General features: G+C 38.3%; 4 protein-coding genes across 6 annotated transcripts; 1 reads left to right on the forward strand and 3 right to left on the reverse strand.

The window, feature by feature from the left end:
- Positions 1 to 83924: 83924 nt before the first annotated feature.
- IPO11 (importin 11) lies at positions 83925 to 164331 on the reverse strand. The gene is made up of 33 exons (XM_014260457.2): positions 164253 to 164331; positions 163701 to 163769; positions 161054 to 161153; positions 157198 to 157281; positions 156770 to 156913; positions 153327 to 153427; positions 148537 to 148609; positions 144983 to 145186; positions 143087 to 143219; positions 142096 to 142154; positions 141239 to 141287; positions 140076 to 140146; positions 138512 to 138704; positions 137594 to 137746; positions 137284 to 137327; positions 136312 to 136402; positions 134860 to 134907; positions 134145 to 134250; positions 130430 to 130556; positions 128443 to 128476; positions 128222 to 128262; positions 127024 to 127140; positions 125545 to 125658; positions 124219 to 124334; positions 122667 to 122743; positions 117805 to 117884; positions 117132 to 117212; positions 114725 to 114820; positions 113085 to 113198; positions 112039 to 112160; positions 92758 to 92853; positions 89187 to 89271; positions 83925 to 84238 (listed from the first exon to the last, which is right to left on the reverse strand). The coding sequence occupies exons 5-33, from the start codon at positions 156905 to 156907 to the stop codon at positions 84074 to 84076; spliced, it is 2928 nt and encodes a 975-aa protein (XP_014115932.1). The 5' UTR covers positions 156908 to 156913; positions 157198 to 157281; positions 161054 to 161153; positions 163701 to 163769; positions 164253 to 164331; the 3' UTR covers positions 83925 to 84073.
- On the reverse strand, positions 98960 to 102601 carry LRRC70 (leucine rich repeat containing 70). The gene is made up of 2 exons (XM_005531830.3): positions 102471 to 102601; positions 98960 to 101970 (listed from the first exon to the last, which is right to left on the reverse strand). The coding sequence occupies exon 2, from the start codon at positions 101957 to 101959 to the stop codon at positions 100034 to 100036; it is 1926 nt and encodes a 641-aa protein (XP_005531887.2). The 5' UTR covers positions 101960 to 101970; positions 102471 to 102601; the 3' UTR covers positions 98960 to 100033.
- A 1115-nt stretch (positions 164332 to 165446) lies between the features above and the next one.
- On the forward strand, positions 165447 to 172614 carry DIMT1 (DIM1 rRNA methyltransferase and ribosome maturation factor). The gene is made up of 12 exons (XM_005531832.3): positions 165447 to 165663; positions 165801 to 165874; positions 166285 to 166371; positions 166761 to 166822; positions 166933 to 167026; positions 167121 to 167170; positions 168033 to 168156; positions 168273 to 168365; positions 169075 to 169139; positions 169429 to 169492; positions 169999 to 170105; positions 170840 to 172614. The coding sequence occupies exons 1-12, from the start codon at positions 165609 to 165611 to the stop codon at positions 170880 to 170882; spliced, it is 918 nt and encodes a 305-aa protein (XP_005531889.1). The 5' UTR covers positions 165447 to 165608; the 3' UTR covers positions 170883 to 172614.
- Positions 172615 to 172742: 128 nt separating this feature from the next.
- On the reverse strand, positions 172743 to 230466 carry KIF2A (kinesin family member 2A). 3 transcript variants are annotated; one of them, XM_005531835.3, is made up of 20 exons: positions 230189 to 230466; positions 206895 to 206989; positions 205533 to 205652; positions 205045 to 205099; positions 202954 to 203019; positions 202255 to 202355; positions 199805 to 199900; positions 198974 to 199028; positions 195834 to 195996; positions 192439 to 192529; positions 192233 to 192296; positions 191740 to 191831; positions 191366 to 191508; positions 190471 to 190675; positions 187423 to 187533; positions 183193 to 183260; positions 180112 to 180262; positions 178428 to 178529; positions 176333 to 176468; positions 172743 to 174511 (listed from the first exon to the last, which is right to left on the reverse strand). In XM_005531835.3, exons 1-20 carry the CDS (start codon positions 230250 to 230252, stop codon positions 174426 to 174428), a joined length of 2064 nt encoding a protein of 687 aa, XP_005531892.1. In that variant the 5' UTR covers positions 230253 to 230466; the 3' UTR covers positions 172743 to 174425. The 3 variants fall into 3 exon arrangements, with proteins under 3 accessions (XP_005531892.1, XP_005531891.1, XP_087910199.1); XM_005531834.3 differs by having other exon boundaries at positions 202897 to 203019; XM_088054073.1 differs by lacking the exon at positions 230189 to 230466 and adding an exon at positions 229717 to 229756 and having other exon boundaries at positions 202897 to 203019.
- Positions 230467 to 288358: the final 57892 nt, after the last annotated feature.

Here is a 288358-nt window from a genome sequence, read left to right on the forward strand (position 1 = left end):
CAGATGTGGATTTTAAAACTTGTTTCTTCATTGCTCTTCTACACTGAGTAGGTGTCAGAACACAAATTTTTCTCATAATTTTTCAAAGATACATACACTGATTCAAAAAACTTCTAAATATATACAAGCAGAGCATGCACAAATCCAAAGGACATAAATATATAAAAAATACTGAAATTCCAGAAGAGGAGATATGTTTTCAGTAGGTTGCATCTCCAAGAGAACTACCATGCTTTCCAACTCCAAACCAATAGCTCCATCAAAGATTGCACAGAAAAAAAATAAAGGAGTAACATCTAATTATTTATCTGCAGTAGGGTCAGTGTGTTTGTTCAGCATTATTAGATTTTTTTACAGCGTTGACATAATGACTGCAGAAAAGGAGGTCCATAATCCCATATGAAACCCTCTGTCACTGGAACAGGGGAAGCCCTATAGCTAAACTGGAGAATATTGCATATGTGTGATGATACAGAGGTGATGCCACTGAGAATGGCTCAGCTGACTAGAGATGGTGCTAATAATTCCACGGCTGTACGGGTCTTTCACTGGAGAGACGGACTCAATGACCCTTACTGGTCCCTTCCAGCTCAGAAGATTCTTTGATTTCACAAAAACAGTGCTATGCTCATCTTGGAGTGAGAGGACAGCTATTTTCAAGACACGTTTCCATGCTAAGCAGAGAATGTTCCATGCTGAACACTTGGGAAACTCTGCACAGCCAACAGCTTTCCAGCTTAGCAATTCTTCTATCTGGCCCAAAAAAACTGCTAGAATGTTTCTCCCCTTGTGATACACAGCATGAGGCTTACAAAGCAGTAACTATTAGTATCACATGTCCAGTTGAGTACATCCACTGAATTCACATGGGCCAAAAGATACTGTCGTGGTTTTAAAGCAGTAACTAAAAAAAAAAAATACTAGAAAACTTACTTATTTCTTGCTGTGAGATGTGGATTAGAACAAGAGCAAAGCAGATTTAAAACTTAAAAGGAATAAAGAAAGTTTATTAACAAAACTACAAGAATAAGAAAAGCAGAATAACTTCCAGAAAACCTCTTTCTCCCCGACTACCCAACCATTCCCTTGTTCACATGACAACACAGAGACAAAAGACTTGGAACTTTGGTGTTTAAATCAGTCCCAATTCCTGTTAGAGTCTTTTCATCAGTCTTTATAGAGAAACAGAAGTCTTCTTCTGCTAATCTATGGAGTTTTTCACAAGAAAACTATTTCTGTTACAGCTTTCTATTTCTCTGATGCCAGCTGCCCAGAAAAAAAAAATCTGTCATCAATCCACTCCTTCCATTCACATCACTCTGAGGTGTGTTATGGGCCATGAGTCTAGGGATGTCATTTTTAAGGATGAGTTATTCAAAGGAAAAATTTTTATGAGCTTCTCTGGAAACAGAAGTTTTCTCTTTGCCTCTCAAAAGGCCACAAATCTTCAACTATTACTTCTCCCCCTTTGTTTCAGTATCTCAGAGAGTCACAATCACTTCACTATTTGCTCAAAATCCACACTTTGAACACTTAATTCCTCACAATATACTCTGTCATGAATTAAAGGAGTTTTTTCAGGACCTTATTGTCCATCTCCATAGCTTTAACTGAAAAATATTTCAGCTTAATTAAAGCATCTCCTTATTCTCTACCTCTTCCGAAGTTTAATTCTTTTCTTTACTGTCTCTGATAGTTTATAAAGTCTCTTTACATGTTGATTACTCTCTTTTTCTCTCTCTGGATAAAAGGATTAATCTGCAAGTCTCATCTGGGTAATGAAAGGGTTAAAATCTTGCCCAGGCTTTTGTAGATGGTTCTGTGATCTCTGCCGGAGCAGCAGCTGGAGTTGTCTGCGATGGAGGATTCTTCATGGCTGCTCTGGAGAGTGTGGTCGCTGTCTCAGCACGCCACAGGTCAAGAGCTTTTTTTCCTTTCTTTACTCGGCAGTCTCTGGTGAATTCCGTGGAGCCAGGGACCGGCCTGGCCCGGCCAGAGCCCGGGGCAAGCCCCGCAGGCCCCATCTCCCCGGCCGGGAGCCGCTGGGCCCAGCCCAGCCCCCGCCCGGCCGCATGGCCTGGGCGGGAACGGGAGGCCTGGAGCTCTGTGACCTTTCACAGCCAGGAAACAAAGAGGGAAAGAAATTCCCAGGCTTAGGTCTTAAAGTGGTGTTCACAGGTTGACTTAACCTTTTCAATGGTCAAAACTGCTGTCAGTTCTTAGAAATGGCCAGCTGTTGGCTAGGACACAAACTCCCATCAGCCTCCAGGAGTTTTAACTTCCATAGGTGTTTCTCTTTGTTTTCTTAAATGCCAATCTATGACAGATACCTATGGGGTTTTTTTTTCTAGAATTCTATATGCATTTTGATTGCTTTTTTTTTTTTTTTTTTTTTTTTTTTTAATGGGAGCATCATTTCAACCTTCCAGACACAAAAATCTTCCTAAAAGACAAACAGCTTCGTCAAGCCAACACATCTCTGCTGCACACCAGTTTTCCAGAAGTCTTTGCTCTTTTAGTGGCACTAACAGGCACAAGTAATGACAAGAGAAGGTTCTCGATCATGAGGAGAAAAGCAGCTTTGTGACAATGTTGTTCATAACCAAACTTATTAAAAAACTAAAATAAACAGTTACAGAGCTAGTCATGTAGTCTAAATTTTAATATAAAGTTAACTAAAACTTGTGCTTCTCCTTCTTTACAAAAATAGATGTAATGGAAAATCTTCATCATTCTGGAAGCTGTACTTCCACAAGACTGTACTACTTTAACAGAGTAGTCATAAACTAATAGTAAAATCACCTAATAGAAAAAAATTACAGCTGACTGGTCCTCATCAACTTTTCTCAAAAGAGCTCATAAAAATGCACACTTAATCAAATATACATTTTATCCCCATCATAAGTACATGTACGAAAAACAAGGATCACATAGGTGGCATGTGTCACTAGCTTACTTGTGCCAGTGTGCAAATACATAACTCTCAAGAACACTATTTTATCTCTCCCTCCTTTCCATTTCCTTGCCATTATCTTTTCTTACTCCTCTTTCCTTGCAGATTTTGTCATTGTTTCATCTTTATGGTCATAAGAAATGTGTAATTTTCACTACTGATGATCTTATTTGTATCTTGAGTTTATCTGTGCTATAAAAGGAGGAACAGAGAAACAGCCCCTAAAAAAACAGTAATTTATTTTATTTTTCTGAGTGGATAGGACTAAAAATTCCATTTCAGGACCCATCCCTTCCTTCAGGGTAGAATACACTGGTGTAACATATCTAGAATTAACATAAGGAACTGCAATCTCCTGCCTCAGACTGGTGAGGTGGGAGCAGTGTGAAAATCCCTCTTTTGGTTACACCCACCCCAATACCCATCCAACCTGGTTTTCCTTGTTCTTTGCCCTCTGCCTTGCTCTTTTATAGATGTGTTCTATTTTTAGCTCTGGCCAACTATTCTAGCTTGAGTTTCTCCCATTTTCTTTAACTCACTAGTGAGTTTTGAGTTTGTTTTATTCTTTATTCTTGTGCTTGGGAAGGCAAGGCAAGGGCAAGGGCAAGGGCAAGGGCAAGGGCAAGGGCAAGGGGAGGCAAGGAAAGGCAAGGCAAGGGCAGGCGAGGGCAGACAAGGCAAGGTGAGGCAAGGCAAGGCAAGGCAAGGCAAGGCAAGGCAAGGCAAGGCAAGGCAAGGCAAGGCAAGGCAAGGCAAGGCAAGGCAAGGCAAGGCAAATTAAAAAAAAATATATTACCTGACCACCCAGCAGAAATAAATAAAAGCTTCTCTAGAAGCCACAGGCACAAACTCAGGTTACTCTAGAAGCTACATGTATGAAATGAGGCAGAAAATGAAGATCAAGAGTAAAGGTGGGGGAAATTTGGCTGCAGCACACAATATTCCCCAAAGTATGTTTTTTGGCAAACATTTAATTTTGTTTGTTCTTTGCTTATTATTGTTTAACATCGTCATCTTCTGTAATCCTAGAAGAAACATAAAATATTGTGAAAGGCTTTCTCTTTTTTTTGCCTTAGAATGGCTACAAAACATAAAGGTCTTTTTCTATTAAACATATTTATCACATATCACCAACAGTATTTGAAGTGTATTTGCATAAATATTATATCTATTTATCTTACACGATCCTCTCTGTACGCAAATATTTTTAATTTTAAATACAAATGCATTTTTTCTGTCACATAAACATATCCAGTGTGCAACTTCTGCATTCATTTATTCTAATAATAGGTAACCATTTACCATGGTCACCCTTGTAGCATGAATACTGTTACAAAAAAGTTACACTATTTCTGCTGCTTGCTTAATTCCCAGCAAATCAGCATGAACACTGTCTCCTCTTAACTTTCTATTGTGAGTTGTTCTATATAAGTGTGAATGAGGTACATGGCAGACAGATAAACATGTTCTTCACTTCAGAGAGCTGTATGTATGCAGGTCCTGGTAAATGCCCTTTTTTTTCTGTTGTAAAAAAGAACAGAGAGAATGAACCAGACTTATAAAGGTTATTTTTTTCCCTTTAAATTATTTGTCTTTTACAAAATGGTGTGTGAGAGAGAAAAGGTTATTTTTTGGGGGCACTGAAAGCCCGTGGTTGTCCAACAGTGTAACAAACACCACCACTCTGAAGAGCTGAAGGAGACACAGACAGGGTGGGCTTCCAGGTACACAACTTATCCTATATCCACTGGACTCAGAGGTCTGAATATCTAACTGTCAGTCTTAAGCTCTCGAGAGCCTCCACAATGACCTCTTGTAACTGGGTAAACAAAGCCTGGAATTAATAAAATTTATAAAAATAATTTTATTAATAAATTAATTAATAAAATTAATTAATAATTTTAAAAAATGGGCAAGCAACTTCATGAAAAACAGCATTCATAAATTTATGTTTACATGGGAAGAGGATTTAGAAAATGTGGAATAATTTTAATGACTATTCATATCCAGGGAAATATCTTATTATGCAGCCATGTCATCAGAAGAATCCTTCCAGGTTCTGCTTTTTCAAAGATACACAGGGATGATGTTTCACATGGGAACACCACAAAACTAGAATTCCTCACTTGCACTGATAGGTCAGGGGTTCCAGGGGCTTTTTGTAATACTTATTAAATAATGAATGTTAGGTTGCAATCTTCCAGATGAAAGTCAGAAAGAAATGGAGGAGAAGAAAGAAAAAGAATGTCTGCTGAATCATTGTCATCAAAAGGGAAAATTAATATTAAATTAACACCCTTTCAAAATGGCCAGATTACTTTCCTGTCTAGTTCATCAAAACCAGATGAACTTCCATCAATTTGAATAGGGGCTTAATCATCCCATGGAGTAGTTTATTGGTATATTGCTCCAGGAAATGTTCAGGCAACAGACAGAAAATAAATACAATTGTGAACCTTGATTAATGTGGAATAATTTAGAGTAGACTCAATAATTGTAATTCTTTACTGGTTACAGAGCCAGTGTTGCTAGCAGAATGAAACCTGAGGGAAAAAGCCTGTCACAAAGCAAGTTTGCTGCAAACTCTACTTTCTCTCAAATACTTACAATTCAGTTTGTTTTACATAAGCTCAAATATAAACATATCATATACAAAATAATTTTAAGGAACATATTTACTGTTTGAAAGAAAAGCACTAATCTATAATTTCGGACAGGTGGTACTCATGCTGCTCACTCTGAAGAAAAGCTTGTGATCATAATATAAACTTCATAAAAGTCAACATGATCTCTCCACTGGAGAGTCCCTTTTCTGCTGCCTGAAATAGTGTCCTTTTGTTGGACTACATAGCTATACATGGAAGTTAAAAATCATTCTTGAAAATAAACTGTCTTTGCAGCTTCAGTACAGTACAAGGAACTAGAATTGAGCATCAGCATGAGCCAGAAGCAAGCTTTGCAACTTTATTCATAATCTAAACAGACACTGACAAATAAACTGCTCCGTCCACTATCCTGACAATTTTTTAAATCCCAAAAACTTGGAGCTTCCACAGCCTTGGAGCAGGAGAGGAACAATTTCAGAAAGACCCACAGTAACAGACTGCTCCAATTCACTACTAAGACCAAACCCTCTGAAAATTTCCATGTGAGAACAGAATTGGAGTTAATGCCAAACACATTAACTACAGTGATCATTGAGTGCTCAAAAAATTCCTTCTCTGTAATGAAATTGCACACTATTTTTGTTCAAGAAGCTAGGAAAACTTTGCACAACTGAATTTAACTATCACAAGGTTGTATCAAGGGGACATGTGTTGTTTATTAGAAATGCATTCTATTTGCAGTGTTTAATACTCTGCATTCACAAAATAAAACATTGCACTGTAGCAATGAAGACTTGGAGTTCCATATAAAACTTCCCTTTGCAATATAAAAAATTATAGATCCATTATAACTGGAAAATTAAAGCTGTTTCACTAAATTACTTATTTATGTAAAAAAAAAATTAATCTCCTGGGTTTACCCTTTGACTTAGAAGGATATGTTTAGGTATTAAAAAAAAAATGCAGAATAGGTTATTTGTGGTCACTTTGCCCAGGAAAATAAAAACTCAGAGTGAGATTGTGATAATTATGTATGTCTGCATGCCTATGTGGTTCACTGAAGAATACTTCTCAATTCTATTAGCAATAGAACAGGTTTGCATTACCATAATTTTCTATTTATGTATCCAAGGACTCTACTATATATTTGCACAAAGCAATAAAGAGAACCAATTCAACTGAGGGAAATTAGAAGTTTCAACAACTGGAATGTAGGAACTATATAAAGGGTGAGTGAGTCTTACAGAAAAGGGAGCATTGACCTTGACATGTCTCCTCTGGATTTCTTCAAAGACCATCCCAGGGAGAGATGACTGCTGGCAAGCTCTTTCATATAAACATGCAAATGGTGTTCACTGAAAATGCACAACTGGAACTAGTTGAACTTGGTATTCAATGACATTTCACAGCATAAATTACAAATTAATCTCTCTGGCAAGATTCAGAGCAGTTGTGTTAGTGCCCTAGTAGGAGTTTAACATTCATTGTGCTGTTCTGAGACCTCCACACAGACATGCAATAAATTTGCTGTAACAAGAGGTTGTTCTGCAGAGCACAGCAGGCTGTAGTGTGACATATTGGATGCTGTACAGGAGAACACACACTTTCAGCAGCAGTACCTCAGTAGAGAGATGGAGGCCTGCTTGGAGAACTTGGTTGCTCACCAGCTTTGCATGCCAGAGGAACACAGCTGTCAGATCAAGCAAATTTGAGAGTAGCTCGCAGACAATTTTTTTCATTTGTATTTCTGTGTAATGGCAGATGTTGTAAGTGCATATTATATTATTGTGTTTTCACAAATATTTTTACGAATGTTATATGTATAAGGTTAGAAAACTTTGTTGTATTAATATAGTTCCTTCTATTTCTGTTATTGATGAAACTTAGAAATAGTGGTATAATACATATATATGTTAGGCTATAACATGATATTAAAGCATAAACTACTTTCGTTTATATAACCCAGAGACTGAAAAGATAGTCAGAGACCCCCCCTGCATTCTTAGGTTATCTTATCCAGATGAAGGCAGCAGTCCTGCAAGCCCTCCAAGGGAAGGATTTATTGCACCCATTATTGGAGGATATAAAACCCAGCGGCACCAAGAAGTTTGATTTATTGGGAAGGGGGCAAGGTAAAAACTAAACAAAGGAACATCAAAAACTTAAGAAAAATGTCTGAATATGTATGAGAATATATGGATATATAGTAGGATTCTGTTTTTAAGGGATAATCTTTTATTACTAAGGTATGCTCTCTTGGCTGAATGCAAACACCTGGCCGTATCTGTATATTTTACTTTATTTTATCCCCTGATTGTCCTTCTATTAAACTTCTAAATTCTATATTAAAATATGAGAACCTTGTTTTTCACACAGACAATCATCAACAAATAATTTATCATAATTTATAATAATCACCACTTCCTTATATATCAATGAGAAATCATTGCCATTCGGATTGGTGACTGAAATACCAGAAACTTCAGCTTCAGAGAATGTACTCATCTGGAAAAAGAGAAGAAAGAGATCTTTAAAAAAGGGTCCTCAATACCATTTATTTAGACCATTCTGCTGAATCTGAAAAAAACTAATATGTCCTTCAGCTTTATCAAATTAGCAGCTATTTCTGTATGCCACATTTCAGAGCCCTCCAGCAACACAACAGCAAAATACTTTATAAAAGGAAGTGTAATCCACTCTGAACCCACATCTGATTCTGTATCTGGCTCTTAGGATCCTTCCAGGACCAACTTCTGAGCCTACAGGTACTTACAAACACACCACTTCCTTATGGGTGTACTCTTCTTCAATGATGGTTTCTGCGGTGGGGATGGGAAGGGTATGTCACCAAAGAAAGAACGGCCAGAAGCATTTATACTTGCAGGGAAAATTCCTGTGTTACAATCTAACTTATTTCTAGTTATTCTAGTTATTCTTATTATAGTTATTTCTAGTTATATGAATTTCATCTTCATAAACTGATAAATGTAGATAAGCATCTGTACATTACCCCAAGTCTCGCCTAAACCCTAGGTTTTTTTCAGTTTTTATTTAATGCAAAGAACCAGGTTGTTCAGTTCGTTCCTGACACCCATTGTGCCGGTGCAAGCAGTGGAGTGATGACCTTCTGGCAGTGGGTGTCAAAAGGCAGAGAAGGTAGAACTGAAATAAGCTCTGAGCTGCCCTTATGGTGCTTGCACACCAGTGTCCACAGCACACTGTGTGGGGTGCTACTGACACCTCTCAGAAATGTCTCAGAGAGCTGGTGAGTGGCCATCTGGAGCTCCAGTTACACCACCATTGTAAGGGAGCTGAATGTACAGCTGATGCAGCACATGGAGCTGATGCAGGACACAGCTGATGCAGCACTCAGTGCTTGGGCTTGCAGCCCTCGTTTGCATAAGGGCTCAGACACTCACTAAATGTGTCTCTGTGAACACAGAGTAAGCAGCAGCACAGTGCAGCAGTGTGACACACTCCTTCCTCTGCTGCCCCTGGGATGGCTGCATCCACGTGCTTTGGGAGACAGATCGAAATACAGTAGCCAAAGGCTGTCTGGAATTTTGTCCCAGACATCCTGCAGCTGTGCAAATATGACTGTGAGTCAGTCCTCTAAACCCTTGTGAATAACGAGGTTCACATATTTTTAATAGAATTTAAAAGTTTAATAGAAAGACAATTAGGAGATAAAAATAAAGTATACAAATAGAGCTGGGTGTCTCTGCATGCAGCCAAGAGAGCGCCCCTTACTAACATCATCCCTTAAAAACAGAACCTTACTACCAATTCATAAATTCTCATACATGATTCAAACATTCTTGTTACGTTTTGGATGTTTCCTTGTTTAGATTTTGACTTGCCCCCTTCCCAATAAATCAGTCTTCTTGGCTCCACCAAGTTTCACATTCCCTGATAACAGAAATGCAATAAATTCCTCCCCCAGAGCTCTGGTCACTGCTGTCTTCATCTGGACAAGATAATCTAAGAATGGAGGGGGGTCTCCAACTATCTTTTTCAGTCTTTGGGTTATAAAAACAAAAGTAGTTTTTGTTTTAATACTATGCCATAGCTCAACATATATATATGTATTATACTACAATTTCTAAGTTTTATCAATAACAGAAATAGAAGGAACTATGTTAATATAACAAAGTTTTCTAACCTTATACATATAACATTCATTTTAATATTTGCGAAAAGCCAACAATATAATATGTATCTATAACACCCTTAAATAGTGGACACTCCAGGGTCCACTGAGCTTTCTTGCATGCAAAGAGCTGCAAGCCAGGGTTACCCCTTGAGAAGGGACACCTCCCAGGGCTACTCCTTGAGGTCAAGGGATTCCTTACAGCAGCACATTCTCAGTAAGTGATTAATTGCATGCTAAACTTTGAAGTCTCAGGTAAACAATACCAAGGAATGATTGTGCACATACAATCCTTTAGATATGAACAGTTGACCAAGTCTGAGACTAAGTCTGGAGCCAGCTTCACCTAGACTCTTCTCTGAGAAGACATGTTGGACACAAGAGAGTCTTGTATAAATGTCATGGCCCAATGAAATAATCTCCCTGACATCTTTGTCAGGCCTTGTCCTCCATGCAGTAAATAGTCAAGCATACCTGGCCATCAAATCTTGTTAATCCACTGTCACACTTGCCATTGAACAGTAAATTCATTGTTTTATATCAATAAAATATATTGTTCCTTTCTCATGTAAGTAAGGTACACCACTCCGTCCACGACACATAGAGAAAAACAGCTCAGTATGAGGCACCATAATTTCACACAGGAGGATAAAAGGTGTAAATCATATAGGCACCTATAGTATTATTTTGCATGGTTGAATCCCGAATATGGGAAAAAAGCTCTTATTAAGGAAGAAGGATCTTATTAACAGGTGCTTATGTTTCTTCAGCAGCAATGTGGCACAAGTGGATATACAAGAGATGTACAACATATTTATATTACTTGTAATACTAGTAATCATTATACTCTGAAAACCACAAAACAGCAAACAATGCAGTTCAGGATTCCAGACTGAGAAAGATATGCAGAACAGTGCAGCGGCATTTCAAAGACATCTATAGCCTCTGTGGTATCTGGCATATGGTCAGTTCTGCCCATCTCCTGAAATCTATACTGAAAATTTTTCCTGCTCCTACTCCTTCGGGAAGTGTTCACTCTGGGGCTCTGTTGGGGGTCTATGAAAACCCACGCAGAAGGCTGTGGGAAAACTCCCCTTTATCATGGAGAGAAAAGACAGTACCCACACTGCCCCTTGTTTGTAGTTATGTAAATGTTACCAGAACGTTCCCTGCTTCTCCTGTTGTCACTGGTGTATTTTTGCTGCAGTGTTTTAAATATTCCTAACCACTCCTCTTCCTTGAACCCTTACCCTCAGACTCCTCCTCTATCCTAGTTTATATAAGTTACTGTGACACCCTGAACCCTGCCCTTTTGGTGCAGGTGACCTTTTTGGTCCTCTACCTTGTATGGATTACTCACCAGTTTGTTGTTTTACTATTAAAGCTTTTTATTTTCAGGTCATCGAATTGACCCCGTCCTATTATTTTACCACTTCATCTCTGGCTGGTCCAGTCTCAAAGTTGCGGTATCCAGCCATGACAAGTGGTGCCCAAACAGGGATCCTCACACTGAGGGACCTGTTGGGAAAGGATCAGCAGGGAAAGCTGTCCGGTAGACCAACCCTCTCCTGAGTGTGGAAGCTGGGCCTGTCTGGATACTTCGGACAAACTTTGGACAATGACTTGTCTCGGGAAGACCTGCAGAAAGCAGGTAAGGAGGAGAGAGGATAGTTGACCCATTACCCCTAGAACCCTTTAAGATGGGTGTTAAACTATCAACTGTATGACTGAAGGACATCTATCATCAGTTTGAGTTCAAGCTGGCATCCCAGGGAAGGAAATGTGAGAAGAAGGGGTTAAAAAATATTATTAAATGGGTTTTCAAAACTTTTCCTAACACTACTGTACCCAAGGTGGTTACTCTGCAGTTTTAGGACTCAGTAGGAAGGAAACTGTATAATTTGGCAAGTAAAAGAGATCAATTTGCACAAAGGCTACTTCCTATTCTCCATCTCATTGCAGAGATATTATAATTTGAAGAAAGGGAAAGGGAGAGAATAACCAGTTCAGAAATGCCTGGCACTCCTAGCCCTTCTCCTCACCCCTTTTGCCCCTTAAGTCATCCCAGGAAGATACGGGGTCGAATTTGCAGAGGCATGTACCCAGGATGGGTTTGAAGTAAATAACGGTTCAGCCAATGGACCCGTCACCTTGTGTCCACCTCCATCCCCTTCACTTTGGGCCCACAATGATGATGGCCATACCATCTTGGACCACCTCCTGCTCAGTCCTACCCAAACCTACATGTTCTTCTCGTCCCTCTCCACACCCTCTTTGGTCCTCCCTGTTTAACACCAAGCAGTCAGTCACCTCTGATGTTGGCTGCCGTCCAAATACTGACCGCCATTCTAAAACTGCAGCCATTTTTAAAGCTATACTAATGCCCCACCATCTGGTCCAAGTGACTTGCCATTGGGAAAACCCACCTCCGCCTCCGCCTCTTCTACCCTGCAATGTGCCTCTTCCACCTCAGGCCACCCCCTTTCTGATGTCATCAGGAACAACACAAGAGGCCACATTCCTTCTGATGACAAAGAAATCCCACCCACTTGGGTTCCGGAAAAGCCTGCCCACAAAATGGCAGCACCCAGGTCACAGGCACTTAGGTAATGTTAAGTTTCACTATACTTAGATACATGTACTGTTATGTTTCATTCCTTTGTTATTCTGTTCAGATTAAGTTCTATTACGTTAATTTAGTTGAGTTTAATTTCTGCTAAGTTTGAGTGTGACTGGGTTTAGACAAAATCAAGTTCAACTGTTCTTCACTTTAAGGTATTTCAGGTTCTATTCCAGTTCTGTTAAGATCAATTTATATTCAGTATTAATAATGTTAACTTTCAGCTCACTTAAGTGTGCTTTTTGTTCTATAGAAGTGATACATTCTATTAATCTGAAATCCTTTTAGGGCTGAGTTATATTAAATTCATTTTGTTAGACTTTATTTCTGTCAACATTAATTTCCACCAAGGTTGAGTGTTGTTTAATCTGAGCTATTTTAGATTTTGTTAAATAATTACTTGTCTAAATTGCAAGATATATAGTTGTTTTCCTTTGAAAAATAAGAAAGAGTGAGTGCTGGGTTTACATTATGGCTTGTTATCTTGTAAAACAGGATTGTAAATGATTTAGTTAGAGTTTTCATTTGTTTTCATTTTATTGTCATAGATTACTTGTGTCTATTACCTAAAATATTCCTCATTGTTGTATCTAAATTATTCCTGGTTGCTGTAAACTTCTAGTTTCACTACTAGAAGTGTATATTGTTTTGTTTTGGTGTTCCACTCATGTTCAGACTGAGAGTCATGCTGTTTTTAAAACAAAAAGAAGGGGGAATTAGCTCCTAAAGAACGTCTGATTTGATAAGTTTTGTTGATTGTAATTGATCTTTTCTTGATAACAAGTTTTGTTAATTGTAATTGTTCTTTTTGTGTATCTTCTACTCAGTCTCATCATCTTTGTTTTGTTTTCTGTCAGAGTCTCTGACACTTCCATTATCTTTTTCACTTTGAGAGTCCCTGTTTATTTCTTTTTCTGATTCATTTCCTTTATCAGAGATTTCCTCCTCCTCCTCTTCCTTCACAATGACTTCACCATTAGCTTGGTTTTGCTTCTGCTTTTTCTGTAGTTGCAATGAAAGTAGCATGAAGTTTTCTTGGTTCCTTTATTCTTCTGCTGCCATCCTTTGCTCTGAAACTTACCAGCATCCCCTTGCCCATCTTTTGTTAGTTGCTGTTCTGCTGCACATAGATATTGTTCCTTTTCAAACACTTCTGCAAAAATGCTGCTTCAGCCAGCAGTCCCTCGAGCGTCCCCGCTGTGCAAAGCGATTCTGCTGGCAACACCTACCTTGATGTCTCTATTCAGAGACGTCAATAGTTTATAATAACTGAAGTTCTATTAAGTATCAGTATTATTATTAAGATGTTATCTTAATCTTAAGATGCAAATATTAATTTCTTTTTTACAAATTATTAATATCTCTCTTCATTTTCATATGTACATAAATGTAAATACTTCTCAGCTGAAATTATAGAAAATTAATGAAACACAAATAATCCTACCTCCCACTATTCATGTTAAGTTTTACTCCCATAAATCATAAAATCCCTCTATTTTAATTAATTTGAGGAATAAATTTTCCAGAATAAACTGTTTATACCCTGTCTATTGCCCTTTCTGCAAGGGGCCCCACAGAAGGACAATATTCATTGTTTTTATGATAAAGAGTATTCTCGATCTTTCTCCCCAGTTAAATAATTAAACAATTAAATTATACAAATTAAACAAATAATAAGAGAAAAAGGAGAAGTATGAAGGAATAAGAAGTCTAACTTGATGTTTGATTTTTCACTGGTTTAAAATTTTTTTTACAAATTATGAGTTTTATTTTGTGCTTTTATAAATGATGTGTTTTATTTTTGCGCTTGATATGTTAAACTACAATTTTCATTAGTAGAAAAGTAGCAGAAGTTTTAATGAGAATGCAAAAGCAAGTGAAGAGAAAGTGTAAGTTGTCTAATGGTCAGATGAGTTGTCATAGAATAGAATACTTAAAAAGACTGTTAAAAGGAAGAAAAAGGGACAAGAAAGAAGGAAAAAGAAATAGGAGAGAGGAAGATTGAGCAAGAAAGAAAAGGAGTGACTAAGAATAAAGGATATTAAGTTGAGAACAAAGAAATTAAAGAGAAGAATTTAGTTATGTGTTACATTAATCATTATGTTAAACTTACTTTCTTAGCTATACCTTTTACGCTTTGCATATGTCAGAATTCATTTCTTGTGTGTATCCCTTTCATGTTTAATTGGTAGTATGAGTTCTATATTACAGAGAAGAAGCAGCAAAAACAAATAAGGCAACAACTCAAGCTAAATTAAAGCTGAGCCACATTCACCAAATCCTAGTCTAAAAATCCTAACAAAACATTTCTGAAGCCCTAACAGAACAGAAGAAAACAAAGATCAGAAGAAAAAACAACAAAAGACTTATTAAAGAGACTTCTCAAAATAAGAGTCTTTATTAGTTTTGTAATTGTTGTTGTTATGTTAATAGTGTTCTTCTGTTCCTTGTTATGTATCTGAGAATCCCTTTATAAATTATCATAATCCCTTTATAAGTTGTCCAGTAAGTATTAAGTAATTTAAGTTATTGCTGTTATAGTTCTTTTGCCCTGTTTGCTAATATTTGTTCTATTTGCTTTTTGTTCATTTTGTCAAAGTTAAATGTTGAAAGTTGTGTTCATTTTCAGAAAAATAGAAGGGGGGTTCTCTTGGGGGTCTATAAAAACCCAGGCAGAAGGCTGTGGGAAAACCCTCTTTATCATGGAGAGAAAAGACAGTACCCACACTGCCCCTTGTTTGTAGCTGTGTAAATGTTACCAGAAAGTTCCCTGCTTCCCCTGTTATCACTGGTTTATTTTTGCTGCAGTGTTTTAAATATTCCTAACCACCCCTCTTCCTTGGACCCTTACCCTCAGACTCCTCCCCCATCCTAGTTTATATAATTTACTGTAACACCCTGAACCCTGCCCTTTTGGTGCACTCTCTACCTTGTATGGATTATATGTTTGTTTTACTATTAAAGTTTTTTATTTTCAGGTCATCAAGTTAAGCCTGTCCTTCTGTTGTTTTACCACTTCATCTCTGGCTGGTCCAGTCTTGAATTTGCTGTCCTCAGCCACGACATGGTTCTTTGTGCCAGTCTGGTGCTTCTGCAGGACACAGATCAGACCATACAGAATACACAGGCAGCATTATGTTGCACATTCTGTGTTCAGCGTACCCAGTGGCAGTAGACACAGTAGGCAATCTGAATCACTGTGTCCTCTCTTTAGCCTAATCTTTTTGTTGGAGTTTCAAACTCATTCCCCACAAATGATCTTGGGATTGCAGCTGCTGTACAAAATGGGTCAAAGCTGTAGGGGCACTTTCACAGGATACTGCTTCTTACGCACTGCGCTGAACTTCTTATTCTTCAGATAAATAGACACTCTTGACTGTAAGTCTAAAGCAGTGATGAAGACCATGAGCTGAAATGAACCTTATTCATTATAAAAGGATTATTAGGGAGAGAATGGGATGCACTCATGTATGGAAATCTAAAGTCTTTCAAAATAAAAATCTTTAATTAGGCATAAAAGCCAGAGATTAAAGCCTACTTGATTTGCACAAATCTTAGTAAAATAAAAGACTGATCTTCAATTTAATCAGAGAAAAAGCATTATAAAACAAAATAATCACCAATAAAGAAAAAAAGCAGGCTGCGTTAAAAAAGAAAGACTGACTGTAGGGCAGAGAAAAGCTTAGGAAATTTTAAACTGGCGATAAAGTTAGATTCTGCTTTTTATAAATCATGAGTATCAGTAGAGACATACATTAGAGCAGTAGACCTGCTTATTAAGCTACTGATGAGAACATGTTCATTGCTAATCTCAAAATAGAAATATTTTACATTTGTGTTACAGCATAACATAAGAACATGATAGGACCACTTCAAGTCTATACACAGGGTAACAGCAGCTCTTTAGAGCAGGCATGTGATATCTGCAAGAAATGCTGAAAAAACAGATACGGTTTTCTCCATCTTGCTCCCCTTAAAGAAAGCAAAATGCATATGTATATCATGTACATTAGATAAAATAAATTTAGGTTAAAAATATTAGAGTGGTAATGCTCTCTTAAGGGTTTTTTTTATTTTTCTGTCATTCAGTGAGCCTGGAATTACGTCCTTTTCCAACAGTGCTTAGCCTGAGAGTAGCAGTATTAACAATTCTGAAGTACAACTGGTTCTGCCTGTAGCAGAGGCCTCTGTACCTGTAGCCTGCCTTTGGGTTGTCATACTATATATAGCCTAATTTACATGAGAAAACTGAAATGGTGAAACTATTTATATGTTACACCTATAACAGGATAGAAGAAAAATGAGTGTGTGAGTTAGAAGTACTCACACAGCTCAGGACCAGTATCTTCAAGCCACTGGTTTAAAAAAAAGGGGTTAAAATCAAACTTGAAATCTCATGTGTCTTTTTCTGCCTCTCATGATTTCTCTTATGGCAGCAAACCCCTGCCTTGCAGTCAGAATGGCATTTTGCCAACCTGTGAATAACCAGTGAATAAAATTACCTCAGTTAAAGGGGTCAAGAAATGAATGCAGGCTTCTGGAAGAGTACAAAAAAGTGATGCACACACCTATGTCCTATGGTGGAAAATCAGTCTGATTGGCCAGAAAGCAGAGAGCAATATGTTAAAACAGGAGTGCAGCAGCCTGGGTTTGTGTGTCTGAGTGCAGTGTGCCCACAGGGGCTGGTGGCGCAGGAGGCGCTGCTACAGCTGCCACGGTAGGAATGAGGGAGAGCAAGCCTCAGATGGGAACACACCCCACAGTCACAGAACACACCCCAGCCAGCCCATGCAGAGCTTGGCAGTGCTGCTGTACCACACAGCTCACTGATCCCAGATAAACCCTTTCCTCACTAAAAAGAGGGAAATTAAACAATCCACTTCAGGACATCAGATTTAAGTACCCTCTCCCTCTTGTGTGAATTGAAATCTTCAGGAAAAGCTTTTGAGTATTTTTCTTCCCTTGTAAAAGGTGACCAAAGAAATTTTTGTAATCTGTTTGAAAACAGTGTGTTTCTGGTAAGCATAGCAGCCAGCTGTTGTTTGCCATTTCACAAAATTTCTTTTCCTTGCTGTTACTCTTGGCTGCTCTTGGCTCCTTGTGTGAAGTAACTCTGGCAAGTTTTAAATGCTGTGCAGTGAATGAACAAGGTGACCATTTCTACCACTTTTTGCAACAGAGTTATGAGAGATAAAAGGAAAAATAGGTAGCAAATATTTCTGAAATATTACACATACAGCTTTGGCATCCAACAGTGCCCAAGTGACTGTAATCCATAAACGTTTCTCAATAAGTAGAAAATGAAGATTCATCTCAACCCAGGAAGAGGAAGCAAACTGCAGATTTTTACTGTTGGGTTTTCTTGCTCGTTAACTATTTCATGCAATTTGTCCTTGGCTGTGTTACCTGAGGAGGAGTTCATGCTTCACGGTTCCTAATTGTGGGAACACATTTTTCTATTCAGACTTTCAGATTTTTTATGTAGGTTTAATTTTTTCTTCATTTCACAGTGTCTTCCAACCATGGAACATATATCTTTTAGAGTGAAGGACTATGTTTTAATTCTAGGTTGGAGTTCAAATCCTATTGCCACAGGATGATGTCTCCTTCTGCACTGACCCACTGCTGTTTTCACTGTGGGTCTGTTCCCATTCTATATCAAAATAGCGGTGGGTTAGTGCAAATGGAGATATCATCTCATTCCTTTACATCAAAGTGAAAAAAAATAGTATTCAGATCAGAGTGGAAGAGAAATACTTTTCTTAATGCCTTCTGTCATTATGGAAACATGACTATTCTGACTTACAGACCACTACAAAAGCAGAACAGCTTTCTTAGGGATCTATCCATACTAATACTTTGTAGAAATATACACATACTCAGTTCATCTTGACATTGAAGTTACTTCTGAATCCTTCTATTGCCAGCTATGAAGGTGGTTAAAAAACTGGGGAGTTCTTCAGCACAGAGCCTCACGTACCTTCTTTAGTGCAATACATGAAAGAAACGCAGTGCACAGTAGGAACACAGATTCTCACTCATTTCCCCATATGGCACTCCAACAAGTTGCAGGGCCTGCAGTAGGCCTCCCATGCAGCAGGTGAAGGTATTTTTTAATATGGCAAACCTTAGCAAAATAACCCGCTAACATTCTTCGTGCAAAATGTACAAGAAATGCTTTTATATGAGCACCTAATAGATTCTTAACAGACTTGGAAATTACATCCGCACAAAGAGCAAAGCATGTAAACAAGAACACAGTAAACTGGATTTATGTGGCATTACCTTCAGCAGCCACCTACATGTTGGACACTGTTTGCCCAAGTGACCAAGTAAGTCCATGGTAAAAAGGGAAGTGGACTTTTTAACTTTTACAGCACATTGCCTCCTGAGGATTAGATTTCTCCATCAGTTACTTCAATACAAAAGACAAGACAGAAGGTGTATTCTGTTCTGTTCCATTAGGAGGTCCCTAAGTTTAGATAACATGCTATTTCATTAATGAGACAAACAGCATAATATCTGTAAGGAGGTTGACAGACATAAGTTTTCAGATCAGAAAGGCTGATAGGGAGCCTTGTCTCTGGCAAAGCATCAATTGACAAGTCATCTGTGCATACAAAAGACTTGTTTAAGGCTGAAAAGCATATATGCCTCAGGTTGGTGGCTCATTACTCCCTCCATTTTGTAGCTAGACAGTAAAGCCAGAAGTGTAATAAAGGATGCCTTTCTAGAAGTATTCTAACTTAGAAAAGTTAGAAGAGTGTTGGCAAATAATTTTTAAATAATCTCAACTCTGAAATGCAACTTAAACACACTAATTATTTGATAAATATTAGGTTATTTGAGTATTTGAATATTGATATAATTGAAGTACACAGTTTGGCATATATTTGAAGAGCAAAAACACACAGCTAATAAGTTTTGTAATGGTCAGAGTAAAAGCAGTAGAAATCCAGATTTTCTTATAGAAACTAAATAAAATTTTATATTCTTTGATGAAAACATAATAGAGCTTTTATTGTCCAGGATTGATCTTCAATGTTTTGATGATTGAGTACTGTCAATAAAATTTTTCTCTAAATATACTGTTGTAAAATTACAAGATTATCCTCAAAAATGTCAAAGACCTACACCTTAAAGCTGATATTACATTTTTGTTGATAGAAAATAATTCTAAGCATTTCATATGATAGGTCTTCTTATAGAAGAGGGCACTGAAGACTTCTTTTCATACTTTTTTCTGATGGAATTACTTATGTCAGGTGCTTCAGTAGGAGGCTAGGTACTTCTACAACCATTTCTAGAGAGGGATGCTGTACCATAAAAGAAAATAATGTCTTCCAGACTCTGTCTGTTGATTAGCTTAGGTCATGAAGCTTTTTTCCTCTGTAGCACTAAAAAGATAGTTTCATCTTGAGGAGGAAAATTACCTTATTCCTAGGTTCTATATCTTCAATTTCTTTATAGGAAATATTGAAGATTCATATTTCTATTACAGCAGGGTACCAAGACAGAGAACAACTCAGCAGCAGTAAAATCTAAACATGTTTTCTTTAGTATACTGTTTCAACCCATAAAAGCACACATCTCAATACAGGAACAAGAGCAGTTTAGAGCACAGACTAGCATTCATTTTATGAGTTCTTCTCCCCAGACTCTCCTTTGCAGAAACACAATACTAATACAATGTGGTTTTCAAATGATTTCTAACATATTAGCATGATATTATCTATAGCACTACTCATTGGGTAACAGCCAATAAAAAGTTCTTAAAATGACCAAAAACACCCTCCACTGAAAAATGCATTTTCATATTACTGAGCATCTCCATTACTTACAAAAACTCCCTATTAGTTCAAAACCAGAAGAATAAAATTACTTTCGAAGCCAGTAACACTCATTTATACCTCAGCTCCTGGACAATGACCATCCTTATTATGAAACCTCACCTGATGAGGGCTCTTTAAAACCACTTGCACCCTGCAGTAATAAACAGCTCACAGTGTTTATGGCTGATGCCATTGCAAGGGACCAATGGGTTGGTGGGCCTGTGATCATTAATACAGCCAGAAATATACATCTGTTCAGCCTCCAACACTAAAAATCCTGGAGAAGTTAGAAAAACAAAAACTTCTAAACAGGCTGATCTTCCTTCTGGCTCCCCATTAATGTATGCAACCTGGAATGTATTATCCACCCACAATACCTGCTTCATACAGAGATCCATGGGATCGAGTAGATAAATTGGCATACAGGTACTGGAAAAGGCTTTGTTTCTTAAGAGTTACATGTGGCAAGTTATCAGGATGGCTCTTCTCAATCATTAAGTCCGTTCTATGGGTTATACTCATTATTTTTATATTATTTATGTTTGATGAAACATAATGTTACATAAATGTTTAGTTCAGTCTGTTTCTAGTCTTTTGTCTGCTCCACCTCAAGTTAATCATATTGATTTGGATCCTCCTCCCTCCTCTGCCAACCGGTGAGGATTGGTTCCTCCGGGAAGCTGTATCTTCCGCTCCCCCCGACCCTACACTCTCTTCCTCTTCTTTCTAAAAAAGAAAGGGGGAGATGTAGTATGTTTATTTAATTTTATTGAAGTCGGTAAGAGGTCTGTTGGTATGTTCCTGGTTTTCCCCATTGATTATGTTAGTATGTTCCAGTTGTCCATTATGTAAACCCCTCCTAGTTTTCCTGAACATTCCTTATCAATTACTTTAACCCTGGCCCTACCCCCAATCCATCATTGTAAACCCCACCTCTTCTTCCAGACCCTTCCATGTCTATCATCCCTTCCTTGATACTTTATTGGTTGTTATGTTACATTCCCACCTTCTTTGTATCCCCATTGGTCCCTGAGATTGTAACCTCCTCCTCTCACTCCTCCCTCCATGAGCTCCCATTGGATCCTGGACTGTATCCTCCCCTGAGATAAAACCCTATGCACAGAGGTGCTCAGGGCTCTCTTCTGTCCTGAACTCTCCCAGCCCACATCCTCGTGTTTTTCCCCTCCTCTCAATAAGCCTGTTCCTGGAAACTTCAACCAGGAGGGTCTCCCCCATCCTTCAACCACTGCCCATGATGCCTGAGTTAGCGGAGCTCGGAGTGAACCGGCGCTCTGAAGGTTTTGCAGTGGGATCGCCTTTCCTCTGCAGTTCCCCACTCTTGGTGCCTGCCCATGCCGGAGTGGCACCGTAGAGCTAGCCCAGAGCTCCAGTGTGGCAACAGCAGCATCAGCAAGTGACAATGTGGCTCATAAAGTGACAGGAGCATAAAACATGAAACCAATTCCTCTCCTGACTTCAGCACTTAAAACACCCAGAGCTTGAGTATAAAAAATGTGTTAATTGCAAGGCTAGTGCCGTATGCAATGTACAGAGAAAGGAGATGGTGGAGGCACATCAGCAAGAAGGCGCTGGTTCTGGACACCATCAGCAACTGTGGTAAAAGGGTGGTTTATTTGGGCTGGTGTTAAAAACTATCACCATGGACATTGTGTCTGCTCAACAGCACCTCTGAAGAGGATTTGAATCCTGTTGTTTGACTAACTGTTGTTTGACTAACTAGAAGGGACCTGTATCCTTCCCTGCTGTACTTGCTGCCTGACATAATCTACATCTCTTAAGAAGATTATTTTGGGAGGAATGCCAGCAGTAGTGTGGGAACCTCAGTTGAGGTTATTCTAAACCAGAACCATGACAACTCCACATCTCTAGAGCTGACATAAAATAAAATGTTCTCTCATAAAGTGTAGAGTATGTGATGTTTATACTGTTCCTCTGGTGTTTGTAATAGGGTAATACCTGTGTGTATACAATGCTATGGAAAGAAAAGGTCCACAGACACTGTGCATTTTCACTTTTGCTCTTCTAAATAACTCACTCTCATTGTATCTGAGCACTTCTGCAACACAATACTTACTGTAAGTGTTCTTCAACATTCTGTACTAAGGCAAAATCCTGTTAGTGTTTAATGCTGTTGTGGTTTGACACTAGTTGAACACCAGGCACCCACCAAAGTCATTCACGCGCCCTCCCCTCCTACACCTGGGCAGAAGAGGGGAAAAAATTTAAAATTAAACTGAGAGAAAACACTCCAAGGGCACAACAGACTCAATTTAGAGGTAAAAGTGAGTTTAATACAACAAAATCGGTGAGGGATAATGAGAAGTAAAATAAGCTCTTAAAAATACCTTTTTCCTCCAATCCCTCTTTTCTTCCCAGTGACAGCTCAGGGAGACAGGGCATGGGGATTTTAGTTATCACCCGAGATTTTCTTCTGCTGCTCAGGGAGAGGAGTCCTTCCCCTGTGAGACCATGGGGTCCCTCCCAAGAGAGACAGTTCTCTGTGAACTTCTCCAGGGTGGTTCCAACCTCACAAGCAGCAGTCCTCCCAAAACTGCTGCAAGGTGAGTCCCTTCCACAGTGCTCCCAAAACTGCTGTGGTGTGGGTCACTCTCCCATGGGGTGCATCCTCCAAGGACAGGCTGCTCCAGCCTGGAAGCAGGGCCCCCCTGTCTCCACTGTGTCTCCCACTGGATCACAGCCTCCTCCAGGCATCCACCTGCTCCAGCATGAGCACCTCCCCCAGGGGCTGTGGCTGGATCTCTGCATCCCCTGTGGATCCCCAAGGGCTGCAGGGGCACAGCTGCTTCATCATGGTCTCACCATGGCCTGCAGAGGAATCTCAGCTCTGGCACCTGGAGCACCTCCTCCCCCTCCTTCTGCCCTGACCTTGGTGTTTTCCCTGTTGTTTCCTTCACACATTCCACCTTCTTCTCTTTTCTGGCTAGGAAAAGCTGTGTCCCACTTTGTTTCAATTTTCTTCATAGATCTGTTAAAACAGAGGTGTTCTCTAATGGAGAGTAGAATTCATTCAATAGAGAATGTTCTCTAATTGGCCCAGCCTCTAGCAGCATGTCCATCTTTAGAGCCACCAGGGAATGGCTCTGCCAGACATGGTGGAAACTTACAGCAGGTTCTCACAGAAGCTTCTGTGCCCCTGTCACTACCAAACCCTGTCACCATGCAAAACCAACAAAAATGCCTGCTGAATTAATTACCAAATTAGCAAAATTGGTATACACAGGCTTCCTCTCTCTAATAATCACAAAGGATTTTATTCTTGTTTGGTTGATTTCTAGATTGCTTGCCTTGGTTTTTAAACACAGCCAAAGGGAATTAAAGGACTGTTGTATAATAAATTTCAAATCATGAGTATTCAGCAGAGAAACAGATACTTTAAAACATTTATATCCTGGATTAACCAGGGGAAAATCTTTAAGGAATAAGAGTACTTCTCAAATATTTATCCACTGCTACTGCATAGCTAGCTAGCAGCAAACTTCTGCAGAGCTTTTTAGTTCCTTATTTAGAAAGATAATGCCACAATTTTTGAGCTTAAAAGAGAGAAGTTAAATTACGCTGTTTTAATTGCATTGCTTTTGTAATGTTAATTTTTATTCTTACTGCAGTTAAGTGCATTTTAGGAAAAAAAGCATCTATGGCACATGCAAGATGAGGAGGTAATCCAAGACAGCCATCACAGCCTTACTATGAGCAGATCATTCCTGACCAATCTTGTGGCGTCCTTTGATGGAGTGACTGCAACAGTCTAAAAGAGAATACAGACCAATGTCATCTATCTAGACTTCTGTAAGGCCTTTGAGAGGGTCCTACATGACATGCCTATCTCCAAACTGGAAAGACATGGATTTGAAGGGTGTACTGTTCAGTGGATAAGGAATTGGCCAGACAGATGCAGTCGAAGAGTTGCAGTCAATGGCTCAATGCCCAGATGGAGGCTGTCTTGAGACTTGGGTTCTTCATTATCTTTATTAGTGACAGAGGCAGTGGGACCATGTGCACCCTCAGTACCTTTGCAGGCAGATGAGCAAGTGACACTTCAGAAAGATGGGATGCCATCCAGGGGCACCAGGAAAAGTTTGAGAACTGAGACCGTGAGCTTGTAAAATTCGAGGCCAAGGGCAAGGTTCTGCACCTGGGTTGAGACAATACCAGACACGAGTACAGCCCGGAGAACTCATTGAGAGCAGCCCTGCTGTCCTGGGATGACTTTATGATACTGGTATCCCCAATTGTCTGGTTTATGTTATATATTAAGTTCTGCACCTTTAAGACTGGCTCTGAGAGTGAAGAGTGGGGGGAAAGAAGAAGCTGCAGTTTGTGTTAAAGAAAAACATCACTCCCCCACATCCTGCTCCTGGACTGTGGTGTCTGCAGCACGGACAGACAGTGGGACAGAGCTTCTCTCTGGCTTTTAGTTAGTTTTAGCTAGCTGAGGCAGAGGAGTTCCCTGGACCTCTTTTTTTTCTTTTTTTCCTGGATCTGTGCAAACCTGCTTTGGACTGAAAAACACTCAGCCACACCCTGGGAGCTCACACCTGTGGCCCACCGGGGCCTGGGCCTCGGCACTTTCCAGCGCCAAAGGGTCTGATGAGAACCTGAGCGAGCTGAGCTACACCACATGAAAAGGACTTTTCTTCCTAGATTTGCCATCCCATTGAACAGTGAGAAGTTTTAGTGTTTAATATTATTCAATTTCTGTTAAATAAACAGCTTTTTCCACTTCTCTCCACGGAAATTTTTTTCCTTTCCCAGACCAGTTGGAGGGGAGGGGTCATTTGAATTTTTTTTTCCCTGGAGAAACCCCCATTTAGAGTTTTTCTCCCAAATTTGCCCTAAACTAAGACACCTGCCCAGAGGGACTTGGGGTGCTGGTGGGTGAGAGGCTGGACATGACCCAGCCATGGGCACTCCCAGCCCAGAGAACCAAACATGTCCTGGGCTGCATCCAGAGCAGCATGGGCAGCAGGGCCAGGGAGGGGATTCTGCCCCTCTGCTCTGCTCTGCTGAGACCCCACCTGCAGGGCTGCCTCAGCTCTGGGGTCCCTGCACAGGAAGGACACGGTCCTGTTAGAACACATCCAGAGGAGGCCATAGAAATGATCTAAGGACTGAAGTACCTCTCCTGTAAGGACAGGCTGAAACAGCTGGGGTTGTTCAGCCTGGAGAAGAAAAGGCTTTTGTATTATATACATTATAGCACCTTCCAATGCCTAATATGCACTTACAAGAAAGCTTCTCAAGAGCATACTGGGAAGTGATAGGACAAGGAGGAATGGTCTTATCCTGAAGGGGGATAACTTTAGATTAGCCATAGGGAAGGAACTCTCCTGTGAGGGTGGTGAGGCACTGGAACACGTTTCCTAGAGAAGCTGTGGATGTCCCATCAACCAACCAAACCAAACCTGGAGGTTTCCAAGATCATGTTGGATCAGGCTTTGAGTAACCTGGCCCAGTGGGAGATGTTCCTTCCCATGGCAGGGGGATGGGAACCATGTGATCTTTAAAGTCCCTTTCAACCTAAACCATTCTAAGACTCTATGGATTTGACAGATTTCATGTGAAGAAAGCCCCTGTATGATTCATGAGCTTACGAGGTTTCTTTCTTACCTGACTGTTTTTCATATCATAAATATAAGATTTATGATACAAACTAAAGATAATATTGAGCTCTTATTTGGCTTCTTAAATAGCTAGTCTGTACATGCCATCTGCCATAACATTGTTATAGAGGCTATTCTATAAACTTAGCCAACCAATTTACATTTTTTTGCCTGGTGTACCTCTTCCAGACTTCAAATCAAGTTTTTTTAGAAACCCACCTGCCATCTTCTATCCTCTCTTCTTTTAAAACTCTCTTCAAAATGCTCTTGCTTAGTCAGACCTAAAAATGCAAGCCTGCCCTTTTAAGATATAGTATGGCAATTTATTTTTGTTAAACCTGTAAATTATGTATGACTCATCTATGCCACATTATGAAGTGGCTCATGGCCACTTTCTGACATTGTAGTAGACTTCTAAATATTTTTTAAATTCTCATTTTTCAGATGACTTTTATCATGGAATGCAGTTCTGTGAAGTTTAATTATCTGAAAAAGTGTTTGCTAGAACCAAACATAAGTATGCACAAGATCTGAATAAAATATTACTTTTGTCAGAAAGAACTAATAGAATAACTCATATTTTCAAAGACAAATATTTGAAGCATTACGATGTTTAGTCTATAGAAAAGCCTACACTCTTCCATCAGAGCCATTTGAAATCTGCTCTTGTTTCAGATCCGAAGGGGCCCTGCATGGAAAACAGTTAAGCCTTGTTTTTTCCACTCTACCATCAGTCTCCAAAGGGTACCCCCTTTCTCATCAGTCCTGCTTTTCTCATACCTTTATCACAACATTCCTGCAAGACTACTAGTTTAAGTACAAAAATGTAAAATTTTAGGAAGAAACTAGGAAGATATAAGATTAAAATATTACTTCCATAGAAAGTTTAACCACACTGCATACATGTGTTCTGTTCTTAGGTCAAATTGGCAACTGAATACATCTGCTGCTCCCTGCATACTTTGAAACACGCCTGTGCAAACACAACTGCAGCTCTTGACCCTTTAAAGACTTTGTGGCATTTTTATAGATTTTTCTGCATTTACTAACCAAAATCCATGTATGATTTGCTCCTTTACAGGCATGCTGTGTTTCTCCAGAAACCTCCATAACAGCCATTCCAAAGAACTGGACAGAAGAAACATGCGAATAACCTACTCATCTCTGGGCACCACCTGAGCAGAGCTACTGCATACTCTAGCCCAGAATAAAGCTCTCACTCAACAGCTTACCAATAGAGCAGTAATATGCTCATCTCATAAAACCACTCAAGCCTGTATGGTGCCGTGAGCCTTGTTTGATCTTTCCTGACACACTGGAAATTAGTAGTTAGAGACTATTTTCTGGGAGGCTAAACCAAGCAGGATCCAATATGGATAATATTGAGGTGACTCTCTGCCCAAAAACTAAATCTTTAACATATACAGTTTTCATAATATTGCATGTGTAATGAAAAAGGCAGAGACACCCCAGACATGATTTCCAGCTTTCCTTGCTATAAAGGACACATTTAGGGAGGATTTACACACACACGCCTTCAGGACACATTGAAGACTTTGAAACAGTAGAGATGATTTCTAGTAGAGAAATAAGACATAAGAGATAGTTGCAATGACTTTACCCTCATCCACATTTAAAGATCAAAAGCATTTTCTCATTCATAAATTTTAACTGCCACCTTTATAAGTCAGTGAAAATTCAAGGACTCAGCCCTCGCTCAAGTTTCTATCTAGTTCCTAGAATTCATGGCTGCATTTTGGACTACTGTTAGCTTTGTTTTCCTGAGAAAAATCCTGGGTTTTACTTTCTTTTGCTCGAACTGAATATCGCAGGAAGCCAGAAAAATGGCACTGTTATAGGGACAAAAGCTGAAATGCACGCTGACTCTGTGTGCTTCATAGCATGGAAGTGATAATTATTCCTTATTTTACTGCGCTGGAATCCAGTATATGCCGCGTAACAGAGAAAATATTTACAAGCTACAATACAATGTAAAGGAAGCTTCATGGCTCAGTAGTACTTTTACATTGGCTATTTTTATATTGAGAATCACATGTATGCTGCAAAGTTATAAACTAAAATACACTAAATATTATTATTATATATTATAGTTACTAAAATACTAAATATACTAAAATAATGCATTGCAATTTTCTGTTCTAGGCTTGATGTAAAGGTAACACACATCTCCTCACACACCTGTTATTTCAACACAGATACACTTGACCACACAGGAAATACACTATTTCACCATCCAGTCCCCCACATGACGCCACTTCGTTGACTTGTGCAGCATTAAGCTAAGCACAGACAAAATATTTGGCTTTTACGAAGAAATGGTGGAAGTTTCCAGGGCTATTACCCCAAATATCTCCACCTGTTAGCTCTGTTGGTTTTCTGACTGTTCTAATATAAAACGAACTCCTCCTCAGCAGGGATCATTAATAGGAAAATAATGTATCAATCACCAGACATGATGCAAAGTTTATAAGGTGAGCAACTTTATAGTTTCCCTAGCGCTAATCACAAAATTCATACACAGGCATAATGAAAATGAATAATGAGCTGCCAGTAATTATGAGAGATCTTATGTGACTGTATAAAAGAATCTTGGAAAAGAAACATTAAGAAAAATTATTTGTAAAACAAAAAAACACTACAGGAGCAAAACCACACATGCAAAACAGTTTAAAACCTTAGAGAATTAGCAAAATTATAGCAAGTAAAAAATCTTTAGGCCACAAGGAGGAAAGGACATAATAGTCTCTCTAAGGAACAGAAAAAAAAAGTAAGCTATCCAAAATGAAAAGAAAGCCATGTAAAGTAGCTGCAGAAAGAAGGGGAGAAGCTTATTGGGAAAATTCACAACATTGACTAAAACACATCCTAAGCCCTGTAGAAGATGAAAAGAAAATCTTCCCATCCTGAGCCAATACAGATGGAGAGAAAAAGGAGCAGATGTGCCTTTTTTGTCTTTAGTACAAAGTAAAATTGTGCAAGATACTGATGAGCATTTTACATTGCGATTTCTGCTTCTGTAGTTTTACATGTTGAGCTTTTGAAACTGGACAGCAATTACTTTCTTCTTCCACTTTATAATGAAAAACATGTTAACTGCAGAAATGATTAGAACATTTCTAGAGCTGCAGTCTCACAAGCTGCAGTGCAGACTAAGAAAAAACACCCTACTTCTTCTGTAGCATCAATGCTGCAGATATTTTAAGAACCTGGTTTTACGGAAAGTTGGTATTCTGCCTGAAGTTATACAGCCAGCTCAGGAATGTGTGTACATGAATGACCAGCAATAAGCTTTGCTGCCCTTTTCTTATAGGCAAGTAAGAAAACAGGAGAGTTAGTATTGATGCATGGGTATGCCTGATTTTCTGAAAGGCCGGTGCTGGCCCTTGCTACAGAGCAGATCATTCTGCTGTTTCCACTGGACACTAGGAACGGCAGGTTCCATAAAGGGACTATTTGTAAATTAAAATATAATTTACACAGGTCTCAATATTTGTAGTACATTTGTAGAAATGTGCTGCATTGCATAATCCTTTAATATAACTAACATTCCTTAATATTAAAATGCTCTTAAGCTAGACCAATTACCATATTAAATAGCTCGGTTTCTTGAATAGAATGTGGAATTAGTTGTTTGCTTGTATTAAGGCAAACCAGAAACTTAGAAACACCCCCTAAAAGCAAAAACTCCATTCCCTATAATATTTCATTCAGAGAATTCCAAAGACATCAAATAAATTTCCTACACTAACCCTGAGGCACTATGATCTGTGTTGTTTGACCTGTGACAATGGTTTGCATCCTAATTTATTTTTTTTTTTTTTATATCAAGCTGAGGTTTGACCCATTCATTATGTGGTAAGGGATATGTTCTCCACTTTCACATTCAGCCTCACAGCAAGTGAATCACAGCAAACTCTTCTGAGACCTTTGGTCCTTCTGGGAGAAAGGAAGACAAGTTTTGTGGCAAGCTGCAGGTCACATGTGATACTTCTGGAAACTGCATGCTTTCCTCAAATTGTGCAAATGTGGCAAATGGGATCGTGTACCTTCTAAAGAAGCTTTTGACCTTGCCTGGGCTGACCTTACCCTCATTTTTCTCTGTCTGATACAGGTCATCAACAATTTTGATTACATCTAGGATATACCCAAGTGAGAGATGAAACACAGTAAGACACTGAGGAATCAGGTCATGAGGAGCACTTTTCAAAGAATTCATGCTTTTCCACAGTGTATGCTAACCTCAAAGCTACTGTCACATATGAGAGCCAAATACTTATGATTTATGCAGCAGATTTAAGGTGTTTTACAACCGAAGTATTTTTAAACTTTTTCCTTCCTTCACTAAAGAAATTTAAAATCTGAAATATAAAATTTAGAAGTTCAGTATAAAAAGGATTTTGGAAGTTTTTGTGCAGCTTTAGCTAAACAATGTTGTATTCCCTCATGTCAGAAGAGGTCTAAAACAGCCCATAGCAACCAATCGCTCAATTACAAAGAGCTTTGTCAAAGTTGTGCATGTCACAAAGTACCTGAGTACTCAGAGATCATGGAGTAATAGCATCTCAGTCCCATGGTAATGAAAAAATATGTCTGTTTGGAAGATGTGTTCACACATTGTTCCCTCCATGAGCAGCAGCTGAACCAGAAAAAAAAGGAAAAAAAAGGCTTATCTTTCTTATCTCACTCCTGTACATTCAGCTCACAGCCCAGCTCCCTGCACACACCTGCTTTGGCAAACTCCCAGGGAGCCAATTTTAAACACCTACCCAACCCCGCTCCCTGCTCAGTTCAGTGCTTCTCTCAGAGAGTAAAAACCTGTCCAGAATTCCAGTTTTACATTTTTGAAAGCTCTCCTGGAGATGTGCAGCAAGTCCATTGTGAGCTATGAGGAATGAGTAAAAGTAAGGGAGACATTAAGAAGTGAAACAGCCTGGAGACACACTGGATATACACAAAGGTGCCAAGAGATGCCAGAGGGACATAAACTATTAACCCATGAATTAAGAGTAAGTCAAAGCTAGCAAATGTCCTGTGGGCCCAGAAAAGAACAGACAGAAGAGCTGATTCACCCTGGCACTATGTGTGCTTGTGTACTTGTCAGGTACCTTTCCAGAGAAAGCTGCTATGACAAAGCATCATCCACAGTGTTATCTACAGCAGTCTCCTCCTCATGTCTGCTGCATCCTCACTCTGTATAATGTAAGGAAGAGAACATCCCAAATTAAACAAGCAAGCAGTTCTCCCTTGCCAGTTTGAATAAATGACAGCTCTGCCTAGCAGTATCAGAACCCAAATCTATATTAAATTTTTACCAATATCTTTTAGAGCAGCAGTTTCATTTACTGAAAAAGAGGGAGGAAATAAAAGAAGAAAATTAATTATAAGGCTGTAAGGTTTGCGTTCGCACTGCAAGGAGCTAAGTCCCCCTGCCAAACAGTTATCAGGCAATGCAGAAGAAACACGGGATGTTGCAAGATAGTTTGCAGATGAAGAATATGGCAGAGCAGCTCAGAATACAGCAACAACCCAACTCCTGTAGATGAAGAGACCAGTGCTAACTGGACAGTATAAGCAATCTGAGGTCAAACAGAAAACCTTCATCACTTTGCTTTCAGTGCTATCTATTCATTCAGAGAAAAGGCCAGTATTCCACAAGGAAGCAGGACTGTTTGGGGGGATAAGAAGGCCAATAAAATTAAATTCTAAGATAAGCTGAAAATGTGTTCTTATTTTTCTCGTAGTACTGAATGGCAAGACTCACAACTCGAAAAATTGTCATACTAGCTGCAAAACCATGATCCCTGATATTTCACCTGCTTCACCTCAAGCAGATCTACTAAAGCAGAATAGCCAGGAATCTTAGGATAGTTTTTTATCTTAGGATAGGTTTCTACAAATCTGATAATATGAAGTGTTAGGAAAGTCTGGCTCTTTAAACTGTTCCTGTATCAGTTTTTCACTGACAGTATTAGCAAATTAAATGTAAAAAAACTTCTTTGAATGAAATGCAAAACAAGTGTTTGATATCTCTGATGAAATAAAATTATCTGTATTGATTTGAAAAAGATTTGTTTAAAAGTTTTGAAAAGTTTATTGAAATCTATATTGCCCAGTTTGAAATTAAAGTGTCTTTAAAGAATTTCCATCTTTATCAGTTTTCATCATATTTTTGCCCACCCTATTATGACATTATGGTTACAAAGTTTTTTTTAGGTGAATGTTTGCTATCTGATTTTAATTTTAAGGTTAATTTCTATAAGATTTTGTGACACTACAGCAAACAAAGGAGGAATGAAGATCCAAATGAAAAAAAAGTATATAATTAGTAGGTAGCAGCAGCTCTAGGTAACTTTTACAAGACTGAAATAAGAGCATGTAATGACTACATGCCAGCACAGAGATAGCATGAACAAAGGCTTTCATAGGCTTAAGATCCTTACAATAATAAAAATTTACACAAAACAGAAAATGGAAAAAGATTCAAAGTTTTGTCTTAAATTTCAAAACATTTTTACTTTGAAGTTTTTGTGAATTTCCCAGAAATTCACAAAGCACTACAGTTCAGGTGGTAGAGTTTAAACAAAATAACATACTTGCCTGAAATCAACCACTCTGTTACCACCTTTATAAATAACCTAAGTAATAAAAGAACATCCATATTTCTTCAGTATTTTACTATCTTTTTGCAATACCTGTGAAGCAAAGACATAAGAGAAAAAAGATCACATTATTTCTTCCCATAAAATATTAATCCTAAAATGTCCAGGAGAAAGGAGAAGAGAAAAAGTTTAATTCATTGCATAATTATGTATCAGAAGCGTTCCTAGCTTAGAAAATGCATCTACAGTTTTAAACAATATCAGTTCTGTCTGGAAAGTAAGGAAGCAGACATATATGCAAGTCGTTCTTACCTTTAATGAGATGTAATAGACAACAATGAAAGAAGTTCTATTCCAGGTGCACTGGCTTATCTACCTCACTTAAATTTATTACCTCATTCTACTTGAATCTATTTCTCTGACTTTGAAAGCTGAAAACAGGGTTTATATTTGCAACCCACTTTCAGCAGGGCTTAAGACAGTGGAAATAATAGCTATGATCTGTGTAAGTTACAGTGGGACTTGTCTTCAAGTGACAGGATGTACCAGAATGATTTGTGAGAGGGCATATGAAACCAGGCATCTTGTGCTAATTGGAGCCATCTTTCCATTTCACTTCTTCACTAAAACTGCCAGACTCTGCTTCCTCTGTCATAGTTTCCTGATACCACAAATCTACCTTTTCCTTTACTGTTCTTATTATAAGGGAAAACTATGCTTAATTAGCTATATGACTTAATTTTTTATGGAGTTTGAAATTCTGGTTTTGTTAGTACTTGCTGCAGCCTCGTTGGTGACAAGACTGGATTCTCATATGTATTTTTTTCCAGATCACTGTACTGATGACAGATCATCTAATCTTCTCCCTATAATATTTTTTAAAATTATTATGGTAGGTGGACTATTTTTTTTAGTTGGGCACATAAGAGAAGACATAACCTTCTGAGAAAAATCCTCAGAGAAGCCCTATTCTTCTCCTGGGTTTTGTCTTTCTACATTGAGATTTAGGTAATAGTAAGATAATTTTTTAGACTGACAGTTCAGCTATGCTTACCTATAAACTTCTTTTTCAATTTTACATGTGAAAATTTATGCTTTTCCTTATATCAGAAAAATTTTGCTTAAAATAGATTCTTAAACACCTGCTCAGTTCCAGCTTCTCACTTATGTCTCTAATGACACCTTGACGTTACATTTATCCAGTAAATTAATGTGTTTTATATGCAAAGCTGTAAAATAATCCTACCCATTCCAAATGAATGATAAAGAATATATTTACCAAAATGTTTCATTCATAAATCAAACGGAGACATTTCCTGTTATGACTTCTGTTATTTTCATCCTTTAGCAGAAGAAAAAAGTCTGAAAACACTTTCAAATTTTAAAAAAATGATACTAGAATTCAATTGAAATATAACATACTGCATAAAACCATTATAAGGAAAGGGTCCTATTAAAAAAGAAGCATTGTCTTCTTTTTGGTCCCATCTTTCACAGAGGTTAAGGTGGGCCTTCACAGTAGCAGCAAGTACTAGCTGGAGGGGACCATTTCATCAAACAGAAGTGCAGAAAGCAGAAACTGCTCTACCTCAAGGCACAAGGGCACAGCACACCTTGCTACCTTGGAGCACTGGCATTGGTGACTCACAGCCAGCCTGCTCCACCAGAAGTCCCTTCCCCAAATCATCCCATCCACCACACACCAGCCTGCTTCCTTACATTCTTTTTCCCTCTATGTATTTCAAAAGTCTTGTTGCAGAACCTGTGAGCATAAGCTTCTGAATGTATCTTGGACTCAGATCTTTTGGGGGAAGAAATTAAACGTTTATCCTCATTTCTGACAGAAGAGCCACCTAAGCAGGACCTCAGAAGGGACAGCTGAGCTCTCAGTGCCAGGTGCCCCATGAGGCCCCATGAGGTCCTGCCTGTTGCTTGAGAAGTCAGACCACAGGACTGAAGGAAGGTTCTCCTCCTTCTCCCTCAAAGTTGCAGCTATTTCCCAGCAGCAACCTGATGAATCGTGGATCCTTGGCTCCACATCCTGGGAAGTTCATTTGGAGAAATGAACTGGAGAGCAGGTCTCTCACCTACAGAGCTCCTAGGCAGCCTTGCTGCAATGCAAGCATTGCTGTAATTGCGTTGCATTGCACTGCAGTGCTGCAATGGATAGACAGCTGAAAGGAGAGCTGGATTGCTCTCAGCAGCTGTGTGTCCTAAACTTCAGATGTGTTTCCTTGGTTACAACAGAAGGCGTGTTTTTGCATGAAATGGCCTAACAGTCACCAACACAGATATTCAGAATGGCTGTTAATAAATGGCAAGAAAATATGTTTGCCATTATTCTTTCCAAGTGGATTGCCTGTTTTTCCCCTACTGCAGAAGCAGTAGTGGCTCCCTCCAGAGTGGGAGTTATCAGCCAGCCTCATCAACTACCTCCAAAGTCTTGCCATTTCAATTTCCTCTCCTGTTTCTTGATATACCCTGGCACAGCCATTCAGAGCAACTCTGTGTCTGCAGCCTGTGTCAGCAGCTGTGTGTGCAGTGGAGCTCATAAATCTCAGAGCCAATACATCAGATTAAAAAGGAACATATGCGTGCGAGGGAAAACGTTAATTGTGAAGCTGAAGCACTTTCTGTATTCCTCTTAACATCAGAGTGGTGGGTCTTACAGCTTTCTTTAGCACATTGCTATTTGAGATATCACTGGACAGTGACCATAAATATCCAAAGGCAGCTGGCTAGTCAGACACATCACTGCACAGCAACAGCAACCTCTACACATCTGGAAAAACTAGTTATTCTACACAGACTCACACTCAGCACATCCCAGCTGCTTCATTCCAGTTTCTTCAGAAACATTAGCTGAAGAACAACAACATCAAACTTGATGGGAGATAGGAACAGGAATTACATTAAAACCTTCTGAATAGAATTTACTTTGGCAAAATAAAATTATGTGCTTCTCATGCACACCACCTTTTTGAAGTGGCAATTGAGTAAAATAAAGTTTCAAAGATTCACTTGTATTCAGTCCAGTTGGCCGGTAAGAATAAGTGCATAATTTATCATTCCTTCATTAGACCATTCTGTCAGTTTTCCCTTGCAAATTCATACTGGGAAATGGATGTTTACATTATCATTAATGTGTACAAGGATGCAGCTTAGAGTTACCATTATTCAGTAGTCACAGAATAAATAAACAGAACAATGTTTCATTTCAACAATTTCTATAATCTTCTTTCCTTGTTTATTGTTTATTTTGTTTTCAAATTTTCTTTATTTTTTCCTGGCCCTTTTTCTTTTCATTAGAAAATGAAACTATATTGTTATTCTAATTAAGATAGCCTAGGTTTTTTTTACTTTTAAGAACTGCAATAATTAACTATGAAAACAATTCCATCTAAAATTACATCCTATGACCATGAAAGATGTTTGGCATATTCTGATTTGTTTATATTCTCGGTGGTTTTCTTCAGTGCTATCCCACAACCACAGAAACTGACTCCAAAAACAAAGAGAAATACCCTACATCTCATGCATAATACATCAATGATATTGTATTGGCTATAGATTTTTCAGTGTTTGTGAAACTGAAATTTTAGCTGAAATTAAGTGTACAAAATGGTGTTGCCTTATAGGTAGCTAATTGCCTTTAGTGAGCCTGAGAATACTGAGAATAATGCTGATATGGACTGCTTCATATCAGCATTAGCTGATATATTCCAGTAAGCATACAGTACTTAGGAACTCATGAACAAGCCAAAGCAGTTAAATATCTTGAATTTACATATAGTACAAAATCCTAGAAAGCAGAAGCACTTATTTTCCTTAATTGAGTAAATCATAGCTCTCATGGCTAGCAGGCAGAGGGCCATGTCCCATGCAAACTCTGTTTTTCTTGTGGAGCACAAAACCCTATGCCACACACCTCTGCAGCAAGACAGCTCAGTGAGGAGAGTGTTACATTTGTGTGACATGCAAAGGGCAGCAAGTCTCTGTGAAACTGCAAAAGAAATACGCTCATTTTCTTTGAAGAAATTTTATTATCCCTGCCAAATGAATTTATTTTTGATGTTTTGGTTTGTTTTTGTTTGTTTGTTTGTTTTGTTTGCTTTTCGTTTGGCGTGTTTTTTTGTTTTGTTGTTTTTTGTTGGGGTTGGTCGGTTGGTTGGTTGGTTGGGATTTTAACTTTTGTTTGTCTTGTTTTAGGTTAACTAACATCAATAACTGAATGTGTTGTGTTAAAATAACAGAATATCCTCACTGCTTGTGTTAAGAATACTGGGGGCTGTGACGTCTGCCAACCAAAGAGTTAAATCTTGCCTGGATTTAAATCCTGGCACAGGATTTTTTGTTGCTATTTTTTTATCCTGATGACACAGCTCTTACCTGCTGCAGCCATATTCTGTATCTCACATAAATCCATGACAAATTTAAACCAGAACTTTTGGTCTAAACACAGAAACTCTGCTAGAACCTTTCTTCTAAGATCAATTCAGGCTGAGTTTAATGTAGCAGAAAGCTGTAGTTCACACACTGTAACCAGAATCAACAGGGAATACAACACAAAAATCAAAAATACCTCTAAAGACTTTTCGAAAAGGAATAGTCTAATTATAAGTTTCCTGCAAAGCTGATTCCATTATTGAGCCTAACAGATACTGTCTGGCCCTGGTTTTTATACACAAGTGCAAATTAGCTCTAGTTCAACTGCACTAAATGTAACTGCACATGGAAAACGAATGCATAGTTCTCTTCATCAGTAAAAATGTGAGTATGAAGCATGTTAGTAACAGAGTTATAAAAAGTTTACAGTAGATTGATCTGATGAAAACCACAGGAACATGACTTTTTTCTAAAACCTCTCTGCTGACATGTCCAGATGTTGAAAATCTAATGTATTGAATTGAGAATCTCAATAAGAACATCTCCCCCAGACAAAAAAAAAGTGATGAGGGAAACAACATAAAAGTAATAGAAGGATAAATGTTAAAATTTTCAAAAGGTTTTTCAAAGGTTTTTTCAAATTTTTGACCTCCTGAGAAAGATCAGGTTTGGTGACCAACAGCTGAAGCTGCTGGTTGTGGAGGACCTCCTCAATGTATTGTCTCTGCATGTTTCAAACCTATACAAAGATATGAGACCTAGAAAATTGACTAAGGCTTAAATTTCTCTGAAACTCTATGCATTAAAAACTTCCACACCCAAATTATACTAAAATATTGTAGATCTTCCAGGGAATTCAGGCAAATTTGGACAAAGTTCAGGCAGTATCTGTTTCTTACAGAGTCAATTTTAAGTCTTTATTAGTATCATAATTATTTCTGATACTGTAACTATTAAACTCTGGAACTTGGGAATTCTCTTTTAAAGCTGAATCTCTTCAAATGTTATGCATAAATACCATGAGATGTAACAATTACCAAGCAATTAACTTCAATATAACAAGAACACCATTTCCTGCAATAAAATTTACTGCAATTCAATGAAACCAGTACTGGCCTTATTTTAGGGACATTTCTGTGAAGCTAATAGTAAGATTTTCTACTTTAAGTCATTATCAGTCTTCTTTCAAGGGTGATAAAACCCATCAGATTACCTGTTATCATACCATGTTATCAGACTGTGAAGAAACCACAGACAGTTTCAATTACCGCTAAACTCCATCTCACTTTTCAGTACTCTGTCCTCTCCTGTGGGCTTTTACTGAAATCAGCTACTGAAGAACGCCACTTCCCATCTTGTACCTTGCTCATGTGTATCGTCTCAGAGCTACTTTGCGAGTCAATATAATAATTGGCCTTGTGAACAAGGTGCAGAGACAACTGAAGGCAAGTATTTAGTTGCACATCCCAAGTTTTATCATACAAGGTGCCCCTGGATTCAAGCACAGTTTGCAATGACAGAATATTAAGGTCTGTCTGAGCTGGACTGAGAACAGCATAACAGTAGTCCTTAGCAGTCAAGATCGCAGCATCTCTATTAAACTAGCATTCTGGAAAAGCTATGCCAAAACTAACCCCTATTAAATTCCATATTATGCACCATCTTACTTTATTTCTGTTTTTCATTCTTGGCAATGATTAGTGCACATCTGCTGTGGATCACAAATTTCTACCCAGGTACTTTGGTTCAAGCTGGGTAAGGAGAGACAGGACTCATGAACCTGGGGTGACCTGACAAGCTGGAAAGACCCTAGATCATGTGCAGGGGAATGAAAGAAGACCTGCTGGATTTCTCCATACATTGGGAGCAGTAATATCAGTGTCCAAATATTTGGGGCTTACTTTGTTTTAATGATTTCTGTGTTTTTTCCCTCCCCCTTTTAGACGGGATCTGTGCATTTCCACCTCCACTATGAGCTGCTGTGACCCTCCACACACCTAAGGCTGAACATGAGGATGATGCAGTCGTAACATCTGGAACTGCATGTGGCTGCCTGACTTCCCCATGTTCAAGCCTCCAGCTGTTCCAACAGGTCTTGTTGTTCCCCAGGGACATTCTGATGACATTACAAGCTTCTAACCCTCATTTCCATTGATATTAATTTATGAAATCCAAGCAACATCAAAAAGTCCATTTATACTCTGTGAAACACTGCAGCACCTGTACTCTGACAGGACAATAATGATAAAGCCATGGATAAATCTCATTACATTAGAAATAAGCAAAAGTTCAAGTTCATTTCAAGTGATGGAGATTACAAAGAACCTACCAAACGTTGCAGTGAAAGCTGTCAACAACAAAATCTTCCATCACCAGTTTTCTGAAGATACTCAAGATTAAATAGGAACTTTTGCAAATATCTATATATTGTCAATATGGGAAATCAAACTACACAAGTACAATCTTTTCTAGATTTATATTTTATGACAAATGAGCAAGAAAATATTCTCAGTAAGGAGATTAAGCTGTGGATTACCACTGAAGTTAATTTAAAAATCCACACATCTTCAGGTAATATTTCAGGGAAAGTTTTTCACCAGTCATAACATTCTGGCTCCCGTATTCACCCCTTCATTCAAATAGCGTGCTAAAATCTCCAATGAAAGGAAAAGGGCAAGTGCAATCCAAATCTATTTGAGATTTCTTCATTTTTTTTAATTTTACACAGAAGATAGTCTATAGTTACCTACTTTCTGTAAATTTAAGTCTACTTTAGAATTTTTTTAATGGAGGTATGTTCCACATAACTGTACTCTACCTAGTCCCATGTTAAGGTCAGAAGACTTGTCTGTACATCCCAAACGTGTCTGCACATCTGTTCATCACAGAGTAGAGGGTGGTTCCAGGATCCACTCAACAGACAATATAAAATCCCAAAAACACCATTTCCTCCTTGCTGTGCACTGCCAGACCCACTGAGGTGGGAGTCCTGACACATTATTCTGTCTCTGCAGAGGGGCACATTGGCTGCTTTGTCCACCTGTTCTGCTGCTGCTGGGCTGGACAGCTTCTTTCCTAAAAGACTCACATATATAGTATGATATATATATATGCAATTTGTATATAATTGTGAACAACAGAAGTTCAAGATATTTCAGTTTTATGATTTTCTGACTGGGAGAAAACCATATAATGCACAGAATTTAAAGATGTGATACACTATAGCACTATAACTCCTATAGTTGTGCTAAAGTGTGACATGAAAGGATGAACTAACATATCTGAGAGCTCAGCTTTTTCACCATGACCCCTTCTAAAATGCTCCTGAACAACCTCTGGATGAGATGATGAGACCAGATGGTCTTGGCATTCATTTCTTCTTGTCTTGTTTGTGAGAAGCCAGGTCCAATCTAGTTCTCTGCTGTTGAATATGCAGAATTTCCTTTTGTCTTTATTTCAGTCTTTTCTTCATTTTCTTGAACTAAAACCTAAAATATTAAGTCAGACAAAACTCTCACAAGTGTCAGTAGGAGATTTGTCTATTTAAACACTTCAGCACAGACCTGAGAATTCTTTGCACACACTTTCATCAAAACAAAGTTCTAAGGACAGCTTAAGTCTTGAAAACCATCCTACAGTAACAAACAGAAGAGACTATCCACAGTGCAGGAAAAAATAATTCGTGGAGGATGGTACAATATTCTACAAAACACTTTACCTGAAGTTTTGTTATAATATTCAATGTCATTTGTTTTCTTGTTTCCCTTTACCTGCATACTGATCTGGAAAATCATCACTAAATCCAGTAATATCTACAGCAGACTGTTAAGATATCTGCATCTGAACTATGAAACTCCTACAATGATAAACACAGCTCTATGTGGGCGTTGTCACAAATGAAGAAATTCAAGGGGCAGCTTTCCACCCAGACACAACTGCATGTGCCTATGGTCTCGCTTGAAAAGCCTGCACATTTTCTTTCCTTTCTTTCCTTCCTCCAAAACATCTTGAGCACGCCACATGATTCCTACAAAATTATGTAACTGTTTTATTCTGTGGTTCAACAAAGATTCAGAATAAACTTTCTGTTTTGTTTGTGTTTTTTTTTAAAAATATACATCACTATGTCACAGCAAGTGTTTCCATATTATTTGAATAATGTCAGTCCTGGAAAAATTGTGTGTCACTTACATGAGGTCATCGTTAACAGTAGGTTAATTAGCTTTCAATTTGCCACATGTCACACCTCCTGTTTCAGTTCCTGTATTTGTTCAACTGTGAAAAGTTTTATGTAGGTAGATATGTAGATATTAAAAATCTATTTGTAATTTTATTCCTTTGCCATTTTCCCCCAATAAAAGACAAATTCCAAAGCTTATAGAACAAGAACAAAAGCCCTTAGTAAACTATCTAGGAATCTACATAAAATTATTGTTACTCAATCCAATTGTTTATGCCTATTTCTTGCCTTGGTAATCAAGGATTCTAATTACAAATTTAATATCAAAAGAGTAACTAAAAGAGATATAGATGGGTTTGGGTGATTGCGCTGCATTTTCACCATCAGTAAGGTTCTCATAGTTTTTTGGGCTTCTCTGTTTATTGGCAAAAGGAATCCCTAGTGCTGTGATTTCACTGATTAGATATTTTTACAATATTTTTATTTGAAAGTGATTGATGACTTCATTATCTGACTTTTGCTGGCATTTATAAATTAAACAAAAAAATACACTTAAAATAATGACTGTTATTAAGACTCATATTTCAACTAATTTCCTGATGATCAACACAAAATAAACACTGGCCATGCTTTGGAGTGAAACAAAATTATTGAGACATTAGGATCTGATCAAGAAAGACTCCACACATACATCACATTTCCTAATGTGAAAGGCCAAGCATGTAAAATGTTTTCTATTACTATAACAGCCCCTTTCCTAGGAGACCACAGCTGTCAGCTTGGGAAGGCAAACAGTACCAGAATGCCCAGGAATCACAGGGAGAGGGAGAGACTGGGCTTCAGCTGAAGGCAATACAAAGAGGAGGAGCAGGAAGAGCCCAGGACTCCTGACATCAGAACACTGTCCTTCAGGCTCTCTCCATCATTTTCCATTGCCCTGGGATGTCTTTTAGGAAGTAAAGGCATAGCTCCAGCAGCAATGAGATTCCCTTCACTGTGATTACATTCCCAGCCACCTCATTTTACCTTCTTCAGGTCTGCATGGATCCCACGGATACAGGACAAGCATCAAAGCTTTTATTCTCAGCACAGTACTTTTCTGGCAACAGTAGAAAAAAGCCCAAACACTTCAATTATTATATATATACCGGAATTATATATATATATACAGGAAGACATTTGTGAAGAAAACAAGACAATAAATTGAGTTTTCTAAGGCGGCACCATTTCATTTATCTATCACTAACTGATTTTTTTAATAATATCTTATTTCCCCCATTAAAAGGAGAACACAGATGAAATAGTGGTAATTCTCAACAGTTCCCTAAAGCTTGCTCTCAAATCTTTATTTTCCTTTTAAAATCCTAAACCATATTAATGCTGAACACAGAAACATGTAAGTTGTTTTCTCTGGTATATATCAGCTGAGCACTAGTTGTATCAAGTCTAGACATCTCAATTTAGTAGGAATTTATGTAGTGGAATAACTTATAATACATGATAAATAATAATATTTTTTTTTAATTCCACTTAGAAGACAAGGATACTAAAATAGTGATAAACTACAGTCTTCTGATAGCTTTTACCCTTCGTTCCACCTTAAAAAAAAACAGAGCTAGAACAGACATCACAAAATAGGCTGACACAAAAAAAACCTTGAAAAACTACTAGTCCACAGCAAGAGCAACTTCAGCTATGCCTTATGCCCAGCTTTTTTGCAAAAACAAAAAACAAAAAACAAACAAACAAAAAACCCCAGGCTTTGTGATATACCCTTAAGAGTTTTTTTATGTTTAGTCTTTCATTTTAATGCCCTGAAAATAAATGAGCCATAGGACTGGATGGTGAAGAAGTAGAGAGTGCACCTCCTTCTTCTGTGCTGTATTTACAAATATATACCATATACTCACTGCTCATGCCATACCAGATAAAAATGAGTAGTGATCATGTGCCAAGACAACAGTGCAGAGGGCATCAGAACCTCCAGCATGATTTGTCACAAGACGAGCAGTGTTTTCTAAAGTGGGTTCGTTACTATTCACACACTGTGCCCTTTCAAGGTATTAGCCATCATTCCAGCTGTTCTTTTTGGTTAGACACTATTGCTGCTGACAACTGAGAGATTCAGCATCGACTGTTTCAGGGTTGTAATGCCTGAGCATGGGGATTTAATGCATTATTTGCATCAGTATGGCAACATCCACACTATCCTAATAACTGTCCATTGGCATTTGCATGATTTAAAGGTCAGCTGTAAGAATTTACATGAAATCTGACACAAAATTTGAAAGAAACACTCTGTACAAACTACAACACAGAGAAACTGATCTTACCTAATTTCAGAAGTTACAGTCTATAGACATGTATACCTTTAGTAGGTACAGAGAACTACCTGTCCTTTTAAGCTTTTTCCGATCAATCAGACCCTTTCCAAACCACACTGCAAACATGTGAGATGTACATGAAACATTTGCACATGTTTATGCACAGGGATTCTTAATTCTTGAAAACAAGGCCAAGTTCATTATATATTTGTACAGCTATGTCGTGGTTTTAAACCAGTAACTAAGAAAATTACTTATTTCTTGCTGTGAGATATGGATTAGAACAAGAGCAAAACAGGCATAAAACTTAAAAGGAAAAAAAAAAAGTTTATTGACAAACTACAATAACACCAGAATAAACTTCCAGAAAAACCTTTTCATCCCCTGTCTACCCACTATTCCCTCATTCACATGACAAAAGAGACAAAAACTTTGGAACTTTGATGGTTAAAACAGTCCCAATTCTTGCTACAGTCTTTTCACCAGTCTTTATAGAGAAACAGAAGTTTCTTCCTGTTAATTTATGGAGTTTCTCACAAGAAAAACTATTTTTGTTATAGTTTTCCATTGCTCTAATGTTAGCTGCCCAGAGCTGCTGTTATTAGAGCCCACTCCTCCCATTTTCACATCACTCTCAAGTGTGTATGGGCCATGAGTCTAGGGATGGGATTTTTAAGGGTAAGTTATTCAAAGGCAAAAAGTCTTCTTCATCTGTTTCTGTGAGCTTCACCAGAAAACAGTTTTCTCATTGCCTCTCAAGGCTTCAAATCTTCCAGCACTTCACTGTACCATAATTACTCTACTTTTTTACTCAAAATTTACACTTTGAACACTCTATTCCTCCCTATTTACTGTCATGAATTAAAGGAGTGTTTTCAAGACCTTATTGTCCATTTCCATAGTTTTAACAGAAAGATATTTCAGCTTAATTAAAGCATCTTCTTAATTCTCTACCTTTTCTGAAGCTTCTTTTCTTTCCTGTCAGTGGTAGTTTATAAAGTCTCTTTTCATGTTGATCACTCTCTTTTTCTCTGTCTGGATAAAAAGATTAATCCGCAAGTCTCATCTGGGTAATGAAAGAGTTAAAATCTTGCCCAGGCTGTTGTAGGTAGTTCTGTGGCCTCGGCCGGTGCAGGAGCTGGAGCCGTCTGCGATGGAAAGTTCCTCATGGCTGCTCTGGAGAGTGTAGGCGCCGCGCCCAGCCCGCTGCAGGTCTAGAGCCCCTCTCCTTCTTCACTCAGCAGTTTCTAGTGAATTTAGTTACAGCAAAAAACCTGCAGCCGAGCCAGAGATCGGCTCGGCCCGGCCCGGCCAGAGCCCGGAGAAAACTTTTTCCGCAGGGCCCGCATCTCCCGGCCGGGAGACGCTGGGCCCAGCCCAGTCCCCGCCCGGCCGCATGGCCTGGGCAGGGAACGGGAGGCCTGGAGCTCCACCACCCTTCCCAGCCAGGAAACAAAGAGAACCAAGAGAGCTCTGGTTTTACACTTTAAGGTAGGGTTCACAAGTTGATCCCACTTTTCAATGGCCTAAACTGCTGTCAATTCTCAGCAATGACCGATAATTGGTCAGGAGAAAAGACTCCAGGCAGTTCCCAGCAACTTAAACTTTCTTAAAGGTAAAGTAACTCCATGACAAGCTAGAATCATGAAAAATTCTCAGCCCTCCATGAAAGTATGTGGGCTAAACTCCTAGTGTGTTAAATACCACACAGATGTACAATGGCACATAGTCTCCAAAACAAAGTTCATCATCTAACAGTCTAGTCTGATCCATGGTGAGGGGCAATGAAGTCCTAGAGGAATGAAGGAAAGATAAAATTAGAAAAATAAGAGAACAGCTAAGCACTTCTGAATAGACAGTGCAGTGTCTGTGCTAAGCAGTGGCATCACTGTGAAATGTCATTAGATTGCACCCAGACAGAGATTTTCCTTGTCATTAAATGCTGCTTTTTTCTTTTTTCTGTATACTGACTCATACACACGTTCTTTTGAGGATAACTTGCATTCTGAAACTCTTACAGAGTCTTTCTGCATATCTTTACACCAAAGACATGTTTCTATTCCTTGAAGAATTCAGTGAATATCAAGATGACAAGAGCAACTAGACCATATACAGCACTTACAAATTTCAAGGAAATTTCCTTTTTCTTTTTTTAAAAAAATTATACATGAATTTTGATAGAAAAATTTGGAATGCAATTGCTTTTCTCCTGAATTTGTTCACTGAAAGATACAGTAGCAATTTATTTTAAAAGCAAATACGTGGAGATCCATGGAAAAGTAGAGGTTCGTTTAACAATTCTATATTTTTATCACTTAAGATATTATAAAAGGCTCCTTAACTTCTTCAGAAAAATTAAGAAATTCAGTTTATTTTCTGGAGTGCAAATCAGCTCACCATTTCAGCTGTCTACTGACAGCAGCTGCCTTTTAGCTAGCTGTTCCTGGTCTTCACCATGGAAACAACTCCCTTGTTTGCTCAGCACAGAGTTCATACCCTCTCCTTACCCAAATTTCTCAGGTACCTAAATGCAAAGTGGAGTCTAAGAATTTCTATCCTTGAAAAACAGACGTGGAAAATCTCCTTTGGAAAATAAATGCTTTTAAATGAATAATAAGCTTTTTAAAAAACCCCAAAAATCAATGACACCCCAAGCTAGAGGCCCAGAGGTGAACTCCACTGAGCAGTATCTCATCCTATCACACTGCTCAGTGTCTTGGGTTTAACATTACAGACTGTGTGTGCAGCTACTGCATGAAATGGAACATGTGCCCACTCAGTTTACCTTTCACAAAGGACAGACCAGCAATTGCATTGCTCCCATCCGCTCTGCAAGAGAGACATGATTCCTTGGTTTGTTACCACATTATGTTCTGCAGAAAGTGTCTGATTTAGCAATCAATTTCAAATTAAAAGAAGTGTATTAAATGAAGTATAAACAAAACTGTGAAACTGGAAAGAAAATTACAAAGCCATTTCTTAAAATTTTCTCTCTTATCTCAGCCTTGGATGTACCTGGCCCAACAGTCAGGTAAGATTTAATCTTCTTACAAGTGAACCTTGGAAGGATATGATTATACCTAATTTGTAGTAAATTACAGGAAACAGAGCATTAATTTAATCCTGTGACACGATTTTTGTTCTTTAATAACTACTTTACAGGATAAGGGTTTTATGGACCTTGGAAAGCAAAGTTGCTCACTTAGCCACCACAAAACTAGATTTTAAAAACTTTTCTTGCAGGATGAAAACAGCTGGGGGAAGGTAGTTTAAACCTCTTTCTCCAAGCATGGTTCCATCAGAGTTCTGGCAATCCATCAGTTGGACAGCACTGCTGGGCTGCAAGTGCATGAAAATGAGAAAACAAGAAAAGTATTAATTTACCTTACAAGCTGATGAGAAAAAGTTATTGGCAAATTTATGAACATGAAAAGCCAGCTGTAAGAATATTTCCACTTGTAAACAGGAAATACTTCCTTTCCCCTCAAATACAATGAAGATTTGGCAGTATAGAGGAATTTTTCCTCTATAAATGTGGTCACCTATCACATGGCAGTCATGGTGTTCAGAAGTGTGGAGAACTAAACTCTGTGTCACTCTGCACCAATACAAAGTTCTGGAAAAGTACCCAGCTAGGATGCTATCATACCAGATTCGTATGTTTTTTGGTAGGTGAGCAGGTTTTTTTTTGTTTGTGTTAGATTTTGAGAGTTTTTCAGTGGGGGGGTTGTTGCTTGTCTCTTGGGTTTTTGGGTTTTTTAATGGGGATAATGCTACTCCAGTAGCTCTGTAGATGTTCTTTAGAAAATAGTTAACTTCTATGCTTCTGGCCCTACCAGACCACTACCAAGAAAAATTAGGGTTTAGAGACATAGGCCTAAACACCCTCAGGCTTCAAATTTTTTACTTTACCTATAGCAGAGGAACTCTCTTAAGGAAAAGAGAACTGACTCAATTTTTACAAAGAAAAAAAAAAAAAAAGAGAGGTCTCAGGGGATCAGGTCTTTGAGGACTTAATCACACAGATTTCCAGGATGAAGAAATACTGGAGTTTTACTCCTTTTATTTTCCTTTAATATATTGTAGTGGTGGCAGATCACTTACCTAACAGTGCTTTTTACAGCAAAAGGCCATGCACCAATCCAGGTTTTAAAAAGTTCTTGTTCCTTTTTTTTGTGCCCCACTATTACAATAATCTCCTTCAATATATTCAGCTACCGTATATTTAGGACCTTCATTAAGAGTACTAGTCCATGAAGAGATTTCTATTCAGTGCATAGATCATAAGAAAATGAAACATCAGAGATCATTTTTCAAGCAAGCCAAGGTCTTTAATAATACAGCCAAACAATGCTCTATACACACTGGAATAATCTTTTCATTATCTTTGTATGAAGGACACTGACATCTTCTCATTTTTCTCAGTGACATGAATCCTGACACCAAAAAATTCTGAAAACTCTCCTTCATATATTCTTGCTTTGATGAAGCATGTCCTTTGAAGTTCTGCTCTGTGAGTGCTTTTGGCTTGTGCTCAATTTGACATAATTAAAGAACGTATTATATTTACGTATGCAAATAATCTCACTCAAAGTAAATGAAATGCCCTCTACACTTGGGATCAAACCCCTCATTTGGAAGAATGGAGGTCATTTGCCCTTTCTTGAGAGGTGCATTTGTGAATGTGAGATCAGAAGCAATCCCCAAAAGGTTTTAAATTATTGCACTTCATTTACTGAAGAGTCTGAACCACAAATAATAACTGTATATTAATATGTAAATTGATTTTTATTTTCCTATCTTTACTTCTGGAAAGAACTTGTTATGCGTCTCTTTTATTCACAACTAAACATTTAGACGCTCAAGTGGTCTGCAAAGAATTTTTCATTTGTGCTCACATCTCCTGTCTTGCACTTGCATCTGGCATTTTATTGATTTCAATAAAAGTCTCTAAATCTTAGAAGACTTCCCAGAATGTCATTTCAATTTGTTTTTGAGGAAGGTTTTATAAAATTATGAAATATCTTTTTTTTTTTTTTTAATTGAAACTTTCTTACTCCCTGACACTTTTGGCAGGGTGAACTGAATTGTTTAATTTGGCCTTAACCCTAGAAATTTGTCAAGGTTTGTCTCATTATTGTCATAATTTCAAGCATTCCTCAAGAGGCGCATCTTCCAGCCAGGGTAAATCTGAATATCAGTCCAGACAGGTAATAGCCCAGAAGTTGTATTTTCAAGAATATTTATTTTTCCTATAAAAAATTAAAAAGGAGCTGAATATTATGTCACACCAATTTCCTTCTTCTTTGCTGGTCATCCTTGAAAAAAAAGAAGACTAGAGCATGATTCAAGGAAAACAAGCAAATAAATAGAACTATAAATAAAATAATTTCACTTTATAAGTTGTACATATTGTCCTAAATGCAATGAGAATTATCCTCAGATGATCCATTTCCATATTCACCTGCTTCCTGCTATCAGCTTTAGTAGTGCAACTGTAATGAAGTAAAAATATTGATGGTCATTGATGAATTGGATATGGAGGATTCTTTCTATGCAAAAATGGTATTCAATAACAAAGAAATACACTCACTGCTGGACAGTGTGGAGATTCAGTGCATGTATTATCTATATATTGTATATACATAGCTATATGTATTAATGGTAATTTCCAGAGTCACTGCATGTTTCAGATTTATTTTTAAGATGCAGTGTTATGTACATTTTTTTTGTACAGTACTGTATATCCTGTACAGTTATTTATCAGACACTCTTACTGTGAAGGCTCATCCTGATCATTTTAATTATCACAGGATCAGTTTGGCAAGAACTGAACTATTCGGTATTTGACCGCAGGTCCCAAGGGACATCTTGGCTCCCTAGGACCCAAACTTGCTCCCTAACTTAGAGATGATTAGTTTGCAAAAAGAAGATAGACAATGTAAGTAGTCATTCACAAGTGAAAATCACTTGAGGTTCCCTAACCTCTGGTACACTATTACATTGTCAGTTTTAAACTAACTAGCCACAAAACTTGAGATCTGTGCACTGATGAGAATACAATTAAAAATATTCTCCTGTAGTGAAATACACAAATTAAAAGCAAGCAATATCAAGAGGCTGTACAGAAAAAAGAAGGGAAACACCTTTCCAGGAACATGAAAAAAGCCTCAGCCACAGCAGATCTGTTTTTTTATAAGAGTAGCATGATAGGAGTTCATTCGTTGTTTGTGTGATCAAAGACAGAAACCCAGAGAGACCAGTGCAGAACTTTTACCCTCTCATGGAAACTAAAGAAATTACTCAACCATAATACTTTCCAGGGAAAAAACCTCTCTTGCTTCAATTTATATGGCTACTACTGGGGAGTAGGTTACATCCTTGTAGGAGTTTCTTCTGAAAATCCCTGGAGAGGACATTAAGGTTAACCACTCCATTCTCTTTCTGTAAGATAGGGTAGCAAGTCTCTTGGGAAATATTTTTTTTAAACTCCCATAGAAAGGAAAACCAAAATAAGTAATTTTATGGGGTGTTTTTAATATTATTACTGCCCACATTTACACAGTAGACACCACTTGGTTTCTTTAGGGCTCCATCAAAAGAACTAACATGAAAGATATTTGGAATTATCTGTATCTGTTATAGAAAAGCAAATGTTTTAAAATAGCTTGAAGGGGATTTTTTTGCTGTGTGTCATCATTCTTCAAAACATGATAGAGCCCAGAACTGTGGTCATGATGAATTTAATAGAAATCTATCAATAATAAAGGTGGATGGATGGATGGATGGATGGATGGATGGATGGATGGATGGATGGATGAGTTGGTCACAGTGCAAGTCATACTCAGCTTTTTAAACAAACCCTTTATCCAAGTAAAATTTTTTTCATTGACATTAATCAGGTGTGTAAAGATTTTGTATACCAGCATGGAGAGCATATGAACTAACAAAAAAAAGTGTTCTATTGAATACATGTTGCATACATCATTTTAGATTAGGCACATGCTATGGACTGTGGCAGGAATATTTCACAATTTATTCAAAAGGAAGCCAGAGGATCATGCCACTGAAAATCTGCTGAGAGGAGCTATGGAGAAGAAACAGGATTTCAAACATGAGACATGTTTCTTAGTTGCATTTTTTAATTATTTTTTTCAATAGCCACTTCTTATATTCAAAAGAATAATCAGAAAGACAGGGGCACTGTGTAGCACAGTACATGCCAGCATGGCAGTACCACTTGCTATAAAACGTCTCAAAGCTTTCTGTGGACCTTTGCCAGAGTGTGCTTTCTGCACAAAATACTATGATCTACGTTGGAAAGTTTGGTGCTCAAACTAAATGTTAACATTTTCTTTGTTTCCCTTTGGGATAAATAGCTTTTATCTCTTAAATACACCAACACTTCACACAATTTACATAAATGGGAGAAGTGCAGTCTGGATTGTAGCCTCTGCAGTAGTTTTGCCACCTGGCTCAGTCCCAGGCAGGCTTAGATAGCCCTATTCAATGTAATTATGCACTCAAAGTCAATTTTGTTGAGCCTGATACAGAGTCTGGCACCAAGAAAGTTAAGAGTATCATTCCACATAGCATTGCTACTACTACATCCATTCTGGGAGACTGGAAAGGGTCTTAGACAATATACAGGCACTGGCTAGCTCCTCTGGACATGGGTAAATGTCTTATGGTGCTGCTGGAAGGAAGAATCTCACTTGTCACAAACAGCCTCAGTGATGTTCTCAGAGACCAACAGCTGAAGTCAAACGCTGTGGCAAGTGTTACATGCTCCCTCTCACACAACTCAAGCAATAATACAAGCCCCAGTCTTTTGCTATAATTTTTAGTAAAGAATTGCCAAGGTACACAGATATTTGAGTATATAGCATGCATTGACAGACCTGCATACTCAAGTAAGTCATCCTGAAGTGTTCCTCTGAAAGAATATATACAAGGAAGCTGATATTTTCCAAATGCTCCAGTCACAGGACACCAGAATAAGCTTTATTACCCACTATCAAACACTGATTCCTTATTAAAACATGCTGTTTAGCAGTTTAAATAAGACACATTCATTGTCAGAGTCCTAAGCACTCAGTGATCATTATAGGAGAGCTAAACACCTCAGAAAATTTCATCATTTCCTCAATAAAAACCCATTGGTTTAACCACCCAGCTAAACATCAGCAGCCTGTTTCTACAAAAAAAGTTTCTTAACTGAAATGGAAATGTAAGTTTCTGAACAAAACAACATTGCCACAGAAAAAAAAAAAGGAAAGCATTTATTTATTTTCACCCATGTATTTTTTCTTTCAAGTAAGTAATGATTTGTTGAATTTTTTTTGTTGCCGTTATAAAGAAATTAATTCAAAGATGGAATAAAGCAGCTATTCTAAATTACTAAAAAAAGATCTTTGAAAATGAAGTGGCATCACAAACAAGTATTGTACATTTCATAATCCGATGCAGTTGAAGTGAATATGATGGCACAAAACCTTCTAATAAGAAATACCAGAGCAAGAATCAAAATGATTACCTGACTGACCAGAAAGAATTGAAAGAACAAGAATCAATATTGGACTTACTTTGGTGACTTAAGCAATGATGAAAGCAGTTCTGATTTAACTTAGTACCATAACATTGGCATAATTTACTAATCCTGAATGCTGACATTACTTAACATTCCCTTCTAATTTGAAGTGTTTATTTCAGTTCTTCAGGACTGTAAGATTTCTTACTTTCTCTATTTTTTTCTTTAAATTCAGAGAGGTCAAGTATCTAGAGAAATATCTCTGTGAAAAGGCATCTATATTTCTGGCAAAACACAAAACCTGAAGCAATAAAGCTTTTTCTTTGTTCACAATCTCAACAGCCATCAATCTCTGATTACTATTTAAACATCTCTGTAGGTCTATTCTTCTTCTGAACAGCCTCTGCTGAGACCAAACTTTTAGGAGCCTTTATAAATAGTGTAGCTGTGTAATTTTATTTCATTTCCAATAAAAATCCAACCACCTTCAGCTGACTCCCCGGACATACGGTATAGACATCAGTTATAAAAATGATATGCCCCACTACAATGTCTGGAATAGATAGTTTGATACTAGGAATGAATGGCTAAGTGAGAATAAATTATTTAATAGCCAGTATACAAAATCAAATGTCTGTGCTTCATTCCTGTCAAGGGAATGTGAAGAATATCTTTGAACAAGAGTGCATTGGGGCAATAGCAAATGGAAATTACATGTCAAATCTGCCTGCTTCTTTCTGGTGGTAGCCTTTGAGCCCAGGGACTTTGTCTTTGCATTAGCATTAAGGAAAAAAAGATGTATCTAGCCTTAAGAATAAGCAACCATAATCCCCCTGTGTTACCCGGTGTTGTAGACTGAAGTACTGCATCAAACACCCAGTTAACAGCTCATTCCCTCTATAACTTTCCAGATACCAACAAGACAATAAATTCAATATAATCCTCTGCTTGTCTTATGCAAGTTTTACATAACGAAAATATAACTGTCTATAATACACAAGTGTTTAGGACTGAGGAAACTAGGAATAGGAAAAGAAGCTTTCATAACACAGAAACCAAAACAGAATTGGAGGGAGCAGCAGATGTGATCATCCAGGGTGCCAGTAATGCTACAGCAAAGGGCAGTTAGGAAAGAAGCCTTGGAAAAGAATGTTCCTGTATTGAAATTATACATGTGGGATTTTTTTCTAATTAAATAGCAACTTTCCAACTGAAAACACACCTCCATTTTTCGGGCAATTTTTTGGTTGGTTTGGGTTGGGGATTTTAGTTTGTTTTTGTGGGGTTTGATTGATTGGTTGGTTGGTTGGTTTAGCTTGGTTATGTGATGTTGATTTTTTTATTGGTATTAGTTGTTGTTGGGTTTTTCCCTTGTCGCTCTAATTAGGAACGGCTGGGTAGAGACGACACGGACTCTCAAGGGAGTCAGAACAGGAGAATTCCTTAGTTTATTGCTTTAGCCTTGTTTTATAGACTAGTTCGTGGAAAGCACAGAAAGGAAACTCTTATTGGTTAGTAAACTGCTACATCACCATCATTGGTCAGTGGTGTACACCACTTGCAATGGGACTTTCTCCTGCAACGAAAACAAGAGACAGGAAAACAACACCTGGCACGGCTGTTTTCTATCTCTAAGAATTGTTTTGATTCCTCCTTAAAACTTCCCAGGCTACTTTCTCAGGCTGGACTTGAGAAAGCTATGGGGCCTGCAGTTTCTGCAGGCTCCCTGCAGCCTGCTCCAAAGCTAGCATCCACATTCCTTGATTTGATTTTCTGTTGGTTTGGATTTTTTTAATAATCTAACTTACTCTGTGAAATCTGTAGTAACAATTTGAATAAGAATTCTCTACTTGTCTGTTTTCCCTCCAGTCTTTCCCTTTGAAAAACACCTCATCTCAGTATTTCAGTGAGGCAGGTCAGATTTGGAGCTCCTTCTGCGAAAAGCTGCCTTTGTTGTGCCTCAGTCAGCTACACTTTGCAGCTGTCCTTCCAGCTGCCTGCCACTCACTCACTGTGTGCTGGGATAACCAGGTGCAAAGTGAGCCCAGAGCACTCCCATCCAGAAACAACCTTCCAGCAGAATCCAGGAGAAATATAAAGATGTGAGGTGTACAAAGAGAAAATTTGACAGTGTTTCTTAAAAGGTCAGAGGATTTCTGAAAAACCATTAGTAACTTCTGACATCTCAAATGCAAACTTTCTTACAAAAGACAGGATATTCTGAAAATACAAGCCTCTGGGGATTACTCCTGTTCATAGCGCTGCTGTGCACCAACTAGAGTGTCAAAAGGTCAAAAGTATTACTGAATACAACATAAAGAAGAATTATTTGATATAAATTTAGTATCATAACAATTCCCAGTAAGAAAGGTCTTAAACATGGAAGGAAACTCCAAGATGCAGCTTTCCCTACACAAATGTATTTTTCAAAACTAAAAAGTGAGTTTTTTGTACATTATAGAAGAGGTCCAGCTCTTAAAAACAAACCCAAATACCAAGCTAGAATAGTTTAAAATTACAGTTAATCCACAAGCAGCCAAGCTGAAAAGGCTTGCAAAGGTTTGCTCTTCCTCAGGAAAGACTGAGCAATATGTACAGCAATACATACCCATGCTACAACAAAATTCCCATTTAAAGATGATTTCTGATGCACTAATCCATTAAAACACCTGGCTTAAAAACAGCATGGGAATCTTTTCAGAGAAGCTAATGCTCCCTAAGTTGGTCCCCTCCTGTATAGGTCTAGAAATTTCACCTTTTGAGAATTTTATAGCCTCTGTAGTTTCCGATTCTTAAAATTTAATTAGAAAATAATAGCACTTTGGTAGTATTTTTTATTTTGATTTTTAATCTTCAGTTGGTGTGCCAATAAACACAGAAAAATAGCTCTCTCCTTTGAGCTGCTTTGAAGCATGTTAAGAGAAAGGTCTTCACCCAGAGGGTGGCTGAGCACTGGAACAGGCTCCCCAGAGCAGTGGTGACAGCACCAGCCTGGCAGAGATCAAGGAGCATTTGGACAATGCTCCTGGACACATGATGAGATTTTTGTGGCATTCTGAGCAGATCCAGGAGTTAGATTCAACAAGTCAGGTTGTTCCCTTCCAACTCAGAATATTCTGTGAACTTACTAAGACCATCGAAGTTGCTGCTTCCTGAATTACTTGTAGAACTAATTCTTCTTCAAAGTAGGTGTTCTACCTGTAATTATTACACTGAATTTTTCAGAAATGGTTCTACAACGTTTTGTTGATACATTCAGTCAACTTAGGTCTGTAACTGGGATTTCTAATGCCATAAAGCTACATGTAGGTACACGCTCTTTAAAACCAACTATTAAAAAATAAATAGCAATAGGTGAAAGATACACCCACAATGAAACTGAAATGAGTTAGAGAAAGCCCTTTTCTTTCTCACTCTTCAGAGCTTCAGCCTTTGGAGCCTATTCAGAAGGGCAAAGCTGGCCAGCAGGTGGACAAAGCAAGCACACAGCCAGTGAATGATTTCTAAGGACAGGTTAAACATCACCCCTCCTCTCAACCAATCATTGTGTGAATGTAGGTGAATGTGACCTCTGTCCACAGCTGACATCCTATTCAGCATTCAAACAAAATTTATAGTACATATTGGCAGTGCTGGATCACTTCACCAAGCCTGATTTCTTAGCACAGAAAAGCATTTAGCTGAAGATATTCACAAAAAGACAGATGATCTTGCAAACTCTGCCATGCCAATGGGTCTTACTATTAATAAATCAAGTACAGAAGTGAGGAAAATTAATTTACCTACTGATAATTTTATCTCTTTTAAAGGTGAAGTCGCAGCCTGTGCTGGTAAATCCACTTAAAACCAGAGATTGTATGTTTGATGGGAGGTTCCAAACAGTGAAGATAAGTCCTACATTTCAAAAACTCCCTATGTAATGAAGGTGCAGTGTGATTCAAAAGAACATCCAATTAAATACATGAAGTAGTGGCATTTTTAACCACCGTCCATATGGCACAATTTTGAATTGTGGTCTGTATTAGAAGAACTCTACTGTGCAGAGTAAATCAAGACAAATGGATTACAAATGGATTAGTGTTTATCCTAAGCACAGTCACTACAAACACAATCCCTTTGTGCCCCACAGGCAGGTTACCCATGGCAGGGACAGACTTCAGTGGCTGTGCCTCACGAAATCTGCTGTGCTGATGGCCACTCATGGCTCTGGCAGCTGCTGGACAGAGGAGAGGAAGACCTGGCTGGCTGTGTGCAGGGAGATGTCAAGCTCAATCTTGACCAGCCCTTCTCAGCACCACCTTTATGATCTACAATCACAGGCGTCAATAACAGAGGAACATAATACAAAGGTGTTGCACAACAAAAAGATGTATGAGCAAGTAAGTTTATAAGAGAAACAGTAGATCTGCAGTTCCCTCAATGGCTGTAGAAGAGGGAAGATGAAATCTGGCAATTTGAAAATCAGAAGACTCTTTGGCCAAATTTTATTTGTGTAGTTCAGGATTTTACCACCAGAATCCCTGTCAAACTACCAGGGCAACATGTAGTCCACAGTGATAACATTGTTTTCACTTCTCCTTTCTGCACAAATAATTCTGTCCAGTTCTGAATTCATTTTATTTATTTTTTTTTATAAATTTTAAAGGTCAGAAAAATGGTTATGCACCACAGTACTGATTTAAGGAGCTGAAAAATTTATGACCTTCCCATCTGGAAGAATTCTTTTTTAGCTTTTGTATTTTGCTATTTTAAGTGAAATAATTTTCTGCTCTAGCTGTTGAAACACTGATATTTCCAAGCATTATTTCTACATCTTTAAGTTTAAAAAGTATATAAATAGGAAGAAAGGCTCTGGTAGGTCTCGTATCAGCTGAAGAAGAAAAGATAGCTGATTTTCTTTAACAATAGTCACAGCAGATGAAAAAATATTTGCAAAAGATGAAAAAATAAGGGTTTAAAAATCTAAGAAGCTAATACTATTTTCCAGTTTATACACCTCCAGAGCTTGTTTTCTTTTATCTCCAAAGAATGGTGTAAAAAATGGGGTTAATGTCTTGCAGCTGAATAACTCCTGGTTGTGTCATATTAGATACTGGGGGTTTTTTTCTCTTCCTCACATAAGTTTGTTCAATTCACAGATGTTGTAGACTTTGGATAGAAAATATCCAAGGAAAACATTCAATATTCATACATATTTTGGTAATACCAAGGACATAAGTGCACAGTGTAGAATATGCTATTATTCATTTGAGATAGGTTTTAGGGGAAGATCTAAAAGGCTTACTTTTCCTGGGGTTTTTAAAAGATGTGTAGATGTGTCACTTAGGGACAGAGAGGAATATGGTGATGCTGCATTAATGATCAGATCTGATGATCTCAGAAATCTTTTCCAAATGATTCTATTCTATGATTCAAGAATAGCAGCAGCCAGAGTGGAGGTAACATCATCCTCTCTGGCTATGGGCTCTCAATCCTTCCATCTCTCCCTGCTTTCTCCATCAAGGCAGTGCCTTAGTTCCCAATGCCACCTTTTCCCAACCAACATCTACTCCCTTTTTTTCACTCCTCTTTCCAAACAGAGCAAAGCCTAAGCTGGGTCCTGCCTGAAAAAGCAGGAAGCTAACAGTGTTAGACCAGTCCTTGGACAAAACTCTCCAAGCACAACTGGATCATAATGAAGTTTTACCATTAAAATCACAGAATTATGACAGTAATATCAATCAATGGTTTTAGTAAATGGGGAGAGAACTTTTAAATAGCTTCGTCTTCATCACAGCCAAAGAACTGCTGATTTCCTTAGATATAGGGTATATTTATATACAGTATAGAGTATATTTATTTCCTTAGATATACACTATGGATTCTCTCTCAGGTACCTTATTTATTTTCTTAAGTTACAAGCTTAATTTGTATTAAGCAATGAGTAAAACTGATTGTATAGCTGCAAACTTAAAAGAAGCTAAAAAAAACAACCAAAAAAAAAACCCACCCCAAAACCCCCCCAGCAACAAAAAAAGATAAAAAACCCCAAACAAAAAACCCAAACAAATGAACAAAAACAAAACCCAACAAAACCCAAAGCAAACAAACAAAAAACAACAAAAACAAAAAGTACAAACAAAAACCCCAAAAAAATTCTAAACTAAAATATGTTTACCTAATATTCTACCATAACATCCACTCATCCTAATTAATTACTTTACATATAATAAATAAAAAATAATTTGTATTTGTGTTTTGCAGTGCTAAACATTCAGCCAATACTGCTAATGAAAATTAAATTATGCCAGTAAGGGCTGCCTAGTGACACATATCTCAGTATTTTCACCCACAATACACAGTAGGATGGCCTGGTAAAATGTGTTCCTTACTACAAGGCAAGGTCCCCAACAGAGCTGCTCAGGGGTGTGCAGGGTGAGCTCTGAGTTTAAGAACACTATTAAAAGCACAGACTAAAATAGTTAGCCTTTTACACTTCGAGTTCATTAATGGAGAGAAAGGAGTCGTCAAGGGAGTCATGACACTTTCGTAGAGGGTAATATGAGGACAGCTGATGGACTCATTGAAATAAAACCTCATCACAAACTTGTGAACAATTCTTTCTCTCCAAACTAAGCCCAAGTCACCCTTTCAAAACCATTCAGTCATTCCCTTCAGCCATGATGAATCACAGAATATTTGGGGTTGAAAGGGAACCCTGGAGATCATCTCATCCAAACCAATGCCAAGGCAGAATCACCTAGAGCAGGTTACACAGGAACATGTTCAGCTGGGTTTTGAATTTCTCAAAAGAGGGAGACTCCACAACCTCCACGGGCCTGTTCCAGTGCTCTGCCACCTTCAACATGGAGAAGTTCTTCCCTATGTTGAGGTGGAACTTGTATTTTAGTTTATGACCACTGCTCCTCATCCAGTGTCTGGGTATCACTAAAAAAAGTCTGGTATCATCCTCTTGGCACCCACCTTTGAGATATTTCTATGCATTGATGAGATCCCCTCTCAGTTTTCTCTTCTCTAAACTAAACAGTCCCAGCTCACTCAGTCTCTCCTTGTAAGAAAGATGCTCCAAACCCCTCATGATCTTTGTGACCCTTTGCTGGAGCTGCTCCAGGAGCTCCTTTTCTCTCTGGTACTGAGGATCCCACACCTGCACACAGCACTCCAGGTGTGGCCTCACTGGGGCCCAGCAGAGGGGGAGGTCAGCTCCCTTGACCTGCTGGCCACACTCTTCCCAAAGCAGCCCAGGATCCCACTGGGTCTCCTGGCCACAAGGACACACTGCTGGCTCATTGTCACCTGGTGATCCACCAAGACTCCCAGGTCCTTCTCCACAGAGCTGCTTTTTAGTAAGGCAGCCCCAGCCTGTGCTGGTACTTGGGGTTATTCCTCCCCAGGTGCAGGACCCTGCACTTGCCCTTGTTGAACCTCATTAGGGTTCTCTCTGTCCAACTCTCCTGCCTACCAAGGTCCAGCCAGAAGGCAGCAGAGCCTTCAGGTGTATCAGCCACTTCCCCGGTTTGTATTGTCAGTATGAAATCAATCTTGGCTAAAAGGGAAAGAGAAATCAGATAAATCTGAGAAACCTGTATGTGCATACATGGACACAAATAACATTGTAAATATATATATATATATTGCCAGTGAAAGATGGTCAAGTGATAAATTGATCCCAGTTAGCACTTGCAAGAAGTTAGATATAGATGTGATTAAATCATGTTTAACTAAATATAAAATTCATTTAGCCTAGTTCTCACACTAAAAACTGAACATCACAAAGCAAAATGCATACTCATGAGCATATCTGAAAAACAGGTATGCAAATTTAAGATTTGATACTCACAGATGGATAAAAATCAAATATTCCTGCAGACATACCTTCCAATCATACTGGTTTTTCAAGCACAGCCCAGAGTTACCACTAATCTGTAATCTAACAACAGTGTTTATACTCGGCAATTTAATACACCCTTACTCATCCTGCTGAGACAGAAGAGTGAAGAACATGTTCGTGAGCAGAGAGGGCTCAAGAAATGCCAGACCTCTGAACTAAATATCTCATTCAGAGTCTGGCAGCAAAGCAACAGCAGCCAAAAGTCCACAATCACAAAGATTAGAGCTATAATACCCTATTCACTCATTCCAGCTAATTCCCCTGAAAACTCAATATCCTTGCTAGCACTTTGCACCATTACCTCTCACTGCTTTTATTTTTCAGGGTATTTTTTCACCTTTGAGGTCAGAGGCACACTGATGAGAAATGACTTGGAATAGTGAAAACTATTTGTTCTTTATCTGTAAAGAACTATCTACTCTCCCTTAAAATCATGATCTCATTTTATCAGAAAAATGGCAAGGAAAGCACAGGCGATTGACTCAGAAGATTTTCATTTTTTAAAATTATTATTATTGCTTATATTTCAAGCTGAACAAAAAAAGTATCAAAGCTCTTTTGAGTGAACTTTTGTTCTGTGCTGATGCTTTCTGACCCTTAAATTAGTAATTTGACAAAAAGATAAAGTGTATCTCCAGACGTTTTTTTCTGTAAGTTGTTCAGATGTGTGGTTTATCTATTTAATTTTATTTTCATTTGTATGTAAATGATAGAAGAAAAGAAGATGGTAAGTTATATCAGCCAAAATGTACCTTCAAAATGAAGGAGCTTAGTGACCTAAAATACCTAACAAATCTTTTATTCAGACAATGCAGAGACATTAAAATTGTAGAAAACTAAACAGAATGTACAGGCTGTTAAGGCAGGTATCACTGTATTAAGAATTCCCTGGTGGGAAATTTCTAGCTTTGATCTGAACCAATCTTCATAGGAACAAATTCAATTCAATTCAATTCTTGGACAAAACAAAGGACAAAATTCTAAGCCTAATTTTGCATTTCAAAAGAGTCTTCTGTAAAGCCAATGTAACTCTTGAAATGTTTAATGAATGCAGATGTTTCATTTCTGTGAGAGAGGTAGAAGTGGTACGCTGGGGTACAACGAAGAACCACCACTCCATGGGCTGAAATATAGGCTCAATTAGCCCACAAACAAATGGCTGAATATGTTATTCATTGTGTCTGAAACGTGTTAAATCTCACATTAATAACCAAAAATATTTGTCTCTAACAAGAGTTGCTTGTTACCTTTCTCCAAAAGTAATGATACAAAGAAATGAAAGCTGGTGTTCTCAAGGAGGTTCTTTTGTGGAACAGAAGTTTTGTTGCACCTAAATTTTTCAAGCACAGCATGAATTTCAGGTGTGTCGACAGATATGCGGAAGACAAATCAATCTTTTCAACAGACAACTTTTCTGACTGTATTTGGAAGCAAAAGTGGGGACAGGGAGAGCAACAGAGGCAGTTTCAGCCCTAAAAGAGAAATTGCCCTTTAGAAGTGAACAGGAATACTAGCTGTAAGTGATACTTTTCTCTCTCTATGTACCCAGCACAGTGGCCTCCCAACTACCTCATGGTGATAGCAAAACTGTGCATGGTAATAGTCAGGCAGGAAAAGTCCTGTTCAGTCTGCATTTGGACAAGTACTGCCTCCTAGATATGGTTTCAGCACCAGAGGAAGCTCCTGTGCTGATCACAGCCACACATCCAAAATCCGAAGTTGGCCTCATTCACTTTTGAGCCAGCTGCTCAGGGAGCTCTCCCTGGCACCAAAGATACCAGTCTTCACTGTTCCATGGACAGCAACATAACACCTGGAAGAAAGAAAGCCAGTTTGGGATATCAGCTAATTCAGCAGGAGTAGGAAACCCTCCAGAGCTTGGGAGCGTTCCTTAAGCCATGCTAGTCCACAGAGGAAAATTTAGAAGGGATATTAAAAGCACAGTGACAGCAAACCCACAGCTGAGCTCTGTCCCACCCCACCCCTTCCTGCTCCCTGCCTTGTACCAGCAGCACTGTAGGAGCAAAGCCGTTTGCAAAAAAAAAAAACCTGCAAACCGCAATTAAATGAGCTTTCAGCTGAACCAGGGTGGCAGTATGGAGACATAGACAGTATGACAGGATCAGCCTCTTTCCCTGCTTTTCTGTGGAGGCCCAGGGGCCTGCTGCCAGGGTGACTTGACCCTTGAGGGGATGGCACAGGAGAGGGGAGATACCCCTCTAGATTAGAATGGGGAAAACCTTGTGGAGTCCACAGGCCTTTGCAGCTACATGTTGGTGCCTTTGGGGTTCTGGTGTTCTAGTGTTTTGTGGGGATTAGTGTTAACCTTGTTCAGCCCCCATTTGCCATTTATGTGCCCTTCCTAGAATGTTCTTCCTTCCCTTAACCCCCATTGGCTCTGTTTGCTGCACTGTTCCACCCCTGCTATCCCCTTGGTTCTCCTGGTCTTTAGCCACTCCCTTGCACCACTTTCCCTTGTCCCTGTTGGACCTTGACCCTCATATCCACCCCTTTTGTCCCTCATTTAACCCTGTGCCCTGAGCCCAGTCCTTGGTTCTTGTCCTTGCACTTATTCGAGGCTGTGTTCAATAAACCAGTTGCTGGATTGCCAAATGAGAACTCACCCCTTTGTATTAAACTGTAAATAATCGCAGTAAATAAATGTATTTTCTGTGGTGTGCTCCAGGCTTGGACGCAGGTCGCTCTCTGGGATCTCACTGCGGCACACGCCGTAACGCTTTCCACCTTTACAACCTGTTTCCTAGACAACTGCGTTGTTGCCTTTGCACTTTGTCCCTCCATGCACAGGGCCCCCACTTCATCATAAAGAAGCCAGAGTGTTTGTAAGGAGGTGAACCATCTGCACCATCTAGATTTAGTTTGGCAGTCTCACACCTATCTATTCCTTGCCAGCTGCAAACTAAATGGGTTTGACAAAATACAACCAGAACTCAGCAGCACAAATGAATACAGCGGAAAAAGTGGACTCACCACCCGATTGTACAATTCTTGTTCCTAATATTCCTCCTATATCATGTCATGTCATCAAATAAACTAGATAGTAGAAAAGCATTCAATCTGTGTAATTAGTTTTTTATATAGCTTTGACTCATAGAACATTGTTTTTAAAAATCAAGACAATTTGAGAGAGAGAGAGAAATGTATATATGTTTCTCTATATCTATAACTCAACCAACTAAAATGCTTCTTGCACTGGCTCTAGGGAGCATGAAAACAATTTCTTCAGCTTTAACCTTCAAGGCATTTAGTATGTGAAGGAATTGTAAGAAAATAAAATCTTATCCAGGCAAGAGCATTACAGAGTGAAGAAGTAACCATGAATGAAAGCTACCCCACATCATAAGAGGTTATGAGAGTAATTTCTATTTTAGAAAAAAAAATAGAAGAAACCACATTTGTGCATATTGGAAACATATGTGTTTCCTTGGAAAGTTTTGGTGCTAAATCCTGAGTCCTGCTGAGTTAACTGGTCTGTCACAGAAACAAACGCTCATCACTCAGCTTCCATATTTCAAAAAAGCACAAGGTTTTGCTTAGTGAGTTTTAAGTAGTTTAGGAAATGAACCCAGACACAGATCAAAAATTTGAAATGCAATCATACTGCCTGGAAAAACAAAACCCAAATCCCAATACAGTTTGCTATAAGAAAAATCCTTTTTTATCCCGTCCTTACTCAGGCTCAAAAGTTTCTGCTTTCTCCTATTTGATGTTACCTAGAGCAATAGGACATATATAATTTTTATCTCCATTTTAATATCCTCTTTCTCGTGTCAGAAACCCTGCCATACAGATAGAACACAGAATTGCATCATAACTTCTTTTACCTGCATTTATCTTTTACTATTTTATCAGCCCAGTTCAATTTTTACTTAATGTGAACATAAAGTTCAGCAGTAACAAAGCTGATTCTGGTTCCTTCAGACCTTGTATTGCCTTTTGAAATTTAGTGATCCCTGAAATCTTTAGTCAAAAGGAGGCTATTTGAAAACAGCACCATCAGCAGTAACTAAATTAATCTCAGAACATGATATAAACTGTACAGTTATTAATGCCATTCCCTAGACACTGCAGATGATAAATGGGACTTTCCTGAGGTTTGATGACCAAAAATAGGACCAAGACACAATTTATTAAGGCTCTGTGCCTCCTGTTCGTACCTGCATAACATAAAAACATTCAGAACAAAGCAAAGGCACAGAAAATGGTTTAGAAACTTTCAAAACTTCCTCCAGCAAATAAATGTAAAAATGTAATATAAAAATAGGAGTGAGTATTCATAGTAGGTAATTGAGGAACAGCTATGAACCTCCCACACAACATATGCACAAACAGACACTGTAATTATTATAGAAAAGCTGCAAGTGGTAAGAAGACCAAAGTGTTTACAAAGTTTTTAAAGGATTGACCCTTGAGAAGAATCATCCTATGAACAGGTGCTAGAAGAGCAAGAGCTGAACTTCAAATCTCTAGAAACTGTCTTGATAATCCTTTTTAAAGAATTATATTAATATACTGGCCCAAATAAATAACTGATGGTAAATTCCACCATCTCAAGTGAAATTTTCCATTGATATCTATTTTTTTTGCTTTTAAAGTGCACATTTTATTTCTGTCTTGTCTTTGTTCACAAGTACATTTAAATTTCAACATTCCCAGCAAAACACTGCATCATCTTTGTGTCTTCATGAATACTTTGTATTCAGCTTTGTCATCATTACACAGTCTTCTGTAGCACTATGGTATTCTCACCGGAAGCCTATGAAAAACTACACTAAACATGAAGATCAGCTTTTGTTCACTGAAGAAGATTAAAACCCTTTTTGAAACTCCTAAAACCTTTCATGCCATTAGGCCTGCCATCAGCGTACAGATTTCTTTTCTCATTTTTACAGTACAATGCCTTGCAAAGAAGAGGATTCAAGGCAAAGGAAAGAAGAAAAAAAGCAAAGCATGTGAAGCAGCCAAAGTATAGCAAAGTTGCTCCTGAAATCTCTCTATGCTATCAGGTACTGGGGAGTTTTTAGGCTTCTTGTTTGGCTCAGCAGTCAAATATATTTCATCATGTGAGGTGAATGCCTTAAGGTTTTCACAGGTTTCAGGGATGCTGGCCCCAGGAAATCCCAGTTTCTGCATGAAAGAACCTTAGGTCAACTCAAAACACATTAGTGCTGATGAAGAGAAACTATCACCTTTGAATCTGATTTATTATTTCACACTGTCCCTTTCTAGGGACTAAAATGACCAATTCTGATGTATGCACATCTACTCTACAGGCTCACAAGGCTCACCTCACTCTGTGCCTCTAATAAGAACTCCACAGGTAATTGCATACATGGAAACTATTCACACACTTGAAAACACTGGCCAGATAAGTCACAGCCAAAAATCAAGTAAACTAAGACAATTGTTGTTTTAATACTGCTAAACTTAAGATGAAAAAAATACTATGCAAAGTAGAACTCTTTTCTGACATGCCATGTACTGACTCTAGAGCTGTACAAATAAATACACACATGTAGACCCAGGATTCTGAGTCATGAGTCTCTAAAAATGAAAATCAACACACTGTCCTTCACAGCAACCTTTTCCTCTCCCCAGCTGTCATGAACTCCTGAGTGCATCGAGTGACAGGGGAACAAAACACCTGACATCTTGGTGTAAAGTGCTTTGCTTGTTAGACTTACCAGGCATCCAGCTTTCATCCAGTGTTTATCAAAAAGACTGCACAAAATAGATTCCCCCTGAATGGTTCCAGGACTCCTGAATGTCCCCTATATTCTGTAGGATGCTACCTTCTATTTTCAGTTTATTGTTTTTAAGCACATTTTTCAAAAGCACATGCAGGTGGCAAAAATCTTACTTCACATTGCCTAGTGTTTTCTCTGACACAAATATTTTCCCCAGAGCAACATATCTCCTACTTCCACCCAAGACAGCCCCTTATATTTACCTCAAATGTATCACCAGAATTACTAGAAGCTTTGTTCTCAACCTGGTTGTTGTCTCATTAATGCTCAGAAGACTGACATTGCAAGCAGCCTAAGCAGAGTGCTGAAATCTTCTTCTGAAAAACTCAGACTCGTGTACTCGCTGTGTGTAGAAACATCTTCTACATTACAGAAGATAGCTCAGTCTCTTTAACATGGTTTTCATAGTTTATTTTCAGACAATGTGTGCAAATAAGCTGTGCAACTCAGTGAGATGGGAAATCCTTCATGACAGGAATTAAAAATGAAAAGTGAGATTTGTAAATATACCAGGGATTTTAAAAGTTACTATCAAGAACAACTGTATGTTCTTTGCATATTCTGTCCAAAGTTCTGGGATAAACAATGACCCTGCAGTAACTCAGACACTGGAGGAGACCTGGAGCAGGGGCAGTGTTAAACTTAGAAATTTAACTTGCATTTCATAGAATCATAGTTTGGGTTGGAACAGCCTTTAAAGATCATCTATTTCCAAGCCCCCTTCCATGGGCAGGGACATCTCCCACTAGGCCAGGTTGCTCAGAGCCCCATCCATCCTGGCTTTGAACAGCGCCAGGGATGGGGCATCCACAGCTTCTGTGGGCAACCACTGTTCAGTGCATCACCAGCCTCCTGCATTGCAGAATTTCTCCCTAATATCTAATTTAAGCCTATCCTTTTTCAGTTGAAAAGTCACTGTGCCTAGTCCTGTCACTGCCTGCCCATATTAAAAGTCCCTTTCCAGCTTTTTTTGTAGGCCACCTTAGCTACAGAAAGACTGCTAGAGGGTTTCCCCAGAGCATTTGTTTTTTCTCTGATTACATGACTCATCCTGCCTCAGGAAATACAGTGGTGTTGCAAATATATATATGCTATAGCACATAAGTATAGCTAAATCTCTGCGAATCTTCTCTCATTGCTCACAGCAGATGCTTGTTAATGCATTTAACTCCAGTACAAGGATATATGGGGAGCTCACACAATTCAGTCTAGAAAGAGAAATAAATTTAAAATTGAGTGTCCAGCCATTTCTTAGAAATTAAAAACCCAAACTATGATACTTCATGTGGAACACAGAGCTTGTTTTTGTCCCAAAATATCAATTCCTAAGGTCATTACATCACTACAGAAAGAAAAGAAGCAGCAAAAATACCAGCTGAAGCAGCTGAACAGCTGAAGTTATATCAGCTGATATATCTGACCTTCTTAAAAAAAAACAACCCTAAACCAAGTAAATATATTCTGCAATATAATTTGCATAACACTTGCCTTTTTCAGATATTAATTCCAGGAAAAGCAGTTGTTTTGATATTTATAGAGCCAAACCAAACCCTTACCCATCAAATCTTCATGAGACAATTTTTCATCATGTACTTTTCCCATATATGAAAAAATTATTAATTTATGACTCAAAATATTAGATAGAGGAAAGTATGTATAGGTTTCTGATATTGATGGTTTTCGGGGACTGGTGGTGTGTTTGTTTAATTAGGAGAACTTCAGCTCTGCCAACAGCTTCTATATTAGTGCAGAAGCACCACAGCAGTACTGCAGTGGGACATGTGCTATGATGGATTGGTGATACTTGAGGTTAATGGAATTGACCATATTCAGCTGCAGAGTTGAATAATGAGGCCTGGTAAAGCCTGCTAAGGTAAGCAAAATCATAAGATTTATCCTTTTTCTTCCTTCCTGAACACCAATAACCTCTCAGGTAAAATTGTTATTTTGTATTTGGAAAGATTCCACCCAAAAAAAGAGCGTTTATCAATTACATAGACAGAAAACCATATTGTACTGTTAGGGTGTGCAGTCATCTGTTACAATAATTATATTTAATACAGGATTATACCTTCTCCTTCTGTGTACTACCATTAAAAACTAACATTATCCCATTTATACTGCTTTTTTTTTTTTCTTTTCTTCTTCAGGTCCTTCAGCAGAAAGCTTTGCTCAAGTGAGGCTCTCCTGCCAAAAGAGAGTTTGTTCTCTGCTTATGCACAGTGTCAGTAGGCAAACATATGCTTTCAGCAAACTGTACAGCATCTAGCTAAATCCAGGACAAATGCATATGTCACCTCCTAAATCAAACACTCTCTCTGTAATTTACAGTCTGCTCCAAATTATAGCAATTCAACCAAAAGGGGAATTAGCCCGTAGTACTTCTGGGTTTTTTGGCAGACATAATTAGTGCCAAATCATTTAATAGCTTGATTTAACGCACTCCAGTTCATTTTTGCTTGTCAGTTTAATGTGATGATAAGCAAATATCTGATGAGAAGCAACTGAGTAGTCTGGTGTTGCTTATTCTGTAAAAGAGAAGGCTCAGGAAGGACCTTACTGCCCTCTACAACTGCCTGAAAGGAGGGTGTAGCCAGGTGGGGCTCTTCTCCCAGGTAACAAGATGTTGTAGTTGATAGCTTGAAATGTATTTTTTCCCCTCTTTTAGTTGTGATTCCCCCCACCCCCCCAGTTTCTTTTTCTCCCAAGTGTTTACCTGGTGTCAAGTTACCATAGTTACTGAAGTTTTTCTTGGTGAGAGGCGGAATAGAGTAAAGAGAGGACCCTGCTGGCATTTCCAACTGCTTGAAATTTCTTTAGCCCAGGAGACTCTTCTTTCCAACACAGAAATTTGTAACTCTGTTTTTCCTGTCCCAGAATGCCTCTGAGCTATGGAAGCTGAGAGGGCATGCTTCCCTTCCCGTCCCTTTCTTTCCTTCCTGGGTTGCCAGGAAACCAGCCTCCCCCCCTCTCTCCCCCTCTGCCCCTCTGTGGAGAATACTCCTACACCTTTGTGGGCATTTGAAGAAGTTGGTGTCTGTTATTTCTTATCTTGGTGTGTGTAACCTTGATTTGTAGAAAGTTTGTAAGATGTACTAACTGAGAAAAATAATTGGTTCTCTCTCTGATGTTCCCTCCCTCTGAGAAACCCTGTTAAAAGAGACCCCCCAGACCCCAAATCCTTTGTCTTTCACCCTTTGGATTCCCCTTCACAGAAATAAACTGTGGAATGGAAACCAAAGAGAGAGTCCCCCCCATGATTTCTTTACTTGCTTTATAGACTTGGATTCTTGAAGAAAATCAGTGAACCCCACAAATATATGCTGGCTTGAACCCAGAGTGAAGAGAAACCACATCACTGAGCTAGCCAGGCCACACTTGAGAAGTTCGAGTCAACAAGAGGACAAAAGGAAGTAGCCTCCAGTTTCACCAGGGGAGGTTTAGATTCGATATTTGGGAAAAAAAAAATCACAGAAAGGGTTGTCAAGCATTGCCCAGGGAAGTGGTGGTGTCCCTGGAAATGTTCAAAAAGCATGTGGATGTGGACATGGGGACACGGTTTGGTGGTGACACAGTGGTGATATGGTTGGACTTGATCTTAGAGGCATTTTCCAGGCTTAAGGATTCTATGATCCCATGAAAGCAAGAAGTATCATCAAATAAGAATCTCATAGTTTTAGTTAGTCTATTTTTCTTGAACAGTAACGATCCTTACTATGAAGTGTGAAGTGTGACACACAGAAGAACTCATCATACTGTTCCCAGGAACAGTTACAAGGTCCAAGAAGAATCTGAAGCCAAATAAAAAGATGAGGAGAGTGGCATTTCTGTCTGCTGTGCCTTAGCCACCACTTCTGTGACCACAGTGATACACCGTGAGCCACATGGTGCATTACATCAAGGCCCTGCAGCTGCCCAGCCTCAGACAGCAGTGCCCAGCATATGCCTTTCCTGAGAGCAGCATCAATGAGTAAATATTAAAAACCAAAAAATCTCCAAACAGCACCAGTGTGAGTGAGCATGAGGTAGTGTTCTAATTCTCTGCCCTGTCCATCCAATCCATATTGCTTGTGTTTGTCCAGGAAAGGTGTCCCACCTTAGGAGCTGAGTCATTGTTGCTCTTCACAAACCTCCCACTCAGCTCAACATCTTCAAGCAGCCACAGTACAGAGCTGGTCTTCCAAATTTCAGTGTGCTTTCTGGGAAAAAAAATAATAGATCCCAAACAGAATTGGGCAGGCTACATATGAAAGGACTACACTTCATATTATCTGGGCCCCTGTGACTTACAAGTGTAGCTCAATTGTGGACAAGTTAAACTCCTCAAAGTGCTTTTAACTGGGCTTTAGTGCTGTTGAGACACTACTGAGACATTCAGACTGTAGATTAGGAAGGCAACAGGTATGGAAACACCCTAATTGCCATGCTGTTGGCTGACTTAGTTTGACAAAAAAAATTATTAGCTCAAATATGGACCAATTTGAGCATAATTTATAGATTCCAGGTCAGTTTAGACAGATAAGTTTGGCTGCTGCATCAGTGCTATGAGGAGCCAGAACTAACAGCAAGTGTCTGAGCCTGTGTAAGCAGATCCCAGCGTGGTGTTTCTGGTCACCTTTCTTCACTTGAGAATGCTGCATGCAACAGCACAAGGGTATTTGTAGCAAAGACATCTGTGGTGCAGCAAATACCATCAGTTTTGGCTCAGCTAGAGCTGAGTTAATTCTTGAAGAGTCTGTTTATATGAACCAGGTTCAGGGAAAGCACAAAGCAGTGGAGGCTGTCCAACATGGACATGGGAGATAGCACAACTCCACAAATCAAGCCCTAGAAGGACAGCAGACTAAGCAGTTCTGCTGGTAACTTTCTGCAGGAAAGAACAGCCAGCTTGGACTTAGAGCCTTAACACCCTGCTAGAGCTCCATGTGGTAAAAAAAATATTTCTGGACCATTTCTCACTATGTTCTCTAATAGTAAAATTATCCAAGCAGTAAACTACAATTATTCTGCTGTATGGGGCCCCTAAACAACTCAATGGGGAAAAAATCAAATCCTCCCATCTCTTACCCTGAGAACACACAGCTTGTCGGTTCTTGACCTATGCTTTATAATTTCACATCATAAAAGACTGGAGAGGAATGGATGCCCTGGGTTAGGTATAATCTGCCTCTACTCCAGCACTTAGAAATCTATTATAGTAAGAGTGTATGTTAGCTTATTAATGTCACAACCTTTTCACTTTAAATTGTGTCTCTAGAGCCTCAACTAACATGTATTATATATTTATGGGCACTAAAGCTTATATTAGTGTCGTGGTTTTAAACCAGTAACTAAAAAAATTACTTATTTCTTGCTATGAGATATGGATTAGAGCAAGAGCAAAACAGGCTTAAAACTTAAAAAGGAATAAAGAAAGTTTATTAACAAAACTACAATAATAAGAACACCAGAATAAACTTCCAGAAAACCCTTTTTATCCCCTACTACCCACCATTCCCTTGTTCACATGACAACAGAGACAAAAACTTTGGAACTTTGGTGTTTAAAAACAGTCCCAATTCCTGCTACAGTCTTTTCTTCAGTCTTTGTAGAGAAACAGAAGTCTCCTTCTGTTAATCTATGGAGTTTCTCACAAGAAAACTATTTCTGTTATAGTTTTCTATTTCCCTGATGTCAGCTGCCCAGAAATCTGTCATCAGAGTTCACTCCTCCCATTTCACATCACTCTGAGGTGTGTATGGGCCATGAGTCTAGGGATGTCATTTTAAGGATGGGTTATTCAAAGGCAAAAGTCTTCTTTATCTGTCTTTGTGAGCTCCACTGGAAAACAGTTTTCTCATTGCCCCCCAAGGCTTCAAATCTTTGCTTCACTCTGTTCCAGCACTTCACTGTATTACAATTACTCTACTTTTTACTCAAAATCCACACTTTGAACACACTATTCCTCCCTATATACTCTATCATGAATTAAAGGAGTTTTTTCAGGACCTTATTGTCCATCTCCATAGCTTTAACAGAAGAATATTTCAGCTTATAAACCATCTCCTTATTCTCTACCTTTTCTGAAGCTTCTTTTCTTTACTGTCTCTGGTAGTTTATAAAGTCTCTTTACATGTTGATTATTCTCTTTTTCTCTCTCTGGATAAAAGGATTAATCTGCAAGCCTCATCTGGGTAATGAAAGGGTTAAAATCTTGCCCAGGCTTTTGTAGATGGTTCTGTGATCTCTGCCGGAGCAGCAGCTGGAGTTGTCTGCGATGGAGGATTCTTCATGGCTGCTCTGGAGAGTGTGGTCGCTGTCTCAGCACGCCACAGGTCAAGAGCTTTTTTTCCTTTCTTTACTTGGCAGTCTCTGGTGAATTCCGTCGAGCCAGGGACCGGCCTGGCCCGGCCAGAGCCCGGGGCAAGCCCCGCAGGCCCCATCTCCCGGCCGGGAGCCGCTGGGCCCAGCCCAGCCCCCGCCCGGCCGCATGGCCTGGGCAGGGAACGGGAGGCCAGCCGGAGCTCTGTGACCTTTCACAGCCAGGAAACAAAGAGAACAAGAGTGCTCTGACTTTACATCTTAAGGTGGTGTTCACAGGTTGACTTAACCTTTTCAATGGTCAAAACTGCTGTCAATTCATAGAAATGACTGATAATTGGTCAGGAGCAAAGACTCCCATCTACCAGCAGCTTCAACTTTCCTAAGCTCCCAAAGCTATCTTAAAGGTAAAGCCACCCCATGACAATTAGTTACTTTATTCAAATTTACTACAAAATGAAGTTGAGTTAGAACTTCAATTTAACCTGAAGCTGCACACAAAATCCCCTGTACTTGCCTGAACTTAAAATTGCTTAGGATTTTATTGGCGTAAGATTTTATAGACTTTGAAGTGCAAACATAACTGTGGGCAAAGGGAAATAATATAGATTTTAATATCATTTCCACTGAAAGAACTGTTAAAGTAATAACTTTGAGCAAATTTAGTATTTGGTAGACTGACAACTCCAGAGATAAGATTACACAAAAAATCCCAATCTCTGAAGGGGAGGCAAAAGTATTTCTGGGGTTTGTTTGTTTGTCTTTTCTTAATCATATTTTCAAAGTCATACTTTTCATTGGTGATGCCTTCAGTAAGGTCTTGCATCTGTATTTGGGGTGTGCAAAAATTATCAGTAACAATTATTTTTTTGCGGCTTGGTGACTTATCACTGATCTGCTGCTGTTAAGCTCTGAAGCTTCAGTCCCACACATCTTTAGTATGAGTTCATGGTGTTTAAAGCAAATGCCTTGTATTTCTTATTTAAAACAGGAGGACAAGTTACATTAACAGCATCCCAACTCTGCCATGATTTCTATTGTTACTCTAAAATATGGCTGCAAGAAACAAATAAATTCTTGCTCCAAAACAGGAGAAGTTCTAGCAAACTTGAATGCCCCAGATGCAAGATTCAAGGGCCTGTTTCACTGGGCAAGCTCTGAGAAATAAAATAATCCTGGTAACAGTGACAGAAACACAGATCAGTGCATGCACACTGAACTGAACATTATTACCCTTACACTGTGTTTTTCCTCTTTTCCATCCTTTTGTGTTTACCATTTTCATAGTATCATTCACGTCTTATGTCTGTACCCATGTCAACTCTCATCACCTTCCTCTTTCCTTTTCTTTACCACAACATTTTTTCTCTTAAATACACTTTTTCTATCCTCTTCTTTCCTAAGGCAATCCATTTCTCTTTGGGTCCTACTGACGAAATCTTGTACTCACCTGTTTTCTGGAAGCAGGCAGGTAAAATTTGCCTTCTCCAGAGCTACAAAGACAAATCACACAGCAGACAATATAAACTGGTTGTGGTTAAATTCCTTGTAGTTTTGGGGTAGGACAGGCCAGGGAGAATTAGTTTGAAAATACAGCAAATTCAAAGGTGCACCTGGAGTCTTAGAGCCATAGAATCATAGAATGGCTTGGGTTGGAAGGGACATTAAAAATTATCTAGTTCCAACCTCCTTCCATGGGCACAGACACCACTAGACCTGATTACTCAAAGCCCCATCCAGACTTGCCTTGAACACTTCCATGGATGGGGTAACCACAGCTCCTCTGAGCGACCTGTTTTACCACCCTCACAGTGAAAAATTTCTTCCTAATATCTAATCTGAAGCTACCCTATTTTAGTTTAAACATATTTTCCCTTGTCCTTTGAATTCATGCCCATGTAAAATGTCTCTCTTCATCTCTCTTGTAGGCTTCCTTCAGGTACTGGAAATCTCCAATGAGGTCATCCTGAAGACTTCTCTTTTTCTGGCTGAACAATCCAAATCCTTTCCTCACAGGAGAGGTTCTCTATTCCTCTAATAAACCTGGTGGTCTCCTCTGGACTCCCTCCAGCAGGTCCATGTCCTTCCTGTGCTGGGACCCCAGAGCTGAGGCAGCCCTGCAGGTGGGGTCTCAGCAGAGCAGAGCAGAGGGGCAGAATCCCCTCCCTGGCCCTGCAGCCCACGCTGCTCTGGATGCAGCCCAGGACACGTTTGGCTCTCTGGGCTGGGAGTGCCCATGGCTGGGTCATGTCCAGTCTCTCACCCACCAGCACCACCAAGTCCTTCTCGGCAGGGCTGCTGTGATCTGTCCATCCCCCAGCCTGGACTGATGCTGGGGTTTGCTCTGACCCAGGTGCAGCACCTTACACTTGGGCTTGTTAAACCTCATGAGGTTTCCATGAGCCACTTCTCCAGCTTGTCCAGGTCCCTCTGGGTGGTATCCCATCCTTCAGGAATGTCAACTGTACCACTCAGCTTGGGGTCATCTGCAAATCTGCTGAGGGTGCACTTGACTCCTTTATGCCATTGATGAAGACACTAAATAACACTTGTTCCAGTACAAACCTTTGAAGGTCACCACTTTTCAGTGATGTCCATTGGGACTGAGCAGCTGACCATTACCCTCTGGATGTTACCATCCATCCAATTCCTTATCCACCAAACACTCCTCCTATTGAATTCTTCTCTCTCTACCTTAGAGAGAAGGATGTTGTGCGGGACTTTAAAGGCTTTACAGAAGTCCAGATAAATGACATCCATAGACCTCCCCTTTTCCACTGATGTGGAAAAATCACTCCATCATAGAAGGGCACGGGGTTGGTCAGGGAGGACTTGTCCATGGTGAAGCTAAGCTGGATGTCCTGAATCACCTCTCTGTTCTCCATGTGCCTTAGCACAGCTTCCAGGAGGATCTGTTCCATCATCTTCCTAGTCACAGAAATGAGGTGGACAGCTTGGCAGGTCCCAGGGTCTTCCTTTCTACCCTTTTCTAAGATAGGTACCATGTTTCCCTTTTTCCATTCACCTGGGACTTCACCTGACAGCTGTCACTATCTTTGTCAAGTGCCAGTTGAAGCAAACACAGAATATTTCTGAAAGCCTGAGAAAATCTTCTCAATTTCTACCTACCAGTTCAAAGAGTCCCAAGATTTAGAGTCAGCAGAATTCTCTAATGCCACTGAGTTTTATTTAGTTGCAGCTTGTGACTAACTTTCATCTTCTATATGTCTGTCAAGGTAACACAGCATATTAGCAATGGCCTAAGAAATACACATTGAAGGTAACTCTGTTTAAGAAAAGAAAAAAAAAGCTTTTGACTCTGGTAAATAGAATGGGAAAATCCCTAACTTCGTGGTCAGTTAGGAGCAGCATCCTGGAATCCTTCACAATAAAGAGTAAAAGAGGTTAAAAATAAAATATAGAAATAGATCAGCCCTGATATGATCTGCTAGGTCTAAGGGTGTTCTGGTGTTACTTCAAAACAGTGAAGAAGTGACTCAACAGAGTAAAAATAGTCATTTTCTAAGGCCAGTTTCTGTCATTATTTTTCTATTTACAAACCGATTTTACATACTGTGCAAATTAAGATAATTCCATTCAATGCCTGTGGGCAATAAGACATTAAAGACTTCATTATGTCTTTGGTGCTTAACTCACGCTTCTATACGTATATGTTAAAACAAGAGCCTTGAACTCCTGAGATCATGCTGTCATGAAAAACAGTCAACATTCCCATCTCAAATTAAGGTAAATGTCTTCCTTGCTGTTTTATAAATGGGCCAAGCCAACATTTGCTGGTTTTTGTTGTGATGAAATATGCACATGAGTGTGCATATGTGATGCCTCCAAACAAATTCAGGGTTCATCTGTCTCCAGTTTTGCAAGTTCACCTAAAAAAAAATGGGACAAAAGAAATCTCTTCTTCATTCATCAGTTTCAGGGCAGATTTTGTGAGCGAACTCAGTGTTAGACATCACAAGATCTGATCACTCCTTCCACAATTAACTTGCCAGATATATGTGTCAAGGCAGAAAGTCTTTTCAAATTCTGCCTTTCCCCACATTAGTCCTCCCTTTACAAGAAATCAAATTAAAGCATGACCTCATCTCTCCTGAAGAGGTCCTTATCTCCTTCTAGTCCTCTAGGACATGTCCTCTTTGTGAAGGTTCAGATATTTCTACTCCTCCAGTCTGCAGAAATTCATATTCTCTTCTTTTTATGGGTCTATCCAGTCTCCAACCCAATCAATGACCAGTACTCTGCTCTAGCCCATGAGCAATTCTGTTTCTTTTCCACAGCAAGTAACATTAGAATCCACTGAGTTTCACCATTTTATCTTCCCTGAGAGAATGTTTCCCCTAGAGCCACTCCACAGAAGGAGATGGTCAAATCTTGAGGAATCTCAGGAGTATGTATAAATACCCAACAAGAGAGATAAAGAAAAAGGGAGCTGAAATCCTCTCAGGGGTGCTCACTGACAGCATAAGAAGCAATGGACAAAAACTGAAATGTGAAATTTTGTTTGAATACAAGATGTGAGCATGATGAGAGAGGCTGCCCAGCGGGCTGTGGAGCCCTCATCTGTGAACACACTCAAGAACCAACTGGACATGGCTCTGGGCTATCTGCTGCAGCTGACCGTCTTGAGCAGACAGGAAAACTACATGACCTCAAGGGAATATTCCAACCTGGACAATTCTGTGAAATCTCGTTTCCAGCTGTGTGACGTTGTTCAGATTCTCTCTGTCAGCAATGAGACCCTCTAGATTTCCATTTCACAAGCCCCAAGCAAAACATGACACAAAAGGGCTGACTCTAAACCGTCTGTCACAAGGCAGATCAGCATTTTCTAGCTCTAGTGCTTCATCTGTCTTTGTGTTGCTACTTGTGTTGTTTTTGCACAGCCCATTTTTATTTTTTTTTCTTTGCGGGGTGGGGAGGGACACAGTGGTGTCTTCCGTGAGAAACTGCCAGAGGCTTCCACCATGTCTGGCAGAGCCAATTCCTGGTGGCTCTGAGGATGGACATGCTGCTGGCCAACTCTGGGCCAATTAGATGTGATGGCAACACCTCTATGCTAACATATTTAAGAAGAAAGCAAAGCAATAGTAGCAGCACAGTTTTAATTCTGGCCAGAGAAGAGGAAGAGGTGAGAACATGAACATGGAAACACCAAGGTCAGGGCAGAAGGAGGGGGAGGAGGTGCTCCAGGTGCCAGAGCTGAGATTCCTCTGCAGGCCATGGTGAGACCATGATGAAGCAGCTGTGCCCCTGCAGCCCTTGGGGATCCACAGGGGATGCAGAGATCCAGCCACAGCCCCTGGGGAAGGTGCTCATGCTGGAGCAGGTGGATGCCTGGAGGAGGCTGTGATCCAGTGGGAGACACAGTGGAGACAGGGCAGCCCTGCTTCCAGGCTGGAGCAGCCTGTCCTTGGAGGATGCACCCCATGGGAGAGTGACCCACGCCACAGCAGTTTTGGGAGCACTGTGGGAGGGACTCACCTTGCAGCAGTTTTGGGAGGACTGCTGCTTGTGAGGTTGGAACCACCCTGGAGAAGTTCACAGAGAACTGTCTCTCTTGGGAGGGACCCCATGGTCTCACAGGGGAAGGACTCCTCTCCCTGAGCAGCAGAAGAAAACCTCGGGTGATGAACTGACTAAAATCCCCATGCCCTGTCTCCCTGAGCTGTCACTGGGAAGAAAAGAGGGGTTGGGGGAAGAAAAGGTGTTTTTAAGAGCTTGGTTCACTTCTCATTATCCTCCTCTGATTTGTTGTATTAAACTCACTCTGTACCTGTAAGCTGAGCCTATTTTGCCCTTGGAGTGTTTTCTCCTGGTCCTTAACTCATGAAGCCTTCATTAATTTTCCTCTCCTCTGCCCAGCTGTGGCAGTTTGGTCAGTGTCAAACTGCAACACTGCTCCACCCTGCTTGGTTACGTTCTCTGCCATTTCTACTTCACTGGCAATTTTTTTCCATCCATGCTCCTAAACCATCCATAAAGTTTGCTAAAACTCAGTCCTAATAAAGAAGCTTTGCAGAATCTTTCTTCAGCCACGTTGAAAACTGCTTGTTCTCTCTCCTGATTTCTGCCTGTTACTTAGATGTTAGCATTTCACGTCTGACTGCACCACCACCCAGCCTCCCTAGGAGCCTCTGTGCTGCAGCCTTCCGAAAGACCAACTCCTCTCATTCAGCTGTGCGTTTGACGCTGCGCTTGCAGAATCTCAAGAAAGAGGCTGAGATAAATTTGTTGATTTCTTCCCAAGTACTTCAGGAGGTGGAGGATGAAAAGGCACTTCTGCAGAGCAGAACAATTCTGCTTGCAGGGCTCTCAGATGGATCCTCAGGGGAGGAAGAATAATATGTCAAAATGCTTCAACAAATGAGTACGGCTAGCAGCAAAAGCCTGGATTAGGACTCCTGGGACCTGGTGTCTACCCACACAGGAGGCATTACAATATCATTAAATAAAATGCTTTAATAGCTTTAAAGCCAGATAGGAGAATATGGGACTCACCACTTCCTTCACCCACAGCTGTTGCACAAGCCAATCTGTATCTTTTGTTCCTCAGCAGAGTACTTGATGGCCAGCATACAAGGACTGCATTTATGTATTTAAGAACTGAAAAACACAAGTGCTTGTGAAACAGCAGGCACTTGTTACAGATGTAGTAAACCAAAAAGTTACACTTGGTAGTGTAAAGTGTCAGAAAATACAGGACAGAGCATTTCAACAGCTGAACAAGGTGGAAAATCTGTTTGTCCATGTAGTTTATGCCTGTAAGCTTCCTTGCATACCTGCCTGATGTTTAAAGTTGGGTTGGTGAAACATCAGGGTGAAGGTACAGTTTTTAAGTCTATTCCCTTGAAAGATTAGTGAGTCAGGAGTCATTCCCACAATCCAGATGTATAAGAATTACTAGTTTTTCTCAGAATCCTATAAAAAATATCTGCAAGATATCTTTATCATTTTAGTAAAAAAAACCCAGATTGTAACAATTAATGGTTATTTGCCATTAAAACAAAGACTACTGGTTTAAAATACTTTTAAAATTACTTATGGTGCATTTTTGAATCGCTGCCAAGCAACAAAATAACAAGGTGTACACTTTCTCTGCTCAGAATTTACCTACCAGGAATTTCCATTTTCTCAAGGTGGTAAGTTATTGGGTATTTGTCTATATTGTATGACTGATTCAATTGTTTCCTGAATAACTAATGAAACATTCTTAGTTTAAAACACAACTACCATCTATCAGACAGGCCCCTCAATGTTCTGTTACTTTCTCTGATTAACACCAAAGATTTTGCTGGTGAAAATATTAGAAAAACAAATGTAACTTCTGGGTCAAATACTCGCATCAGCTAAACATCTTCTGTTTTTAAATGCTGTTTTAATAATCACTTCTGCTGGTTAAAATTCCAGCAGGAGGGGATGACAACCTGCAATCACAGTCAACATGACTAATTTTTTGTCATCGTTTTAAGCAGCATCTCTTCATTAGCTCTGCACTCTATTATGGAATTGGATGAGCTTTCAAGAGACTAATGTAACAAATGAAAACTAAAACTTTCATACTACCTGAACCAATCTGCACATTCAGCAAATAGTTTTATCTAAGAGGATTTATTGTGTTTCGGGCTTTTCACAGGTTTAGAGGTGACAGCTTGACTTCAAAATTGGCTTGTATTTTATTAAAAGTGGGTTAAGTCTTAAAAAGGAGAGAAATACAGCATTAAATCTAGGTCAAGTAATATGCTTCTATTGAGTATTTTCTCTTCTTCAGAAAGGGAATGAAAAGTAAACTGCTTGCACAACTCCAGCCTAGGTGAGCTTCTTTGCCATCTGCCAATATCCACTGTTTACTTCAGAAATGACACTCACCTTGAAGTGGGTTGTGGTTTTATTCCCTATAATCAACTTCTAAGTTGATCTAGTTGCTCTAGTTTCATTTATATACTTCTGGTTTATTATACATTTCATTGTTTGCAGAAAATTCTTTTAATCCTTTTCACTTCATTTTAGACCAAAACTGATCGTCCATTCTGTGTAAATTTTAAAACTAACTCCTTCATAATCAGTGTTTTCAAGCATGCTGTATATAGGCTGGTTATACACAGCCTAACAAACTGATGCATGGCTACCATGAGGAGCAGAGGATGTAACATTTGTAAGCACTCCTTATGGATACCCAATTAAATTTTTAAGGGGGTTGTCTTCACTTAATTTGATTTCATTTTCCCAAGAGTCAGCGAAATATGTTATGAACAAGCCATTGATCCTTATGAAATGTTTTTAAAGAAGTAGTCAAATCTGACTGCCTGGTGATAAGTCATCATTATTAATCATAGTTAGCAGTAAGATGGAAATTGTGAACACTTTAAAATTAGTAATCATTTATTTTTTTGAAGCAGCAGCATTGAAGCAAGACAAGTAAATGAGTCTGAAGAGCCTTCAAAATGTGTACCTTAGTTACAAAGATGCTGTTTCTGCTAAATGAAGATGTGGCATATTCACTGTTCTAACACTGTGAGCTGCAATTTAGGAGCATTACTAGAGTTTGGAATTGAATAAAAACTAAGGAAAAAAGTCAAACATACTAAATGGCATTCAATATTAACTGCAAACCTAGTATCTATGTTAATATGATGTAAAGAAGTGATTTTATCATTGCTGAATCATCAGAAAAAAGAATGTACCTGTTATGATTTGCAGCTAAGAGCTATGATTCTGCTTAGGAATTTGGCCTTCACTCCAAATACCTTGGGAGAACATGTCTGAACACCTGAGTTTCCCTCCTGCAAATCCTCCAAGGCTAAGAACATGGAATCATAGAATGGCCTGGGTTGGAAGAGACCTTAAAACAACCTAGCTCTAGCCCCTCTGCCATGGGTTGACATCTTCCACTAGACCAGGTTGCTCAGAGTCCCATCTGAAATAGTCTCAGTAATTTAGGGAAAATACACTAGAAAAAGCTGATGATTTATTTGTGTATGCAAAGATCCTGAGAAGAAAGAAGTAGACATGAATAGCCTGCATGGTGTGTTCTTCCCTGGAGTCCTGGAACCCCTCTGTTGTGAAGGCACAGTGGGCAGAACACCCCCTGCCAATCTGCCAGCTATGCTGCAAGCAGTCACTTCCCTGGCAAGGAGCAGGGTTCTCTCCAGCAGCCCTGCCCACAATGCCTGCTGGGGCAGGCACTCCACACTCCTTGTGGGATACAACCATGGCTGAGGTCTCCAGCAAGAGCCTGATCCTGGCACTTGCTCATGCAAAAATTATGCAAACTCCTCCACCACTTCTCTGCAGGGAGGGTGGGAGGCCATGGCCTCACTGCTGGCAAGGCAAAGAGCACTGCAAGAACTATTAAATAGAAATAATTTATAGCTTGGATAATTTTAGTTTCTAAAGCTGAAAAAGATTTAATAGATTGCAAAGAGATCACATGAGTTATTAACACTTCAGTTAGATCTTCAATGATACACCAAAGCTAGTGTTTTCAAGATGGAAGCAGCAGAACTAATCCTTTCATTTAATTCTTATCAGAAGCAGAGCTTGTCTTCACCTTCATCACTGCCTTTTAGAAAAAGTAAACTGATACCATTTGTAAGAATTCAATTTTGCCATAGGAAAAAAAACACCCCAATTTAAATTACTTTTGTCTTGAAAATCAAAGCCTAGAGAACAAGAGAATCCAAGATCCTTTCTCACGAGCTTTCCAGAAACTGTATTTTACTGATTTGGTGTTAGGCTAATTGCTGTATTTGGTTTCTGTTCTTTCCCTAAAGACCAAAGTTAAAAATTCCACCATCAAATTCAAAAAGGGCTATAGTCCTCTGCTGCAGTCCTAATCCATACTATTCCAGGGAAAATGCTATGTATAAGGGTTTAATATCTAATGATAGTATGTAAGAGTTTTTCTGCTGTTTCAAGCTGAAATTTCTCCACTTTCAGTACTAGATTGTTGCTGGCTGCAGATGGGCACTTGTTTGGCATTGTGCTCATTGACAATGGGTGTCATACAAACAGTTATGATAATAATTGTATTCAATTATAGTCCAAGCCTCAGAGTAAAATCTTCCGAGATCGCAAGCCAAACACCTAGTAACGACTTTAACTTGTTCCCGAATGCATATGAAAATGAACACTTGCAGTTATTCAGAGATATGACTCAGGAAGTTAATCACAACTTACTGTGCTGTTATTAGCTGGAAGTATGTCCATCATTCTTGACAGGGTCTCTGCCACCACCATGCATTAACATTAACCGCAGTTAACCACATGAGGTAACCGGGGTGGAGCTGCTCCGAGAATGATGGAAGCAGGCAGGTCTGTCTCAGCCACGATGACAGACCTGACCTGTGAGATGCTGCACGGGGAGCTGGGTGGTCACTCAGCAGAGAGCAGCCTTTAGACCAAGGCTGGACAACAGCCAGGAGGATCTGCCTCCCTCTGAAACTTGAGGGAACGCCCTCCGGCACCGCACAAGGGATTCTGCGGAACGGTGGAAGGACAGTACTGCTTCTTGCCAGGATGTGTTTCTGTATGCCAGACAGTCATGCCAGGTGGGGTCAAAGCTAGCAAGGGCGACCAGATCTGCACAGACTTTACACTAAGCTAAAAGCTTAGGCTGGCTGCAGATGAACTGCACAACAAATCCAAACTTAGTCAAAAGCCGACAGGTTCTGGTAATTGTGGTTCACAGCTGAATGGGACCATCAGCACACCGAGTCTCCTCCCTTGCAAGTACCCAATGTAACCAGATAAACCTATTAATTACGAGATGATGATGGTGGATGACTGAGGAAATAACATACACATAACATACAAACAAATAGTAGCAATTATTCTGGCAATCCTCCCTATGCCAAGGTAAAATGCAGGAAACAATGAGCTGAGTTCTCACACAACTTCTGGTAGATGCCGACATCAGGGGACAGGGGAGGTTTTGTATTCAGAACTGTGACAGCCCCAACTGTCTCTGACACATATGAGCCTTCCTCTGCAAATAGAGGGAAGGTTTCAAAAAAGATCACTCCCTAAAAGATCAGTAAAAAAAGGCTCGTATTTTTAAAAGCATCTGGTAATCTGGTAAGATTGTCAAAAGCTTGTAGGCGTCTTTAAACAGCTAATGCCTTCTAGAAAAAAAAACTGATTCACTAGCTGAATCATCCTGTAGTGAGGTAAAGTTAATTTCAACTTTGAAGGTGGAAGATCAGTACTTAAAAGGAAAAGTCTGAAAATGGAAATCAGCATTTTCTTCCCACTTCAAGGTACAAAAAACAAAGGCACACAGAAAGGAGCAGCTTTACCCTGCCAGTAACTAATAAATAAATAAAAGTAAGCCCATGTTTGTAAATAATTGTTTTAACTGTGACCATTTAGGCTTAAATGTTCTAGCAACAATTCTGAAGTATCCTCATGACATGGCTTTGATGAAAAAACAAAGAACTGAGATACTGTACATGGTAATTTTAAGTAGTCCAGGTATGGCCACAGATTAACTAGAATTAATTACTCATCTACTTGGGGTGAGTTTCTCTGTGTTATGATAGCTAAAAGTGAAATAGAAATAACTCAAGAAACTCATTTTTTGGTAACAGAAATTAAGAAAACTTGGTGATAGAAAAGAAAACTCACATCTTCAGACAGAAATCTACACTGATGTTTTCTAACAATTCAAATACAATTTAAGAGTTACAATCGAAGTTTCTTCTTCTCTGAGACAATTCAAATGGGAATTATCTTTCTCTCATGAAGGAATATTTCTGTCTTACTGTCATTTCACAGTCTTACTGCTTTCCTAAATCCCACTGTTTGTAAGGTTGAACATAGAGTCTAAAAACAGCAATAGAAAGGGAGAAAGTTACAGATCTACAGTATTAAGGGAAGCAGCTTCTGATACTGAATTCTGTTAACAGATGCTTCGCATTAATATACATTAGTAAGTTCCTGCAGACCTCTGACTTTATGACATAACTTTGTGAACCAAAAAGATGGTTAACGGTACCAAAAAGTGGTACCACACCTAGGGCAGCATAGGCCATGTTAGAAATCAAGGAAATGATAAAACCCTTAATTAGCCCTTTATTATTAAAAAAACACCAAAAGAGCATAGATCAAGAGCAACAGCAGAAAATTTTTTTTAATTTTTGTCACAAGTAATTTTCACCTTTCATTAGACTCATCCATACAAGACAGAAGCCTAGAGTTCTTTTGATACTTTTGAAATAAAAATTTGACATACAAAATCCTTTTTTCTGCTTATTTAGAAGCCTTGTAAAAATTCTTGTAGCTGGGCAACTATTTCTGTATCCACAGTTTCCATAAGGGCGTGAAAACCTTGTTCTCCCAGTAATTCCTGCTGTGCCTTTAACTTTTCATAGATGAACTGCTGCAGTGACACAGTGTGTACTGGGTCCTTCAGTGCAAGCTGTGGAAAACATGTAAAAAAACCAAATATATAAAAGAATGCAATAAAAATACTCCATGACTTACGCATTTGTATTATAACCTCACCTCAAGAAAGAAATCTGCTTTTATTTTCTTTGTACTTACTTGAGAAACAAGAGGAAACACTTGTGCAAAACAAAGATCAAATTAATTAGTATCAAGGCAAATATCAATTTAAAACTGTTTGAAATAGTGTCAAATAATGAGTCTTACACTTTGCTCTAAGGTTTCATGCTTCTACAAGATAACACAATTTCAAAGCTGCTTTTTACTGCTGAATGAGATTCCTGTAACTGCTAAAAATCAGATCAGATCTTACCAAGGACTTTAGTGATGGCATGCACTATGGTCAGTTTAATTTTATTAGTAAGGAAACAAAACACCAAAAAAGTGAAACTTGTTTAACTATATAACAAACAAAATAAACTGTCCATATGTATAAAGAATAGACACACTTCAGTACTGATACCTATAAACCTCATAAATCCAGCTGGATTATACAATTTTCTTTTGGGCAGGGAAGGACAGGATATTTGTCACTATCTTCTGACATTAACTGCCTTTAAATGAAAGCAAAAACAGGTAAAAGAAGAGGCTGCATTGACAGCATTGGCTGCTAATGTCAGTGTCATCAGACACATGGGCAGGCTCAGGGCATTGACAGTTGTGCCACATTTGTCTCTCAGTCCACCAGGCTGGACAGGAGAGGACAGGAGATGGGAAAGCCTGGTGCTCGCTGCTTTATGAAGTAGGATATTGAATTAATGCAGACCTGTGATCTGCACTGTGATTCAGTGTCAAACCCAAACAGCACTACTGTTTATGCTGTAAGGTCAGGAAACTATTTTGCTATTTCAAGGTAAGATTTGATAATTTTATTACCTATTACTCCCATTACACTCTTTAGAACTGGGAAGTAATTGCAGTATCAGTTTGGTACTCTGTAGGAGATTTGGTTTTTTTTCAATAACTGTAATTTGAATCTCTAGAATAGACTTTTCTAACAAAATTTCTAAATCACAACTACTGTAATCAATATTTGCTGAAGTTAGTGACATTCTTTTCCTGTCTTGCCAAGAAAAGAATCTACCAGTTTCTGAATGATTTGCATTTGTTCATCTAAAACTGTAATCTGGGACATATAATGCATTTATAGTTAGTTTCTGTAAGTTCATTGCTGTGAATAGTCATGTATAAAATTATTCTAGGGAATTCTGCACAGAAAAACTGGTATTTAAATAAAAGTGTACTCATCCTTGTGACCCTGACCAAAGCCACTTAATCATACCCTCCAAAACTGGGACGGGAGAGAAAATATAATGAAAGGCTTATAGGCTGAGATAAGAACAGGGAGAGATCACTCACCAGTTTCTCACGTAAGCAAAATAGATTTGACTTAGAGAAATTATTTTACCACAAATCAGATCAGGGTAGGATAAAGAGAAATGAAACAATCTTAAAGCATCTTCCTCCCACCTCTTCCTTCCCTCCTTAGGCTCAAATTTAACCCTAAATTCTCCACCTCCTCTGGAGCACCTTGAGGAACAGGGGAATGGGGATTGCAGTCAGTTTATCAGATGTTGTCTGTGGTGCTCTTTCCTCCTCACACTCCTACCCTGCTCCATCATGGGGCCCCACCCACAGGAGACAGTACCCCCTGCATCCATGGGCTGCAGTCCTTCACTAACTCTTCCAGTGTGGATCCCTTTTTTCCCATAGGGTGCAGTGCTTCAGGAACAGGCTGTTCCAGCATGGTCTCCTCTCTCCATATGGCTGGCCACAGGTCCTGACAGGAGCCTGTGTGGGCTTCCCAAAGGAATGACTCAAAGAGGAGAAGGGAAGGACCCTCAAGGGGTCAGATTCTTTCGGGCATCCACCTGCTCCAACATGGGCTGCAGGCGGATCTCTGCTCCACCACTGACCTCCAGGGGCTGCAGGGCCACAGCTGCCTCACCATGGTCTACACCAGGGACTGCAGGGGAACCTCAGCTCTGGTGCCTGAAGCACCTCCTGCCCCTCCTTTTGCACTGACTTTGGTGTCTCCAGATTTGTTGTTCTTACATATCTCACTGCTCCCTGGCTGCCTCACCATTCAAAGCAGTAGCACTTGAAGCCAGTAAGAGACTCCTGTAGTATGTTTAAAGCTTGCTGCTAGAAGCATCATCTACCATCTGTAAGTCAAATATGACTTAAGAGTTAATACACTAACTTGTTTTCATTCAGATAGTCACACCAGAAATATTTCAAGTAAATGAAAATTTCCTGCAACAAGAAGAAATTTATTTTCTTTTGCTTTTTGGATCTTGTATTCAGAACTAATAAAACAAGTAACACAGTTTGATATAATGAGTTTGTCAACAATATTTGACAGACAGCTGCAGTCTTCACTAAGCAAATAAAATCATAAGTTTGAAAGAACAGTAAGCATAGCTGGCAAAGGACTATATATTCTGTAAGGACTATATATTAAGTCGGAGTTCCTAGGTGTGTGGCCATAGGTGCTTTATTGAAATGCACCTGATTCTGATAAAGCAAAACAAACATATTTTCCAGTTCAAAAAAACCCACTAATAAATTTCAACAGCTTCTCAGTCAAAACAGCTACAGACAGTAAACAAAAATTTGGTCAGTAACTGTAATAATATTATTGAAATGTCCTTTACGCTGCTTGGTGAAAACCTGGATTGGACTAGTTTTTAAATCTTAATTGATCTTGAAACTGGATACAGGTGCCCACCCTGGGGCTGGACTGAAGAAACTAATAAATCATTTCACTGGCTGTAAACACTGGCTTGAAGCAGACAAACAGTTCAGAGGTTTTGCTGATTCCCTTTAGGTTGTTCTGGATTTTCTTATCCCATTATATATTTATTCCCCCTTTTACTTTACCAGTGCCATCAGCTACTACAGTTTTCCAAGTTTCATGTGAGTGTGTGCACTGGTGCCCCTAGAGAGAGGAAGGAATTTCCATCACAAGTAGGTAGGAATGGGCCCAGGTAATGTTTTGTTCTAAATCCAGTTTCTAAAATAAAATGCTAACTGTGCTTTAGAAGCCATGATTAACAATTCTGATTATTATCTGACACTTCTGCTACCAGTGACCTACCCAAATGACCTGTACAAATTTGAAATAAATAGCCAAGTATCATGTCTCAATTTCTGCACCATCTGCAAAGCTATATATCAAGCTATTTCAGCTGTGATTCAGGATGAATTTTTAGCTAACATTGATAACAACTACAGTTCATAGCTGCAAGAAATAACATTAAAAAGAGAAAGAATACAGTGTATAATAAAGTTAGCTGAAAAAATGACAGCGTAGAAGAAGGCTTAGGTCAGAAATACATCAGGAAAAATTAACTAAATATAAGAATGAGAAGACTAAAATAGCTGTTCTTAGAAAGAAGGCTTGGAAGGAGAAAAATAAAGGATTTCCATAATGCTTAGGAATCTAGAAAGCACAGCAACCATGGAAATAGTTAAATTTAGACTATGAGATTCAAAATGAAAATTAAGCTTTGACATACATGTATGATAATTTATTCTCTGTAAACTTTTCAAGAAAACAAAAACTGAAAACATGTTTAATGTTAAAGAGCAGATGAGGAACAAATCTCAAGCAATTCCTTAGAAAAAAAATGAAAGTGATGTGAAAAAGAAGATATATGTAAGGGAAGATACACGTAAGGGAAGTAAACCAAGACCTTTAATGTGGTGTTATTAGTCTGGTAAAGCTCCTCCTTATCAAAGCACATTTATCTTTATTCAAATGACCATTGATGCCATATTGCATGTGACCCCAGAACAGTTCCCTCACTATAACTGTGCTCATCAGCAAAATATTGTTGTTGTATCATTTAATGATACAGGATAATTCAATGTGCCTTGCTGCTTTTCATTTTGCCTGACATATCCACAATGAAGGTAATCCTTTAAAAATCCAGCAAGTCTAAATTCCTCAACATATATCCTAATTATTGAAGTTAACCTGCAACAGAAAAATTAAGATCTGACACAAAGCTATTAAAATTTAACAAGACAGTAATATAGTCTGGGTATGCTCAAAACTAAGAAGATAAAAGCATTGTAGATTTAAATTTACTTTGCTTTTTAAATCTAATTAACAAACAAAACATGTCTCTCTCCCTATGATCTATAGACATATCAATCCCTATTGATAACACTATATACATATATATCTACACTGAGAGATTATACAAAACCACCAAGAATAAATGCTATCACTCTGCTAAAAACAGCTAGAATTTAAGCCCACAAGCAAGAAGGAAGTTTAACAGTCTAGAGATGCTTTTAATAATAACAATTATAGAACTGTGTAAGGACTACAGAAGATTATATTTCCATATTTTGTTTAAATCTGAAATTGCAAGACACTAGGAATTTCTCTTAAGGCATTTTTAATAGCAGAAGAATATGTAAAGGTTTTTATATTTTTTAAGAAGACATATATTATATTGCTTTTATAAATATATTCTGATATATTTATTAGTATTTAAACGAAAAGTTACACAGGTATACACTGGCTTCTTTGTAAGAGTTCTTTATACTAGAAAAAAATTCTGTGCAGGCACATTAATTCTTTTAAATATGAGAAATTTGGCCTGCCATGACATTTCAATAAAGTTTAGTTCTCTGCTTTTTTCAGTAAACTCCTTCTATATTGAGTTAATATCGTAATGTCCAGATTTTGTGAACAGATGATGTTTATTTTGATAACAGCTACCAAGATGCAAAAGGCAAGCAGAAGCGTAAGAGCTGTGGTTGCAAGGTTTGGCATTAAATTTTTTTTTCATTCAAAACATGAATTTTCCAAGAACAATAGATCAACCAAACCTAAAAAGAATTTTGTGGGGCAGAAGTGAAGCACATAATCAGTTCTATGACTGAATAACAGATCTAAAACTTACCATTTTTTTCCTTTTGTCTTGTTCTGTGGGAGGTTCCTCATCTTCTGTGGCCTTGGGCTCTTCAAAATGAGACATTAACATGCAGCTAAAAATGGGAATAAGAACAGTTTTAACATACACTATCATTAAAAATTATTTTAAAGCACTTTTGAAAACACAGAACAGATATGGGAGTTTACTGAAAGTCAGGCAATCTAATCACAAATAATTCTTTTTCTGAGAACAGTGAATCTAAAGAAGCCTGAATGCATGCTCTCTGTTACCTCTACCCATATAACATCTCAGTTATCCCCCATATTTTAAGTTGTGAGTTAAAATGCATTTGTGCACATAGAAAATGGACTATGTGGCTTTTTAAAAAAGACATAGAAAATCCTACTCTTCCTTACAAAAATTTTCCACTCTTTTCAAGAAAGTGCTATACAAGCACTCTATGTTAAGTCAAAGTGGCACATACACAAAGATTGCAAAGATGTCTCATAGCATTCATGTTTTTCATGAGATTTCTTACAAAAGGACCTGGAAACTAGTAAGGCCAGTGCTATTGGTTCTACAGTAAAATCTGCAAGACATTGAACAAAGGTTTTAAACTTTTTTTTCTTTGAGAAGCCCTCAACCAGCAGGTACCCACCCATACATTCAAGTAACAGCCAGGTTTTAATTTTTATTTTTGAAGTAAGTATAAAACCAGAAAAAATGAAGAAAAAACACTAGTTTAAAAGTCAGAGGCTTTCCTGTCTGCTGAAATGGATTGAATGGACTTCATAAAGACATTGATGAAAGCTATCCTATAGAAAACATGTCTTTCATTCACTTTACAGTCTCTACACTGAAACAACAGACAAGTATTCCACCATTTTATCAAATCTTTACCTGGAATTTCTCCCTTAAAAGCCAAAGCAATTTAAAAAACCTGCAGGTGATGATAACTTGCCACCATGTATCAGATATGATTTAAGACATGAAGGACACATTATTTACATATTACAAAGCGCCAAGACAGATGCAGATTACTGCTCATTTTCAGTCCTGCACTACTGTGCATTTTTAATTGCTGCATTCCACTAGATGTGAAATGCTCCAGCAACTAAAATGAATAACCCATTTTAATGTTATCAAAATAAAAAAAAGTTTTGATTTTATGTGTTTTTATATGATTTTATATGAAAATGTTCAGATTTCTTCTGTTTACATGTTTAGTTTTCTATTAACATGAGTATAGAGCTGTGTGAAAAACTTGCTAAACAGCACAAGCAGGGTCAAATACTAACAGAAAGGCCATTTTTAATAAAGGGATTAGTTATTTCAAAATAACAATAAATAACTATTTCATTTTTATAGTTACTATAAAATAACTATATATAACTATATAATAAGCTAATTGCTTATCTCCTCTGCTGAAAAATGGCTGCTTGCATCTCAGTTTATTTAAGGAAAAGGAGACAAAAATGTCAATTGTCAAAACATAAGATTGAATTAACTTTTTCAGACTTTCATAAATTTTAGGTACCACAAAATTCCAACCATGATGAGAGCAGAAAATAAAAGAAGTGATGGTGATAAAACTGGGAAAAATCTGAGGATTGGTGAAACAAGTCTAGAGCAATGGAATGCTCCTCTTTCCAGAAAATGTGATGTTTTCTTTTCTCATTATCACTACAATGTGAAATATGAACTCTAGGAAATCTGTCCATAATCCCTTTGTATTGCAAGACAGTGTAAACATTTCCATAACCTGATTAAAATCCAATATAAATCTAAAAAATGACAAACTACTTCCAAAATCTCACTGCTCTAACTGTAACAGTTTCTTTAAAATTCCAGTTTAAATGTATTCCTTTAAAGTGGTTAAGCCACTTAAGCCATTGCCATTGTTTATCTTTTACTATTGTCCCTGTAAATGTTTACCCTGTCTTTATCCTTCAGTGGCTAAAGTTCTATAGTGTTTCAGCTTTGATTTTCCTGTGTAAAACATACACAATTTTATTCCCTGCACTAAAATAATTATCTAATATGCTAATCAGTGGACTACACGTTATCTTTCTTCTGAACCAGTATGGGCTTAAGCCATTCTTCTTCAGTCTGGAGAGCTAAAACAATGCACATGATTTCAGATCACTGCTCTCCATTCCAGATGATGTCAAAATATATAATGCAAATGTCAGAATCTTTCAAACAGCTCTTTCAGAACCTGTCAACATAAATATGTCTTTGGTTCTGTGTGGGTACATTTTATGAAGTAAAAACAATGCCCAGAGTTAGAAAAAGTAGTGACAAGTTCTACAAGCCTTAAGGCTTAAAATATTAAATGAACTAGGATAAAATTTACTTATTTCTCAGTGAGAACAAGTGCTGGAAAAGCAACATGTTTAGAAATAGAAGGGCTCTACAATGTTGTCTCTAGCAGTAAACAAAACAGCACCAGACACTGTACATATTCCCAGACTTTGGAGTTACATCTTCTTTCCTGAGAGTTTGGTGGGAAGTACTTTGGCAAAGAATTCTTAGGCATAGCTCAGGCACAGTGTGAGCGCGTGTGTACTGTTCTCTGCACACAGTTGTGTGCATAGCAGCTGTTTTAAGTGGAGATTAGATTGCATTTTGGCTGTTCTGTGCCACCTAGTTTCAGTGGCAGCAAACATCCCCTTAAGCAGTTAATTAATTAGCTCAGATACTGAGCTCGGATACAGAGATACAGTCTGTTCCACCACCACGTAAGGATCTGAAAGAAAATGCTTGATTCTTAACATCAGTAAAATCTGTTATGATCATGTAGTGTCTGTAAGAATATCCTACAGAGCATCTGTTTTTAATGTCTTACAACTCTCCATTCTAAAAGTAAGTAATCATTACAGAGATAAAAATGACATTAAGATCTCTGTACAAGAAATATCTTTCTATTCATTAGGTTGGGGTTTTTTCCCCCCCCAGCTTTGAGGGATGACAGCCAGTAACCAGGGAGCCATCAGGAGATGAATGAGTGTGCTGCTGGGTGGCAGCACACTCTGGACACCTCCAACACCCACATTTCTGCCACAAGCAAGTTCTTGCTCCTATCTCTGGAGACTGTCTTTTGAAATATATCCTGTAGCAGTACATGTGTTACATGGAACAAACAACTGGAGAACTGTCCGTGTGGGATACGCTCTTAAGTTCCCCAAGCTGTGAAATACTGTACACTAGGTAAACTCATATGAGGTTCATGTCACACTCAAAGAACTCTGAGCTACCTCTGAGTTAGGGTGGTCCCTATCAACATGCAAGCTTGTTTTATTGAAATTTTAGATAAAACAGTCCAGTAAGTAAAAAGCAAATCTAAGCATATGAATGTTTTAAGACATCATTTTGCAGATAACTTAAAGAACAATACAAAATTTTACTATTATTTTAAGCACTCCTTCCCCACTGCAAATATGTTCTTTTAAGATCAAAAATTTCCTGTCTTCCTTTTTGAGAAAATAGGACTTTAACAAACATGTCTTAACTGTGTACAGATTTTTCAAATGAAAACACTTTATATAAAACAGTACTGCTACTGTTAAACCCAGTTTAAATTAGATTTTCTCCTTACTCTTTGTATGTTCCCGTTTCAGAATCTTCAGTCATAACATCATGCAGTCCTTCCACTGAAATGTTGATGATACCACAAAATTTATCTTGGATAACACTGTAAAAGAACAAAATTTATTTTGGATAACATTAGAAAAGAACAGGAAAGTGACTTAGCTAAAGGAACTGCACAGGAAATTTGTTCAATTGTGGAGTACATTTACTGAGAGGTATTTTCCTTGCTTATTGCTTAGCTGAGCACGCTATCAAGCAACTAATTCAGTAATTTTTTTTAATTACAAAAAGGCTTTAAAATATACATGAAACTTTATTTTTAAATATAACAAAACTTAATATGCCACTGAAAACCTAGAAGTAATTGCAAATGGAATAGAAAAAAAATATACATTAGCACAGGAGTCAAGAATTGAGTGGGAAAGGCATGCTCCTACCAGCAGGGAAGAGAGTCACGGCTTCTACTCCTAACACATTTACACCATTTCTACCATCAGTACTCAATGCATAAATACAACCCCTTGAGTGATGGTAGCTTGCAAAGAAGGTACACTCCCCTACTTACCTCTATTTCTTCACCACCCTAAGTAGCCAGCTCCCCAGAGTTGGTAGAAAAACCCTGCACCCAGTTCTGCAAGAATATGACTTTCCTGACTGTACATAAAGGGCAACAGGATTAATCTGTTTAAACATGGGCATCTTCTGCCATTTGACACATAAAGCTATTTAGGAATAATTCAAAGGGCTGGTAGAGATCACTTGGGAATTAAAAGGCAGGAATACGTTTACTCAGCATGACCTGAAGGCTTGACTAGATGAGCTCACAATGCCCAAAATTGCACTGAACACATTTCCATTTGCCCCTGCCTTGAGAAAGCATGTGCCTGTAGAGTAAGGGCATATAAACATGATCTCCCCATGATGGAAAGTAGGTGCCACCAGCTCCTAATTAATGGAGAGCAGCCCCCTGTGGCTTCTGCACCATTTCCTGCTACTGTGGATCGAATGCCAAGGACATGCTACTGTAGAACTTGGGTTCTCAGACTTCTACTCTATGAACTGTGGAAGTGTGAAGACAAACTGCAAGTGAAAAACTGCTCATCTCAGGAATATCTCTAGCTACATGCAGCAAAGAAAGTGAAAGGACCTGATGATGGTAAACTACAACCTTTTTCCTGGGACTGCCTGGGACTGAAGCACTTTATTGCTCCCTGTTTGGAATTTTAGGCTTAATTGTCCCAAAAAGATGCTGATGGTGCTGCTCCCTAAGAGGCAGAGGCAGAAGCAGACATGCTTGATTTATTTACAGGCACCAAACATGAAGTTCATATACTGTACTTCAATTGTAGTTGATGATTATTTTAACACAGACAGATGTATTTCCTAATATTCTTTCATTTCCTTTTCTTATTTGGATGAAAACTGAAGACATGGATGAACTGTAGCTCCTCATACAATAGCAACTGTTTTTGAAAAACTTCTTGTCAGACACTCAATAAAATTTTACACATATGAAAAACTGTTAAATAGCAATAGATGTCTTAGAAAAAAATGCTTATCAAGTTAGAATACTAAGCATAGAAGATATTTCTTTTATATTTGTTTTGATAAAATTATCATTTCATTCACAATCCTTTGTTTCAAAGGCATTAATTTTTGTTCCTTTTTTTTAAATTCAGCTACTGTTGCATGCCAGAATCTGAAGTGTATTCTGTATCATCAGACTTGAAATTCCTGAATTCCACAAAATGAAAACAGACATAATTTTTACTGCCTGATTGCCACTTACTCCTTTGCCAAAAAGCTTCCCTATCACATTCAGAAGAGCAAAGCACTACATGTTGTTAGACTGAATCTCTGTGAGGTTCTGCAGACATCAAGCAACCAACCTCCTGACCTTACAGCACAGCTGAGAAAGTGAATAGTGCCTCAGTTGCCTGCACAATGAGCCCTCAGAGACAGAGCAGGTTTCTTCACAGAGTCAGAGGTCCTGCCTAGAACACCTCCATTAAGACTCTTGTGCCTCATCCTCATTTTTGAAACACATCTCTAGGAAAATGCCATTAACACAGTTAATATTTTCCAACAAGCTGCCCTCAGATTCATGTCAATAGCAGGCATGGGGCACTCAACGGAGAACAAATGTGAACACTTTGAGCCCTGGAGAAGTAAACTATGCCCTGTTCACATACATTTATTTAATTAATAATACAGGATGCTGTCCAATACCTTCCTTGGTATGCAGCTTGGAAGGAAGTATTATTCCTTCCTTCCAAGCTGCATGAATCCCAGAACAGTTTGTATTGAAAGGGACCTCAAAGGTCACCTAGTTTTGACCTCCTGCTATAGGCAGGTCACCTTCCAATGGACCAGGCTGCTCAAAGCCCCATCCAACCTGGCCTTAAACACTTCCACGGATGGAGCATCCATCCATGCCCAACTTCTCTGGGCAATCCAGTGCCTCTCCACCCTCACAGTAAAGAATTTCTTCCTAAAATATAATCAAAACCTACTCTCAGTTTTAAGCCAATCCCCCTTGTCCTATCACTACAGTTTCTAATGAACAGTCCCTCTCTGGCTTCCCTGCAGGCTCTTTCAGACACTGGAAGGTTGAAGTCAGGTTTCCACACAACAGTTTCTTCAGCCACAACTTTCTCAGTCTGTCTTCATAGTGGAGATGCTCCACTCCTCTTATCAACCTTGTGATCTCTGGACTTGCTCCAGAAGTATCAGGTCCTTCTTATTTTGAGGGCCACAGGGCTGGATGCAGCACTCCAGCTGGCATCTCATCAGCACAAAGTGGCAAGAACATTGTTCTTGACAGGGCAAAAGCACATAGGGAAATCATTAATTTCTTAGAAAGGATATTCTTACTTTATGACATAAATGAGAAATAATATTTCACCACTTTCTCCATTTTTGATTTTGATCTTTTAACAAAAACAAAGAATGTAGAACACCTTTCAAAATGTAATTTCCCTGCAGTTTTCAGTAAATAAAATAGCTTTTCTTTTCTCCCCTTTATTTTTTTTCCCCTTTAAATGGGACATACAGTTTCTTTCTACCATAGAAGCACTGAAATATTTACCAAGTATGGAGCCATTAAACACTGCAACTGTTTCTAGAACACAAGACACATGCTGGTGAAATACAAAGATACCAAAGACTCATGCTTTAAAAAAAAAACCCTCAAAGTTCAGTGGCAATATAAAATCAGGCCTTATTTCCATAGATAAGAAAGCAAGCCATGTCATGCAATGTAATACCTTTTCAAAGAGAATAAAATTAACCTGCTTATTTCAAGAAAAAAATAGAGAAGGCATATGAGAGGATTCAAAGAAGACAAATGCTGTATTCAGGTGAATTTTCAAAACAGAACAGTCAATGTTTCATACTAAAATCTTAAACCTGGAGGAAGGCACCATTTAGGCAGTTCCTCCCTTGAATTGCATACAATCCAGATTAGCAATGAAACAAAAAAAAAGCATTAGGCTATAACTTTCTTGCACTAAAATAATTATCTAATATGATAATCAGTGGGCTGCATATTATCTTTCTTCTGAAGCGGTTTGGACATAAGCCATTTTTCTTCAGTCTGGAGAGCTACAGTGCACATGATTTCAGATGAGTGCTCTCACTTTACTTCCAGATGATGTCAAAATATATTATGCAAATAATATACCCACTACCAGCCTACCAGCACTACCCAGCCTTCCTAAATTACTGGGTCAAAACCTCTTTTGGTATGCAGGAAAAATAAAAGGCCCACAATTAGGACCTAAAACAATCCAAAATCCAGTTTCAAAGATACAATGACTACATTTTTTTTATTACAGAAAGGATATTTTATGCTGCCTGTTAATAAAATTCACCTTACCAATAAAGAAAACAAAACTTAGCATTCAGAACAGCTTCCATATGAATACTCTTAAGACTTCTACTTTGAAGTTTGCATAAGTTTTTAGATAAAAGAATATAGGCTTTGCAAGGGACAAAACAGCCTCCATCTGTTCTGAAAATAAAAAAGGTAAGTTTTTTTTCTTATTCTGTCTCTAATTTCTAACACATACAGCTATCTATACAACTTATTCTCCGGAGGTTTTATGCAAAAATTCACAACTTTTAGTTCAATTATATAGCCAACTACAGTAAACAAAGCTCTATCATAATGTTAAAACATGTCTTGACATATTTTTAGTGGTGCTTAAATAAAATGGACCCCATATCTACTTTGCATATCCCTCAGAGAAGGAGAAAAAAAATCTATATGATAAAAAATACTTCTTCAGAGATTAAAAGAAAGATAAAACATTCTTGGCTTTTCTACATTCATGAATGTATGAAGCAATGAACACCAAGAAGAGTTTAATTTCATATCTTTAATAGCGTACATATTGAGAAAGCTTAATTCTTTATTCTTATCCCATTAGCCAAGGAAAGAGGTGGAGTGGGACAAATAGAGATTACTCTGCACATACTTTAAGTGATGTAAATGATTATTACACACAAACACACCCCTTAGGAGCTTCATAGTTCTCAGAAGCTCCTAAAGCAGTCAAGTAGCAGCTAAGACAATTTTTCCAGAGGAGTCCTATGACTGACCATAAACCTAATCTTCACGAAGCACCACTTTGCTTTATGAGGGCAGACTCAACTAAGGCTTCTAATGTATTCCCTAATGATTTTAATAAACTTATGAACGACACAAGTACATGAAAGGGTTGGTTTCCTGATGCAAACATTTAAATACAAAAGATTCTGACTGTTAAAGAAAGGCATTTCCCTCACAACTGCATAATAAATCTCTCAGTGCCTTGTTAGTCTAATCTCTGTGTTGGCAAGCTGGATATTAGAGGATGTCTCCACTCCTAAGGATAGCTTTCAACTGCTCTCTCTGCTGCACAAACAGCTGTGACACCAGCTTCCTTTCATGTTCTACCACCACAGATGGTGCGACTCATACCTGGGAAACAAATCCCACAGCAGCTTGTCAGTGAAAAAGATGTGCCTACAGAAAGAACCTCTCATGCCTTTCTGTAAAGAGCAGCTGTGGAAACCAGAGCCTAAAATAACAGAGCTGCTCCCTGCCAGAATTCTTTGAGAATTAGGTTTATTCAGTTTTTAATATTTGTGCACAACCAGAACTCTGTAACAAAGGCAGAGCAGCATTTCTAGCAAGAAAAACTTCACTATTTTCTACTGCATTCAAAGTCCACTATTTCTGAAGCTGTCCACGTAAAATTAAAAATCTAGAAATATAACACACAAAATTGCTGAACCTATTACTGTGCAATCATTGATTGTGCAGTTGTTACTAAGTGAAAACAAAATTAATATTTATCACAAGGAATCACAATTTATCACAGGCGAGACAGAAAGCAACAAAAATGGGTTAAGGAGGAAGAGACTGCAGTGTATTAGCCTCCGGAAAAAAGTGCATAAATTACAGCCAGTGTTTTCACTTCTTAAAAGCATTTGTCCATTATACTTAACATCTGATCTTAAGTGAGAAAAATATTTTAAAAAGTAGTTTCTATTCAAGCAATACTGAACAGCTTAAGTTTTTGTTCAAGAAGCTGAATTGTGTGCTCCTTAGAAGTATCTGATCTGTGATAACTGTATCATAGAGAAAGAAAATTACAGAAAATTACAGTTAAATACACTATTATTTCATTACACTAATAACAAACAACAATGAAGTCACACTAGCACATTCACACCCACTCAGTGTAGTGAAGATTTATATATATCCTGGTAGCAGGTAATAGATTTTTTCCCTTCTGGAAAAGAACTGCAGATGGACAAACAGGATTTCCGGGACCTGCGCAGCCCGGACATGCACAGGACTTACACCAGCAGGAAAGAGAGGGTACAGAACAAGAATGCTGAGGGCAGTTCTGGCTCAGCTGGAGAATGTCACAGGCTCCAGGCTGGAGCCTGGAACAGCAACACCCTTTACACAATTTAAATCAACATCATGGAGGAAAGTCTATCAAAGCATTGTTCCCCACTTTTCCTTAAGGAAAACAGTCTGACTGTAAACCATGTAACTTAGAAACAACACAGCTGAAATCTCTAGGGCACAGGCCTGTAGAAGACAAACAGTATCTACAAGACTAAGTCCCATTGGTTGTAAATTTTACAATATTGGACTATTTGGAACATAGTTTTATGACTTTTAATTTCCGAATAAAGTGTGAATTATTGAAGTAACAAACAGAGAAACAAAAATTGCAGAAATTAAGGTTGAAAATTAAGCTACAACTTATTAGACATAACCTGACAACAGAACACCAGCATTTGAAATGGAAACAAAAAGTTAAATGCAAACTATATAGAAAAGATGAAGTGATCACTAAGAGGATGATACACATCTCTTGAGCTGACACATCCAAATATAAACCAAATATGTAAATGTTTTCAACCATTAATTTAGCATTATGTACTTACAGCATAGTGTACTCCTTCAATTTGCACCTCTTATCTAGCTAAAAAGTCCCTCAAAATATTACTACATAGATGACATAGATGATGATCTTTTATTGACAATAATTAACCAGCTCTACTACTTTAGACATAATAATTTGGTCATTAAACTTTGGTAAATTTCAACAGAAATTTAGTTTTTCTTAACTCCAATTTGGGGTATTTCATAAAATGATACAGATACACACTATCACTTTAATATATTCATTATAAACACTGAACACACAACTTTATATATTACAATATGCTATAGGTATGAACAGAATTTGTATAGTTTGACATTATTCTCTTACTCAAGAGTTTGAACATGCTAGCTGTAAATGTGCTTTTTTCCACTGTGCTTTATTTAATAGAGGAAGAGTAGAAACTCTATTACAATGAACACATGAAACACAGTTTTCTAAATCCCCAAAATTTCTTGGCTTCATGATCCCAAAAAGATGTTCTGCTGCTTCCCAATAGCTGTGGAATTTCTATAGGAACTTGCATCATTAATACTGCAAAATAAATTAAAGTGTACTTTATACTGCATGTATAATTGAGCATAGGTGAATGATTACTACAAATAGGGACTGAGGTTAATAAACCTATCCATGTTAGTTTGAAATGACATAATGACATAATCAATAAATTTCAAAACATTCAGTAAGAAAATGGTGATGCAGAACCCAAATTGTGCCATTTTCCACAGTTCTGTTAAACAGTTGATTTTAATTGGTGGAAGTATTCTTACAGAATTGAGTTCTTGATTTCTTGACCCTTCATACCACAGTTAACACCAAATCAAATGAGATAAATTACAATGATGAATGTTCGAACAAGATGACCTGTGCCTGACTTTCTGATGCTGTTCGCTTGAGTAGCCTTATTTGGTCCAGTTCTGAATGTTCCACTGATTTCCGAGTTAGAGATTGCACTGAGTCAGTTATGTTGTATTTGCCAGGCTGATAAAAGCCGTAATATTCTATACTCTTTTCCCCTGAGTTTTCCAGCACCTTTAGTTTCTGCCTAAACTGAATAACTTTACAAGTTAAGAACAGGATAACAGCACAAGCCAGAATAAAAAAGGCTAGTAAAATGTCAAAAGCTTGGTTCAGCTCTTCAACCTGTTGTGTACAAATCAGAGTTGTTTTCAATGATACAGGAGCAGGATCTGTTGTAAACAACTGTTCTTCTTCTACATTTCTATTAGTAGGTATAATTTCCACTGGTATTTGCACTGGTAATGCCGATAACATTGTAGCTGCCTGTGATGGCATTTCAACAGCATCTTCCTCATAAGGCAATGGGGTAGATGATGTAGCTGTAGTTCCTTCCCAGAAATCAATGTACTTAGCTTCTGCAGTGACAAACTGTTGCAACGTGTTGTGCCTGTTCCCTTTATGCCAGGCCATCAGCAGAGTGGTAGCACTGTGATGCATCCCAACAGATCCTGGACTCAGGGCAGAGCCCGGGTCGGCAGTGGAGCCAATGCAGTTTGAAAACCAAGCCCACTTCATATAATGCAAAGGTCTCCCACGCATACTCTGGGGATTCTGGCAGTGGATTTTTGCAGAAACGGAAGATGATGCTAGCCAATTAAGTAATGCAAGCATTTTGCAGCTGCAGTTCCAAGGATTAGAATGTACCTCCAGATGAGTTAAAGATACTAAGGGTTTGAGCACTTCAGGTTGTAATTCTGTGATACTATTAAAAGCTAAACTGAGTACTCTAAGTGACTGCCCCATTTTTTCAAAGGTACCATCACCAATACTGGCTATTTTATTTCTGTCTAGCTGTAGATACATTAAATTGTTCAACAAAGTGAAAGTGCTGGAATTTATACTTTCTAAATCATTATAACTTAAGATTAGCTGGCTAAGGTTGTTTAATCCAAAAAATCCATTTACAGCAACACATTTTAGCTTGACATTTTTCAGAGACAGATATCTAAGCTTGTTAAGTCCCTTAAATGCAAAAGGCTGAATTGATCCAATGGGATTGTGAGACAAAGAAAGTCTTTCAAGATTTTTGAGCCGTCCAATAGCATTTGATGGCACAAGTGTTAAGTTGTTACCTTCAAGAAACAAATATGCAAGATTTTCAAGATGATGAAATGCTGAATCTGATATCCGTGAAATCTTATTATTTGCTAGGTTTAATGTCTGAAGACTTATCATTCCCCAGAAAGTCCCACTTCCAAGGACACTGAGACGATTTCTTTGAAGTGTTAAGTATCTAACAGAAAGAAGATCACTAAATAATCCTCTGGGAAGAAAAGCTATCTGATTATTCTGAAGGTATAAACAATGAAGATTGGAAAGGCCTTCAAAGATTCCTGGATCCAGGCGTTTAATATTATTGTTATTTAGATGCAAGTAGCACAGTTTGGGGAGGTCCACAAAAGCTTTTGGGTGTACATACAAAATACTGGAGTTATCCATGTAGAGTGCAGCAAGCTTCTGAAAGCCACTTAGATCCTTTGGAGTGACATGTGATATATTATTTCCACTGAGGTAAACAAGAATTGTTGTTTTTGGAAGGTTCCAAGGGATGCCTGAAAGCCCTGCATTACGACAGCTAACTTGTCTCCCTGTGCAGAGCTGACAAGCAGATGGACAGCCAAAAGCCTCCTTCTGGAGCAGCAACAAAAGAAAACAATTAAATATATACAGGAATGCTCCTGGGCAGGGTGGAGAACTTTGCAGAATACACATATCCCTGTCTTTGGCCTTCTTACTCATCTCTGACTTCACTAGTAGAGATAAAAAGAAGTATATAAATATTAATAATTCAAATATATTCATTATATATATTAATGATTAATAATTATTTGAATCTATGTGTACAGTCTTAAAAATATTAGTGTTGTTCTCAATATTGATATTTTACCTAGTATTTTTTCATGCCAAACAAGCAGTTCAAAAACTCTAACTTACTAACTGGACTATGCTGCAAAAAAAATTTTAAGTAAATGGACAATTAAATAAATATACTGGTAACATAGCCAGAAAATATTTAATTGGCTGTAGCATATAAGCATCTAACCTGACAAAATAACAGCTTCTATTAAATTAAAAATACTATATATTAACTACTTCTTATAGTTAACCATCACTAAGAAATGTTTCAAAAGCATTCAAGTAGAAATGCCAACTGTAAACAAGTTACCTTTTACTGGCAGCTCACTTACAATTTGAATTTTATTTTTATAAAGCTGAGTTACTTTTAAAATAAATAGAAGCATTTCCTTACCCCAAATCTGAAGTTCATTATTTCCGTTATTTTGCTGTTTGCAGTCCACTGGACTATGTTATAAGCTGACCAACTACACTCATTTGTGAAACCTTTGTAAAGGCAGTATTGCTGTGTACAACAGCACTCACATTTTTGCCCCTGGGTTTGAAACAGTTTGCTCAGGAAACTAAGAAAGAAGTGCCTAAAGTCAGGTTGCCATGGATACAGGAAACCCTGGGACAGGAAGCCATTTTATCTGTGCTTCAGAAGCATTGTTGGAAAGGAAATCTCAATGATTTGTTTCTAGAAAACCAAGAACTATCTTAGTCTGTAACTGCTGAGTTTTGTTGTTTGAGGTTTTTTATTTGTTTTTTTTTTGTTTGTTTTTTTCTTTTTTTTTAATCTACTGATTTAACTATGAGAGTTAGGAATAACTTTCCAAATAAAGCACAACTATTTGCAGCAGCAGTATTGAATTACCTGTACCTCTCCTATCTTTCAGCCAGAACCTGAAATGCTTTATTAAATCAGTTGCAACAATTACACTGTTCTTTGTCTACAGAGCCAAACTGCTGCCACATTCACACGCATTCCAGTGGTCTGGCCGAGAGGGGAAACACACACTCTGGAGGGAAGAGCCCAGTGTCTCCTGCCCTCTGGGCAAGGCACAACCTGCCAGCAATCCCAGAGAAACCTATGAAATCCTAGGACATGAGACCCATACGATGTGGCATTAAGCTGCTATGTACTTGTATTTCCAACCTGACCCAAGCACTTTGTTAAGTCTCACTTCAGGCCACCCTTTTTAAAGCAAATTTATCCACAGAAGACTATGAGAGTCTTTCTGGTTCTGAGAGCCACACCTTTCATGCACAGCTTTCATTTCCTGCAGTGTCCCCTGTGCAGAAAAACACTTCATTGGCTATAAATATCCCTCTTGCTTAAGGACCGGACATTACACCCTCAGTTCATCCATCACAGGGAAGAAATACTTGCAAAGCTCAGGCGCATCATCAAAGGGGAAAGGGGAGATTAAGCCTACAAACAGCAACATAACTAAGATCTCATGATATTCCTGCAACAAGACCTTCTGCTCAGCAAAAGAAAGATGACAAAGCCCATCAATAGCCATACCCAAAAAAGGGTGCAACAGCAGAAGAATCAAGTCCCTTCAGCTATAGTAATCTCACAGGAAGCATTAGTTCACATAAGGGATGAAATGTAACCCAAATGTCTTTATCTATATAATCCAAGCTGAAACGCACATGAGAACGGGAAGTAGAATAGACAAGGACATGCTTTTGAAGAAGCTTTCATCCAAATATCTAATCTAAAATAAGAAATCAGTAAGTAAAACTGGTCCATGGGCCATTTTAGACAAAGCCTGTTATAACCCAGAATTAGAACTGCAGTTGTTTCTTTTTTCTGAGACCAACAGATCAACAAGAAAACTAATTCTTCTTCAGATTTGAATATTTATTTTCACACAGGGGGACAGAACAGTAAAAGTAATGGAAAAAGATTATCAATAGTCAGATGAGGGTAGAATCAGACTGGCCAAAAATAGAAAGGGACTTCAAACAGGAAATTATGTTCTACCTAAACTTCACTACCTATAGCCTCATTATATTGAAACCTATATTTGTACCAAAAAACCCAAAAAAATTTTTCTTCCAAGGTGTGCTTTATGAAACAACCCTTTATAGCTACAAAAAGTCAAATTAAAAAAAGAACTTTTAAAAGGCAAATGTTCATAGAGCTCTCTTTTTGCAAAATGTCAGAAGCAACACATTTTGAAAAACTAAATGAATTAATGAAGCTCTCCAGTATATCGGACAGCATAAAGATTTAGAAGAACCAGTCGAGCAGTGACCATATAAACGAAAGCTGATGATCAGTAAGCTGGCTGAATGTCTCTGTGATCTTGTACTGAAAGTACCTTACAAATATTCACAAAATTTTTGCTTAAACCCTAGCTCCACTGTGGTTCTGAGCACACTGAAGACTATTCTGATAGCTGAATCCCATGCCCAAACTGAGGAAAAAAAAAATCTTAATCTAGATCATAGCTCCTTCCATTCTACTAGGAAATGTAGAGAAAGTCCTGTTTTACACCTTGTCAATACTGCACCCAAAGGCCTGCAGAACTAACTGCAATGTAATTTAGAGTTATTACTTCATTAATACTACATATTTTTAAAGTATCTGAAAGCAGTACCTGTTAAGAACAAGACACAAAATTATGTACCACATAACGGATAGCATTTTGGGAAAAACCATAAAAAAGGCTGGATGGAATACATGTGTAACTTGGATCAGCATTTCTCAAACTGGCTTATACTTAAACAAAAAAATCCGTTACTTTTTGAAAACTGTACAAAAAAATCCAGGGAACACTAACAAACTTAGGCAGCTCTCATATTTCATTCACTGCAAATCTTCTTCTGCAGTGAGAGAACTTCTAGGTTTGTACCTGAATATAGCTTCACATGGTCACAGAGAAAATTATTTTTGAACCCACAAGTGAATTTTATCTTAATATACTAATATTGATGAAGCTATTGATGCTATTGGCTTTTTAACATTAAAATCTAGTTCAGCAATAACTCCTTGTAAATACAAGCTTGAAGCCTGAGCAACAGCAATTTGTCAAATTGTGCATAAAATGACAGGTTGAAGTAATTGAAAGAACATACAAGCACTGCACCCATGCAATATAAAGCCAATATAATGAATATTAGGTGGGACAAACTAGTCATCCAAATCTCACTTATGTATATAGCAGAGAGTATGCAACAAGTTCAAAAACAGGGTCTAAAGTCAATGTTTGAGAACGGATTTCATTCTCATAATCACTACAAAATTATGATAAAGCCCAAAAGCAAGAACAACCAAATTTTAGCACTGTAATTATTCATTTAACCTTTTAAGAGTGAAACTATGTATTGCCCTCCCATTGTGTACTTAACAACCATCTGTTCTTGCAGGGCTTCCTTGTACTTTTATTCTCCACAGGTAGGCTATTGTACAAGTTTATTTTCTCAAATATCAACTTCCTTCTGCCCACATCATCTCTAGACATGACCACAAATCAAAGCAATTCAGGAACTAAACTACTACTTCGGTAGCACAGACATCAACATTTAATTAACATCCAGTAGGCAGGTGAACTGTTTTACACCTTATTAACTTACCACATCCCAAAATACTTTTCTGTTTTTCTCCTTATCGAGTTTAACTAAACATTTCTGATTGCCTCAAATATTATAGATACCTTCTAGTATTTAATATTTCTGTTTCAGTAAGAATACTGACTTTCTGCTCCATTTACTGAAAATTTCTCTCTTCCACAGCATGAAAACTACAAAGTTATTTTTCCCGTTGAGGATTTGAAAGTAAGTTTCTATGCTATAAACCTAATTTGACCTTAGAAAGCTCTTGTGAAACTAAAAGCTCATTTGAGAAATTGTTAGAATTTAGTGAGTTTCTTCTCTTTATCCAGAAATCTAAGTCTTCCATGGAGCAACCACCAAGTCTGTGAACAAACCAGTAACATAATAAAGGCTGGCCCTAAATGTAACACACAGATGTGATACGCTGACAATAACACTGTAGCTTTACCCTTTACTTTTCACTGCAATTCTGTTCAAACTATAAAAGTATTAATGTACTCAATATTAATGCAATTCAAACCAAAAGGTCCAAAGAACTGAAATCCATTTCCTAAATTTTAACTTCTAGAAATCTAATCAAAACTCAATTGCAAAACCACATTCCGCCCGCTAGTTTAGGAGACAGGATGGCCATATACTTGGCATTAGCAACTGGTAGCTCCAGATATTTAACAGAAAGAGAAAACTTCAATAGTTTGTAACAACTATTACAGAGAATACCCACACAAAAAATACAAAAGCTACTTCTTAAAAATACAAGCTACTTTTATACTTAGGCAATTTTTAATATCAAAACCTGATGTTTTGTTTTAAACACTCACTTTCTCATTAAATTGTTTGATTATGAAACATCATTTTTCAAGACAGTTTATTTGCAGAAGGTCTTGTAGTGACATGGGTTGTGATGTTTATCACTTCTGGTATCTTACCATAATATTTTGGCACTGTTAAAGAAAATCACTGAAAAATCTCTACAGCTACTCTCTGTCAAATTTCACAGAGTATAGCACAGAGAGATAAGCAGATGTACCAACATGGCTCAGACAAATCCAGGTGCAAAACCAGATGTAAATCTATGTTTTAGGTTTGGGGTTTTTTTTATTTTTTGTTACAATCTTGTAATTTTTACACATTTTTAGTAATATGCTATACTTCTGTCATTATTTATTCAGTATCTAATTTCCAAACATGTAAACCATACATTGCAAAGATTTTGCAGGAAGCTAGTTAATCTGTTCTCTTTTGCTGACTTTTATATAATTAAAATCTTAAAATTTAGGGTAAAACATAATTAGAATAGTTTTAAGACTTCTGAAATATTTTATATAGGCCATAAACAAAAACAAGATATCTGCAGCAACCAAACCATTATGACTACAGTTTTTCTGGTTGTTTTTTGGGGTTTTTTTTCAGCAGCAGCAGCAGCAGTTTAGCTGCAATTAGTGATATAATTCCTTGCTATCAAGGTATATTTTTCCTTAAAACCAAGGCTTAAGGGTCTTAGGGGAAAAGATAATATGCTTCTGACCAGTCCATACTAACAATCAAGTGTAGGAGAAAAATTGATGGAGACTGAACAAGTAAAGTTTAATAAGTGCATCCTTTTGCCAATGCCATAATGTGACATGCAATTAAAGAAGCTGGCAGTGCTCTGTGTAACCTTCTGAATTATGCAGACTCTGATAGTCAGACTAAGACCAAAGTCACATTTTTCACTCTTATCATTAAAACTGCACTGTTACCTGTCAGGCAAGCGAAATAAATCCAAGGCCAAACACTGATGACAACTGCAAAATCATAATTTAAAGAGCTCCTTTAAATGCTAATAGTCTATTAGAGGTGTGGGTGAGCATGCCTTTAACTAGAGGGATTAAAAAAATAGAGAGGAAGATAAAATAGCTTCAGTGTATCATCTCTATAAAGAAAAGAGGATGTACAAGTAATTATGTAAGAAATTCTGACTTTATAAATGAGGACATAACTATCCTGAAGAGAACATGACATTTTATTAGGTACTTTCTTGCCATTTACTAACATTACATATAGACAACTTTTTGAGAGGAAAATTAAAATTTCTAACTAATTTTACCAAATGACAGAGGCAAAACTCTATAATAACCTAATGAAGATTTATAATTGCATACTGTAAGTACTTACACTCACAAAATGCCAATTATCTAACTGGCAGAACTCATACTGGCTGACATATCAGACTTGATACACAATGAGAAAAAGCAGACATTCATTTACATAAGGATTAGAAACCTGGAGAACCTCTTAACCCTTTCCTCACAATACATGAACATATTTGATTCAAAGGGGTAAAATGAAAACCACTCATTACCAGAAACCAAAATGAAGAGACAATAAAATACTTTATATTTTAAGCTCAGTAGAGTCTCCTGTACTTTAGAATGGTACCACTCTACACAGGAAGGTCCACCAAAAACAAGCTTATCCTCAAGGACCACAATTAGTGGCCTATTTTGAAAAGCACTCACTTTGAGTAAAAGTAAACTTGGCAATCTCTCATTCAAGCATGACAGACAAGCTGGAAAAAACACACACCTGTAGAAGGGGAGTACTTAGCTTTCAACATGGTGTCAAATGCTACCTGTGGTTACAATTAGGTATCACTCCAAACTAGGCTGACCATTGACACTTTAATGTTTCCAAAATCTATTTCCATATTCTTACTAGAGAATAAATGTTCCCATCACACTTTAGCATCTTTTGGTGTTGTGTTCTACTAAAATACACACAACTGTAGGAATAAAAAAGATTCCTACTTTGCTAAAGAAATCATTAAAAACTCTCAATATTATCAAAGAAGGACTTTCCAAAATACTGTAAAATACTGGCTTTATACTGCAGTAAGCAAGCTAATTATTTCCAGATAGACAAGTAGACAGATGTAGGTAGGAGAATGGGACATAGTACTACTTTAGCCACTTCAGCATCAACAACTACAACAGATGCTGAAGACTTCCAAATGCAGAACCCTAGATAGTGGTGGCCCACACATTTTCCACAAAAAATAAGAGGCAGAATGTTGCTACTGACCATATTCACTAGGCATTATTTTAGGGACCAAGGGCACTTCTAGTAAAACTCAACTCAGTCTCGAAGAGTACTCTTGCAGCTGTATGTTCACAAACAAGCCATTAAGGATGTAGACAAGAGCAAATATGACTAAACTATGACAGTAGGAAAATCATGACATTTGTGAATTTACTCATCCAGGTTACTGTCACATCTCATGTCTCACACTCTAGCTCAAATAAAATTTTCCTCCAGGAAACTTCAAGTCCTTGTGTGTTTTTCAAAAAGCCATTCCTGTTAGAGCTACTGTGTGTCTATGCACACTTTCCTCACGTATTAAATATGGAGACACTGTAACTCCACAGGTGCATCCTTATTGCCTGAATGTTACCAGTCCCACTGTTATATACAACAGTTTAAAGACAGAAGTCCTTAACCTATTTTATGAAACAGCGAGATTTCTTAATAAATGAATGAAAATGCACTAGGATGGATGAGTGATAAATGGGCAGTAAGAATACAAAGTATGAAAAATATTGCCAATGCATATATGTCAAACACAAAAAAAATGCTAGCATTAATTGACCGCACTTGGACAGCAAAAGTAGATAATTATACAGCTTTTAATTTGGGCAAATCCCTAAGTAATACCAGGAAATTACTGTTCCGTGAAAAGGTGCTGCAACACACTAATCAGGAAAGCAGCAGTTATTGTTCTTTTTTTAATATTAATTTCTAACCACTAACACGATGTGCAGCTGTGGGAAGATAAACAGGATGCTGGATTGAAGGACATGCATACACGATTAAAATGCAGCACTACTGTTGATATCAAAAGCATGCCATTATGTCTATCTCTGTATGGTACTGCCTAGACGAGAAAATTACAGTGTGGCTAACAATTTGTCACTTTATAACCTGCTTAGTCAAACTAGTCAGCCCAATAGCCACTGTGAACAACTGCTCTGCAGTCAATCCTGTCTTATCTGCTCTAAAATCCTTCACTCATGACATTGTCAAAGGTGCTGCACTTGAAACAGAAAATTATTTGTGTCAAGCTGATTTTAAATTAATAATGATGTAAGTTTTACCTTCCCCTGAAATGCAGGAAGTCCATAGTTCCATATATTTGTAATTATAAACTTGATTAATTACTAGAGAAACACTTAAAATCTATGAAGTAATACTACAGTTTACACAGAGAATAAAAGAGGTCACTGTTTAATACTTTCCCCAACATTTTATCCATAAAACAACGCTGAGGGAAGAATGAGAATACATATTATCTTCATTCTCACCCCACTATTTTTGTCTACTCCCTCTCTTTCCTGTCTAAAATAATCCAGTGCTTCAACTATAGGCTAGAGGAAGCAACTGGCAAAAGGAAAAAAAATTCTCAGAAAGTGTTAGACACAGCACTTATAGCAGAATGCTGAAAATCTGAGCTTGCTGCAGGTACCAATCCTGACCACCACAGAGCAGCAAGCTGAGGAAAGAATCTCACCTTCACCTGTCCCAAGACAGCCCATCAACCATCCACAGAAGACAAAATTCTGTGGACTGCCTCTGCAGTCAAGAAATCGAACTTGCCTTGGATATCCAAAGTAAAATCTAATCAGGAAACCAGTTAGTGAGGCATTCCAACAGGAAAAATTACTTTAGCTTTTCTTGAAAACACTTATATTAATCAAAACATTTTGTTTAACTACTGTATTATATTTGAAACATTTTGTTTTGCTTCAACTATGCAAACAGACTTGCACAAGAAGCCTACAAATACAGGATACAGCAATTATGTGTAGTATAATCCCTAAAATATAGGAAAACCAGAGTGACTCACATTGTTCTAGTAAAAGAAACAATCAATTGACAGAAGTATAATCCCTAAAATATAGGAAAACCAGAGTGACTCACATTGTTCTAGTAAAAGAAACAATCAATTGACAGAAGCCATTTCACACACTGTCTGAAGGCAAGTTTGGCAGTCTGTCAATTGTACAAGTGAAATTTTCATAGCTTTGACATAAATACGTCCACTAAAGAGAGTCTTTTTATTTGAGAAGCAGCTTTCTTAAATGAGTAACTGAAAAATAAAGCTATCATTTGCAGAAGGTTTTATTATGTTAGGGACTGCCAGAAATAATTGGCTTTTACAGCAGGAAATCTGGAGCAGCTGAACATAGCTCAAAATAACATGGTTATCTAAAGGAATTTCTTTTTTTTTCCTTCCTCTCTTTAACAGAAACTTCACAGGAAGACAGATGTAGTTCAGCACCTTAAATGTTAGCTAATACCTCTTTACAAACATTTCAAATATACCTATAAATGACATAATACTGTTATATTCACTGGGAAAAAACCTCTCATAAAGCAGTCGCTTGGTTCACCTTTAGCTAGATGTTATCCTGACTATCCACCTGACATAAAAGAGGACAATTTCTGTGCATATAAAAAGCAATAAAGCTGCTAAATTACACCTAAGTGTTCCCTGATTTTTTTTTTAAAGAATGTCTAAATGTCATAGTCCACAGCTTTGACAATACTACATATTCTATAGTTACTAACATAACTTTTAGGATTTGGGAATCAACATCTAAATTCCCAGACAATACTTCAAGACTGTTCAGGAAACCTAGCAGACTAAATGTAAACTCATGCAGTCTTGTCTTCCTGAATGTCGAACAGATAAAAATAATCTGAAGATAACTAAGGACTGAACTGTCACCTAAATGTGTTACATTTTGCTTCTAGTATTGACAAGTATGAAGTCAGTATATTCAGCATTTTCATTTAGAACTTTCATTTTCTGTGTATATCCAGCAATGATGATGGCTACTGAAAGGTTAATAGTAAAATGTGCTTGCTCTAAAATCTATTGTGCAAAAAATGTTTCACAGCAACAACAGAGCCTTTCAGAGCAACTTTTTCTTCTATTTTATGTCATAAAGGAGAAAACTAGGATGAAAGTTCAGATCACCTACAATGGGAAAGAAAACTAAACACTGTTCCCTGGAAGGGACACCAAAATAGTAACATGTCAACTAAAGCCACTACTTAATCACAGATGAGAGAAGCAGATAGTTCTAAGTTAATATGAATCAACAATAAAATCTGCAGTGCTGGTTCCTCACTCCTACTAAATGACATTTCCTATGAAATGGAAGAAAGGGTACTGTATTGCTATGAAGCCAAATAAGAAGTTAATATAATGTAGTAAAGTTCTATCTTTTTTAAGTTTCTCTTGGGGGAGAAAAATAAGTAAATAAAACTAATTGTATTGGAATATTTAGCTGCAGAATTGTGAAACACTTTAAAAACCATTCCAAGGGCCTTTGAAGCATTCTTATTTAAGTTATTTTATGTTTGCTTACCTATTCAATGATGGCAAAAGAGAAAGCAATGCCAAAGCAGAAAGTTTTCTTCTTTCTGGCTGAGTGATGTTATCCATGCGATCAACCCACATTTCAATCATGTTACCAAGAATTTGGTCCAACTGCATTGGGAAACACAACATTCCTTTTCAGTTATGAGTGTGTTTAGAGAATAACTTATTTTAATTTTTCTAGCAACTGGAGGTATTATTTAGTCTTGGAAAGACACTACACAGTTGTACACCTGACAGAAGTAACAAGCAACAGGTACTTTTTAAATTTTCTATGACAATGATTCCAGGCCCTGAGCCCTCCATACCACTAGCTGTAACCTAGATGTTTGAAAATCGTTTCATTTATGGAGAGGGAACTAATTCAGGATAGCAAATTATTCAGTTTTCCCCTAACAGTCTCATAGAAAAAGCACATGGACTTACTTTTTTTATCTACACAGTGACAAATTAAAAAAAAAACAAAAAACACAAAAAACAACAAAAAACCAAACCAAAAAAACCAAAAAACAACTTCTTGTTATCACTTTGAAAACTGTATTACACCCCAGCAAAGCAAACTACTAAAATGTCACTTAAAGACATAATAGAACACTTGTAGAAGACCCTCAGTGACTTCAAAAGTGGAACTGAAGCACACTGAACCTGATACTCTAGAAACTCAGGGGAGAATGATTAGACCATTCTCCATCCCACAAGACCCATCAAGATGGCACAGGGGAAGAAATTCTCATTCTACAACTGCACGTGAACTAAGGGAGTTTACATGGCTAATTGTTGGATACAGCAGGAATAGAATTTAAGAACTATATAAAAATTTTAATGGGATGGTTTAAGTAATTATGGGAACACATATATGTTGTTACAGGATGTTCAGGGAAAGGAGAAAAGGAGGGGGAAAAGCCCCTTTTCAAGATGAACTGGGCAAGAAAAAGTTTCTTTAGGTCAAAAGAAAGCAAGATTTCCCTATGTAATACAGCTGAAATACCAAGACACAAAAACCCCAAAAGGGCATAAAAGGACAGTAAACCTTACCTCCTGACCCAATTCACATGCCATCTGGCTCAGAAGTAATGAAAAAAACCTTGCATTTTGTAGTAGAACTCTACCCATGATCCCCAGATAAGTAGACATCACCACTGGGTATCTCTGGAACAAAAATAAACCAAAACAAAAGGTGCTTAGTTGAAGTAAAAGAAGAATACTTGACACATGCAGCAGCAATACCTAGAAAATACTTGTATGCATCCCTTATGTCTTTAACTAGATTTTAAACTATGAATTGCAATTTAAGAGCATCTAGGAGCAGAAGACTGAGTGAGCAGTCTTAACCAGAATTCTCAGTTCACACAATATGAAAATCATGGCAATTTCAAACTCAATTTCATCCAAACAGCCAAGCAATTTGCAAGACAATTTGATTTTACTTTAAATTTTAAAACCTGTATCTTAAGGAACTAACAGCTTATTGTACTGCTAAAAAATTACTTTTAAAATTGATTATGGTTCCAAGTTACTGCTTACAACAATTTCAGTAACATTAAGAACAATTAGTATTTCTGCAGTTATTACTTTTTTTTAGATAGAAACTATAATATATTTGCAAAAAACTAATCTGCAGAAGCCTCAAAATCAACTGGATACAGTAATAAGTTAATAAGTTCATTATCTTTGGTTATTACTTTTAAAAGAAGCTATAAATTTTTTCCTATTAAATTCATCACGTAACAATATAACTGTATTTTGTAAAATAGCTTACTTGAAAAACAAAATGCCAACATTTACCTGAAAATGCTAACCTAGATTAACATATTCTGAATAGGGTATAATGAATTTATTAGTCTCAAATCAAAGGACATTTTGATAATCCACTCTCTATCTTTGTGCTTTGAACAGCAAAATGTACTTTGCTATATAGTATTAGCTTAAATTTGGAAATTTTATTCAACTCAGTAATTGGAGCCACATATTGATATTTGAAAGTCTTCAACTGGAAAAAAAGCAAAGGCTTTGATCAAAGAAGTCAGAAAGCTTGAAGAATTCCACCCACTGATTCCTGCTATAACTGATAGGTTCAACACAGTTAAAGTATATTTGATTTACTCATTTTCATCCAACATAGAAGTTTGTTGACTACAAAGGGAGAAAAACGAGAAGTTAAGACATGTAAGCCAGAAAAATTTTAAAGACTATCTCACACAAACCATTCTCACAACCTACAGCTCTTCATATTAGCTATGCCAATTAGGAAAAAAGGTCAAGTTGATCTTCTCCTGGTTCAGTTTGTTTTTCTCTGGTCCAGGTACAATTAAAAAGGAATAGTATGTGTCTTTAAAAAAAACCCAACAAAAAACTCTTAACACTGACTAAGCATTATACTAATGGCCTAATGTTATAGCTCTTGAAAGTATTAATAGTGAAGGAACGGTGGAATAGCAGAATAAAATCTGTGCTGTTTTATTAAAATAAACACTACATGACAAAACAAGCGATGGATAGGTTGTTTTTTCCTGTGCTACTGTGCTACTTTTACAGACTTTTAAACTAGAAGTGAAAAATCTAACAGATGCTCTTAAAACAAGAGTTTTACAACATCAGTATGAAAAAACTGGAGATAATGGAAAGTATTGTCATTTTCCAAAGGAAAAGTAGAGAGCAGTTAAAGTAACTCTTACCTCCCCATCTATAATCCCCCTGAATACCGATGGAAGAAGGGGCTGAAACATTTGAGGACCCAGCACAGGGTTGACTTTTAGGACATTTTCTACAACCTTAAGAACAAGAGCAAACAAGACCATTAGTGAAGTACATTGATAAATCTTAACCAGAAGTTTACAACCATGTGTACTGGTGTACACATACAAAGTGCTCATAGGATGCTTACCATTAAATACCAGCAAACCCCAGCTTGCTGAAACTATTCTTGTAAAACATTCTGCAAACCTCATCTGCATAAATGCACCTGGTGAATGCTCAATGAAACCCTAACCAACCACCACACAAGCTCCCCCATGGCCCAGACAAAGCTGATGAGGTAGTTTGGAAAAAGGGATCTTGTTTTGGTACCCGGAAAACCAGCAGATTTGGTTGGTATGGTGAAGGACCAGTAGTTCAGAGTGTATTTTCATAGCTTTGTCATGTTACTTTTTAGAGAAACCACTGATTAGGACCTAGCAGCTCTTTGCAGGCGTGCTCTCAGAGGTGCTGTTTTGGATACCTTGCTCTGATTCCCCATGTTTAAACTCTTTACCCTTTGTTTCTCAGCTCCTTTTCCCCCCCTATGTGCTGTACCCTGAAGTAACTTGTTTTCCTGCTTTCTTCAGTTTTTCTTTTGCCCAGATGTTTGTGCTCTACCCTTGTACCAAGAGAGATGGGAACAGGCTATGAGAATAACAGGCTGAGGGCTCATCACTGACTTCTATGCAGACAGTGATGACACATGCATGAAAACACCGATGTGTTTATAAAGCACATAAAGGTATCATAAAGATACCTCACTTAAACACTCTTCATCTCCATTTAATTCCACCTCAGAGGAATTTCAACAAGGACCAACTCTTCTGTGCTCTTGACCAACCTCTCCTAAATATTTTTTTCTCCTTTTTGAACCTTGCTCCCAATAACTTCATTTAATATTCTATTTTTCATGTTGAGAAAAGTGTTAAGCAGTTGACCTATCTCAATGCCTCTCAATTTTGTAAACCTTTAATATGCAGAGGTATAAAAGAGACTTATTATATACAGAGGTAAACATAACTTCCTTCACTCATCTTTCTGGGTACTGGAAGTTTTTGTCAACTCCTTTGTTCCTTGCACAGTATTTTTAAACCTTTCATTGTGTCAGGTAATTAGGAAATCAAGACTCAGCAATCTTGCAAGAAATTGTCTTGTCAGTCCTAATTAGTATTTTTCAACCTTGTTAATTTATTTACAGTTCTAATGTCTATTTACAGTCCAGCCAAAGCTGTTTGTAGGAAACTATCAGAGAACACCCATGGGCATTTCTGTTCCCAACGCTTATCTAGATTTTGGGGCTTTTTTTGTTTAACAAGTCAGCATAGTGAAGCCTGACAAAACTTTTGCTTTTTCTAAGAACATTTACAAGGATGATAGCTCAGTTACCCCTCTGGAATCAAGAGGGCATACTAGGAAAGTGTTCCAAGTATACCAGACAACTTGTGCAGCTAATGCAAGGCCACACAGGGACTCAACTGAATAAATGATTCTGTATTAGCAGTATAATTCCATTTTAGAATTCTGATTAAAAGCTGCTGCATAAAACATTTGCCCAGCTACATACTTTAAATAATATTACTGTTAGACTGGAATTGACATTTTAAATTTCAGAACTAGAGGCCTTAAGCTCTTCACAGCAGTAAGTACAACAGGGAAGACTATCAACTTCAACAGTTGTTTTCTGTCCTGGATTCTGGAGGCAGTTGTGTGATCCACCAAAGAAATATGTGGGATCCAATTTATATCCTCTATCACATTTAGAATTAATTGAATTCAAGTCCAAGTTCTCATAAGCAACACGGAGCCCCCAGTTAGTGCAACCACTGGAAATGTTAGCAGTAGCACACTACAGCTACTAATCAGTTATCTTTCAATCTATATTCCAACTTTACTTCCTGAAATTCTTCAAAAGACACATTCAAATTATTGTTATTAACATTTCAAAAGCTTATCAGTTCCACAGCACCATTTGAAGGCTGTGTGAAAATGTAACTTTCTGGTTCCTGGAAAAAACTTTAGCAGCTTTATTTAAGTAGTTCTACCATTACAACAGCAACTTATGCCAAAGACTGAACTCTGTGATGGGTATAAATGGTACGCAAAGGAATTTCATGGAGACCACATACATACAACATTCAATGAAGACTGGAAAAGTTAACCCTACACTCACTAGGTGTCTACACACATGCACAGGCTTCAAATAAGTAGTTAAACCACCACTGATAGGTTAACTTCAATGTCAAATTCTGCTATACGCATAAGTTTCTTCTACATGTTCTAAATTCTACTTGAACACATTGTATGTAGAGAGCTGAGCCTCCGGATATTACTTTCACTATACTCCACCTTTAAAACTTGAACTTGACCTTCAGTAGTTATGTCCTTCAAAAGCTCACAAAATGACCGACATAAGTCAGCAGCATACATCTGAAATAAAATAAAAAAGAAGGTATTATGCAATATATTTTATATATTTGTATATATTTCAAAACTCAATTCCTTTTGATTTACACATGCCTAAAGACCCAGTTTCTCTTCATAGATCTCATCTGCTAAAATGTTCATCATTCTAAACTAATTAAAATCTAATCTAAGCATTTTGTTGCATTTTTAGCATTGCAGCACATTTAAACAATCAATCTGAAAGAATTTCTAATGAAGAAGGTATGACAACAAAGCATAATGTATTTCAACTCTTGATAGAATATATATTCATAATTTTAATCTGGTAGGGTAATTAGAGTTAACTGTTATTATCCAACATATGACCTTTTCAGATATCAAACTACTAAATCAATCCACAAAGCATCAATTCTAAATGACAATATTTCTCAAATCTAAGTGTCCACCATGCACCATAAAGAGCTAACATTAGAACAGTATGTTTGTATGCACACAAATTAATACAAGTATAAATGTTTGTGTGTACGGTATTTTCTAAGATGAGAGAAAAACCAGTTTGCCAGTAAGGAACTGAGGTGCTAATATGGATCTTTATATAATGGTAACAATAACATACCTGCAAAAATTCAGATGATGATAAGAAAATATAAGCATTGATGATCTTAAAGCAATTTTTGAGGTTTTCTGTACTCAGCTCTGGAAAAAACAAAAATCACAGTTCAGAATCTGATCACCAAACTGAAGTACAACCAAGATGATCTGCTTCTCAAAGTCTTTTTCCTCTCGCAGCTTGTAGTGCCAGATGTCAACAAGTAAAAAAAATATCCTGGATCCAGTGCCAGTCAGGTTCTCTCTCCCTGCAGAGAGAAGTACAGAAGTCGGATGACAGCTCTTGTGCTCAAATGGAAGCACAAGAAGTCCTACAACCTCAAAAGCCAACACTATTTAAAAACAAAAAACAATTGAACAAAAGTCACGTTTTGGATGTAATACTGGGTTAAGAAGATATTGAAGACAGAAAAAATGAAACATTTACTTTAGAGACTTGCAATTACTGATAAATGGTCTCTCTCACACAGTAAATGCTGAGCAGAAAGAATGAAATAAAGATTGCAGTTCTGCTCTTCTGACCCAGATGCCATACCAAATGGCATTGAGCTGAAACACACTGAGCTCTGGGGCACAGTTTGGGTATTTCAGTAAAGAGAGCATACCCATCTAAGGGATAGATACACACAGAGGATGATATACAACAACAGCTTGAAGAGAGGAAAAAAGATACATCCTCAGGCATTACCTGTAAGAGTGTTTAAGAAAAAAAAAAAATCACTCTGGAACATGCATAAGCAAAATGAAAAGTTTCAAAGTTTCACATGAATGTTGATACTAGTGCAGAAAGTCCACATTGTATTTTTATACAATGCAATACAAGGCAAAAGACCGAAAACGGGATAAATTTCTTTAGAAACAGTTTGGGAGACAAACTATTCCTGGTAAAAGAAGCAGACCTTAGCACCATCACTTTTAAAATATTTAATAAAATCATCATGGAGAGGCAACAGGAAAATATTTTAACATGAATTTTAAATAAAATTCCTTTCCCAGATGGAGCAAGCATCAGACTTCATAAGTCTCCCACAGCTTAGATGAAAGCAGCTGTACTAAAGTGTGGCTTTCACCCAGTGGTATTAGCTATACTACCAAAACCAATTATCACCATGACCATGGCTGCTTCGCCATTATAACATCTGTGTAGTTCTGGGGAGGTTCAACAGATTTTCCTTTTTTCTCCACCCATGAGGTAGAACATTAATGTTCTTCCATTTGATACGGCCACAGGACACCTCTGTATTCATGAATACATTTGTATTACATGTCATATATTGTAATCATTTATTATGAGTATTTTTGTCTACTGACTTGAAAAGAGATGACCTCTCAATCCAAAACGCTCATCAAAAGATTCCAAGGTATCTATGAGTTTAGCTTTAGTCGCACTTTACTAGAGTTACATACTGAGCTCTCCTTAGAGGTCTCCATTTGTGTTTTTATCTTTACTGGGCACAATCATACTTGAAGTTTCAGACACTGAAACAAGGAGACAAATTCAAAATAAATGGTCATATAAACAGGAAGTACTACTAAGTTTTCCGTAACTTTCCACTCTGTGATTCTGTGAGAATTGATAAAAGGTAATAAAATGTGTGTACTGCAAAACTGTACTTCAGGTCAAAATGAAAACAGATATGACAGATGCAATGGAAATGACAAAACTTACATCGCATCTGCAGCTCACAGTTTAGCAAAATTTTCTAGAAAGATCTCATGTTCAACTAACTACATTTAGAAGCTAATTATACATCAATTCTCTTGCCAGGTTTTCCTGAATCAAACATTTTTTTTAAAATTTATTAATGTACTCCTTTGAGTTTTGTTAGGATCAGAGGAGTTAGGCCAGTTCCAGTAACCTGGTTTTTGCCAGGACCTTTACAAATACAGCAAGTGCACATTAAACTTGATGCTTTTTGGAATAGGTATGTTTAGATTTTGACCATATTCCCAACCTGAAATTGTATCAGATTCAAATGTTATTTTAAGCAGCCTCAGTGCAGAAATGCTTCCATCCTCAGATAATTAGTGTATTTCTCCATTCTGCATTATTCAATACATTGAAAGAGATGCATTAAAGAGACAGTGCAATCTCTCTACAGGGCAATTACATTTCAACAGAGTTGAAATGGGTAGCAGCAGTGCTTAACTGAAAACGAAGTATGACAATTATGCTGTGAATAATTATTGTACATCAGTGATAGCACCATAGTCTTTGAAGGTCAGTCACTTAGGCAAGTGAAATCAAGCCTTCATATGAACTGCAACACTGCTCCTGAAGGCAAATCTAATTGACTTGTATAACTCCTCTGACAACCACTTCCAACAACAGTAGTATCCCAAAATGGGTACAAAAGGATCTTTTCATAAGGACAATTCTACCTGAAAGGGAACAATTACAAATTATTTTCAGATTAGTTAAAAAAGGAAAATCAAATACATATATCTTTCCCCTTCAAGTTCAAAAATCTCACGTGTGAATTCTTCTTTCCCTGCCCTCCAGCTCTTCTACTAGTTCATCCATGTTGACCTCTGACATATTTTCTGAATGACTTACATGCTGATGTAGAAGCTAAACATACCAGAAATACAGTTACATTACTTGTATATCACAGTAATTTCCTTCACTAAAAATAAATTCAGAAAACAAAGGTCAGGAGGTTAATATTCCTTACATCGTATTTTCAAGAAGTATTTTTCTGGAGCATCTTGTTGCTAGTTCTCCACCCTACTCCAAAAGATGTAAGCACGGTAGTTACCTATTCAGAACTTCCCTTCACATCATCTGTCTTTTGATGATTTCCTCATCCAGAAATCCACTGAAAACCAGTCTTGGAGAGATTATCTTTTTTGCCTGATCTCAGACATTTAAGGCACACAAGACTTTGCAATTTTGACTTCTCAGTTAAAACACCTTGTTCTGACAGTTACATCACCACGTTAAGAAGGACAGAAGAGTCTGACCGTAAGTGTCAAAAGTTTCAGCTGAATACTGGTAGTGGCGTACTAGAAAAACTCTGCTACAGGTTTAAGACTGGAGAGTTATTTAATTAACTAGCACAGTTGATCATCACTGATCAATACATTCTCTTTTGCAAGATGCTGCACCTTAAACTGTACTGTTGCACTTGATTTATGTGAAGAAGATTTAAGTGTCCTGAATGCAGCAGCTCCCTGAGGGGTAGCAGACAGCAGTATTGTACTGGTTTTCTAACTACCATGTTTTAATATAAGGTTAGCACTAATCCAAAATTCCAGCTCTGTTTAAGCATCGTGATACCATGGCTGTGTCATGTGAATGATGCATATTTTGCAGCAATCAAAATTTTTGACCAATATGACACTCAGAAAAACAGTTTCTCAGAAAAGCTCTGAGGAAGTAAAGTAGTAGAGAAGCCTGTAGGATGAAATCACTCTGTGATTACACATCAGCTGCTGTGTTTTTACCACTCACTCCAAACCCTGATTAAAAAAGAAAGTTTGACATAAGCATGTTTCAAGGCTTGTCCTAAAGAAACCCTGCGCAGCTTAACTGAATTACTGACTCTACCAGCATCATACAGCTTTCATTTTTCAGAATAAATAATTTCGCTTGAGAATGTAATTTTTTTCCAAAGGAGAGCATCACTATTCTGCAGGATTCATTCACAAAACAAGGAAATTATTACAAGTATAGAATATTCCAGAATGCCTTTCTAAGAAGAGTTTGCCAAGGTTTCCATTTCTACTCCTCTCTACTCTGAAAAGTATCACATGAGGACTGGGGAGAAAATATCAGTAGCAAACAAACAAGACACAAATACATAGTATTTCTGAATTTAACTCAAGCAAACTAGCAGTGTGACAAACCATGAAAATCACAGCCATTCATACAGAGCAGGCTTCCTGCAGCAGACACCACCTCTGATTGACACAGAACAAGAAGGTGGAAGGGTAGGTGTATAGTTATGGATGATGATGATGACAACACTAAGGACTCAGCAGCTACAGAATTTTAATGGTAGCTGTGGAGTATTTAACCATAAAGCCACTACTAAAAAGAGCATTTGTCATTAGAGATCTTGTATACAAGGAAAAATAACCTTGACATCACCTCGCAACTACCTACCAAGATGTAACTTTCTACTGACCAGTAGAAATAAAATAAAACATTAAGTCCTGAAAACAATTATCAATTAAGAAGCTAACTTCTGTAATTCTGTGAACACATTTCTCTAAAATAATTAACCCATTTGCTATATTTGTGTTGAAACCTCAAGAGTGCAGCTGAAGATCTAAACGCAAAGATATTAACATAAAATTAAAATCTCCAAATTTTTATATTCCATTTAATTATGAAGCAAAAGCACTTAAAGTATCAGTATTTCCTAAGCATTGAATCCTAATTTTAAGTTTATATTTTGCCAACAGACTGCTGTTTTTTATTTCAGTGCTTGACCCAAATGTTTATAGACATTCCATTATTTTGAAAACATCCTATATTATTATTATCTGAATGAGGGAAAAGCTAATAACTTCATTCTGGCTGTAAGTAGAACAGGCAAGTATTCCATATAAACAGTATCAGTAACACTTGGTACATTTGGTGTTAAATATCAGAAACCTCTTAAAATAACCTCTGAAATGATAAACTGAAATTTGTCTTATCTTTCAGGCACAGCAGCTCCAATTTATTAAAAATGAGAACTAGGGTAAGTAGATCATGAATATTAAAAAATATGAGAAAGTCAGACAATAAAAACCTGTTCCTCAATTTTTGTTACATTTTTGCGAGCTCCATTAGTACCTGCGGCCACAGGAGCACTGCTTAGTGCATGAACAACAAGCTGCAGGAGAAAAATCATGAAATTTTTTTAGTGAAAGGCTTACCAAGAAGGGCAGACATATTCTGAAATATTCTCAGGAGTTCTGGAGTAAGACATGGACTATTCTCCAGTGTCACTAACCTAAGAACAGATTAAGTAAAATATTTCAGACGTTGTATGAGTAACATTAAGCAATCATTTTGACAGATGTAAACATTTTAACTTCCAGTAACCATCTGTATTATCAACAATGTGTAACAATTACCAGAAGCATACTTCAACCAGAGCAACAGTCCTTACAACACACTCATCAGGTCTTGCAAAAGTAGGAAAACAAAGAAAAACATGCTACTGTCTTTTTATAAAGACAACAGAAGCTCTGAAATGCAACAGTGAGAATGTCTAAGTAGCTAACCAGGGAAACTGGAGAAGGTGGGTAGAGAGGGATATTTACAGTGCAAGGACAACATGTGTTCTATGCCTCAAAGGAGAAACTGTCATGGACCAGCTCACATGTTTACATTATTTTTACATCTGAAATGATACAACGATGACCAGATATTGTTCATAACATTTTAAAATTACTGAGATTTGAAAACAGTAGTTATAAATTAAGCTTGCATTTAAAACCACAACAACAAATTCCATTTTTTCTTCTATATCTTAGGCATGGGCCTACCATACATCTGGTTACGTGAAATATCTTAGTTGCTTTCCTGCTCTTGGTTCAAACCCTTGGAGTCTTAACTGTCTCTGCCAGCTCTCCACATTCTTCTAATGCTCTAGGACATCTTAAAATATCATTCTTCTGCACTGACATCAAAAGAGCAATCTCAAGATCAGTATTATTAAGAAGACATAAAAGTTCTGAATTGATACATGTAAAAGGCCCCTATGCTAAGTTTTTGAAAAGGACTTTGACTTGGTGCCAACACCATTATAAATCTCAGTTTTGCTGTATATGGAACAGATCATTTGTAGATTAAGTATTTGTAATTTAAATGCTCATTTTCAATTTAGATCAAAGGAATCATTCACTATTTTAAGACAAACTCTATGTATTCCTATTTTTCAGAATTTGGTCCAGGTAACCATTCTCCCCTCTTACAGCATCAGCTGCACCAGAAATAAATAAATCAGGCTCATGGAAAACTGAGCACCGTGTCACTTCTTGTTTTATGATCAGTAACCAAACAGCCCAAGATAAAGAAAGTAACTTCTACATTTTATCCTTTTAATGACATCTCTTCCTGCAACCAGCTCTGATCCATTGGCTCACTGTTCTCCCAAAGTCAAACACACCAAACTGTTAAATTAGCATGCACATTATAGAGTGTCTAGACTTTTTGTCTTGCTGTTCATTATCACTACAGAATAGTATCTTCAGTATCAACTGCCTGAAAATGATTAATAGAAGAAACACAACTAGAAACAGCTGAGTATATAAATTTCCTAACCTCCTGTCTTCTGAGAAAAGGTGTGATGATATAGGTGATGTCAAGGTAAGGTAACAAGAACATATCAATTTTAATATTCTAAGCTTTTTACAACATTTTTCTTCCAGGAATACAAAACCAACTGTTTTAAAATTAGAAATAGAAAGAAAACATTCTTACCACAGCTCTAAACCATCTTCCAGAAGATAGACATGTGGAGGCTGAGAAACATCTGTACTTAGTTGGATAACTGGAAGTAGAAAAGGGTAGAGATTTTTGCTGTCTGCTCCCAATCCCTACAAAATAAGAAAAATGTAAAGTATGTTAAAAAGCCTTAAATCAAGCATTTCAAAAACAGCATGGAAAATATCTACACTGCTGTTACATTCACACATAAGCATGCATTCAAGAAATCAAAGGTTGAACTTGCTTCCATTTCATACAACAATAAAATAGTCTGATATTCCTAAGCTTTCTCTCAACATGTCTTGAGAAGGTCATGTTTTTTGAAAACAACCCAGTTATCAACAGTCTGCAAGAAAAAATGATAAAGAATATACATTCCAAAAAAAAAAACATTCACTGGTCATTATCTTTCTTGGAGAAGTCATTAGTATAACAAACAACAAATGACTAAAAGCTGAATGTTTTACAGGTGAAGAAAAGAATTACTCTTTGGTTCTTATAATTTACAAAATCATTTGATATATTCCAATATTCAGGAGAAGGGTTTGCTTTCATAGCTACACAAAGATTCACAGACTGATGACAGTGATTCAGTTTCTAAACAATCCATGAGACTTTTGAACAATGAAAAGTAAATTTGGAACAAATTACTGAACATCATTACAAAATACTGTAATATTAATACTTAAGAGAACTGAAGCTAGTGGAATACTGAACTTGTATAATTCCTGCATTTCGATAATGGAAAATTTAAAATGACTTGATATTTCTAAGTTGCAGCTTCTTTGTGGATTTATCTACTTACTTAAACAATTATGCCTTAAAAGATTCTTCTACAGATCTGTATTCTACAAACACACCAAGAGATACACCTTTAGTAAAAAAATACTCATACTTTAGTCTCCACAGGGGACAGAAAGAAGAATTTCCACAATTGGTTTATGGTAAAAATCTATTTCCTCTTTATTTCAAGTTATTCAACTTTGGAAAGAACCTTTATTTCTTCTTTTATAATATTTGTCATTTCCCTTTTGCTTTCTCTCCAATGTTAACCTCTACAATACCATCCTTTTAAGTCATGCATTTCCACAAGTTCAAGACTGCCCTCACATTAAGTCTGCTCCTGTAAAGACACTGTCCTAGGAGCACTTGGTCTCTGCTAGTCACAATACATTTTCTCTGAGATGCAGCAGGGGTTGGAGAAAGTAGTGTGGCATATAGTCTGCATTAAAGAAGTAGTTAAGACCATGGATTCTGTAGGCAATATTTTACGATCAAGAGAGAACTGAGGACAATGTTTATGTGACTCAGATTCCTTACCTGGACGAGATGGATTAAGGTGGTTAGAATGGCACATCGTAGCATATTGTGCTCCTCACTCTGCTTCCAAAGGAGTGGTAAATACTGAACCAAACATCCTACGTATGGTCGTATCTAAAGTTCAGAATATAAATTCATTTCTTAATATGTGAAACGAGATGAATAATTTATCCAAAGCATAGTTTCTGAAAAATACAGAAGCTGCTCTGAATAAAAACACAGTTTGCTTGAATCTTTCTAAAACACTGTATTCTTTACTCTGTGACTGAAGTAACTTCTGACTGCAGAGTAGGTTGAAAAGAACATATTACTTATGGTGACATCTGTGCCTGGCAATCAAGCTTATGTAGTAAATAGAACACAAAAAATATTTAAAACTTGATATGCAGAAATATATTCATATTAGTATATTCTTCCCTTAGGATTCCTAAACAACAGAATTCTTTAAAACCAGAAACAGACCCCGAAGGGGAAAAAAAATACAAACCAAAAAGCAAGCTGAATAACCTCAGGAGCCACTAAGCCTCTGAGCAGCAGTTAGACTATGTACCTTTCAGAGATATGTCCTAGCCTGTATTTTTTTCTACTGTGGCCTTCAATACTAAAAGGTTAATCTATTTGTCTTAGAAAGTATTTAATTAGGAATTAACCTAAACATATACAAGAGTCCTTAACTTGTTTTTAGCGCTGCTTCTCTAAACTGCAGGGAAATCTGCTGTCATGTTGACTTTTTCTACAAGGGATAATTATGAAAGCTTCATCTGGCTCTCAGACAGGATTACTTGTAGAAAGACAAGGTAAATTCAAAAACATGCATTATCTTTGTCCTTAACACAGTAATACTGAAAAAAAAAAAAAAAACAAACCAAACCCACCACAGGAAAACCTGAGACAAAAGCAGTCAACTATTCTTTGCTTAATCCTGCAAAACCACCTTCAAATTCTTTATGCAAAAAGTTGAAGGACATACTTTAACACTAAAGTACTGAGAATTAATAATATGAATTTGAAACTTGTCATGCAGTTAAGGACAGTGCTGTAGAGACAACTCTGACCCATATCAGTATCAACAAAAAATTACAAATTTAATTGCACACCCCCTACGAGTGCAAAGCATTTTTTCCCAAAAATGTCTTTTTTAATATGCAAGATAGATTAAAACATTAGTTCAAATATGAGACAATTAGAGTAAATCACAAATAAAAAAATAAAATTGCAAGAAATGCCACAAGACATAAAAATCCTTAGGTACTCTAAAAGCTGATTCAATACAAAAAGTAGAGTAACTTTAGAAAAATAAGTTAACATTTTACACAAAAGATAAATGACAATTGAAAAGAGGACCAAGTAATGCCAATAGTGCAGGCATCTCTGACAACAACAACCAGTCTATTAATTGATGACATTTTCCTTCCACAACAAGTCTTCCTGTGTGTTCTTGGCACAAAGCTAAAACTGAAATATATATTAAAAAAATACCTGCATATTGACTCTTTCAATCACACAGGACAGAACATGAAGAACATGCATTTTGGTGTCACATTGTGTTACTTCCTGAAGTAGCTGAAAGAGCAATGTAAACATGGACTCCAGATACTAAAAGAAAAACAAAGAATTACAGATTAGAGCATCAAAAATATAACTGGTCATATGAACTGGTAATTTTCCAGTATGCTTAAAACTCTAAGATATTCATAAACTTTGAAAAACACTTTAAAAAAGTGTGCAGAATGTTACCCTTTCACTTGGAAAAAAAGTACATTAGCCAATCACTGCCCAAGCGAGGTAAAAAAATTCAGATACACTCCTACATATCAGTTCAAACATGATCAGTTTTAATGTATACCATTTTCAAGTTTTGATAAGCATTAATATGATTTCAGTGGTAAAACAGGCTGTTTCTCCAGAAGGAGTACTTTTTAGAGTCAAACCAAAGGTGCAGCCTTCCAGCCTTTGGGCCAACAGATGAAGGTTGAACTGAAAAAGGTTATCTTAGAAAATTCCAGTGTTTACAGTCTGATGCAGATGCACTCTGCATTTTCAGTTTATCTGTTCTCAATTGAGTTGAAATTAACATGAAGTCAAAATGAAATGAGAAAAAACATCTGCTAAATTTGAGTGACCAAAACAAAACTTTGCTGTACTTATCTCTTTCTTTAATGCCAACAGTAATGACCATGGTAAAAAACACTAATATAGAAGAACGAGAAAGTGGTGCCTTTTTAAGGCACTACTGTAACCACACATTTGCATTTAATATTTTTAAGAAGCAGCAGGTTGGAAAGTACTGCGTGAAACAGATATATGGGAAAGCCACAGTGTCGTGGAGATGTATTTGTAAGATAGTCTTAATATTTTCTTATCATAAAAAAACTTAGCATCTGGCAACACCCACTATACAGAGCACTAAACACACTGCTATGAAGTTATACCATAATACTACACATAATATGAATTATAGCATAATACTACACATTAGTAACTTTAACACATTGGTATCTACACATTAGCAACCTTGACAGCAGCAGTGTGAGTACACATTTTGATCTGTAAAGACTGAACATACAACACAAACATAAATTACTAAACAACATAGTTCAAAATGAAACTTGAAAATATTTTTCCCTGCTTTTCTCTATGGATATGTCTACTCTTCAGAATATATAAATGCTCTTACTGGTAAGAACTGGTCAGTTCTGAACTCAAAGTCATCTACAGGTAAACAAATATTAAGGAAAAATAATACAGACTGCAGATAGATACCAAGACTCAAATGAACAAATATTTCATGAATGCTCAAGAAATACAATGTGAAGAATTAGGAGTAAGTTTAAATTTTATTGTTTTCCAGTAACTCAGAATTAAGAACTAATCAAACAGCTTTGCAGAAAAGGATATTTAACTTCAGCGTCGTAGCTGTCTCAATACGGACCTGAAAGACAGAAGTCAAGAAGCATCATGCATTTGTCCACTAAACATTTTGATTATCCACAGAGTACCTGACAGTATCAGATCACTTGATGTTTTGGCAACTGAATCATTCTCTCTGTTCCATCATCCTCTAAGAAATGCAGTTAGTTCATTTCATTCACTTTCATATTAGTATCTTTTACATTTTATTTGTCATTGCTGAAGTGGTAGAAATCAAAAAAGCTACTGAGACAAAACCTTCAAGGACAATAAATAATTAAATGAGAAGTTATCTATCAAGACTGTGATAAAAACTCTTGCAATAGAGGAGTTTTACTTGGAATTATCTCCTGTCAACCAAGAAGCACAGAATCAAATAAATTCAACAAGTTAGACTGTTCTTCCTGTAGATGCTGACAACTGCCTTAGAAAACTTTAAATAAAAACAGCTGACACAAAACACACCCTGCTCTGCTAAAGTTGTCTGGAATCACAGAAATTATTGTTATGACTGGCAATTACTAACTAACATGTACCTACCAAACTAGCCAAGGTCATTTTTTTTTGTAGGCTGCTAGCCTCGTTTGTTTAAAAATAAAAACAAAACAAACAATAGTAAAAACCAGCATCTCAACTTCATCTCACCTGCTGGTAAAATAAACTTGTAGCTTAAAACTACAGATTTGTACTCAAGCAGTTTAGCAACCAATGCCATTCATCATATCCTGTTAGCAGGTAACTTAAATGCCTAAATAATCATAGAATCACAGAATCATTATAGATGTAAAAGACCTTTAAGATCATTCAGTCCAACCACCAAATCAGCATCACTGTCACTAAACCATGTCCCCAGCTATATCCACACCTTTTTAAAACATTTCCAGGTGACTACACCTGTTTCAGTGCTTGACAACTTTCAGTGAACAAATTTTTCCTCATGTCCAACCTGAACCTTACTTGGTGCAGCTTGAGGCCAATTCTTCTTTTCCTGTCACTGGTTGCCTGGGAGAAGAGACCAGCCTCCACCTGGCTGCAATCTCCCCTCAGGCAGCTGTAGAAGGGAGAAGGCCACCCCTGAGCCAACTTTTCTCCAGACTAAATACTCCCAGCTCCCTCAGCTGCTCCTCACAGCACTTGTGCTCCAGACCCTGCCCCAGCTCCCCTGCCCTTCTCTGGACTCACTCCAGCCCCTCAGTGTCTTTCCTGCAGTCAGGGCCCAGAACTGGACACAGCACTCCAGGTGTGGCCTCACCAGTGCCCAGGACAGGGGGACAATCCCTGCCCTGCTCCTGCTGGCCACACTATTGCTGAGCCAGGCCAGGATGCCATTGGCCTTCTTGGCCACCTGGGCACAGCCTGGCTCATGTTCAGCTGCTGGCACCAGCACCCCCAGGTCCTTTCCAGCCACTCTGCCCCAGCCTGTGGCACTGCCTGGGGTTGTTGTGACCCAAGGGCAGGAGCCAGCACTGGGCCTTGTTGAACCTCACACCATTGGCCTCAGTCCATGATCCAGCCTGTCCAGATCCCTCTGCAGAGCCTTCCTGCCCTCCAGCAGATCAATAACACACACAGCTTGGTGTCATCTGCAAACTCACTTGGTCAGTGCTGTATAGTAAAGGGACTAGTCACAGAATAGATCTGTTCAATCTACACAAAGTATCCATTATAAACTACTGTAAGACATTTCATAATTTTATTCCTATAAAAAATAGATCATTACTCTTGAAATTCATTTTCCCACCAAACTCATCACTTACTGAACATCTTCAGGCCTCATTTAATGTCTTTGACATTACTGTTCAGTATCTCCACAATTAAACATCACCACATCTTCCCAATGTTTATCTTTTGCAAGATAAAACAGACTTTAAGGAATAATGTTATGAAATTCTCAGTCAAGTTTACACAAAGTATTTCTGTTTCATCTATGGTTACAATTAATGTGTAGTCCAAAAGATTAGTTATTTATACTTACCACTAAGTCACGGTCTTGAAGCAAGTTACGAATTGCTTCATATAGAACAGGTCTCAAGTCTGATTTGAATTTTACAGAAATCCACTGTCCAATCAGCCATATTACTCGTCGGCGTATTGGTTTATACCTTTAAAAGTAGAAGGGAAAAAATGGCACTCGTTAACTCATTACACTAGTTGTTATTGAATCCTCTGGTGAAAAAGAAATCAAGAATCATGATGAAAATGTTATTGCCCTAAAACACTTCGTTTGTCAGTATCAACTTCAGTGCAAAAACCTTTTCCATTAAAATTCTTCACAAGGTGACTCAGGAAAAAACAGCTTAGCCTGAAAAAGATAATTTTCATCCTAAATGTCTGAATCTTGAATGTCTCCCTAGAGATACAGTTCATTCTGCACACAGCAGACCAAAACAAAAATAAATGTTACATTTATTACTGCAATCATGGTATCTACTGCTTTCACTATAGTTCCCAGCAATTCCCTTGACATTCTGTTTATGCTCAAAAATTATAAGTCAGATACAATTTAAAAACACAAACTTAAAGACTACAGCAACTGTCAGAGTAGCTCACTTCATCAGTCTAAAACTATTCCTAGAACAGACATTACCTAATCTTGCACTAGTGCCATGACAAGGGCACAAATCAAACAGCTTTAGAGTTGATGGGAAGAACAAACCAGAACAATGATTGAGAAAAGCATTTCACAGTGCTGCTATTTTTCTTCACTGATCAAGTAAATCAGACTTATGTTTAATTTACAGATGTATAAAGTTAAGATGAACCATATTTAGAGAATTTTAACTAATATATTGTTATCATAAATGTATTTTCCATTTGATGAATTACTGCCTTGTATGCCATCAAGAAGCCATTTAAACTGATGTCATTGAGGTTTCTCTATATTAAGTAAGTGTGTTTTATTAAATATTCCCAAAACTATAAGACTATAAACAAATAACATCCTCAGAGAACATGAAAGTTGTGGAAATGGTATACAGAAAGCAATTCATTAGACTGGAACACGTATCTAATGAGGAATTAGAGTCCAGCGTTGCCTGATGTTTACTGAGTGGCAGTGAAGCGTAAGTAATGCATGCTGAAGCATGACTTACACAAAACATTGCCTCATTAATGCACTGCTCGATTTGTCAAGAAGCTGTGATGATACAATATTTTCTACTCTTAGAAGGCCTGTATCTGACACTTATCTTGTAAACATCAAAAAAAGCTAAGTGATTTTCTAATCACTCTCAAACTAAGTGATTGGAGTTGGATAGTTTTCAAACCACTATCACATAAAGAATCTTTAAGTGACATGATGTAAGTACATAACTGTCTGTAGAGTTATTTTCAGGTCTGGTCATATCTATTATTCAATACATACATCCTACCTCTGCATCTCTACATTATTTCTCTCTCCGTCCATGATAGAGAAAGTACAACATGGCTTTGAGATTTTTTGGGGTAGGTGTGTGTTTGGGTATTTTCTGGGTTGAGTATTTTTGTTTGGGGTTTTTTTTGGCGGTTTTGTGGGGTTTTTTTAATACTGAAGTTTCTCATAGGTGCTCATTTTTGAGGTCCTACCTTTTGGACATTCACTATTTCTGGGAAAAGCTCACCTCAGAAGGTTAGCTTTTATAAAAAGAGCACACATTGACCTAGCATAGGTCCACATACTGGACCTAAAGCTCATGTAGGCAAAGTGACCATATTCCAAATTAAGGCAACCTCTGCTGCATTAGTCATAGGAGAGTACCTTTAAGCAGCCTGGATAGGATATTCAAGCATCTGATATTCAAGTGAAAAGTACTTTACTTTCTCTCTCAGCAGGAAATGTTGCTTTACAGATGAGTTATCACAAAAAAAAAAAAAATCAGTAAACTACTTTCATATTATAGAAAAGCTTCTCATTAACCAGTACAAAACTAAGCATCATGGCAAGTGATAAATCTGGCAGTGCAGTATTTCTAAAAATATTTTAGAACTTTTTTTATTAATTCCATATTTCTTCTATTGCTATGGTCATGGTTGATGGGTTTACTATCAACAGGTAACAAAAAATTCAGAGAAAGCAAAACACTGCAAACTCCACAGTCACTGCTCACAACACATAGGATTGTGTTTCCGAACATCAACCAGTTCTAAGCAAGCACACCATGGGACATTCTGTGGGACAGCAGAGGACACCCTCTAACCTATTTTATCTGAACTGCCTATGTATTCCCAAAGCTGCTGTTAAAGCAGTACTCCATTCAAGCCACTAACACGGCCTTCCCTTATTGCCATGGACGTCTCCAATGATGAAGGCAGTAGAAGCAGTCCAAGTAAACAGGGCTTCAAAATTCTAGACTTCTACTGCAATCTTCTCTCCCCACAAGAATTTCATCCTGGGATATCACAAATGCCAACCAAATGGTTAGATCAGGTGTCTTCCTGACTGTAATACAACTGCATCAACAACATAAAACTTGCCAGTTTTACTTAGGCTGTATAGGTGTGGCAATCATTCTTTGACACTAACATAAGGTTATACATCCAAAAGTAAGTAATTAATTATTTCAATGTTTATTGTAGTGGAAAGAAGCATTTTAATATTTTAAGTTTCACTCTACAGGAAACTCTCTTTGTAAATGGAACACTTGGAAATAAAAGAGCTGATTAGTGACCCATTATGGAAAATCATTTTACAATTTATAGTAGCTCCTAAAGGTATAAGGGAACAAACTAGTTCATGTTTCACATAAAAATTACCACTGGTAAGATGAATTGCAAATGTAGAAGAAAAACATAGTAACAGTCTTCAAAGGACACTTGGTTCACTGCTAATTACTGCACTGAGAAAAACTGGACATACTTATTTAGAGTCAGCTGCTGATTTGAACTTGTCTGATAAGGATTGGCATGCACAGTAGTGGTCACTGCCCTTCCCCTGGGCAAAAAGTGAACTTGAAGAAAAGGGAGGAACAGCTGTTCCTGTTCATAACAGATAGTTACAAAGAGAGACAGCTCAGTCTGTACTGAGATACCAAAAATGATCTTTCAAAATACCCCATGATATCCACTAAGAAATAGGAGGTACTAGTGTGAAGGCCATCCTTCACACAAGTGAGGGCGACCTTGGTGAGAAGGAAACACCACAGTAGACGGACTGTATAAAACACTTCATGGAGAACAAGCTGAAATCACTCACACCTACAACACAAACCAAACCCTTGTTACCCTCATTGCAGAAATAGTAACTGAAGAGAGTTACAGAGGGCTTATATTTAAACATAAAAAGAAGAACAAATCACTATTTTGATTAAAAAAACTACAGTTTTACAGGGACGACTTCCACAGATTTCAGTTGAACTTTGCTGCTTACAGGACTCCAGGGTCTCTGCAGGCCTAATTGTCCTTTTTTAAACAAGCAGTGGTGGCTATCCTGAGAAGGTTTAGTAAACTCCAGTGTATGCAAGAAGACAGACAATATAATTTTACAGAACCCTGGAAGTATTCGCCACACAGTAATTTAAACTGAACTGTCAAGAACACTGTCACTTCTGTGACTGCTGTCAGTTTTCTGTATGCATTCCATATCTCTCCTCATTTAATGGGTATGTTTCAAGGTTGAGCATTTTTCAACTCAGCAATCATTAGGCATATCTTACCAAATTTGTATCAACAGTTTGTATTTAAACGATGAAGGCATAACAAACCAAAGTGTTTACCTGTCATGAGAAACCTGTAGTTCTGCTAAGAGTTGATTTTTAAACCATTGATCAAAATCCACACTATCAAATAGTTCATAAGCAGCCAGTCCAACCGCATTATACACTGGGGAAAAACAATAGTCATGCTTATTGTTTGCTTAAATGTTAATTTTTTAATACTAAATAATCAGATTAATATTCAAACCACATTTTTGTAACCTTAACATACTAAAGAAAACAAAATTAAAGCATATCTTTAGCAAGTTTTATCAGATCATGGTGAAAGGAACTCAGCTGGAAATTATTAGTAAGACACTATAGATGAAAGGTTAGATTCTTGAAAACAGCTAGAAGCCAAAAGAATGAGGATCTTATTCTATCACCAAGGAGGTTCCATAAGAAACAATTCTTTTCTTCTGCCATAAAATCTCACTTGTAAAATGGACAGAGTATCTCTACGAAAATACTGAAGGTCATTTACTTGGCCCAGCAGAAAGAACAGGATAGTAAAGGAGATTGCTTGTTCCAGAAAAAAGCCAAAAAGTAGAGTATTTTTACGTAAATACTTTCAAAAGTGAAGGCCAACATCAATGAAAGGAGAATTCGAATTTAGGTCCCACTTTCCAAATTACTTTAAAAAAATCATGCAAATTCTTCATGCAATTTTTAAGAAGTAAAACACATACACGAAAGTGGCTCTGTTACTTGAAAGATAAAATAAAATTTAATTTACCAGCATCTTTAATCAGTATAGCATTGGTATTTTCCATGTTGGTAGATCCTACAAGCCAAAGTTAAAATAAATAAAAAAATGTCACTAAAACAATGCAAGCACCTTTGCACTTAAATGCTTTAAGAAAGGAAGACATGAATTAAGACTACTTTCACTGCTTTTATTCAGTGTGCTAGTTCAGTCATTTCAGGTTTGATACTCTGTTCAGTGAATATATCAAAATCAAATCTCTGCTTCCACACCCTATTTCTGACTTCTTTCGAGATGGTAATTTTTAATAACAACAATTTCAAATGAATAGACTCAAAACCCGAAAATTGCAGGCAACTGTCAATCACACAGTACTACATCCAAAAGGGTCCTAGACCCAGTTCCCTGATTTTTTATATACGTGTACCTAAAAGTAAATATTTTCTGAAGTTTTAAGAATTAATGTATTCTTCATATCATCTAGTTTTTCAACAGTAAATCTCAATTTGAAAACATGAAGAGCAGAAGAAAACTGCTATGGGCCCCAAGAGAATTAAAAAAGTACAGGTATACCTTTTAGCACGGTAGTATTAACTTATGAAATTTTTGGGAAACAAAAACACATGAACTGTCAACCCTATTATAAAGAATTGTTTATTACTCCAAGCCATCCCAAAACCTATGTACACAAAGTACTTTATGAACAGATTTTGTGAAGTCAGAAACCACTCTCAGAAAATGAGTATTTATTTTATTTTAATAGAATGCAATGACCCTTCCTGATAAACTCAACTAAGAAAACCAGGGGAAACAACCTGAACTGAAATAACAGGGGGGAAAAGAAGCCACTTCCACTTATTATCTTTCCTGGCCATCATAAGACTTAGTTTGGGGGCAAAGAATCAAAGTAAAACAAAGAAAATATGAATCACTCCTCAACCTATGAATAATTCAGTCTTCATACAGAAAACCCATAAATTTTTTAAACAGATTCTTCAGATTTGGAAAGTAATCTATATTATCCAAAATGACAGCACAATTTAACTTTTTCTTTTAAAGTTTTTTCTCCCCCGCCCAAGATTTTTGCAGAGACACAGCATGAACCGGCTTGCAACATTTGAACAGGAAGTTCCCAACTAAAAACAACCCAAAGAATTCATTAAGCCTGTGGATCACACCCAAGAAAGCCTGAAACCTCATGAATTAGAAATGCCACAACGTTTTTCAATCATCCAGAATAGTTACGATGAAAAACAAAGAGCCTTTAGGACTTCCTCATCCTAGATACACAATGCATTCCATTATGGTAGGTTTAGAAATAATTGTAGAATACTAACATGTCCTTTCAAAAATACGGAGAGAATGCATTATATAAAATCAGATGTTACAAGGTCAAAGTTTTGTTTAATAGCTGACAAGACTATGTTATGAATGTAAAGAACTCTATATTTTATACTTCCACTACTTTTTTAAAGAACTTACCTTGTAGACTCTGAACCATTTCTAAAAGAACAGGGGTAAGAGTCTGATTATATTCATGAAAAATATCGATAAAAAGAACTTCTGTGCACGGCTGAAAAATTAAAAGATCTGGTTAGAATCTATTAAAATAAAGGCAATTAAAATACATATTATGCTAAAATTTTAAGTGCTGAATACCTCACACTGAAGGTCACAATTTAAAACACAATATATAGTAGCAAAATTAACATTGTAAGAAGTACCACTCTTTCTACTATACATTGTGCTTAACTCTAGCAAGAGTTTGATAGCTGCATCTATATCAACCACTGTTCTGGCAGAACAATGAATCTGTGGAGTGAAACAGCTGGTGCTGTGCTGCCAGTGACCACACTGCAGGTTTTTTCTGTATTGGCTTATGGGCTCTAGTCAGGGACTTGGACTGAGCATCTTTTTACAACCAGAACACACAAATGTATCATGCTGCATTTTTAATTTTAAAATAAAAGTAATTCAGCAAATAAACTTCGAGATCTCTCTGCAAAGCAAACCACAGCAGTTAGAAATGGGAGATACACTACAACAACGTATTTCTGATCTGAACTAAATTAACTAATATAATAACTAGTTAATGAATATAATTAACTAATGAACATGCATCTGGAACTTGCTTCACTTGTCATGTCTACTAACAGTGTCTTAAATGGTTACATCAGTTATCAGTTTAAAAAAAGAGAACTGCTGGCTTTAACCAGATGCTACATAATTCAAATGCTGAAACAAACTCTTTTTCCCTCCCTCCTAAAATATGAAGTGCACAGATTCCCAGGTATTTCAGCAAGTTTGAACACTGACAAAAAGAATGAAATTAAACTTTACTAAACCTGAAGAAAGATTAGGACTTTTCTGCAAACATTACTTGTCTTGGTTACAAAACTATCAAGAATTGCATTCAGGAATGTTTAATGTGTTTCTCTCAAATTCAACACTTACTCGGAGACTGTACTTCCAAGAATCTCCTCCAGTCTCTTCTACAGCTATTATTTCATAAAGAAAAGAAAAAAGCATTATTTCAACTATGGTTCAAACTAAGTTTAATGTTAGGATAAGAGGGTATCATAGACTACTAAGAAATCTTTTATTACCAAAAAAATGTCTAGAGGGAATATTTGTCCATGTAAGAATACTGCAGGAAATAAAATGGCCAATACTGCAGTGGGCAAATTGTAGAGACAGTGTAGATATAAAGCACTTATACAAGTATCTAATTACACTACAACCAACTATACAGCATGTTTCTTACTGAAGCTTTCTGGATCCTCTTCCCACATGGTCAATTCCTCCTTCGTCAGCAGGAAATAGTGAGTGACTAATCTCCTACATATTTCCATTAGTGTTGGGTATGTGAAAAAAGCTGTCTTTATCTTATGTGCTTCAAGAGTTTCAGGACTGCTGTCTGAAATAAAACATGAAGATTTCAGATTACAATTAAGTGGCTAAATGATCAAAGACTAGTAAAATTATAAAGAAGTCAATAAATAAAAAATTCTTATCCTCTGAGAAAAACAGAAAAAAGTCTCTTTTCACCGCAGATTTTAACTCACTTTCATCTGGTAAGACAGGTTTTTAAACAAGTAATGTATTCTGACACATACCGTACATACAAAAAACTTTTCTTCAAATTCATAGAGAATACTAATTGTTATCTATGTGAAATAATGTGAAAGGTTCAGGTATTTTAATTCACATGTACACAAGTGCATGAAGTTTCAAAATGAAAGACAGTCCTACAAAGCAAAACATATGAACTCCTTTATATTCAACTGCATTTCCAATCCACTGTGCTTCTGTATTTAATTGTACTGCTAATTGTTAACTACAGAAGATACACCATTTTATCAAACATATCGTATGGGAAAGATGCAACAAACTAGTTCATGAAAAGAAACCAAACTTCATGCCTCAGTACTTTTTAAAAATAGTTCAATGGAAACTAAAACAATCAAAAAAGAAAATATATTTGTGCTCATTTTGCATTTAAAATTCTTCTGGAATGTCATTATCTATATACCTAAATGCTTTGAAAGTTAAAATTACCAATACAGAGGCAGAACCATATATTCAGTAATTATTAAAACAATAAAGGAACTTAGCTGTTGAGAATAGCTAGCAAAATGTTTCTAAAGACATAAAAAATTATTTCAGTAAATATTAACAGTACCTTCAATATTTTTGGATGGCTTGTATGCATAATTTTTTACAATCATCTTAATGAGATTCATGCATTGTACAATAAACTGCTCAAATACAACTCCTTCACCAGCTTCTGTGAAAACATAGCTTACAGAGAACTCCAGTGATCTCTGAATCAAAGCAGTGAATGAGAAAGGATGTTGATCCAGGAAGTCCAAAAGCTTAAAAAAAAAGGAAGTACAAAAAGAGAAATCAAAACATTTATAGTGAAGCCTTATTAAATGCTTTAGTAAGCTAATTATCACAAACTGGTGCCAATTTATGTAAAAATTATAGAAAATTTAACATGGACAGGAAATTAAGAAGAGATCAGTATCAATTATTAATGAAACATTATTTAACAGCAAAATTCCTGATTTGCGTTCAAAATTACTTTTTTTTTTAAGTATGAGGAACAATATCAATTTTCAAATGGACCAGCTTGCTAGTAGTAAATAAAATATATTAGCCATCCTTAAAACAGTGAGTATTTGAGCAGATAATTCATCCCTATTAGAATCAGTGTTAGCAAAAGAGATATGAGGGACATATAACGTCAACACCCCAACAACGCCACTGCAGTACAAGCACTTGCTTCCTCAACTTAATTTCTCCAATTAGTAATCTAAAACACACTGGTGGATTCATTAAATCTCCTTTACTACTGTAAAAATGCCTAAACCTATATTCATGCATGTGAATTTCTATAGGTGGTAGATTACCTATAATCAAGTTTACTTTCTCTTCAGGTCTGTGAAAAAATTTGCACATATGCAATCTAAGTACTATGACAAAGATCAAAAATAATGTGTCAGAGCATCTTCAGCTCAATTTTGGTGAAGCTGATAGGTGCTTTTTACTTCTGATAACTAGGCTGAATATTTAAAATAGACCCATGGCCTCTGAATAGAATCTGAAAACAATGGGAACTCTGAAGGTTTTGTAACTTTAAAAAAAAAACAAAAAACAGAAACAATAAACCAAAACAGAACAGGTGTCTATGTTAAAATTACCTTCAATACAATATGCATTTAACATTTACACAGAATCAGCTGACAAGTCCAAGTGTATTACACAATACAAGCCTCAGAGGGCAAGAAAGTATGTTGTTCATTTTCTTTTGATTAATGAGTGTGGCCAATAATTCCACAGAATTAACAAAGCCATAGAAACAGTGATCTAACCAGCAATAAAAAATAAGATGAAAAGCCTAGCTCTTCTTTATTCCTTAATACCATTACCATTGTTTTACCAATGTTTTCAGAACCATTCTTTAAACAAATCCTAGTTAAATAATTTACTTACAGAATGCACCTAATTTTGCTTGAGCTAAGAAAATGTATTCTTCGCTGCTGCAACTTACATCAGCATGAATAAACAGACACCCACTTTATCAAAAACACATCTCATAACAAAGAAGTTTTAAGTTGCAGTACCTTCCATTTCTTTGAAAGGTCTGAAACAGATTCACTTTAAGGCACATATCTGTCTGGATGGGGACTGCTTCTCATGAGCTATAAGCTATACAGTAACTGAAAGGAGATTTTACTTACCACTTTAGTGAACAGAATTATGGTCTTTTCTAGACGATCTCTGCATATGCTTTCTGCTCTTATACGTCTACCTGGTAAATCAGACATTTCACAACTATCATTTCTTAGACTTTCATTTTCCTTCTGGGTAGCTAAGTTTTAAATATTTAACACCAAAGAGTAACTTATTTTTATTGTAGTTAAGAGATTAAGTTAATCCTGAAAAAAGTTCTGGGGCAAAATAAATTCCAAGTCAAATTCAAGGTAGTGAGTACTGGAAATAAAAACACCTTAAACTGTTTCAACTGTAGTGAAATTCACTGCACTTGGTCAGGCTATAATAATTGTGACATCACTACAGAAAATTCAGTGATAAAAGGTAGTTAAAATAATGCAAGCAAATGCTAGTATAGACAAAAAATAATTATGCTTTGGAAATATAAAGATGTTCTTTTAATAAAACTATCACTGTGTACTATTATGTGCTTTTCTAGAACCTCCACCTTAAAGAATAATTCATTATGGACATTAGAAAACATTCTGAATTAAGAAAAAAACCAAACAAAACTTTTGTTGAAAAAGAGAAAAACCAGAAAAGGCCATATTGAAGGCATACAGACAGAAACACTAATGTCCTCATATTGTAGGGCACTATAATAAACACTAAACTTCAGTATGGGATGGCCTTCAATTTCTTCTGTTCAAACTTGGCAACTTTCCTTTCAAAATGAAAGAAGAGCCAGAGGTAGCCTGATGACTGTAGTATAATGAAAGTGGTAAACAGCAGTTTCCCTCTCTTCTAAAAATGAGGCTCAATGCCCAGATCAGCTCTCTTACCAAAGTACAGGCTCCTGAACTCAGGAACTTCATCAAAATATCAAAATTACATAAAACTTATTTAAAAATAATAATCTTCCTGTTCAGTTTAGACATCTACTCTTGTAAAAAGTGTTGTTGGAATATGACACCAAATACAATTTTGGTGTGATTTTAGTCCATTGATACAAAAAGGGACTTTTATTGAATTCTTCTTTGATAGTTTCAGCAGCATTTAAAGAAATATTTTCAAATTATACAGAAATACCTTGCAACTAAATGATTATTGGTGATGCACTAGCCTGTATATTTTCATCCCCCTTCTAATGTTTAACAATGAATACAAAGAAAAATACTCAGATACTTACTACACTCCAGAAACTGTTTGAGCCGTTCAAATATAGCATGTAGAAAACCCTGAAAAACAAACATGTCTTTGAAAGATCAAGCTTATTCTGCACTGTACTATGAGAACAAAGTTATGTCAGATTGAAGTCTGACAGATATCTGTTAAGGTCAGATGTGTTACCAGCTCAGACATGACTTTTAACTGAACTCTTTGATTATTTTGAACAATTTCCTCAAGAAATTAACCATTAGCTAATAAACAGACTACACAGATGATCGAAACTGACCTTATTAGTACCACATAAACAGCATAGCAGCTCCAGTAGAAGGAAGGATAAGTACCTACAGACATGTCTTTTAAAATATGCTTATCCAGTTCTACCCTGTTCTCAACTTCCTGTCATAGGTCATAGGTACTCAATTCCTCCAGCAAAACAGGCAGCACTGGAGGTTAAGGAATGTGCTTGGGTTTCTTTGTCTGACACTACCCTCTCCATGAGCTGCAGACCACAGGCTTTTATCTCAACAAATAAATGTGATACAACAAGCATGTCATCACCTTCATCACTAAATGAAATGCTTTTAACTGGGGGGCAGGAGAGCAAGACATCTTTCGGTAAGCAACAAGTGTCACCATCATGTGGTGTGTAAATTGGAAAGGGTGTCTTTTCTTTTTTTAAACATGATGCCATTAATGTCATAGTGCTTAGAATCTATCTAGGATTTGAGAGCTCTTGACTGATGGGAGGACAACTTTGAGAGAATGTTGCTTGATCTTCCTTTGCATAATACAAATGTGTGCCTTTTGACAATTTTCAAACACAGCTTGTCATCACAAAAGATTTCTAATCTAATCTAGAACTAGAAACACACTTACCATCACCTCTGCATTCCAATGGGGTTCTACAAAGCCATGGACCGTCAGTTTCCGAAGCACTAGAAGAAACAATTAGTTGTGTAGCTATCTATTAGCTCTTGTTTCAACAAATTTCAGAACACAATTACAATTCCACTTGCTGTGCCTTTCTTTCAACTCAAGGCTTTAAAAAATACATATAATTTTAGGTCCCAGATGCTTCATCCATACCTAATATTCACCTTGTTGAAATTACTTTAAAATACATGTTGTGTAAAATAATGAAGAGAACTCCAAAAATTACTCAGTCAGGAAGAATTCTGCCAAAACTCTAAGTATTCAACTCCTGAAGGATCCTGCAGTAGGAAAAGGGCCAAGTATAGTTAAGTAAGGCTCATAAGCTACTTTTAAGTTCTCTCAGGTTTACCACTGCCAGTAAACTAGAAAAGCTGTATGCTGCATCTTCTGAAACAATTCAGGACGTGTATTATCTACATGTATTATCAAAAATCTCAGTTGTTCAAAGCAGCAAAGTAGTCAGGATATGCATTTACTCCACTCATACACCTTTGAGCACCAACCTAAAACATAAACTAATGGCTAAGGCTAGCTTTTCACCAGACACAGGGTGAACTTAATGGAACGAAACTTGTAGTCCAGCTTCCTGAATTAAGTGCTAAAGACATGCAAGCCTAAATTACAACAAACATACGAAAACATCCTGTTATGCCACCCACTTTCCAACCTCCTAGACATTGACTTCTTACAACATGCACAGTGGAATGCAGTTTCTCACATACTGAGAAACAAGACTACTCTCTCCCCCTTCTGCATGAGCAACCCTCCTTCTGCCTTGCTAACAGTACACGTAAAATAAACCAAGAATATAGTTATTCCCAACGGGCATGGCTTTGGTATAGAGAATGGGAACTATTTACCAATGAAGCTATACACATTCCCCGTGAAGAAAATTATTTGATTCCTTACCCCTAACATCATTCTATATTATTACCTTTCAACGACAACAAGGTCCTTTCAAGTGAATTTGCAGCTGCAGCTTCATCCCCTGTACAAATCTGCTGTAGGAATGTATCCGTATGATGATTCCACAAGGAACATGCAAAGCTATAAATACTTGATGTAAGCTGCAAAAGGAAGGTCAAGAATATATTTTGTTTCCTGAATTTTGCTATACCATAATAAATCCCAGAATTTTAAAGGCCGGTTTACAGTATTAAAATATTTAATCCAGCTTCTTGTATGTATTGCAGGCCACAATGTTTAATTTGCTTTTTTTGTTGTAATGAGTTGTACTAATCTAAACATATTTTCAGAAAAACACCTTGCCTTTATTTGAAGATGTTATGATAGCCGCACTGTTTCCCTGACTACTTGGGTCTATGACTCTCACCTTAAAGAAAACCATTTAGGGCTCCTTTCTTACCTGACTTTCAGTAAATACAGCTGTTGCTGTATAATATGGTATGATGCTTCAAAAAATTATCAGCTTTCCTCATCACCTCTCCTCCCACAAAAACAAGCTGTCCAACTTACAGTTAAATTAATGTGTGAATCAGGTTACTCTAGGACATACTTAGCAGTTACAGGTGCAATAGTAATGAACAATGCCTACTCCAAAACTAGCTTTATTGATAGCTACAAACACTTTTTCCCTCAATGTTTTTAAAGCACAAGAATGAAAAATAGTTTCTCATCAGGTAGAACTGAACAAATCTCAAATTTAATTCATATTACAATTCACACACAGTGCTTAACATACAGAGATACCTGAATTACAAACAGAAGATGAAGGTTTTCTCACTCAGTTACGGTAGCACACGACAGCTTCATAATTATGGAAATCTGCACTTAGTCTGCTATTCCTTATATTATGGAGTCAAAAGCACATGACTTGTTTAATTAGTTGCTTTGACTGAGTAAAGGTTAGTAAAGGTCCTATTTACAAGTCAGTCTTCAATGCCTCAGACTCCTGATGGTTATTTCACCTTATTGATTACATAGACAGAAATTTCTACAGAGATAAATAGGTAAACCTAAATAAACAGTCTTCATTTTCAGTGCTCACTCTTTCCTTTAAAATGAAGGAATAAACTAAAATTTAAAAAATTAAAGAGTAACATATTTGGAAAAAATGTTTAACTCACGAAATTCAGTTAACTGTATGTCTTAGTTTAGGGCAAATTAGGAAGGAAAACTCCAAATGGGGATTTCCCCAGGGAAATGCCCCTCCCCACTAACTGGTCCGGGAAAAGAAAAAAAATTCCTTAGAGAGAAGTGGAAAAAGCTGTTTATCCACATCCAAATGGGTTTGGAGATGCATGGCCTACAGCCAAAGTTATATCTGTGTTCTAATCAGTGGATTTTTACAGTGGAGAATATAAGCTGAATGACATGAGATTTTGCATTTGCATTCACATCTTGCCTTTTAATTAACTTGTAAAGATGGCCTGGAAAAACCTCAAACACATTCTTGCTGATGACAAAAAACTAAAATAGGTAGTAGGGAAGTCTAAACCCTGGTATTTCTTAAAGATTATACTGACTTAAGAATTCAGCATACACTTCCAAAAAAACTCCATAAACTCCTAGAAAAGTAAGATCATGTACATCACAAGGCTGATATGCACATACTGTTCTGTTGATGAAGTTCTGCTTCTTTACACAAATTAAGACAACATTCAAGCTGTATGCAAAATTAATAAATATCTCAAACATCTCACCCAGAAAGTGACTTCCAGTTATTACAGTATACAGATACCCACAAGATAAGAACACTTCTATTCCAGCAGACATTGAAGTCCACAGACATGCCAGCTAAACTCAGGAAGAAGTGAGCATGTACAATACACAGTTTGCATGCTCTACAATACTGCATCACATTACTTACATCATAGAAAAGCTTCCTATCTGCAGCAAGCCGTTTGGATGCCAGGGTTTTTGTAACATGGTAAAATGTAAGTAGCGCCCTGTGCTGTTGAAGACCATCCTGCACCTTCACAGATTCTACAAGAGTGGGTATAAGTTCTGGCCATTGCCTTGGGCAGTCCACTCTGGCAACTTTAGCAATCAGTACAGAGATCTGAGTTGCTATCTGCAAAAAAAACCAACAGACATCACTAAGTCAAAGGGCATTTAGCAAATGAATAATGATGACATCCACAGCCAAACAAAACCTGAACAAAAAAAATATAGTATGGATTGTTAGATTTTTGTGTGCTTTTTCTCAAGCTGTTTTTAAGTTTGCTGACTGCAAACAATTGTGGAGAAAAAGTATTCTATTTTATGTTTGTAGCAATTATTTGCATAAAATACTTGACTTAATACCTTGTTAAAAATTTACATGAAGATCAGTAACTGTATTTATTCTAGAAATCACACAAAGGAAGAAACAAATATTTGGGAACCACTTTTTACTTACTGGTTTTTCTATCACTTTCCATCAACATACACTGCTGAATACACATTACCCTTAATTCTGCCCTAGCTGACTTTTAGATAGAGCTATTCCTAGCCCCAGGCACATGTGTACATATATGTAAGCCTATGACCCATCCCAGTAAATGGAACTGAGACTCTTTTGCTCCAGATCTTCCAGGGGTGCCTGCACCACTCATACTATCTGACTTTGGTTGCTTGGCCCACATCCCACTCACACCAGTCTTGCCAGCAGCTGGAACCTGGTCCTTGCAGCACACACACATGATGAACAGAGTGAGATTACACTGTAAAACAGGTAAGGGTTGCAATCAGATTGCAGGACAGACAGTGGTCATCAGGCACAGGGTTTCTTCAGACACAGGCACAGACCACCCATGGTTTATGCAGGACTGGCCCTTCTTATGCCCTCTTTTGCTTTATTCCACATTTGGCCGCTGTGCAACTCCCTTCTCCTAGACATCCGTAACATATTTTTTATGGTCCCTCAAAACCCTACCTCAAATATCCAAATATTTCACATTCTTGTTTTCCCTGTTCTTACCCCATTCTAACTGGAAAGGTCCTTGACTGGATTAGTAAAGCAGGCACCTCTCCTTCAACACACTAGAACAACCACACTTCCAGCCTGGGGAATAAGTCACCTTCTTAGGCTACCAGAATGAATCCAAGCGATTTACAGACCTAAGAAGGATAGAGCTATGCACTTCTTTACGGCTTCCTGAGCTGTTTCATCTGGAGTCTGACAACCCCACCAAGCCTTCTACAGTATTTATTTTACAGTATTTATTCCTACCACGCTGCTTAATGAGACAAATTGCTTCAGGAAAATGATGCCAACACTCCCAAGGAAGAGTTGGGAGTCCTACCTTTTACCAGATCAAATTACTTTAATTGACAGAGGGAGCAAATAAAGTCTTCTCCCTATGTGGTACAAAAAGCAACCTCCCAGGAAGGCCAAAAGTACTTCTGTCTTGAGGACTGACTTTTTAAATGGGGAGAAAGAAGAAAAAGAATTTGCTGTCATACATTTGAAGAAGTGCTTTGTTCCACTGTTCCCTCCATATGCTAAATATCTTTGGAGGGCAGGGAAATTATGCTCTCAGCAGATGGTATGTTCTCCTTCTCTTCCCCACCCACCCTGGAAGCCAAGTTGTATCATCACATCTCCATACTATGCGTATTTCTCACTTTTTTGTGTTGTTATTCTTTCTATACAAGAGTTATAATTTTTTCTGCCTTCAGTGATGCAAAAAGCACAAGCAGATAGCAACTGTGTTATGAACTATGTGTGACTGGAAATGTGCAGTTATCAGGAACACAGGATATCAAAACTCAGACATATCAAGCAGGCTGGGAACTAAACGAAAGATTCCTCTGAAAGGACACCTCAGGATACCTACAACAGATTGGGAAAAAAGAGGAAAGAAGGGGATATGAACTCTGTAAACATATTTCAATATTGCACATAATTGTTTGGGCAATTACTTAGACCGCTACCATAATAACAAACAGAAGTCTCCACATCTTAAATTACATCCCAAAAAATGTCTTAAGGACACACAAATCAAAACATGAAGCTACCAGTCTTTAAAATGCCAGTTAAGATGTTCTAATCTCAACTGCAACTATGGTCAGAGAACTCCAGAACTGTTCATTAGGAGTGGCATTTTTAACTACAAAACATGCTATGCTGTCATTTTAGCAGGAAAACTGATCAAATACTAATGAATGTATGGAAAAAGTATTGATAAAAAGTTTTAATTGTTTTACAAACAATATAATTAGTATTAGATTTATAATTAATTTACCTATTTATATGTGCAAAAAACATACATCAAAATTAAACATTTGATAAATTATATGCTACCTTGAAGAAGCATAAATGACACACATTATTCAGCTTGACATACTTTACAGTTCTTTTTGGTTAAAATATAGAAACAAGTAATATTTGGTCATATTGTTTACATTGAAACTATAGCTGCAGAACACATTTTACAATACTTTATATACTTCTTTAAAAATTGCATTTGCAATGAAAATTTTTAACTCTAGTCAAAATTGCCATTTCCCAATGGGCTTCCACAAAGACTACATTACGCAGACTTTGATAAATTGCTCTAATCCTAGAAGTTACATTAACCCTGTGAAGAAATCCAAAAAAGTTAAAACTGTCTGCAGAACAGAAGTTTATTTCCAAGGCCTTTTCTTTTTAATCTTTACATTATGCCTATCATTTCTGTACCTCCTTGACAAAGTTATTTAAGATCTAGCTATACTTCCTTGCAGAATCTTATACTTACATGAAGAGGTCAGCAGAAGTAAGACTAATTCATCTAGTATGGGCATATTCTGTTCCTGTAACATTAGTTCTGTACTCAATACAATAATAAATTCTTATTCTAATCAAGATCAGGGCCACTGCTTACAGTTAGCCACTTTATGTAAGAAAAGACACTATCACACTGAAGCTTCATTAAGCTTATTTAAATTCATAATGCTGTAAACTAGACATGTGACAGCAATACCACTTAGGTGGGTTTATGTAGCAGCAATCTCAACAGCTCATTCCTGCTATGCCACTGCCACACTTCCTTGTATGGCCATGCTGGGAGTCAGGTAAGAGAACAGACACAGCTGAAAAAAACAAAAATCACTCGGGGTAAGGTTATTTTTGAACTACATCCATTCCCTGAACCATTTCACCAAATGGTTGCATGAACAGCAAGGGACAACAAACCGCCACTGCAACACCAAAGAAACAAACCACAGAGACAAAACATGTTGTTTCCAAGCAATGTGGTTCCATAATTCAATGAATTATGTTAATTTTTTTTAAAATTCAATATTTCTATGTTAAAAGATCTCACTTCAAGATCTGTCTGAAAAGCAGTATGTAAACTGCAACTTTATTATTATACTTAAATACTTTGTGAAGAACAAAACCAAGCTATCTATCAATACAAGCATTTCTTGTGAGAGTAACAAACAGCCACCACTAACCTGATTCACTGGCTCATTAAAGTTGGTGATAAGTCCAGCACGCAATGTAGTTTTTTCTTCTTCAGAAAGAGCACTGCCAGGATAAATTTATTAAAATATTATTTTCAATTAAAAAAAAGTATTATTCATTCACTAAAAATTCATATGTAACTATCAAAAACACTGTCAAAATTAAAGAACATCCTTTGTTTTTCCACTATCTCGACTATCTTTAAAAAGAAATGCAACAGTGGAAAAAATACTTAGAAGGTATTTTAGTCTCACATTTTTGAGACCTGAAGTGACCTTTTTAAATATAAATGTCAAAAGAGTTGACATATTTGACAGAGTGAGATACACAGATATATAGTGAAAAAACACAAAACTATACAAAATACAAACAGCTCGCTCATAGACAATTGCTATACTGTTATTACTGCTAGAATTGAGGATTTGAACATGAATTTGCTCATGTATACTAATGGACAATGGCCAAGTAATGTCCAGAATAAGGCAATCCCTTTACCAGATGACAGCTCTTTTCGTAAAAGCATTAAGTCTTTTCTACAATAAATTCTTTTCTACAAACAAGTAATACATTTACACTTAGAAGCACAGACCCTTTGAAAATTATACCTTTGTGCGAAAAGTATGTCAATACATTCTCCATAAAATGCTGGGGAAAATAGTGAGCAGGGCAAATTCTAGGCCATAAAGGTTAATTTTCATTCAAGTGCAGCATTATGGTATCTTAATATTTCATTTTAAGTGACCTCTATCTCTTTAAGACTACAAGTTATTATATGATATCACACCCATATTACTTCAGAATTTATATGAGTCATGCAATTTTCTTATCATTTCCAGGCAGGACACACAATACATTGTTTTAAAAATGGTTTTTTTGGTATTTATAAATTATATTATTATACTATCTGGTAAAAAGAAAACTAAAACCAATCCAAACAAAACGCCCTGACACATTTTCATTTACTGATTGCACCTAGAAAGCTGTTTCTTCTTCATAAAAAGCCTGTAAGTTATCACCCAAGGTTGTTCAGATTAAAGTTTCAGCTAACATTGACTTAGAAGCATGCATGCAAACATCACATCTCAGTGAAGACTAGTGGCTGGAAATTAAGATTAAACCCACCAACATAATCACTTCCTCTTGTCTGACATCAGGCACAGATATTAACCAGCTAGTTCTATATACTGAGGTTTAAAATTATGTCTAAAGCTCCCTAGAGCATAGGCTTTACACTAATCTAGACAAATACTAAATATTAATCTCAAAATAATAAAAAACAATCGAGGCAGGAATTGCCATGAGAACAAATATTTGCAAAAAATATTCTAGTTTTCACTTTCCCTTCGCCCCTGCACAAAACCCAAGTATTCACCATTTCCTAGATCAAAGACTTATCATTTGAAGTATAGTACAGAAGGGAGCAATTCATTTTTTCACTGGTGACTCAGAACTGTACACTAAGTCTTATTTTCTAAGTTAATTATAGCATTCAGGAGTCACAACTTTTTTTTCTATTTTTTAAATCAAGATGCAGGCTTTAAGATTTTTTCCGCATAAAATTAAATTATGCCTAAAAAATTTTGGTTAAAATTTACAGATATTTCTGAAACAGTAAAAGCTTTTCTGCATGTAACTATTTAATATATTTAATTTAAAGCCACAAGATGACATTCCAGGAAAATAAATTTTTGTGCATTTTTCTTTTATAATAATAAAATGCAGTATATAATTTCCATGCATACAGGCATCCTCCAAGTGGTTTCTAAAACTTAAAAGCTGTTATTTATAAAATTTAAAAATCCATTCTCAATTAAATGTAGGTTGTATAATATCTCAGTTCCAGAGACAATAGAAAGCACCTAAAAACCTGGTTTGTAAAGAAAAAAATACTGTTTTCCTTTATTACTTCATTTACTTTGTTTGTGAACAAGACCCCTGGCCTTAAACACTTTTTCATTATTATATTAAACTTATCATATGCACAGTCTAACAGCAGCAAGAATTCAGTTCATTAAGTATTGTAAATAAAAACACTGTAATTAAGTTTTTGCCATTGCAGACAAAACAAAGAAAAGAATTCATGAAGATGAACGCCTCAAGTACACAAGCTTGCGATAAGCAAGACTGGAAAACAGTAATGAAAAAAAAAATTTAAGAAATGAGTGCCAAAGCAAGGGTCACACAGCACTGTGTGACAGAGTCCATAAGGGTTTGCCAGACCCTTAGAGGTGGAGAAACCCAGCATTTAAACAACGCGAGAGTGACATCTGCCGGAGAACAGGGACACCCCCAGCCCCTGACGGAGACACAGAGCAGCACCACGGCCCCCAGCCTCCCTTAACACCTTGCAAGAAAGCAAATTCCACAATTACATCTAAAAAAGTTATAGGAAGGTGAGAAATAAGGAAGAAAGTGCCTTACTCAGCCAGATTTCCCTTCAGCACTGAATTATACATGCCCAAAAAATTAAAACAACTTCCATCTACGCATGAACTTCTAAGTACTAATCTTCTATGTTGTAGTCTTTCACAATTTGCAAATTCAACATTACTTTGATCTTTCCCCGTTGCATGGAAAAATATATACTCAAATACCTAAAAAATTATTTTGGAACTTTTTTTAAGAAAGTCTGGTATTTTAGATTTGGATTTCTGGCTTATGAAGAGTCATCACGCAAGTATAAACATATATTTGAAAAGTATTGTTAAAGTTGCGAACATGGTACTCAAATAAGAGAACAAAGTCCCTGAGAGACATGATACAAAAGTAATTGTCTGTAAAATCTAAAACATGGTCAGCTCTTGAATTCAAGACAAACCATTTGTGAAGAAAATAAAACACATACAAAAGCATCCTGTGAGACCAGGTTTTGAGGAGGCTTCCAAAAATTTTAAAAAGCAAGACTAAATTGTCCCTGAAAAGAGACTATGACAACTCCAGCTATATGAAAAGCTGCCTGAGAAAGCAGGAGGGAGGAAGTTCATAGGCTCATCTTCAAATTCACTCTCACTGGAAAATGCAGTTTTAAGCCTGATCTGTATCTTAAAATATGTTTTGATGTACTACTATGTATGGATGGAGAGGGGACAGCTGCTGAAGTGAGACAAGAATTTTGCAAAGACAACAAAAATGCAGGCTCTACAATGAAGCCTTCAAAAAATCACAACATTCAAAGTATGATTGGTTCACAAAAAAATCAACTGAGAATTTAGTTTAAATCAGGATTTCTGAAAATGACTTTCTAAGAGAAACATGACCTGGGTGAGTGTTGACAAAATGTCACATCTAACAAATTTAGAAAGAAAAACAGCTGGACAGACAAATTTAGTATGCATTACTCCACTGAATCCTCAACATCAGCCAACAATTCTTAAGATTTATTTTATTCTTTAATTGCATTAAATTAGTGGCAGAAAAATTAGAAATGGCGAAAAAGAGGGCTGCAATGGAAATTTAATATCAATTTAACCCATGGAATCTTTAATAGTCAAGAAAAAAATATTTTTAAATTGCATTTAATTTACATTACATTGAAAACTACAATGTACTTTTTTTCAATGTAAAACTACATTGAAAGATTTTTACTTAATTTTTACCTCAAACATAAAAATCCTAGTCTTTAGTTCAGCAAGAAATAAACTATGCTTTTTTACCAGAAATGCTACTAGTGTATAAAAATATTAACAACTTGAAACAATGTTTAACTTCTTCCAAAAGGTCTTGCAAAGTACCAGAATTGTAAGCAGAATCCTTTAACCAGAAGTGCCAAAGATATATGCCATCTTTCACGAAAAAGAGGTCATTTTTCTTTCACATAAAGAATCCAAATACTTGCAGATGTTTTGCAGTTATATACTAATTCACACATACAAATACTCTAGCGCTCTACACAATAATGAAAGAGTCCTACACCACTTAAAATGTGCTGTGGATACAGTATTTTATAATTTTTTCCTCTTTTGGCAGATCTTTGGAAAAGCCCACAATGCAAGGCAAAATACACTGAACTATCTCAAACAATCAACAATGAAAATCATACTTTGTATCATAACACTAACTTAGAATTGTGATGAAGAGAAACTGTACCTAGAAATCCATCTAGTACCTTACATCTGACAGTGACAGCCCCACTTATTACTAGCATGTAAAAGAAACTGAACACTTGCAGGCCTTTGAGTTCTGGAATTGAAACCCTTCGTGAAATCACACCTGTCTTTAATGGAAAAAAAGACTGGGAAGTATATAATTCTATGGGTTACATATTAAAATGGCACTTTTTGTAATTTTTAAATAAATTAAATGGTGCTCATGAAAAGCATTTATATTTCTCATATTCTTTGGAGAACTCTTTGTCATGCACCATCAGAACAACAAAGAAGTTTTTAGTATGATAACTACTTCCTCTTTCCCATGTACACATTCAATATGAATTGGCTTAAATAATATGAAATGTCTCTCTTGCTCTCCAAGAGACTACCTTGCACTTCTTTCACTATCAGTAAATCCAGGTGTTAATGTCACTTACTGCATCACTTCAAAACCTATTAACCATGAAACAGCCTTCGAACTCAGTTCTCAAAAGTAAATCATGAACAGAGTCACAAAAATCAATATAAAGACAAAATGTTTTATCAGCATGTCCTGAAGTTTGAAGCATGTTGTTGGTTTCACCATAAATTCTAAAGTAACTTCTATGAACTAAGGATGTGCTGTTTTTCCACTGTGGCAACCATAACAAAGACAACTTTAAGACAGTTAAGTGGAAGAATGCAAAACTTACTGTGGTGCAACCCGTCTCCAGTAGCGATCAATTCCATTTTTAAAGTACAGCACAGCTAGCCATCTTACATTCACATCCAGGCTATGATTTGTAAAGATATTCTATTTACAAAATAAATAAAAAAAAAAAAAAAAAAAGAAGTTAAAAATTGCTCAAGACACCACAACTAAGACAGGAATTGTAGCAACATATGCCCTGGTATGTGCAGAAAGACACATACCTCTGTGATATGGGTATACATAAACAAAAAGTCTTAATCATTATTTGGTAAAAAAGTGACAATACTGTGCTAAACTAATTTTTAGAGATTAAAACTATATTTATCCCTAGCCCAAATTTTGATTTTTAAAAAAAAACATATAAGGCAAATGTATTGCTAAACTTGTCTGGCAGAGAAGAAAATGTAAGGGTAGGTAATTACTACATTTTTTATATTACATATATATATATATAACATATATAGGCAATTTTTATATTCTTTAATGATGTGACTCTCAGAAGTTTGCACCACTGTAGAACACAGTAATGCCTTAATCTAGCCAGAATCCAGTCTTCAGGTTATTTATTCATTATGTTGTCATATGCCAAGAACCATCCTGTCTAAACAATACTGTTTGTAAAACAGTGATCTGGTAGGTCTGCAATTCTCAAATTTGACTATGCTTTTTCTAGGAAATTAGTTTCTACCAGTAAAAAGCTATCTATCTACAGATACATACATACACACACACATATGTATCTATCTATGTATGCTTTATATGTATGTATGTGCATACAGACAAACACAGAGGAGTTATTTTGTACGGTAATGCAGTAAAATTAACCAACCAAGAGAAACTAAAATAAAGGTAGGCTATTGAATCTCAACACAGGTACTATGCTGAACAGCAGTTCTCTTCCCTGTTTTCTACTGCATCAGATGGATCCTTCTCAAGGGGTGAGACATCATTAGTCCCTCCTTTAGAGAGCAAGCATGTGTGAGCTCAGTTCTTACTATACAGTGCACCACTTGCATTCATTGCTCTTATAAGTCCACTATGAAGGGACCTAAAAAATGCAGCGATTCTGGTCAAAAGCATCTACTACTTTTGGGTGCCATGCCTGCAGATATATAAACAAACCTTTCAAATAACTCAGCACTGTAGAAACCTGGGACCTCATTTTCACTATGAATTCAAAACCCTAACTTTCTCTCAAAATCTATTTCTAGGAATAGTAACATCTTTCTAGAGGTAATGGCCAACCCAACATACTCCAATCACTAGAAAATAAACAGACTTACATGCCAACAATGACATCAACTTCAAAACTAGCAAAATGTAGAAAAATATCACAAAGGTGGTAGCCCACCAATAAATACCACACAATATGAAAATGATCTGTATGTAAGATGCCCTCCTTCCCCAAAGCTCATTTAGGAAGACAGACTAATTCTCTAAAAGACTTGACCTTCCCCAAATGCAACCTAAGCACATTAAAATATGAACAGGTAACTTCAAACACCACTTCCATATCACAATAAAACATTTTAAAATAAATGAAACAGGGGAAACCCGCACTATCCATACTGAAACTTCCACTGATGTTACAACTATTCCTCTCCTTACTAAAGTATTTAGCAGAAGCAAAAAAAGAAGAATCTAGGCCAGGTCTGGATAAAAAATGAAAAAAAAAAACCCCAAAAGAATCTACACAGAAACCAGTAGAACTACTCTTTATACTCTGTATCTTCATGTGAACTTCCTAAAACATGAAGCATTTAATGTAACACAGTAATGCTGTCACAGAAATAACAGGAATGAAGCCAATATACAAACTGATGTAACTTGTACAGAGATTCTTTTCAAAACCATCCAATTTATCTCTGAATCAAAATAGAGATATGTTGTATCTTCAAGAGAAACACAGGAAAGTAACGATAGCAACTCCACTAGGTATTAAAAATGGTAGGATCAAAGATCCATGTCTCTTGCTTATGATTTTTTCTACTCTGATTGTCCCAGAAGCAAGTGTATCTCACAGTAAGTAATTATATTACTTGCCACATCCCACAGATATCAGCTCTTATCCACTCTCCATTTACATTTACCTGTCTCCCTGCACCCTTTTCTGCTCCACCAAAAAGGTGGAGTTTCTCTCCCAGACATCCCACCTGTCATGATCCGTGTTAAACAAAGAAGTAAACACTTTACTTATTTGGTTTGGAAGACTCTGTTGATATTTCACACTTAGAGAAAGGATGATGTGGCCCCAACAAATCCACCTAACCATGTAAAAGGAATTATCAGACTTTGATCCTCTCTGATAAGCATCTAAACCCCTGAATTTTTAGTCCTTCTATTTAAAATTAACTCATATCTGTTCCAGTAACACCTGTGAGTGCTCAACTTGTCTGCATCCTGAGGTGTAAGGTCTCAAAGCAAACACCCAGAGGAAATAAAACGTCACTAGCAGCAATTTCTGCTGTTTCCAATCAAGATAATTTACCATCACAGCTACACTATGACAAAAACAGGGCAAAAAAGGAAATTTGACAGCTTAAAGTATCTTCTACTCCTTTCCCTAAATCCTCGGGCTCAGCTTAAACTTTCCAAACAAATGAGAGGGTCTACAGAGAACACAGCATGTCACCCTACAAATCTGAGTCATTCAATCTATGCACTGAGGCAAGATGTTTGTAGAAATACATTTTATCTGTGTCTTTAAGACAGTTATAAATGTATGCATAGATATTGGAGAATAACAACAGTGTTAACTTTCAGGGGTCTTTGCTGAAACGGTTTAATTTCTTTTTTGATGGTGTTGTCATCACTTTGACCATATTAATGCATCCATTTCACTAATGGTCATAGTACTTTTGGAAGTATTCACCTTCCCCATTCCAGGATCTTACTATCATAGCCAGGTCAGCTAAACTACCAGGAAGTCTCCCTCTACTAACAAGAAGGAAAGGAATCCCAGAGAGGTATCACACAGTGCAATGGAAAGCAGCATGAGGGAACTTCTATTAAAATGTTCATAAAGCATCACCTCCACAAAAAAAGAAAAGGTTATTACTGCTTTGGTTTATAAAAGGTCCCTGTCTTTTGAGGTAATAAAGGCAATTCCTTTGACAAGGGCCCTCTTGGCCTTCTACCATCTAAAATTCACAACAGGCCCCAAAAGATTTAGCACTACCACCTACTCATACTGCCAGAGGCTGGATTTCCACCTCTTGAATGCTTGGGAAATGAGACACAGACACTTTGAGACACAGTGATGACAATGCCTATCACTGTCTTATCCTACCTACCATATCCTTCAGCATAAGGATTCCAGGGGCTGGACCGTGACAACTCAGGGCTTGTCGCAGCCAAAGGTCACACACGGTTCAACTAGGTTCTAGAGAAGTACTCAAAATTATTCATAGTGCTACTCAGTAGCACTTCTCCACTGTATCTTACCAACAACACTGAATAAAAACCTGGCTGCGTCTCCCACTGCTTCAGTTGTTCCTCAGCTGGCTTCAACACTGCAGTATCTTGGCTAGTAGCTTGCGTCAAGACTTGCAAAACAACAGTGCTAGCACTGTTGAGATCCATGAAAATCTGAAAAAAAATAAAAAAGGAGAAAAAACACTTACGGAGAAAAACATAGCAAACATAGGCAGGTATTTTCCACTCATTATCCAAACATCCCACACTCATTTTTCATTAGACTACACAGTGTAAAGATAGCACGACACCCACTCACAGGCAGTTTTGGTACAGAGATAGAACTATTTGCTTTCAGAAATCTCTCAGCCGAAGAAGCAAGCATTAAATCTATCATTACAAGCACATTTTCTAGATTTCAGGAACTGCAGGAAATATTTTGATTGTAAAGTAGTTACCTCTCTTGTGAAGCACAGCAGTAAGAGCAAAACTGCAACTAGAGATGATTACTCAGCTGTAAGCAGAGTAAACCATGGGGTTGTCTGAAAGAGGCAAAAACACAGATTACTAACATTCTTGCATTTTATTCTTCCTTCAAGAGAGAAAATGACACATTCATTTAGTTAAATTCTACAATCCAAGTTCATCAAAACAATTAATATTAATTAAAAAAGTAAGCATTAAGTCTCACAATTAGTTCTATGTGAAACAGAATTTTCCTCAATATATTTGGTTTCCTTTTTATTTAGCATACAAATGCTGACCAGCTGAACCATGAATGTGTATTGCTACATTTCCAATGTGTTTACATCCTTATATACCCTTGTACTCTATGAAGGCAAAACAAAACACTGTTCTTCAGATGGCAGAGATCACATTTATAATGACCACAGAAATGTTACAAGAAGGAAAAGGCACATATATGAAAGAAACTATGAAGTCCGTTTTCTGCTTATAAATAATGACTGTTCAAAGCTTACATTAACTTTTAATAACACATGCACACATAAATATTCGTATACATAGGTTTTCTAAATAAACAACAAAGAACAGCTTCCTTCAAAGAGAGAGAGGAGGAGGTTCAGGTTGGGCTTCAGGAGGAATTTTGTTATGGAAAGGATTGTTAAGCATTGCAATGGGCTGCCCAGGGAAGTTGTACAGCTGTCATCCCTGAAGGTGGTCAAGAAATGACTGGATGTGGCACTTAGTGCAGTGGTGTAGCTAACAAGGTGGTGATCGGTCAAAGGCTGGACTCAATCTTTTCTAACCATAATGACTCCCTGATTTGCTTTTGTTTAATGGGAAAAAAATGTTTATTTTTCCACCTTCAGGAAAAAAATCAAGATTAAAATTGTTACAGCAACAAAGTAAATAAGAAAGTGGGAGAAAATAAATTTATTCTTTAACATTGATATTAATATGGTTTAAAATTCTGATTTTTTTAGAAAAATCACCTTAAAAATAAAACTAGCCACAATAATGAAGACCTTTTATACCAGTAATAGCATTGCTCAATTGAAAAAAATAACCTATTACACCCCTAAAAAAACAGTTCTTCAACTCCAAATCTCCAATCATCCTCAACAAAAGCTGACTAAAATTTGAAGGTTCTAAGGTTGAAGAAAGTTTACTTTCAAAGCCATGAAACACAAAATCACATCTTTCCTTACAGCAATAATTGAACAGGTGACTCTATTTCTGCTTTATACTTCCCATGTGAAGAATCTTCCAGCCTTTCTGCTTTAACCAGTTGTGCACAAGGCAGCAGAAGGGGGGTTACTATAGGGGTATCTTCTGTGAAAATCTGCAAGAAGCTTTCCCCATGTCTGACAGAGGCAGTGCCAGATGGCTCCAGGACACACCTGCCTCTGGCTAAGGCTGAACCCACCAGCAACAGTGGAAGCACCTCTACGATAACATTTTTAAGAAGGGGAAGGAAAAACCTGAAGGCTTTTGCTTCTACAGGAAATTCATATGCTTCATCTAGAACAGTTCTCATTGGAAGACATACTTATTTAACTTAGTAAAATGCAAGCACAAAAAATAGGTGACTTTTTTTTCAGTTTCTTATTTCAAAACAATCAGCTGGCAGTTCTAAAGACGACAACAACAAACAACAAAAATCGAAGTAAAATATTTGCTTCTTTTTTAATGTTTCTCATTCTTGAAGAGGTTTGTACTTCCATGTAAAAACTGGAGCAGCTACTGTTTGAACTACTGCTCAAAAAAAAAAAAAAAACCTGCAAGAAAAATCAAACTAAGCTTAGTGGGTCAGAAAAAAAACTTTTTTCAAAACCACAGCAGATACCCAGGTCAGGACATTTGTACATAATGCTGGCCCATCATCCAGATAACTCTGGTTCAAGGATTTTTTATTAAGAAGCAGGGAATTTAACAGCCCTCAAGATTTACTCTTCAATAAATTTGCACAGTAGCTTTTTGATCCCATGTAAAGAACAGCCCTAACACAATACTGGATAAGGCTATCACAATCCAAATAGAAAAACTAAATTAAAAAATAATCTCCCTGAAGATGTGTCACCTTTTAGATAAGGTTTATAAATACTGTAAAATATTTAAGGAAGTGGTATATTCTGTATGACTTGGATAGCAAAAAATTAACTGGAAAAACATCTAATAAATGTGTAGTAAATGCAAATGACAGAGATGTAAAAAAACCCGTCTATTGCTACTACTTTTTAAAAATTCCTCTGAACAGTTTCTGTTTTCTTCTAGTAAGTCACTAGTCTTACTTGTATTAATCTCTATTTAAAAAAAAAAATAGAAAATAAAAATAAAAAATTTCAAGAAACTATTTTGAATCAATCCTTACTGCATAAAACTCAAATTGGCAGTTTAAGCTAGGTACAAATAAGCTAAAACAAACAGCTACTGTCACCAAAATAAGCAGTGTAACCTTCTGCTCCTCCCTGAACTTCTTAAATACCCAAAGATGGAAGGAATAGGAAAAATGCAGGTTTTGATCAAGTTTTCCAATCATTTTCACACCTCATTGCTAGACAGGTAAATGTGCTAGGCACAAAAAAGCAGGCAGAACAGTAAGCAGCTTTTATTTCATGCTCTTATCAAAATGTGATGTAAACTTAGAACAAACATACAAATTGTGACTGAGCTGTAACTGCCCACAAAAAGGCAAAAGGCAGGGGGGTGGGGTACTGGGGGCACACACAACAAAAAAACCCAAACAAGGCAGAATGTCAAGCCATCTAAGCACACTGTCCAACAGACATCAGAGCACACTACAGGAGAAAAGAGGAATATGTGACTTCCAACAATGTCAAGCTATTACAGGCTCAGGTCCTAGCAGGTAATTTCAACTCTGACAAAGTCCTTCCCTTCTCACCAACAAGATTTCTATGGGGAACTTATTCTCTGCATGCCCCCTGTAAAAACAATCGACTCAGCGAGGGCACCAGCTCCTATCTTAGTGGGAAATGCTCAAAATACAGTTTCAATTACTGATATGTAGAGATGCACATGTGAAAGTTATACCTGCAGACAGACACAGCTGTACTTCAGGAGTTTAAACCAAGATGTCTCCAAACTCAGATGGCCTCACACTGCCCTCTTTTTTTTTATTACCCTTTAATTGATGAACTGGGGCTCTTCAGACACTAATTTACACAGAGGATACATAGATGCTCTTAACCCCAGACAACTGCAAAGTCAATGAATATTTGCACTAATACTATGGGATAGAGATAGTCTTCACCTCTTACATGTCCAACTTCACTGTTGCATGGGAAAGGCAAAAGCGGCATAGGTTACCCCAGAGATTGGTTAAATCACAGGGACGAGGACTTTCTCCATATTTCATGGGACTTCTACAGCTTTAGTCACTAGGAGGTGAGTATTAAACAGCTACTGTCTTTTGGGTACTTTCAGAGACATGAGGCACATATAGAAATTTTGGCAGAGTCTGTTAATCTTATAAGCAACATATTCTTAGAAGGAAGGCAAGGTCTGCATTTGTGTCACAATAGCCAGAATTTCCAGGTTTGACTACTGAGCAAGGGTGCAATTTCCCTTTCCTTCTTACTGTCAGTCTGTGTCCTCACAATAAACACTGAGCAGCATCAGGAATGTTTGTTGCTTTCTCCTGCTTTTCTGTGGTCCACACCCACGGCTATAACAACCAAACTGTACACAAACATTTTGGAAGAAGGAAAGGAAATCCCTTTTCACTAGAAAGTGTTCAATGCCATCATTGAACGGCAGCAGCAAACCCAAGCATGACTCCTAATACCAATGCCAGAATTCTGTCTTGCAAAAGGAAAAAAAGACTATCCTCACCCCACAAGGAAAATCTGCTCTCCAAGATCCCTCTGGATATGACAGTACTGAACTTGACAATGGCATTCAGCTGTCAGGAAGAAAGCAAGCGCAGTTACACCTAGAAAAAAAAACAACACATCAAATGCCATCTTTTAGCACAATGAGTTAATATCTTCAGAGACCACAAATAACAGTAACAGTTCCTCAACATTATCATCCAATGTCCTGCTTCCAAACTCCATCTTCTTTAAGTGGCAAAATTCAAGTCTCATTTCTGCTCTATTCTTTACTCTTTAATTCCCTTTTTAAGGGAGTATCTGCAAACACATTTTAACTTTCAAGACTGTTCCAAGTGTCTTAAATGTTCTAGTTTTATACTAGCCACACCAGTTTAATGTTTCTCCTGAACAGTCAATCCTTCTGATACAGACAAAAAGGTATCTAGGTACTTTTCCCATCACACTAAAATACATCCTAATATTAAAATGACATTAGCTATGAAATCAGTGACTGCTAAACATCTGAAGGGGTACAACATGAAGGATTTCATCACTAAACACCTCCCTACTTTACTTTTTCCGAGAGAATGCAGTGTAATAACTCACTCATATCCAGACAATTAATTCCGTGTATTTTTGTTCTCTGTTGTTAAGAGTTCAATTAATTCTTTCTCACTGTAAGGAGGTGCAAGAATAAATTTAGTTACGATTTTATGAAATCAGAAGAAGACAAAGCCAAAAACCTCTTCAGCAAATACATTCTGGGCTTCTTCAAGAGCACAAGTGGCTCTGTGGATGTTGTTATCCTTCTTTATGTAGTGTCTGCAATGGCTTCTAGGACACCATTTCCAGTTTGGTTCCCACAGTTCTCCCTTTCCTCAGTTTACGAAGGCACAAGCTGGAGAGAGGCCAGAGCTACTAGGATAGTGTGTAGTCTAAAGCAAATTATCTGTGAGGAGAGTTTGAGGACTTGTTTAAGACAGTGGAACCTAAGGGAGACTTTGCAGACACTTTAAACTAACTCCCTGAAGAGTGTTTACAAAAAGGATTTGCCGCTTCTTACCAGCCAATGATGCAACTAATGAACAACTATAAAGCTACACCCTGCAGCTCTGTAGGTTCCAGCAGAAACTCAGGACTGTCTTTTACAGCACATTTTTTTCAATGAAAACAGGGAAAACAAAGTTCCCATGCTGAGAAGCCACAAGAACTCCTGAAATGAGCAACACAAATGCTGGCATTCAGTCATGTGGACATAATACATTAGCAAGGATACTGCCACCTTCAGGAAATGTTGGTAGTTACCCTGATGTCCCTCCAGCCTTCTACAAACTTTTCCATTAATCTCTTTTCTTGCATTGCCACATGCCAGCAGCCCCACTGAGGAGTGCACCCAAAAGAACTAAAACTATCCTGGTTATTGAAAGTACTACTTAAACTCACTAGTAACTACAGCAATCACCAAAACCAACACAATGATTAATGTTAAGCATTATTAAGATATTTCAAAACCTACATTGTTAGTTTTTCTTTATGTAACCAAACAATCTATAGTTTGCCCAATTTAAGGCATAGTAAAGAAGACAAATGAAAAGCTCTGAGCAGAGAAGATTCAGAAGTGGTTTTTTTCCATACTGCTAGTGACAGAAATACAGGAGTAGAATTTCCAAAATTTCATTTTTACAAGAATTTAACATTGAAACTAAAACCTAGTCTGCAAAGGTCTGCAAAAAGCATGCAGAAGATATGAAGAATACAGGAACTAAGAACAATGAGGTCCACTGTAATAAAGGACAGCAACAAGCAAGGCTAGCAACAATGTTAAGGAAAGTCAATCAGATTATATTACAAATTCAGAAGAGAAAAATTCACATTAAACTGAAACCATCAAAGTGACCAAAAATTCCCAAGAGAAGAAACAGGGAGTAAAGAAATAAGTGAGACAATTCCAAGGATTAACTTAAAAATTACTCTGCCACAGGGTTCAGTACTGATTATATAGAAAAAGCCAAATGGATATAATGTAAGAATATTTTTAACATTTAATAGTAAATTTCTAGACTGACCAATACTACAAAGTCAATCTCATTCCTTTGACTTCTTTACCTAAATTTACCTAATTTAATGTATTTTCATAAAGACCTGACAGACCACTTAAGAACAAACTAGTGCCAAACAGCTGAGATGAAATGCAAGTTTCAGTCAACCCTCATGCTCTGGAACAGGTTTAACCCCTTTCATTTAAACTACAGTTAAATCCCACTTTGGGCGGTACAGTTTCAAAATGTTGTATGTAAAACACGGGTGACAAAAACTTCTATGATTTATACACATTATAGTAAATGCCTTCCATGAGAACGGTGCAGTGAAAGATTGAGAAGAAAAAAAAAATGCAGTGACAAATCTGTATGAAGTTTCAAGAAACCAAACTCCATGAGGAACATGCTATTTGCAAACACTCAGCAGTATCTTATAAACAATAAATATAATTTAATTCAGCAGCATTTTGTTGATGTGCTCTGTGGGCTAATTTAAAAGCCATGTCAAATATGTTACGGACTTGATGACTTGATGGGAAGCAGCATCACTACTGCACTACGGGCCTTGTTCTCGTACTTCACACACACTGCTGTCTTCTACGGTAACGAACTGGAGAAATAACTCACCACTGCTGCACTGAGCCTGCCTCTGATTAAGGGAAGACTGCTCTGCAGAAAAATCTGATGTTCTTCAGCCTGCAGAAAGAAAACAACCACCTAGAATAAAGGCCAGGACGGGCCCCTTCCAGCAAAAACAAGTTCTGTCAAGTTAACGCCTCATCTTTCCTCCCATGCCTTCCATTAATTCTATCCTGACTCAAAACGGATTCAAGTAGAAAGCGGGAAACTTCCGCTTCCCTGGAATTAGGTAACAGTTATTTCCTTCCACCTCCGAGCAGGCCCCTTGCCGCTGTCAGTACAATAGGTAAGGAAGGCCCCTCTGCTTCAACCCCGGGGCGGTGCCCCAGAACCGGCACCGTGGCGGGCACTCCACGCCGGTGCCGCGTCGGCTCGAGCACCTCAAACGGGGGCACAGCCGGCGGAGCAGCAGCGCCGCCCGCAGCAGCAGAGCCCCGAGGCTGCGTGCCCCGAGCCCTGACTCGCCAAAAGCCGCCAGCGCCTTTACCCCCAGCGCCTTTCCCCGCCTCGCCGTCCCCCACCCCCCGGCCTCCCACGAACCGGGACCAGCAAATGCCGCGGCGGCACCACCGCCTCCCCGGCGCGCGGCCCTGACGTCACTGCCCCGCGCCGCTCCACCGGCAGAGGCGGGACGCGGCGGGGGAGGCAGAGGCGGGAAGGAGGCGGCAGGAGGCGGGGCCGGGGACGGAAGGAGGCGGGGCCAGGGACGGAAGGAGGCGGGGCCTAGAGCGGAAGGGGGCGGGGCCGGGGGAGGCAGAGGCGGGGCCTGGGGAGGCGGAGGCGGGGCCTGGGAGGCAGAGGCGGGGCCTGGGGAGGCAGAGGCGGGGCCTGGGGAGGCAGAGGCGGGGCCTAGAGCGGAAGGAGGCGGGGCCTGGGGAGGCAGAGGCGGGGCCTGGGGAGGCAGAGGCGGGGCCTGGGGCGGCGGAGGCGGGGCCCCGGAGCACGGTGATGTCTGTCGGGCGGCAGCTGCGCGGGGTTCGTGTTCCTCATGGGCGCAGGATCCCATGAGGAATTCTGCCGCGCTTGGCTGATGTGCTCCGGGGGCGTTCTGGGCGGCTGTAGCGGCGCGGGGCAGGCCATCACGGACATGTGTGGTGTTTATGTCAGAATATATATATAAAAATATATATGAGAAAGTAAAGCGAAAAATAGAGAAAGTACTTAAAAAGAGAGTATACTTTATTAGCGTGCTTAACATATGAGAATGACTGCACCGGCACTGCGACTCCGGGCCATGAGCACATGGCACTTTGTGTAGTCAGGGGTTAAAGCGCCGCCTTGTCTTATCGGCAGAAATTGATGAGGGTCGCCCTGCAAATTCTTTGTTTCTTTCTTTTATTTATTTCTCTCCTTTTTTTCATTCTTTTAATTAATTCTTTTCTTTCTATCTCTCTCTCATCCTTTCGTCTTTCCCCCTCTTCCATTCATCTCTCATTTTCTCTTTTCCTTACCACACTGCCTATTAACCCTAAAACCCACCGTGTGCTTACGGACTAGGTCAAGCACACCCATTTTTACGCCGTGTGTCATTTACTAATAAACCGCGGAAAGCTTTTGTGGACCCGCTGACTTTTGTCGTGCCTGTTGACCGCGCTCACTTGGGCCTCACGGCTGCTCCCATCCCCCGAAGGGCGGGACGGACCCGCCGCTCCCGGGACGAGCGAGCCCGTCGTGCCGCCGCGGTCCGCCTGCCCGCCAGGGGGCGCTGCCCCGCCCGCGCGGCACGTGGGGCGGCTCGCCAGCCGCAGTACCGCCGGCACGTGGGGCACAGGGCTGGGGCGAGCCGAGCGGGGCCGATCCCGACCGAGAGGGGCCCAGCCCGACCGAGAGGGGCCGAGCCGAGCCGAGCCGGACCGGGCCGAGGGGGTCTGAAGGGATCCAAGCGGAGCCGCCGCCATGCCCAAGGCGCGGGCCGGGAAGCGGCCGGAGCGCCGGGACGGCCGCGCCGGCGGTGAGTGTGGACCGGAGCGGACAGGGGCGGGTGGGCAGGATCCCAGGAGCGGAGGCCGGCGCTCGCACCCGAGCGGGGACCGGCGGGGTGCCGGCGGATCGAAGCTGCTGACGGTAACACGCCGGTCTCTGCCCTAGGCATCGTCTTCAACACCGGGGCCGGACAGCACATCCTGAAGAACCCCCTCGTGGTGAACAGCATCATCGATAAGGTGGGAGCGGCGGCGGGGCCGGGACCTGCGGGGAAAGCGCGGCCGTGCGGGGCCCTCTCTCTGCCTCCGGCCTTCCCCGGGCAGCGGGGGGACCTGCTGCTGAACCGCGGCTAGTGCCATCATCGGCCTCTGTGTGTTTTGCCACCTGTGTGTGTGCCTTTGTGTTTGTTTTTCTCTTAACGTGGCTGCTCGCTGGTTCTTTACGCGTGGCCAGCGATGTGGCGCAAACCAGCGCCAGGACGTTCTTGTCCTCCCCGTTTCCCACTCGTCCCTTTCTAAACGACACTCACGCTCCCTTGATACCCAGTTCCAACTTCTTACTGTGTAAAAAGCGCTTACGTTCATTCAAAAGTCAAATGATTGCACGAAATCGATGCTAGGGATGCACTCAAAATGCTCTTTGTCCCTAGGCTGCCCTGCGCCGAACAGATGTTATTCTGGAAGTGGGCCCGGGAACTGGAAACCTGACAGTAAAGATGCTGGAGAAAGTCAAAAAAGTAAGTGCAAATTCTCTCACGTACATCTCCTTTCCAGGCTCTGACTATGCTGTGGCTTAGACTATGGCAAACAGAAGGGTCTTCATAGGCATGGTGCACATAAGTAGAATTACTCCATTGATATTTTATTATTTATTTATTTGAATAATCCCAATGTTTTTTTAGCTGATCACGTAAATTCTGTGTTGTTTTATCAAACTGCATTGCTGTTTCCATTGATGTGATAAAAGCTTGTGTGTATCTAGAGAGGGAGGAAGGTGCGTAGCCTAATAGGGGTTTTTAAAGGATTCTTTAAACCCATAGCAACAGATGGGGATTTTAGCAACAGGGTTGGGGTTTTTTATGATTAAATTTCACATAGAAGTTGCAAATATATACTTTTTCTCCAGGTTATTGCATGTGAAATTGACCCTAGACTTGTTGGTGAACTTCAGAAGAGAGTCCAGGGCACGTAAGTATAAATTATGGAAACAGGGAGAGCTTAAAGCAGTGGAGCTACTTTGGTGCAAATTTTGGCAACCTGCTTATATGAGGATAACCTCAATGTATCTTTTTCCCCAGGTGTCTAGCAAACAAACTTGAAATCAAGGTTGGAGATATCTTGAAAACAGACTTACCCTTCTTTGATGCATGTGTGGCTAACTTGCCTTACCAGGTATGGGCCAAGAAACATAGCATACAACATAAAAAAATATTTAAAAATGCTAATTTCTCAGAAATTATACTAACATGATTAATTTTTTCCTCAGATTTCTTCACCTTTTGTTTTCAAGTTATTGCTTCATAGACCTTTTTTCAGGTATGTGGAAGAATAGAGCTCTGGATTACCTGGGGGGAAGGACTATTTTAAAAACTATTTAGTTTTAAAAATATTTTCAAATCCAGTATTTTTTTAATTGATAAAATAGCAGTTTGAAGGATCAGAGCGGCATGAAATTTTTTCTATAATACACAGCTATTTCCAGGGACATAGGTAGTGCTTGGAAATTAAGTTTATGTTGGTGTATTGAGCATGAGGAGAAAATTTAAACTTGGCAACAGTGAGTACCCAGCAGATAAAACCAGGAGTTATGCCTCCTTAGTATTACAACTAAGTATTGTTCTAGGGATAAGAAGGGCATTATTGCATTTCAGTGCATTTCATTTACCTTCCTACCTAAGTTAGGCTGTAAAGGGTAGAATCAATGCCAAGTCACTTTCATTTGGTCTGATCTAAATATTTAACTGCCCTGTCTGTGTGTCAGACATCAGTATGTCAGCAGCTCTTGATTTCTTTCAGAGGAATGTTGGTAACATTGCTGGTGAATTTTTGGGAAGATTGTATTTGAAGGATTCAGCATAGAAGTACTAAAAATTATTTATGTTACAATCAGGCAACTCTGAGACTAGACTGTCTCTTTGACTGTCTCTGATCCATTTAGCAGTATAAATAATCAAGTTATGTAACAGCGTTAAGGAGACTTAGATGGCTTCACCAAGTTCTGTGATGGGTTTTTTTCAACACACTTTTTTTCAACAACTAATTACGGCAGAGTTATTTATTATGAACTTTTACTCTTCTAAGTACTAAGGCAGACTGTGTGTTTTCCAAGTGTGTTAGTTGTCTTCTGGCATAAAAGTTAATTACTTAGAATTGATTTTCTCATTTCTGTTACTCTCAGGTGCGCAATCCTTATGTTTCAAAGGGAATTTGCACTTCGTTTGGTTGCAAAACCAGGAAGTAAACTGTACTGCAGACTCTCTGTTAACACTCAGTTATTGGCTCGAGTGGACCATCTGATGAAGGTACGTCATTCTTCATGTAGGTAACTCAGCTATCAAACACAGAAGTACAGTGGTGCAAGGGATATGAGAAGTTTGCTGCTTATTCACACAGCTGCTTGACTGCTCTTAACTAACAGGTTGGAAAGAACAACTTCAGGCCTCCCCCCAAAGTTGAATCCAGTGTTGTCAGAATAGAGCCAAAGAACCCACCACCACCTATCAACTTCCAGGTGAGCAGAGTATACTCAACATAACATGCTAGTAATAATAATTAATTTAATTTTTCTTTCCACTTACTACTCAATTCCATGTGCAGATTCTAGTACAAACTACCAATTATTCATTGGAGTTTCCAAAATGCTTATTTCTATGCTGATCAGACTTGTGTTAAGACATTAACAGAACATGCCACCATCAACAGGGTGCAGCTTTGTGTACGGTATTTCTTATAAGACCAGGGTCAATTGGGTACCTGCTAGTAATAATGTCCCTTTCATCATCGTTTATGTCTCCCAGAGATGCTTCTGGTTGATGATTTTGCAGGCTTTGATCAAGGGAATGTATGAGATTTATCTTCAGATGAGTGTGTGTGTGTAATTACTGAAGAGTATTCTTAATTTTAAAACACGTCAAGACCATTTCAGCCATGCCCAAGGTTAGCCAGATTTTCTTAAAGTATCTGCCTTCTCTGCACGTAATAGCACCTAGGCACGAAAAAGTACATTTCAAAGGGTTTGGGGAGTAAACTATTTTCTCCTCCATTCATATTGCTTTGTCCAAGATACAGCTGGGTTTGTGCTGTTTAGAAGGATATTTTCATTAAGGATTTTCCTTTGTGTTCAGTATTGTTCTGAGGTTGCCAGTAGACTGTTATTTTTTGTAGCAGCTTTTAGTAGTTTTCTATGTCACTTTGTAAAATTCTGAAATTTTTAATTTCAGGAGTGGGATGGTCTGGTAAGGATAGCCTTTGTTAGGAAAAACAAGACACTCTCTGCAGCATTTAAGTAAGTAATTTCTATCAAAGGAAATATTTTTTGAAGTTTGAAAGCCTATCCAGTTAACCATTTATTTTGTGCAAATGCATAGCAGTTTTACACAGCCAGTGTGTAAAGTGTAAATGGTGGAAGATTTATACTGATGTCACAAGCTTTTTTTTGTTAGAAGAAAACTAGTCAGCTGTTTAAAAAGAACAGTTCTGTGTAATCTCTACACTTTTTGTAGTAGACATTAACAACCAATCAAGTGAACAATAGTTACATCTCTGTTTTTATGCTAAACATGTATTTCTTTCAGATCAAGTGCTGTAGAGCAGTTGCTGGATCATAATTACCGAATTCATTGTTCTTTACATAATACAGTAAGTTCCTTCTTAATCTATTACATTCTATTTCTGTATGTGACCTACATACTGACTTTTTTATAAGAATCAAAAAATTTTGAAAACATTGAAAAGCTTAACGTATCAAAGGTTTTCCAAGAGAGCTTAGAGGTGGGAGGAACCTTCCTTTTTTCTTAGAGAATCTAAAAGGATCATTAAATCATAGTGAAAAACTTAAAATCAAGTATGTTATTACAATATTGTCCATATATGTATGTCTGAAGGTCTTTTACTAATTTAATAATTAGTCTGCTTTTCAATACTGTTGTGATTCATATGTAATGAATGATTGAGATACAATGAATGAACTGAGATACAAAAATTCAGATACAATAGAATAATAAAATAATCCATAGTAGAAAAAATATAACTTTATCACTTGAATAAAGAACTGTTCTAAGAGCAGGAAAGAATTAGATTATTTAAATGAACATTTTTCTGGGTTATGAGTAGAAAATAATTTCTATCTCATTTTTCATTGACAGGAAATCCCTGAAAACTTCAAAATTGCAGAGAAAATACAGACAGTTCTAAAAGATACAGGTTACTCTGAAAAACGAGCCCGTTCAATGGATATAGATGATTTCATTCGGTATTCTTTTTTTTTTTTTTTCTCTTTATGCCTTCCTTTTAAGCTTCTTTAAATTCTGTCTGCATCTGTACCTCTGTAGCACAGATTATTATTGGGTTGCACAGGAATAGTAGAGTTTCCCTCTCAGTACCAGACTCTCCTTGCTTCCAGTCCTGAACATGAGCAAACAATTAAGGCCTACTGATATATTTTAAATGCTGTTTATAATATTGTGGAGCAACTAGGTAAGGATCCGTGTTTCAGGTTTTTGTGTACTAGACCTTTCTGTGTCTCCTTTTAAAATGGCCATAATGTAAATTGGTTATTAAAATTTCCCTAGAGTCTTACACAGCCTTCCTGTGCCTTGAGGATAAGGCCACGTATAGCATAATTTTAAACATGAATAATTGACGTCTGTATTCCGCTCTTACTTATGGTGGCATCATGAATCCTCTCATAATTTAACATGAAAGTTCCTAGCTGTTTCTCATTTGGAGAACTAAGACAGGTAATGCTCTCTGAAGAAACATAATGAACATGGTAGCATCCAACATAAGGAACTGCATTGAAAATAAACCTGCATCTCTAAAATGGCAAATTTGCTAATAACTTCTGGTTTCAGATTTGTAAAAGTTCTTTCTTTGCTTTTGATCAGTGATGACTGCTTTCATGCTGTTTTCTTTGCACATGTTAAAAATGCCTCAAGCTGAAGTTTAAATGGCCAGAATTGTAATACACATATTTCACTCTTTCAGATTGCTACATGGCTTCAACTCAGAAGGCATCCATTTTTCATAGATACTGCTAGAAGAATGAAAGATGAAAGATGCTGTATTTTTTCACCAAAGTTTTACCCAAGCCAGAGTCAGTGCAATACAACAAGCTCCTCATAAAAGCAATGAACAGAACACGGCATATATGCTTGGACTCAAAATGTTAGATGGGGTTTTATCACATACAGAAGGCAAGAAGCTGCTGCTCAGTATTTTAAAAGCAGTAAATTCTTTCAGAGCTAAAGTGAGGTGCTGGACTACCTCATGACTGTGTTTTTCTACATATATCCAAAACATGGATTGAGGATAATTGACATCTGTGTTCTCCGATCGTGGGCTTCACGTGCATTCATGCACGATACTCAACAGAACAACTCATAAGGGGTCTGGACAACAAAAAGAAAGTCGTAGTAATTCCTTTTTTTTTTGTATCAGTCATTTATGTGTTTGTTTTAAAATATATTTAAACACTTCCTTTTGATTTGAGATGCCTGTCTCTCTCATCCCTCTGGTACTCCAAGCCTGTCAGTAATCTGCATCTCAGAGAGAATCCCAGTGTTTCTCAGAAAAGAATTTACTTTATGGGATTGATATCATTTACAGAAGTGCCTTTACCTTCTCCTCCACTTTAGGAACTGGAAAAAAACTACCAATGGGCCAGGACTCATAAACACAGACAGCAGGGTTGGGTTTTTGTTAACTAAATTAAACCAGCTATTTTTTACGGTAACTACTCCACTGTTAGGGGAGGAAATAGCCCTCAGTGAAATTTAGAGCAATGCATGCAAATTAGCAAAACCTCCTCTAATAAAAACTTTGTATACATCATTGAATCGTTAAGGTTGGAAAAGATGTCCCAAGACTTGAATTCAACTAGCAGCCCCATTGACATCCCATTTTTTAAAAGTCATTGATTCAGAAGCATGTATAGAAATAGGCACTCAAATTTACAGGCATCTTGAAGTATTGACATCCTGAAGCAATTGCTTCAATTCTGCAAAAATTCAATTTGCACATTTATTTCAGTTTTAAGAATTTGGTAATTCTAGTGCTGCTTCACTTCATGCAGAACCTAATGATGAGTTAATTAAATAGGAATATGGTTGGACTAACACAGAAGGAACAAGTGCTGAAGATGTGTCATACTTCCTTAATGTTTTTGTTTTACTGGAGAGGAATCAAGGATAAGCTTGCTTGAACCCTGTTCATGTAATTATGGCAATGGGCTGCAGAAATTCAAGTGCCACAACCAGCACTATCAATTTTTCTTGATTCTAACTGCTTTGGTATCAGTGTAGATTTGACTTAATGCAGGCTCTGGCACAAGGACTCGCAGTAGACAGAGTTTCCGATTGCATGTGCTACATGACAGAACACATGTAATTTACAGGGCTTTGTAAAAACGTGCTGAAAGCTAACTGTCCTTCGTATTCTTTTCGGACCTGCAGTAAGCTACAGCCTGGTTGTGGTGCTAGGTTTGCATGGACGAAGAGTATGGAAGCCGCTGTTAATCCTGTAGCATGCCTCAGTCTTCAGAAGCTTTATAAGAAGTAATTATTGTCTAGGGCAGCTTCAGAGAAAACCTGTGATATACAATAACCTGTACTTTCACCTGCTAACAGAAGCTATTGCTTTCTATTCCACTGTTTTTTTCTTTTCGCTGTGATGGTGATGATCTTAAAAATGTTCAGAAATAGGTGTGATGTTTCTTTAAGATCTGCTGCAAAACTAAAGTTAGGACAGGGGTCTGGGAAACTTCTTTCTATATAACAAACTTGTAGAGAAGAGTTGGCTTAATTTTGAAATCAGAGGCCTTTTCAAAAACGTAACTGATGTGCTTACAAATTTAAACCCTTCTCAAAGCATAACAAATTCTCAGATGTAATTCATTTATTAGCTTAATTTATTAAACACATTATGTAAAATCTACATTGTTTCAGTTTTCATGTTTACACACAGGAAGATTTTTTATTTGTAACCATGATGCAACAAGAGCTTCCCATAGCCTACCTTTCTATGGGAGATAAAAACATTAAACACTACAAGAAATTCTGGCTCATTTTAAGTCTTTTCATTGCCTTCCCCATATTTCCCCCCACCAGGCCTGACACGAACAAACAGGCTTTTGTTGCTAAAGTACACTGTTAAACATTTCCAAGGGAAAGTCTGCTGACACAAACTCCTGGAAAGGGGGAGAACTCCTATAGAGGTCTGCAGTTCTTCATTTGACAACAAGTTCTTAAATGACAGGTCAATCTTTTTGGGACACTGAATTGCAAAAATAACTTGAGTGCCACCACCTAAAAAGTGCTGATACACATGGCGCCATTTGTGAGAATTCAGGTACTTGTGGGATTTCTATTAGCACTAGGTAGAGGTATTGTGCAAAATCGTCAAATGATGCAATTTCACCCCACTTTTCAGCTGCTGGCACTGTACAAAGGGAAAAATAGGTATTAGCTACTTCTTAAAGCAACAGAACTACTCAAGCTACCTGCAAAACTACAGTTAATGTACATGTAACTTTGTCATGCATCAAAATCCAAGCTTTTAAAACAGTATGTGAAAGGCCAGTATGGACATATTTATCCCCAAAGTTTGATAGTTAACTTATCCATACATAGCATTATCACACCATACCACATATCATATTATCTGCATTATCCTAAGATACAACTCTCCTCAGTACTTAAAACATTACCCTTTGATATACATCAACTAGTTTATATTTTTGTGGGTTTTTGTTGATTTGTTGTTTTTTTTGGTTTTTTTTTAAATTGTTACAGATAAAATGTTAGAATTATATAACCATTCTTTATGGTATTCAAACAAAACAAGATTCCAGATTTTTGTAAGAAAAATGGAATGTCCAGCTGTTTGTCCACTCTTAACAGCTTGCAGTTCCTCTTTAAAATGATATGGCACATCCTGTGAAATGAAACTAGCCACCAAAAAATAAGTCTTCTTAAAGCACATCAAGAATGTACACACACTAAAGTAATTTATATTGACAAATAAGGAATGTATTTTTTTAAGGCTGTGCTTCAGAAAGAGGATGTTTAGGGTTAAGTAGCCTTCATCAAGGCACAGAATTGGAAGAGTTAAGCACAGCTGTCTGTGTGGAAGAGAAGTTACGTAAAACCACTAGTGAGGTGTGCATGCACGCCACAATTTTAAACTGCACAGCTGGTCTTTGTCATAAAACTGAACATGGTCAGAAGGAAGTGCTGTGACTTTTTAATGGCCACAGTTTCATGAAAAATATGGCAAGTATTTCCAAACATTTCACTATTTGAATAAATGAAATATTTAAAACAAAGTGCTTCACAGATCTGAACCCTGCATGGTTGTGCTGTCTGGTCTAGAAGCATTTTGTTAGACATCATAGGAGCATTTCACATAAAACTGAAAATGTCATTCAGGTGAATAAGAAACAGGACATTTCCACAAACATTTCTAACATTATGACACTTTCAAGTAGTTGAGTTCTCTCGGTCACTAGGTTTTGTAACAAATGTGTGCTACAGCAGTACAGGTTCGTGAATTCCTTCCGCAGCAGAGGCCCTTTTCAAAGGGCACGTGGTCTTTTCGGGTTGATCTGTTTACTGGCCTGTTCTTCTTCTTGCAGAGCTGCCCGGAAAGATTTCACTTTGTCTTTAAGGAAAAAACAAAAGAATGAGTACTGATGTGCCTGTGCTGAACAGATCTTGAAACTAAGCCCCAATTTTCCACATGCCAGCCCTAACAAATTACAAAGAACATTCCTCCACAAAAATAGCTGACACTACAAGCTACAAGAGGATTGAGCTAAAGTTGTATCCAAAACTATACAAACAAGTTACTTAGCAACTTAGTCTCTTCTTGGATACTTCTGTCTCTAGGCAGGATAGGTTTGCAAACTGCACAACTGTATTCCCAACATGTAAACGGTTCACACTTCCATTCTACTTCTGTCTTAGAGAGTCTGGGGAGATACATGCCACCTATATCCTTTTCCTTCCCACCACCTTCCAAACCACTCTTAGGGACATACATAATCATATTTAGTGTACAGTCTGCTATTTCTGTACATTCTAAAACTCAGAAGAGTAAACTAGCCCCCTCTGTTTTCTTGATGAAATGTGAAAATGAATGTGAAAAATATTTGTGAGTAAGTTTTGGAACTTACTCACTGTAAATGGTTAAATGCATTGTTCACTGGTTTCATTGTAATTCAGTAAGAATGGGAGAAATCTAATGAAGGAAGTGTGGCATCCTCATTTTTTCTACTCCTGTCCCTTCCATTCCCCAGGAACAGGGAGAAGGAGACCAAAATGATGGCAAAAATATGCCAGTCCCAAAGTGATAGCAGTAAAGGCTGACTATTGGCAGCCATGAGCAGAATACAGACGATAGGAAGACAGCATTTTTGACTTTGTATGTGCTACCTCCTGTAAAACTACAGTTGTATTAAGGTTGCTGTAAGGATCCAAGGTCTCAGCATTTTATGTCCAGTAGCCTTTTCAAAAACACTATCAGTATCTGCTAAGTTTTTGAAGAACAAGTAGTCACCTAAACTGCATTTTTTCACTGCCGGTGTATCAAATTTGCATTTTCTGAAGAGAAAGCCATCGTCCATAAAACTAAAGGAAACTCCAACTCCTAGCAAAAGTGTAACTGGCATGCTCAGGAGGCAAGCAGGCCACATCTTATCTGCTTGTTGTATTACGAGCAGATAGTTGGACTGAGTAAAAAGTGAGATTTTAACTTACTTAAGTTTTTTAACATAGATCAAGAAAACTTTTCCATCAGCCCCCAAACCCACCCTTGAGCTTCTGCCAGCATAGTAGTATGTCTCCTGGAATCTAAAGAGTTAACAAAAACATGAAAAGGAAAATTTATCTCCAGGATGTACCCAACTGACATGTTGATTTTAGAAGACAAGTGGAAGAGTTAATTTTGAGCACTAAGAATTAGCTGCAGTTTGTTTTTCAGCAAAGACAGGCTGACAAAATTCAAACAAAGGCTGTTGAAAATAAAAGTAAACTAACAACTAAAATACTCAGAGCTTGATGGCACTCTTGAACACAGTCTTAAAAATGGCAGCAGGCTCCCTGCTACACTACATAACACAATAGCAGGGACTGGCAGTTCCTACTACTTTTTCCTCATAGCATAGCATTCTGTTCTTTTTCATACAGTTGGTTTGGATTTTCATACCTTCCTTTAGTGTTTTGGAAAAAAAGAAAAGTTGCAAGACTGAATTTGTACTTCCTCAAGGTAAAACATAGACTCTTCCTTTATGTTAGGATGAACAGATCATAGATGTGAACTTTTTCCTAGACTGCAGAATAAATGTTCCTTCCACTGAAGGCCAGCATAAGACGGGGAAAAAAGACTCTAGAATATAACTACTTTTTTCTTCCTCCCTGTTTTTACTGCAAGTCTCCATGGATATGCTAATAATGCACAGAGAAATTATTAAAAGCAACTTACCTCTAAGTTCGGTCAGAATATCAATTTTTTGCTCTAGAATTGCTTCAAGTTGGGTAGCATAAGAATCCACATCATAGTCTACTTCTTCAGTCATCTCAAGAAGCAGTTTTTCAACTTCCAACCATCTAATAGATTCCTAGATAAAAGTTCAAAAATACATCAGCAAAGTGTCAAGACAAAGAGCTTATTAAGACCTTTTTGCACAATGACCACAAATTTTACTGTCTAGTCACCTCAATAAAACAGACTGCAATCCAAAAATGAAACTTTATTCCTAATTCAGCAAAACTGCATTTTTTCTACATTATTTTTTAATTTCAGTGGTCACATCACCCCAGCTACCCAGTTCTCTTCAGATTCAGAACATTAGATGTTTGTAAAGCTGAGAAATTTAGGGAACAGATCTTTGTCATATTTGTGTCCCCTTAGACAAGAGTCAAACTTTAAAGTCAGGCTTTAAGTATGGGCTGCTTACCACTATATAATCACACAGCCAATATTACATTCCAAGAGCCAAGATAATTTAGCCCTGTTTTGAGAGAAGCCGTATAAAAGGATACCTATTTTAAACTCACTATTATATGATCTAAATCCACACACAGAAATACAATAAAGGCTGGTTAAAGAAGCTCATCTTTGCACTCTGAACATTACAAAGAATTAGAGGGAAAAAAGGCTTGTAGCAAAGAAGAATGCTAGGAGTTTAAATGTTACATAACCATGTAACATTGTGATCGAAGAACTGAGGCCATTGGAAATGCTTTGGTTTAAAGAAAAGAAAGCAGCTGACACTTCTAGGATGATGACATACTAAGATGAAGTCTTTCCCTCTGTGCTCCATAGCCCAAGCAAAACTGAAAATGTAGTTCAAACCCCTTGCCTGTTTTTTGGCTTTCAGGAGAGACGGAACTTACACTAGGGTAAGATTCATCTCATCTCATAACCTTGTACATTGAAGACAAAGACTCCTGAACATGCAAAGTTAGTTGCATTGATGTATTTTAGCCATTTTTGTTAGGAAAGGATGCTGTGTATCAGCAGCTTTCAGGAGAACGCTGACAGAAGATGACTGGTACAGCTGTTGGATTTTGTATTGGTGCAGCCCACCTACATACACAGCGTAAACTCACAAGCCATGCCATGAAGGAAGGGACCTGAGGCTTGGACACATTTCCTCGCAGGGACTGCCAGAAGGAGCAGTAATCTCCAGCAAAAGGCCAGATAGACACGAAGAGGCAATTACATCTTAAACTAATGAAGCCTGTCTCTCCAGAAGCCACATTAGAACATAGCCACAGCATATGGCACGACTTTCACACTTCTGGCTAATGCTCCATAATAACAAGATCTCTACATCCACTGTAAGATGTTTTATTCAGCGTCTTGCTTTATTATGAACACACATCAATATTCTACTAAGCTAGACACCTAATCTGAGGAGATAATGTGTATTCCCTACAGGTTTGATGGTCTGCTGTTCTCTAGGAACAGGTGTGCCAGACGGTTTGCCTAAAGGCTTTAAGGTTATGAACACAAGCAATCCACATTTCCTTCTGATAACAAATAATTCATATTGCCACGATTTTGTGAGTGTAAAAGGTTCCATAGCACTGACCAGAATTGCATGGACAGTATTCCTTCCAAAAGCCCTGACTAACACTGAGTGAAATCTTCACATAGCTGTAACATGGAAGCAAACAGGCAGTTTGAAATACGTGTGTATTCTGGATATCAGAGGATGTCACAAAAGGATACGGAGATTCAGGCAAAATATTTGGAGGGAGATGACCAAACAGAAATTGTGCTGACAGAGATGTAACTATTAATTACCAGCCCAGCAAAAGAAAATTTTACTATATTTCTGGAGTGACAGAGAAATGTACTTCACTTTAATAATCAGAACTAAGATCCTAGACTGTAATCTATTCCTATTTGTTTGATACAATCAGCAGAACATAATAAATCAGTTTCGGAATTTTGGACAGACAGAATGGCTACAGGTCAAATGCTCCTCCATCTTCAAGAGTATGCACTTTCATTGGGAAAACCTGAATTCCTGAATTAGGATAAAACAAAGTGGAGCTCCATTTTTTACCTGGAAGACAGTCCTGTGGTCTTCTACTACTTGCTCTTCCATTTCTACCATTTGAGACACAGCTTCATGGAAACTAAACAACTGTGGAGAAACTTCTTCTTCCTAAAACAATAGTTAACCTTGTTAGCCTGAAAAGAACTGTGGCTACAGAAAAATGTTCAATTTCCAAAACATGGAAAAAAAAATGCAGAAGGCAAAACCTGTGAAAAATAGAATTTAATACTTCTAAGAAATATTAAGAAATGTTCAGGAATTAATAGAAGGGGCAATAAATTAAAAATATTTACAGAGTTAAATTTAATTAATATTCACCAAAAATTTCCAGTCATTAATCCTAGCAAATACTGGAAATCAGAATATTCCACATAAAAATAACAAGTTAAAATAATCAGAAGTCTCAAGGGAAGAATTACAATTCCTAATAGATATAAATAAAATAAATAATAAATAATAATAATAAATAAATAATTTTTAATGCCCACAGAAAACTTTGGGTTTCTGTCAGGGCTTTTTGTTGGGCATGCTGCAACAGACAGGAAAAAAAATTCAAAAAAAAGAGAACAGCAATTACATTCAAAACGTTCCAGGAAATCAAAATTAAATTAAACTTTTGGAAAAAAGAAGTTAAATAAATGTGAAGGGAGAAATCTAAAATGTACATAGTGATTGATAAATTAGAAGAATGCACCCATGGATTTACAAACTGGGACAAAGAAGGCTTCTTTAGAAATGAATAGTCAACAATAGAAGAGGAAAATACTGTAGGCTGTAATTAATGTTTAGCAAGACAATGTAGCTCCTTAGACATATTTTTTAAAACATTAAGTAAGGCTTAAATTCATTTAACATGAGCAATGAACAACAGACATGATAGGATATCTGGCTGGAAGGAACATCCAATGGGAAGCTCTAGGAATCATTACCTGGGAAAAAAAATTGTTTACTAAAGTGAAATACAGTGCAGATAGCACAAAGAGATGTTTGCCAAGACTGAAAGTCTTGTGAAAAATGTTAGGATTGTAAGGATTTTTCCTTTCTATTTTTCATAGGCATTTTCACAAACAGAGTTTTAACTCCTTGTGAATATTTAAGGACCAGGACTAAAGCTGATCATCAACAATGAGAGAGAATGACCTCTAGAAGACATCTCTCAGCTCCCTAGTCCTCCAGCCCAGGGACACATACTGGGAACATCATGTGGTTGTCTTCCCAAACAGTGTACTGGGGTTTCACCCTAGGAAAACCAGGATGCTAGGAGGAGGAATCATGGGTAGCCAGATTTCTACATGCAGGGAAAGGTAAACTCAATTGAAATGGGGTTTACATGCAGGGAAAATAATGTTCAAAACCACAAAGGGTGTTAAATAAAACAGATGAGTTTTAGGATATTTCCCACTGCCTAAAAAAATGTGATACTATCGAGATAAAAATGCATACTTGTAGATCATCACCACAGCCTGCCTAGACACTAAAAGCACCAATCAGCAAGGAAGATAAAACACTTCAAGAAAAATTCTTGGGTTTGGCTTTTCTTTTGTATGGAAATGAGCATAATACCATAAAGAGAAAAGATGAAGAGCTATGCTGTATGTATTTAAGATCTTACTAACAGGCTATTCATCTGGATTTGTTCTGCCCACTGTATGTCATCATCTCTTTCCATGTAATTCTGTAAACCACTCACGTTTTGCTCACACAGCAGTTTGAGATCATCTCTCTGAGGAGAGCTTCCCACACCCCACTGTGTCTCCAGGTCATCCATCTGATTGGGAGCATGGTGTATAACGGAACGGATATCTCCTGTGGCACTAGGATCAACTGTCAGCTCCTTCACCCTATGGGCAGAAAATGTTTAATTTGAAAATTAGTAACCTCCTGTGCAAAAGAGTCACAACCAAAAATAAAGCTCTATGGGTTTATCGCAATCAATTCATTTAATAAGGAAGTTGATGATGTCAGCTTCACAAATTCAATGTACTTTCAGTGACAAAAAGATATTAGTCCAGCTCCTAAAAGGCATGGACCTTTTTACTACTTGCATGTGGAATAAAGTAAATCTAGCAAGAAGTATGTTCTGATTGAAATCTTACCACTTGTTAACAGTTAGGAGGGCAAAAATTTCAAACCCCTCAACATTAACTGTTCAACAGTGTGTGATATTTCAAATAAAAGGTCATTTAGCACCCTAGATCTGACAATCTTTCTTTTCCTGCATACACAGTTTCGCTTTTAAAAAGTTAGTCAATCAGCCCTGCACTAGCTGTTAGAAGCAAATCAACCAAGAAATTGTGAAGAAAATACTAACTTGCAACCAAATATTTCAGACAATAAATAGAGCCTTTCAACTTCAAAGGTGAAAATATTTTAATAAAATAGTAGGCTCTTTCAGCATGTGAGTAGTTTAAAGATTGATCATGATTCTGGGAAAAAAAAGCCTGTTTAGCAAATTTATGAAAGATGCATGAAAGTCTGAAAGCAAGTTTTAGAACATATTCTTAATATTTTTAATGGGAAAAATGTTCTGTCAAGTAGCACTTATTTACTACAATGAAAAATATTTTTCATTTTCAGAGTGCTGAAATGCTTTAATAGCATATATTTATATAAATATATATATATTTAAGAAAATTTTCTCTTTCCAAGATATTCAAATTACCCTAAGTACAGAATTGTTAGATTTGGTCCACTAAATGTACAAAGATGACATCACCATTTCTATTTTTTTTAAATGTATGAAGGAAACTAGCAAGCCTGGATACAGAATGTGGATGTTTAAGGAGGGTAAACAAAATACTGGGAAGATGATTGCATATCATGCAGAACCATCACCTGTCAAACCAAAATAAAAACAAAGTATGTGTGACTCAAGGCAAGGGGACTAATGAAAGGTTGGTCTGTAAAATTACATAGCCAAAAAGAAAACTTAAAAATAAAGTTCCATGTATAGAATGAAGTAGACCTGGTGTTTGAAGGAGAAAAGTCGTCATACTCATAGGAAGGAGAGAGATCAGAGCGACTGCCACTACCCTGTGAGAAGGGAATGTCCGAAGGACTAATTCCAAATTCCTTTACTCTGCAGCAGCAAAATACAGTGGCAAATTAAAAGAAAATGTTCTCATAAACACAGTTAAAATGACAACTCTTTGTTTAGCATACTTCTTTAATAAGTTAACTACAAAATTATTTTTATAACACAAGTGTTTCAACACATTTAAATTCTCTGCAAACAGTTCAGATCACTAACCAAACTGAACAAAACCAGTGCTGCTAATTTGCAGGGGACTATAACATCAGAGTTTAAAGAAGAGTAATTCTAGATTTCAGTTTGTATAGTTAATATGATTTGGTCTACATTCAATATTCCACTAAATGATTCCTTTCAAAATAACAAATTACTACAGCTACAAAAGTGTAAATTCTATTTCATCTCCTATTATCACTGCCCACACACTAGTGTCCAGCACCTAAAACTAACTATTATGAAAATGATGTCTTGTTAGAAAAAAGTAGAAAACTATACAAAACACATGAAGCAACATCACAGTGACAGGTAAACACTCCATAACAACATACAACTTTAATATTAAGGGGAGGAAACTGTTTCAGCACAACTATTTAGTACACTAGAAAGAGGTAAAGCTTAATTTGCTATGCTTTATAGTGACTTTTTATGGAGTCACTTCAGCAACATAAGTTTTGTAAGGAGTAGAAGTTCCAACAAGTCTTAAATGTGCAAGGTCCTGCATCATGTTACACTAAGCAGAGGAGCAGATGCCTCCTTTTCTTCAGGGAGGAAATGACACAGGCTGGTCTAAGCCAGGCAGGTTTACTACTAGCTCCATTAACCCACAAACAGGGACATTTGGAGATTAAGAGAAGCAGGCAGCAAGCCTTCCTAGCAGGCCTTTGTGCCTAGCCAAGAAGAAGCAGTTATGGTTCTGCCTGACCTCTCACTGGGGCAAAAAGACCCCCAGATGGTGGCCTCTTCTGGCAAAGCCAGGGCTTTTGATGGCCCAGAGGGTGCCTGCCACCTTTGTCCTTTGCAGCAAAGTGTGGGGCCCCAGGTCTGCAGGGACACACAGGACCTGACTACACCATCTCCACAGATTTTAAACACAGGAGTGCAGCAGGTGAGGGCTCCTTTCACACTCACTGGAAAGAGTTGAACACTTTCTTAGAGCAGTACAGGTCTCAAGTGATGCATCCCTCTCTGGAGCTGCTAATTTCTCTATAGCGATCATAATGCCTGTTGGATCTTCTGCCTTTTTAAGCCTTTACTTAGAGTTCTCAGATGTTTGCCTGAATTTGGGAAGCACGAAATTTTATATGTATATGTAATACACACTGGCAACTGCACACTATTCCACCAAAGGGATGGGAAAAAAAAATCACATCACAGAAAGATATTTCAGCCAACACCCCAGGGAATCATGAACACCAACTATCCCTAATGCAAGAGATGGTCCTTTCAAAGCAAGGGCAAAACTAATAGCAGCATGTCCCACATACCTTGCAATCCACATTATCCATCTCTGGATAATGGCATATGTGCAGTTTTAATAGACTATTTTGTAATGGTTGTACAAAGTAACAATTTAAATTAAATGAGAACCTGGATCAGTAATTTGGTTTCCATCATACTAAGAAACACAACTACCATTGAATTATTCAAGTAGATAAAACAATCACACATCATGGAACAGCACAATTTCAAATGTCAGTCATCAACAGCCAGTATAGCTTTAAGAAATAGCATTTTTCATACCTATTTGCATATCTCAATGTATTCAGAGTGTTTTCACATGATGCCATCCCCGGAGAAATTGTAGCGATCTTGAGAAAACAAGCCACACATTAGTAAATCACTTTGTACAGATGAAAGGGTAGATTAATTTTAATGTATATATATATTTTTGACGTCCAGTTTAATTTCTAATCTTCTACAAAAAATGTCTGCTATGTACAGCTGTCTTTGTACAGTGACATCTCAGGGACACGTCCAGTCAGAGCTTCAATTTAATTTTTTTAACCCTACAAGGAACATCAAGAATTCCCAGAAATTCAGTTTCCCCAACCATCTTGATAACATACTGTGTAAAAGTGAAATTGTAACCTTAAAAATTAATTCCTCAAAAAAGGAAATATGCAACTCAGGAGACTCTAATATATCCTATAAACAATTACCCCATTATTTTTTTATACATCATTTGAGACTTTTCTCTGTTCAAGGAAATTCTATGCCGATTTTAGCCACATCAGAAACTGAACTTAATATTAGTAAAGATAAGCTTAATATTTTCCTAAGTAGAGTTATATTTTTTCTCAATCAGAAATTATATGTAAACAATACTTGATGGCAAATCTTTCATGAGATCTATCTGCAATCTAAAGGTCTTTCTTTTTCCAGTTAAATTAACTACTCTAAAGATAGTGCCACCTTTCCCATAGTCAGCAAAAATGAAAAGTGTGATTGGGAAAAGTGGGATCATTATTTGTCCTAGTTTCTCTCAGTAGTCAATTTTTCTCAGTCTCAGTTTTTCCATCTGTGCTCTTTCCTAAACAGTCATAAAGGCTCTACCCATAACAAACACCTCTATGATCCTACATACTAACATTTTTGTGGCATCACAGACTCAGGAGACTGAAACTGATGGTGATTAAATAATCCTCTTTCATCCTGCTGCTAACATTCCTGTATAGAAGCAGAGGTAGTCATCCCAGAAGGAATTTCTCCTCCTGGGGAGAAAGGAAATATATGTGGTGGAAGTAACCATAGAGACCCAAGTTTAAACCTCTAATACTGGTACACATCAATTACTAAGGAAAACAACAAGCTTGTATTTCAGATCACACAACTGCATGCTTCTTGTTCTGGGTGCTAATTAACAAAAATCTAGAAGTTCCTAAAGCTCTTCCAAACTAAAATAACATGAAAAATTCATACATCTCTTCAACCAGTTTAATGTTCAGAGCATGCCACAGACAGTGATGTTTAGATTGATGGTATTTGTTTTCCCAAGGCATTGTTACATGTGATACCTGATAGCCTGGTAACAGCTGAACTATCCTGACAATTGGAGTGGTGAATGAATTCCATGTTTTCTTTTGCTTTGTGTGTGTGGCTTTTGCTTTACCTATTTACTACCACTGCTGTAACACTAGGACACTGCGCCAACATTTTAAAGAGCATAATGTATACTGCTCTAGGGAAGTGCCACCATAGGTGCCTTAGTCTGTGTGAGTACTCCGTTCAGGACACATGAACTTGTGCACAAGTCTTGGTGTATAACCTCTCCTCAGGCCCCAACAGGCCCAGTCCAGTCAGGACAGGAGGATTCAGACCTCTCTGTTGATCAGTTTCTTGTTACTAATTCCAAATGAGGACAGAAAAAAGCTGCACTATTTATGAACAGGAGTATCTTTAAGGCCTGCAATAATCATTCTTCCTATTTTGAATCTATCTACAGTGCTTTGATCAAAGTACAATCAATGGCCCTGCTGGGACACAGAAGTCTGCAGGTTCCCACTCCCACCCTGGAGAGCTGAGGGGTCTGGCCACTTCAGCTATGACTGCAGCACATGAAGGATGCAACATGTCAAGGAGCCGCACTGACTAAAAAGTGAGGCTATTCTATGTAGTCACACTTTCAAATGATGATTCATTATCCTACAATGCAACCCTTCAAAAACTTTAAATGGTTTCTCAAATTATTTAAAGACAAGGACAGTAAAACAGCAATGACTGATAATTTTTTTTTTTAAATTGACTGATTAGCTGACTGTTAGTCTCTGGATTTCTTTTGAAGAAAGCAAATCCTGGTCATAACTGTCCATATTTTCAAAATATTTTTCTGAAATTTGAAAAAACAAAGAATTTCCAAATCGTTGTTTAATGTTATATACTCCATCCCTAAAGACATAACTTTTACAACTGCAACATATCCATAAACAATAAAAGTCACATAAAAATGAAGTGTAGAAACTACCCAATGAGTTTTACTCAAAATATCCTTTTTACACATTCACATATCAGAAAGCAAGTGGAAAACATATAGCACATATTTTATTATTTCAGGATTCCTTTAGTAAGTTAAAAATAACAGGATTTTACTACATCATTTTATATGCATTCTATACTGAAAAGCACCACATAGTTGCAAAATGTCTTATTCAAACAGATGTTTGAACAGTGGATCAAATCTGTCTTGTTGAGAAGGTCCTTAGTAATAACCTCCAGTGCTGGCTGGAGTTAAACCACAAGTTAAACAGTATCTAAAGATGAAACTCTGCTGATTACATTCTTAATTAAAAAATTAATGTAAACAGACACTAAAACCAGAATGTCACAAGTGGTCCTACTACTAAGAAAAATAGCAGAAGAATGAATTTGAAAGCAGTATCTTATCCTCAAAGAGATTTCTTAAGGTCTACACAATTAAGCTTATGTGAATGAGAAAATTTAAAAAAAAAAAAAACCATAATTCCAGCACATTTCCACTTTCAGAGGGGATTCTTTTTATTAATTAAGAACTTCCAAGAAATATTCACAAATGCTGCTTATTTGATGTGCAGAGAGTAACTTTGGACAGGCTAATTTTTCAAACCTCCTTCAGCAGTGTGGATACACCTGCAAGAATTGAACTATCTAGCTATCTAATCCTGCACAGGATTCATGAAGTCATGCAATGATTTGAGTTGGAAGAGACCTCTAAAAGTTCAGTTCAACTCCCATGCAGCGAGCAGGGACATCTTCAGCTTAGTCAGGTATGTCTCAGTGGGAAAGAAAACTATCCTGTTGTTTCATTAAAAAGCTTAGAAGGAAAAAAGGTTAATAGAAATCCTATTTTACCATTGTTTTCAAATTAGAAATATACCTAACAGCTAAAGGGAAGACTAAGCTGTTCTAAGACCATGGTTTTCACATTGTGATCTGCAGACTTTTCTGGCCTTTAGACTAATTAATTCAAGAGAGCCTGTGAAAAGTAACACACTAACAAGCCCAGTAATCAGTAGGTACTGCAGAGAGTTTGCATTCTCATAAAGAGAAATGTTAAGGACGCACAAATAAAACAACTGGACATCAGGACTTTCATCTGTCCTTTCACTCATCTGTCAGAAGAATTCTGTCTTTCAGACTAGAGCAAATGCAAATTTACAGCTATTCAACAACTATTTACATATTTATATGTACTTATATAATTATAATAATAAAAATTATAACATTTACAAAAATTGTGATTTATGTTCTATTTTATATATGCATATGTTTTTTTATATATATTTTTTGTATTTACAACAGCTATTCATCCCATCTATCCCAACAACTTCTCCCTCAATAGCCTGAAGCATATTCTGATGACCTTGATACCAATTTCTAGTTTAATCTCCTGTCATTTAAAAATCACAAATCATCACTGTATTTCCAGTCTACACCCTCTTTCCAGAATTCTGGAAAACAAACAAGACTTTTTAATAATTAAGACAGTCTTAAAAACAAACAAACTTCTCAAGCTAGAAATGTTTCTAGCTACCAGCCTAGCTAGAAAACTAGAACAAGCAATAAGAAAGGTAAATAAAAAAGTGAGATGAGAACAAGTTATCTAAAATCACAGAATCACAGAACCACTTGAATTGGAAAAGACCTCTAAAATCATTTAGTCCAACCATTAACCCAGCCAAGCCCACCACCATGCACCTAACTACCACATCTACACATCTTTTAAAGATCTGTAAGGATTGTGACTAGACCACTTTCCTGAGCAGCCGGTTCCAATGCTTGACAACCCCATTGGTGAAGAAATTTCTCCCAATATTCAATCTAAACCATTGAGAAACGTCTCTTTTGAAATCCCCCTCCACATACAATGTCAATTTGTGAATAAATTTAAGTCCAACACACTACCAGTAACAAGAAACCAATTTCAAGCATTAAAGTCTAAGTTGGCAGTGTCTATTCTCTTTGTAATTGTTAGAACAGTTATCCAAATCAACTTACCATACAGGTACGCGAGTTTTCTCCAATGAATGAATCTCTTAACACCTGAGTAAGTTTACTTGCTCTGAAGGGTGTGTGAGGTTTATTTCGGCCTAAGGCTCTAATGCACTCCTGAAAGAACAGAGATTCTTTATCATGAGTTAAATAAACTTAATGAAATTGCAATTCAGAATCAGAAAATACAAGCCTTATATTTGATACATTCCCCCCAAAATTTCAATAAAATTTACTGCTAAAGCTTGGATTCAGTAAGCATTCTACTTCTCATTAAGCTCAGCAGAGAGGAAAGAATTCAAAAAGGACTAGAAGCCTAAAAACTGTCTCAGTGTCATCCAAATTGTTTACATCTATTGTATCCAACAACAAAACTAAACAGTGTTGATGTGAAATGTTCAGGCTCACAATTATTCCTGATTATCAGCTACAAAAGCCTGAATGAGCTACCACCTCTGCCAGCAGCAGCAGTATGGGCAGGGACATGGGTTAATTGTATCAGTTAAAAGCAGTGGCTTTGATTTTGATTTTACCACTGTCCTGCTTTACAGCTTAGAAAAAAACAAACTGAATGAAAGCCTCCACACGTCATAAACCAAGTAGGCACAGCTCTCTACTGGAAGCAAGCTCTCTACTTAGCATTGGAAGATGCTTGAAAACATTAGGTACTCCCTGTTTTAAAATAGTCTTTATGTGAAGAAACAGGGATAAGACCTCTTCCATTCCCAGAGGCAAGGGGCTACACTAATATTTGCAGCTGTCTGGGTTCCAGTAAGAATGCTGCATGCAAATACTAGAGATGTAAATATTAGAGAAGTTACAGCAGCAACTAAGTACAACAGTGACACCAATGATGTCATATCATTAATCTAACCATCACTTCTGTCCACTCAGAGCTCTAATATTGCCTAAGAAGTTATTCTCACGCAAAGAAATTTTAAATTTCTGCATTGTTGTCATCATAGTATTTTGACTATTAATTCCAGACTCTGCCTTTGCCTTAAAAGACATTTCTCCAGATGCAAGAGTTCCTGGGTGCACTTTTAAAGTATCTTATCAGATACTTTATCAGAACTTCTACAACCAACCATACTTAAAATCTACTTCGAATTAGAGCTTTGCTTTTAGCTGCACTAATAGATGGAATGGCCTTTGTGTTACATTAATAATTCTACTCAACTCATCTTCCAGCTGCAGACATATCCTCTATTGAATTACTGATATGACAATCAACAAGTTTTTAATTGATATTTTAATTTAATATAATGGTTTTTAGTTTGCTTACTCCTGAAAAATTAGAATTGGATTGTCTCCTTATAAGTAAAAAATTACAGAAGGACACCACCAGCTTCTAAATTTGTAACAGACTTTTAAACTACATTTGGTTTTCATTACATTTCTGAAAACCAGGTAACAAAGTGGCAACACTACTTCCATGTACAGACATTGCAGAAATAACCTCCTGTGCCAAAATCCTGAACAGGACAGATATCCAGATGGAAAAAGAAAATCTTTTATTAGCAACAAAGACCACTTTGTCAGAATGTACTAGTTTAACTGGAACTTGAAAATAACTTCATGGCTCCTGAATACAAATGGAAAAGGCTGTGTAATGTTTCTGGGATAGATGAAAACTGGCAAACATTGAGAAAACTTCTGTCTTTTTGTGCCACCCTTCAGACCTCTGCAAGACCTCCACTTATTTTTATTTCCCCCTTTGCTATATAATTTGGATTCATATCACTAGTTTAGCAGCAACAGAACCTTTTGCTGTAATTAAAAAGACAAGTTGTATAAAAATTAACCAAATATGTTGTATGAGCACAATCCAGTACAAAATAAATAAACTAAAAAAAAACCTCAAAAACTCCAAACCCCCAAAACAAAATAGCTTTATTCAATTACATTTGGTAATGAGTAGTAACATCAATCTAATGGTCCCTGCATTGCTTACTGTGATGTTAAATCAGAATAGGCCAAAGTTTTGGAACTGCTTCCAATTTTGCAACATGCCACAGAATTTTGTAATGACACATTATACATCACAATTTTATGATGTATTATGAGATCTGTTTAGTCAGATGCCAGTCTTCTCCCAAGTTTATACTGGGAATAAAAAAGTAAACACAGAGATCTTGGGATTCAGATGTTTTATATAAAACCAGTGTTAGTGATGAGAGCAGTAAACCTAAGCACAGTGTTAGCGATGAGAGTAGTAAACCTAAGCAAAACTAACCAAAAACCAGAGAGAAATTCTAAGACATTCAAAACTACTGTTTCTCCAGCTTGAAATGAAAAAAAATACTTCCCCTATTTAGACTGAACCTTTTTCAATCACTATAAAACATCAAACAGAAAAGGCAGATGAATATTTAAGCAGTAATCCAATCCTGGACTGGATCTGTAAAGAGACTGTATCAGACAATTTGCTATGAAGAAGAGAAAAAAAGAGATTTCACCTTTCAAGGTTTATTTTAATTTGCTATTTTTTTTTCTGGACGTGCTACTGTTATTTTGCTTTAGTCAATAAATTACAGCAGTAAATATGCTATCAGTGTAGTTTTATTTTTTATTTTAAAAAATAAATAAATAGTGAGATCAGTAAGACTACTTCCTGTTAGTATTTGATATCTTGAATACCAAAGTAAATCACTGGCCCTCCTATTTTACATATATATCAGAGATGTCTGCAAATTCAACCACTGGGGACTATTTGTGAACTTGTGAACTTGTTTCTTTGGGATGCTTTCTTTTTTCTTTGGGGGTTTTGATTTTTTAGTTGGTTGGTTGCTTGCTTGCTTTTGCTGGGATGTTTTGATATTATTTTACAAAAACGACATGTAAGTTGACAGCACAATGTTTCTGCACTGTTTCTACTTGGGACTTACTGAGTGTTCCCTCAGGCATTTAGAGGAAAAATCAATACGTTGTTCTACCTGTCATATCAACAGACAATGCAGACAAGCAAAGCCCGCAAAAACACTAATTTTACTTGTCACTGCTATTGTATGTAGACTTTCACCTACTTCAAGGCAATAGAAACATATCAGTTACCTTGAGTGCTAAAAGGCTCTTGTTAATTTCTGCACCTTCCAGCCGCGTCTGCCTATCTGCACTTGAAGTATCTGCTCCTCTTTCATTGCCAGCCAAATCAATCAGAGAAAATTTACCATGCAGCTTCCCTTTCCTTCTGAGAATAATCTGAAACACTGCATGGCTTCGAGATGAATGTGCATTTGCAGATGTCTGGCCAGATGTCCTTTAAACAGGAGAAGAGTAGAGAAAGACATTAACTGGTGATTAACCCTCACAATGATAAGTTCCCAGGGCAGATTCCTGTATTTTCTTACATGTTGATATGCTTGTCTAACACTCATATGGACACTAGACATAGAACCTAATAACTAGATATACATAGTACAATTATGCCTCTTTCTCCATCTCTTTGAATGGAAATAGAAGATCAGTAATATTTTGCCTCTCTTTTAAAATCAGATCTTCACATATTTCAGACTATCAGAGAGTTTACACAAAAAATGCTGATAGCACTTTTATCTGATTATGCAGCAGTCCATGCTCAAGGCTAATTTTAAAAGCAATGAAGCTTTTAAGCACAAATTGTGCTTAACCTCTGCCAGTATGCATCAAGGCCTTTTAGAGATGAAGAACCTGGCAGTATTCCAGTTTTTAAATTATGTGAATTTAAGTCAGTAAGCTGCTTACATAATGCATGCAATTCACATCCTCTTGGAAAATTGGTTACTTCTCTCAAGGAGACAGGGAAACTCTAAACACTTCTCTTTAAAATGCAGGTACAGTCCTTACTTGCAGACAACATCATAAAAAATATCTTGCATATTAAAAGACATCACGACAAAGATACCCCCAAAAATTTTATTCTGATTTTTTTAACATACAATGAAAAAATGATGTAAGCTATGGAAGATACCTGCAGCTGTTGCCTACTTCAATAAGCTTAAGAACATCCTCAACACATTTGACTTCCCGCTCCTGTAATCCCACCACCTGGACTTGCTGTTTACCATCTTCTAACACTCTTAATTTTGTCTTCCTGTTCAACAAGTCAAAAACCTTAGGGAAGGAGGAAAACAGAGCAATTAAAAAAGGAGCTTAAAAAAACATTCCTGTTTTGAATTCCATTTCAAATAATACGAAACATTCAATGGAAATACATGATTGGAAGGGAAATGTAAATAATTATTTGAAATACAGCTTTTAATACAAAGAGGGAAAATATTTTATGTGACAAGCTCACAATTTTGTGTATGAAACTCCTTTCTCAGAAAAAGACCAGGTACTTACCTTACCACTGTAGATCTCAAAAAATGTTGCATATACTTGAAGTTCTAACTTCTTATAGTTTGGTTTCTTTAGCATTAAAAAGACATCTCGAGCTGTGAATACATTTCCAGAATAAAAAGAAATCTCATCATGTGTTTTCATCCAGTGAAGATTCATTCATGCGTAAAACTCTATTTTACAGCACCTCATATTTTGCAAGAATGACAGATAGGGTCAGTCAACCAAGCCTAAACAGAGCAGTCTAAATTGACACATTACACTGGAAGATGCAGAAGACACCAAAATGATAAACTTAATCTGTTATGGCATTTTTGTTAAGTAGTCTATATTTACATTACTTTGTAAAGGACATACATCTAGGGACAACTTCTGATGTTACCAAAGCTCCACTGCAATGCAAAGTATGTCAACTGTTAAATTTGTATGACAAAGAGTAGAAAATTCATTAATCTCAACTGATCTGCCCAAATCCAACTGATCAATGAAGTCTCACCTGCAAGTGCATATATGCCTTTAGAACAATCTTGGTTCTTTCCTGAAAAGTCGCCACCCATTGTCTAATTTAAAAAAAAACACAGCAAAGAAAAACACCATAAAAATCACAGAACTGTAGTTTATATATTCCTTATTTATTAGAACTCAGACCTAAGTGTGACATGTAAAAACACAGTATTGCTGACTTGTAGAAGAACTACTTACATGGGTTTTCCCACTTCCTGTTTGTCCATATGCAAAACAAGTGGCCATTCCCCTTTCAAATATGGTTTCCACTAATGGTCGAGCTGTAAACCTTGAATGCAAAAAAACTTATAGTTAAAAAGCTGAAGTACTTTAAGATTCCACTGCCACATGTAAAACTAAAATATTAAGGACAGAAGTGACAAACTTGGTCCTGTACTTTGACAGGTCAAATTAATTTCTGACTTAAGGAGACTACCACCTCTAAGGTATTAAAATCTTCCAAACCATCACAAGCTAAGAGGTCTCTCTCATTTGTTTTACAACAATATTATCCTCCTTTAAACCCTAAACCAATGATTCATTGTTCTAATGAGCCAACATCCCACAATTTACTAAAGGGAGTCTGGAGCTCCCTCAAAGTGACAGAGTAAGAAGATATTGAAGTAGGACAGTGTAGCAGATAGGAGTTTTGTCAATACTAAAATTCTGCCGTGGGTTTTTTTTCCTTCCCAAATCAACTTCTAAGATTAAATTTGAAAGACAAGAAGCTAAAACAACATTGCACCTCTCAATTTTTGAGAACATGCATACATTAAGAAAGGGCTCAAGATAATGGATACCCAAACTCTTAAGAATGAAATAATCTACTGATCCCTGAGGTACAACTTGCTGTATCAAATGTATTATCTGAAGTATCATTTCTTTTTTTAGCTAGTTAATTTAAAGAAAGACAGAACTATTGTTCCTACTTCAGGTGCTTATCACCAAAAGTGATGATTTTATCAATCACCAAATTTTATCAATCAAAATTATTATTTCATTGTAAACTCCAAAAGCAAAGGGTAAACTAAGAGAGAGTTACCTATGGCGACAATTCTCTCTGCAAAACTCTTTCTAAACTTTTTCCAGATCTTTACACACAAATAACCAATAGGTGAGCAATAAAGGAAAAAATTAATTACAGAAACACTGAGATGCTATACCCTCCTTTCATTCTCCTTTTAAACAAAAGTTCACTTACAAAAATAATATGGGCAAGACTGAGCCATTAAACAGCAACGAAGGGTTATGTAAAGAATCTACATCTAGCTGAACCATGAATTTTCGTCAATACACCAGATGATTCCTGAGCAGCCTTAGCCTTTCTTTCTTTGCTTCATCTAAGTATGTACCTCTGTCTTCTCAAAAGGATATTCCCATATTTTGATGTTTGCTTTTTGTATATATAAAAATTAAAAAATTCACAAACTCTATCCACTTTAGAACCACACTCCATTACTTCTGTTTTATTAAATTTGAAACTGTTTATTTTGCTGATTTACTAACAGGGGACTTAAAGGTATCTATTTTAAAGTAAGAAAAAACAAACATATCTTAAAACATTTTCATAAAAGATTACACAACTCCAAATGATACTATGCTAAGAGTCCAACTTTACTTTTACTAGAACTTTTATTTGCAACTTAGTCTTTCAGAAACATAAACTGGTTCTCCTTTAAAATTCATAAGGCATATCCATTCCAAGCAGTGAGTGTTTTTAATATTACAAAAATTTGCAACTCTGTGTTGTGGTTCATAGATTAAAAATACTTAAAATACAGGTTAAGCAAAATAATAACAGTAGTAGTAATAATGTAGAATAATAGTAGTAATAATAATGGTAGAAGCAGTAATAATAATAGAGTATTTTTCTACCTTGGACTGAAAATCTTTTCAGTATAGATATACAGTAAATTTAGCATATTGGAGAAAACTGGAGCATCTTGTCACAGTATTTTTTTTTCTCAGTATGACCCTGAGGCTCTGATGAGAGCACATGATGACACCTATCTTTCTCTTACTTCTGTTATTACAGAAGACCTTAAAACAGATTGCCCTTCAAGTAATGATCATTATTGTGCCATATGAGGGAGAAGGAGAAAGACTAGAGATCTACTGTTTCAGTATAAATGCAATAATCTTAAAATATATTCCTGTATTGCCATTAATGTATTACATAACTAATAAAAACTCTGATTAAACTCAGTACAAAAACACATTATACCAAAACCACCCCTCACATTAAACACTATGTTCACACATAGAAACAAAAGAAGGTGGAAGATTAGAAGAATGGATTGTCAAGCATGAGAATTATTTCATGCATCATCAACCAGCTGGCTCTCCCACAGCTCTTCAGTATCAAGGAAAGGAAAGATGATACCAGCAGACAGCCAGCAAAGATAGGACACAGCTTTGTTGTTCACAACACTTTTGTTAGTATTAGTTTTATGAGATTTTTGTTTCACCCCCTTCTCTATGACAAGCATAAGAAGTTTCATTTTCACAACCTTTTAAGAATTCTTCCACTATGACTTTTTTGTTTTCCACTATCAATCAGGACACAATCCTGACTTTCACTTCCTAGTTGTGGATTAAAACCAAGTAAGATATTTCTCTGCCAAGATATTACTCTTTAAGACTATGGGAAGCACTTCCCAAGCATAAAAAAAATTATTTTCACCAAATTCCTTTTTAATATCAGTATTTCCTGCAAAAATCTTCACAGTATTTAGACGCATACTAAGATTCTGCCCAAGATTATGTCACGGTGTCTAACCTTGCCCACTACTGTATGTACTTCATTTAGTTACTTGTTCAAGGGTAATAGCTACTTCTAAACATGCTTTTAAAAGTGCTTTGTGAATTATTCCATACCAAAAGTAGAACTGAAACAGAAGAATGAAAGAACAAAATACCTTGGGCCTAAAAGAGGATATATGTCTTTGCTGCTGTTTGTTTTTAAATCAGAAAGATTTGGTATTTTCTGCAAAATAACTTAGCTCCACATACTTCCACATTACATCAGCCAGATTGCTTCCAGAAGATAAATTAGCTCAGGTATCTCAGCAATACTGCACTATACAATCTCTCACTATTGGTACTCTTTTCTCACCCTCTACTGGTTTGTTTCCATCTCTTAATTATCCTATATTCAGACTGCAAGCGCTTTGGTGCTAGGGCTCTCCTTTTCTTCCAGGTTTCCTGATGACCAAAAGCCATGGCTCAGGTTCCTCAGGTGCTGAATACACACTAATAAGACAGTAATCTGGAAGCAAATGGAGAACTGATTACGTGGCTCAAGTAATCAGCAGCTGAGGAGGCAGGTGATACTTGCTAGAGCCTGGAATGCAACAGGGCTTGAAGGAGGAGTGGGAGTAGGACTGAAGTCAACAGAGGTGGAAATGACATTGCAGGAGAACAATTAGGGATATAGAGTTAAAACAAAAGTAAACAGGTAAAAGAATGGAGATAGCAATATACCATTTGGTAACACAGAGAATAGGAATAAAGTCTAAGACCAATGTAACAGTTATTAGTATGGAAAAAACATGAGAAAAAAGATTAACCAAAAAAAAAGCATATACACATACCTGTAAACCATTTCATTAGGAGCCGTGTCATCAAAGGCATAATCAAAACGAAAAGTTTGGTTTTCTAGGTACCTTGTTAAATCCACCTTTTGTTTTGGTTCATGTACCATCACAACATCTTTACTAGGAATTGTTATTACATCAAGGTCTTTCATTAAAGTTTCTATAAAATAAGTGAAATATATATTTAACTAACAACACATCATTATTTTTTACATTTCCCCATTGTTTACACTCTTATAACATCTCAGATAACACAGCTCCTCCAAGTAACAACACTGCAATGGATTTGGGCTTCTAATGCCTAGATAGTAGTCTGCTAAGCAAGAGATTTCATTTTGGAAGTCTAGTCATCCCATCCTACCAATTGCTAGAAATTAAAGAGAGGTACAAAGCTGTTTCAGAGAGACTATGATCATTAATTACAGCACTATCATTACAACTTTTTATGTCTTCTGTAACACTTTTCATGGATATCAGGTCTTATTCCTTAGTGATTATATACTCTTTTACAGCTCACTGCCATATCCTTTGAGTTTTTGTAAATATCTTCTCTAGTGGAGAAACTAGATACTGGTACTATACTGCTTAGACTTTCAAACTTGAAAACACAAAGAAATTAATATCCTTGAGATAATACATTTTATTTTAAAATTTTATCTTGATATTTTCTTTACATTTTGCTTTCATTCCTCACAGACATTTTCATTTGTGTATTCTTCCTGGAACCTATAGCACATATCTTTAATATATAATTCCTCTAAAGTAAAAACCTTTCTAAAAATTATCTTGTAAGCAGAACAAGCTGAAAATTATAATGATCCTTCCTATCAGTGTGACTTCAACAGTGAGATCCTAGATTATAATTACTATGCAGCACTGCAATTTACCACTAATTGTTGTATGGTATATGAGTCAGCAAAACAGAGAACCCAGTGATCCATAATATGCACAAAAATAAAGACCCTTTTTGTGTACAGTCAGGATACACTAATGTGTCCTACTTGCATTTCTATGTAAAATATCTTAAGGCATGCAGTTCAAGAATTTGATGTTACTTTATACAACCAGATAGAAACCTTTTCATGAGTTAACATCCTGACTAAACAGTACAGTGGTTACCATTGCATTACGTTACACTCCAACAGAAACACACATTCCAGTCAAAGTATAATCAATTTTTCAACTGCACTGCAATAAAATGAAATGCAATTATTCTGCGGCAATTACAGATAAAAAGTAAGGAACAGTGACAAAAAGAAATGCATGATGGACAGTTCTTAGCAGAAAAACTTTTTAGTTTAACCAGTCAGAAGAGGATTTTTCTTAAAAAATTGTTTGGAGTAAGATATTTACTTCCTCCCAGCTATTTGGTATGAGAACCAGTATCCTTAGCTGATCAAAATTAGGAATAGTGTCTCTGAAACCCATCATACATTTCAGAATTATAAATACATGTCACTGAACTAAAACCTCAAAGTGTCACTCTGAACGCCTACTTCCTGCAAAGTCAATCCACAGAACAATTGATGTTGAGAACACTTTATGTTTCTGTGATAATTCTGCAGTTTTGAGATGACAAAACAAATTAATTCTGTTTTTTTCTAATCATAAGGTTACAGTCCAGCATCTTTAATTCTTTTATATTTTCCGTGATTTTATGAGAAATACTATTTCTTATGAACTGAGTGTTTTCAGAAGATTGTATCATGTGGGTAACTAGATTATCATCCCCTGCATAGATTATTTAGTTAACACCTTCTTTACTATTTATTTCATTCTTAAAAATGCAAAACAGCTTTAAGTACCAACCTCATTTTTACTTAGACATTCATCTTTCTACAAACACCTCTGATCTACTTTTTTAATAGCTCTCAACCATTAGTACCAAAGATAAGTAACTTTCACAAAATCAAATCCCATTTCTGAGTCCAAACTCATGTCTCATAACAACTTGTTTTCATTTACTGCTATTTCAGTTTGTCCACCTTCACCACAGGTAGAAAGTGACATTTTTCCTGACAGAGTAAGTAAAAATGAAAAGAAAAAATAGAAACAGCAATGTGAAGGGGAAAAACAAGAAAAAACCTAACTATCTACTGGTATCAACATATGTATGGGAAAGGGAAAATATTTCTCCCAGTTTCCTCTCGGTTGCTTCAGATAATCCTACATGTGTACTTCTGACAGTATCAAAACAATAAATGGCATCCCATATTGCCTCAGCATCAGAGTGATGCTCTTTTGAGTCCTTAAGCTGAACAGAATATAAGACAAAGGGAAGGAAAGAAACATCTTGCAGCACTGGATTCAGACAAGCAGCAATCCAGTAAGCATTTGTGTTCCTAAATTCCCACTGAAAGTCAAAGAATTTCCTAGGAAGATTGAGATTTAACTGGAATTGAAAGCTGAACAGTTTTTTGTTGTTTGGTTTTGTTGTTTTTTTTTCATACAGACCCTAATCTGATGAGCAGGCAGCAAGAAAAATAGTTCGAACACTCATCACATAAAATAAAAAGTCTTTAGGGAGTTCTCTCAGTACCTAACAGTTTTTTAGTGGCATTTGATATTCTCTAGGGTAACTTTGGCAGCTCTGAGCAACCACTCCAGGGTGTACAAGTCTCATGTTTGCCTGTAATCCACTAGCTCTGTGAGGATGTCTTGGACATGTTTAGGCACCAACCATGTCATAAGATACTTCCTTGATGCCTGATTCAGGACCACTTGGAAGTATAAAAATATATTTACAAAAACATGTATTAAAGGTTTCACTGGGTAACTTTCTGCTAGGGAGATCACTTGAAGGATACTTTAAAATGTGATCCTAATACAATGTAAGAATACTGAAAAGATTACAGCAGAATTAATTTCCAGATCAACTAAATACATCCCAGATGACCTTGGGAAAAAACTACTCTCTTCCTGTGCCTCAGCTCCTAATCCATGAAGTTGTGGCAGGTAAACTACTTTTCTCCTCAGGTTATGACAAGTCTATGAGTTTTCTAGGTTCGTCACACACACTGTCTAATATAAAAGATTCGCCTTTGATCAGTATTTCCAGAGTTGTTTAACACAAATAATGTTACTATCAGAAGCAGTTTTTCAGATAAACAAAAGAACAAAATCTTCAACAATCCTACCTTTTTTATTGAGTGGTCGTTTTCGCACACAAACACAAATCCTGTGCTCATCAATCTGCAAAGGAAAGTCTTTCAGTGAGCTACACCCCCCAATTCCAGTTACAAAATATTTGACTTTATGTGACTTCTCTTTTCAGTTAAGTAACCAATCATTTAAACCAAGAGAAATGTCCCAGACAGCAAGTCATCTGAACATGTAAAAATCCATTGTGCCTGCACAGTAGCAAAGAACCCAAAAGGGAGAAACATAAATTAACAGAACTGCCTGCAGACAGTGTTCTAATCCAACAGAGTTACAGGTACTATTGGACTACGCAAGCAAATCCAGCTTTAACAGGGTAGATATGCTATTGACAGAAATCATCACATTCTCTGATTTCCATAGAATTTGACAGGCTTGTTCATTTAAGTATTCCACTCCTCTGACTTATCTGCAAACCAAAAGAACACATCACCTTCAAAGATCAAACAGTAATCATTATTTGAAGAGGGCTTTTAAGTAAGTTTCATGGTTTTGTGTGCAAATCCCTTAGCATCCCTGGAAAATTTACCATACAAAGGCTGAGTGACTACTTAGTACACATTGGCATTACTTAATAGTAAAAAGACATTTAAATAACTTAACAAGTTCAGTAAATTACGACTTCCAAAACCTACTCATTTCAGTACCAACAAATTACTGGAAAAATAAACCCATGTTATACTGAATACTGACATATATTTAAATACCTATTTTTTGCATTAACAGACAGAAATATACATTGAAAAAAAAAAACTGAAACAGCAAAAACATAGAAGGATAACACATTTCCATGCTGCTGGCATACTTACAGGATCTGCAGTTGTCAGTGGTCTATAATCCAAACTTCCCCTGAAATCTCTTATCATACACATAATTTCATAATTTGGGTTTGTAGCATCAACATCCTAGGAAAAAGTAAGCAACAGAATTTCTATTATACTTTTTGCTTCCAAAAAAGGCCTAAATTAATTATCTATTAAAAAAATACACATCAACTGAAATCTTATTTTTTCTGCAAAACACCGGAAATGTCTCTTGAGAGCTAAATGTAGATTTAATACCTTTTTCCACTCTGATGTAGCTAATTTACTGACCATAAAGGAAACAATTAGATGCTTCCCATGTCATTTGGGTTGGCATATAATAGAAAATACTTATAAATTGAGGACTCATAATTAATCTACTTAAGATAGAGAAATTACTCCTGCCTTTGCCAGCACCTTCAAACTGAATAAACATATTGTCAACACTTCTTTATCTCAGATATGGCATTCTGACAGATGCATAGATACTCGACAGGTACAACACACACCACAGAGGACAGTGCAGGAACCTCAGCTGCCCTAAACACAGTCCTGCTGGATACAAGCCAGTTATAGTTTGCTCCTAACTATTGGTCCTCTGTTAATTTATACATATATCTGGATGCATTGCAAACTCTTCCAAGGGTCCCAGAACCCCAGCAAGGCAGAAGCAATCCCAAGGATACTCAATTGGCTACATCCAGGCTGTGACAATTTTGGCTGGGATAGAGGCTTTGGGATTTGGCTTCTTTCTCCATAGAAGAGTGTGACAGCAGCTCTGCTTTGGATTTGTGCTGGAAAGAGGATTGATAATACATGGATGTTTCAGCTACTCCTGAGCAGCACTTACACAGCAAAGTCCATTTTTGGTCCTCACCCCACCCCAGCACCAAGGCAGTCTACACAGCTGACAGCTGAACCCGTAACATAGGCACAGAAGACAACCTATCCTTAAATGTGGAGCCATTAGTACCAGAGTAAATGAACATGTAAGAGGTCATGCATGGAGCACCAGTAAGCTGAGCCTGAGCCTACTCTGTTTTCTGCAGAACTGATTACACAACTTCGCATCACCTCTCCCTGCAAATACCTGTTTTACAACCCTTCAGGACATGCTGCTGATGCCAGCTCTGGAGCTCAGACCCTCCTAAGTTTTGCATGATATAAAATTTCTGAATCATAGCTGGCTGTGGACACGGTGTAGGCGCTCTCAGAAAGCACTGGATTGGGGTTACTAAGCTGAAAGGCAGCCAGCTCATTCTCTGCACTTGTGACAATCTTCACCTCAGAAAATACTATATCCTGGTTATCAGAAACTGACTGCACCTTGATGTCATCCACTCTGACTAAAAACTGCTGACAGTGAGTCTTCAAAAAATGTCTCTTCATAACATTCAGAGAAAAGTATCGTTTATCATGGAGAAAGCATTTACCTAATATTCTTCAAGACCAGTTTAAAGGTCTTGCATACGAGTAGTCAGTGCTTGGTGCATTACTGTTTCATTTCATGACAACTTCCTCATACAGAAGTTTAAGACTCAAACACAAAAGGAGTGTTCACAGGAGAAATAAAAAAATTTTACCAGTAACACCACTTCAAAGCATTTGAATATATAAAGCCAAAAATCATCATTCATCACATATTAAGACATATTAATGTTTTGTGTAAACAAATGTAAACGATAAGACACAAATTTTAATGTAGGTGATTTTAGGTCAATATGGAAACATCATTAAACCATGAAAAGTAAATTTTATTAATGATTTACTTGATGGTGGTAATTCTCATGTCAGCAGCAGACTGGTACTATCTCTTTAGAGACTAACACATTTGCACACGGCTGCCAACAAGATTACACTCCTAGCTTTGCTAAAGCTTTTACACCATTGTGACAGAAAGTCATTTAATATTAAGAGATTTTTCTCAAAGGATTAGCCACCTCATTTCTTTCACACAAGTTTTTAGCAACTGGCTGCCAAGCTGCTTGTATGATGAAATTACAAATGTACAGACCAGTTTAAAGAAAGAAACATTAGAAGTCACTGTTAAAACCTGAGCCTCAAATAGATCTATAAAGCATCAAAGATCATAATGAATAATTTATCATAATATTGTATTACTTCCTGTAGAGTAACAGACTTCTCTAAAAGTCAAAAGGTCGGTTATTGACAAAAATACAATTTCCCTAAGAAACAGCTATCATCAGTAGCTGTTCTCTGAAGAACATGCTGTATGACAGCAATTGAAAGTAATGATTTCTTTAGGAAGAAAAAGGGGGAAAACCATCTATAGTAGTAGTCCTACCAAATACCAAAATATTTGTCAAATCTGTGCACAGAATGAAAACCATTTCAAGATTGTCACAGTCATAAAAATTATTAAAGACTGAAAAAAGAATAGTTCTGCAAATTTCTCTTGCTGACATATGATTTCCAGTTGAGCTAAAAATACTAACCTGAGCTCTCTTTTCTCTAAGTTCCTGCTGCTGTAACCTTCTTTTTTCACGTTTCTCTTGCAATTTTTCAACCTCTTTTACACAGTTAGATTTTCTACGTGCTTAAAGAAAAAGATGCAATTTTAAAATACCTTCCATATTTACATTGTGAACTTTAATTTAATTAATGTATCAATAATTAGGATACATCAACTATCAACTATGTTTTCAAGCAAATCTAAATAGTATAGAATCATTATGGCATTAAAATTTCTAAAATACATAAAACTTATTAGAAAAATACCATGGGAATGGGACAAATTACACAAACAAAAATATATGACCTTGAAAGAGTATTTGGACAGATACATGTGATCTCTTGGTTTGAATTAAAAGTAAGCCCAGACAAATAAAAAAAATTTTGGAAAAAAAAAAAGCTAAACAATACTACCATGGTTAAAAGAAAATAAAGGAGAAACAAATTCCAAATACTAGTACAATTGCAACAACAATGAGCATATGTTTAGCCACAGCTTTCTGAAAAGCTCCTCAAGGAAGCTCACAGACAACTGAGCATTTGTCATTTATGGATAACAAAAAAATCCAAGAGAATGTACATGTAACGCCCAGAATGAATCAGTCCTTGATACACGGTTTACATACAAGGGGGTCCAAATTCCTTTTTTGCAGCTTGAACTGGAGATATATCTGAAACACTACCATTCTGTTGAGAGGAGGAAGACTGCTCAGGAAGCTGAGTAGGTCGTGCACGTGCAGAACCAACCACTGCAAAGGAAAAGCAAAAAGCTCATCTGGACATGGAGGAGTAACCTTCCTACTCATTTCTGAAATGCTTTGTTAAGATGAGATAAAATGAGGACCCTTTCTAAACACAACCATTTACTGTGGATGAGGAGGAGCCATACTCTATTAACAAAAACATCTGGTATGCAGACTTTTTTATCCCAGTGTTGCACACTAACGCAACATGATTATTAAGTACCAATGCTGCACATGCATATTTTTAAATACCGCAGAATTAGTACAACTTACTATGTGCACAGAATGAAGTGTTTACTTGGAGATACGCAGTCCTGAGCATGAAGTGCTTCAATTTTATTTATATCGCAATTATACCCAAAGAAACAGTAAGAAAAGAAGCCCCACTGTTTCTCATTTTCTAGATTCTACAAAATGCTCCAACCCAACTGAGCCTATGATCAGGAGGAGCAAAGCAATAGAAATTAAAGCCAGTGAAGTGCAGAACAATCTGTAAGTAGAAGAAACAAGCCTTTTTGCCTCTATACCAGAAGGGATACAGATACAATCAATATGTCTAAACTTATGCATTGATTCTATATGTGCTAAGAATGCCAGTTTCTGAAGAAGTTGTGATTATCTTTTTACAGTGAATGAAGTGAGAGTGTTGAGCATGCAAGCCTGTGTGATAGAGCTGAATGCTTTAAATTGTTTTTCAAATTGTTGCTTTCATCAGCTCTGCTTCAGCTGGCCTATTTCCTGCACACACCTCTGAGTGTGTCAGAGCAGTATATCATCTTTGATCAGCAGCCAGAAATGAGACTCCAAGTGAAGGCCAGCTCACTGTACAACATGGAAACAACTACAGATACAGGTTTTTAACAGGACAGACAAGACAAATGCCCAGATCATTCAACATATCATGGGAGATCTAGCTTATAGTATAAATTGACTACACAAAAGAAAACAGTGTGATGAGAAAAGTTGAATTATAAGGCCAAAAGAAAAATAATTAGGCCAACAGTGAATAGGCATGGTACTCATTAAAATACAAGTTACAGGGTTATTTCATACCAAACTGATATTTTACTACAAATGACAAAATGTATGGATGTAAGGACAGTCCATCAGTAAGCCATCCCATATGTAAACCACACTAAGTAGGAAAAAAACCCCAAAACACTCTGGGCGTTTCAGTCTGCTTAATACCCCTAGAGCCACATGGCAGAAGGGCAAAAGTATTCCCAGTCAGAAGAGTCTGATCACTTGCAAAGATATGCAAGCCCACTTGTTTTCCAAGTTTAAAAAAATGGACTAGAATCTAGTCTGAAGAAATTAATGTTTTTACATTAATTAAAGATTAATGTTTGGAAGAAGAATCATCATCACCATCATCAATTCAAGTCGGTTAAGTTGAACATAGGAGAGAAAATGAAAACAATAAGCAGTACCTATTCTTTCACATGTTATAGATGCATTACATCTGTTCTCATCCAATACATATTTTTCACCTATTCTTCTGTGGTATTTGAGCAATTTTTTTTAGGTTTTTTCACTATTAACTGTGGAGTGATAAAAAAACCTTTAGGACTGAAGTGTTCTTATATTCTTCTGATTGTTCACATTCAGACTGTAACAAAACAACTGGCAATTAACAAAAAAAGTTTAAAAATGGAAAATGTTAAGAATTCAAAGTGCACTACTTAGTGTGTATTGAAACACTAAAATAAGCTGAGGACACTTATATATGAAAAGTCCATGCATGATTTAATATGGCATAATTAATTATCTTCAAATTTTTGCAGTCAGGTAATTCAGCTTAACTTTTATAATGATATATGGCCTAAACGTGCATATAAATATTATTGGTACAGTATGAATTCCTAAATATACATAGGAATAATTCTAGGAATTATATACTATATCTTTTACACGCCACAGGCATACATATCAAATGAGAAATGCAAAACTATTAAGGAATGCTAGATAAACAGGACATTAAAATATTACCGTATTTTTTACTTCATTGAAATGGAAAGAGAGGACATTTACCTCTATTGTCTCTGGCAGGAGGGTCATTCTTAGCAGGTAACACAGTTCGTCGACTCTATAAAGAAAGAAGTCTCTCGTTTGATCACCATAATATTGAAAGCATAAACTGCAGCCCCACCTCTGCCTCTTTCCAGTGAATTAAAATAACACAACATGAACAAAAGAGATCTTACTGCTGGCTAATGCCACCATGAAAAGTGAAGGGGTGAAGGCTGATTGAACCGTATGCAATGTTTCAGAAAAATCCAAAACCTTTTCTTTATCCTTCATTAAGACATTTAGCTATACAAATACTGGTTCCCAACTCCCTCTCTGCCAAACTTGTTCTTAAAAACATTTAGAAATCCCTATTCACCACAGGAAAAAGAAAATAACACAGTTATGAAATAGCAGCACAGACAAAAAAGTTAAGTTAAAAATTCTGGCATAGCATCATGTATAGAGCTACTGTAAAGTAACCATGAACATGCCGCATAGATATTACCAACCTTCACAATTTTGTTTACTTTGGCTGATGAAGCAGGTGGTGGTAGTGTCTCTGGGTTAGGTTCAATATCTTCATCAGGTGCAAGATCTGGGTTAAGTGAAAATATGCTCTCTAAATCAATCTGTGAAAAAGAGCATAAAACACATTAATGACACTTGACATAAATCCTCTCTTTATCTCCTGTTATGTTTGACAATAAACAGTAAATATGTTTAGTGTTTTTACCCCACAGTTTGTTCCTTCTAAGATCTGAATTATTTTCTGTTCACTAAAAATAGACTAATCTTTATTTGAAAACACATCATTCAGTAAGGGGATGAATGCAAAATGACCAATAGATAGTATAATTTTGTAAGGCAGTCAAACTAGAAGAGAAGTAGCTAGAATTATTATGGTAATTTGACAATTACTGAAAAATATGTAAGACATTCTGTAACATAAAAAGGAGATCTCAGTTACCTTAAATTTCCCAGAGAGTGCAAAAGGAACAAATTGCAAAGATGCCAAAAAATCAAACCATGGCTGAAACCATGTTAAATTTATCATGGGTTTTTTTGGTTCTTTTTAAGTATTAGTGAGTGTTATTCAAACTGCTGTAAAATGTAAGGGAAGAGGGGCAGATTTAAAAACATAATTTTGTAAAAATGTTGAAGAGCTTTGGTCTGTATAGATTTCAATTTCTCTTGGCTGAAGCTTTCAAAGACTTCAGCGCTGTATAGATTCTATGTGTCATTAGCTAGTAAAATCTCTTGGACCTTCTCATGGCTTTTTTTTTTCCTTTTTCCTGTGTTTTCACAAAACCAGTAAAGTGCAATTACTTCTGAGATGCTTCTCCAAACTGAAACTGGATAACATGGTCCAAAATTTAAAGGAAGATGTGGTAGGAAAGTTTTGCATAAAAAGACACAGTTTCATAAGGAAAGCAAGGTTGGAAAATTGCTGCCAAAAGTGAATAAGCAAACAAACTGGCAGTTGAATTCCTCAAGAATATAAACACAACAAAATTTTTATTTTAGCTCTCCTACTAGCTTCCTGTCTGAATGGTGTGTCATTCTACCTCTTAAAAATTTGATTTTTCCAATTTGTAAAATCCAGATAACAAGGTCACCCTTTGGAATCTGGTTCAAAATCAATAAATGAAAACAACTGTCTAAAAGCTATGACACAGAGCGCAGGCATTCAAATTTACAGTGGGAAACAGAATTTTCTCATGACTTTCTGTACAAAATTTGGTCACAGTCTATAACCAAAGAATCATGAAGTAAATTAAAATTTATGTCTCATTTTTGTTTCCAGTGCAAATTACAGGTAACATTCACACAGATTACACATTTTTTTAAAAGTTCTAAAAAAATAAGCTTACCTCTTTCCCTTTAGTATCTCCATTTTCAATCCATTCAACAGTTACACTTTCATTATCGTCATTTAGGGATGTTACCATAGCTTGGTGAATTCGGCCTAGAAAGCAAAGACAAGCGATCATTTATTAAATGGTAGGAAAAATTTCCAGAATGCATTTCCATCCATTTCTGTACTGAGACATATAGAGAAAGGTAGGAAGAAGATTGTTGAAAAAAGTTAGGTGATAAATAGTAGGTGATTGCAGGCCACACAGTGTGAAGTGGCTCAGACCTGACCCACCAGTGGAGGCTCTAATGGGATAGTCAGCATCTAAGTGAAAATCACAATGAACAGAAAATTGAGTGGTAAGTAAACAGAACCTCTCAGGAAAGCCACACCACTTAAGACTCTCTCTCCTTGAGAAAACTCCAATACCAGAAGATTCCCACAGGTGCTAAAGGCCCTGTAGGTGCACTTCACAAAGGCTTGTTAGTCTCCCCTTCTAGGCTGATACAACACTACACATCTGAACACTGAAATTAAGCCCTTTGAAACTGTGTTCTGGTACTCACTTTTTCTAGGCACTTTAAACTGCCTGGAATAACACAAACCATTATTTTAGAAAGAGCTACTTACTCAGACTGCTGAGCTTGAGTTAAGGTGGTTTTGCACTGACTTCTCCAGTGCAAGATCCAAAGGAAGCAAGCCCTCATAGAGTAAGATAAAACCACTAAATTTTCAGTAGAAATAAAGAGTTTTCTTCTAAAATATATAATACATGGCAATTTTTTTATGTTCTCTTTCCTATGCACTGGAAGAGCAGGACAGTCATGCACATGACACAAAAGGATCAAGACCCAAGTGTCACACTGATTTCACATCCATGCTTTGCCCTAAAGTACCAAGAACTGAGGTTTCTAAAGAACAAGAATCCAAAGCAACTGCTCCTCACACACCCTCCTGTAACTAGGGTCCATACTACGAAGAAGCAATCCTTTGCTCCACCTGCCACAAGCCACCCCCTAGGACTATGTGCAGCTCCCAAAGCATGAATGATCATACTGGAGCAGTTGTGAATATACTACTGCTGCTGCTGCTGCTGCTGGGCACCTGCTCAGGGTAAAACACAGTACAATCAGCACACACGCTTCAGTTTGGGCATTCTCTGCCCTGCACTTTCTCTTTTTTTCTAAAGCTATTGGACCTAAAAATCCCCTTTACTTTTCTGCTCCATTGATTTCTTCAACTTTTTGTTTTGGCCACTTCAGTCACAATTGACAGTTTTCCAAAATAAAAAAAAAAAAAAAAGGTTTTACAGTCTAAGTCTCTAGGGCCTGCAGAGGGACAGAAAGAAAGAAAAACTTTGAATGATACCCTGAATTACCTCAGTCAATAGTGAGAGCAACAAATGTATACCTTTAATATTTCTTTTCCTACAAAGGCTGCCTAAACATTCACATCTATTTAAGATTCAGTAAGGAGGAAGAACACAGGGAAGCATCACGGAAGGTAACAGCAAATCCCTGTAGAGTCACACAGCGCAGAGGAAGAGACTTGCTGCAGCTCAGGTAGTGTAGCATTCAGAGAACTCACAGAGCAGCTGGCAGCCCTGGGCAGCATCACTTTCACATCTGCAGTACTCGCCTCACTAGCAACACACATTACAGATGCATTTATAACCTCCACGCTTCTCCCGGCCCAAACCATAACAGTCGCTCCCACACTAAGGCAGGTTAAGTAGTTTTTTAACATTCTAAATAAAAAGCCTCCCTTTTTTGCTTCACTTAGTTTCTGTCCTCTGGCATTCTCTTGTTTTTATTTCCCTGACCCATGCTTTTTCTGAACAAACCCTTCCATTTGTGCTTTCTGAGCACCATTCTCACCATCCTGAATACACCTCCCCATTAATATTTCAGCATTTAATAACCTCTAGGGACTTAATTTTGAGCAAGAATACTATTGCAGAATATTGTATTGTTTCAATGAGCTATCTGGTCCTTTAGCAAAGAAGCAACAGAAGCTGCTGTCTTCCTGTAGTAATGCCACTCCTGCCTCTTCCGCAAACAGTGTGCTGCAAGGACACAAAAACCCTGGGAACTGGGAATTTAAGCTTACATTGGTATAATCTTCTGCTCTTTTTCAAAGCCTGGCCCAGCTGTCAATTCAGAATCAAGAGAAAAACAATGTATGAAAAATATATGTTTAGTAAAACATATTCTATACAATATAACAATAATACTTAGTACATTACCAAATTTTTAAAATTTTGGAGAAAACCACTATTCTCAGCTGAAACCTGTGATACTGTCACAGGTTTCAGCTGTGAATAGTCACAGAGACATCATATAAGTCCTACTATGTGTTTCTGTGCTCTTACTTTTGACAGAGATCAAGTAATATTTAAAAAAGGTTTCAACTTTGCCATAACAAGTGAAAAGAGATCAAAGCAGGCTGATGAATGAACAGAAAATACCCCACACTCTAACAAATACAGTAAGCCAGCATGCTGTAACAAAAGAATCACAAAAAAATCTTCCATTTCTGTGCCAGATTTCCTCCCTTCCCTGGCCAAGAAAGTCAGGGCTGAATAAAAACCACCAAAACCCACATACTAACAAAAATAAAAGTTATGTCCATCTTACAAATACTCTGAGCTTAAACATAAAATCTTCACTACAGTGTTTAAACCAGCAATGTGCTCATACAATTTGTTCCTAAAAATTCTTTGTGTTACTGAAAGTTTACATGTCATTGAAGTGCCAGATAAAGCATTTACATCTTTACAATTGCTTCTTGCTCTCTGGAAACAGTATTCCATTATATTTTTCTAGTACACAGCTGAATACAGCAGCTGGGAAATTCAGGAATGCCAGCAACCAATTAGGCTGGCATAAACCTCATCTAGCATATAAAGCAAGACCAAGCTACAAATGCTGAAGTGTAAGAGCCAATCTGCAGAGACTGTTTCAATGCAATGGTTCTAATTTCTGGTGCATTTTTGAGAGCTGGTATCAAAATTTGACATGTCAGCATGCCCACGTAAATATGAACCAGCATTATAAGCTGAAAAAGTAACAAGTAATTCAAGAAGACACCTTAAAACCAAGAGAAGTAGAGCTGATACAGCAACTCTTCTCTTGGCATTTCCTTAATTTCTAGTGCCTCTCCTCACATGATTAGAATTCCAATCACAAGCAACTTTTTTTTCTGAGAAGTTGTTTCATTTCTGTAGGGCTACCCATCACAGCACCAAGCCTGTCTGAGTTTAAGATGTGTTTGGACAACACTCTCAGGCACATGCTATGACTCTTGTCCTGTCTAGGGCCAAGAGTTGGACTTGATAATCCTGTCAGGTCCCTTCTAACTCAGCATATTGTATGATTCTATGGGGCTCAAAACTAATGGAAAAATTATTTGAGAAAGCAATTATTTGGGTATGTTCTGTCATATAGCACGTGACATCTAGCTAATCTCTAGTGACCAGAAAATACTGCTGTGTTAAAAAATACTGCTGCCAATACATCAGTACAACAGAAAAATGTGTGATGCCAACACTTTACAATTACCTTAAATACAAAGACATTACAATACTCTCAGTCCCATCAGGTGAAAAACATCAACTCCCCATTTCCTGTCTTCCTAGTCTTCTGATAAACATTTGACAAATAGAAGGAAGCCAAGCATACTGATCTGATATCCACACGTATTATATAAATATCCTCAACTGTAAAAGTTCTTACGGCAGCTAGTGGTGCACAAAACATTCAGGAAGAGCAGTGAAAGCAAATAACCAGGGCTAAATCAAACATTTTCATTAACTCTTAGCCTAGGCAGCAATGCCAACTCATTGCAAATACCAAGTGTACTTAGATCTTTACCTCTAAGCAAAGAGAATATTTTCTACCTGCCAAGCTTCTCCAAACCACCACAATTTTGAAGCAGAGATCAATCAGAGTAATAAATCAGAGTAATAAACCCACAGCCCTTTCATCATCCTACTACTTCTCAGAAACATAAGTTATCAGTGCAAAATATGGGTTGGTGTCTAAATTACAGTCTGAACTACAGCAGCGGCTGACATGTGACAAACTCCTCCGTATTTTCCCAAGTGATTCAAGAAATAGAGCTGGACCACATTCTTCCCCACCCTTCCACATAATTGAAGAGTGTCTACTCCAAAAAACGTTCTATTCACACATCTCATGCACAAGCTTTATGAAATCTTATAAATAGCTTTGAGCTATTCTGAGCCACAATAATTAAAAATTTACACTCAGGCTCTGGATTGGGCTATGGAGAAGTTCATAACTTGCACTATGATCCTCTCATTCCACCCCCAAAACAGTAGGAAGACCCTACCCTGAAGTATTAGATATGACCATCATATAGTTTGTCTTGTCAGCCCAAACACAGGCAACTATTTTCAGCAGGACCAGGCTGTGTCAATGTTAACAGACTTTAACCTGGCTCATGACTTGCTCACACATTACATCCTTAGTACTTGCCACATCTTCAGGAGCACAAATGTGTTAGATTAGCTCTGGCAGTGGACCAGCAGCCAAGCACTTAGCCTTTTTAAGTGCATCAACAGATTAGGTGAATGTAAAAATACACTACAATTTTTCCTATCTACTACACTCTTGCTGAGGATGATCACTGCAACAGAAGCTACTCATGCCTTAAAAGATTTTAATACACACTTGTAAAATAGCCACGATTTTCCTAATCATGCTCATGAGCAACTAATGTGAATGTTACCTGATCTAGACACACTTGGACATGACCAATCATCACTGTCTCAACTGACAGTGAAAAATTAAAACTGAACATTCCAATTTTTTTCATTCTAAGTAATATGTAACTCCAAGTTATATATATTTAAAAAATAAATAAATTAGAAGCACGATGCTGCAAATACAGAAGCAGCACATACCAGGTCAAATTACCAGAAAACTATCATCTGTGCTATGAATTCCAGTCCTGGTAACTCTGGCTGGAAGAGTTTTCCTGCTCTCACAGAGCTCAAGGAGGTGAAAAAAAAATCACCAAATAATGCCTGTAGCAAACTTTAAGGAAAGAATCCCCAGGAAGAAGAAAATTCCTGACTTGGTGTCTCCATCAGTGTCACACACTATTCCCAGAAATCATCGCTTGTCATAGTCCTCCCCACACTACACAGACAGTCCTGCTGCTCATCCTTCAAGGAAAAACCAACAGCTAGTGCTGACTGATGCTAGTTCCTCCACAACACCAAATGTATTTGATTTTATTTTGTTATAAAGTTTCACTTATCCACAAACCAGTGGATATGGTATTTTATTTGCATTTTATTTATTACTTTTACACCACTTTTGTTTTACTTAATCATACAGATTTATTTCAGCTATTGTCTGTATTGTAGCTACAGTGTTACCACAGCATGAAATGGACATTAAACAAGCACAATCCTTGTAATATTTCTAAAGCAAGTTCTTAAATACTAAAAATAAAATATAATTAAATACATATCTTAGTATTTATTTCTGTGAATGATCCCTAGCTGCTACCAATTCATTTTGTTGTATTATCCAAATTATCACAGCAATACTCAAGGGTCCTTTATATGACACATGTTACAACCACATCTTATCATCTCTGTAAACATCTACAATGACCAGACAGGGATTTTAAGAACCCAAAATGGTATTACTCAAATCAAGTTTCCCACTTCTGCCTCTATGTTCTATTGAATTAAAATCCGACTTAATCTACTCTTGCCCCTACATTAAAAGCTACCAAACTCAGAATTATCCCAAGCTAGATATGTAGGTAATTTCTGTGTAAGTGCCAAATATAGCACTTAGGAAAAACATAGTTCACAGGTATTACTGACAGTCCACAAAGAAATGAGGAGGGGAGAAATAAACAACACACAGACATGTTACTGAGCTGTGTATAACATTTAGCTTCAAAATACAAATAGTACTTTTAATGTTCCTCACACAGAAAACAGGATGTAAATGACTTTTTGGTTCCCCATCCATCCAACACCAATAAGCCCTTCCACTTTGAACCACTAAATCACAGCTCACCATGCTCAGCCTAGCAGAACTTGCTAGCTGTCAATACTGAAGCACCTTCTCTAAAGAAGTTAACAAGAACTACATCCCCACATTGCTGTCATAGTTTTTGCTTCTCTAAAATTTTTCTGTCTCCCGTCTTGTCATGTTGTGATTTGGTGGCTTTTTCTTCTGATGTTTCATTTTGCAGGCTGATCTCTAAAATTTCCCTTTACATTCAAAACAAGTCTTCTGTGGTTTCCCCAGTTAGAGGAACACTTTTATTTCCCTTCAAGGCAGGTCCAGTCTCTTCTGGGGGTGGGGCGTTAATATCCTTTTAAGCAGATTTCAAAGGGCATTACTTTACATTAAAAAGCTCTGCTTAAAGCATGTCTTTATTAGCTTTCAGAAGCTTCAACTGCCAGTGAAATCAATGGCAGTCATACCACTGGCTTCACAAAAGGTTTTCAACAGCATCTCACCATGGTAAGTAGCATTGCGAAGTTTACAATACATTTTGCTTCTGCAGGTGCCTGAACTCATAACAAAGTGTCCCATTATGACGCCAACAGATGCACTGATATCCTGGTATTTCCCATCAAGTTATCTCAGCTGTACCATGTCAGTCATCCCACCATTTTCAAGAGTATATGAGTTCTCAACTTACTAACTTACCCACTGAAAATATCTGGAAGGAAGTGCCTTTGAGTCATATCTAACACATGCTTTTTTAAGTCCTCTAGAAAATTTTCGATAAACTGAAAACATTTCACTTTGAAATGTTTGAAAACTAGCACTTTGATGTCAATATATACTAACTTTTTAAAAGATTTAATGTGTTCACAGTAATTTAGTACTCTATGCTCTCTTTTATGGCTTGTACAAACACACCTGTACAAGCACTATCATCTCTACCTATTTTAGTCTTTTTAGAGCATCTGCTTTTCCAACACCATCAACCAAGAGAAGAAATATCCCAGAGAATCTCCAGATCACTTTCAACACAAACACTCATTGCCAAATAGCACTAATTCTGAAACGGCACTTACTTCTCCCCTTGGCACTTCACGCTGTCCACACTTCGTGACTAGCTAGAATATGAAGGTTTTACACCAGTCATTTACAGTTTATGATCTCCTAATCTACCCCAATATATTTATTGTTATATATGTATACTGAAAGCATGTCCACTTTGTGCTACTTTTACCCCCGTAGTTTTGCTCCATACCTCTTAATCTTCCAGCATGACATATACCTCCAGATAGATGATAATCATACTCTAATGAAGTAATGAAGCTTCCCACAAGCGGTGTTACTTTCTCTGTTATGACCAGGAATTAGTAACTTAAATGGATAGGAAAAACTAGCCAGGCAGTCCCAAAACAGATGCCAGAAGGTAGGTTGATTAAAAATTACTAGTTACACTATCATCACCAGTCTTAAGCACTTTACTGTTCTTGTGTTAAACTTCATCTGAATCATTTTTCATACTCTACTAAACAGTTTACTAAACTCAGAGAAACTTACAGCTTACCTTCACAAAATGGTCAATACTGACAATGCTGCACAAAGTCTCTCCAACCTTGATGCCCTGGCAGGGCCAAACTCAGGTCACCTCACACTCAGCTCCAGGATTCAGCATCAGGCTCACCTCCTTCATCTCTATCACACTAGTCTGGGACACAGAGACTAGAAGCACTTCAGTATCTGTCCTCCACTGTTTGCTACTATTTTTAGTCAAGGTACTGTACATTCCTAGAAGGATTCAATTAGATTTGTAATTTTTCCATTTACTTTAGTTCAAGATCAAGCAGGATGAGCTGTAATCTCCTCTGAAACTGATATTAATGTGATGACCAGTTGCTCCATGGCCTAGAATCTTATTCACTTATGCTGGTTTTATTATTGGGGTACCACAACAGTCTTTCTTTCTCTTTGTGATGGAGAGGGTAAAGAACTCAGAGGAGAATCTAGCATTTGCTGTCAAGGTAGATTGTGCCTGTCATGCTCTTCCTGAACCATGGCATAACCCATGACGAACATTTTCATTCTCAAGCATCAGGCAGTACTAGGATGTAAGAGAAAATGTCCTGAAAATTCTTTCTGTGCCTTTTTTTCAGACCACACTGTGGACAGAAACCCTAAGACAACTGGTGTGGGGTTGGTTCATGTTTACAACCGACCTAGAATAGCATTCTTTCATGGCATATTGCTCGAATGTACAGCACTTTAGTTCTCAGCTCAGGTCCCTCAGCTGTGCCCATGGTAGCAAGTAGAACACTGCTGTAACAGGCGCAAAGAGGATTTCTTCCTTTTGTTTTCTTCCTCTTAAGAAATTTTCTCCCATTTCTGCTGCTAAGAAACAATAACAATCAGTACTTAAAGAGAGACAAAAGAAATAACTACTTAGAAAGGGGAGGAGTGCAGCTGGCTTTACTGTGCAGGCTAGGGGCTATCTCTCGGAGGGGCAGATACAGCAAGAATTGGGCTGGGGAAAAGGGGGCTAGGCACAGCTTCTGGGTCTCTTGCTCTCCCGGCTTCGGAGCGGGACGGTCGAGCTGCTGCTTGGTGCGGGGAACTTGTTGCCACTGCCGGAGCTCAGTCCTGCCCTGCTTCTTGTGCTGTGGGTGAGCCTTTACTCGTGAGAGCAGCCACTAACTGGGACCTTACTGGCACCTTGCCGCACTAAAAAAAAAAAAGGAACCATCTGGTGGGGTGACTCAGGGGAATTCCCGGGATCGAGCCCCTTTCCCCTTCCAGGGAGCCTCTCCCTGCCGTGTTCGGGAGCCGGACTGCCCCTGCCCACTTCCCCAGCCACCGCTCGAGTTTTTCGCTACACTGTACCCACACACGGGATGCCCTATGGCTCCAGCTACAGCTGCGGTGTTTCTGCTGCCTCTTGCTTGCTGCCCCGGGCTAACCCCTTCCGCCGTTCCAGCCGCCGCTCCGAGTTTCCTGCTGCACCCCTTTCGCTATCCGGGGGGACACCGGGATTTGTAAGGGAAGCCCCTTCCCATCCCTCCCGCCGGCAGCGTCCGCCATCCCCGCGTGAGGGAGGCGGCGGGGGGCGCGGCACAGCGCCCCCTGCCGGCGGGGGAGTCACGGCAGCGCCCCCTGGCGGCGGTGCCGGAACTGCACGAGGGGAAGCGCCTGCGGCCCAGAGAGGGCTGGGGCTGGGCCTCTGCTCCTGCTTGTTGTTCCTGCCGGCGTTGCTGTTTGTTTGCCCTGTTAGACATGCACACAGTAGAAAAGAACTGATATTCCTTTTCTCATATCTTTGCCTGAAAGCCCATGTAGTGGTTTTGGTTTGCCAATTTGAGTTTCCTGCTCAATGCACCAAAGAATGTACTGGGTTTAGCAACGGCTAAAATTGCCACTGCGCCCACTAGAATCACTTACTCATTTCCTCCTGTGAGATACGAATTAGAAGGATGGCAAAGCAGACTCAAAACTTAGTAGGTATAAAGAACATTTAATAAAGTGATTAATAACAGAACTAGAAGAATAGTAACAATCAGAATAAAACCTTCAGAACACTTCTCCCCTCCCCACAATCTCTTTTCCTTCCCACTGACAACATAGAGACAAAACCTGGGTTTTTCAATCTGTTACCACCTCTACAAGAGTCTTCCATGAGTTCTTGTAAGGAGAGGAGCTTCTCTCACCATGCCATGGAGACTTCTTCACAAGAAGTTCTCTTGCGGCTTTTTAACTTCCACAGACAGCAGCCACCCAGAAAATCTGTAATTGTGAAATTCCTCCATCTCATGCAGCCTTCCCACAGCTGCCTTTATGGGCCATGTCAACTTGTGGGGTACTATTTAAGGATGTTCAAAAAGCTTTGTTCAAAAACAAAGGTTTTCCTCATCTATGAAATTACCTTCATCTCTGGAAACAAAGGTCATCTTCTTCTTTCCCTGGGGGCAAAGGGTCTTCATCACTCTCATCTCTCTCTGTTCAAGCTTCTCATGGGATCCCAGTTCCTTCAACATCTGCTTTACCTCATTATGGATGTCTCTGCTCATGTCTACAATTTGAACACTCCATCCCCCCATACTTTCACATGAATTGAAGGGGATATTCTAGTGCATCACAGTCCATCTTCATGGCTTTATCAAAATAAGGCTTTCAGCCCAATACTACAGCATCACCTCATTCTCCTCCCGAGACTTGACTCCTTCTTTACTGACCTTGGCGCCTTCATGTTGTTTCTCTAAGTGTCTTTACTCTGTCCCTTTCTCTCACTCGAGCGAGGATCAATGTTTTGCAAGTTTCATCTATTCAGTGGAAGAGTTAATATCTCACCCAGGCCTGCAGGTAATCACGATCTCTGTCAAGCTGAGGCCAAAGCTGCTTATGCTTAAAGTTCTCTGGGGCCATGCTGTGGGGGAGCTAGGATCTCCCAGCAGCTCCTGGTGAAACTCAGCAGCAGCAGGATTTTCACTGACCCGTAGGTCTGCCTGCCCGTGCTGTGGGGGGACACCCAGCCTCGGCAAGGGCCAGCCTGACCGGTGCCCAGTTACCTCTCCAAGGCTGGAAGCAAGAGAGCCATTTCCTGGGCTTGCCTGTCTTTAAATGTGAATCACACAGAGGTGGATCTAGCTTCTTAATGGTTTAATAGGTTGTCAATTCTCAGAGCTAGCTGGCTATTGGTGTTTGCCAGGCACAGAGGAAGCTCTTAGCAGCTTCTCTCAGAAAAATTATTTCCATGGGTGGCTTCTTCCCTTCTCAGCAAATGTCAGTTAATGCAAAATCAGCACAGCCCCTTGTCAGTAGAGGACACAAGATAGGAGTGTGGATTCAATTAGAGTAGCCAGAGGTATCATCCAAAGAAAGTTTTATTTTGGGGTGTTTCAGCCCCTTTTATAAGATGTTCCAATACAGGCTTAACATGACTGGTAAAGGGAACAACACCTCTCTTGTCCAATAGATGGAACAAAATAAACACATTCAGGACATCTGTACAATACTGTTTTGGGAACCAAAACCTTATTTACAAAAACAGTCCTTGAGAGAGAATACGTTCTCAGGAAACTTTCCCTTGGGAACAGATCAGCCACTGACAGGCTGAAGACTCAGACTCAGAAAATCATGTCTACAGCCCCTTAATTTCAAAGTTATTATAACTTGGAGGGAAGTGGATCCTATTTTCCATTCCAAAGAAGGCTCCTGCTTCCTTTAGCAGACACCTATCTTTCAATCCGAGACAAATGTTAAAGATAACACATCCAGAGAAAACAAATCTTAATTACAGCTTTATAATGCTGAATCTGGAACTAGAAGTTACAGCTTTAGAGATCCTTTAGTTGACACAGCTCTCTCAAAACATCCTTGCCTAAATATGCACCTGCAATGACAAAAAAAGCTGTTGGAACTTAAAAGCAAGTATCCTTTTCAAACTACAAATAAAACTTTGGTACAACCACATCTCAAGTACTATGGCACACCTCAAAAAAGATGTAGAGGAATTAGAAGAGGTTAAGAGAAGGACAGCTAACAAAACTAAGAGAATGAGGATTTAAGCAGATAAAGACATCTCACTTTTAAGGAGAACACTGAGGGTGGATTTGGTAGCACTTTACAACCATAAAGGACAAAATGAGCGAAAACTATCATTAACCAAATTCTGCAACACTAAAGCTGGGAGACTGAGTTGCCTCTTAAGGCATAGGTTACAGACAGATGAAAGTATTAATGTACTTTTGTATGCAGAAAGCAGGGAATGTCTCGATCTAATGTCTGTAAGAGGCAGGCAGTGTAAGTCTGGTCACAAAGGTATTCAATAAATTCACAGACAACTAGTCTATAAATGGCTAGGAGTAGGCAAAGCTGTACTTCTAACATTCTAGATATAATTCTAGATTGTGGGGGAAAACAAAGACTTTGGAAAGATACAAGGCTCATGTGCTTTCCCTAAATAGCCTCTAGTCACTGGGCTAGATGAACCATCCATCTGATTCACTAGGGTACTTCATACAGAAGTATTAAACTTACTGGAAGCATCCTAAGTAGTAAGGAATCCCCCCCAGAAAGCAAAAATACTTCAGAAGCTTTTAAAAAAAACGATTTTTTCCAATTTCAGTAAGTCTTATAAGGAGAGAAGGCAAAGGTTTTATTCACCTTTCATAAAGTAAAAATTTTGTCACAAATTCACATAGCAATATCCCTTTTAAAGTGCAAAAATCCCCCAAAATAAAACAATAATAATCTAACCGTTTCCAAAATTCCTGCAAGGTTTTCCAGCACCTCCTGGATCCTTCCATAGCCCAGTCCAACCCCCTCCAGTTCTCAAATTTAAGACGAATTAAGCAATAGAGATGAAAAACTTTATTCAAATAAGAACAAGACATCAATGTCTAACAGGATCATATTTGCTGTCCTCTAGCAAATTTTTCTTTACTGATGCTGCGTAAGTGCAGATTTCCATTCAATTCCCGATAAAAATATTTCTACCTGTCCCATGAGTTCATAACTTGCAAACACGTTGCAAGAATAGTTAGTATCTTGTAGGGGTTTTTATATAGTATTATGAAACAGAATTTTACATATTTTTGTGCATTTAGTCAGCAGTTCTTTGGAGACCTTTGGAATAATTTTTCAGGCAGCTTCTGTAAACTTCTAAACTGCTTCTCAAAGTTACTCTCAGAATACTTTATATATCTTTGCAGATCCAGGCCTTCTGCATTCAGTAAAAATTTCATTACATTTCTGACATGTAAGCAAACTTGGATTCAGCTCAAGTGTGTCCCAATACGGCACTGACTGAGATAGTTACCTTCCTCCTAGCAGCCAGTATACTGCTGGGTTTCTGACACATTGTTTTGAGAATAATGTTGATAACATACTTATGCTTTGGCTGTTGCTAGTTAATGTTTAACTAAATCCAAATCCAGGACATATTAGTGTCCCATGCTCTGCCAGTGAGTAGGCGCGCAAGAGCCTGGGAGGAAGCATAACCAGGAGAGTTGACCTGAACTAGCTAAAGAGATATTCTGTATTTTTGCAATAGCATGCAGGGATAGGACTAGGGTAAAAGCCTTCAACTCATAGAGAGTAGGTTTAGACTGGATATTCAGAAAAAATTCTTTGCTGCAAGGGTGGTGAGACACTGGAAATGGCTGTTGAGAGAAGCTGTGAGTGCCCCATCCCTGATAGCTTTCAAGGCCAGACTGGATAGGGCTCTGAGCAAGCAGGTCTAGTCGAAGGCCCATATCAGGGGTGGTGAGGCGGTGGTAGTGGATAATTTTTTGGGTCCTTTCTAACCCATCATTCTATGATCCTGTCACTACATACCTAGAATGTCATGCCCAGCATTTGGGTTTAGTGGTTCTTGAAATCTGTTTAGTAACAGGATTTAAGATTGTGGGGGATTAAAATAGTTTGGTGAATATTGTGTGCAAAAGATTGACATGACTTGGCAGTCTTCTCCCTTTCTCCTCCTTTTTCATTTTGTTTGTTATTTGAATAAATGGCAGAGACCTCCTTCTGATGATTTTCTCTACTTTCTCTGAAACTGACCATACCTGCCTAAAAACAATAGCTTCTTGCATCACACTGGAATTTTTTAACAGCACCTTCTACAGATATTTTCAAATGGTACCCTTTGCTTTTCATGACCCATCCCATCAAACAATTGTTTGTTGTCTTTTTTCCCTTTACTTCACAAAATTGTATTTAGTAAGAACATGTACCATTAGTTAATTCATTACAAAGCTGCCAACTGTTGCTCCAGTTTAAAAGTGAGAAGACTTCATACTCATGCAAGTTTGAAGCTTGTATTTTAGCTTAGCATGGTTTTAAAAGTTCAAACCAAGAAAAGTTTAAGTAGGATTTTAATTCTTCTGTGTTTGATGAAAGCTTATCCTAAGTTAAGAATCATCTAGTTGTGATTAAAATATTGGCATTATTCATCACCACCTGAATTCCTTTTGTACTAAAATGCCAAAATTTATATTGGTGCTCAAATCATAAAAATACAGAAGTACAAGAAAACATAACCCAAAGTGGAATTAGAAATTTTGGGTATTCAAAATCCTAAGTGTTCATGTGCTTTTCAAACTGAATTTACTTCCACTGTCCTCTTCCTAGAGCCCAAGATCCTCATTAGCACATCACTCACTATGCATTCCTGCATCTCTGTAGATGAAACACTTCCACAGATCAGTTGCCAAACACTTCTATAGATCAGTTGGAAACACTCCTCAAACTCCATATGTAGTTTAGCCACAGAATAAAGTAATACATTTTAGTGACTGCAAAATGTGCAGCCCTGTGCAACAAAATTTCCAGAGCCAAACCCTGCAAGGACACAAGTATGAGGCACACCGTGCTTCTAAAGAGAAAGTTTTAGACAAAGCCCATCTCCCTCCCCACACACCCAGTGTGTGCTCATTCACTGAGGACAATCCTAAATACACAGTTCTGTAATTAACAGAAAAGACTAAAAATACATTTCTTATACGTAGGATTACACAAATCTGTGAGTGCCTGATGAGAGTCAAGAGAACATCAATCAACCTTGGACAACTTGGCAAAGCTTCAATGAGATTCCTGATAACTGGGAAAGAAGTAACATTCCAGTAGGTGAATAGAACTACAACAGACTACTAAAAATGAAAACAAAGTAAAAGACTTTTTGTTATCTACAAGTCACTTTGTTCCTGATTGGGAAAGGCCAATTAGTTTTACACTGTGCTGGTGTTACATCAGTGGCAGAAAATGCAGCAGACTCTCCCCTTTACAAGCCTGGGAAACCTAGAAGTAGCTTATGCCTGACGGACCATGAACTGCCACTAAATAAAAACTAAGCTACTCTGAAAGCATATTTTGCTTTAGAATAAAGCAAAATAAAAAACTCTACTACTACATTCAAGGCTTTAAAGCAACAAAATCTCTCATTCATCTTTCAAGAGTCAATATAGAGTATCAGATCCAGTGTTGTTAAACAAGATCCAAATTAAAAAAAAAAAAAAAAGACAAAAGAGACAAAAGGAAAAGAAAACTGGTCAAGTTTTTATTTATTTATTTATTTATTTAAATTAAATCTAATTGATTACTCACATTTTTGAAAACCATCATTAAAAGCTGGTTAAACACCGTTTTACACAGTTGTCTTTAAGAGCCACTACCTACTTCTTTTAAGCATTTCTAAAATTAACTTGGGATCCTAGCAACAAGAAGCAACTTAATTTAGACAGTAATAGTAGAGTTATCAGAAATCTTCTAGGCATGTTCTATTCATGTAAATGGCTCAGTGCACTACACACATTAAAAAAAACACATAAGCATTGTCTGATAAATTGATACTCTTATCCAGGAAAAGTAAATCTAATGCGTTTTTACACACAGCTTTATTGCCTTTTGTCTAACAAATGTAAAACCTAGTTTTTGGTCATTTAGCAATGACCAAATTCAAAAGCAGGAAAATTAGCTTTGTAGAAGAGTTTTTAATGAGGAAATGGCAATTACATCTTTGTAATACCCTCCCTGAGAACAACTACCTGCAGCTGCACCACTTCGCTGGAGCAATTACCAGGCACAGAGAAGTGTGGCACAAGAGACCAACATCAAGCCCTCAGTTCTACCTCCACAGGGGGCTCCATGTCAAGAAAGCATTTAACAATGGTAGATGAATTCACTGACTTGTAGCAAATCATTGGTATGTGAATGTTCCAAGGTCAAAATTGACCTTATCATGATACCTTTTGGGAATATGAACAAAGCGTGTTTCCAGGTTATCAGACACAGGAAACACTGTCTCATGGCTAAACACTTAATACAGAATTCAAGGGATCCCTTTACAGAAGTCAAAGGTGCATGAAAATCATGTAAATCACCCATCTATATATATATTTAGAAAACAACAGAAAATATAGACTGTTTAATTTTTTAAATGAAAAGTTTAAAAAACTGTACCCACAAGCAATATAAAACTGTGAATATTTTTAGGAAAGGAACCAGGGCAGAAAAAGAAAACAGCACACGTGCCCATACACAGATAATATGAATGGGTTTGAGGATATAGCTAATAGCAGTTTTAGACAATCTCTATCTAAATCATAGTTTTGGTTCCCTGTCCTCCCTTTCTCATTTCCCTACAAGACATCTAACTAAAAGCTAACCCAAATGCAGCAGGCAGAGAAAAGCAGTCTAGAGTTAAAATCCTAGTAGTCAAAACTAGCTGTAGCTAGCTAACTTAACTCTGAGAAGTGTCTAACAGTCTTATGTAAGTAGCCAAAACTCAAGAAAAATTGCTCCAAACACCAGAGCTAGGTGTATCTAGTTTTATATCTATATTCAGTCCATTGCTGAGAGCTACTTAAATAAAACCCTAAATACCAAGTCACAATAAAACCTAAAGATTTGGAATATACAACTACAAGCAAATGTTTTAAAAGGTTGTTAGAAGGATCTTCAAAAACATAAAAAGACTTCTGAAAATACATGTGCCATAAATCTGGAGAACACACAAAAGATTTCAAGCAATGAAAAATATCTGTTCATATATCTGAAAGCTTGCTCGTTTTTGAAACAGCCAAAGAGATATAAGAGAGAATGTATGGCAGCTACACAAAAATCTTCTATCCTACATCTGGAAATACACACTGAAACCATGTACACCTCCAAACAGAGGTGCTATATTATGCTACAGAGGCATAATGAGAAATTTACTATTAAAATCCAGTGTCCTCTTAAAAACTCTGCAATGTTAAATCACAAATACCATCATGCCTTATTACATGACCGTATATATTTTGTACACATTCTCACTACTGGACAATGTAAAGACTCCTTAGTAGTCCTTACTGTGAACTTCCATATCTTACTTCTTATATCACATTAGAAATTTAACTTAATTCTGAAATTAACATAAACCTTTAATATATCAAGAGTAATTGAATTATTTTCCTCTATGGAATATGCATAATGTGAACAATTATAGGAAATACACTTTAGTGGTCACCATGGGTTGACCACAGCATTCTCCTCCTGATCCCAAATGCTGTCACACAATATGGTAAGGAAGACGTGATAATCGAACAAAACATAAGACAGGAAGAAAAGCTGGAGGAAAAAAATCCCACTTTATTATACTAGTAAATGTTTACAAAGGAAGAATCTAAACAGTAATAGAGTGATAAAGTTAATTTACTTATTTACTCCATTCTGTTATTTATTCCTCAAGCACAAAAGAAACACCCAAAAATCCATAGTAGCACATTTCACAAGTAAATACAATAAATATGCTACAGATTTTGTGCTCCAAGAGAAAAGCTCACCTAGCAAATACTTAATATTCGTTTCTCTAGCTGGTCCCACAGTAAGTGAATGTATGAAAAAAAAAAAAACTCAAAAAGCTAGTTTATCTCCTACTGCAAACAAAAAATATTATTTTGCAATGATATTACTCTTCAGTCAAGCATGACTTCTTCCCCATGATTTATTGTCTTGTCCCACCTCAACAAGGGGAAAAGTGATGCTTGGTGCCAGCAAAGTCTTTCATTCACAAAGCCATAAGAAGAAAAGACAAGCAACATTAGGCCCAGGCAACAGGCCATGACAGAGCATGGGTGCAAAGAACAATAATTTTACCTATTAAATAGAAACAAAGAACAGATTCCCCCATAACATGATTACTGGAGGAAAAAAATAGCAAAACAAAAAACAATACAAGCTGTGTGATCCTACTTGCCATGTACAGCTCTAAAGATGTTACTGCCAGTAAAAAAAGCTGTATTAAAACATACTTATGGAACAAAGATGAGAAGATTCTCTGAAGAATAGGACTCAGCTCTTGTTATTCATCTTGCAAAAAAGCTATTTCCACAAAATACTGAAGGCCTACATCAATATCTGAGAATCTGTGAGTTACAATGAAAATTCCTATCTTAATGAAAGCTGAATGAATAAAAAGTGACTTCAAAAAGGAGACAGAAAATTTAACATATCCTCCTGGTCGATTTTTCTGAGGGAACGGTGCGCCCAGAAACTTTGGATGTAACAATGAACACCTACACCAGATAAGCCTAAATGTTGGACCCATTAGCTGGACCAGCAGCAGCAGACTTGAAACCATGGGTGCGCTCTGGCTATTATGGAAGCACAAAGACACATTGTGTATGTACAGCTTACATAGAGATTAGGTAATTGAGTCAAATGATTTAAATGTGGTAACAAAAACCTTAATCACAGGGAACAAATAGATGTATGTCACCAAAGGAAAGAGTAAAAACACATTACCATTTAAATCTACCCTCAAGAGCTTGTAAAATAGGGTGACTACCCAAACCTGAACAGAAGTTTTATAGCATCATTAAACCTTCTCTCCTACTATAAAATCCTTCGTGCTCCTGGGAGTTGTACAAGAAGATACAGGATTACTCAGAACACAGAGGATGTTATCGATCTCTCAACTCTGAGAAACATGAGTTTCACCGAACTTGGATTTTAAAGAAACAAAGTATAGCCCTGACTGTTGCTAAAATGTAGTCTCATTTCTGTCTGAAGGTGAAAACAGTTACCAAGATGTTTTAGCAAGACTATAGGAGAGAGAAGCTCCTAGCAGGTTTGTGGAGTGAATGGATTACACTCTACCATGACCAGTTTCATCTGCTACAGACACAAATTAAGAAAATTCTTAAGAGTAGGCAATTAAAAACATCACACCATGGGCAAGATTTCTTCCTACCTCACACCAGTATGAGGTTATTTAAATTACAGTCTCAAGAAGAACAGAAACCGTTTACAGTTGCTGGTGTATTTTTTTAGTTTTTATTGTAAAACTAGATATTCCTATCATCCTTCTTAAAATTCTGTTATGCTTCTAGATTCAAGCTCCTCTGGTAACAAGCTCCATGTGATAACCGTACCTAGTCCTTTCTTCTTTTAACAATTTCAAGTTTTCCTTTCCAAACACTGACAGCTCTCCAATTCTTGTAGTACAAAAACCACAGGTATAAAGGCATGAACTTGCTTTTTTACACCATTTGATGGTTAATCCTTAAAAATTCAGCATTTTTCCTATCCTGAAAGTTTAGTCAAATCTTAAGTCAGTCTCCTAATTACAAGAGTGTCCCTTCTCCTCATGCCTGTACATTTTTTTTGACACAGTGAGGTAAGAATTGTATTTGCCTATCCCTCCCATCCCACTTTCAAAATGAGCAAATATATAATTAATGTTTTGGCCTTTCTAGGCAGCATTTCAGATATGCAAGGCCAGGGAGAACAGGAACAGTCTGAGAAGGAAATGCACAGAAAAAGGAAAAAAAAAATTAATCAACCTACTAAAGGGCTGCAGGCAGAAGTGATTTATCTTGTTACAGCAAAAGATTGCATTTATGTAGAAAAAAATGTGAAAGATTCTTTCTACAAGTACTTATACAGGTCTTTGTAATCATTAATGGGATAATGCACAGGAAGTGTAGATACAGGTGTAAGTTCACACATAAAACATCAGGCTATTATCTGTGTAAAGAGAATTCATCAACAGAAAAATGCCTATCTTTAGACCTCAACAAGAGACATCTTCTGGACAGGATCATTACCATGAATCTGGCAGGTACCTTCAGGTTTACTACTAACTGCTGTAAGCTTCCATGTTATAAGGTACATTTTTCAAATATGCAAATTTAGTCCATTCTTAGCAATTTTCAACCTAAAACAAAGTAGTTCTTTCCCATTTCCAAGACAGACTATCAAGTCATATTTCAGTCAATATGCAGAAATTAATCCAAGCAGTAAATTTCAGTATCAGAAGTTATTATGAAAACCTGAACTAGATGACGACTTAGTACCTCTTATGATACATAAACATAAACAGTTATTCCAGTTGTAGCTGGAAATACTATATGCAGCTGAAGATAACAAGATAACAGTTACAAGAATGTTTCCACACTGAGAAAAAACAGCAAGCAGCTCTGCAACATCAGTCCTTGAAAATGAAGGGGTTTATCCAAACAGGTTTTCATGTGTTTTTGCCAACGACTTCTAACAATGCCTTTCTTTCATACAACATGCATTTTCTCTTCAGTCCCACAATAAATCTCTCACTTCAGGCTAATTAGAACTTGTCAAAATGACATAATATGTGACTTACTTTTTCCAGAATGTTCTTGTCTTACTTGTAACAATCACATTCCACTAAAAAATGGATTTCTTTTAGCTTTCATTTTAACTTAAAGAAAAACTGTTCTCTGGAATCAATAAAACTGTATTCAGAAAAAAAATGTTTAAGATCACTGGCAGATAGATGAAAAAACTTGCACACTTTTTCACTGACCCCACTAATGAAGTAAAACTATTCTTCTCTGGATTCAACAAATAAACAGGTAAGTAAGAAAAACTTAAAAGAATTACTGTATCTACCTCTCAAAATACTATTTAGTTTTAAGAAAGGACTCACTACAGACAAGACAATATGTAAAAAGAAAAGCCCATATGAACACATTCCTCTCTCCAAAAGTTTCCTAAACAGTTTTAACAGTGGTTTGTCAGCCAACAGCAGTTGATAATATAGACAACCCTGATTCTTGCTAGGATACAGCTCTGGGGAGAGCAGATCCAGAAAATCACATGTAAAGACTTCCATGTCATCCTGACTATGACTATGTATATTTCCTACACACTTATACTGCTGGGGCCACAGATCCCTCTGTAAGCTATTGGAGCACAATAATTGTGTAGAAAACTAGCACATCCAAATGTGCTAGTTTGGAAGTCAACTAAACTGTGTTTAGTTTATCTAATCATCAATTAACATATTAAATAATCAGAAGAAAAAAATCATTAGACACACTGGATGCGAGAGTGTCTGTAAGAACAATTCAGCTGATAGAGGGACAAGCAGCAAGACTCTCACATTGTTAGCAGCAAAAAGACCAATTTCCACTGCTGTGGAACCACAGCTGAGGCTAGAAAAGTACTTTCTGAGGCAATGCAATTTAGTGCTGGCTGTCCTTCCGTATCTCCCTCAAAAAGTTCCCTTCCACATACCTAGGACAGTTTCTCCTGCAATTTAATGAGAAGCGAATGACACTTAGCTGCAGTAGCCTGAAACAGAACAGGACATCTCTTCCAGTTCCACAGAAAAACAAGGGCACCACACAATAATCAGGAACCACCACTAAAAATTATGACACTGCAAGCTTGCTTACATATTGACCAACTTAACACAAATACTCAAAACCCCACGGTTTGAGCAACTGCTGTGAAGACATCCCCCTAGTACATATTACTGATGAGTAATATACTTAATGTGCTGCATCACCTTTTCCAGTGATACAGCAAAATACATAAACCACTAATAGTAATGAAGATAGGTATTGTTATATCTGAGAGTTACAAAAATCCCTTCTGATATTAAAAAATGTCTAGAACCCTACACAGTGGAAAACAAGAGCAGCAAAGCATTCTCATGCCTAATTTCCAAAGACATACAAACCAAACAGTAATGTTTCTTAGGAGTTCACACAGACATCAGAAAAAGTTTTACAGGTTGCTGCTGTGAGGCTTTCTGAAATTTCAGACAGAGATCCACAGGAGTTATGCAAATAATTGCCAGACCGATCAGATTCTTCACATGGCAGACAAGGTATTTGGTACAAATTGAGGGGTTGGGTGTAATCCAGGGTTCAACCAACACCAACCATTATTTTATATGGATGCTAAATATGAGCAAAAGCAGGGAGCAGAGTGCCTGTGGAAAAGCAGGCCACATAATTTTCTCAGTCCTGAGAAAGTGGCCTGGGAAATCATAAGGAGGAATTAAAACAATCCTCAGAGATAGAAAACAGCCTTGAAGGTGCTGTTTGTCAGTTTCTTGTTTTCTTGCAAGAGAAGGTCGAGGGGTGGTGTATCCCACTGACCAATGATGGTGATGTGTTAGTTTACTAACCAATAAGTTTTACCTTTCTGTACTTTCCCACATCAGTCTATAAAAAAAGATCTGAGGTAATAAACCTGAAGCTCTCCTGTTCAACTCACAAGAGAGTCTGTGTCATTCTTCTCGCTGTTCCCAATAGAGCAACAATTTTATTATAGGGTTGAATTGCAGCATGGTACACAAGAAAGACAAGCTGCATAAGGCTTGCTGGCTACTTTTTTCCTGCATCATGACAGAACTATGCTAGCTTCAGAGCCTTGGACCTCCATATCTCTCTTCCATTAGAAACATCTGCTTATTCTTTAGCAAGCTTCTGGATCCCAGGGAAAAAAAAAAAAAAACAAAACAGCAGCAACACCACTTCCCTGGATTGCAAAAATCCCAGCAGAACTCCACCCCAGTTTAGCAGGTTTCATACACCTCACAGAGGTTGAAAATAAATTACATATTCCCACTCAAATCCAAAAGCTGAAGTAATGAGTGACCTGTCATTGATTCAGTCAACTTCCCATGTCAGTTGTCTCCTGACAGAACTACTGAATTGAACTCATACTGGAAGGGACCTCTACAGACCACCTAGTCCAACCTTCTGCCAAAGTGGGGTCACCTAGAGCAGGTTACACAAGAACACATCCTGGTGGGCTTTGAATATCTCCAGGGACATATATGAAGAGTTAGCACCCTAAACTTGTCACACACGCCTCCTTGATTCACATGTATTTCCAGATAGCATCACACATCCTCCCACCAAGAGAAGCTGGGCAAGACGAGAAACACTGGATCCCCAGTGGAGAAATTACAACTCACGGGCATAAATAGCAAGTACTCTTCCTACATTTTAATCACAAAGAACATCTGAAATAATAACATCATGCTTTCTGCCAAGTGATGGAAATGTCCAAAGGCATTCCTGTCAGGGCATTTACCGTTGTGTCATTTTTCAGAGCACTGCAGCAGACAAGAAGTTATCTCTTTCAAACGAAAGGCCTTTCCTTCTTCCCTCCCTCCCTCCCTCCCTCCCTCTCTCCATCACCTCATCCCCTCCCCGAAGGCCCTCCTACCTCTCTACCAAAACCTCCCCGACTCCCCTCCCACCCCGACCCACGCCCGACACCGCACCCCACCCCCCCACCCGAGGCCACCCCGCATGTCTCGGTGCCAGCCCCACCCGCGGGTCCCCCTCGGGTCCCCGCCGGGCCCCCCCGGCCGCGCCCGTGCTCCCCTGACAACCGCAGCGCGCGCCGGGCGTGGCCCCGCCCCGGCCCCGCGCACACAATGGCCCCGGCGCGCGCGGCCCCGCCCGCGCCCCGGGCCCCGCGCTCGCGGCATCGCCCGGCCGGGATGCGGGGAACGGGGGGGGGAGGGTGGCCGGGGCCGCCGCCCCTCCGGGCCGCTCACCATCACTGCGCTTGATCTCCACGTAGATCCCTATCTGGATCTTGCCGAAGTTGGCCGCTGCCATCGCTTCATGGGGCGCACGGGGGAGATCAGACGTGTTGCCGGCCGGGTTCACCGCGGGGAGGGAGGGGAGGCCGCGCACGGCAGAGGCGAGGGTGGCTTGGGGCGGGCGGGACGAGCGGCCGGGGAGGAGGAGGAGGAGGCGGGGAGCGGAGAAAAGGCGCCGGCCGGATACAACAGGCGCTGTGGGCGCTGCTGCGCCTGCGCGGCCACGGCGGCGTCACGGCGGCACCGGCTCGCCGGAGGGGGGCGGGGGGCCGCGCCGCCCCGGCCCGGCCCCCCCGCCCCCTCGGCCCCGCCCCTCAACGCGGGCGCGCGCACGGGGTGCCGGGCGGGGCCAGGCCCGGCCGGGCCGTAGTGCGGGCCTCACCTTGGGCCCTGCCTGGCTTGCCACACTCGCACACACGCGCGCTGCCCTGCGGCGCCAGATGGTGGCCTAGCTGTTCTGGAGCGTTAATGTAATAGCTTTATCTACCTGCTGCCTGCTCATGCGGCTCCCATGTGCACAGTAGAGCAGCTTAAGAGCAGTCGTCCTGCTCCCCCGCCTGCCAGCAGCTCTTGTGACCAAGAAAGGCACATAGTGTGGTTACTGGGAATGTGCTGTGCAGGGCTAACAGGTGGACTAGATAATCCTTGTGGATCTCTTCCAACTCAGAATATTTCATTAGTCTATGAAGGGCGCCCCGTCAACAGCATGCATCAATCTCCCGAGCCTACAGGGGAGCCGGAGAGGGGCTCTTTGCCAGGAATTGTAGTGATAGGACAAGGAATAATGGGCACAAATTGAAAGAAGGGAAAGTTAGGTTAGATATTAGAAAGAAATTCTGTGTGGGAGCGGTGAGACACTGCAACAGTTACTCGGGGAGGCTGTAGGTGATGTCCCACCCACGTGATCAAGGCCACGTTGAATAAGGCCTTGAGCGACCTGGTCTTGTGTGATGTGTCTCTGCCCCATGGAAGAGGGTTTGGAACCAGACGTTCTTTAAGGTCCAGTCCTTAACATTATGTGATTCTATGACCTTTGCCTCATGCCCTGTGTCATTCTACAGCTTTAATAAAAATAAAACACGATTTGTGTTCCACATTTCCCTATTGTGACATCTTCTGCTCATCCCAGGCAGGCCACCCTTGGGTTTTTCCTCTGAGTGCAGTTCCCCACATGATGAATCCACCACTGGTTTAAAATTGCCCTTCCTGCACAGCTTCTGGTAACCTTAAGCAGCATCACAATAAACTCCCTAATTACTTGCCAAGTAAAAGCTAGTCTAGTAAAAATAATCCCCGAATCCACACATCAACTGGTTACATGGAATGACAGCTGACACCCTGCCACACCACTGAGAGCTGTGCCCTCCCAGCCAGCCTGTCACTCTCCTTGCTTAGCCTCTTCTCCCTGCCTCCACTGTCAGTTTTGTACTGAAATCTGTACGATACTCAGAAAGTCAGAGTGAAGAAAGCAGGGCTCCCAATTCCTACAACTATGTGTAGAGTAGCATCTGTGGTGGTACAGCTTTCCCCCACTGCACTATGTTGTCAGAAGTACTCATTAGGCCTTGATGAACAGCACCACAGCTAAGCTGCTCTTGAGCTTATCAGAAACATTGCTCTCAGGAATTTACCTTGTCTAATGTCTCTTATGTTTTAATCAAGAAGATTGGAAACTTATTTTTATTGCCTGAAAAACAACCCTAGTCAAACAACATTTTTGTCATTGAACCTTCAAGGAAAGTTACAGACCTGAATTGTGGCCAGGATGGAAAATTGCTATGTCTAAAGCCCAGTTTCTTGTGATGCAATGCACAGCGGTCATGAGACACTTTGTGCTTACCTGCACTGTTTTATTTATGATTAGTTTGTTTTAACTTAACCGGAATTTTTTTTTTTTAATGTGGAAATTTTCATGTTTTATATAATGTGAAAATTCAGGTTCTCAGGTCAGATGGAGAGGAATGGAAAAGCACCTCATTTGAAATAGTCAAATAAAAACCAAGATATTGTTTTTTCACATTATTTGCTCTGTGTATTCTATAAATGTTAACATGAGCAGTGAACTATATATGCTTTTCTGGAAAATTATTTGAATCCTGTCATTGCAAAAAGAGATGACTACTTTTACAAACAAATCATCCCACTGACATAACAAAAGTGTATCCAAGAAAAATATACATAACCTTAAGTGTTTACAAAATCAGGTTCTACTCTAAAATAATATAGGTGCCTTAAGTACAAATAGATCTGGAGGTAATAGATCTGGAGGTAACCCTAAAATCTCTGAAACACTTTAACCTTCATCCAGTAAATAATTCTAATATATTCTGAATTTTAAACACATATTTGAAGTTGACTTATGAAAATAAGACCAACAATTATTGTTTTGCTGTATATGCTGTGATAACTGAGATTTCTTTTGTTATTGTCATGAAATACACATGGAAGCATTCACTGAGCAAGTCAGCAATGCCCAGAAAACCATTTGTTTGTGCCTGGAAAATGAACACTGCTAATAGTAAATAAAGTCAAAGTATTTAAAATATATGACCAACCATTATAGGAAGTTTTCTTATGAAATTAAAGATTCCTAACTGGTTCGGGTAAGAATGTATTCTCTTTATTTTTTTAAAGAAAAAGCTTGCAAAACTTCCTGGGTCCTACCTAGTATTCTAAATATATATATATCTTCAAAATTTTCATTAATATTAATATATATTTAATCCAGTTTTAAAGAGAAGAATAAAGTTTTGAGTTCCAAAATCTAGTCACACATTTTTAATTGAGTTACAGGAAAATTTTATTATATAGAATATAAATTTTATTGGCTCCCAACAAAAAATTACTCTGATCATTTTTTAGAAAGCGTATTCGTAGCTTCTAAAGTAATGTTTACAAAGTTCCAAGAGTTGTATGTGTCTACTTTTTATGTATCAAGGGCACCAGTACGTATTGCTCTTGCCAATACAGACAAATAATTCAGTTACTGAAGCTTTGGCATTCAGTTTGAAACTTTGCTGTTGGATTCGTCATCCAAAACACTAGAAAATGCTCATGCATCAGTTATATTTCAACTGTTATCTGAAATTCTTCAGTCTTTAACAGTTAAACACTAACATCTGCTTGCATTTCACACAGACACAATTGTATTAATTAAAAATGACAATTTACTGTATTTCAATATAAAAATTAAGTTATTAATATGAGTCTACCGGCTTGAAGGCAGTCATTTATAATGATATATGACATTTATAGTAATAAATGACTTGAGGAAGTAATTTATTATTAACTATTTCACAGCACTAGTGAACAAATATGTTTAATCCCAGTATGCATTTATAAACATAATGATATTAAATTATTTCTTTTACAAGCTCAAATCTGAAAATATATTTCTGTTTCCATTAATGCATCTAGTATCAAATGTGTAAGCAGGGCAGCCAGCAGTTAGGTTAAAAGAACATGTGGTCACATGTAAGATTAAAAATTAAGTCAATATGTTTATTATATAGAAACAAATTTTAAAAGGAGACATTATAAAACGATATCTTCTCAGGTCATCATGAGAACCTGTTGCAAAAAAAAAAAAAAAAGCAAATTCAATAATAGATGATTTTTTTCACTTAAGGATAAGAAAATACTCAAGAAGAGCCTAAACTAGTTTGACATCCCCGTTTTCCACTTGTAGTGATAGACTCATCTTGTCCACTTCAGTACCTTGGTGAAAAATTGGGCTCTCTCCCAGATCCCTCCCTTCCTGTTCTTTTTTTCTTTTAAGCATCTCTTCATCTGGATTGTATCATTGTTTAAAGCTACCCCCTGATGGGCACAGCACTTCCTGAGTAATTGCACTATACAAGAGTGTCAGAAAGTAATAAAAAGAGAACTGCCTTACTTGAAGACAAAATACTTTAATATATTTCCCACTGCATTACTATATATAAAAATCTGATTTTGATGTAACTACCTCAGAATAATGAACTATTGTATTATTCATAATTTTGCATAGCTGCCTTATCTGAGAGTTGAAATGTTTCCTACTGGACACTCAAAGTTTTTTCAAATTTAAACAAATATGTCTAAGCACAATAGCTTTCTTTGTATAGAGAACGTAAGTGCTGAAACCGTTGCTGTAAAGCTCAAACATGTTTGTCATATGTCTAATTTAATACAGCTGTCAGTGAGCTACCCAGGATCAATGATCTCTGCTCTTGCAGGCACCATCACTGTGCAAACACCTCATGTACACTCCACAAGTTTTAGTACACTTCTACTGGTTTGAATGGTCAGCCAGAAGTGTGGAGAAAAGAAATCACCGAGCAAAGTTATCCCCAAAAGCAAATGCAACTATAGAAATAAAATCATTATTTCACTTACAGATTATTCCAGATTGAGCTGCACTCTAAAGAGCTTCTGCATGCATAAAATCAGAGCATTGCTGGGTAGATAAATGAGTCAAGAAGTGAAAAGAGTGTGAGCATATTTCAATCCTTTCAAACCAGGAGATATGAGAGAAACAAACTGCTTTTGGGAAAAGCACACCTCCCTTCACTTCAGCTCTGCATTTGTAGTAATGGTGGCATCTTTTGCTCTTTCCTGTATTCATACCTACTTCTGCACTTGGCGGGATTAGTTATAATATGTTCTTAAATTAAAATGGCATAATTTTACATCATCAAAATTCACATCTTATGAGAAAATGGCAGTCCAAGAAAAACTACATTAGTTCAAAAGTCACAGAACAATAGGGGAAGCACAGAAGAATAAGAAAACTGGGTGTCCTTATTGTAGTAGACAGTAATGTGGTTATAATAGCTCTGGCACATACATTACATATTCTCTTACTCATTCCATATGCTGCTGCTGGGTGTCTGGCCCAGGGCAACTATGTATCTGGGGTCATTTTTCATTATGCTACCCTATTGATTGTACTAAAGACAAACAGAATTCCTACTAGATAACAAACTGGTTTGGAGAAAAACTGAGAAGATGAACCTCTGTCCAAGCTTCTTGATGCCTACAGGTTAGCCCAGAACAACTATACTCTGGATATTTATAGTTAACCTTCACCCTCCTTTTCTCTCTTTGCACATCTCTCCAAGTCTTCATGGAAGATCTCAAGGGGATTGTGGTAAAACAGTGTTCTAGTCAGGCAATTTGACTGTGTGATAAACACACATTTCTTACTACCCAATTTCACTTTTCTGTCAGAAGGAATATCCAGTGACATATTACCTGTGAAAGTAACTTTAGCATCTATTTTAGAGCTTAATCTAGTATTTTCATCCCATCTTTGCACCACCAGTAAGGCTTCTGCCACAAATAATGTGGAACTATTGTACCTTGTAGAAACTGAGTGGTTTCTTTACTTGTCCTTGAAGGTTATTCTATAGCCATCTGTAGGTTTCTGCACTAGTTGCACACAGTGTTAGCAAAAACAGGTATTCATACATAAGGTATTTTTGTCTTAACACATAGCACTTTAGCACATGATTATGCTGAAATTTGAATTAATGTAGATTGTCAATATGCTTGTTTTGTGGTTTCACCCCTTTTTGATGTCCAGTGTAATACTTGTGTAACCAGCTAGAACTGCATGGCATCATACAGTGTCAACATCCAAACAGAGAGTAGGCTTGGTAATATGCCCAGAGGACATGGAGCTCTATTCTGAAAATGCCTGTTCCTCAACATACAAGTGAAAAAAATGCAAAAAGAGTTATTTGCAGTTCCTCAATCACACAATAGTCAGGGCCTAAATTCAAGCTAAAAGGATATTTATTCTAAAGAAAGATGGGCAGTGGATTTGGTAACACAAATCCTGGAAGACAGAAATATTGAAATGAGTATAATGGCACAGCAATCTCAAGGTTTCTTTCAAGCACTAGCATAGACCTCTGATAGTAGATATCCTTCTACAGGTACCTTGATTGTGCAACTAGAGCCCACTTTAACTATAATGATGCATAATTTTAGGAAGTAAAAATCGTGAGATGACTTTTTTAAAGTCAGAGTAATTAAAACAGTGCTTTTCATCCATTCCCTCCTACAGAACAGTCAGGTACATTTTTGTTCCCAGTGTTTTTTTCAAAAAACAAATTTTCATCCAGAATCATCATTCACTAAGAAGTATTAGGGAAAGTGGAAGGAAAATAGATTGGTGGAGTTCCACCCTTCCATCCTCGAGGAAGGCCCACCAGAAGCCAGAGGACTCCCATGCCTCCCTCTGTCAGGCAATAGGAGGACAACAGGTGGATGAAGGGGAGTGGAAATGGGTCCCTGCTTGGAGAGGTAATAAAAATTCCTCCTGACTCCCATCACCTGCCCTGGTGCCACTTCAGAACAGATATGAGGCCCTGGATCTAGAGGGTACAGCCAGAGGATGTAGAAGAAAATGATCTGCCCAGTGGGCCTTCCAATTACACTTCATCTGTCAGATGGATCACCACCTCTGACATAAAAAAGAAAAGAAGGGTAGCCGAAGTGGGTGACTCCCTTCTGAGAGGAACAGAGGCCCCATATATTGACAGGACCCAACCCACAGAGAGGGCTCCTGCCTCTCTTGGGCCTGGGTACGGGATATTACCAAGAGACTCCCTGTGATTATTACCCACTGCTGATACTCCAGGCTGGTAGCGATGAGATTGAAAAGAGGAGTGTCAGGGCAATAAAAAATCACATTAGGACGCTGGATCAAGTGGTTGATAGGGCTGGAGCACAGGTAGTGCTCTGCTCAATCCCGTTGGTGGTGCAGAAAAACGTTGAAAGGAATAGGAGAGCCCACATTATTAATAAATGGCTCAAAGGTTGGTGTTATCAGCAGAATTTTGGGTTCTTTGATCATGGGGCAACTTTTTTGGCACCCCTGGCCTGCTGGAACTAGATGGACTCTGTGTTTCTGTTAAGGGCAGAAGAACTTTAGCCCATGAACTGGCAGAACTCATTTAGAGGGCTTTAAACTGGGTTTGAAAGGGGAAGGGGATGGAGCTGGGTTCTCCGGAAGCAGGCCCAAGGGTGGTAAGCCTGAGTCAGAGGTGAGATCAGCAGCCCAGATGAGGTACATGTACACTAATGTGACATGTTGCCACATTTTCCCCTAGCCAACTCCCAGCACTGGGCTAAGAGTGGGCTGTTCCTGGAAAGCAGTGCAGTCCGGGATACAGCTGTAGGGCTTAGGCACAGGCTGTCAATCATCGAGGGCAGGAGCAATTATGAGGGAGAGGTTCACTGTGTGATTTCCAAAACAGTTTATTCTCTGGAAGGATCAGGGACAAAAGACAAAAGATACAGGGGTACAGCAATTTACATATGAGGGAGGATCAAGGGAAAGGTACAAATCATGAACCAAGAGGGGAAAGACTGGGGAGGAGCACAAGGCAGGGTTACAGAATACATAATCCAATGGGGAACACAAGGGGAGGAGAGTGGGGCACATGGGCCAATGGAGCTTGGAGGAATAGGGGAATTCCAAAGAGGGCAGTCCAGGTAGGGGGTTGGCACAAGGGAGGATTGACAACTTAATGGGAGGGGGAACAGGAAACATTCGGGAACCAGGGGCAGGTATCGGGGTGGGTTGGCAGCTGGGGTAGGAGAGCACAACTGGGACTAAACTATTAACATGGGGGGCAGGGAGTACAACTCTACAATACAGAAGGTAATTGAACCAAATATAATGAACAAAAATGCACTGCAACACTAAATGCACACAGCATGAATAACAAACAAGAGCTGGAAGCCATGGTGCATCAACAAAGCTGTGATGTAGTCACCATCATGGAACATGGCAGGACAACTCCCATTGCTGGGGCACTGCACTGGATGGCTGCAAGCTCTTCAGAAGAGACAGGAACGGGGAAGAGGAGGAGGGGTGACCCTTTATATTAGGGAGGGTTATGACACCACAGGTATTTGACCTAGTGATGACCAAGTTGAATGTTTATGGATAAGAATTAGGGGGAAGGCCAACAAGGCTGACATGCTACTGGGAGTCTGTTATCATCCACCCAGCCAGGAAGAAGAGGTGGACAACTTATTCTAGAAGCAGCTGGAGAACGTCTCAGGATAACCAGCCCTGTTCTTGTAGGTGACTTCAACCTGCCAGACATCTGCTGGGAACTTAATACAGCAGAAAAGAGGCAGCCCAGGAAGTTCTTAGAGTGTGTGGAGAACAACTTTTTGTCACAGCTGGAGCATGAGCCCACCAGGGGAGGGGCTATGTTAGATCAGTTGTTTGCAAATAGAGATGGGCTGGTGGGAAATGTCGTGTTTGGAGGCCATGTGGGGCACAGTGATCATGACATCATAGAGTTCTCAATATTTGGTGATATCAGGAGAAACATCAATAAGACTCTTACATTGGACTTCTGGAGGGAAGACTTTGGCCTATTTAGGAGACTTATTTAGAAAGTTCCTTGGGAAGCAGCTCTTAAAAACAAAGGAAAGGTGGGCATGCTTCAAAACTGAGATCTTGAGGGTACGGGAACAGACTGTCCCTGTGTGGCAAAAGATGAGTCAATCAAACATCCAGCCTGGATAGGTTTTGAAGGAACTTAAGAATAAAAATAGGATGTATCATCTTTGGAAGGAGGGTCAAGTCTCTCAGGAAGTATTTAGTGAGGTTGCTAGATCATGTAGGAAAAAAATTAGAGAGGCCAAAGCTCAGTTTGAACTTAATTTGGCAACTTTGTAAAGGATAATAAAAACTGTTTTTACAAATGTATTAATAGTTAAAGGAAGAGTAAGACCAGCCTTTGTTCTCACTTGGATGTGGGAAGAAGCTAAGTAACTGCAGATGAGGAGAAGGTGGAGGTGCCTAATGCCTTCTTTGCCTCAGTCTTTAGTGGGAAGAGGGTTTGCCCTCAGGACAACTGTTCTCCTGGGTTGGTAGATGGTGGCAGGGAGCAGAATGGTCCCCCCATTATTCAAGAGGAGGCAGTCAGAGACCTGCTGAGCCACTTGGATGTTCATAAATCCATGGGAGCAGATGGGGTCCATCCCAGGGTGAGGAGGAGCTGGCAGATGAGCTCATGAAGCCGCTCTCCATCATTTACCAACAGTCCTGGCTCACTGGTGAGGTTCCGGATGACTGGAAGCTGGCCAATGTAATGCTCATTCACAAAAAGGGTGGGAAGGAGGATCCTGATAATCATAGGCTAGTCAGCCTGACTGCAGATCCCAGTAAGGTAATGGAACAGTTTATATTGAGTGTCATCGTGCAGCACTTACAGGATGGCCAGGAGATCAGACCCAGCCAGCATGGGTTTAGGAGAACAGATCATGTTTGAACAAACTGATCTCCTTCTATGACCAGGTGACCCACGTGGTGGATGCAGGAAAGGCTGTGAATGTGTCTATTTGGACTTCAGCAAGGCCTTTGACACTGTCTCCCACAGCACACTCCTGGAACAGCTGGCAGCCCGGGGCTTGGACAGGAGCACTCTGTGCTGGGTTAGGAACTGGCTGGATGGCCCAGAGAGTGGTGGTGAATGGTGCTGCACCCAGCTGGTGGCCAGTCACCAGTGGTGTCCCTCAGGGGTCTGTGCTGGGGCCAGTCCTGTTCAATATTTTTATTGACAGCATGGATGAGGGTATTGAGTCTTTCATTAGTAAATCTGCAGATGACACTTGTGGGTGCCGAGGAGCCTGCCCTAGATCCTGGCTTTCTCCTGGAGGCAAGACACCTTGCACTCAGAGAGAGACAATGTATCGCTCCCAGGGCTCTTTGAGTTAGATATGTTAAACTGTTGTGCCCCATTGGTGTTCCCCCCTGCTGTATCCATCCCGATACAGGTATCCCGGGCTCCCCCCGCCCCTCTCCTCTCTTATAAATAACCCGGGTTTTCCCCTGTTCGGCGGATTAGGTGTTGCTGGCACCCTTCGCCAAAGCTCTGCCTGAATAAGGGTTTGTGCTTAGCGGAACGCTGGACCAGCTTTCTCGTCCCTGCTTCCCGTGTCGCCTGCCTGCCGCCGCTGAGCTGGGCTGGAATCACTCGACTGCCCGAAGCTGCTCACACGCGCTTCGGCCCAGCCCTTCTCAGGGCTATTTCTCTAGAGAAGTCGCGGTGCTCCGGGCTTTCCGTCGCCGCGGCAACACTAAGCTGTGTGTGTGTGTTGATCTGTTGGAAGGGAGGAGGGCTCTGCAGAAAGACCTGGAATGGTTGGAAGGATGGGCAGAGTCCAATGGGATGACGTTTAATAAGTCCAAATGCCAAGTCCTGCATTTTGGTCACAACAACCCCCTGCAGTGCTACAGGATGGGGATGGTGGGGCTGGACAGTGCCCAGGCAGAAAGGGACCTGGGGGTGCTGGTGACAGCAGCTGAACCTGAGCCAGGCTGTGCCCAGGTGGCCAAGAAGGCCAATGGCCCCTGGCCTGGCTCAGCAATAGTGTGTCCAGCAGGAGCAGGGGGGTCATTGTCCCCCTGTCCTGGGCACTGGTGAGGCCACACCTGGAGTTCTGTGTCCAGTTCTGGCCCCTCAGTTTGGGAAGGACGTTGAGACGCTTGAGCGCATCCAGAGGAGGCAACGAGGCTGGTGAGGGGCTTGGAACACAAACCCTGCGAGGAACAGCTGAGGGAGCTGGGGTTGTTTAGCCTGAAGAAAAGGAGACTCAGAAGTGACCTAATCACTCTACAACTTCCTGAAAGGTGGCTGTAGTCAGGTGGGGGTTGGTCTCTTTCTCCAGGGAGCAACTGACAGAACAAAGGATGCAACCTTAAGCAGTGCCAAGGGAAATACAGGTTGTATGTTAAAAAAAAAAGTTTTTTACAACTGGAATGGTCTGCCCAGGGAGGTGGTGGAGTCACTATCCCTGGATGTGTTGAAAAAAAGACTGGATATGGCACTCAGTGCCATGGTTTAGTTGAGGTGTTAGGGCATGGATTGGACTCGATGGTATTGAAGGTCTCTTCCAACCTGGTGATTCTGTGATTCTGTGATTGGTTCATCAAGTCTTCTAAAAAAGAAAAAATAGTAGAAATTTTTTATAAAGAATATCACTGCTACATAAAATTATTTTCTTGAAATGCATTTGTTGTCTAATAATTTGACAGATTCATTGGAAAAATGAATAAATTTGCATGCAAATGGATTCATGCATGTTTTTGTCTTTGTTAATGTCAGAGAAAAAATCACTTTGAAAAGATTATCAACTTCTATACCATTGCAAATCTCACTGCATTTCTTACCTGTTTGTCTTGGAAACTAGAGATGAACGAAACATGCAGACTATTCTGATCAATTGTGCATTTGAAAAATTAAGTTTCATGTCTGTATCAAAATGAAGACTTTTAAGAATATTGTAACAAATTTGTGTTTAGGAAGCTCTTGTAATTTATAAGCACAACAAGCATAATGTTTTTGTCTTTAAAGTTAAAAAATAATCTTAGACATTGTAACTATTTATTGTAACAACCACAATGGCTAAAAGCTATTAATATCCTACCTTTTTTAAAAAAAAAAAAACTATGTGTTATTTTTCTATATTAAAGGATTATGGTATTTTTTTTTTCCTTTTTCCTGAGTTTCAGAAATGGTGAAACTTTTAAAATTGAAAAACCCTAAGTCTTCCAGTTCCTAGGCAAATGTCTTAACACTTCTTACTTTGCCAAAGCAATGAGAATGAAATGTTATGATATGATTTGAAGAACTTATTTCAGTAACTTCCCTTCCCAGTCAAAGCAGATGTTTACCTCAGTACAGTTGCAGCTGAACTGCTACTTTGAGATAATTTGAAATCAAGGATTCCTTTAGATTCAGTGTGTAGGAGGGCAACTCTGAAAGAACAGGCATTTTAGACCAGTGAAATACTACTCATCTTTAAGAAATAAAGTGTACTGGAATGGATTCTATGGCACAGACATCTCTCAGGATGAAAATATAAATGGGGAGAAGCTGCACTTTTTTGTGGAAGGACTCCAGCAGGCATCAGTCTTTGGGCAAGTCCTTTTCTGGTGGAGGAGGTGGCTCTCCAGCCAGAGGCATAAAATTTGTCATATTGAGAGAGGCACCTTTAAAGAAGATCCAGTGCTGGGCTGAAAGGCCTGGCATGGCTACAGTCACAGACAGCTGCAGGTGGCACGGAAGAGCAGTTATCTGAAAATATCAGCATGGCTCAATACACTGTGAATATAGTGTAAATTTTTTCACCTAAATATTCATAATTGAGTTCCAATGTTTCCAAGCTTACTGCATAAAATACATGGAGGAATAAACACTTAGAATATTTTTGGGTCCAGACAGTGAAATATATAATTAAAAATATTTTGGCTTTTTATTCTTGTAGTAAGTAATATACAGACAGTGGAATATACGGGGGAGAAAACTGCTTTTTATTTTTTTTAGCTCTGAAGGGTATGAAATGTTTTGAAGTTGCGCTTTTCTGTCAGCTTAAAGAAATGCATTTGTATTTAGTTCTGGTTGCTAAATTTCTGAGATATACTTGTAAAGTGCTGTAAAGTTTCAGCTGAGCCACAGAGCTTACCCTAAGAAAGATCCTTTCTTTTTTTTTTTCTTATTTCCTCTGACAAAGGTGTAACTGATTTTCTCCTTTTCAGTGCAGCATTGCCATCCAGGCAAGTGGCAGAAAAGCTTCTGAAAGATAAGCAAGCTTCATTTTATCTCTTCTGGACTTTCTAACAATGAGATACTCTGTAGAGTTCCCTCAAAAGCTCATTCACAGGACCTTTTTTTTCCGAAGTTTCATTGTAAAAGAGACGTTTTCCCTTCTTCTTAACATCCTATTAAAAAGATATACTGGGCATGTAGAAGAAAGGTACAATCCTCAAAAATTAATATATCAGCAAGATTAAATGTTGTAATTTAAATGTTAAACTCCCAAATGAGAAGTAAAATATTGAAATGTGTGATACTAGTGCCTTGAAAATTCCCATAGTATATACAGAAATTTCACTTAAGACAACCTGGTGTAAACCTGCTCTTGCAGAAGCAGAGGTCAGTTCAGGCTAGATGTATTCATGAAGAATAGCATGGAGTACGTTGTAGATTAAAAAAAAATACAAATCTGTTAAGTGTAGTTAAACCCTGGATCAGATTATACAAAGTGTTTGTCATAATTCTCTAGTGAAGGTGATTCAAGAAGAGATTAAGTATCTATTAGGAGTGGTATATACTTCTGTGCAGGGGGGGGTGGGTTAGATGACCTCTTTCAGATCCTTGCAACCTTACATTTCTATTGTAATCATGACAAATCCTTTTTCTCCTGCTTAAACCTTCTCCCTCACCTGGATTAACAGATTTCATTTGAACTTCATATCTGTTATAATTTTAGCAACAAGTTTAACCCTGTGTATTCAACCACCACCCAAATGATTTACCTGCTTGAGCATGCAGCTATGGAATTTGAAGGAAGAATCCCTGCTTTTCAGTATGCTGGCAGAAGAGGTGGAGGTTTTGGGGTTTTTTCTATATAAACCATCTAAGTGGCATTTAATTCAGTGTCATTAAAATAAACTTACTTAGTAATTACTGAGGTTGTTAAAGTTAATAGCATTTTTCATTTCTAATTCTGAGGTTATAACCTCCTCTAAGGAAATCAGAAAGAACAGAAAAAACCAGGCTAACCCAGACAATTTCATGATGTGCAATACATGTACACGTATATCAGAAATTTCCTAGACAAGTTGTTTTCTGTTGCTCGGATGTCAGCAGCCATCAATACAAAGCAAATAGAAAAGAAACAAGACCTAGTTATGATGAGAATAAAATCCCTGTCTGTAACTTTCCTGTCTTCATAATTTACAAATGTCTATATTAATCTCCTTCTGAAACAGAAAGAGGTTTAAATAGACAGGTGATTTTTACACAAATTGTTCATCCTTAGAGTAAAATAAATTAGTGAAATAACCCAGCATATTGAGAAACTCTGAAATAGGGAACATACAGATTTCCATTCTACAGGTTATAATCTACCCATGAAGTTGCCAGAGATTTTAGAGAATGGTGTTTAATTCACAGTGGCTAATTTGTAGAAACTGTAACTTTTCCCCCTCAGCCTTGATTTCTTATTTTAATTAAAGTCTTTGAAGAATTTGATTTCATAGGCCTTATGGAGACAAGTGTGGGTACTTAACACTCTGCAAATGAGGTATTGTTGTTAGAGACGCAATTATTTGCCCCAGAGATAAAAGATCATGTCATAACTTCATTTGGTCACTGTCTTATAGATTGTCACATATTTATTAAGTCCCAGTGTTCACCCAAAAAGAGGCAAACAGAATGACTCTGGGTGATGATGGCACTTGGCAGACCCATGGTGAGCAATGTACAGGTTTTTTTGCATGAAGCTTTTCTGCATTCACAGAAATCTCTTTAACTTGTCAAAATCCTTAACAGTGACCTGTCACTTCACACACGAGTGTGAAGTATTCACATCAGAATAATTGTTAAAGGAAACTTGTGTCTCTGCAAAATACCTTCCATGCTGGAAGACTGATAATAAATGTCTAAGTCTGTGGGAAAGGCTTACTTTGAAAAAGCAACAAAATGACATATTGAAGCAAGTTGTGCCAAGAGGATTGGCTTATTAATACCTTATCCAGGAAGCTGCCAGGTAGATAAGTCTAAATATTGTTGCTGTGTTGAAGAATTCTCCCTAGGCCTGGCTAAAATTTGTTATTAATAGATTATTTGGATTAAGATATCCTCTACATGTTGATTTTTACTTAGACCAATGACACTTAGATACCCTAGCTGGTGTTAGAACACCAGGAATGTGCAGGGTTATGTCCCTCCCCCAAACAAGACCATCAATGTTCAGTGGACTTCCATGAAGGCAAAGACAAGACCATTAACCCTAGTGTTACCTCATGTGTACTATTTCTGCTACAAAAGCTTGTCTTTCCAAAACAAACTGGTATGTATGAAAACAAAGCTAATTATTGAATTTTTTTCCATGGTCCAGATTTGATTCTTGTATCCCAAGAAACCAGAGGCATGAGGAGTCCTCCAATCCAAATACATTGAGTAAGAAAAAATTACAAGTACATGCAGAAGGCCAGTATTTCACACATTGCCTATTCTGTGGGGGTTTGTTCTGGGGGCTGAACAACCACAGCAACTCATCTAACAGTTGATATGTGTTTTGGTGTGAAATTGGTGCTACATATGAAGCTGTGTGCTAAAGACCAGTTAACCTAGTGACAACATTACCTCCTATTGCTGCACAATCAATAATAGAGATGGTACAGTGCAGTATTATTTGCTGAGCTAAATATTCACAGATCATAGTCTAGTACTTTAGTAAGGAGTCTTACTAGTCCAAGTGGACAAACATAGTACCTGAGTTAGCTCAAGGATTTGATTTATTACCTGAGAGCTTTTCCACATTTTTTTCATCTTTTGCCGTTTGCAAAGCTCAGCAGTTTGCATTGAGTAATATATCATTTAGGTAAGATAAGAACTATTGGCAATTGGGAGACAGGGACATCCGAGCTGAGATCAGAAGCCAATTTTATTGAGTATGCAAGGTGTTTGTATGGGGTTTTACTCCTATGGCACTTATACAGGGTTCTGGTTTTGGTAACAATTTCTCTTTAGTTACACATTCTTCATGACACCAGTTACCTAGTAGTCATTACAAAGTTTTACCACGTATCTTTTGGTCGCTTCTACCCTAGGGAGTAGTTGCCTGTGTCTGTCTCTCCCATGGTTTCTGTTTGATTAGGCCTAAGATACTACTAGGCTCCTTTATCAGTTCCACTGTGCTCTCTATTTTATTCCCCATAAAGATCCTTCCTTTTAATGAAACTCCATCAATATTTCAAAGATTTCTCTGAAAAAATATATTTCTGTTGGATTGCAATTTCTGACTTTCTTTCTTAGCCCCTTTGTGGGTATAAATCTTCAGTTTGATTTTTATCACAGCTTTTTCTTTGTGGCTTTCCTTTTTCCCTCTGCTTCAAGAGTACATCAACAGGAATGCATTTCCAAATGATAGCAATTTTCTGTAGAAGATGTAGATTTCAACCAGATAGAAAAATAATGTGATTTCTCCCTTGTAAGAAACTCTCTGGTCTTGCCCAAGATACGTATGATTCTGTGACATGTTGCTCCCCAGCTTTGATCTGTACTCGATATTTTAAAAAGATGTTACCTATCCAAAGTAAAGTGCAAACATTTATCGATCCTGACAAAACACCCTTGGACAGGAGAATAAATGTTCTATGGAACAGTAATAAAAAAAAAATATTAAGGATTAATCATATACTTCTAACAGATGAAGATGTATGATCAGAAATTCAGCATGTATGAATTCTCTTGCATATGTACTCATTCCTTCTAGTCTGTTGCTTTACAGACTTCAGAGTGAAGTGGAGCAGGCTCACCCTCATCCTGAAATGTTCTGAAGTGTCCTGTCCAAAAGCCAACCCAATCATTTTCTGTGATGCTAACCAGGAGCAACTCTGCATATTTATTGTACCCTCCTTTTTATTATTTTATTTTTTATTATTTTATTTTATTGTACTCTCCATTTAGATTCATTTAGAGCCTTCTCTCTCCCTGAAAAACTACAACTGAGATATGGCAACTTGTCCTTTTAATAACTTACTATATCACCTTATCATCTCTCCAGGCAATTTTGCCTTAAAGAAATACAGTCAGTTACTGAACATGCATTATCCAGGAACCCCACTGGGGTGACTAGTGTGCATAGTGTGCATGCTGCTGTGGGCCAGCTCAGAGTTTTCCACTGCAGCCACAGAGCCCCCTTTCCAGCATTTCCCCGGTGGCTTTGAACCCCTCTTTGCACAATGGGCCTGTGCAAAGTGAAACTTGGTCTGAGGGAGCTGCAGCACTGTATACTTCCTCTCTTCATGGAATCATACAGTATCTGAGTTGTGAGGGACCTGTAAAGGTCAGCTAGTCCCTTCAATGAGCAGGGAGATCTTCAATTAGAGCAGGTTGCTCAGAGCCTGGTCAAGCCTGATCTTGAATAAGCCCCAAGGATGGGATATCTTCCACCTGCCTGAGAAACCTGTTCTAGTGTTTCATAACACTTATGGTAAAAATTTGTTCCTTATATCTAGTCTGAATCTGCCCATTTTACATACTGGGACAGTAAGGCCTCCCCAGAGCCTTCTATTCTCCAGGATGAAAACACCAGGTCTCTCAGCTTTTCTTCATAGGAGATGTTCTCCATCCTTCTTGTCATCCTTATAGCCCTCCTCTGTAATTACTGCAACAGGACCACGTCCTTCCTGTTCTGGGACCCCAGAGCTGAGGCAGCCCTGCAGGTGGGGTTTTCAGCAGAGCAGAGCAGAGGGGCAGAATCCCCTCCCTGGCCCTGCTGCCCACGCTGCTCTGGATGCAGCCCAGGACACGTTTGGCTCTCTGGGCTGGGAGTGCCCATGGCTAATTCCAGCCTCTCACCCACCAGCACCCTCAAGCCCTTTTCAGCAGGGCTGCTCTTGATCTGTTCATCCCCAGCCTGTGTTGATAGAGGGGGCTTGCCCCAACCCAGGTGCAGCACCTTGCACTTGGTCTTACTGGACCTCATGAGGTTCACATGGCTCCACTTCTCAAGCTCTTCCAGGTCACTCTGAATGTCACATTGCATTTTCTGTGATGTGGCTCCAGCTATTGCCTAGACAAGCCCCTTTGAAAATCCTGGTGACAGTGCTTGTCAAAATCTGTTGAAATAAATGTAATATATACTTTCCTAAAACTCCAATGTCATAATGTTCTTCAGTAATTTCATTTTTAAAGACCAGAGCAATGATTAATATTTCCTGTAATTTCAGAATTTTTCTATCTCAAACCTATCTACTTAAAGTGAAAATTGTTTTTATTAGCTTCAGCTAGGCCACCATCAAAGACGCTTCTTTGGAATGGGAGTCTTCCTGGTTGATCACTAACATGATGATGAAAGTGATACTTCAGCCACATATCACATTCAAATTGGTGTATAATCCCTAGGATCAATAAAAATTTTTAAGTCTGATTTCCTGTGTGACTGCATGTTTCTGGAATACCCTGAGTTGGTTCCTAAAAGATGCATGTGGAGAAACGTATTTCTAATATATTTCATAGATTCTCTTGAATTAGATTGGAAACTGCTGATGGTATAAGTAGCCATACATAGAAAGCAATGCCAGCTTAGCAGCCGTATGTGGAATTTTCCTGATAATATTGTTGAAACTGGGTCACTTTTATGCCAAGTGCTAAATATTTAAATTCAAACTTAATCCTTGAAGTGTGCTAATTCTGTCTTTTTAAGAATTTGATAGCACTTGCAAGTCAAACTCTAAGGACTATTGAAGCTGAAAACTACCAGAATTAAGGAAAAAAAAAAAAAAAAAAGAAGGAAAATAGATCCCTAATATAAAAATAAATGGAATTTTGGCAAACCGAATAGCATCTTTTTACTCCAGTATAGTTACATTCAGTGCAATACCAATAGTTTCATATTTGAAATCAAAAGTAAATTCCATGCATAAAGAGAGATGAAGGATGAATTGTTGCTATTCTTCATTTGGCCAGGTTAAAACACTAACATACTATAAATAAGCACTCCTTAAGCATCATATTTTTTACACTGAAAGGAATTGTTTAGATTAGTTAGATTAGATTTGACTTCAGAATACTATAAAATCTGAAATTATAGTCATTTATGAGGACAATTTATCTCTTGTGTCACATTTTTCTGTCACTAAAAGGCAAGAATCATGAAAAAAAGGTGACGGGGGTTGGAAGAGGAAGAAAAAGAATTATTTTATAAAGAGGGAATACAGCAGAATTAGGGTCCTTGTTCATACAATCTGATGATAATTTTGTTCAGTAGAGAAGTGATAGAGTGATGGCTTTACTATAAAAGACATAAATAGATGAAAGATGTAGAAGAGTTTACAGAATGTATTTCTAGACCATTTAATGAAACAAATAAAAATTCAACATCTTCAAAAATTATATATCTTTAATATTTTAAAAGTTTAAAATATTTAAATTGTGGTATACTGGATTGATCAAAGTGATAACATTTGCTGTGGTGGTGATAAATTTTGACAAAATGCCATTCCTGACAGTGAATGCTGGTTGTCCTTTCACTTGGCTAAAGTATTTGGCAGCAGTGTAACTTAGGAAGACATGGCATCTCCCAAGAGATGATTCAGAGAACCTTAAGACAATCCACTTACTAGTTAATATTTTAGAAAAGGATTTGAGAGGTTTATTCTCTTTTTTTTAAGAAAAAGCTGTTGAATTTTAAAGCTGAAAAGTAGGCTATGATCTCAGATACATTAAAAGAAAACCTCTTTTATAGATGGGGAAGAAACTGTCATTGCCTTAAACTTATTCTGAATAGTAGCTTAAAGTTATTCTGAGCATTCTTGTGCCCTAGATTTTTCCCTCAACACCCAGGATATGTTCTGAGATTAAAGTTATTCTTTCTGATAATCAGAAATAATGAATGTATCTGCAGTAACTTTAAACAATGCAATTCTATGAGTTTCAACAGTACTTTGGTGCTCCAAACACTAAAAGTATTAAAAGGCATAGGAAATACCATGAAAGGTACAGACAAAGGTTCCCTTCTCCCCTTTGCATTTTGCCTGATAACTGGCTACATAGGCTTAGTTTTGTTTACTTCCCTACAGGAACACTATATGTATACAGAGCATAATTATTGGTATCTGGAAATGATTCATTGCTGTAAGAGTCTCTGTGGGACTTGTTCCATTAGTGACACCTAGAATCCCATGCTATTTCATCTGTTTTTATGAAAGTTGTCATCAGGTTTTCAGCTCAGCTCAGGGTGGCATGGTGAGCAGGAAGCCTTCTGGGCTGGTTATGCAGCAGTGTTTCCAGCAGGCACACTGGAGAGCACCCTGGTGAGCACCTGGGAGGGCAAACCCTGGTACTTCAGGGTTTAGCAGTGGACCCAGCTCACAGCCATTCTCTCTGAGACAGAGAGACTGGGTTTTGACATCTCCCTTGCTGCGGTGTAAGACTGATCTCAAGGCAAGCTGTTTCGTGGAAACACTCAGAGTCCCTCAGGACATCCACATTTTTGTGATGCTGTGGGGATCATGTTATATAAAATGATCATTGTACCAGAAAAGGTGTATTGACTTTTAATCCATGCAAACCAGCACTAACTAGCCTGTCCACTAGTACCTGAAATCTCAACCATTTAGTTATGGATCTTATTTTTTAAATGTTTGATAAAAATACAAACAAACTTGACCAATGCATTACACATATAAAATGCAATCTTATTTGTATGCCACTGACACAACTCACCAGATACAAGCCAAGTGCTAGTCACTACTTTTTCAAGAAATTTGCATAAAAATATGTAATATATTAAGAGTTTCTTTTTTTTGACATGGGATATGGTTCTTTAACCAAGTGACAATTATATCACAATAATAAATGTCTTGCACAGAAGTGTTCATTAAAAGTGTTCATTAAAATCTCTTCCTAAATTCCTTTTTTTCCTGACCTTTGACAGATTTGGAGCAAGTCTTTGGAGTACACATACCATTAACATTTTCAGAAAGCTTTTGATGTTCTGTGGTGCTGAGAGCTTTCCTATTGCTTTGAGAACAGCCTAATGATACTGAGATTTGTTGTGTTCTAACATCCCCATACACAGGTCATGGGTCTTTGTATCTTCATGGTGACTTCATGGGCATGTCACATCCTTGACAATTTGCTTTGCTGATGCACCTTCCATCAGAGATACATTTCTGCTGTGACTAAAGTGGATTTCTAATTGTCTTCTCTGAGGAATGAATTGATGTCAGCAGTAGGGACTGCCAATATTGCCTAAACCAAGCACAGCATTAATATTATTCCTTGCCAAAGAGATATTCAAGGAAGCTGTTATGCTTCCAGAAATTCTCAAATTGCAGGCTCATGTTCTGTTCTTCTCAGTACAAATCCCACTCTTGTGTTGGTAGGTTAACACTGTGAACATTACCTATGCAACCAAGTACAGAATCTGACACAAAATCCATAGAACCATTGTATTGTTAGGGTCTATTGATGGTCTGGTCTGTTGTAATCCTCCTCCCCGATGGGACCCCTCTGTCCCACCCCCCGTGGTGAGAGCCTGCTCGTCTCAGGGCACAGGCGGCCGAGGGGGTCCTGGAGTGGATACAACACGGACTCAAAGTATCTAGACACAGGAGGCTCAAACTTGCTGGAGTAATCCCGGGTTTATTGTCTGTCGTCCATCCGGGGCAAGAGAGAGAGCGAAATGCTCTGGGTCTCATCTCTTATACCAGGGGGCAGGGGTGATTAGGGGATGCAGGGAGGTCACAGCCAATGGGAAGGGGGAAGGGAAAGAAGGTTTTCAGGTAGGAACTCACATTACACAAACCAGAGGTGAGTTTTACCCTTGGGAGGTACCAAGATTTTTAGATGCACTACAACACCTCACCCTTTTCTGTTATACAAAAATGAGAAACATGGATTTGAGTAAGAGGTAGGTTATTTCTAAAAAAAGGAAACAGAAATTTTTTTAAAAACATATTCACAGTTACAGTATGCAGGTCAGAGGCTAGAGAGGTTTCTTCTTGCTCTCTTCAGCGGCGTCTTCTCTTGGAAGCAACAGCCACTTGCTTCTCTTCTCTTCTTGCTGGTGCTGGATTCTTTGGAACAAAAGGTTTTACCCATTTCTGAGGAATCCATCTGGGGCCTGAAGGGGTGGATACACACGCATAACCTCGCCCCCAGGTGACAAATTCATAGGGACCCTTGGTTTGCCAAGTTTCAGGGTCCCTGATTAACACCGGTGGATGCTGTGACAATTTAAACTGATTACCACTGTTAAAATGTCAAGTTACAGGAGGATTCATGTTTTCAAATGAGCAATTTAGGATGTTAATGGTAAACAGAGCTTTACAGAGTTTCTGTTGTGGACACATCCACACTGCCTCGCTATCTTGCCGGGCTAGGACTTGTTTGAGCGTCTGGTGTGTACGCCCGATTACAGCCTGACCTGTGGGGGAGTGGGGGATGCCAGTTTTATGTTCCACTCCCCACTGCTGGACAAATTCCAGGAACTCCTTGGATTTATACGCTGGGCCATTATCTGTTTTACTTTCTTTAGGGATTCCCAATACGGAAAATGCCTGTATTAAATGTTGTTTAGCATGTACAGACTTTTCTCCTGCATGAGCAGAGGCATACACCGCTCCTGAGTATGTATCAATGCTCACATGTACATACTTAAGGCGACCAAAACTGGGGATGTGAGTGATATCTGTTTGCCACACCTCACAGCTCTTAAGGCCTCGGGGATTAACCCCGATGCCTAATGATGGCACTGCCTGGAGCTGACAATTGGGACAGGTAGCCACAATGGCTTTAGCCTGATCCCGTGTCAGCTGGAACTGACGAATCAGTCCTGGCACATTTTGATGGTATTGCTGGTGACTTATTTTTGCCTGCTGAAACACATCTGGGAGACATACCTTTTCAGCTGGGGCAGCAAGGGAATCAGCCTTCCGGTTCCCCTCAGCGATTTCACCTGGCAACGGGGTGTGCGATCTTATGTGCATCACATAGAAAGGTTGTTCTCGATTTGAAACCAAATCAATCAGTTTTGAAAGCAATCTAAAGAGATGCTTGTTCTCAATGTCCTTGAGAACTGTCTGTTCCGCTCTGGACACCACTCCTGCTACGTAGGCTGAGTCAGTAACTAAATTAATTGGTTCTGAAAATTTCTCAAAGGCTCTCACGACCGCAGCCAGTTCAGCTATCTGGGGTGACCCCTCTACAAACTCAACATCAGCTTCCCAAAGCTGAGTCTGTGGATTTCTCCAAGTCATCACCGACTTGTGGGATGTCCCAGATGCATCAGTGAACACTGTGAGCGCTTTGAGTGGCCTCTGGCTCCTTTTCTCATGAGGAATGAGATGGAATTCCTCATGAAACAATTTGTGTGATGGTGCATGAACTGAAATTTGCCCACTATAGCTGTCCAGAGCTAACTGGAGGTTAGCATTGCTCTGCAGCAGATGCTCAAACATCTCTTTGGTCAGTCTCTCAGGGGAGTTTTTGCCTTCTCCAGAGAGCCTGACTGGGAGGTGAATACACATAAAATCACAGCCTGCCAGTTCCCGCAGCCTTACCCTGGCCTTTTGAATCAGCTGAGCCATCAGCTCTTGTGGCTTGGTGATAGTTTTGGGTCTTTGATGGGAGAGGAAGACCCACTCTATGATTAAGAGTGGGTCTCTCTGCCCCTCGGCCCATTGGAATATTAACCCATGCATGTGTGGCAATTTCCCCAGGACAATAAATTTGAAAGGCAGCTCAGGTTTGAAGCGGTGTGCCTGTCTTTCTGTCAAGGCCTTTTGTGCCTTTTCAATTACAGTTTTTGCTTCTGGAGTCAGTTCCCTGGGAGATAGTAATTCTCTCTCCCCTTTCAATAAATTGAGTAGGGGGCTCAGGTCTTCATTCGTGAGACCTAGCCATGATCTGACCCAGTTTAGTGACCCGCATAGGGAATGGAGATCTGCTACAGTTTTAGGATTACCAATAATTTCCAATTTTTGTGGAACAACAGTCTGTGCAGTAATTTCCAGGCCCAGGTATTTCCAAGGTGGCATCTTTTGAACTTTGTCTTCCTGCAACTGGAATCCAGCAGAGGTTAAAACTTTAACCACTAGGTCAAGGGTGTCTTTCAGTATGTTTTTATTGGGACAGCATATTAAAATATTGTCCATATAATGCAAAATGATAGCCTCTCTCTTTTCAGCACGCACTGAGGACAGCAAAGACCCCACATACCACTGGCAGATGAAGGGGCTCGCTTTCATCCCCTGAGGTAGAACTGTCCAGTGGTACCGTTTCATTGGAGCTTCCCGGTTAATTGTAGGAATGGAAAAGGCAAACCTTGGTGCATCAGCTGGATGCAGGGGAATTTGAAAAAAGCAATCTTTAATATCTACTACTGCTAGTAGCCAATCTTGCGGTAGCATGGTTGGAGATGGCATTCCTGTTTGGAGAGATCCCATGTCCTGTATTTTTTTGTTTATTTCTCTTAAATCTTGAAGGAGACGCCATTTATCTTTCCCTGGCTTTTTTATTACAAACACCGGGGAATTCCAAGGGCTGGTTGTTTCTCCTATGTGTCCTTTAGCCAATTCTTCTTCCACTAATTTTTCTAGCGCCCCAAGTTTTTGTTTGCTGAGAGGCCACTGGTTCACCCAAATTGGATCATTATCTAGCCAAGATAATTTTTGGTCAGGACGCTCTACAGTGGCCTCTATCAAAAATCCTGAGGTGTCTCAGGGATTGTTAGTTTTACCCCCCACTGCGACATGGTATCTCTCCCCCACAAGGGGCACTTGTAGTCAATAACAAAAGGTCAGACACTAGCTATCCTACCGTCTGGACCTTCGATCTGGACGATATCTTTAGCAATTTTTGCCAGTTTCATCCCTCCAACACCCTGTATTTTTCCTGCCACTGGTTGTAGTTCCCAATGTGAGGGCCACACCTTTTCTGGTATGATAGTCACATCTGCCCCAGTGTCAATTAACCCTTCTACATGGAGATGTTCTGATTTATGTGTTAAATTGCATCCCATAATGGGCTTGTTTTCACCCACTACTTCTGCCCAGTAGACTCACGATGCTTTGTCATCTACTGGGACTTCTGTTGGAACAGGGATCACCTGGGCTATTACCTGCCCTTTATCTACATAGAAAGGTGGTTGGGGGCACCTAGCTAAGAGAATGAGGTGTGTTAGGTCTCCCGTAATTGTCATGGGAGCCACCTCAATCTCTATTGGTGTGTGTGCTGTGTCTCCAATAACAAAATACCTACTATCCAGTCCAGCCAGGTCTTGTGAATTATCCTGCAAATCTACTCCCACAACAGTCCAGCGGTCAGATCTGAAACAAAAGGCTTTAGAAGTTACAAGTCTGAATCGCTTTTGCGGTTGCCAGACCTTATTAGGCAAACATTCCTCACAATTATATTTTTGCAGTCTCTCACCCCGCTCCCTTTCCTCCCCTTTTCCCATTAAAACAGAGTCTTTTTTCTGCTGTTTCCCTTGTTGCTGGGTTTGAGGACAGTTCCTTGCAAAATGTCCTGGCCTCGTGCACTGGAAACAGACGATGTGCTGCAGCTGTCCTGGTGACATCTGTGGCTTGTTCATTCCTGGTGTCACTGCTGCTACTGTCCTTGGGTTGTCTGGTTTCTTGTCGTGTACACTGTACAAGTCTGCTTTCTGGGCACACGCTTCAATCATATCTGCTATGGTGGGTGGAGGGTTAATAGGTAGACTCAGAATTACTCTACGACAAGCCTCGTTGGCATTTCTTTGGGCCATTTCTTTAAGCAGTTCCGTCTGGGCCACTGGTTCTTTAACTTGTCTCTGTATCTGTAGTCTCAGACGATCTACAAACTGTAAGAAACTCTCACATGGAAACTGGTTAATATTAACATAACTGACTTGAATATCAGCTGTTGGTAATTGGTTAAAAATGTTTTCAGCCACATCACAAACTTTATCTGCAACAAACTTTGTTAATACTCTCACTTGATCGGCAGGATTAATCCAATTTCCCTCCCCACATAAATGTTCTAAAGTGATTTCATTGTTCTCTGTATCATGTGCATTTTGATTACTTTGTTTGAGTTCAGCTAGGAGTTTTGTTAATGATCTTTTCCATAAGCTTTCCCAAAGATCATATTCAGAGGGAGTTAGCAAACACCGAAATAAATCTTTAATATCTGCAGGAATTAAATCCTGTGATTTCAATGTAGTTCTTATTATTCCCCTTAAGACTTCACTATCACGACCAAAATAATTTTTAATTTTACAAATATCTTTGATTACTTGATAATTGAAAGGCTGATGTTGTAATCGCATTGCTCCTCTGCTGTTACTGTATACTACAGGAGCTGCTGTTAGCATAACTTCATCTTCTCCAGGGCTGGCATTCCCCAGGCTCCTCAGCCCGCCCCCGCCCATGCCGGGCTCCGGGGTGCCTGTTCCTTCCCCACACCTGTGGAGAGACACAGCTCCTGCCCCGCAGGAGCCGGGCGGGGGGCCGCCCCCCCCCCACGCCGGGTCCCAAGGGTCTGCACCCCCCCACGCCGGGCTCCGGGGTCCCGCACACCCCCACGCCAGGCTCCTGGGTGCCTGTTCCCCTGCAGGGGCCGGGCAGGGGGCGGCCCCCCCTCACGCCGGGCTCCGGGGGTCCCATTCCCTCATTGGGCTTGTGGAGAGACCCAGCCCCACCCCCGCAGGAGCCGGGAGAGGGCCCGAGCCCCACCGCTCCAGGCCCGGTAGGCAGGCACCCCCCCATCAGGGGGCAGGGCCGGGACACCCCTCCCCCTGCCCCTCTGCAGGAGCAAGGGGTGTAACTATCTCCCTCCCCGCTCCTCCTCCCCACGGGACAGGGTCTGGAGGGATAGGGGATAGGGTTACAGTCCCGGGGGACAGGGTCATAGGGTGGGGCCAGGCAGGGCTGGGGGGTAGGGCAGGGTGGAATGTCAGGAGGAACAAAGGGGTTGTGATAAGGGTTGAGGGTGGGAACCGGTGGGTGGGAGGGATCATGGGTAGGAGAAAGGGGATACGCAGGAGGATTCACCATGTGGCCAGGTAACATGTGGCCAGTGCCATCTTGGCTCTCAGCCATGTGGGGATAGGAAGATACATTTTCTTTAACACTGCAGGGGTATAGGGAGGGAGCCTTGATGGCTTGTGAGGCAGGACTGGGTGACTGAAACAGACACACCGGACTAGAACTTGTATTGTTTGTCTCGGGTATCTTTTTCATTGGGGGAACAGAGGTTTTGGGGGAAAGGTTAGGAAAGTTAGGTGGATACTGTGGTGCTTGTTTGTCTTCTGTTTTTATTTCTCTGTTAACTAATTCTTTTCGAATTAAAAGAAAAACCGGGAGGAATTTCAGGGCTGATTTGTCTCCTTCTTCTATTTTTAAGGTTAATAAATTTCCAATTTCATCCCAGGCAGTTACTGTATCTAATTTCAACAATTCGATCTGTTCACTTTGCTGAGTCAAATATGATACAAACTGTTTTATCTTATGTTTTGAAATTTTTACGTGTGTGGTTTTTAAAAAATTCTGTATTTTTTGTGTATGACTCCTTTCTTGTGTGCAGAGCTGGGCCCCCATTTTGGAGGTCACAGCAGCTCTGCACACAATCTGTCTATTTTCCCTACCACAGAAAACAAAGTTGCACCAAAAGGATTACAATTAAACTCACACTCTACAGACAGCAGGGAGAATTCCCTCTCCCCCCCTCCTCCGTCTCTGCCCACGGCTGGGGGAACCCCACACGCTCGGGGCGCTGCCGCTGGGAAGGAGTTACACAGAACACAGTCCCCCGGGGTCTGTTTCACTCTCCCCCCCTCCCAGCTGGGTGTCGGAGTTCAATCTTACCTTTTTCTGTCATTTTCTGGCGGTGGAAAGATACTTGTTGCCCTGGAATCGGTCCTCTGGTGCTGGAGGATTTTCGACTCCTTTTCAGAAACTTTTTTTGCTGTATTTTTTTAAACTGCATCCAAAGTCTCCAAAGGACGGCTCACCCTGGCTCAAATAAGCCTTTAAACGTGGGCTTGTTCAGCCCCACGTTGGGCGCCACTCTGTTGTAATCCTCCTCCCCGATGGGACCCCTCTGTCCCACCCCCCGTAGTGAGAGCCTGCTCATCTCAGGGCACAGGCGGCCGAGGGGGTCCTGGAGTGGATACAACACGGACTCAAAGTATCTAGACACAGGAGGCTCAAACTTGCTGGAGTAATCCCGGGTTTATTGTCTGTCATCCATCCGGGGCAAGAGAGAGACCGAAATGCTCTGGGTCTCATCTCTTATACCAGGGGGCAGGGGTGATTAGGGGATGCAGGGAGGTCACAGCCAATGGGAAGGGGGAAGGGAAAGAAGGTTTTCAGGTAAGAACTCACATTACACAAACCAGAGGTGAGTTTTACCCTTGGGAGGTACCAAGATTTTTAGATGCACTACAACACTGGTCTGCTGTATGTGGGAGTTGAACAGATGCTTATGTGTCTAATATTAAGTGTTTCAAGTTTGGCCACTATGTTCACTATGTTGGCCACAAGTTCAAGCCACTATGCAGGTTTTGAGATAAATTGGTCTGGATAAAAGACCAATGGTGCAACTTTGGTAAGAGAAACAAGAGGATTAATCAAAGGTGGTTTGAACAGGGAAGCAGAAGCTGCAGAAACTGTTTGGATATCTTCTAGCACTTCTGCAGATAGGATTCCTGCAGTTGTCTCCAGGAAACTATAATCCAAGACAGCCCTTGTTGAAGTCTGGTGCTTTTTTTATGGTAAACCACAAAAAGCATCTTTGATGTTTACAGTTGGAATCAAGATCAGAGTTGATCAGACATCTGCTGACAATCTCCCCTGAAAACACAGCACAATGAGGTTGCTGTAGTCAAGAGAATATTTTAGCTTCTGTTGGAATAAACCTATTTTATTTTGTTCAATACAAGGGAAAAAAAAGTCTGTAAAGTGGAGCCTGGAAAGTTCCATTTCCTGCTTTCTGCCCTTGGTTAGATATCTCATGATAATATGTAACAACACTTGTGAATAAATATCTCTCTAATATATCATTACTGTACTTTTCATTAATTATATCTTGTTGAAGTGTAATAAAGAATTTTCTGAGAATCTTGCTTCTATCACATTCTTTGCTTAGAGTAAATGAGGAATATTAAACAAGGAGCTTTTAAAAGCAGCAGGAGAACACTTTGAAAGTTTCCCCATCTCTTCTAAAGCTCTGTAGATAATCACTCAGTGGACACAACAATTTCACAACAAATACCCAAACCAAGTATCAACAAGTGTAATAAAACCATCACTGTGATTGACTTGGATTTTCCTGTGTTACAATAGGTCTAATATTAATCAAACCCCATTTTTTTATATTATATTATTTTTTTTAGGATAATAAGAAAAACCTAATATTTACCCTTGTCAGAGCTAATCAGGAGTTACACAATGTCAGTCCATAGATTTTGAAATATCCAGGGATAATTGTCTGGAAAAAGATGGACTTGCTGCAAAATTCTGGAGCCTTTTAGGGTAAGAGTGTTCTCTTTAGATCATGGCAGGAATCCATGCAGTAAATGGTAGAGGCCACTGAGTTATTCCAATGTGCTTTGATACAAGTAATAGCTCAGTGAAAGAAATTACAGTGACAGATTAATGTTAGGAATATATCACTTTTCATAATGCATTCATTTTTTGAAAAATGCTACTTCATCCCTTTCAGCTTTGAAAAACATCATTTGCTATTCACAAATACCAGTGATAAAACCTTCAAATCTTATGCACAAAAGAAGAAGTACCACACTGTAGCTGCTGAAGTACTGTTAGGGCAGGAAGGAAGGTAATTTGACTTTTGGGTGCATGAAGTATACAACTGGCCCTGTTTATGCAGATGGATTTTTGCAATGACTTTTCTGTTTTGCATGGACTCGGAATACTTAAACTTGGCACATATTTTTTAGGCCAAGAATTAGAAAAATACTCCTGTGTGCTCATATCTCAGTGGATCTTTGCGGACTTAGAGTCTTTTAATAAAAAGATCTTTATTTTCTGCTGTGATTGTGATTTTTTTTAGGTGTTCCACTTTTTTCAATCAGAAGTCTGTAGTATTCTTGAGGCTTTGTAGGAATGAAGCTTGACAGTATCTGTTTAAATATAGCCATATAAACACGTAAGTCAGCCTGTTGAAATGATGCTATTTCTTTCGAATTCTTCATAAAAACATTGTCACAGAATAGAGCTATAGAAAGTGTTTTGGCAGCTGCAGCAGTAACATTTGAAGCATCTTCATAATTAGTGTTATCTACAGCTTATTTACTATTTGGATTCACTGAAATTTGCTGCCAAATTAACAGCTTTTGCTCTCTTGGGACTTCTAAAATAACATGGACCAGCACACAATTTTATTTCCAGCTTGCCTGCATTCTTGTTTTATTTTTTTACGTATTTAATGAGGCTGATTATTTCCCTATGTCCTTCAGAATTTTTTTTTTTTTTAAATGAGAAATAAGGACAGATTTGGGATTAATATGGAAAAAATACACAGTCATGAATAAATATAAGGGAATGAAGAAGAAATCTACAATGCTTAATCTATTTGAGCACTGTGTTACTGTGGTGTGTCTCTGGGACTGAGCTGTTACCTCATGGCTGAGGCAATCTCCTAGAAGGAGATATTAATGATGCAGAAAACATAATTTATTACCACAGGCACATTCATAATATTTGTTTTGGAAATGAAGATTTAATTTTTGAAGAGGGGGTAGAGCATAACAGTACCTTTTTGGTAAATACCAAAATATACAACTGCTATTTCGTAACAAAAATAGAGAGATTCCAAAACTGTTGCTGACTCAATTTGCAGTAGAGAGAGGATTAAGCTATGAGTTTACCAACTTACTTTTTGGTCCCATGTGGTTAAAAAGATTGAAGTTTTTCCTTCCTAGTTCATGGCTGCATTTTCCCTCTGTTGGCAGTAAGAGTATAAGTATGCTGCACAATTCTGTACTTTGGCTGGGAGAGAACAAGTCATTAAAAATGTTATTGTTCAGCTTCCCTTTCGCAGTTTCAGCCCTAGCCAGAGGAGGTGAAGCCCTAAGAACAGGTGAAGTCCTGTTTCTGAGAACAGGCACTAGGTGTTGAATCACTTGCCTGTGATTAAGCACTCACTGTAATTAGCAGAAGTGTTCTCCCTTAACTGGAGTGACCTTTGGGTTGGGGTATCCAGGGAGGAAAGCTTTACCTGCTGGATTATGCCTTCTTGTGAGGGTCCAAACCAGCCACAGCAAATGGCAGGACAGTACTGTCTATTAGTGTACCTCTCTTCTTCCTGAAGAAGAATGATTTGAGAGCAGGGCCATACCTTGATTCTCACTGCTCAGCACTGGAGTTTGGCAGCTGTAGGATGGATCGTATCCATCTTCCTTGAACTGCCTTGAGGAGTGGAGTGAGAAGGATGTTCCCCTACATTACACTCCACAGAGCTGATTCCATGTGAGAAGCCATACTGAGATCTGCTGTTGTTTTGAAAATTGTAAATTGTCACACTGTAATATATAAGTTTTGTGGAGCCGGTGACTGAAATCAGTCTCCTTTTAATTATTTGTACTGATATCAAACCTTGCCCTCACTTGTGTGTTTTGGAATACTGCTTCAGGGATAGTCCATAAAAATAAAATGTGCATTGCAGGTGCTGGTAGGTTTTCAGATTTTTTAATGTCCTGAGCAGAATAGTTTTGAAGTTTTCTGAGATTTTCTCAGGGAGGTTTATTTCTGCCTGAGCTTTTGATAAGTCCATGGAGTGCTTGGCATTTTCTTCTTGATAGTAGAAACAAAGGAATGCTAAATATTTTTTTTCCCTGACCAACAAATCCATTTTTTGTGGCATTCACAGAGTGCCATGTCAGAGTGCTAGACCCATTTAGAACAAGGTTAAAAAACTGTGAATCTCTGAAGTCCTCTCCTTTCAGTGTGCTTTGCTTGATGTCACAAGCTTCGCATGGGTCTTGGCGTACCTCAGCTATTAGAAAGCTGGTGAGGGAGGTGCTGGACACAGACCAGTGATGGGCAGCTGCATTTCTGAACTGTTTTGTTTCTTATGCCCTACACATGGTGGGGCACAGTAGTGGTTAGCAGCTTCCCAGGGCCAGGACCATGGGAATTTCCCAGGGCAGAAAGACAGGACTTCACAGCCAGGGCTGTCTCACTCCTGTTTCATTAAGGGTATAGGAATTCAGCAGAGCATAAACCTCCTTGTGCTCTGTCTGGTCTACAGTTATCAGAAGAGCTGTGTGTGGCTGGGCTAATTTTCTCATTATAGCCAGTTTAGCACTGTAAGTCTGGTTGAGCTCAAAAGAAAAAACTCCATGAGCACAGACGCACAAATAATCCAATTTACCAATTTAGTACTAGAGATGTGATCACATTCAATATGGATTTGCACAATCCAAATTCATGAATAGTGTGGTTTATTGAAGCAACAGTAAAGCAAGTTCAGAGCTGCAGGTGATACATAGTAATATACTAATTAAAGTGTTAACATGTGGCACAACAGAAAGTATAGTGAGGGAGATTTGTTATCCCAATATATTCAATAAATGTTCATGGATCTACACAAACACAGTTGGAGGTAAAAATCTCACCTAAAAATCCTCTTCAGGAGTGGAGGAGAGACACAGCCCATTGGCAGATTCCAAGCAGGCAGAGTTGTTTTCCTCTTCCAGAGGTGTTTTCTCCCTCCAATACATTCTGCTCTCTCCTTTTACACCATAGATTCTGGCCTGTCCCACAAGAACGGAACAACCACATGTTATAGGTGGGGTTTGGAAACATATGATGTGCATGCTTTACATACCCCATGTCCCTCAGTTGCATCTGGAGGGGTGTGTAAATTAATACCTAAATGGAGATTAATGAGCATCTCAGTTACTTCCAATCAGGATTTATAGTGGACAAAAAAAGTGGAACAAACACTTTGGTCCTACTCCACATTCTGAAGTGGCAATAAAGGGTTTCTCTTCAGAGGGACATTGCACCTATCATTTTCTTCTTCATTAACTAGATTTCCAGCAAGGCTTGTTTTTCATGGTAGGGGAGTGTGGCCATTGACTGGTACAGAGGGACAGGTGGAACGACCTTGGGCTGTGAGACATCAGCTGCAGTCCAGACATCATGCAGTTGATAGTCCTGCTCAAGCCAGGTGCAAGATTAACAAGGCATCCAGCTCATGCTTTCTCAATCAGTCTCATCAATTCTTCTCTGTCTTCATGTGACACTGTACAATTCTGATCCTTTACTAAAATTTCACAGCCAAAGAGTTAGGCAGGGTGAGGGGACAGCAAGGCAGTCCTCTCCCTGGGCCTTGGGCATCTTCCTGGGGATGGGTTGGTATCCACAAGGTGTTGCTATGGCTTTAATGTATATAAATATATATATATATATATTGTATATATATATACAATGTATATAATGTATATAAAGCACATGCTTCACATGCATTATTTCAAAGTAAAAAGATTCAGTTGAGTTTTAGGTGTGCTACTTGCCCACTTCTACTGGACATCATCACTACTGTCACAGGGAAAGAAGGACTCAGAGGCCCTACAGCAACACTTTTGTAGCTTTACTGGAAGTAAACTGCACTTCTTCGAGTAATAATATACTCCAGGGATTGTCTGTGACTTCAGAGGTTCTTTTAGAGACCAGCAGGCCATGGGCAAAGAACACTGTACATTAATAAATCAAGTCTGTTCCTGTTCCCTGTGATTAAGTATTCCCTCCCAAGCCCCTCAGGACCTCTGCAGACCTCTGTGTTTGTTAAGAATTCATTCTTGTTCTCTCAAAGTCTCTGAAGCCTCAGTGACCAACCTTCAACTCTCTGAAATAGAGAAACGATGCCTAAGGTGATAATAAAATAAGACAAATGAATAAGATAAATAAAGAAAATACAAAAACTGGTAATTCCAAAAACCAACTAACAGCAGTGTGTTAGTTTTGCATGGCCTAGTTTTGGTGGCAGGGGGTCACAGAGATGGCTTCTGTGAGAAGCTGCTGGAAGCTTCCACCATGTCCAGCAGAGCCAATCCCGGATGGCTCTGAAGATGGATGTGCTGCTGGCCAAGCCTTGGCCAATTAAAGATATTGGTGAAACTTCTGTGATAACATATTTAAGAAGAAAGCAGAACAAAGTGGGGCATGTGCAGGATTTTTTCCTACCCAGAGAATAGGAGAAGGTGAGAACATGTGAGGGAGAACAACATAGAGACACCAAGGTCAGGGCAGAAGGAGGGGGAGGAGGTGCTCCAGGTGCCAGAGCTGAGATTCCTCTGCAGGCCATGGTGAGACCATGATGAAGCAGCTGTGCCCCTGCAGCCCTTGGGGATCCACAGGGGATGCAGAGATCCAGCCACAGCCCCTGGGGAAGGTGCTCATGCTGGAGCAGGTGGATGCCTGGAGGAGGCTGTGATCCAGTGGGAGACACAGTGGAGACAGGGGGGCCCTGCTTCCAGGCTGGAGCAGCCTGTCCTTGGAGGATGCACCCCATGGGAGAGTGACCCACGCCACAGCAGTTTTGGGAGCACTGTGGAAGGGACTCACCTTGCAGCAGTTTTGGGAGGACTGCTGCTTGTGAGGTTGGAACCACCCTGGAGAAGTTCACAGAGAACTGTCTCCCGTGGGAGGGACCCCATGGTCTCACAGGGGAAGGACTCCTCTCCCTGAGCAGCAGAAGAAAATCTCGGGTGATAACTAAAATCCCCATGCCCTGTCTCCCTGAGCTGTCTGTGGGAAGAAGGGAGAGGTTTGGGGAAAAAGGTGTTTTTAAGGGCTTGTTTTACTTCTCACTATCCTCCTCTGCTTTTGTTAGTAATAAACTCTTAGTTTATAATAAATATAGTAATAAACTTTGCACCACTAAGTTGCACCTGTTTTGCCCTTGGAATGTTTTGTCTTGGTCTTTATCTCATGAAGCCTTCATTAAATTTTTCTTTCCTCTGCCCAGCTGTGGTGGGGGAGGGTGAGTGAGCGACGTTTGTGGGTGCCTGGCATTTGGCCAGCGTCAAAGCACGACAAGCAGCCATGGCCTGGTAGGGAACAAGCAGCCAGGAGTGCGCACACACCTGAACCCTCTGGAAGTGGTAACAAAACCCCACTGACTTGTAGCAAACTGAGGTTTTAGAACTCATATTTAGCAATTCAGCTGCAGTGTTAGTGGCAAAAAACAAGGTATTTGTATGCAACGCTGACTACCCGAGAGATGGGACAACAGCCCTGGCAGTGAGAACAGAACAAAGGAGTGTTGATCTGGGTCCACGGGTGCTGCACAATACACTGGCTGCGTTTGTACAATTAGCCCATCATGACGTGAGTCACGGATTATAAAGGGCTGTCTGTAATCCCACACAGCAGCAGCAAGGCATATGAGGAGCTGTGGCTCTGCAGGCAGGATTCCTTAAGGAAGAATAATTGGGTCACTTGACATGTGTTTGCTATCTATGGCCAAGCAAATAACACAGCCAAACACCTGGAAACATCATGGGCTTGGTAAAAACAGATGTGTGACTAACAGGAAAATCCTGCAAGTCCAGTTTCCTCTTCACTGCTTTCAAAAGTGCCCATCATTTTCCCAGTGCACTCACTGGTGCAGATAGACCCATATAAATTATTTTTTGTAATTAAACTTGTTTATTTTAGATAAATGAAATGTTGTGCTGCTCTCACTGAGGGCCAGATGTGTGCAGATTAATGTGAGCAAGAAGTTTATCAGAAAATATTATCTCAGCTTATCAGGATTTCAGTCTCAGCCAGCATATATCATCATTTCATGCATCTACGAGAATGCTTTTTTTGTTTAGCTGCATGCTTTGTTCTTTTGTGAATCCTTACAGAGACAGCTGTCATTTTGGCTAGCTTGCCAGAAAACCAACACTTCCCTCCTCTCTGCCACTTCTGCGGCAATTCAGTGGGTTGCTGCAGGGTGACAGGCAGGAGGCCATGGAAAACAGAACAACAGAATTTCAGTTTCAAGTCCAAGGGACTGCTGTCTTGAAGCTCTCTGAGAGGTCTTGAGTATTGGTATTTCTCCGTAACTTGAAAGAGATTGGAAATCACTGATCTGAAGGATTTAAACCCAGCAAAATCTAGAACCTAAGACTTTGTTCTCTTTCTAGGTCTGTGTGTAGGTAGCTTGGTTAGTTCAAGCTCATAGTCTCTTCTGTAAAACTAGCTTGTGAAGGAGACCATAATTCCTTCAGCACACTGTATTTTCAGTGATGGCTGAAACATTTCAGGGTTATGTTTTTTGAACAATCCTACTTCCAGGAAATAACTGATTCTATGACTAGGTTTGTACTAATTCTCACAAGGAAACAATAATTTCACTGAACTGTTAACTCAGCCATCATGCCTGTTGTCATTTGCCATTGTTTTTTACATTGTTTTGATGGGACCTGTAGTGGTGACTGTTGATATATAAAAATCCTGAATTCACTTCTCTTTTGATTCATGCAAAGATTTTTAAATGAGCAAGGAAAGAGCTTTCCATCAGACAAACACTGGGAAAAAAAAAACCAAAAACCACATTGTAGTTTATTAGGTTTATCACTCACTTTGCACTTGTCAGCTATATTGGTTTTATAGGAATTTGCTTAAATAAAGAACACATGAGGAAGTTAATTCCTAGAAATGTTCTGTGCTCAGCATCAAGAAAATATCTGTACGTCTGGAGAGGCCAAGCTTGAATTTTTACTGCTCAGTCTTATCAGACATGGATTAGAAAAGGATTTGGAAAGAAACATTGTTTACATTTAATCAGGCAGTACATATGCTTCCCAGATTGTTGCTGTGTCAGGCACACTCTACTCCCATCCCATAGTGAGCAGAGACCATAGCAGCTCTGACACAAGAGAGCCTGGCCCTGGGATGTCTGTTGGATTTTGTTGAAACTGTGAACATTTCCAAAATATACACATTCTGTGTGAGACAAAAAGTAAAATAAAATTGCCCCCTAGAATAAGATTTCTTCAAGTCATTCACCTCCAAAATAAAATGTACTATTCTGTTTTGATTTAAACTTTCTAATGATATGTATCACATCCATCAAATGTATTCTTTTGCTTTGAATAGAAGCATTAGTGCTTTAAATCCTAATGCTGGGGAAAGATAATTTGTGAATTAGAGTGAATAGTACAATTGAGTGAGAAAGGGGGTAGGTCACTAATGGATACTTAAAAGCAGCTCCACCGTTTATAAATTGCCTCTTCTTGGAAAACCCATCATGTGACATGTCTCTTTTTACTATGACAAAAAAATCTCTCCTTTCTTTTCCTGCACATCTATGGCTTATGAGTAAAACGGCAATACCTCATTTGTAGACCCACTGTCATCCCTTCCAGCATTACACATTCTCTGATTCTATGATTTACAGTGGTAGATCTTCTCAAGAGAAATAAATCAATTATTTTCCTTCTGAATAAGAAAATAAAAGCTGTATCCTTTTCTATCCATGAGCCATGGGTCCATGGCTGGGCACTCAGAGCCCATGATGAGACTGCTTCAATGCTCAACTGTATAATCAACCTCTTGGGTTTGGGAGATGTTCCTGGTGCTGTGTCTGCCATGCAGAGCTACTTTTAGAGGATGTCACAGCTGTAGCCAGATTCTTCAATTCACACATCTTTACTTGCGTCAAACTCCAGCTTTAGTCCATTATCACTGATTTTTTACATGTCTGCAATTGCAGTTCATCCAGTGTGAGCCAGCTGACTGCCTCACTGTAGAAATGTGGCTTTTTAGACTTTTTTTCTCTTCCCATATGCCCTATACTGACCAAACTTCAGGGCTTATCATTATACAGAACAGTCTTCTCATAAGAGGGAAATTCTGGAACCCTTCCTGGTGAAGGGGGAGTTGCTTCAGCCACATCTGTTTAGCTCTTGAAGGGTCAGTTTCTTGGCTGACCTGGACACTACAAGACACTAGGAAAGCATGAAGATATAGCTTTGAGATGAAGAGTTGAATCATCACTCTCTGGCTACAGGTATTTTTCTGATGTGTTATGGACATGTCTGACATCCAGGGCAGAGGGAACTGGCTGATGGCACACCATCAAGGAAAATGGGCCTTACCTAACATCACATCAATCCACCGTGCCTTGTTCTAACACTGGAAAAGAGAAATGTTGTGCCAGATGCAGCTATTGTCATTTGAAGGAGAATCCTGGTCTGGAGACTCCTCTATTTGATTTTACATTTGACTGATATCAACAACAAGGTCTCAGAGTAATTTTTGTATGTCTTTGGCAGGTAAGTGCTATTGCTAGGCATACAGAGGCATGGGAAATTTGGAAACTGCAAGGGAAGGATCAGCAAACTGCAAAAGCCTTGAAACCTGTCTGTTTAAGTCCTTTTGGTTAAAACAGGAGACAAGAGCCCTCTGTTTGATTTTGTTTGGTCTTGGGTAAATGAAGAGCCTCTGTTGGATCTTACCTGATCTATTAAAGGCAAGTTCACACTAGTAATGTAAATTCATTTTATTGACTTGTTCTGCTTTAGTAGATAATATGTGGCCTCCCCAATCCTGAAAACATACCATCTGTAGCCTGGGCTCTGCGTGGGAAGGGATAAGGCATATTGACCTAGAAAATATTTGTTCCCTGGCTTCCTAAGGGGGTGTTATTGTCATCTTCTGGCCTTATCTTGTTGCTAATACTTTCCCATGATGGCTTGTAATGTGCACGTTACCTCAGAATTTCTTTATTGTTTGTCTCTTGGTGTAGTCCACAAATGGCCAGTTTTGTAGTGTTCTTGAAGGAATTAAAAATTTATGCTGTCAGAAATATCTGTGACCTCATGCCCCTCAAGACATTACTGGGGCCTTTCCCCCCCACTGTCAGTCTTACCTCCTGAAGGACTCCAGAGGCAGGACATGCAGTAGGAATGCACACAGATAATATGAAATACAGGAAAGAAGAGAAAATGCTGGTGGATTTCTGAAACTGTACTTTTGAAGACAGTCTGTTGCAGTGAAGTGATGCACTTCACTTGTAGGAGAGAAGACACAATATGCTTTGTTGATATAACAAATTTCAGCAGTAGATGTGACTGTGTTTTAACAAGATTCGATGGCAAGGTACACTTGACTGTTTACAGCAGAGAGGGCAGAGTAAGACAAAGCTGTCAGGGAGGCCCATTCACCGAGCCATGAGTTTCAGACAGGGCCCCCTTGCTTTCTAAACTTCTCAGAGACGAGTTTAGGTGGGGCTGGATCCAATCCAGGCTTGGACAGTGTTTTACATGTGAAGGATGAGATGTACGCAATCAGTCCTGTGTGTCACTCAGCTGAGATGTCAAAGTTAGCATGCACTTAGTCACTTCCTGAGAAAGTGCTGCTGCAAGGAATCCCTCGCCCTCAGGCATAACCTGGACAGACATTCCTGCTCAGGAGGAGATCCTGCAGGACAGCCCCAGGCCCTGGGCTGCCCCCTGTTTATGGCTGACAGTCACAGGTGCACAGCAGCAAGATGTGGGGGTCACTGGTCTGGACAGCCCTTGGCTGCCAGGTTTCATCCATGCCCCAAAGTCCAGAGTGAGCTGCGTGCAGCCATCACAGCCCCACTGGTGATTATGGCTCCAGTGGGGCTGAGGGGAGCACACTGCCACATTCGCCAGGGAAAAGGATGGATTTTGAAAAAGGATGCACATGGGGGCTTGAACAGACCCATTCAGTGGAACAATGTTAATGCCATGTAGGGTCAGAAATCATGCCCGGTGCTGCTCTGCACTGGAAATACAGCTAGTTCCAGCCATGGTCTTCCCTCATCCTCACAGAAGCTCTGACATCTGTAGTGATGGTTTCGAGTTGGATTCATGAGACCCTGAGTACTCTGTCCTGGCGCCAGGGTTTCTCACCAGCATCAGATAAATCATGCAGCACATGACAGGCTGTGATGATGCACGCAGTGCTTGGGGGATGCCAGCAGCAGGCAGACAGGCTCTGGTGTGTGCCTGGAGACATGCTCCATACCCACCCTGCAGCAGCCGGGTGGGCTCTGGATGAGGGCTGGTGGCAGGTGAGCAGGAGCACAAGGAGGGACTGGCACTGGGTTTATAGTGTCACCCATCATGTATACTGTATGTATACTTTGTGAAGAGATAAGAAGATCTATGTGTGAAGATATCTGGCCCAGGCTAAAAGGAGACACCATGTCAGAATTCACCTGTACATCTTGTTTTTAACCCTACGGATGTATTTCCTTCTGGAATTTCCATCTTTATTAGTGTAATCACTATTTGTCCTCAGGAAGAAAATATACTCAGACGAACATTTTTCATTTCTATAATCCCATATTATTTGCCAATTGAAACCCATCCTGCAAGTTCAAGCTTGATAAGTTAAGTATTTTTGTGGTTTTTAAAATAAATTCTTCAGGAACTAGTTGCATAAACCCTTTGGTCATTTTTTCCCCCAGTGAGTACATGCTAAGCCAAAGAGTTATAGGGCCAAAGTGACATTGAATGATACCAATTAAGCTGTAGATGTGACAACCTTTTCAAAAGTAGAGTAAAGTATTTGATTCAAAGGTTCTCCAAGCAGTTTCCTCTTACAGGCAGGTACTTGCAGTCAAAACTGAACTGGGGGGATGAGATCTATTTTTGGTTATGTTGGTGCACAGCTGTGGCAAAACAGTGAAAACTGTGAGTGGAAATGGGTGTGTTTCAGAGCCATTTCAGTTGCTATGTACAGACCTGGTGTCAAAGCAGATGTCTGACCTCTCTTGCCTTAGCTTTATATTTGGAAAGAGGAGGCTGTTAAGCATGTGCTTGCTTGTGATATGCTACACTGAAGCTGAGAGAGGTACTGATTTCAGCTCTCAAAAGCTCTTCCATATTTCTCTTAGGATAAGCCTTTTTTCACAGCTGAATTCAACATTTGGAAGGATAGATTTATAGACAGTTCAAAGCATTTCTTTATTTATATCTCAAAAAAACATTACAGTGTTTTTACACTTATAAGTTGTTTTACAACTTAAATATTTCAGGATTGTACAATTTGCTGAGTTTTAGAGCCTAGTTAAGTAATTCAGGTTTCTTTTCTTGGTATATGACATAATCATAAATGTCCTTATTAAACTAAACTTGTTGAAGCCAGAAACATTATTTATGTGAATATATTTATACAAAATTAACCTCATTTTCTGAGGTTCATTTCTCAAATCTAGGAATTTTTCCTAAAATAATTTGAAAATATGTTTTAAATGTTAATCTAAATGTTCTTGAGCAGTACTACAAAAAAATTAGCTCTTTAACAGGCTGCAGATGCTTACTTCAGTGAAGGAATACATTTAAGCTTTGAGTCTCCAACAGACCATGTGTAAGAAAAAAGAAAGGGTCAAATTCAATGCTGATTTGGGTATGTTTTCATGGTATTCACCCTCTCAGTATCTAAGCACTGATTTATACCACATGGAACCTCACAAGATTTTTTTCTGCACAAACCAAGGATTTACCACCAACCTTAGGCAGAACTTAATATCATAGGAAGGTTGTGGCCCTTCCTGGGGAGCAAGAAAGTACAGGAAAACTGTTGGATGCACATATAAGCAAATACTGACTGAAAAGGAGACAGGCAAGTCCTGCCTGTGTGCAGTGCAGGAGCTCGGCTGCTTGGCAGTGACTGTGTGCTGTGCCCACGTAAATCTGTGCCTGGCAGTGCAAAGTGCAGGCAGTTTAAATTGAAGGACTCTGAGCAATTATTGAACAAAGGTGGAAGTCTAATTGTGTGGGTGTCTGATTGTGTGGCTGACTCAGAGCAGGTGGAAGCAACCAAGGGCGGGGAGAGTGTGAGGTCTGGGCATACCAAACAACTTGTGAGTGTGGAGCGGGGTCTAGCCAGGCTGGGTTGGCATCCTCCACAGGGGATACTGAAATTTCTTGTCCACGCTCAGCAATGAGCCAAGGCAGATGAGGTTGTAAAAACAGCGTGGCAGACATCACTGTGATGTGAGACATCTTTACAAAGCAGTCAGAATAGGAATTCAGGGGACAAAAATGCTGATAAAGTGAAATGCTATTCCATATTATATGTATGAACTTCTTTAAGGTTAAAATCTTTGTCTGTCTCTATCCAGCTGAAAAGATTCCAATTTAAAACAGACATTCACTGCACTGATGAGAGTAATACGATAGTTAAGAAATATTCAGTGTTTCCTGAGATGGGAACCTCTGTTGCTACATTAGAGAGGTCTCAGATCTGGATGATCATTCTCCAAACCACACATCAGCTTCAGAGTGCCAAAGTGGTGAAGAAGGGTCTATAAAAAGTGACTCCCTAACGGCCCAGTACAGATTTTGTGATAATCCAGATCCCCTCTCTGGAAATGGGTGAGATTATGTCCATCCTGACATTCTTCTTTCTGAGCTGCAAGAGTACTGCCATTACCAGGCTGCTACCCAGCAGGCAAATTTCCCATTGAGTAGCCTCAGGAAATTGAAATCCTAGAAATTAATAATACCAGTAAGACAAAAAAATACCCCAAACCAAACCAAAAGTCACCAGATGCAAGCTAAGCATCTTTTAAAATATTAAAATTTAATTTTGCATAAGGCTGAAGAAGATTTCACCTCATTCTAGAGAAAATACATATCAGTATTCCTAGTAAAAATATTCATATTTTTTTTTATTTCCCTCAAATTTAAAGGTAAAGACTAGGTCTTTCTATGTGTTCTTTTCTGAGCAGCATTATCATATTATACTTCTTGAAAAGAGCACAATATCTAAAAGTATATTGGTCACAGCACCTTCAACAATTTTTACCTACATTTTTTCATTAGAACTCCTTCTCTTTCTGTATTATTCTTCATACCATATTGTAAATTCAGAAATTATGAATATGTATCTGTAGTAGTTCTAAGAACATCCAGGAGTACTTTATATGCAGTCCATTTCTTAATTAAATGACAGTTTATTTTGGTATATTCTCTCTCTCTAGATCTTTTGCTGTTATATTTAGCAATTTGAGCCATTTTCTTACATATTTTGAGCCTGTGTGTGTGACACTGAGAAGTCTAACAGCTTGTGTAGTGTCCTGTAAAAAAAACTAGGCAGGATTAACTGTTGCAAACTCCACCAGAGACTCAGGATGAAATAAATTCATATTAGTACAGTAGATGTATCTAAAATGACCAGGTTTCCTCTGCTGCAGAATGTGATGTGACTATTGCAGGTGATTGAGACTTCCACTTGTACCCACTGGGAAAGACTATTTTCCACCACAGTTGAAACACATATTCAGTGATAACCTTATGAGTTTGGACAATTGTGATGTCACTGGGGCTTTTCTATATTTAAGATTATTTTATATTATTTTCAACCTGACAGATTAGTGTTCTTGTCAGGTATTGCAAAATTGCTGAAAGAGGAAAAGAGGAAAATATCCCACTTCATAGGAGTTCAAACCCATAATTTCCATACCACACTGTGCTGGTTTTGGCTGTGCTAGAGTTAATTTTCTTCATAATGGGTGGTATATGACTATGTTTTGGATTTATGCTTGTGGTAGTTTGACCCTGGCTAGAAGTCAGGTGTCCACCAAAGCCACTCACTCTATCACTGCCTTCCTCAAGTGGACAGGAAACTGAGAAACTGTAATAAAAGTCTCATGACTCTTAGAGGGAGAGGTCACTCACTGACCACTCTCAAGTGGAAAACAGACCTAACTTGGTGAAATAAATTGAATTTATTATCAGGTAAATCAGAGTAGGATAATGTGAAGTGAAATAAATCTTAAAACCCTTCCCCTATCCTTTCCTGGAGGTGCATGGGAAGCAGGGAGGTGACACAGCAGGGACAACTGACCACACGGATATCCCATACCATTCTTAGCATATGAAGCTGGGGGAAGAGGAAGTAAGAAGCAGACATTCAGAGAGATGGTGTTTGTCTTCCCTAGTCATCAATACATGTGATGGGACCCTGCCTTCCGAGCAAAAACTGAACACTTGCCTGCCCAAGAAAAATGCTGAATTGATTTCCTGTTCTACTTTGATGCGTGCATGGCTTTTGCTTTACCTAAACAGTCTTTATCTCCATACACAAGTTCTCTAGCTTTTACTCTTCTGATTCTCTTCCCCTTCCCACCAGGGGGACTAAATGCAGTGTTTAGTTGCTGGCTGAGGTTAAATCACAGCACATATCTTTACAAATACCAAATATTTAATCATTTTGGTGCTCCACATGAGCTGTAAAAGTAGGACATACTGTAAGCCTCGTTTTACAGATAAAGAAAATGCTAGCAAATAAATAAATTACCCCTCTGATGAAGCTGAGGAATTAAAAAAAATGACAATTAAGAGCCTGTTCTCAGTGGACTACCCACTTTGGGCTGTTCTCTTGTGATCTGCCCATGAAGGCAGGCTGACTTGCCTGGTTCTGGGCCATGCCAGACAAGACACCTCTTACACTCGGGGTTGGAAGAGATGTGTGTGGCACAGCGATGTCCAGACCAGGTGCAGGTGGGAAGGTCAAATTGAGATACTCAGCAGGGTGGCAGTAGGGATGACTGAATATGCTCCAGGAATCCTTTAGCGGGGTGTAGGCTGGTCCATGACAGAAGCACTGGAGGGGCTCTTGTAGCAACTAATGGCTGCTGTGATGAACAAGTTTTGTGGTATTTCTGAATCCAGAACCACACCATATAGTTCATCCTTTAGAATCATCCCGTACACAGGCATTTGGACACTATAATGATCCATAACTGACACTCTCGAGATTATTTAAACAATTAAAACCATGGAGCTTTATTTTCTTGATAAAGAGTTTAAAAGCCCTACCAAACTGATCCTTGACAATTTTAGTTTATCAAAAGATAGAAAGCTCATGCATGTTGGTGGTACAGTCTCCCAAATGCATCCTTGGGATGGCTGTATGGCTGCATTGCTACTCGCCTGCCTGTGCACAGGCAGCTGCTGAATTCTGTAGGGTTTAGACTTTTAAGATATAATAGATAATGGACATACACAAAATAAGAACACGTAGGGTTTAAGGAGGCTCAGCTTAAAATTTTGCTAACAGATTAAAGACTATGCATGCTTGATGCAACAGGCCAATAAATTAAAGAAATTTGTTGTGGTTTTCCATTTCATGCAAAAGCAATAGGCTTCCTTTAGTGGATTAGTAAGAGCAACTAACCTAGCATGGCATTGATGTGCTAGGGTTGAAATGTTTGCAAACTATGAAATGTTTAAATGTCAAGTGTACTTACAAGATACTAATGAAGTTATGTTATGCATTAAACTAATCAGTGTTGTCAGACAGTCACTCCCCCTGTGTCTGGTGATCTTATAATGGGAGCATTGCAAGTGAAGCGATAAACAGGAGGATTAGCTGCAGGAAGTGCAGAGAAGCTATGACTAATACATGTGTATGTAAATGCCACCACTGGGAATAAAGGCAACATCTTTACAGATTTGGTTAGAGAATTGTTTTCCTCAAAACATGTACCTGAAAGCTCTCATTCACTTAATTTCTGTTGTACAACATAGTGAAATTGCTTCCACTAGGCTTATGTAATCTTTTTATGTTGTTAGAAACAGGATGAGGTACAACTACCAGACATTTGGCCGTCTGTAAGCTGAGTTGCCTACTGTATGAAGAGTATGCAGGCTGTGTCTTGGGTTAGTGAGGACAGATGGGCTTTTCCAGAGGGTAGTTTATTGCATGAGATTTAGGAAATTGTTGCTGGGGAAAGAATTTCAGCAGTGTATCTCTGTCCTCAGTGATTAGGAAGGATGTTACCTGATGACCTTAGACTAGAGGCATACTTCCAGTGGCCTAGGTCAGGTATGACAATGTTAAACTTCTATCTTGTGTTGCTTATATTGCACAAACATACACTGTTTCCTATAATAACTTCAATGGCTTATATATGACAGCTTAGGAGGAGAAAAATAATGATCAACAGATATTTAACTGTTCTGTCTTTAGCTCAATTTGGAGGAAGTTGATGATCAACAGGTATTTATTTAACTGTCTTATCTTTATCTCTAGCTAACACTGTACTGTACTTTACATCCAAATTAAACAAGATGAGCAATTATCAATAATAATATGTTGAACAGATTCAAGTCCTTCATATACAATGTAGGTTTTAGCTGAAATTTATTCAATTCCCTAAATGCATATCACAACTTCTAGCTGTGTTTTCTTTTAAATTAACAAAAGCAAATAAAAGACTCTCAAATACATTCTGTATGTAATTCTGTAAGTAACACGACTGAGAATATACCTTCTACCTGATACTTTTGGATTTCAGGATAGACTCTTGTTGTCATGTGGCCCAGAGCTGAAGGCTGCAGGGAAAGGCAAGTCATTATAATTTTAAATAGAATTTTGCCCAATACTCAGCTGTAAATTTGCGGATTCAGTCCCAGCAACAGTCAGAAACTTGATCTACAGACGAAATGCCTGTGGCTCTCCAGGTGGTGGCACTACAACCCTGCTTTTCTTTAAGGCAAAAATCGTGCCCTGAGAAAGCTAAGGGGAGCAAAGATTTTGTTTCATAATATTTGTTCTGTTTTTAAATAAGTAGATTCTAAAACTTGATTTTAAGCGTCACACTTAAATAATCAGCAAAATGCAAAAAAATACTTCTAATCATTGTTAACTATGGTGCTTAATTTCTTTTCTTCAAGCATTTTAAAATATTCTGTCACTCTGTGCATAAAGACTGTTTAGTATTTCATGCACTGTTTGCTCACGTTAAAACATGAAGTGACAAAGAATAGAGGCAAAGGTCTCCTACTTGCAAGCAACAGTGGATAAACATATTTGTTTGTAGCATGGGACTGCTGTTCCACTAGAGGGAACACTTGACATTTTGATGAGTGTCTCCAGGGAAAATAGGTACTAACTTCAAAACGAAATTTTAATTAAACTGAGGAGATAAAATTATTTAAAAGCATCCCACTGTAAGGTGCAGCATTTCCTGAAACAGTTTAGTGGGAAATGCCACATTAATCAGTTCAGTATTTCACGCAAATGGCTTAATGATGGGAAGAAATTCAAAACACTGTAGTATGGCAAAAAAAAAAATAAGAGGCAGAAAGTTCATGTAAGGGAGTAGGATCATGTTTGAACTTCCTCTTTCAACATTTTTACAGAGGGGAATAACAGTGGGGAGAAGGCAGTACTGGTTTTATTCTTGTTGGTGTGCTGGTACCCACAGTGGCTGTGGTACTGTGCTCAGCTGAGCAAAAACAAGATGTACCTGAGAAGCTCAGAACCCCACAAGCTGTGCCCATGGCTTTTCACTGACCAGAAGCAGCATAAATAGAATCCACATTGGCATTTATTCTGGTGGGATTAGAACTCTGTTTAATGGAGAAGACAGATCAAGCATCTCCAGACCCACTTTGGTTTGTCTGCCACTACTGTAAAAGCGCAAGACCACATGGATTCAGGTAGAGTATGTTCTCCTCTCTTCATAAAGGTGAAAGCCAGACATTTGGGTATGACATTTCTTTTAAAATTAACAAAGAAATGAACATAAGTATGAGTTATGGCTGTGTTCACTGCAGTTCTACAATTCACAGACAGATCTGGCCATTTTTGTCTTCTCATGTGCCCTCCATAGGCATTTGTGATAACCCTGTTAATGACACACATTACCCATGTGTTTACACATTCCTGTGCCTAAACATTTTATTATCCAGTCCTTTCTCCTCATCCTCTCTCTTTCACATCTTTATCCCCAGACCATCAGAAAAGAGTTTTCACAGCTGGTTCAATGCCAACCAACACAAAGTGAAATGAAGTTTTCGGTCAAACCATTAACCTTATAAAACATCAGAGAGTAGCTGTGATTTTTCTGAAGCAGCAACACACAAAGGTCTCTCCCCACAGAATGTCCTTAGGAGCAATGTCCTTAGTGGTACAAGTGACCCATGTGTGGGTGAGCACATTCATCTAAGACAAGTGAGGAGTTACACTAAAATTTTTGGCCACATCACTTTGTCTGTTCTTCTTTGAACAGAGGAGAGGGAGTGCAGTCATGGGGCTTTTTGAGTGATGATATTGATAGACAGGACAAATACAGAAAAACAGAAGGGTGCTGGTGGTCCTCTCTTGACTTACTGCCACTGAGATACAACCAAATTGTACTATCAGCATCTTGCTAATGTATACACTCTGGGACAATGCCAAGAAGTTCATAAAATAGTAAGTATCTGGCAATATGGATTTGCCAAGAATACATCGTGTCAGACCAGTCTGATTTCCTTCAATGGCAGTGTAAATAGCTTTGTGGTAAAGGGATAAAGTAGAGATGTAGTATTTCAGCTTTAGTGTGTTTGTTTGCTTGCACTGTGGCATTCTCATAGGCAGACAAGTGCAATGCTGTCCAGGGGAAACTACCAAAATCCATGACACAGGTCTTGAGAAAACCGACCATGGGGAATAGCAATCACTGGTTCGCCTCCAACTTGGTCACAGGAGTTGAGTGACATACCATGGGCTTTGGCCTTGTGTTGGCTATCGTTGGATAAAGACTTGGTTGAAAAATGAGAGAGGATGCCTGACATATTTTCATATAAGTCTAAGCTGAGAAGGATTGAAAATGTTTTAGATAACAGGGGTGGCATTCAAAAGGATCTCAATGAAAATTAGATCTAAATGAGTTTAAACAGACTGAAATAAATAGGCTGTGATTCAATGAGGATAAATGAAAATTTCTGCCCATTGACTGAAAAAATGAACTGCAGTGTTGTGACAGGGCTGGGCAATGAAACAGGCAGCAGTAGCACAGATAAGAATCATCCTCTAACAGGTCAAAAAACAAACACAAATTAACCATGTCATGATGCTGTACAGCAATTGAAGCAAACCTTCCATTCTGCCAAAGCCTCTGCTGGACTTCTTCTTCTACATGATTCACATGAAAGTATAGATTGAGAGAAGTATTTCTCAGGCTGCAAAACAAAATGCAAATGCAAAAGCAGTATAGAAATTTTATGTTACTAGAACTCCCACAGTCAGAAATGTGTGGTAGAATATTACTGCTTGCTCTCAAATAGTTGAAATCATTAGGGCTGACACAAAAATAAATAGAGGCAAAAGTGTTGGAGATTTTCAGGCAAGATTAGTGGCGGTAAATGTGTATGGTTTGTTTAGGCAGTGATTACAAACAAAAACCTGTGAAAAGTATGGTCTTTGGGAAATGTTACAGATATGTAAATAGGGGAGTGGTGGTGACAATCAGAACTGGAAGCTGAGCTAGTAATATAAAGACCCCTGTACTTGTGAACATGCAATATCAGTCAGCAGTGTCCCCCAGGAAGTACTAGAACCCCAAGGTACACAAGTCTATTGCTTCCACCCTTCAGTGTCTCAGTAGGGAACAATCCCACTTTCATGGTTAGTGAGAAAGGTAATACTTATGTCCATCTTTCTCTAGCTTTTGAAATGCTATGAAAAAAAAAATAAAACCCAAAAAAACCAGCCCCAACCCAAACCAGTTTGTTTCATTTGTAATGTTATTTACAAATTCTGTAATACTCAGTAGGTTTTTCACTAGTTAATCTGAATTGATACACACATCTTTAAATAGATATAAACTACCTAAATTCTCTGGTTTAGTCCCCATTTCTTTGTCATAATTTCTGGCCTTTCTAGTTCATTGTTGAAAAAGAGTGTAGGGCTCCTTTTTGACGGGAGGAGCCCATGTGCACAAACATCATCAGTCAGAAGACAAACTGTGCCCATAGGTTGCAGAAGCTGATGGGACACATTACTGCTATCGGTATTCGACAATTCCTCTCACACCAGAGTCAGTGCTGTGGTTGCTGAGTCTCCAGTGTCTCAACCAGAACATCATTCCAGATGCCTCTTTGGAGGTGAAGACATAGTCACTTCTATCAAAAGGAAAATAGCCTTGGTGTCTCTGAACCCTAAAAAAGATTGAGTCAAACAACTGAGATGGGCCAGGCGGGTTTTGCACTGCATGCTCAAAGGTACGTGGCCACTGCTGCTTTTCCATCTGCTTTCTTCCTCTTTCTTCCTGATTTTGCTCTTGAGTTCTGCAGCTGGGAGTGTTGGAAGGTATTCCTTCCTTTGCCACTTGCAAACACCCAGAGCACACAACATGCTCGATAGTGATTTGCTGTTGAGATTTAGTCCTTTTATATGTGTGAGATACCTTATTTTCCAGAGTTTAGTTTTTGAGGATAATACCTAGTTTGGGATGGTTTCTGCTCTCTTTATAACTCAAATTACTGTTGGCTTTAGTGCTGTAGCTACTTTTTCAGTGGCAGAGAAATATAAGAAAAATGTTTTGAAAGGACATTCCAGATTTGGAGGAGTCAGTGCTTTACCTTTTTCTTCCTCTTATCTTTTTTAATGCTGCCCTTCAAACCTTTTCTTCAAATATTTTCTCAGTGTCTAGAAAATAAGCCCGCACTTTAATCCTTTAAGAAATTATACAAAGAACAAAAACCAACTTCCTGCCAGCTGTGAGCTGTTGCAGATTTCTGTGGCATTGAGTGCTATCTGGGTCGAGCTATGCTGGCACTGGGTGTCCCCTGGATGGCTCCTCTGTGAAATTGTGGCTCTAACCACAATCAGAGCTGCTACTTCTTTGTGCAGCTTTATGGCCTACACATTCAGTGCACCTCAAGGATTATATATCTTACCCTTCAGCTTATTTTCTGAGCACTTGAAAACATAATGTTTCATTTATTCTTTATTTCAGCCACTTCTAATGTGCCCAAATGTGTGTTGTGATTATGAACCTTTCAGAGCACTAAAGGCCTATTTCATGTTAACAGACTTTTTTCTTAGGCTTTTCTACTAAAACTCTGTACATGTCTCCCTAGTCTTGACATTTAGCATTCCAATTTAATTATTCCCATGGGTACCAGTTGGCAGCTACACAGTTGCCACCAATGGCTGCTACTGCTTTTTCTTGGTTATTAAATTCAAAAACTCACATGAGGAAAAGTAGTTATTCTTTCTTTTGAAAGTGTTTACAGTCAGAGGTTTAGCCACTTTGTAATGAGTATGTCTAACCTCTTGCTGCTTCAAATAGTGACCTAAACTCTCCTGTCAGTTTTCTTTGGAAAACTCCCCAGATTTTTCCAAGCTGACATCTCTTTGGGAGAGAACAGGCTTTCTTCTACATTCTTTTTCATGAATCTCAGCTGGATAAAATCTATGAGGATACTGAAGACAGAATATTGACAGAACTGAAGGGAAATGAAAGCAAAACAAGATCCAAGAGGGGATGATTTACACAGCTCAGTCTCTAACTTTAGTATAATCTTGTAATACAACACTTGGTGTGAAACTACAGAATCACACCATGAAACCTGAGGATTTCATCTGGCCTCTGGAAGCAGACATCACCAGAAAAAGAGAAGGTAAACATGAAGGTATTTTTGGTTTTTTATGCTGGATCAGAGTTATAACTATAGCTTTTGCTGATTCCTCTGCCATTAAGGATTGCAGGGAAGACAGCAGACAAGAGGTAGAAAGACAGAGAGGAAACGGTGGGGGGAAAGAAATAGAGAGTGACAGAGAAACATATGAAGTAGAAAAAATACCACGGCTCTGTAGATTCCAACAATATCCTGTTGGTGCTCTTCCAGTCTTCTCAGTGATTGCAGTCTTGTCTAGATGGTGGTTGTAGACTGTATCCATCAACTGGTGAGGGAAAACATCCATAAAACACCATGTCCATGGGGTTTATATGCTGAGGCTGGGTGGGAATGTACCTCCCCTGGATGAGGTAATACTGGATCACTGGGCACTTCCTCTGTCTTTCATATCTTCTTGAAACTGCAGCTGTCTCTGAAGTTAGTGTAGTTGAATCAGCCCATCAGCCAAGCTGAAATCCTTCATCAGACCAATGAATGACTCAGTACTTGGGAGGGGAGTTTTCACAGCTGAGACATCATGTGAGAGAGGACATTGGCATGATAGGAAGGATTTATCTCACCTGAAAGGATTTGCCTCTTATCAACCTTTTCCCTTATCTGGAAACCCAGTTTATAGCCTCAGGCCCTTCTGCACCTGGGAGGCCATTGAGCATCACTTGTAAAGCACCCAGCTGGTTGTTTGAACCTTTAGCACCAATAATCCACTCTCTTATGGTGGATGCTACAAGTCATCAAATGTTTGAGTCATTAATCTCCAGCAGCTCAGTCTCTCACAGTATCTGAGGGCCCTCCCAGGCTTTCTGACGCTGCACAAATGGCGTATCCAGCCGCTCTGGCCATGGGACTTCAGATCCCTTGGCCTGAATTTTCCAGTGAACTGGATCAAATGCAAAACCACACAAACTCCCATGAATGAACAAACCCAACACTCTCACCTGCCACTGATGTGCCTTTTCTGCAGTGCTACAGGACAGAATATGATGTCTTCAGGTCAGAAATTTCCCTATGGTTTGTTTATTGTGCAGTTACTGAGGGTGGGAGATGACACTGGAAAGCAAGTAATAAAAAATATCTCCCTCATGTCAAGGAGAAAACCTTCAAGGACAAGGGCATCTGGCAGGAGGTGCCACTGAAGAGAACACCAAGGTTCATACGCAGCTATTGCAGACAAGCTTTTATTTTAAAAGAGAATAAAGAGAAATAGCACAAGAAAGCTGATTCAGGCAGTGAGGCCTGTGTGATTTTTTCTTTTTTAATACTCCATTTTAATGTTTATGAAGCAAATGCTTAAACAAGCACCACTGGTGTTGTCACTAAAACTGTAACATTTGCCTTGAGTTCCTTTGTTGCTCAGGGAACATGTCAGATTTCAGTACGTTTAGCCTAACCATTTCCTTCACAAATCACAGCTGCAGAATGGTGCAACCACACCAATTTTACTATAAATGAAATGCTGAGAAAACAAAAAGTGCTGTTTGCAGGTATTCTGCTGTGCAACCTTTTCATTAATTTGTTTCATCGAAAATCTAAGCTATAAAAACATGGTATTCCTGTAGGACTAAATAATAAACATTATCAGTGAGATACAAAACATACAGTATTTGTACTTTTGTGGATTCTAGTGCAAAGTTGTGTCAACAAAATATTTTTCAGAATATGAGCAGTTAGTATTATCAAGGAGGATAACAGGAGATAAATCTAAGAGGCAAAAAACACTGAAGCCCTCAGTAACTTCACAAGCTGGTATTTGAGCAAAAATTAAATGCCCTGTGCTATATGAAATGCCTTTGGTCAAGGTATTTCTTGCTATAAATATTTTATGTTGGATTGTCATGACCAGCTTTATTTTTAAGGCAGTGACCTCTGAGGCAGACAGTGGAAGGAAGCTGGTTGCACTGATTGAAATGCTGTTGCTGAATTCCAGATGAGGGACAGAGACATCTCATCCAGCTGTCTCTGGCTAATCCAGCAACTAGAAATAGTGCTGTATGAATGTACAGTATTTTATCCAATGAGAATTTAATTCCATATGTTTCTTTTTCAAAGGTTCAAGAGCTCAAGGGAGAAGAAAATGAGAGAGGAAGCTTATTTTCTTCCTCATGTGGAACTGAGAACTAGAACTAATTCTAATAAACTTTACCAAGGGCCTCATGGCAGAGTAACAGCCATGGATAGAAATATTCCTACTTCACAGTGGTTCTGCAATGAGATTGAGTTGGACACAGACACTTGACTTTATCCTTGTCTTACTGAAATGGAGGTTCCTTTAGCTATTTAATTGTTGTTCAAAATTTAATTTGGAAGGCACTGGGAAACAAAGGTGGTGAGTGACAATCTAAATCCTTCAGGTAGCTAAACGTGTGTAGCAAAGGAAAGAGCACAGTTAAAACACAGTGTTTTGCAAAAAAATTTGAATTTTTCCAATGTTTTCCAATGTCTTCTACGGAATAAGAATTTTGTCCTTTCTCACAGCACAATTAAGCATCTTGTTAGTAGAAGAATCAGCCCTTATTTGTGAGTATGATTTTATGTGATTTGGATGCTGCATGAAAGCTTGCACAATGTTAGGCTTATTTGAAAATGCTCATGTTTTGAAATGAAGTGTAGGTTACCATATGAGAGAATCACTGTAGTAACTTGTCATAGTCTCTATTCTATAAAACTCAAGGCTTAAATTCACATAAATATACACAGTGAAATTTGGCCAGCCATGCAACTAATTAAGCCAATTCTATACTATCTCCCTGATCATTATTCCATTAATTGGCCTATAGTAATGGCTTTTATGTAACAGAGGAAGCAATTTTGAAGTAATGAATTTGTTATAAGGCATCTGAATGCTCAGGTGTAGGGTCAATGCATCTATGTCCTTCCAATACTGTGGATCATGTGTTTCCATAGAAACATTATAAATATTCAAGAATTAAGTTTGGAACAATATGTTAGTAAATTTCTTTCTTTACGAAATATTTATTTGATAATATTTGTTATTATAAAGAACAATTATGTCTGTTGGCAAAATTTAGGCTTAGAAATATTTGTCTTTTCTGACTTTTTTCCTGTTTTTCCAATCTTATTCCACTGTGAGGTACATTTGCCTTTCTACTATCCCATAATGCTTCTTCAGCCTAATTTTTATCTCATTTACACTATTATAATTTTGCCATTTCTTTGTTGACTGAACAGAAGGAGAAAATACAGGAAAGTAGTAATTAGGAGTAAAACAAACTCTGCTACATCCTACTTTTTCCTGCTAATTTCTTTCTAGGTCACCACCCCTTTTTTTTTTCATGAAACAACACACAAGTGCTCCCATCCATAGAACAGCAACTTGGCGGAAAACAGTTTCCAAGACGCATATTTTCTCCCTTATGCCCTTGCCAATGTCAGCAATAAGTTTGCCTGGAATTGCAGCTTCTTTTCTCTGTAAATGAACAGGTGTTTTGCTGTTGAGTTCAGCAAGATCCATTGCCTAGCTCTGCCTTTTCCATGCCTCCTCTTCCAAATTATTACTCTGAACAGTGAACTACTAAGAAAGCAGAATCATGTGTACATAAGTGGGGAGCCTTCTGCTTTAATAAGGCTCTTCCTGAAATCTCCAAGTTCAAGCCTCCCAGTGTCAGAGCATTACAGAAACATGTTTTGGTCTGAGCTTAGTATTAGTCCCTTTCATGGCCAGGCTGGATCTCTTCATCATCAGCTTTGGCTCTTCACACACTGATTCTGTAGCCATGGATAAACATATCATCTTGCATATTAGGTGTTCTTTGCATCAGTAATCTCTTCACAAAGTTGTTGAATTATGAAGAGACACATCTGATTCACTTTACAGTTCCTTTTACAACCAGGAATATTTTGGGGAATGTAAGGAAGAGCACAAGATGATGACAAAGGTAGTAAGGAGAAAAAGGGCACTGTAAAGCAACAGAAAGAACTTAAGCAAATTTACCATTAATTTACAGTCCTACAGCTCAGTAGAAGACCTTCAAATGCTCAATGTGTTGACATCTTCAGGTTGACTATCTGTAAATGCACGCCTTAATATATAAATCTGGTACCCAAAATTGTTCCATACTGTTGAAAATATATTACAGAAGCAGAAAGAATAAGGACATTTTCTGCCAAAGACTTAATTCAAATAGCATAGACTAAAATATTTCTTACTGAACTTTTCAAATTGTGTAAAATTAATTATGTTGATGAGTGAGACTCACAGAAAGTTTCAAATATGACCAAGCTACCAGTGAAACACAGTCTCCAAATGACTTTAACTGAAAGCAGTGGCAAAAATGGTACACACTGCTATGTGATCATGCTGGATAATGGAGGGTCCATCAGGACGTGAGGGCTCTGACCCTGGCAGGTCCAGTATACAATTCTGGCAGCAGGAATAAGAACATGAAGAGTACAGGTAGTGGTACAACAAATGCATTTACAAAGGCCTTTTGAAACTATGAGTGCAGCACCCACATGCAGGACTTTGTGCTTAAAAATGGACAAGCTTTATGTGTACAATGTCAGCCGAAAGCAAGCTTTACAAAGTGCTTATGCAGTGCTTCACATTCTCCCTGCCATTAGGTGACACCTTAGTGAAAGAGTGCACCCTGCCTAGCACTGTGAAGATTCTACTCTTATATTCAGCTCTAGCCCTCATTCTGTCCTTCCTGCCTCTGACTAAGGTCTGTATTAACCACCCCACAAGAAACACCTCATCCCCTTCCTTTATCTCTCTACTCTTTCTGATGTTATTGAGTACACTCCACACCTGAAGCTCTTGTTGATCTTCCTTGCTGTGCTGCTGTCTTCTCTTGTGTCTATTCATCCTCCCTAACACCAGTTCAAAATTTTAGGTAATTCCCCCACTTTTCTCCTTTGAAGAGCAGTTCTTGGTCCCTGTCTACTCTATGACCTTACCTTAGATGATATCCTCTTATCCTATCCTCTAATGCTTGAACTACTATATTTTAGCTTAAAAAACCAAGCAACTATTTTAAACTATTCTGTCATCCATAGTAATCTCCCTTGATCAAATAAAATATTTCTCTCTTCTTCAGATACCTGATGATTAGCTTAAAGTTAACTGGTCAGAACTGAGGTCCTTTCAATCTTTTGCCAACTTCCATGCTTTCTTAAACACCAATCACACCAATATTATTGTTTTCTGCGACTCTGGTTCACAGTTGAACTGCAATTTTTAACACTTCTTTCTCACTTTCTCTGCATAGCTACCTTCAGCCATGTTTATCCTCCCAGCACTTTCTAGACTCTAGTCCTGCCAATCTGCTCTTCTTATTCAATTTAAGTCAGTTCATTACCTGCGTGCATCTTGGATATGTTGCTATATTGTTCTGATCTTTTCCAAAGTTGTGGCATAATACTTTAGCACTCAAAGAATAGATGAACTCATTTTTCTCAGCTGCAGTGAATCTTTTTGTTATCCTCCGATTTACCATCATATGAAATTTCTCTTTTAAACTTCCTTTTTTACATCTGCCTTATATTCATTGTATTAGTGATGATTTCTTTGAAAATCCAATTTCCCAAAACCACACAAATACCTTTACTTTCTTGCCCCTTACTGCTCCTTGCACTCAAACTGCTGCCTTAAATTAAAGAGGGAAGCATAGCAGAGGCATGGATCAAGGTCTATCTAGCTCAGTCAAATTAGAAATCCAGAAAAAAGAACAAAATAACAAAATTACCTGCAATGGCTGCATGGGGTAATAAGGCTTATTTATTTTATTTAAAAAAGGATATAAGGTTTTTTTACTTTGGAGCTTTCAAATTATTCAGAGTGATGAGTTTGCAGCCAAAGTTTTATTACTTCTTTTTAAAGGCCACATTTTCTTCCACTCTCTGATGTCCCCTTACATGTTTAACTTCCAAACATTTCACAACACACCCACCTGTGTGACCATCTATTGATAAAGTTAATTTTATTGAAAGTGGGTTTTGAGTTAAAACAGGGTGGCACAATTTGTGTCTGACTGTTAAAACTGTGATAATGGCAAGGTCATAGGGACTGAGGATGAAATGCTGCTGCTTTAGTTAGGTTTTGGGTTTATGTACAGTTAAAAGTATGTCAAGAATATTTGGAGTGTTTTCTCAATAAACACATTCACATAAATAAGGATTCTCATTCTCATTAATACAGTCTCTTCTGGTTTCTAATAGACTGAAGCAATAAGCAGGGAAAAAAAGGGAAAGACACCCCCTTCTTTGAAGGGTTTGTACCCTTAAGGTAAGAAAAGATATGGCAGTTCAAACAAACAAAAAGAGGCTCAGGAGGTAAGGGGTAGCCAGAGGTCTTCAGTAGTCACACAGCCAGTTTTTGAAAAGGCTGATAATTTTACCAGATAATGATAAAGGGCTTTTATGCTGTTATTAGCAGAAAAAAAATGGAACATGCTATACATAACTATTTTAGTTTATCACTGCCCAACTCAGAATAAGGAAGCTGTGTTTAAAGGTCATCGTGCTATGTGAATCAAAGGGGAAGATTTGAAGGAATATCACCATGGATTTGGGTAAAACTGCTCTTTGAAATGTTATCTCAGATCCTTTCTCCTCACATGCTATTTATCATACTCACATATCCTCCTTCCTCTGGGACTGTCATATTTACCAATTTCTCATAAGCAGACGCTGTATCCCTCTTCACGTCTGCACAGTTCATTATACAAGGGAGGCCTAAGTAAGGTGTAGCACATGGTTACTAGGAAAACTATCATCACACCTGTTCTGCACTTCTGTGCCCTTTGCTCTGCTTGCAAAGTTTAAGAATAAATTAAAACATCAAGAGTCAGAGCACTGAGATCTTTAAACCCCTGTCTGCATGATGAATGGGGCAGAAGCAGAGAGAAAAGTTTTATCTGGGCATACATGATGAACAAGACCAAGGTTCTTTAGTAACTCATATAGGTTTAATATTTGTATCTTGACCCTGTAAGTCATGCATCTGAACCTTCATATTGGCACCATTACACCCTGTTGTGGTTTAGGAATGGTACTCCCCAGTTTAGTGCTCTCACTGAGACTCTCCAAACCATGTGCCATTTGCTTGCCCCCTTCTCCTCTCCCTCTCCCCTCTCTGTGGGAGGACATGAGAATTGGAGGCACAAAAAGTAAAGATCATGGGTTGGAATAAAATGAATTTACTGGGAAGGGCAGTGCACATAGGACACC

This window comes from Pseudopodoces humilis, chromosome 4 (genome assembly GCF_049639895.1).
Source record: "Pseudopodoces humilis isolate 2021_Gansu_Grassland_sample_001 chromosome 4, ASM4963989v1, whole genome shotgun sequence".
NCBI classification, from domain to species: Eukaryota; Metazoa; Chordata; class Aves; order Passeriformes; family Paridae; genus Pseudopodoces; species Pseudopodoces humilis.

What these genes read in the sequence shown, in the direction of transcription:
- DIMT1 (XM_005531832.3), top strand. Translation starts at nt 165,609, where the DNA reads ATGCCCAAGGCGCGGGCCGGGAAGCGGCCGGAGCGCCGGGACGGCCGC. An exon ending in ACACTCTCTGCAGCATTTAA is followed by an intron (nt 169,140 to 169,428) that starts GTAAGTAATTTC and finishes TATTTCTTTCAG; the next exon opens with ATCAAGTGCTGTAGAGCAGT. An exon ending in ATTGTTCTTTACATAATACA is followed by an intron (nt 169,493 to 169,998) that starts GTAAGTTCCTTC and finishes TTTCATTGACAG; the next exon opens with GAAATCCCTGAAAACTTCAA.
- IPO11 (XM_014260457.2), bottom strand. Translation starts at nt 156,907, where the DNA reads ATGGATCTCAACAGTGCTAGCACTGTTGTTTTGCAAGTCTTGACGCAA. An exon ending in TTCAAGACCGTGACTTAGTG is followed by an intron (nt 128,477 to 130,429) that starts GTAAGTATAAAT and finishes TCTGTCTTTCAG; the next exon opens with GTCCGTATTGAGACAGCTAC. An exon ending in GGGGGATTATAGATGGGGAG is followed by an intron (nt 113,199 to 114,724) that starts GTAAGAGTTACT and finishes TTTTTGTTCCAG; the next exon opens with AGATACCCAGTGGTGATGTC.
- KIF2A (XM_005531834.3), bottom strand. Translation starts at nt 230,252, where the DNA reads ATGGCAGCGGCCAACTTCGGCAAGATCCAGATAGGGATCTACGTGGAG. An exon ending in TTAGAGAAAAGAGAGCTCAG is followed by an intron (nt 199,901 to 202,254) that starts GTTAGTATTTTT and finishes ACTTTTTCCTAG; the next exon opens with GATGTTGATGCTACAAACCC. An exon ending in CCTAATGAAATGGTTTACAG is followed by an intron (nt 192,530 to 195,833) that starts GTATGTGTATAT and finishes TTTGCATTCAAG; the next exon opens with GTTTACAGCTCGACCATTAG.
- LRRC70 (XM_005531830.3), bottom strand. Translation starts at nt 101,959, where the DNA reads ATGAGTAAGAAGGCCAAAGACAGGGATATGTGTATTCTGCAAAGTTCT.